At 38.3% G+C, this 288,358-nt stretch overlaps 2 protein-coding genes and 1 non-coding gene across 7 annotated transcripts; 2 read left to right on the forward strand and 1 right to left on the reverse strand.

Moving 5' to 3' along the window:
* Nucleotides 1-17,133: 17,133 nt before the first annotated feature.
* On the reverse strand, nt 17,134-169,385 carry MTMR8 (myotubularin related protein 8). Of its 5 annotated transcripts, XM_058536019.1 has the most exons (15): nt 169,245-169,385; nt 106,628-106,750; nt 103,703-103,865; nt 102,024-102,181; nt 99,384-99,512; nt 98,089-98,223; nt 94,990-95,122; nt 94,698-94,721; nt 93,540-93,649; nt 86,931-87,056; nt 86,014-86,063; nt 75,949-76,149; nt 73,343-73,471; nt 25,990-26,116; nt 17,134-23,359 (listed from the first exon to the last, which is right to left on the reverse strand). In XM_058536019.1, exons 1-15 carry the CDS (start codon nt 169,266-169,268, stop codon nt 22,889-22,891), a joined length of 2,103 nt encoding a protein of 700 aa, XP_058392002.1. In that variant the 5' UTR covers nt 169,269-169,385; the 3' UTR covers nt 17,134-22,888. The 5 variants fall into 5 exon arrangements, 2 of the variants coding, with proteins under 2 accessions (XP_058392002.1, XP_058392003.1); XM_058536020.1 differs by lacking the exon at nt 94,698-94,721; XR_009217529.1 differs by lacking the exons at nt 17,134-23,359; nt 25,990-26,116; nt 73,343-73,471; ... (9 more) ...; nt 103,703-103,865; nt 106,628-106,750 and adding exons at nt 151,650-152,600; nt 152,714-152,885; nt 158,056-158,117.
* Nucleotides 71,135-71,237, forward strand: LOC131401529 (U6 spliceosomal RNA). Its single transcript, XR_009217727.1, has one exon. It is a non-coding gene; the product is annotated as a U6 spliceosomal RNA (small nuclear RNA).
* Nucleotides 169,386-175,555: 6,170 nt separating the features above from the next.
* Nucleotides 175,556-176,017, forward strand: LOC131400279 (profilin-1-like). Its single transcript, XM_058535075.1, has one exon. It carries the CDS (start codon nt 175,556-175,558, stop codon nt 176,015-176,017), a length of 462 nt encoding a protein of 153 aa, XP_058391058.1.
* The last annotated feature ends 112,341 nt before the right edge of the window (nt 176,018-288,358 follow it).

Consider the following 288,358-nt stretch of genomic DNA (forward strand, 5'->3'; position numbering starts at 1 on the left):
TTAGCGCAGTCATTATATTCTTCAGCTCCAAATTTTCTGTTTGGTTCTTTTTTATGTCATCTATTTCTTTGTTGAACTTCTTATTTTGTCCTTGTATTGTTTTCCTCGTATAGTTAAATTGTTAATCTGTGTTCTCTTGTAGCTCTCTGAGCATCTTTAGAAAAATTATTTTGAATTCTTTGTCAGGTAATTCCTGTATCTCCATTTTTTTGTGGGCCAGTTACTGGTGGTTTACTGTGATCCTTTGGTGGATTCATGTTTCTCTGATTCTTTATGATCCCTGTAGCCTTGTGTAGGTATCTGTACATTTGAAGAACTAGTCATCTCTTGTAGACTTTATAGACTGACTTTGATAAGGAACACCCTTTACCTGTGGGTAAGGGCATGCAGGAGCCTTCTGTGACCCTGGGTCTACTGGTGCAGGGTGCCAAGTGCAGGGGCATGTGGCAGCTTCAACTGGGAGGCATGATATCTCATTGGCTCTGGCTGCTGGGGTCCATAGCATCAACAAATGCATGGTACTTCTCATGCACTGTGGGGGTCTGCAGTGGCTCTAAGGGTTGTTGAGGTCCTCAGCAGCACATCCAGTTTCACCAGCTAGGGACTTGGGCAGGCAGTGGTGGTGGCTGGAGCCAGTGGTGTGCACACACTCAGCAGCAAGGCCCAGTTGCAGATTCCTGTGTATTGGTAGAGGCTGGTTGTAGACACATACATAGTGGTGGCGGTCAGGGCCAGCAGCAAGAACCTGGGCCAACTGCAGATGCACTGGGAGCTGCAGTGGCCCTGGCTATTGACATGCACTCCTGTGGCTGCAGAGTCTCCAACAGGCATGTCCATAGCAGTGCAGGCTGGTGCAGGGAGTCAGGCTAGGGGCATGCAAGTGTATAGCTGGAGGGGCTAGCTGCAGGTGAGCCCAGTGGTACACGGCAGTGACAGAAGTTAGGGCCAAATCTAGGCTTACAAGCAGCTGCAGGGGCTGGCTGTCAACATGCACTCCTACGGCTGCAAGCTTTCCCCACTGGTATCTGTATGGAGGCTAGTAATGAGGGCCCTGTTGGGGGTATTCAGGTGTACAGCTGAGGGGCCTAGCTGTGAGTGAACCAAGTGCTGCAGGCCAGTGAATGGAGATAGGGCCAAATTCAGGCCACAAGCAGGTGTGGGAGCCTTGGCTGTTGACCTGCACTTCTGTGGCTGCAAGATCTCACCATGGGCATGCACACAGCGGTAGAGATGAGAGTGAGGCCAGCAGCATGCAAGTGTGAATAGCCCCAAATGTGTGAATGTCAGTAGGGGTCAGCCATGTGGCTCTAGGCTGGTGTCTTGTGCTTGCACAGCTGCCAGTTCAGGTCACCTGGACTGGCTGTCAGAGTGGATCCTGGTCTCTGGTGGGTGTGTGGGGAGCACGGCACGTGGAGGGACTCAGGAGGTTCACATCTGTGAATGTGAATACTTGTGGGGTTAAAACTGGTGAAATCTGCAGATAGTCCACAGTGACTGTGCTGGCTATTGGTTTCTTCAGTGGTGAAAGTTGTCTGGGTCCTCTGCAGAGCAGGTCACTGGGAACTGTGGTCACTCCCACTGCATGGCTGATATTGTTATCCCTTGCTCTTCTTCATTGTTCATTTTTTTTTTTTGGAAAGATCAAGTGGGTAATTTTATTAAACTAGCAAAAAGAAAAAGAAAAAATTGGTTTAGGTGACAAATTCAGGCTTTATATTAAATTTCATCTTTTAACATTGCCCCATCCATCCTCCTAAGAACCATATACAATTCACAAACCTATAAAAATTTAAAACTAACCTCTGCCCTTTACTTTCCATGCAAAGTACTAAAACAAGTTAAAGTAAAAAAACCAATAATGTAAATTACAAAAAAAACTGCTGCAAAGTAGGTCACCAAAAACATTAGCAAATCTCCTGATGTTCCCTTAGCAGACTGTCAGCTGCGACCAGCAAACTGAATGTGAGTTAAATAAAGAACAAAGAAATGCCTACTTCTCCACCTCTTAGAAAAGGTACCAAAGCTTAGATTGAAAGGATTTCACAACAAAAGTAATCTCTGACTTGGCTGGGAAGCAGTGAGGGACACAAGTCTTGTATTATCCCAATTTGCTCCAATTCATCTGTTCTTGATAAATGAATGCATAAGAGATCAGTTGGGCTACCAATTTGTGAAATATCACAGTTTTCATATTCCTACTTAACTGATAATCATTTGTCTGAGGCCAAGAACAGTGTTTTTTTTTTTTTTTAATATTTGAAGGGGAAACTAAGAAAATTTTCCCTCATTTAACGCATAAGGTAAGTTCATTCTCATATTTTACCTCAAGGAGTAATAAAATTAGCTGGACTCAATATTTTAAATGTAGGTCATTATAGTTTCTTAACATTTGATAACTTAAAATGCCAATTAAATAGTTAACAGGTGTCTAAATGCAGGTAGCTGGAATTGCTATAGGAAGGCAAGTTCCAAGGAAAACAATGTTATACTCTAAAGCAATCCGTTATTTATGGCAACTCCAACAAAGGTAAGAAATTGTCCATACAATATTTCGATCCTTTATCTATTGCTACTTTCTGTTAAGAAACATGGAAATGTACTGGGTAAATGGAAACAGTTACAAATATTAAGCTTCCTCATAGTTTTAAAATATTCTTACAAGCATGTAAATTATGTATTCCCTCTGACTGCAAAAAAATCCTTTCTCATAAAGACTAATCCTAAAAAGTGTCTGTACAAACAAAATAAATTTCTTAAAAAAAACACAAAAGGTTGAAAGCCAGTACAATCAAAATTAATTTAGGCTAGTCCCAAAACTTTTATTGTAGTTTTATCTCAAGTAGAGACATTTGTGATGTAAAGCAATGCTTTGGACCTGCAACCCAGGAACATTATTTCATTAAGCCAAGCTGTATACTGGCTTTAAAAAATCTAAAATATAACTCTACTAGAAAAATATAAATTCAAGTCTTTAAAAGTGTCTTCTACGTTTGCATATACGCAGGAGCCTAACAGTGAACGCTAAAGAAAAGAACTGAACGTACCCAGGCTTTCACCCACAGAAGACCGCAACCGCCATAAGGGTAAGATTTCTAACACATCTCAATCCCCCCTAATTCACCCAGCATGAACTCCACAGAAGTCAAATTTATACTGTAACTGGGCACCTTCCTTTCCATCACAATTTGAAATTTAAACCTACACATGCTGCCAAGATCTGAAACTCCTCGTTCTGAACCTCCTTTTCTCCAACTATACAACAAGGAAGTTAAACTTTCTTCTCTAAGGTCTTTGTCAAAAGTCTGCTCCAATTACACAGAAGAAAAAAGATTCAAGGTTATTATCAGAGCCCAACTTCCTGCTGGCGGGAATTTCCCATCATGGTAATATGAGTTTCAAATCCGACGAGGAACACTGTCCATGTTCATTTGCACTGATTCATCTTATTCCATACTTTTCCCAGAAGCTCTTAGGGCGGCACATCCATCAGCTTTTTGTACGAGTCCACGTAGAAAGGAAGCCCACATCGTTTCCTTTTCTTTGTCAGAATCCCACTTCCCACCCTCGTCTCCCTGGAAGCCCACGACGGGCTCAAGCACCAATGGCGCTGCATTGCTCCCAGCAGGCAGCCTGTCGAGGCTGATGCTGTCCCCAGGGACTGGTGCTCTGGGGGCAAAGGTGCCCTGGAGCCGCACAGGGCGCCGGAACAAAGAACAAAATAGGCTCGGGGACCAGGAGTCGGATGGCCGGGGTTCAAACGAATACTTGTCCCTTACCGCCTGTGTGCCTCTGACCATGTCACTCCCCTCGGGGCTTCGGGCTCCGCTGCAAAATGAGGAAAATTATCCTACCTACCTCATCGGGTGGTCGTGGACTAAGAGGCACACAAGTTGCGCAGCCCAGCGCCTGGCACACAGCGAAGGCTTAGAGAAAATATTAGTAATCATCACTCAGGATCCATGCACGCGCTGCTCCCCCTTTAGTCCCTGTAAAACCTAGGAGCGACACTTCTGCTTCCCGGGTCAAAAAAAACCTTATCGCACTCTCGTGTCGCCCCTGATCCTAAATAAAGGCCTCTGCTGGTCCAGACCAAGCTGGAGGCCTTCGCCAGGGGAGGAAAGACTTGGCAGGCGCGGGGCGGGGAGGGAGAGGCAGGTGGTAAAAGTAGGCGAGCCGACTGCGCGGCTCCCCACGCTGCCGAGATGGCCCTGGGGCCGGGCAGACGGCCGCGGCTCGCTCTCGCCCCGCATGGCCGTTGGGAGCGGCACGCGGCGGACGTGGATACCGCCACGCGCGGGCCGGCAGGCCGGAGTAGGAGGGCAGGCAGAGCCTCCGGGCGCCTCTGTGCCCTCCGCGCGCGCCTGCGGCCGTTGGTGGGTGAGGCCTGGGGGAGCCAGGTCGCCGAGGGCGACGCTCGGACTTCTCCTTCCTCTCACAACCCCCCGACCTTGTCCTAGTCCCCGGCCGCTCGACCCGCTCACACCCGGCGTACCTGTGCGGCTGAGCGCGAGAGGAAAAAGCTTTGCTCCACAGCACGGCGGAAGGCCAAAACCTCTCACGCAACTGCGGCCACACCTCATCCTTGTTCCTTGCTGTCTCTATATGTCTCAGGTTTGCTGGTTTCTGGGTAGGGTGAAGCTGAACTGGGTCCTTCGTGTGGTGCCCCAAAAGGCTGGGGAAGCTGGTTGCACACACTGCTCTGACTTTTCAGGTGAGGAGAACTCTTTCTAGCTGGGGAGTTCCCTCTTGGCTCTGAGCAGTGCCAGTCTGGGGGATGTGATGATGCAGGCAAAATAAAGCTGTTCTTCTTTCCCTTTTTATGTGGTTGTTCTTAGGGTTTTTTTGTTCCACTCTCCTGCTGAGGTTTCTTAAGTAGTCTCCAGAGCTCTCTCAGAGCTGCTTTTGTTCATGGATAGCTGTTTAATTGTTGATCTTTGTTGAGGGATGGAGGCTGGGGTCTCCTACTTCACCATCTTGGTGATGTTACTCTCCTGATTTCTATTCTTTTGAATGTCTTACAGCCCAGAATGTGGTTTGTCTTAGTGAATGCTCCATATGAGCTTGAGAATATGTATTTGCTGTTGTTGAATGAAGTATTCTATAGATGTCAATTAAATCCAATTGATTGATGGTGATATTCAGTTCAACTATGTCCTTAGTGATTTTCTGCCTGCTGGATTTGTCAAGTACTGATAGAGGGGAATTGAAGTCTCCAACTATAAGAGTGGGTGTATCTATTTCTCTTTGAAGTTCTCCTAGTCTTTGCTTTATGTATGTGTCACTTTGTTGTTAGGCACATACACATTAAGGATTTTTATGTCTTCTTTGAGAATTCATCATTTCATCATTATGTACTTCTCTTTATCCTTGATAATTTTCCTTGCTGTGAAGTCTGCTTTTTCTTATATTAATATAGCTTCTCCAGCTTTCTTTTGATTAGAATTAGCATGAGGTGACATTCATTGTGGTTTTGATTTGCATTTCCCTAATGATTAGTGATTTTAGCATCTTTTCATATGTTTATTGCCATTTATATATCTTGTTTAGAGAAATGTCTATTCAAGTCTTTTGCCTGTTTTTAATCAGGTTTTTTGTTGTTGAGTTGTAAAATTTCTTTATATATTTTAACTACTACTCCTTTATCAGCTATATGATTTGCAAATATTTTCTTCCATTCCGTGTGTTGCCTTTTCATTCTGTTGATAATTTTTTTGTGTGTGTGAGGAAGATCAGCCCTGAGCTAACATCCATGCCAATCCCCCTCTTTTTTTTTTTTTCTGCTGAGGAAGACTGGCCCTGGGCTAACATCTGTGCCCATCTTCCTCCACTTTATGTGGGACGCCACCACAGCATGGCCTGACAAGCAGTGCATCGGTGCGTGCCCGGGATCCAAACCTGGGCTGCCAGCAGTGGAGTGTGTGCACTCAACCGCTATGCCATGGGGCTGCCCACCCCCCCCGCCGTTGATAATGTTTTTTGATGGACAAAAATTTTTAGTTTTGGTCAAGTCTAATTTATCCATTTTTCTTTTGTTTCCTCTGCTTTTGGTGTCATATACAAGAAATAATTGTCAAATCCAATATCATGAAACTTTCCCCTTATATTTTCCAATTTGATTCTTTTGAATATGAATATCCAGTTTTCCCAGCACCACCTGTTGAAAAGACTGTCCTTTTTCTATTGAATGATCTTAGCACTACTGTTGAGAATAATTTCACCATATATATGAGAGTTTTTTCTGGACACTCTTTTCTATTCCATTGGTGTATATGTCTATCTGTATGCAAGTACCACATGGTTTTGATTATTATAGCTTTCTATAAGTTATGAAATTAGGAAATGTGAGACCTCCAGCTTTCTTTTTCTTTTTGAAGATGGTCTCTTTGGGGATCCCTGATTCTATATGAATTTTTGGATGGATTTTTCTCTCTGCAAAAATGCCTCTGGAATTTTGATAGGTATTGCGTTGAATCTGTAGATTACTTTGGGTAGTATTGACATTTAAAAAAATTAATTCTTCCAATCTATGAATATGAATGTCTTTCCATTTGTGTCTTATTTAATTTTTTTCAGCAATCTTTTGTAGTTTTCAGGGTACATGTCTTTGACGTCCTTGGTTAAATTTATTCCTAAGTATTTTATTATTATACATGCTCTGGAATTGCTTTCTTATTTTCCTTTTTGAATTGTTCATTGTTAGCATAGAGAAATGCAACTGATTTTGCATGTTGATTTTATTTCCTGCAACTTTGCTAAGTTCACTTATTAGTTCTAACACTATATTTTATATTTTATTTATTTTATATCCTTATGTCTTCAAACATAGATAACAGATAATTTTACCTCTTCCTTTCCAATTTGAATCCCTTTTATTTCTTTTTCTTGCCTAATTTCTCTGACTAGGACTTCCAGTACTATGTTGAGTAGAAATGGTGTAAGCAAGCATCGTTGCCTCGTTTCTGACTTTAGAGGAAAAGTTTTAACTATTGAGTATTATGTTAGCTGTAGATTTTTCATATATGGCCTTTGTTGCATTGAGATAGTTTCCTTATATTCCTAGTTTGTAGAGGTTTCTTTTTTTTTTGTCATGAAATGGTGTTGAATTTTTTAAAATGCTTTTTCTTCATTAAATGAAAGGATCATGTGATTTTTTTCCTTCATTCTCTTAATGTGGCTTATTACATTGATTTTAGTATGTCAAACCATACTTGCATTCCAGGAATATATCCCACTTGACCATGGTGTATAATCCTTTTAATGTACGTACTATTGAATTCTGTTTGCTAGTACTTTGTTGAGGACATTTGCTTCAATATTCGAAAGGGATATTGGTCTGTACTTTTTTTTTGTAGTGTTTTGTATGGCTTTGGTATCAGGGTAATGCTGGCCTCAGAGAATAAGGTAGTAAGTGTTCCATTCTCTTCAAGTTTTTGGAATAGTTTAAGAAGAATTGGATTAATTCCTCTTTAATTGTTCGTTAAAATCTACTATTGACGCTATCTGGTACTGGGTTTTCTTTGTTGGGAGGTTTTTGATTACTGTTTCAATATCCTTACTAGGTATAGGTCTATTCAAATTTTTTTTCTTCATGGTTCATTCTTGGTAGGTTGTATATTTCTAGGAATTTGTTCATTTCGTCTAGGTTATCCCAGTTTTTGGCATATATTATTCATAGTACTCTCTTATAATCCTTTTAACTCTACAAAATTAGTAGTAATGTCCACTCTTTTGTTTCTAATTTATGATATTTGTATTCTTTTTTTGCTTAGTAAATCTAACTAAAGGTATGTGAATTTTGTTGATCTTTTTGAAGAAACAACTCTTGCTTTTGTTGATTTCTCTTATTGTTTTTCTATTTTTTGTTTTATTTATCAAACCTCCAATCTTTATTATTTCCTTATTTCTATTAGCTTTGTGCTGTGATATCTTCCTGGTGAATTGACACTTTTGTCATTATATAATATTCTTCTTTGCCTCTTTTAACAGTTTTTGACTTTAGTCTATTTTGTCTGATATTAGTGTAGCCATCCTTCCTCTTTTGGTTACTATTTGCATGGAATATCTTTTCCCATCTTTTTTCAACCTATACATGTCCTTAGATCTATGGTTGAGTCTCTTGTTGGTAGCATACAGTTAGATTCTGGTTTTTCTTTTAATTCATTCTGCCAGCATATGTGTTTTTATTGGGGAGTGTAATTCATTTACATTTAAAGTAATTACTGTTGGTGAAAAACTTACTATTGCAATTTTTAATTTGCTTTTTGTGTTTTATAGTTTTATTGTCCCTCATTTTCTCCATTGCTGCCTTCCTTTGTGTTCAGTTGATTTTTTGTAGTGACATATTTTGATCCCCTTTTCATTGACTTTTGTATATCTTCTATAGACATTTTCTTTGTGTTTACCATGGGGATTACAGGAAACATCTTAAAGTTATAATCATCAATTTTAAATTGTTACCAACTTAACTTCAATTGCATACAGAAACTACTCTTTACAGCTCTGCCTCCCTTTATGTTAGTGATGTCACAAATTATATCTGTATACAGTGTGTACCCATTGACATAGATTTTTAATTATTTTTTAGGCATTTGTCTTTTAAATAATGTAGAAAATGAAAAGTTGAGTTACAAACCAAAATTATAATAATACTGGTTTTTAAATTTTTCAACATGTTTACCTTTTATGGAGAACTTTATTTTTTGTATGACTTTGAGTTCCTCTCTAGCATCCTTTCATTTCAACTTGAAGGACTCATTAATATTTAATATTTCTTGTAGGGCAGGTCTTGTGATAATAAATGGCTGCTTATAAATGTCATAATTTCCCTAAGAGTCTCACCCTGGCTTCTTAGGACCTAGGCGTTTATATTGTATTCCTCTACCAGTATTTTCTTGCCGCTATTGTCTGTGGCTCTGTTGTCCCCCTACAACTTTCATGAGCTGTGTTCACTGCTTCTCATGGATTTTCCTAGCCTGAGATCTGTGTTCCATGTTAAACAACACAGAGACCAATCCTTTAAGGAGCCCCTAGAGAGGTTAGAACTTTGCAAATTAGGTCCATTTTGCTCTATCTGGTTTGAAGGAGTAACTGGTGGTACCGGGCCACTGCTTCCTGCAAACCACCCCACGGCAGCAAGGGAGTGGGTCAAGGGTGAGTAAAAACGCCACAAAATTTCCTAGCTTTTTGAATGTGGCTTTTTCTTGATTGGGCATTTGCTTGGTTACTATAGATATTTGTCTGATTTCCAGAACACTTATGAAGAAAGTCATTTTACTTAGTGTCTAGTTGTTTTTTAAAATGTTTCTATGAAGAAATGAGGGCTTGGCTCTTCCTAGTCTGCCATCTTGCTTTAAGCTTTTATCTCCTTCACGTTTGAAGGATAATATCCCTGATACAGAATTTTAGATTGCTGGCTTTCTTCTTTCAACACTTTAAATATTTTACTCTACTGCTTTTGTGCTTGCATGGTTTTGAAGAGAAATTTGGTGTAATTCTTATCTTTGCTACATTATAAGTATGGTTTTTCCCCACCCCTACCCCTGGCTCCTTTCAAGACTTCTTTGTCTTTGATTTTCTGCATTTTAAATATGATATGCATAGGAATAGATTTTTATGGTATTTATTCTTCTTGAATTCTCTGAGCTTCTTGGATCTGTGGTTTGGTGTCTATCATTAATTTTGGGAAATTCTCAGTCATTATTGCTTCAAATATTGCTTCTGTTTCTTTCTTCTCCTTCTGGTATTTTCATTACATCCATGTCATACCTTTGTAATTGTCCCACAGTTCTTGGTTATTCTGTTATGTTCTACTTTTCATTTTTTTTATTTCTTGGTATTTCAGTTTTGGAGGGTTCTATTGATATTCAGGCTCATTGATCTTTTCCTTGGCTGTGTCCAGTCTATTGATGAGCCTATCAAAGGCATTTTTCAGTCGTTCTACTACATTATGTTTCATTTCTAGTATTTCTTTTTCATTCTTGCTTAGAATTTCCATCTCTCAGATTACATTACCTATCTGTTCTTGTATGTTGTCCATTTTTCATTAACACTCAGTATATTAATGATAGTTCTTTTAAATTTTGAGTCTGATAATTCCAACACCTCTGCCATATCTGAGGCTGGTTCTGATGCTTGCTTTGTCTTTTCAAACTGTTTTGTTTTTGTTTATTAGTATGCATTATATTTTTTTGTTGAAAGACAGACATGATGTGTTGGGCAAAAAGGAACTGAGGTAAATAGTCCTTTAATGTGAGGTTTTATATTTATCTGGCTAGAGGTTAGGCCGTGTTACTATTTCCTGTAGCTGTAGGTGTCAGTGGGTAAAATTTCCTCTGATGTCCTTGTTTTTGTCTTTTCCGTTGTCTTTGGGTTTTTCTGGAAACTTCTTAAATAAGGTCTGTGATGTGCAGTTCTTTCAATTGTAGTCCCGTTGTTATACAGGAGTCTGATTGATGTGATGATAAGAAATTGGGGGGGTAGCAGAGAGTGTTCTATTGTCCTATGATTAGGTCTCAGTGTTTTAGTGAGCTTGTGCCCGGGGGTTGTGACTTAGAAGTGCCTCTTATTTTCCTCCCCACCCCGCATTAGTTGAGACAGGAAGGCTAGAGGGGACTGGAGTTGGTTGTTTCCCCGCTCCCAGTTCAGTTAGGCTCCGGCAAAACAACAGTCAGTTAGGTTCTGGTGAAATAGTTTTTTTTGAGGGCAGGCTTTCTTAAGAACAGAATGCTCTGGGTGTATTTCAAAATGGCTACTTTCCCCCTCCCTCTGCTAGAATCATGAGGGGATTTTTCTCTATTCTCCATTGTGAGAAGCTGGTAGGACTCCTGGTGGTAAAACTTATAAAAATGTGGGGGTACCTCTAAGATTGAGTACCGTTAGAATTTTTTTTTTAATTCTTAAACTTGTCCACACTGAGTCTCCAGTAATTCTTCAATTAAATTCTAAGTTTTACTACCTGATACTGGTTCCCATGGAGGTTTCTGCTCTGATAAATTGTGATTCTTCTGTATCTGCCTATCTTTTCAATTTTGGGGGCAGTAGTTTTCCCTGTGAACTCAATTCTTTGATGAATCTTAAAAAAGTTGTTGATTTTCAGTTTGTTCAGCTCTTTTCTTGTTATTTGGATGGAAGTGATGAGTTCCAAGCTCCTTACATGCTGGACCAGAAACAGAAAGACCTTCAGTGTGTTTTAAAATTTCCTTTGAGGCTTCCTCTTTGTCCCATGGATTATTTAGAGTGTGTTATTTAATATCAAAGTGTTTAGAGATTGTTACCATTCCTATTATTGTTTAATTACACTGTGGTCAGAGCACACACTCTGTATGATTACAATTACTTTAAATTTGTCAAGGTTTGCGTTATGGCCCAGGATATGGTGTCTTTTGGTATATGTTCTGTCGGAGCTTGAAAAGAATATGTATTCTGCTGTTGTTGGGTGAAGTGCTGAATATATGTCAATTAGATCCTGTTGGTTAAATGCATTTTTCAGTTCTATATCCTTACTGATTTTCTGTCTAGTAGTTTTATCTGTTGCTGAGAGGTGGAGTTGAAGTCCCCAACTATAATTTTGGGTTTGTCTATCTCTCTTTTCACATCTATCAGTTTTTATTTTATGTATTTTGAGGTTCTGCTGTTTGGTTTGTACACATTTAGGATTATTATGTCTTTCTGATAGATTGATCCTATAATCATTATGTTATATCCCTCTTTATAATAATTTTATTTCCTATAAAGTATACTTTACTAGATGTTAATATAGCCAATGTTTTTCTGTCCTTTTACTTTAAATCTACTTATGTTGTTGAATTTGAAGTTTCTTATATACAGTAGATAGTATGGTTGTGTTTTTTAATCCACTCTGCCAATCTCTGTCTTTTGATTGGTGTATTTAGACCATTTACACTTAAGGTAATTGTTGATATGCTAGGGCTTAGGTTGGCCATTTTATTATTTTTGTTTGTTTCCTTTACTTCTTATTCTTGCCTTCCTGTGGGTTACTTGAACATTTTTAGGATTACATATTATTTATAGTGCTTCTGAGTGTATCTCTTTGTACAGTTTTGTAGTGGTTGCTCTGGGTATTAAAATATACCTGTGTGACTTATCACAGCCTATGAATATTTTACCACCTTTGTGAAGTGTGAAAACTTTACTTCCATTTAGGTTCCGTTACTCTCCCACTTTTAAAATGGCATTCTCATGAGTATCAGATGGTGTTATAATATTTGTTTCTATTGTCAAATATAATTTATAAAACTCATTGTATGTACCCATATTTCTGCTTCCTATTGTTCTTTCTTCCTTCCTGATGCTCTAATATTTCCTCTTTTATTGTTTCTTTTCTGTGGAAGAACTTCATGTAGCCAGTCTTTAAGAGTAGGTCAGCAAGCAACAAATTATTTTAGTTTTCCTTCATCTGAGGATGCCTTTTTCCTCTTCATTCCTGAAGGATAGATTCACTGACTACAGAATTACCAGTTTTATGGTAATTACCAGTTTTATGGTAATTCTGTAGTCAGAATTACTAGTTTTTTTCTTTCAGCAGTTGAAAAATGTCCCATTTTTATCTGGCTTCCACAGTTTCATATGAAAAATTCACTCTCATTTGCATTGGTATTCCCCTGTAAAGTCCTATACATAACGTGTCATTTCTCTCTGGCTGTTTTCAATATTTTTTGTCTTTAGTTTTCAGAAATTTAATTATGATGTATTCTGGCATGGATTTCTTTGGGTTTATTCTCTTTAGGATTTGCTCAGCTTCTTAAATCTGTATGTTTGCATCTTTCACCAAATTTAGGAAGTTTTTTCCATTATTTCTTCCAATACTCTTTCAGCCCTGCTCTCTTTCTTCTTTCCTTCTCTGATTCTAAAGATATGAATGTTGGCTTTTTAAAAAAAAATTGTTACACAGGTCCCTGATGCTCTGTTTTTTTTAGTCAATTTTCTCTTGTTTTTCATATCAAGTAAATTCTATTGATCTGTCCTTAAGCTAACAGATTCTATCCTCTCTTATCTCCATTCTATTAGAATCCCATCCAGTGAGATTTTTTGTGTGTGTGTGAGGAAGATTAGCCCTGAGCTAACATCTGTTGCCAATCCTCCTCTTTTTGCTGAGGAAGATTGGCCCTGGGCTAACATCCATGCCCATCTTTCTCTACTTTTTATGGGATGCTGCCACAGCATGGCTTGACAAGTGGTGCATCAGTCTGTGCCTGGGATCTGAACCTGTGAACCCTGGGCCGCCAAAGCGGAGTGCGCAATCTTAACCGCTATACCACTGGGCCAGCCCTCAGTGAGGTTTTTTTTTAAAAAAACTTCTGTTATTGTATTTTTCAGTTGTATAATTTCTTTTTGGTTCTTTTTTTTATAACTACTTTTTCTTTCCTCAGATTTTCTACTTTTTCATTTATTTTAAAATAATCGTTTTTTGAATAGACTTTTATTATGGCAGCTTTAAAATCCTTGTCAAATAATTCCAACATCTGATTCATCTCAGTGTTGATGTCAGTTGTCTTTTCTTATTCAAATTGTGATTTTCCTGGCTCTTGGTATTACGGGTGACTTGCTCTTCTATCTTGAACATTTTGTCTAGTATGTTAGGAGACTCTTGGGTCCTATTTAAATCTTCTGTTAGCAGTAACCTTAACTTTAGCATGCAGATCATGGCTGACTTTTGTCAGCTGTGGTTCCAATGGAAGTTTAGGTTTAGAGTCTTTATGGTGATATTTTGGTCTGCTTGAGTTATCTGGTGCCACTGGGGCTCCCACTGGTTTCTGCTTGTGCTGCCTCAGAGGGTAAAAGGGCTTTCCCCAGGCCTGTGGCCCAGTGTCTCTCAGTGGGGGTGGGAGTCTCAGGCCTTCAAGGACAGAGGCTTCCCTGGCTGGTCCCTTCTTTTGACAGAGTGCCCCCTGCCTGTGATCTTCCTGGGATGGGCACTTGTTGCAGCAGGGCCTCTCTTGTTGATGTCTCCTCGCTGCCCCAGTGTCTCTGAGTAGGAAAGGGCAGGGATGAAGAATGCTTATCTTAGCTGATTATTAGTATAAGGTAGGCTCTTGATCAATCCCCCTTGCTGATGCTGCCAGGCTCACCTCTTGTTAGAGGGACTTGTTTGACCTGGAGGAGAAATGAGCCTACCTGGGCTGCGTTCTGTTGTTAGTTGGGGTTAGGCAATACCCATGCTGGACTGCCTTTTTCTCTTGGGTTGTTAGTTGAGACTTGGGGTCTCAAACCTTTGGTTGCCTCTTGTATTATTTCCAGGGTTTATAGTTGGACTTAGTTGGAAGGAGGAGTGAGAAATGAGTCTACATCTTGTCTGCACCAGAACTACAATCAACGGGATTTTAAAGTACAAATTCTAAAGAGAGACAATTTTTTAGAGTCAGTCTTGGGTTCGAATAGCCTACATACTAGCTTGATAACATAGACACAGGACCTCAGTTATTTAAGCCACATGAAATAAATTTAAAGCTCCCAGCTCAAGGGCTGGCACAGATGAGCCACTCACTAGGTATTCAATATCTTTCCCTAGAAATCTAGTTCAAACTACCTGTTTTAAACATAAGGCAACAGAGGCCTAGAGAGATGAAGGAGCCTTTCAAATGTGCTGTGACTTACATATACCCAAGTGACATTTTTTTCTCCAAAGCCCAAAAGCATAGTCTGTGAATTCTTGATTATTTGGTTCCTTTCTTCTATATGGTAGTTCTGGTTCAGTTGGACAGGATTGGAAGAATTAAACTAATAATACCAATTAATATTTGAAAAGCACCTCCAGATTTACAAAGTGCTTTTCCAGTGACAATTTCCCTTGGTTGCCACTATCACAGTGTGAGACTAGCAAGGTAGAGATTATTCTTGTTCTGCAAATAAGGAAACACAGTAAGTCAGGGGTCTGAAACTCATGCAGAGGTGATTTCTCATTCAGGGCCTTCGCTTGACACTTTTTCTCCTGTGAAACCAGACCTTTACTGAGTGACAGGGGGCTATGGAAATAGTTGATTTCAGGACACCCAGCTTGCTATGTCCTTGGTTATAGCTAACACAGTGGGTTAACTTTGGGGCTATAGAGTAAATGGATTCCAAGTTCAGGCTTATGTTCCATTTGTTGTAAAGTAACCTGAGAACTTGGAGCTCAAATTACCCTTAGAGAGTTTGTTGGTAAAAAAGTTCTCCCAGACACATAAAATTATCCATCTGCATAGGTCACTTCAGGGAAGGGCATATCTTAAGTGAGAAAGGAGGTAGCTGAATTCCAATAAAGGGAAATAGGGCATAGTCCAGGAGGGCAAGATTGAAATTTATTGTAGAAAAAAAGCTGTAGCCTGGCCAAACAATAAGGTGCTGGTTGAATAAACTATAGCTCATATAGTGAGATACTATGTAGCAATTAAAAATGATGAGATCAATTTATATTTATTGAAATGGAAAGATGCTCAAACTAAGAAAGAAACTTATAAAGGAGTGTGTAGTATGATCCTATTTTTGTTCTCTATGCATGTGAGATTTATCTCTGCATAGAGAAATTATGATACTTTCCTTTTGGTTCTCTATATTTTAAAAATCATTCTATAATGAACAAATATTTCTTAATTAAAAAAGAAAGACATTTGGGGGCCGGCCCTGTGGCTTAGTGGTTAAGTGAGTGCGCTCCACTGCTGGCGACCCGGGTTCGGATCCCGGGCTCACACCGACGCGCTGCTTCTCTGGCCATGCTGAGGCTGCATCCCACATACAGCAACTAGAAGGATGTGCAGCTATGACACACAACTATCTACTGGGGCTTTGGGGGGAAAAAATAAATAAATAAAATCTTTAAAAAAAAAAAAAAAAAGAAAGACATAGCCTAATCTACTTGTTATGAACTGAATGTTTGTGTCCCCCCAAAATTCATATATTGAAATTCTACCCCCCAATATAATGGTAATAGGAGATGGGGCCTTTGGGAGGTGATCAGGATTAGATGAGGTCATGAAGGTAGAACCCTCATGATTGGGATTAGTGCCATTTTAAGAGTCACGAGAGAAGATGTGTCTCTCTCTGCTCTCTATAATCTGAGGTTACAGAAAAAGATAGCTTCCTAGAAAGCGAGCTCTCACCAGACACCAGATCTACTGGCAGCATGATCTTGGACTTCTCAGCTTCCAGACTGTGAGAAATAAATGTTGTTTATAAGCCACCCAGTCTCTGGTATTTTGTTATAGTAGTCTGAATGACTAAAACAGAAATTGTATTATAACTTCATTGTATTGTAACCTGATTGTTTAAAGACAATGTGTCAAGAGTAGGAAGGGGGCTGAATGGAGTTGAGGAAAAAGGAAGCCTAAGAGTAAGAACTGGTCAGTTTAATCAGTAGCAACAGGACTGAAAGGAGGAGGAGGCTGACTAATGTATTTTGATTGCTTTTTTTATGTGACAGGCACTTTACCAGGTAGTACTTTATATGTTAGCTCAGTTAATCTGCACAACCACCCTGTGTGGTAGGTACAGTTATTAACCCATTTTTCAGAAGAGGACTCTGAGGCTCAGAGAGGGGAAGCGACTTGCCCAAGGCCATAGAGCTAGTTAGCTTAAGTTAGCTAGTAAATGGTAAAGCTAGAACTAGAACCCAAGTCTCTCTATGTTCTACTTGTTGGGGGCCCTGGGCATGTGGGTTCCCAGAGAGGGAGGCTCTGCTGTGGGGCAAGGAGAGAGCACTGGTCTCTTTTGCAGCCTGGAGGAAATAACTCTTGAGTTCATGAGGCTCCATGTGTGAGGATTCTTGCTGGGCAGTGGGGAGAAAGGGCCCTGGAGGAGGGGATGAAGAGCCTGATTCCCAGACAGGGCTGTCTCCCAATGTGAATGAACAAACTGTCATTCAGTCAGACAGTACACTTTTGTTGAGTTAAGTAAGTTGAAGTCAGTCTTGTCCTCACAGCTGATCAATGGCAGCTAGACCCTGCACTCCATAGTGCTGTCCAGAACCAGGCATCCTCTCTGATACCTGTCTTGTTTTATTTTAATATCAACAAGGCATACTTTAACCAACTTTATAAGGTGGTTCATCCATTAAGGCTAAGCCAGGGCACCTTTTGTTTTGTGAAGGTATGCCACCTTCCCTTTTATTTGTAGCTATTACACAGCAACCTCACACACATAAAAGATCAAAGTTTTTTTTTTTTTAATTTTAGACCAAAAAACTGTATCAACCAAACATCTTCAAATTGGAACACAACTGTAGAAGGGGGCCAGTGAGCAATTTGGCATTGGACTAAACAAATGGCAGTGAACATCCTGACAGGGTCACACACCCATACCCCAATGGTATGACAGGTTCAAGATAACACACAACAGGAAGTTTAAGGTTAACCATACACACCGTTGTACCCTGGCAAGTTCAGACTTGAGCTGCTGTGACAGCGTCATTCTGTAAACCTGGGGCTAATGAAAAGTCAGGTCCTCAAAGAACCTATGCAGCTTGGATACTGATTTATACATCAGTTGCATGATGTCCATGCAGGTATGTGGCTAACATTAACACACTACAGATAATACTGGTCATATATTTGAATCCTACTTCTAAAGCTGCCTGATCAACACATCCCAGGGAAAAGGCCAATTGCTTCACCATCACTTTGGTTTTCATCTCTGGCTTAACATACCCTAAATTCCTCATGGCACTTAGCTGGACAATATCAAAGTTAGAGGTCTAGCACTAAAAGAGTTTTTTATTCTTAGATAAATTCTCTTCATTTGAATGCCCAAATGACCTGTGAGACCAGATGTTACTAAAGTTAGAGTAAACACATATACAAATAATCTTACTATAAGCTACATTCCAAAAGCACTGAACTTGTTAGCTGTTCCTAAGCCTGAGGCACTGTTAACTAGAATACAGAACGTGCTCCGTTTCAGAACTAGAATATGTGCTCTGCATGCCTATTGGCATTTACAAATTACGAAACAACCCTGTCTGCAAATGTGAGTGAGGTGGAGATGGTGGAGATATTTTATATGAACCAGTGTGTCCAACTGCATGTGAGGTGGGATCAGAGACATCAGTATTTCAACAGTGATCACCTAGTGACTTTGGTGTACATATTCTCACCTGACTGGTGAAGGGCCTAATGATGTTTCAGCTACAAAGAGGCAAAGAAGGGGTTCAGAACTCATCTGCCTTAGGGACATATTAAGGGAAGAGAATACCACCCACTATCCTTGACCTTTTAAAAGAAAAAAATCCAGGATCACATGCCCTATCAGAGAAAAGTGTTGACAAAGAAAATACACAACTCAGAGCATTCTTAATGAAAGAGTTTCTGCCAGTGTAACAGATAGCCTTAAAAGAAAATACATCAGCCACAGTACTGCCTGGAAAAGAGGACCTTTTTTGGACCTTATTGGAGCACATGAAATCTTAACTGGAATTTTGGTCATCCTGGATATGCATATGCTCCTTTGCTTAACTGGACAGGTGTATTTCTGTTTTACCTTCTCTTCCCTCCTGCCCTCCCCCTCTCAACTTCTCCACAAGTGAGATTCTATGAGGGCTGGTGTAGGGCTCTCTAAAGAGTCAGAGTACGAAGCCATGAAAATGGTTGAAAGGCAATAAAGCTTTGGAAGAGAAAGAAGCTTTTAGTTCACCCCCCAAGCTTTAGAAAACACTAGGAGGCAGAGCACCGGACTTAACATGGAAGCCTTTGGTTTCACACTGGCCAAATTCTGAACATGTTTTTGTTTAGCCCCAGCAAGACACACGGGTCTAAATTAGCTGCTTTCTAGTACACTTGCCTTTTGTGAAGACAATTCACAAATCACAGAGCATGTAACACGCTTTTACTTGCACTGACATCTAAAGGAGACATGGGCTGCCATGATTGGTGACAAAACCAAAACTTCCTATTTAAGGGGAAGGCACAGACTGTCGGTCTCACAGCCAAGGAATTGGAGAAGACATGTTCTGTATGGCTTGAAAATTACTTTTTTTTTCTTGCCTTGGGAAAGCTTCTGTGTTGCCATCAAATGCTTTGAAAACAGAACTGCCTTTAAAAAGATAACAAACTAATAGTCCTTTACAACCCCAAATATTTTCCCTTGTCCTTTGTCTGTTGGGTATCACCTAAGGGCCAAGCCATTTTTTCACATTATATGAGAAAAACAACCCCACAGGAAAAAATTTAAGGCTTAATCCATGTTTACTTTTTGTTTGTTTTTCAAACTATATCAAAAGTCAGTTCTACATTTGGCACTTAGAAGAAAGCAACCATATTTGGTTGGAATCCTATCTGCCTGTACCATACATAGAATTCCAGGAGCGAGAGGCCTGAGGGTGGGGAAAAGATTTGGTACAACAGATAACACTAAATCATACACATGGGGAATTAAGAGAGAAAGTGAGAACAATCTTCCTAGGTATAAACCAATCTGAAGTATAGTATACCCATTTTGAGAGAAGTATTTTTCTTAAAAGGTAATTTACATTTCCCTGTGCAACTATTTGAAAACAGTTTATAAACTGCCACTTTATAAAATGTTCTCATAGAAAGATTTCCCAGTGATATATCAAAGCTTAACAGCATCAAGAAAAGGTGTTATGTGTTTAATAAAAACCAGTATGTAACAAAGATCTGACATAGTTATTAAACTTCTCTTTCTGCTAAATTCGGGTCAAGCTTAAATATTTACCAATTTGGTTTGAAAAGCACCTCTTAAAAAGACTTGGGTTCCTTCTGGTTGGAAGGGATCAGGGCAAGATCTTACTTTCAGTGAAGTATGAGGTGTGTCTCAGACAAAATGTGTCCATGCACATTGATAGGCAATGACAACTGACTTGGTAGTAACTGAATACAATTTCTAGGGCGACTTTCCAAAGATAACTGTGCCCAATACATGCACCATAAGCTTTACATTCTTGCCCTGTTAGTTCCAAATAGAGTTTCAGGTTTTCTTTCATATATCAAACCCTATCCCTGAATTTCTTCTTTAAAAAGTCAGACCATTAGCTGTTACTTAGGTTGGTTATTTTGTTATTTTATTTATTACCATGAGGAATCTGTCATTCTATAAAGTAAGTAAATAATTAATGAATTTTAAAAAATGTTGTGTGAACCTGAGCACGGCCACAACACAGGCATAGAGTGTGCCTCATGCTTAGAAAAGATAAGTAGTGACCCCAGGCCCATGAAACTTGTGCAGAAAAAAGGCAGAGTTCAGGTAGTGGATGAGACAGTGGCAAGGGGTTAAATGCCTTCCTATTTAAGTGGGACAGTCACATGAGAATGGAATTTCTGCTCAGGGAACTGGAAGGGTAGGTCAGTGAGGGAGGGAGTCACATTTCTTTCACAGCATAGGTGCTATATGAGGGTATGAAATGAAAGCCATTAATAGATCATCTTTTCTAGTACACCTAGCAACTTTCCTTCAGGAGTCTACTCTCTATTGCTAGGCTTCTGACTATTGACAACTACTGGATTTTTAACAGTACATAAATATTTGGATTCCACTGAACTTTTTTCCTCTCTCAGAGTTTCAAATCCAGCTGTGAAATGGGGAGGTGTTTGGTGTTGAGAGTAAACAGGGGATCTTCACAAGGCTTTCCTTAGGTCCATGTATGTTATATACAAGCAATAATGGGACATGTTGGGGAATAAAAATAATAAAAGATAAAACAAATTGACCTCACAGATCTTTAGGCTGAAATTGATTCCATGGCCTTAGATCCTCAACAAAATAAGATAGTCTTTTTAAAAATTTTGTTTTTGCTTTTGGAAATACCAGTGTGGCTCTTTACCACTTCTCAGTTTAGAACTGTATTGAAAAGACCTTTCCACTGTTGATTAATTTTATCTTGGATCTAAGAAATAAGGTTTGGCACTATGTACTTCCCTTGTACAGGTCTGTAGAAATAAATCTGAGACCCCTGAACTAACTTTTTATAGTAGTTTTATTTGCAAAAACTACTATGTCTCACCATTTGCCTTTTTCCTTTCCCTGAAAAAACCTTAACACACTATATCTGGAATATCATGGTAATAGACTGTAAAATTCAGATTGAGATATGGGAGAAAGCCCTGGGTATAAAGCGAGACCCAGAATAGACTCAATTGTGGCATCCTCTTTGACAACTTCCTTCACAAAACCAGGGTTAGATGAAGCCTCCAGATCAAAACGATTTGCATAAATCCCATTTTTTTCCAGAAGTAAGAAGTCAAATGGCAACTGGCAACATCTATGATTTAGGTTGTATAAGCCAAGGACCAAATTGTGGAAAGAGAGGGATCAGAGAAGATACAATTAGGAAATCACCTTGATGCTTTAAAATTATAGAAATAAGGCAGCTATCAAGAAAAGATAAGTAGAAAAATGGCTCCTATTTACACATGAAAAAAAGACAACCCAAATGATTTAGAGTTCTTCCTCTAAAGAGGACGGTTGTTTTGGGTTCATAGTTTAGCTAGGGGGAAGAAATAAAGGAACTATCCTGGCTCTTCTCTCCACTTCTAACACTTAAATTAAAAGGCACTTCTTTTCTTACAAAGAAAAGTAACTAATAAGGTGATCTTTTAGAGACATTTGTGTTTACAACTGGATGTGGTAGTAACAGAGATGGCTCTTTCACTAACACATCTCATTTTTGAGCTTAAACCAGGCATAGAGTATTTGGAATAGACATCTTAGGTGAGGATTCTGTTGGCAATGGAAATGTTGACAATATATAGTACATGACCCAAACTGCCCAAAGCTCACCTCACCTCAGCATGTGGAAGCGGGTAAACCATGACTGAATATCCAATAGGAAAGTGTACAGTAAGTACACTTTCTTACAACCCTATGGGGAAAATCTAGTGTTTAAACAACAAGGAACACATATCTTCTCCTAGGAGTATTTGGACCTGCTATAAGAATGAACTTTTTCTGAAAGTGTACATTAGCATAAGGTGATAAACCCACCAGATTTTAAAAGTAGCGCCAATTGTGTCTAAAAATCCACAAACTTGATGTGATGTCTAGAGAAGCAAAACCACTGGTCTTCATAAAAAGACCTAAGAACAGGGTTGTTTTAGGAAAACTTAGATGGGCCATGTGTAAGCCAGGGTCTAAAGCACTGAGATTTTCAGTTGTCTTCTGAACTGAGGTTGAGATTGCTATTAATCAATGTTATTAAATCAGACCTCACTAATTTGGAATTGATCATTTTAGAATGTAGTGGATTCAAGTTTACCTATGGGCTATCTATGAAAAAAGGAGTTGGCTGCGTATTACAAGACCTAGCTGGGGTGTGGGTTGAGGAGAGCAAGGGTTGTAACTTAAGAAAACTATTTTGTTATATGTTCTAAACCACCAAGCATGCATACTAAGAGTTAAGGATCATTTTCATTTATTTCTCAGGCAAATGTTGGGGTCTCTACTGGCAATAATGTTAGCTTACATCCTATCACTAAACATACCTGAAAGTAAAATTTTCTTTTAAACCATTCTGCAATTCAGTTATCTGCTGCACACTGTGTCTCCATCCCCTCAACAGGGTCTTAATTCTCCACTGTGACAATATTTCCACTTTGTTCTCATGCTACAGCAATGAGGGTAGAAAAGTAGGGGAGGTTTATCATTAAAAAAAAAAATGGAATAATGGAACCAGCCTAATATCTCAGCTGAAAGGCAACATTTCTAAAGTGAAATCCCATTCTAGAACAATAACATATTCTTTGTTTTGCCTACATTCTTGGCTACTTGACATGCATATACTGGTTGCTTAACCAGTAAAGGCCCTAAATCCCCTTCCAGACTCTTAATGGGAAGAGAGGTACCCTGGCCTCACTCATTTAAACCAATTGGAAAAGCAGCATAACCTTCTTTGGAACAAGGATCATTGTGGGTGCTGCAGGCACACCTAGTAAGGAAGCAGATGAGTAGCTTACTGTTGCTTAGAGCAGCCCGCCTCCTTGGTGCAGGCCTTGGAGATGCCTGTGTCCCCAGAGATGCCCATGCACTCAGAGAAGCCCATGGCCCCAGAGATACTCATGTCTCCAGAGAAGCCCATAGCCTCAGAGATGCCTGAGTTGCCAGAGATGCCCATGGCCCCAGTGATGCCTGTGTCTCCAGAGGAGCCCACATCCCCAGAAATGTTTATGGCCCTAAGGCTACCCATGATTCCACAACAGTCACGGTGGAGGTCTGCACACTGGCTTTTTACTTGATCCATCTGAGCTCGGAGGCCTCCTTCCCTGGACAGGGTACCATTCTCCATCAAGGTATTCAGGTCTCCATCGATACCCATAAAGCTGAGAGGATTGGTCAAAGGACTTCCCAGATGCTGAGATAATAAATTCCCTAATTGAGAACAGGTACAAACTTCTTCTCGTGGCTCATCACGAGCTTTCAGTTTCTGTCACAGGAGCAAGAAATGGTTGAAAAGACTTAGAAACAGGAAAAAAAAAACTAGGCAAATACCACATTGACCTGCAGGGATTCTGCCTGCTGTCACTTACATGATAGACAATGACCTTTTGTCCCCTCCTTATCTCCAAATGTCTTTTCTTCATCATTTGACTTAGTGCTTTAAAAGCCCTACCATTAAAGATCCTCAAGCATCTTGTATCTATAAAATTCCTCTTTTCTGATAAACACAATTTTATTCCTGGGAGCAGGGAGGGCAAGGGAGAAGATCACTAACATTTACTGAATATCTCTAGGTGCCAGTGTCTTTACATATAGTATTTCCTTTTATACTTATAAGAATTCTATTAGTGTAGGTATTAGGTATATTTTACAGATGAGAAAACTGAGGCTCAGAGAATTTATGTAAGTCACCCAAATTCACACATTTAGGAAGTGGTAGACCTGGGATCTGACCCTGCCTCTTCTTAATGCCAAAGTCTACGACCTGTCTACTACCTCATGCTACCTCCAATGGATATTTTCGCTTTCAAGGATAACACAATGATTCACTGATACTTTACAACAGTGATTCTTAACTTTTTGGGGATCATAGACACCTTTGAAAATCTGAAGAAAATGATGGATCTTCTTCTCAGAAAATGTATGCATGCACATGTGTGTACATGAGACAGCACACACACTGTTTTTAGGTAAAATTTCAGGAGCTTCACAGATCGCCCGATGGGCATCTGTGGACAACTATGGGTTCATGGACTTGAGTTTAGAGCTCCTACCTTAGGGTATAGGCATATCATTTTTATTTTCCTAGAAATCACAAAATCACACATCCAAAAAAACAGTGATAACCCTTGAAAGAGGAACTGTATGGGTAGGTAGCTGGGCGAGTCTTGTAAACTTTTCATTTTGTACGTTTTTGTATTCTGCACATTCTAACTTAATACCTGTATTGCCTTTTTTTAAGTGTCAGCAGGGTTATCTGGGCAATAATATTATGGGCCACTTTTGTTTTTCTTCTCTGTATTAAAAAAAGAATGTTAATAATTGCCATGTATATATTTTAAAAGGAAGCCTTACTTGTTTACTTCAGAATCAGAGAGTGATCTGATTCTATGTAGAATGAATCTGATTCTTTCTCAAGAATTAGCTAAGAATAAGTGAGAGGGCTGGATCTAGAGTAGGGGACCTGCTCTGGGGAACTTGTAGAGAAGACTGCTAATACCTAAAGGGAGAGGCAGGAAACCCTGGGAAAAAGTTTCCCTACTTCTCAGTCTGCCTAGGGCTTGGTCCTCCTGAGGCTGCTTGTTTTCCCTTTTTCCTATGATTTTAAGTCATGCTTCAATTTTGCCTCTTTTTCTTCTTCTTCTTCTTTTTTTTTAATGGAACCAAGTAACTGACTGTTGCCTCCCAAGAGCACATTCAAAAGTTTGGGATCTGATGTAATCACAATACATTTATTTTCACAATAAAAGAATATTTGTTTACTTACCTTATCTGGCCTAAAGTAGGTTCACTCCCAGTTCCTAAACAGCACACCCTTTCCAAGAATTCTTTTCTAAGAGGTACCCCTCCCCTCTCCTTAAAACACACCCTTAGGGACCCCTAGATTCCAGAAGCAGCTCAGCATTTTCCATATTTTGAAAGGAAATCCTTGTTGACTTGTTTAACCTGTAGTTAAAAACAAGTGTCTGACCTTGGTTTTGCTAGTATCATAATGCAAAATCATCACACATAGCATGCCCACTCAATGAACAAAGTTTGCAATCTACATGGGAAGGAAATGATAATTTTTTATAAGGTTTTCTTAGTTGGAAATAAAACAATTTCATCGTTCTTATCAGTACACCGACAAGAGATTTACACATATTGTGGTATATGAGGTAAGTATCTGGGTTCAAAATTGATTTGGCTTGAACTAAAGAAGCCAGACTTACGGCCTATTGAACATACATTGTACATCTGCTTTAACCATTAAAGAATGCACTCTCTTAAGATAAGAATGCATACTTCCCCTCCTACACCCTGTTGGTAATACCTGTATTAGTCCCTTTCCGGACATCAGGGTCATGTGGACTTGCTAATTTGTAACTAAATACCTCTTTGAAACTTTGAAAATGTATCCTGGCTGTGTTTAATGTATGTTCTTTGTTCTAAAAAGATAAGACTGTACTGAAAACCATGCTTCTCTGGAACGCTTTCTAAGGCCTTCCTGGGTTATAATCCTCACTGTAGCTCAAGTAAAACTCACCTTATTTCTCTTATCTATAGAATGGTTATTGGTTATTTTGCATCTACAACACCCAAGATATTATACTTATTCTCTTGATGGATAACAAATGCCAGTATGATTTCTCTGTCATTCCCTCTTGTTCCTCCTAATTCCAGCCAGATCCAAAGAAGAAACCGATCCAGTTGTTTAACTAGCTGAGTGTGATATTTACGACTTTCTATGGGAAGTAAGAATGAGTTGTGCCTCAGAGCTTTGTATACACAGGACAGCTGGAAGCCAGAGAGTACAACAAGCCAGCCAGGCAGCTTCTCACAAGTAAGAACTCAACTCCAAGTGGGCTGGGCCTACCCAGAAGGGGCAAGAGGATCTCCTGAGACTTTTATCCTCACCTTTTCCAGTTTGTGCACATCTGCCTCCAGCATTGCTCTCTGCTTCTTAATTTCCAGGAGGCTCTCTATCATACTCTGTTTGGGCTGCAGCCCTTTGTCAAAGCGGTTATACATCCCACACCAGAACCTTAAATAAACAAAAAGAAAAAAATTGGGTTAGTTTAGCTGGAGGAATAGATTACTTATGTTTTCCTTGTGTCAAGAAAATATTAGCCTGGTAGGTGGGCAGATCTCAAAAGTAAGGTAATTTTGATGACATTAAAAAGACTGGGCATGCTCGTGATTGAAGAGTAAAGCTCTTATCAGAAAGACCTCTGCTGAAGGACACACTTTGGACTTGAGCAAATTTGAGCTTCTTTTCAAAAATTAAATGAATTTTTAAATTTTGAGATAATTATAGATTCACATGCAGTTTTAACAAATAACAGGGAGTGACATCAGCAAGATGGCAAACTAGGAAGCTCCGGCCCTTGTTCCCCATCGAAACTCTAAATAAACAATAGATGGACTGAAGTAGCTTTGTGAGAACTCTCGAAATCAGTTAAGAAGCTTCAGCAAGCAAGTGAATGCCTAACCAAGAAAAAGCTATACCCAAAATGGTAGAAATATTCATAGTGCTTTTGCTCATCATTGCCCCACCCCCTCCCCAGTACAGCTTGGTACAATTGAGAGGAAGGTGCCCAATTCACAGTTCCTCCTTTAGGATAGAAGGAAAAGAGTGGAAGTTGCTTGCAATGCTCTGGCTTGTCTACAGGCAGCCTGAGGGATTGGTTTCTGTCTCACCTGACTTGGAGCACTGATTTGAATGGTGGCATAGTTTGCATATCAGGTTGGAGGCTACTCAAAGCAGTGGCAGGTGCGAGCTGCAGGAGGTCTGCACACCCACAGGTGCCTGGGGGCAAGAGATTATGGGCAAATAAATAGAAGAGAACTTCCAAGGCTTCTAAGAAGCAGGGGTAAGACTCTAAGGGAAATTAATACATTTAAAAGCAACCGAGTATATGGGGAATGGGACTAAAAGCACATGCACAGGCCCAGGGAAGACACATCTCCAGCAAAGATCTGAATTGACCCTGAGCCTTTAAACTGGGCTAATTAGTGAAGGCCTTCAGCTGCAAGGAGCCATTCCTCAAAGACTGGGAGAGGTAGCTGGTTTTTAAATGCCCAGATTTCAACAAAAGATGATAAAGCATAAAAAGAAACAGGAAAGGATAGTCCATTCAAAGAAACAAAATAAATATCCAGAAACCGACCCTAAAAAAACACAGGCCTTTGGCTTACTTGACACAGAATTTAAAACAACTGATTTAAATATGCTCAATGAGCTCAAAGACAACACAGACAGAGAAACAAAACAAGGAAACTGACTTAGGAATAAAATGAGAATATCATCAAAAAGATAGAAATGACAAAAAAGAACCAAACAGGAATCCTGGAGTTAAAAAACAACAAAAAAAAATGAATTGAAAAATTTACTAGAAAGGTTTAACACAAATTTAATTAGGCAGAAGAAAGAATCAGCAACCTTGAAGACAAGTGTCTTGAAATTATTGAATCTGAGGAACAACAACAACAAAAAGAATAAAGAAAAGTGAGCAGAGCCCAAGGAGCTTACGGCGTACCATTAAGTGTTCTAATATAGGTATTATGGGAGTCCCAGAAGAAGAGATAAAGTGGTGGAGAGGTTATTTGAAGAAATAATAGCCCCACCTTCCCAAATTTGAGAACAGACATACAATATAAGAAGCTCAATTCTAAGTAAGATAAGTCCAAAGAGATCCACAATGAGACATGTTAAAATCCAATAACCAAAGACAGTTTGTCAAAGACAAAGAGAGAATCTTGACAATAGCAAGAGAAAAGTGACATTATGTACAAGAGAGCCACTAAAAGATTATCAGTGGATTTATCAGCAGTAACCTTGAAGGCCAGACTGCAGTGGGATGATATCTTTAAAGTGCTAAAAGAAAAATATTGTTAGTTGTGAATACTTTATCCAGCAAAATCCTTATGCTTCAAAAACGAGGGAGAAATTAGGACATTCCAAGATAAACAAAAGCTGAGGGAGTTAATTACCACTAGATCAGCCCTATGAGAAGTGCTAAATGGAGTCCTTCAAGGTGAAACAAAAGGACACTAGACAGTAACTTGAGGCTATCCAAAAATATAAAGTTCTCTGGTAAAAGTAAACACATAGGCAAATATAAAATCCTGTACAATTGTAATTTTGAGTCTTAACTCCAATTTCAATTATTTTATAGGATTTAAAAGACAAAAGTATAAAGAATAACTATAAATCTATGTTAATGGGTACACAATATATAATGATGAACTTTGTGAGATCAATAGCATAGTGTTGGGGGGCAGGGCTGTAAAGGAGTAGAGTTTTTGCATGTAACTGTAGTTAAGATCTTATAGTAGTTTGCAAACTACTACAAGAACATACTACAACCAAAGGTAGCCGATGAAGGGAATAATAAAGATTAGAGCAGAATTGAACAAAATAGAGAATGGAAAAACAATAGAAAAAAATCAATGACACCAAGAAGCTTCTTTGAAAAGATCAACAAAAATAAACAAATGTTAGCTATATTAACTAAAAAAATAGAGAAGACTCAAATAACTAAAAATGGAAATAAAAGATGGGACATTATGACCAATCTTTTAGAAATAAAAAGGATTATAAGAGGATACTATGAATAATTGTATGCTAACAACATAAATAACCTATATGAAATGGATAAATTCTGAGAAACATACAAGCTACCAAGACTGAATCATGAAGAAATAGAAAATCTGAACAAATATATACCTAGTAAGGATATTGAATCAATAATCAAAAACCTCCCAACAAAGAAAAGCCCAGGACCAGTAGGCTCACTGGTGAATTCTAACACACCTTTAAAGAAGAATTAACACTAATCCTTTTCAAGCTCTTCCAAAAAATTTAAGAGGAGGAAACATTTCCTATCTCATTCTATGAGGCCAGCATTACCCTAATATCAAAGCCAGACCAAGATAATACAAGAAAACTATAGAACAATATCTCTTATAAATATTGATGCAAAATTCTCAACAAGGTACTAGCAAACAGCATTCAACAGCATAATAAAAGGATTATACACCACAACCAAGTGGAATTTATTCCTAGAGTGCAAGAATGGTTCAACATATACAAAATCAATCAATGTAATACTCCACATTAACAGAATGATGGGGAAAAAACACATGATCATCAGAAAAGGCATTTGACAAATTTCAACAACCTTTCATGATAAAAAACCCTCAACATACTAGGAATAGAAGGACAGTACCACAACATAATAAAGGTCATACATGAATGGTAAAAGACTGAAAGCATTTCCTCTAAAATCAGGAACAAGACAAGGATGCCTACTCTCACCACTTTTGTTTAAAATAGTCTACATCAAAATTAAAAACTTTTGTACATCAAAGGACACAATCAATAGACTGAAAAGGCAACCTATGGAATAGGAGAAAATATTTGCAAACCATATATCAGGTAAGGAGTTAATATCTACAATATATAAAGAACTCCTACAACTCAAAAACAACAAAACATACAAGTTGATTAAAAAATCAGCAAAGGACTTGAATAGACATTTTTCCAAAGAAGAGATACAAATGGGCAATAAGTACATGAAAAGATGGTCAACATCACTGATCATTATGGAAATGCAAATCAAAACCACAATGAGATATCACCCCATACCCAGTAGGATAGCTACTATTTGGAAAATAAAACAGAAAATAACAAGTGTTGGCAAGAATGCGGAAAAACTGGAACTCTTGTCCATCATTAGTGGGAATGTAAAATGGTACAGCCACTATGAAAAACATTGTAGTGGTTCCTCAAAAAATTAAAAATAAGGGGCCAGCCCGATGGTGTAGCGGTTAAGTTCACGCATTCCGCTTCGGTGGACTGGGGTTCACTGGTTCAGATCCTGGGTGTGGACCTACTCACCACTCAAGCCATGCTGAGGTGGTGTCCCACATAAAGAACTAGAATGACCTACAACTAGCATATGCAACTATGTACTGGGGTTTTGGGGAGAAAAAAGAAAACGGGGAAAGGGAGGAAGATTGGCAACAGATGTTAGCTCAGAGCCAATCTTCCTCAAAAAGAAAAAAAGAGCTTCTTAAAAAAATTAAAAATAGATTTATCATATGATCCATCAATTCCACTTCTCAGTATATATAAAAAAACTGGAATCAGGGCCTCAAAAATATACTTTTACACCAATGTTCATAGCAGTATTATTCATAAGAGCCAAAAGGTGGAAGTTACCCAAGTGTCCATGGACAGATGAATGGATAAACAAAATGTAGTATACACAATCAATGAAATATTATTCAGCCTTAAAAAGGAAGGAAGTTCTGACACATGCTACCACATGGATGAACCTTGAGAACATTATACTAAGTGAAATAAGCCAGATATAAAAAGACAGATAATGTATGGTTCTACTTACATGAGGTATCTAGAGTAGTCAAATTCAAAGAGACAGAAAGTAGAATGGTGGTTGTCAGGGGATTGGGTGATGGGGAAACAGAGTTTTTAATGAGTATAGAGTTTCAAGGTTGTAAGATGAAAAATTTCTGGAGATTGGTTGCACAACAATGCAAAGATACCACTGTTGAACTGTACACTTAAAAGTAGTTAATATGGTAAATTTTATGTTATGTGTATTTTACCATAATTAAAAAAAAATAATAGAGAGCAATCCCATGAACCCTTTACCCAGTTTCCCCAATGGATAACTGTTGTACAATATCACAACCACGATAATAATATTGATACAGTAACAATTCCCTCACTATAAGGAGTACTGCTGTTGTCCTTTTGTAGCCACACCCACCTCCCTTCCCTCTCTCCCTCTATCCTGTCCTTAACCCCTCGTAATCATTAACCATTAATTTTCTCTTTTCAAGAAATTTATATAAATGGAAGCATACAGTACATAGTACGTAATATTTTGAGATTAGCTTTTAAAATTCAGCACAATTCTCTACAAGGTGTTGTATGTATCAACAGTTCATTCTTCTTTGTTGCTGAGTAATATTCCATGGTATAGATGTACCACAGTTTGTTTACCTGTGAACAATTTACCTGTTGAAGGACATTTGGGTTGTGTTCAGTTTTTGGCTATTATGAATAAAATTTCTATGAATGCTAGTGTACAGGTTTTTGTGTAAACAACAGTTTTCATTTTTATGGGATATATGCCCAGGAGTGCAATTGTTGGATGATATGATAGTTGCATGTTTAGGTTTTTAATAACTGAAAAACTTTTCCAGAGTGGCTGTACTATCTTACATTACTATTATATAAATGAGCCAAAGATGGCCTCTGCATATTGGCCCTATGTTGTTTACTTCTTCATAGCAGGCTGGGACCTGTTGGCTGAAAAGCCCACCAGTGCCAAACTCAAATTTTTACCCATCCAATTGTTTTAAACATAGCCCAAATAAGCAGGTTTTAGCCATTTAAAGCCTACTTGCTTTGCATACCCCGTGAAACTGCACCCAGTATCTGCTAGCCATAGATAAGATAAATCTTGGAGCAATAACTGAATAGATGCTCCAAACCACCAGACTTGTATTGAGTTCTGCTAGAGGGTGCTTCTCACTGGGACACTGCCTAAAGATTAGGTAGAAGCTTAAACTCCTGGGGGAGACAAGAGGGAGGGGAGGACCCTGTGGAAGAAGACTGGTGCCCATTAGAGGGAAAGGCAGCACAATACCATCATGATAGTGATGAGGATAATTTACCCTCTGCTTTCCTGGTAACCACTTGCAAAGCAAAAAAGATAGAAAAGGCAAAAGGGGAGGGCCAAGAAGGAGGGGCTGGTTCTCAGTTGGAGGAAGAGACATGTTCTCTCTCTTGCCCTGAGGCCCAGTTTCTCCTTAAAGACCTAACCCTGGAACCAAGGGAAAAAGGGGCTGCCTGGCTATCTAGAACGAATCTGGTGAAGAACAAGCTTCACCTAATTCAGGTTGAAATTAAACAATTGGTTGCCATAGTTTATAATGGAAAAATGGTGTCCCTACTAAAAGACCCCACACAATTAGTGTGAAAGGTGGGAATGACCCACAGAGAAGGCTTTGAACCCCATTCCATATATTCCTTGTTGATGGTAAATTTTTATTGCTTGGAAGGTGGACCATGCTATGTTAGGCCTCATAAAGACCTGGATAGACTGTCAATGGAAAATGTTAGCTGAGGCCAAAGATCTCCTCCATCAGCTGGGGATGTTGGAGTGGGCTTATCAGGTAACAGATGGATGCAGTATGGCATGCAGTATGAAGACTTGGCAAGTCCAGAGGCGAGTGAATTGAGTCCTGAGTCTATCCAGTTATTTCTCAGGAGGGCTCTTGATAAGTGTAAGTCCTCTTTATGGGCCATGATAGTTAATGTTAAAACAATTCAAGAAGTCATAACTGCCTTGTATTTAACAGAAATTCATGAAAGATAAACTGAGAGTCAAGTGTTGCTTATTCTACAAACAATACCCTATCTGGCCTAAATCAAAATTGCTATCGACAGTGATCCCTTTCTCCTCTAGGTCAAACAAACCGCCTATAACCAGGCCCCCACTTAAGCATGAACTGTGAGATGAACAAAAGCGGTTGTATTGGATCCTAACGGACAAGGGGGATCAAAATTGGATGATTTCTGGTAAATTGGTGGAGCAATTACAATATTTACTAGGATTAGATTATAATCCTTGGTAGGCGTCACCTTCAAAGACAGTCTCCCCTTTGAAGCATACCTCTGATCTCCTCCAGTGGCAGGCACCTGCCCCCACACTGGGATCTGGCAGTAACAGAAAGGGCTGTTGCAGAAGCTGGCCCCTTCTAGCAGACAATTATCCTTTTGCCATATTAACTATAGTTTGGGCTCCAAAAACTAAACACCACTCACTGGCTGGCTCTGGTGGGCACAGTTGCCCAAATCTCCCTAATCCTAGGAGTCACCCGTGCTTTAAAGGTACCCCCCACCCCCCACCCCATGCAGGAGGTGATCAGCCTGGGGAGGAGGATTAATTAAAGGAGTAATTACCCACTTAACTACTAAAATTGGCCCAGTTCTGCAAAAAGATGCTTCTGTCTTGGTTATACCCCCATCCCCACCAAGACCATCCCTTTTTCCATTATTGAAATGGATCTCTTCAGTCAGCAAGTACCTCATAGAACAAGCCTAAAGTTTTCACACTATTGGTGGGCACCACACCTTGGAAATCAATTAACCTTCCTTTACTGGTGCAGGTGGTAAAGATGACACAGTATTGGCTAAGGCAAAGCACTGGATTATGGCCTATCAAAGCTGACTTAGTTAAAGAAGGGATACTGATTCCTACTATGTCACTTTCAATTCCCTGGTATGGCTTGTGCTAGAAAGCCACTACTAATAAGTGGAGGCTAACTATAGATTATAAAGAGTTGAACAAGGCTGTTCCCTTTATTAGGGCACCTCTACCAGATATCTTCACCTTAACATTCAAAGCAATGCAGGTAAATGGTTTGGAGTTATAGACTTGACTAACATGTTCTATTCACTAAAACTTTTTCAAGAGAGTCAACCACAATTCACCTTCACCTTTGGGGTCAAAGTATATCTTTTCTTGGTTGCCCATGGGATATGTAAATAACCCTGTGATCATAAAGGTGCTTTGCAGACAGGACTTAGATGCCTGCTCCACATCCCACTAGAAGCTCGGCTTTGCCATTACGCTGATGACATCCTCCTCACTGGACCTGACCAAGACTCTGTTTCATAGGCCACTGCAACTGTGAGCAAACACCTCACTGAGAGGGGATGGGCAAATGACCTGCGTAAGGTACAAGACCTCTTCCAATCTGTTAAATTTTGAGGCTACATTTGAAACTCAGAAGGGTGAACTATTTCTAGTCTGGTAAAGGACAAGCTCCTAGTGCTTCAACTTCCCACGTTGGTAAAGAAGGTCCAACATTTAATAGGAATTTTGGATTCTGGCTCCAACACATTCCTCATCTCCAGTATTTGCTGGCTTCTATCTATCAAATCACCTGTAAGTCTTCTACTTTTCATTGAGGATCTGGGCAATAAGAAGTACTAGATAAACTAAAGAAGGTTATTACTTTGTCTCTCACACTAGTGCTCTGAGGGTAGGCTTTACAATTTGAAGTTTCTGACACCTCAAAATTTGCTTCCTGGAGCCTCTTGACAAAATGGACAGATAAGTGCCTATCCATGGGCTTTTAGTGTAACCAACTCCCAGACTCACTTCAAAAATATTCACTAGAGAGGCAACTCCTGGTGGTGTACTGGGCACTTATCAAAAGTGAAGCCCTTACTAGGATAGAGCCAAATACTCCAGACCAAGATTCCTATTATGCCCTGGGTAATAGAAAAAAGTCTCTGTAAAACTGGATCAGCAACAGAGGCCCTCCTAATTAACACAGAAATGGTATCTACAAGATCAAGCTAAACCTGACTCTACTGGAGTGTCACAACTCCATGAAGAAATAGCCCCATAGCTTGCCAAAATCCCAAGAAATGCCTCTGACTCTTGCTCAGTGAGGACTGAAGTGGAGATGGTCAGCACTCACAGAACAAGAAAAGCAATAGTAATGCTTTACCAATGGAGTGAGCACAGAGTATAAGGGGGTTAGACAATTCAATTCAGACAATTAACCCTATTCAAACACTCCAATTTTTATACAGGGATAGACCAAAGTACCCAATGGTCTGAGCTGCATGAAATACTCCTAGCAACAGAGCATGCCTTTGACAAACATTTTCCCAAGGTTCATATTTTCACTGATCCCTGGTTGGTGGCTAGTGGGCTAACTACTTGGTTAGAACTTCAGCAAAATCAAGGCTGGAAAATACAAGGCTGAGACATTTGGGGTAAAGAGATGTGGGAAAAAATCACCACATTGGCTTTCACTCTGTGCATCCTGGTGCACCATACCTTGGCTCATACCAAACAAGACACAGAGGAGGCACAATATAATGCCAAAGTTGAGTAACTAACCAAATCACCAAATAAGGTAAGCACCTTAAAGGAGGGAGAATCCCCACAACTTTGGGATGAGCTACCCTACCACTTCTGTTGGTAAGCACACCAGAGGTCAAGGCATTTGGGCATCATGGGGTTGCAAAAATAGATTGTTAATAGAGGAGTTAAACCAGCAGAGAGACATTTAAACAAAGCCATTAAGGACTGAACCCCATGCCAGAAATCTAGACACTAGGCCTACTACACAGGAGGAGAAATTTATAGAGAAGGACCACATCAAAACTGGCAAATAAATTTCATTGGACCTCTCCCTGCAGTAGATAGAGCCATTAAATATGCCTTAACAATGGTGTATACCTACACAAGCCTTCTATTGGCCTACCTATGCAAGGATAGCATGCTGATGCTATTAAGGGCTTAACAAAAGAGATTTACAGCCTTTGAGAGTGCCACAGTTACACAGTCAGATCAAAATTCCCACTTCACCACAAAGTAAGTGCAACAATAGGCATTACAAAACAATATTGCTTGAGTTTTTCACCTACCTTATTGTCCCATGACAGTAGATACCACAGAAAGATATAATGGGCTTTTAAAATAGGGCTATTGAGAGACCTTGAAGGACAATGATCCTTCAAGTGGTCAAAAATACTGCTCATAGTTCTGATTACATTAAATCCATGCACCCCCCCACGGCATAACTACACCATATTGAAATCCACAACAAATAAAGAGGCCACCAACAAAGACACTGCGGCCCTCACTGGTATATACACTCACACCAGACACAACCCAATTACCATTTTTCTTAGACATGGGAGCCCTGATATTGTCATCCATAGCAAACTAATATCCACTTGGTACTTTCACTTTTCCTTCTCCCTCAGAAAAATCCAGAGCCTAGCTACTTCCCCCTCAGTCCTGGCAAGGACCTTATGTGGACCACTGACTCTGGGACCATCCTCAGCTTGTGTCCACTCATGATTCAATGTAAGCTGAGAAAACCACCCACCACTATCTGGAGAGGTGTCCTCATATGCCGCCCATGTACTTGCTCTGCTAAAGGTATTGTGGAACAAACCTGGACTTACTCCCAACATTCAACTTACTCCCAACATCCAAGAGGTGGAATTAATCACCCCCGGACTGAGTAATACCATTTGGGTAATACCCAGTGGACAATCAGATTCCCTAGTGCTGGCTGCAGATGACGTTGAACTTTAATCCCCTGATCTGTCACTGTGCCCCTTTCTACTCTGGCCAGTGTCAACCATACATTCATTGGTGGATCATCCTAGCCCTGAACTGTTCATTCTACAGTTGACAAGGTATGTCGAGAAATAGCACACCACATGCACACCATGGGGAAACACACAACACAGGTCAGACTGGGGACAATGGAAACCATGCTGTTGGCTATTTGGGTCAGCCAATCTTACTAACACAACCACAGACATCAACACTGAAGCTAGACTAGCCATCCTCCTCCTGTCTCTACTACTACTAACAACACTCATTCTGGCTAAGCCAGACTTTAAGATACCACTTGTGACTTATAAATTCCTTCTAAGCCATATGTGCCAACATTTATTTCAAATCAGATGAAACTCACGATTATTAACTAAGGCCACCAAACAAATAGAGCAATGAGTCACTACTTTCTGAGTCTCATTTAAGGAATGCCCAGAAATAGTATGCACCCAGTATTACAACCAGGATGCTAGTGATTGGTGCAATCAAATAAAAAACTCTGTAATCCAGAGCCAATACCAACAAACCCTATGGGAGTAGAGATAAAATTATAGCTTTTACTAATGGCGTGAGGATGAAGGTAAAACCCTGCCAAAATGTACACCCTTACAGCTATTGGCCTCTTTTCCTATTAATTGTAATGATTTCTCTCCTCGCCCAGTATAAGTCTCATTTATTGAAGCAGAGAGAAATTGCACTAACCCTATGGCCAAGGGCACCTTACCATGGACTTCCTCCCTGACCACTAATTAATATATTATAAGGAAGGCAATGTATACCACATAATATTGCCTAGGCCAAGGTATAGCTAAAAAATCAGGGAGTATAATCAGCTTGGGAATTCTTCCCCAACCTTCTCACAATACCAAATGCAAATTTTACATAACACATATGCAATGCTAGCTGCCCATAGTAAATAATCATAGCTCTTGGGTGTTACTGCAAAGACAATTCTTATGAAAAACATATTTGATCCCATAGAGAATTCTAACCACTCTCTATATGGGAGTCTCCAACCAAATTGATAACTACTTGCTTAAAGTTATTACAAAATCTGCTGGGCCTACAAAGGTTACTGTTAATAAAGACTTGGGAAATACTTGAGGGAAACTGACACCCAAAGTTACTCTTCTGAGGGGTCCTAAAAAGCATACATACCCCACCGTATGGAAGATAGAAATGATAATGAGAAGCCTAGTAGCAAAGCTAACCTGGGAGGAAATTTATTGGTTTGGTCACACCACTACCTCCCAAGGGGCCAGCGTGAGGCTATTAGAGCTATACAAATGGTTGTCCTAGAAAAGTTTCCCCTAGAACAGAGGCTATGGGGCAGGTGGTCCTCTCTTGAAACACAGAAATGTGGTGATAAACAAGGACAGAAATAGGCTAAATGTACAATACAATTGATGTCTATTTTTGAAATAATGTGGCCTACCTGTGAGGATCCCATATGTGAATGCCCCATAGTTCAGGATCTAATTTGGCATGTGGCTAAATTAACAACTTTTTAGAAAACTCTGAGAGTACCTGCAAAACTTATCCCACAATCACGGAAACACACTGATATTATTCACTATTGGCAACTGGCAAGAAAACAAAACACCAATGTATACCAATCTGAAAAAGGAGGAACATACAATTGCCCACCAAATCAAACCTGTATATAGCCTTAGCCACATAAATACGTAAGATGGCAAATTTAACCACATGCTGGGCTTGCTTCTACCAAGTTGATTTTAGTACACATAGCATAATAAGTTTCTCTTAGCCTAGCTCCGCCATAAACCTCACTTATCAAGATGAGCCTATTCCCCTCGACAACCAACAACATCAACACAAAACAACAAAATCCAGAGGCTTATCTCATATAAATATGTGGGCAATGGTGAGCTGAGACCATAAGAAATTTAGTTGACCCAGGTGCTGAATGCAAGTTGGATAATACCCATGCTTATTTGACTATAACACTATATGCACCTAAGCCTAACTAGAGAATTGAGGCAGATGCACAGCCCATCCTACAGCCATGCTTGTAGCAGTGCCAAAGCAGAGAGCTCAGGCAGTAGTTCTGCCTACCTGCAGAGCTGAGTCTGTGGCCCTACCTAGCTGGGGAGCTCAGTGGGCAAATCTGCCTGGTTTGGGTCATTAGCCCCAGCAAGCTGAGCTTGCCATGGAGCTCGTTCTGCAGCCACACCTGGTCGGGATCCAAATTCAAAGCCTTCCCTGCTTCTGAATATAGCCCGCAGTCCCGCCTGATTAGAAAGCCTAACCAGAGAACCCAGGCAGCCATGGAGTCCATCCTAAAGCCATGCTTGGGCAGGGGACTAAGACAGCAGTCCCGCCAAACTGTGAAGTATAGCCTCTGGCCCTGCACAACCAAGGAGACTTAACAACAACCATGGACAGCCTCAGAACCCACCCTATGGTACTTCCAGGCCACTGAGCCCAGCCTACAGCTCTATTCTAAAGCAGAGCCCAGCGTACAGCCTTGCCCAATTGCTGAACATACCCTGCGGCATCACCCAGTCAGGGAGCCCAGCTAGTGACCCCCCCAATCCTGGAGCATAGCCTGCAGCCCCACCTAAACACAGAATCCAGCCAGCAGCACCATCAGGCTGGGGATCAAAGCCCAACCCTCCACAACAACCAGGACTGATTGTGGAGCCAAGCCCATAGCCCTGTCCAATTGAAGAATCCAACTAGTGGAATCACACTAAGAGGGAACACAGCCAGTCACAATGCTTGACTAGAGGTGATTTCAGAGCCCACCTAATGGCCCTACCTGACCAAGGAGCATAACCAGCAGTGGCCCCTGAATAGGGAGCCAAACCAGCAGTCACGCTTGAACATGGAGCCCAATCAGCAAGCTCACCCAACCATGGAGCTATGCCAGTGGCATCCCCCACCCTCCAGCCTCAGAACACAAGCAGTGGCCTTGCCCAAATACAGGCCCCAGTAGGAAGCCCTGCCTGCCAAAAGATACTATCAGCTTATCCATCCAGAACCCCAAGGCGTGCTGACTGGTGAAGAAATGCCCCTGCTGAAGTGAATCTGTGAAGTCTAGAAAAGGAGACTGTGTACTCAAATGTCCAGATACCAAGAAAAGGAATCAAGGATCATGAAGAATCAGGCAAACATGATACCACCAAAGGAAATTAATAAAACTCTGAGAACTGACCCTAAAGAAATGAAGATCTATGAGCTGTCTGATAAAAAATTCAGAATAATACTCTTTAAAAAAAATCAGTGAAAAACAAGAACACACAACTAAACAAAAATAGGAAGACAATCCATGAAAAAAAAAGAGAAATTCAACAAAGAAATAGAAATAGAAATCACAGAAAAACAGAAATCCTAGAGCTAAAGAATATAATTACTAAACTGAAGAATTCAACAAGAGCTTCAACATCAGACTTGAATAAGAATAAGAAAAAAATCAATGAACACAAAGATAAGTCAGATGAAATTATCCAGTCAGAAGAGCAAAAAGAAAAAAGGATGAGAAAGAGTGAAGAAAAACCATGCGACTTATGAGACACCACCAAAAGAAACAATAAATGCATTATGGGAATCCCAGAAGGAGAAGAGAAAGAGAAAGGGACAGAAAGTATATTTAAAGCAATAAAGGGTGAACTTCCAAAATACAGTGAGAGAAATGGATATCCAGATTCATGAGGTCCAAAGGCCCCCAAAAAGGTTGAACCCTTTTGATACCAAAAGCAAAGGCAACAAAAGCAAAAATAAACAAGTGGAACTACATCAAACTAAAAAGCTTCTGCACAGCAACAGAAACCATCAACAAAATAAAAAGTCAACCTACCACACAGGAGAAAATATTTGCAAATCATATATTTGATAAGGGGCTAATATCTTAAATATATAAAGAACTCATATAACTCAATAGCAAAAAAACAAACAATCTGATTAAAAAATAGGCAGAGGATTTGAATAGACATTTTTCCACAAAAGACATACAGATGGCCAACAAGTACATGCAAAGATGCTCAACATCATTAATCATCAGTGAAATGAAAATCAAAACCAGAATGAGATATTACTTCACACATGTTAGAATGGCTATTATCGAAAAGACAAGAAATAACAAGTGTTGGTGAGGATGTGGAGAAAAGCAAACCCTTATGCACTATTGGTGGGAATGTAAATTGGTACAGCCACTATAAAAAACAATATGGAGGTTCCTCAAAAAATTAAAAATAGAACTACCAAATGATCCAGCAATTCCACTTCTGGGTATTTATCCAAAGAAAACAAAACACTAATTTGAAAAGATATATGCACCCCCCACATTCATTGTAACATTATTTATAATAGCCAAGATATGGAAACAATGTAAGTGTCCATTGACAGATGAATGGATAAAGAAGTTGTGGTATGTACATACACATACACAATGGAATATTATTCAGCGGCAAAAGAATGAAATCTTGTCATTTTCTACAACATGGATCTTGAGGGCATTATGCTAAGTGAAATAAGTCAGACAGAAAAATACATATACTGTATGATCTCATCCATATGTGGAATCTAAAAAAAAAAACAAGCTCACAGATACAGAGAACAGATTGGTGTTTGCCAGAGGTGGGGTGGGGGGTGGGCAAAACGGGTGAAAGTAGTTAAAAGGTACAAACTTCCAGTTATAAAATAAGTCATGGGGATGTAATTCACAGCATGGCAACTATAGTCAATAATAGTGTATTGTATATTTGAAAGTTGCTAAGAGAGTAAATCTTAAAAGTTCTCATCACAAGAAAAAAGAATTCTGTAACTATGTATGGTGACGGATGTTAACTGGACTTAATGTGATGATCATTTCACATTATGTACAAATATTGATTCATTTCAATCATATTGTAGACCTGGAACAAAAATAATGTTGTATGTCAATTATACTTCAAAAAAAAAAAAAAAAAGGTTGAACCCAAAAAGGGCTATATGGAGACACATTATAATTAAATTGGCAAAAGTCAAAGACAAAGAGAGAATTCTGAAAGCAGCAAGAGAAAAGTGACTCATCACATACAAGGGAAGCACCATAAAAGACTATGAGAGGATTTCTGAAAAAAACAAAACACTGCAAATCAGTAGATTGTGGGATACATTCAAAATACTGCAAAAAAAGAAAAAAATAACTGTCGACCAAGAATACTATACCTGGAAAAGATGTACTTCAGAAATGAAAGAGAGATAAAGACTTTCTGAACAAACAGAATCTGAGGGAGTTCACCAGCAACAGATCTGCCTTACAAGAAATAATAAAGAGTGTTCTTCAAGAAGAAAAAAAAAGATGCTAATTAATATCACAGGAACATAGGAATGTGTAAAACTCACTGGTGATGGTAAATACATAGTGAAAGTCAGATTGTCTAATATTGTAATGGTAGTGTATTATTCACTTACAAATCAAGATTAAAAGTTTAAAAAGATACATACTAAAAATAACCACAACTGGGCCGGCCCCGTGGCTTAGCAGTTAAGTGCGCACGCTCCGCTACTGGCAGCCCGGGTTCGGATCACGGGTGCGCACCAACGCGCCGCTTCTCCGGCCATGCTGAGGCCGTGTCCCACATACAGCAACTAGAAGGATGTGCAACTACGACATACATCTACTGGGGCTTTGGGGGACAAAAAGGAGGAGGATTGGCAATAGATGTTAGCTCAGAGCCGGTCTTCCTCAGCAAAAAGAGGAGGATTAGCACGGATGTTAGCTCAGGGCTGATCTTCCTCACAAAAAAAAAATAAAATTAAAAAATAACCACAGCTACAACTATTTCTTATGGGATATATAACATAAAAAAATGGTAAATAATAACATCAATAACCTAAAATGTGACAGGGGAGAGGCAAAAGTATAAAGTTTCTGCATGCTATCAAACTTAAGTTGTTATCAGCCTAAAATAGGACATTATAAATATAAGATTATTTAAGTATGCCTCATGGTAACCATAAAGGAAAACCATATAGTAGACACACAAAAGATTATGATAACAGAGTCAAAACATACCGCTACAAAGTCATCAAATCAAAAAGGAAGATAGCAACAGAGAAGGCAAGGTTTTATGATAAAAACTCCGAATAAAATGCATATAGAAGGAAAGTATCTCCACATAATAAAGGCCATATATGACAAATCCACAGCTACTATCCTCAAGAGTGAAAAACTGAAAGCTATCCCTCTAAGAACAGGAACCAGACAAAGATGCCCACTTTCTCAACTCTTATTTAACATAATATTAGAAGTCCTAGCCAGAGCAATCAGACAAGGAAATGAAATGACAGAGATCTAAATTGGAAAGGAAGAAGTAAAACTGTCACTGTTTGCAGATGACATGATTTTACATATAAAAAACTCTAAAGAATCCAAAAAAACTTTTAGAAATAAATAAATACAGTAAAGTTGGAGGATACAAAATCAACTTACAAAAATCAGTTGCATTTCTCTATACTAACAACGAAGTAGCAGAAAGAGAAATTAAGAATACAATCCCATTTACAATTGCAAGAAAAAGAATAAAATATCTAAGAATAAATTTAACCAAAGGGGTGAAAGAGCTGTACACTGAAAACTATAAAACATCATTGAAAGAAATCAAAGAAGACACAAAGAAATGGAAATATATTCCATGCTCATGGATTGAAAGAATTAACATAGTTAAAATGTCCACACTTCCTAAAGCAATCTACAGATTCAATGCAATCCCCATCAAAGACCCAATGACACTTTTCATGGAAATAGAACAAAGAATCCTAAAATTTATATGGAACAACAAAAGACCCCAAATAGCCAAAGCAATCCTGAGAAAAAAGAACAAAGCTAGAGGGATCACACTTCATCATTTCTTTTTTTTTTAATAAGTTTATTATATTTTATTTCTTTTGGTGAGGAAGATTGGGCCTGAACTAACATCTATTGCCAATCTTTCACTTTTTGCTTGAGGAAGATTGTTGCTGCGCTAACGTCTGTGCCAATCTTCCTCTACTTTATATATGGGATGTCGCCACAGCATGGCTTGATGAGTGGTGCATAGGTCCGTGCCTGGAATCCGAACCCATGAACCCTGGGATGCCAAAGTGGAGCATGCAAACTTAACCACTATGCCACTGGGCTGGCCCCTTCCTCATTTTTAAGTATACTACAAAGTTGTAGTAATCAAAACAGCATGTTACTGGCAGAAAAACAGACACACAGATCAACAGAACAGAATTGAGAGCCCAGAAATAAATCCATACATTTATGGACAGTTAATTTTTGACAAGGGAACCAAGAACATACAATGGAAAGTCTCTTCAATAAATGGTGCTGGGAAAACTAGAAAGCCACATGCAAAAAAATGAAAGTATACCATTATCTTACACAATACACAAAAATTAACTCAAAATAGATTAAAGACTTGAATGTAAGACCTGAAACCATAAAACTTCTAGAAGAAAACAAAGGCAGTATGCTCTTCAACATCAGTCATATCTGCATCTTTTTGAATACCAAGTCTCTCCAGGCAAGGGAAACAAAAGAAAAAATAAACAAATTGGACTACATCAAACTAAAAAGATCCTGCATGGTGAAGGAAACCATCAACAAAACAAAAAGACAACTTAAAAATTGGGAGAAGATACTTTTAAACCATGTATCTGATAAGGAGTTAATATGCAAAATATATAAAGAACTCATACAACTCAACAACAAAGAAAAAAACCCAATTAAAAAATGGGCAAAGGATCTGAACAGACATTTTTCCAAAGAGGATATACAGATGGCCAAGAGGCACATGAAAAGATGTTCAACATCACTAATTACTGGGAAAATGCAAATCAAAACTACACTGAGATATCACCTCATACAGGTCAGAATGGCTATAATTAACAAGACAAGAAATAACAAGTGTTAGAAAGGATGCAGAGAAAAGGGAACTCTCATACACTGCTGGTAGGAATGTAAACTGGTGCAGCCACTATGGAAAACAGTATGGAGATTCCTCAAGAAATTAAGAATAGAACTACCATATGATCCAGCTATTCTACTTCTGTGTATTTATCCAAACAACACGAAAACACGAAGGCGTAAAGATATTTGCACCCCTATGTTCATCGCAGCATTATTCACAATAGCCAAGACTTGGAAATAACCTAAATGCCCATCAATGGATTAATGGATAAAGAAGATGTGATATATATACACAATGGAATACTACTCAGCTATAAAAAAAAGACGAAATCTTGCTATTGGTGACAACATGGATGGAACTTAAGGGTATTATGCTAAGCAAAATAAGTCAGAGGGAGAAAGTGAAATACAGTATGACTTCACTCATAAGTAGAAGATAAAAACAACAACAACAACAACAAAGAAACACATGACACACAGATTAGATTGGTGGTTACTGGATGGGAGGTGGGGAAGGAGGAGGGCAAAAGAGGTGATAGGGCACATGTGTATGGTGATGGATCGTAATTAGTCTTTGGGTGGTGAATATGATGTAGTCTACACAGAAATGGAAATATAATGATATACACCTGAAATTTACATAATGTTATAAACCTTAAAATAAGTATAGGAAAATTTAAAAATAGAAAAGCTAATATTTATTTAGTATACTGTAATTAGAAACCTTGAAAATTAAGAAAAAAAAGAGAGGAGGCAAGGAACAAGGGATCTACAAAACAGTCAGAAAACAATCAACAATATGGCAATGGTAAGTACTTACCTATCAATAATTACTTTAACCATAAATGGATTAATTCTCCAATCAAAAGACATAGAAATGCTGAATGGATTAAAAACACAAGATCCAACACTATGCTGCCTACAAGAGACTCATTTTACTTTTAAGAACACACATAAACTGAGAATGAAGTGTTGGAAAAAAAGATATTTCAAGCAAATTGTAACCAAAAGAAAGCAGAAATTGCTATATTTATATCAGACAAAATAGACTTTAAGTTAAAATGGTCAAAAAAACATTGAAGACATTATACAATGATAAAGGTGTCAATCCATCAAGAAGATATAACAATTGTAAACATTTATGTACTCAACATTGGAGTACCTAAATATATAAAGCAAATATGAACAACACTAGAAGGAGAAATAATCAGCAATACAATAATAGTTGGGGAGTTTAATGCCCCACTATCAACAATGGATAGATCATCTAAAATCCAATAGGGAAAGAGCAGATTTGAACAAGACTACAGCCCAAATGAACCTAACAGACATTTACAGAACATTCCATCCAACAGCAGCCAAATACACATTCTTCTTCAGTGCACGTGAAACATTTTCTGGGCTAGATCATACGTAAGGCCACAAAACAAGTTTTAAGAAAATCAAGAGTATAGAAAATATATTAAACATCTTTACCAACCACAATGGAATGAAACAAGAAACAAAAACAGGAGGAAAGTTGGAAAATTCACAAATGTGAAAATCAAACAACACACTCCAGAACCACCAACAGATCAAAGAAAAAATCAAAAGGTAAATTAAAAAAATATCTTGATATAAACTAAAATGGAAATACAAAATACCAAAACTCATGGTATGAAGCAAAAGCAATTCTAACAGGGAACTTTATAGCAATGAATGCACACATCAAGAAGAAAGAAATATCTCTATCAACAACCTAGGTTTACACCTCAAGGAACAAGAAAAAGAATAAACTGAGCCTAAACTTAGCAGAAAAAAGGAAATAATAAATATTAAATAAGAAATAAATGAATAGAGAATAGGAAAATAGAAAAGATTAACAAAACCAAGAGTTGGTTCTTTGAAAATATAAATAAAATTGACAAACTTTTAGCTAAACTAAACAAGAAAAAAAGAGAAAGTACCCAAATAAATAAATGAAAGAGGAGACACTACAACTGATACCACAGAAATATAAGAGATCATAAGCGACTACTATGAACAACTATATGGCAACAAATTAGACAACCTAGAAGAAATGGATAAATTCTAGATACATACAACCTACAATAACTGAATCAGGAAGGAACAGAAAATCTGAGCAGAGCAAAAATGAGTAAGGAAATTAAATCACTAATCAAAAATTTCTCAACAAAGAGAGCTCAGGACAAGACAGTTTCACTGTTGAATTCTTCCAAACATTTAAAGATGAATTAATGCTAATTCTTATCAACCTCTTCCAAAAACCTGACGAGTAGAGAACACTCCCAAACTCATTTTCTGAGGCCAGTATTACCCTGATGACAAAGCCAGATAAGGACACAACAAGAAAAGAAAATTACAGATCAATATTCCTTATGAATATTGATACAAAATTCTTCAACAAAATACTAGCAAAGTGAATTCAGTAGCACATTAATAGGATCATGTATCATAATGAAGTGGGATTCACTCTGGGGTGCAAGGATGATACAACATAAGCAAATCAATACATGTGATTTGTCACATTAATAGAATGAAAGACAAAAATCCTATGATCACCTCAATAGATGTAGAAAAAGCATTTGACAAAATTCAACATCCACTCATTATAAAAACTCTCAAAAAATTGAGTTTGGAAGGGATGTACCTCAACATAACAAAGGCCATATATGAGAAGCCACCATCATACTCAATGGTGAAAGGTTTAAAGCTTTTCCCCTAGAGCCAGCCCTGATGGCCCAGTGGTTAAAGTTTGGCATTCTCTGCTTCAGCAGCTTGGATTCGGTTCCCAGGCATGGACCCACACCACTCGTCTGTCAGTAGCCATGCTGTGGCAGCGGCCAAGTACTAGAAGGACTTACAACTAAAATATACAACTATGTACTGGGGCTTTGGGGATGGGAAAAAAAAGAGGAAGATTGACAACAGATGTTAGCTCAGGGAGAATCTTTCCCAGCAAAGAAAAAAAAAAAAAAAACACATGAGGTGACTAGCTATGTATAAGCATAGCTGGATCTCAAAAAAGAAAAAAAATGAAAGTTTTTCCTCTGAAATCAGGAAGAAGACAAGAGTTCTCACTCTCATCACTCCTATTCAACATAGAACTAGAAGTCCTAGCCAGAGCAATTAGGCAAGAAAAAGAAATAGATGCAGCCATATCAGAAAGGAAGAAGTAAAACTGTTTCTTTTTGCAGATGACAGGATCTTATATACAGAAAATCCTAAAGACTCCACAAAAAAACTGTCCAAACTAATAAACAAATTCAGAAAATTTGCAGGACACAAAATGAGTATACAAAAATCAGCAAATATGTGTTTCTATACAATAATGAATTATCTGAAAAAGTAATAAAGAAAAACATTCCATTTACAATAGCAACAAAAACAATAAAATACTTAGGAATAAATTTAACCAAGTAGGTGAGAGATCTGTACACTGAAAACTATAATATATCAATCAACAAAATTGAAGATACAAATAAATGGAAAGATATCCAGTGTTCAAGGATTAGAAGAATTAATATTGTTAAAATGTCTATACTAGCCAAAGTAATCTATAGATTCAATGCAATTCCTATTAATATTCCAATGACATTTTTTACAGAAATAGACAAAAGAATCCTAAAATTTGTATGAAATCACAAAAGACCCCAAATAGCCAAAGTAATCCTAAAAAAGAACAAATAGGGAGGCATTACACTTTTTGATTTCAAACTATAGTCATCAAACAGTATGGTACTGGCATAAAAACAGACACATAGACCAATGGAACAGAATGGGAGCCCAGAAATAAACCCATGCATATATGGTTAACTAATACTTGACAAGCCAAGAATACTCAATGAAGAAATGATAGTTTCTTCAATAAATGGTGATGGGAATACCAGATATTCACATGCAATGGAATGAAATTGGACTCCTATCTTACACCACTCACAAAAATTAAGTCAAAATAGATGAAAGACTTAAATGTAAGACTTGCAACCATAAAACTCATAGAAGAAAACAGGGAAAAATCTCCATGATATCAGTCTTGGCAATGATTTTTTTGATATGCCATCCAAGCATAATCGAGACCACATCAAAATAAAAAGCTTCTGCACAACAAAGGAAACCATCAACAAAATGAAAAGGCAACCTACAGAATGGAAGAAAATATTTGCAAATCACATATCTGATAAGGGGTTAATGTCCAAAACATAAAAGGAACTCATGTAAATCAATAGCAAAAACCAAATAATCCAATTAAAAAATGGGCAAAGGATCTGAATAGAAATTTTTCCAAAGAAGACATAAAAGTGGCTAACAGGTACATGAAAAGGTGCTCAATATCATTAATCATCAGGAAAACGCCAATCAAAACCACAATGAGCTATCACCTCACACGTCTTAGAATGGCTATCATTAAGAAGACAAGAGATAACAAGTACTGGCAAGGATGTGGGGAAAAGAGAACCCTTGTATACCGTTGGTGAGAATGTAAATTGGTACAGCCACAACAGAAAACAGTATGGAGGTTCCTCAAAAAATTAAAAATAGAACTATCATGTGATCTAGCAATTCCACATCTAGGTATATATCTGAAAGAAATTAAATCACTATTTCAAAGAGATATCTGCACCCTTATGTTCATTGCAGCATTACTTACAATAGCCAAGACATGAAAACAACCTAAGTGCCCATCAATGGAGGAAGATATAAAGAATTGTGATATATACATAAAATGGAATAATATTCAGCCATACAAAAGAAGGAAATCCGGCCATTTGGAACATTGATGAATGTTGAGAGTACAATGCTAAGTGAAACAAGTCAGACAATGAAAGACAAATACTGTATGATTTTGCTTATATGTGGAATCTTAAAAAAAATCAAACACACCTAAAACTAATACACTATTATATGTCAATTATACAGCAATTAAAAAAAAATGGGATGGTGCTGGCCTGGTGGCGTAGTGGTTAAGTTCACACGCTCTGCTTCGGCGGCCCAGGGTTCGCAGGTTCGGATCCTGGGCGTGCACCTACACACCACTCATCAAGCCATGCTGTGGCAGCATCCCATATAAAGTAGAGGAAGATTGGCACAGATGTTAGCTCAAGGCCATTCTTCCTCAAGCAAAAATAGGAAGATTGGCAACAGATGTTAGCTCAGGGCAAATCTTCCTCACCAAAAAAAAAAAAAAAAAAAAAAGAAATGGGAAAGTGACTTGAATAGGCATTTCTTCAAAGAAAATATACAAATGGCATACAATTACATGAAAAGAGGCTCAATATCAGTAATCATTAGGTAAATGAAAATCAAAACAACAACGAGATACCACTTCACTCCCATTTGGATGGCTGTTATAAAACAAACAAAACACAGAAAATAACAAGTGTCGATGAGGATGTTGAGAAATTGCACCCCTTGTACACTGCTGGTAGGAATGTAAAGTGGTGCAGCCACTATGGAAAATAGCATGGCAGTTCCTCAAAAAATTAAAAATAGAATTATCATATGATCCAGCAATTTCACTTCTGGGTATATGCCAAAAAGAACTGAAAGCAAGGAATCAAAAAGATGTTTTTACAACCATGTCCATAGCAGCATTATTCACAACAGCCAAAAAATTGAAAGCAACCCAAGTGTCCATCAAGAGATAAATGGATAAACAAAAGGTCATATATACATACAATGGAATACTATTCATCCTTAAAAAGTTGGAAATTCTGGGGCCAGCCCCATGGCATAGCGGTTAAGTTCCTACGCTCTGCTTTGGCGGCCCTGGGTTCACACGTTTGGATCCCGGGTGTGAAGCAACACACTGCTTGTCAAGCCATGCTTGATCTTCCTCAGCAAAAAGAGGAGGACTGGCAAAGGATGTTAGCTCAGGGCTAATCTTCCTCACAAAAAAAAAGGTACGAAATTCTGATCCATGCTACAATATGGATGAACCTTGAAGACATTACGCTGAATAAAATAAGCCAGTCACAATAGGACAAATACTGTATGATTCCACTTATGTAAGGTACGTAGAGTAGTCAAATTCATAGAGACAAAATGTAGAATGGTGGTTGCCAGAGACCCTCTAGGAAGGGGAGAATGAGAAGTTACTGTTTAATGGGTACAGAGTTTCAGTTCTGCAAGATGAAAAAAGTTCTGGGGATGGATGGTGGTGGATGGTTGCACAAGACTGTGAATGTACTTAATGCCTCTGAACTGTACACTTAAAAATGGTCAAAATTATAAATCTTATGTTATGTACTACCACATTTTTTTTTAAATTTCCCATTTAAAAAAGTGAAAATCCTAGAGGGTCTCAAAGAATAAATCTGAAGATTCAAATTTGAGAAAAATTTCTTCAAGGGGGCCCCCCGAAAATCATTCCTTTTCTTTCCCCTCCCCCTCCCATACTTTCCATTTCCATGGGATTGTTTGACATTCTCAGTGCAATTAAGTCTATCTTTTATCTGACTCAAGGCTGTGCTCAAAGACATAGCAGAGATTCTTTCAGTGAGATGAAAGCCTACATGGAAACCTGGCCTTTTAAATCCTGCAGTTGTGCTATGGGAAAAATTGCAATAGAATTAGTCTGAAGGGCTTTGAAAGAAATTTTACCTGCTATGACTAGAAATGAGTTTTACAAAATTATTTTAGGGAAAATAAACAAACAAAAGCCAAACTCATAGAAACAGAGAGCAGGAGTGGGGAGTGGGGAAAATGGATGAAGGCGGTCAAAGGGTACAAACTTCCAGTTATAAAATGAATAAGTTCTTAGGATGTAATATACAGCATAGTGACTATAGTTAAAAATATTGTGTTATAGATTTGAAAGTTGCTAAGAGAGTTGATTTTAAAAGTTCTCACCACACACAAAATATTCTAACTATGTGTAGTGATGGATGTGTTAACCAACATTATTACGGTAATCATTTTGAAATATATACATATATAAAATCACTACATTGTACTCCCTAAAATTACACAAGATTATATGCCAATTATATCTAAATAAAGATGGAAAAAAATAAGAAAAATAACCACATTATATTCTTCTACTACCACCTAGAATTGTGAATTGCACTAAGTCTCACAAACTTACCTTCAAAGAAACTCAAAGAATACAGGCAGTAGAAGGAGGCTGGTGGGCATGTAAGGGAAGAAAATGGTTTTCCCTACCACAAGCTTTGCCTTGTTCAACTCTGGACAATATTTCCTGAATTTGGGTTTGTCTCAAAATTCCAGTATATTTTACTCAGCTGAGAAACTCACAGTACTTGCTTCCACAAACCATACTAGCTTCAACTCTCCAATGCGGCAAATAAGGTTTCCCACTTCTCCTCCTGGTACTGACCACCCTGGCATCACTAATTTTGGGAGAAATAGAAGCAGGATAAGTAATTAAAAGAAACAGCCACTTGCAAGGAATTATCTACATGAATTTAACAAATGGACCAAAGGACTGGAACTCCTGGCTGAATCTTTTGTAGCCATGGTGATAGATAACTGCATAGCCCTTCATTACTTATTACCTGCTTAATGGAGAGGTTTGTATACTTGTTAATACATTTTGCTGCATAGGGGTAGATAAAACTCAGCTAAGTTTTACAGATAGCCAGGAACATGCATCAAAGGGCCATAATATCACTATGCTAACTAAACAGATTGCACAAATAAAAGTATTTTCCTTTTCTGATCTATTCTCCTGGCTTTCCTCCTGTAAATGGGCAAACTGGCTATGAACAGGCTTTGAAATTTTAGTGTGTTCCCTTAGAGGATTCTGGGTCTTTAAGATGCTTTATCCCTGGCTCCAAACTTAGGTATTGTGAAATAACATACAACTTAGATTATAAAACTATATATGGCCAATATTCAATACGGTTAGAATGACCAGAGAGAATATCAACAAGGAAATAGAGGACTTGGAAAATCCTATGAACCAACTGGACCTAATAGGCATATACAGAAAATTCCAATGAAAAAGAGCAGAATACACATTTTTCTCAAGTGCACATGGAATATTTCATAGACCATTTGTTAGGTTAAAAAACAAGTCTTAGTAAACATAAAAAGATTGAAATCATTCAAAGTACCTTTTTTGATGACAATAGAATGAAACAAGAAGTCAATAAGAAAGAAAAACTGGAAAATTAACAAATATGTGGAAATTAAACAACACACTTTTAAACAACCAATGGGTCAAAGAAAAAAATCACAAGTGAAATCAGAGAACACCTTGAGATAAATGAAAACAAAAACACAACATACCAAACATTAGGGATGCTGTGAAAGCAGTGTTACAAGGGAAATTTATAGTTGTAAATGCATACTTAAAAAAAAGAAGACTTCAAATCAAGAACCTAATTTTATACCTACAGAAGTAGAAAAATAACAGCAAACTCAACCCAAAGCTAGCAGAAGGAAGGAAATATTAAAGAATAGTGGAGATAAATAAAATATAGAATAGAGAAAATTAAACCTAAAACTTGGTTCTTTGAAGAGATTAACAAAATTGACAAACTTTTAGCTAGAGTGAATAAGAGAAAAAGAATGAAGACTGAAACTACTAAAATCAGAAATGAAAGTGGAGACAACACTATGGATTTTAGAGAAATAAAAAGCATTATAAGGGCCGGCCCCATGGCTTAGCAGTTAAGTGCGCGCGCTCCACTACTGGCGGCCCGGGTTCGGATCCTGGGTGTGCACTGATGCGCCGCTTCTCCAGCCAGGCTGAGGCTGCGTCCCACATACGGCAACTAGAAGGATGTGCAACTATGACATACAACTATCTACTGGGGCTTTGGGGAAAAAAAGGAGGAGGATTGGCAATAGATGTTAGCTCAGAGCCGGTCTTCCTCAGCAAAAAGAGGAGGATTAGCACGGATGTTAGCTCAGGGCTGATCTTCCTCACAAAAAGCAAAAAAGGATTATAAGAGAATACTATGAACAATTGTACACCAACAAATTCGATAACCTAGATGGAATGGACAGATTCCTAGAAACACAAATATACCAAAACTGACCCATGAAACAACAGAAAACCTGAATAGACTTATAACTACTAAGGAGATGGAATCAGTAACCAAAAGCCTCCTAGCAAAAAAAGCCTAGGACAGGATGGCTTTACTAGTGAATTCTATTAAACATTTTAAAAGAATTAAAATCACTCCTTTTTAAACTCTTCCAAAAGATAGATGAGGAGAGAACACTTCCAAACTCATTCAATGAAGCCAGCATTACCCTGATACCAAAGTTAGACAACAACACAACAAGAGAAGAAAACTACAGACCAATATCTCATATGAACACCGATGCAATGATCCTCAAGAAAATACAAGGAAACCAAATTCAGCAGCATCCATAATGAATATAACCCAAGTGGGATATATACGCAGAATGAAAGGATGGTCCAGCATACAAAAATCAATCAGTGCACTATACCACATTGAAAGAACTGAGGAAAAAAATATGATCATGTTGATTGAAGCATAAGAAAGGATTTGACAAAATTCAACACACTTTCATGTAAAAAAATCAATTAATACCATAGAAATAGAAGGAAAATTCCTCAACATGACAAAGGCCATATATGAAAAATCCACAGATACCAAAGTACTCAATGGTGAAAAACTAAAAGCTTTCCCCCTAAGATAAGGAAGAAGACAATGATGCCCACTCTCACCACTTCTATTCAACACAGTACTGGAAGTCCTAGCCAGGGCAATTAGGCAAGTAAAAGAAATAAAAGGCATCCAAATTGGAAAGGAAGGAGTAAAATTATCTCTGTTTACAGATGATATGATCTTATATGTAGCAAACTGAAGATCACATACACACACAAAACTTTCAAAGCTAATAAACAAATTTAGCAAAGTTGCAGGATACAAAATCAACATGCAAAAATTAGTTCCATTTGCATTTCTATGCATTAGCAATAAACAAAATGTGAACAGGATAATTAAGAAAACAATTGTCTAAAACAGCACCTAAAAGAATAAAATACTTAGGAACAAATTTAATCAAGGAAGTCAAAGACGTGAACATGGAAAACTAAAAATTATTGGTGAAAGAAAATCAAGAAGACACAAATAAATGGAAAGATCTTACATGTTCATGGATTAGAAGACTTAACATTGTTAAGACGTCAATAGTACTCAAAGTGATCTACAGATTCAATGCAATCCCCATCCCAGTAGCATTTTTAGCAGAAATAAAAAAGTCAGTCCTACAATTCATATGGAATCTGAAGGGATCCCAAATAGCTAAAACACTTTTGAAATACAAGAATAAAGTTGGACCATATGATCCAGCTATTCCACTGTTGGGTATTTATCCAAAGAACTTGAAAACACCAATTTGCAAAGGTACATGCACCCCTGTGTTCATTGTAGCATTATTCACAATAGCCAAGACTTGGAAGCAACCTAAGTGCCCATCAAGGGACGAATGGATAAAGAAGCTGTGGTATATATACACAATGGAATACTACTCAGCCGTAAGAAACGATGAAATCCAGCCATTTGTGACAACATGGATGGACATTGAGGGTATAATGCAAAGTGAAATAAGTCAGAGGGAGAAGGTCAAATACCGTATGATTTCCTTCATTAAGTAGTAGATAATAACAACAATAAACAAACACATAGGGACAGAGATTGGATTGGTGGTTACCAGAAGGGAAGAGGGGAGGGAGGAGGGTGAAAGGGATAATTCGGTACATGTGTGTGGTGATGGGTTGTAATTAGTATTTTGGTGGTGAACATGATGTAATCTATGCAGAAATAGAAGTACAATGATGTACACCTGAAACTTTCACAATGTTATAAACCAATGTTACTGCAATAAACAAAAAATTAAAAAAAAAAAAAAGAATAAAGTTGGAGGACTCACACTTTCTGATTTCAAAAGTTACTACAAATCTATAGTAATCAAAATAGTGTTGTTCTGGCAAAGGGACAGACATATGGACCAATGGAACAGAATAAAGAATCCAGAAATAAACGCTCGCATATATGGTCAATTGATTTTCGGCAAGGGTACCAAGACCATTCAATGTGGAAAGGATAGTCTTTTCAATAAATGGTGCTGGAAAAACTGAATATCCACACGCAAAAGAATGTAGTTGGACCCTTACTTTACACCATATACAAAAATTAACTCAAAATGGATTAAAGACCTAAATGTAAGAGCTAAACTACAAAATTCTTAGAAGAGAACATAGGGAAAATCTTCATGATATTGGATTTGGCAATGATTTCTTACATATGACACCAAAAGCACATGCAACAAAAGAAAAAAATAGGTAAAATGGACTTGATCACAATTAAAAACTTTTCTGCATAAAAGGGCACACTATCAAGAGAGTGAAAAGACAAACCAGAGAATGAGAGAAAATATTTGCAAATCATATATATGGTAAGGGATTAATAACCAGAATATATAAGGAACTGCTAAAACACAACAAAAAAAAAAACAAACAATTCAAAAATTGACATTTAAATAGACACTTCTCCAAAGAAGATATACAGATGGCCAATAAGAACAAGAAAAGACACTCAACATCACTGATCATTAGAGAAATGCAAATCAAAACCATAATGAGATACCACTTCATACCCATTAGTATCACTACTGTCAAAAAAATTGGATAGAAGAAGAACAGCAAGGCTGTGGGGAAACTGGAACACTTGTGCTTTGCTGGTGGGAATATAAAATGGTACTGTTGAAAACAGTTTGGTAGTCCCTCAAAATGTTAAACATAGAATTACCATGTGATCTAGCAATTCTACTTCCAGGTGTACATCCAGAAAAACTGAAAGGACTCAAAAAAAGATAATTGAACACCAATGTTCATAGGAGCATTACTCACAATAGCCAAAAGCTGGAAACAACCAAATGGCTATCAACAGATGAATGGTTATACAAAATATGGTAATATATGCAACGGACTATTACTTGCCCTTAAAAAGGAATGAAGTTCTCATCCATGGTACAACATGGATGGACTTTGAAAATATTATGCTAAGTGAAATAAGTGAGACACAAAAGGACAAATATTGAATAATTCCACTTATAAGGTACTTAGAATAGGCAAATTCATAGACACAAAGTAAAATGAAGGTAATCAGGGGCTACAGGTAATGAGAAATAGGGACTTATTGTGAAATGGGTATGGAGTTTCTGTTTGGGATGATGAAATTGTTCTGGAAATGGACAGTGGTGGTGGATGCACAATATTGTGAATGCTACTGAATTTAAAATGGTTAAAATGGTAAATTTTATGTTACGTATATTTTACCAAAAATAAACAACAAACACAAAAAAACATGGAGTCAGGAGACGGATTGTTGTATAAATGAACCAAAGATGGCCTCTATATGTTGGCCTTATGTTGTTTACTTTTTCATTGCAGGCTAGGACCCATTAGTTCAAAAGCCTGTCAGAAGCAAACTCAAAATTTCACACATCCAATTGTTTTAAATATAGCCTATGTAAGCACATTTTTAGCCATTAAAAACCTGCCTGCTTACATACCCTGCAGAACTGCACCAAATAACTGCTAGTCTTAGATAAGATAAAACCCCAGGGCAATAAAGACCCCAAGCTGGTGCAAGTATTCACAGTCCTCTGACCCAGAGACTCTCCACCATGCTGCTGAGTGACATCATTTATACCCTTATGCCTATTCTCCAATCCTCCTCTCCCTGAGGAGTTCCTTTGCCCTTCTCCCCTTCTGCATGGTATCCCCATCCTATATGGCAGCATGGTCTCATGCTGTGAGGGGTTTCCTGGGTACAAATCTGTCAAAGCACCAGCCAAAAAAGCTCTTTGTGTGCTAATGTCAACTTTATGGTATCTTTATCTCTGATCAGGCACGAAAGCAATGTATGAGAAATTCAGTTTTTTAGTATCCAGCATTTGGTATTGTCAGCATTTTTTTTTTATTGATGTTTTAATAGTTTCTAACATTGTGAAATTTTGGGTTGTACATTTTTGTTTGTCCATCACCATATATATGACTCCCTTCACCCCTTGTGCACACCCCCCACCCCCCACCCCCACTGCCCCTGGTAACCACAGTCCAGTTTTCTCTGTCCATGTGTTGGTTTATATTCCACATATGAGTGAGATCATACAGTGTTTGTCTTTCTCTTTCTGGCTTATTTCACTTAACATAATACGCTCCAGGCCCATCCATGTTGTTGCAAATGGGACGATTTTGTCTTTTTTTATGGCTGAGTAGTATTCCATTGTATATATATACCACATTTTCTTAATCCAATCGTCAGTCGAGGGACACTTAGGTTGCTTCCACTTCTTGGCTATGGTGAATAATGCTGCAATGAACATAGGGGTGCATAAGCCTCTTTGGATTGTTGATTTCAGGTGCATTGGATAGATTCCCAGTAGTGGGATGGCTGGATCATAGGGCATCTCTATTTTTAATTCTTTGAGGAATCTCCATACCGTTTTCCATAGAGGCTGCACCAATTTGCATTCCCACCAGCTGTGTATGAGGGTTCCTGTTTCTCCACATCCTCTCCAACATTTGTTGTTTTTTGTCTTGGTGATTATAGCCATTCTAACGGGCATGAGGTGGTATCTTAGTGTTATTTTGATTTGCATTTCCCTGATGATTAGTGATGTTGAGCATCTTTTCATGTGCCTATTGGCCATCTGTATATCTTCCTTGGAGAAGTGTCTCTTCATTTCCTCTGCCCATTTTTTGATCGGGTTGTTTGTTTTTTTGTTGTTCAGTTGTGTGAGTTCTTTATATATTATGGAGATCAACCCCTTGTCAGATGTATGTTTTACAAATATTCTCTCCCAGCTGGTTGGTTGTCTGTTCATCTTGATTCTGGTTTCATTTGTCTTATAAAAGCTCTTTAATCTGATAAAGTCCCACTTGTTTATTTTTTCTTTAGTTTCCCTAGTCTGGGTAGGCATGTCATCTGAAAAGATTCCTTTAAAACCAATGTCAAATAGTGTGTTGCCTATATTTTCTTCTATGAGTTTTATAGTTTCAGGTCTCATCTTCAGGTCTTTGATCCATTTTGAGTTAATTTTTGTGAATGGCGATAGCACATGGTCCACTTTCATTCTTTTGCATGTGGCTGTCCAGTTTTCCCAACACCATTTATTGAAGAGACTTTCCTTTCTCCATTGCATGTTCTTAGCACCTTTGTCGAAAATTAGCTGTCTGTATATGTGTGGTTTTATTTCTGGGCTTTCAATTCTGTTCCATTGATCTGTGTGTCTGTTTTTGTACTAGTACCATGCTGTTTTGATTAGTATTGCTTTGTAGTATGTTTTGAAGTCAGGGATTCTGATGCCTCCTGCTTTGTTCTTTTTCTTTAGGATTTCTTTAGCTATTCGGGGTCTTTTGTTGCCCCATATAAATTTTAGTATTCTTTTTTCTATTTCTGTGAAGAATGTCATTGGGATTCTGATTGGGATTGCATTGAATCTGTAGATTGCTTTAGGTAATATAGACATTTTAACTATGTTTATTCTTTCAATCCACGTGCATGGGATATCTTTCCATTTCTTTATGTCATCATGGATTTCTTTCAATAATGTCTTGTAGTTCTCATTGTATAGGTCCTTCACCTCCTTGGTAAGATTTATTCCTAGCTATTTTATTCTTTTTGATGCAATTGTAAATGGTATTATCTTTTTGAGCTCTCTTTCTGTTAGTTCATTATTAACATATAGAAATGCAACTGATTTTTGTAGATTGATTTTGTACCCTGCAACTTTGCTGTAGTTGTTGATTGTTTCTAATAGTTTTCCAACAGATTCTTTAGAGTTTTCTATATATACAATCATGTCATCTGCAAATAGTGAGAGTTTCACTTCTTCGTTACCTATTTGGATTCCTTTTATTCCTTTTTCTTTAGCCATTCTGATAGTTGATATCTCAGTGACATTTTCATTAGTATTTCCCTAATGCCTAATATGTTGAACATCTTTTCATGTGGTTGTCATCTGTATATCCTCTTTAGTGAAATGTTTATGTCTTTATCCCATTTTATAATTATGTTTTCTTTCTTTTTATTTTTGGTGAGGGAGAGTGGCCCTAAGCTAACTTTTGTTGCCCATCTTCCTCTTTTTGCTTGAGGAAGATTGGCCTTGAGCTAACATCTGTGCCAACCTTTCCTCCACTTTGTATGTGGGTCACTGCCACAGCATGGCTTGATGAGTGGTGTAGGTCTGCACCCTGGATCCAAACCTGCAAACTGGGGCTGCCAAAGTGGAGCATGCCGAACCCAACAACTATGCCACCGGGCTGGCACCTTGCTTTTTTTTTTTTTTTTGCAGGGAAAGATTTGCCCTGAGCTAACATCTGTTGCCTATCTTCCTCTTTTTTCCCCTCCAAAGCCCCAGTGCATGGTTGTATATCCTATTTGTAAGTTCTTCTAGTTCTTCTATGTGAGCCGCTGCCACAGCATGGAAACTGACAGATGGGTGGTGTGCTTCTGGGACTGGGAAATGAACCTGGGCCACCAACGTGGTGAGAGTGTCGAACTTTAACCACTAGGCCACCAGGGCTGGCTCTAGATTTGTTTTTACTATTGAGTTTTAATAGTTCTTTATATATTCTAGATACTAGTTATTTGTTGGATATGGTTTGCAATATTTTCCCCCAGTCTGTAGCTTGATTTTTCATCCTCTGCATAGAGGATTTCATAAAGCAAAAGTTTTTAATTTTGTCAATGTCTAATTTATCAATCTTCCCATTTATGGATTATACTTTTAGTATCAAGTGCCTTGCCTAAGTTCTGAAATATTTTTCCTATGTTTTCTTCTAGAAGATTTAAAGTTTTAATGTTTTACATTTAAATATATGATCCATTTTGTGTTAGACTTTATAAGAAGTATGAGGTTTAGGTGGAGGTTTTTCTTTCCCCCAATGGATATCTAATTACCCCAGCATCATTGTTGAAAAGGCTATCATTCATTGAATTGCTTTTGCAATCAGTCAGATATATTTGTATAGGCCTACTTCCGGGTTCTCTACCCAGTTCTATTGAACTATGTGTCTATCCCCTTCACCAATACCACACAGACTTGATTAATGTAGCTACATAATAAAGTCTGCAAATTGGGCACAGTAATTCCTACCAATTTATACTTCTATTTTTTTTAAGAATTTAAATTTTTATTATTATTTTTTTTGGTGAGGAAGATTGGCCCTGAGCTAACATCTGTGCCAATCTTCCTCTATTTCTGTATGTGGGACACCTCCACAGTGTGGCTTGATGAGTGGTGTGTAGGTCCGTGCCTGGGATCTGAATCCACGAACCTTGGGCCACCAAAGCAGAGGGCACGAACTTAACCACTATGACACTGGGCTGGTCCCCTAAAGACTTTATTTTTTTTTAGAGGAGTATTAGGTTCACAGCAAAATTGAGGGGAAGGAACAGAGATTTCCCATAGACCTCTTGCCCCCAAACATGTTTAGCCTGCCCCATTATGAACATCCCCCACTATAGTGGCACATTTGTTACAAATGGCATATGATATGGAGCATCTTTTCATATGCTTATTTGCCATCTGTATACCTTCTTGGTGAGGTGTGTCTGTTAGAATCTTTGGCCCATTTTTTAATCGAGTTGTTTGTTTTCTTATTGTTGAGTTTTAAGAGTTTTCAGTATAATTTGGATAACAGTCCTTCATCAGATGTGTCTCTTGCAAAAATTTTCTCCCAGTCTTTGGCTTCTCATTCTCTTAACAGTGTCTTTTGTAGAGCAGAAGTTTTTAATTTTAATGAAGTCCAGTTTATCAATTATTTCTTTCATGGATCATGCCTTTGGTGTTGTCATTGTCATAACCAAGGTCATCTAGGTTTTCTCCTGGGTTATCTTCTAGGAGATTTATAGTTTTTTATAGTTTTACCTGTAGGTCTGTGATTCATTTTTAGTTAATTTTTGTGAAGGGTATAAGGTCTGTGTCTAGATTCTTTTTTTTTTTTTTTCCTGCACGTGGATGTCCAGATGTTCCAGCACCATTTGTTTAAAAGACTATATTTGCTCTATTGTCTTTGTTAATTTGTCAAAGGTCAGTTAACTATATTCAACTGAGTGGCTCTATTTCTGCGCTCTCTATTCTGTTCCATTGATCTAATTGTCTATTCTTTTGCCAATAACACACCGTCTTGGTTACTGTAGCTTTATAGTAAGTCTTGAAGTTGAATAGTGTCAGTCCTCCAACATTGTTCTTCTCCTTCAATATTGTGTTGGTTATTATGGGTTTTTTGCCTCTCTATATAAATATTATAATCAGTTTGTCAATATCCACAAAATAAGGTTCTAAGATTTTGATGGGATTGCACTGAATCTACATATCAAGTTAGGAAGAATTGCCATCTTGACAATATCGAGTCTTCCTACTCATGAACAAGGAATATCTCATTTATTTAGTTCTTTTTGATTTCACTCATCAGAACTTTGTAGTTTTTCTCATACAGATCTTATATATATTTTGTTAAATTTATACTTACATGTTTCATTTTGGGGGGTGCTAATGTAAATGGTAATGTTTTCAATTTCAAATTCTACTTGTTCATTGCTGGTATATAGGAAAGTGATTGACTTTTGTATAATAACCTTGTATGCTTGGTATAATTGCTTATTAATTCCAAGAGTTGTTCTGTCCATTCTTTCAGATTTTCTACACATAATTGTGTCATCTGCAAAGACAATTTTATGTCTTCCTTCTCAATCTGTATACTTTTATTTCCTTTTCTTGTCTTATTAATTAGCTAGGACTTCCAGTATGATGTTAAAAAAGAGTGGTGAAAGGGAACATCTTTGCCTTGTTCCTGATCTTAGGTTTCAAGGTCCTCACCTTTAGGTATGATGTAATCTGTAGGTTTTTGTAGATATTCTTTATCAAGTTGAGGAAGTTCCCCTCTATTCATAGTTTACTGAGAGATTTAACCACGAGTGAGTGTTGGATATTGCCAAATGCTCTTTCTGCATCTATTGATATGATATGACTTTTTATTTGTAGTATGTTTCTGCGATGAATTACATCAACTGATTTTCAAATGTTGAACCAGGCTTGCATGTTTGAAATAATCACCCTTGGTCATGGTCTGTAATTATTTTTATAAATTTTTGGATTTGATTTGATAATATTTTGTTGAGAATTTTTGCATCTATGTTCATGAGAGATATTGTAGGTCTATAATTCTTTTTGAAAATCATTGTAACTATTCTAGTCCTTTTCTCTTCCATATAAATTTTAGAATATTGACTATATCTCCAAAAACTCATTCTGGGATTTTGATAAGAAATGCATTATACCTGTATATCAATTTGAGAAGAATGGATATCTTTACTATGTTAAGTCTTCCAATCAGTGAATATCCTGTGCCTTCCCATTTATTTAGATATTCTTTGATTTCTTTCATCAGCATTTTGTAGTTTTCAGCACACAAGACTAATATATGTTTTGTTAGATTTTCACTTAAGTATTTTTTTTTTTTTTGTGAGGAAGATCAGCCCTGAGCTAACATCCATGCTAATCCTCCTCTTTTGGCTGAGGAAGACCAGCTCTGACCTAACATCTATTGCCAATCCTCCTCCTTTTTCTTTCCCCAAAGCACCAGTAGACAGTTGTATGTCATATTTGCACATCCTTCTAGTTGCTGTATGTGGGACGCGGCCTCAGCATGGCCAGAGAAGCGGCGCATCGGTGTGCGCCTGGGATCCGAACCCAGGCCACTAGTAGCGGAGTGCATGCACTTAACCGCTAAGCCATGGGACTGGCCCTAAGTATTTTTTTTTTTTTTTAAGATTGATTGGATGGAATGTTTCCTGGTTACATTTTTTTTATTGTGCTAAAAAACACATAACATTAAAATTACCATCTCAACCATTTTTAAGTTTACAATTCAGTATTGTTAATTATCTTGACATTATTGTGCAACAGATCTCTAAAACCTTTTTATCTTGCAACACTGAAACTCTAAACTTACTAAACACTAATTCCCTCCTCACCTGCCCCCAGACCTTGGAAACCACCTTTCTACTTTCTGTTTTTACGATTTTGACTACTTTAGATACTTCATATGGTGGAATGATACAGTATTTGTCCTTTTGCAACTGGCTTAGTTGTAGGGCTAGACACATTTATCTATTTTATATCGGGTGAGTGGTGGTAGTCTGAGCTTTATAAGGAATTGGTCCATTTCATCTACATTTTCAAATTCATGTGGCTTAGAGTTGTTCATAGTATTCCCTCATTATCTTTTTGATGTTTGCATGGGTTGTAGTGATATCCCCTGCTTCATTTCAGACACAGATAATTTGTGTCTTTTCTCTTTTTTATTTGTCAGTCTTACTCTTTTATCTTTATTATTTCTTTCCTTCTTGTTTTGGGTTTATTTTTCTATTCTTTTTATAGTTTCTTGATGTGCTAGCTTAGAATATTGAGACTTTTTCTCTTTGCAAATGTAAGCATTTAGTGATATAAATTTCCCTCTCAGCACTATAACTTTCCCTCTCAGCATTGCTTTAGCTGAGTTCCACAAATTTTGACTGCATTTTGTTGTATTTTCATTTATTTCAATGCATATTTTATTTCCCTGGTGACTCTCTGATGCATGGATTATTCAGAATTGTGTTGTTTGGTTTATAATTAGTAGAAAAGCTATTTTATATTTTCCTGTCATCTTTCTATTATTGATTTCTAGTTTGATTCTATTGTGGTCAGAGAAAACATTTTGTATGATTTCCATTTTTAAAAAATTTGTTGAGCTTTTTTCCTATGTCCTAGGACGTGGTCTATCTTGGTATGTTCTGTGGGCATGTGAAAACAATGTATACTCTTCTGTTGTTGGGTAGAGTATTACATAATTGTGTGTGAGATGCTGCTGATTTATTGTGTTGAGTTCTATGTCCTTGCTGATTCTAATTGTTCTATCAGCTATTGAGAAAGGGGTGTTGATGTTTCCAACTCCATAGATTGGTTCATTTCTTTCAGTTCTATCAATTTTTGTGTTACATATTTTATGTTTCTTTTTCTTGGTGCATATAAACTTAAGGTTGCTATTTATTCTTGTTGGTTTAACCCTTTTACCATTATGTAATGTCCCTCTCTGCCTCTGGTAATGTTCTTTCTTCTGAAGTCTATTTTATCTAATACTAATATGGACACTCCTACTTTCATTTATGTTTTCTTGATATATCGCTTTCCATTCTTTTACTTCCAACCTACATATATCATTATATTTGAAGTGAATTACTTGCAGATAGTATATACTGGGATACTTTTTTTATGCACTATTACTCTATTTCAATTGGTGTATTTAGACCATTTACATTTAATATAATTATGATATGTCTAGAACTTTATACTGTCTTGTTACCTTTTTGTTTGTTCTTTCTGTTTTCTTGTCATGCCTTCCTGTGGGTTACTTCAACATTTTTGAATTTTATTTTGATTACCTTATAGTGTTTTTGAGTGTGTATATTTGGATAGATTTCTTAGTGGTTTCTCTAGGCAGTATATATTGTGTGTGTGTGTGTGTGTATCTGTATCTATTATCTGTATCTATTAATCTTATTACAGTCCACTGCTGTCAGCATTTTACCAGTTTGTGTGAAGTGTACAAACCCTAGTTCCCTTTTATATCCCTTTGCTCTCTTTCATTTATAATATAATTGGCTTAAATATTTCCTCTACATACACTTAGAAATAGTGTTATAATTTTTGCTTCCATGGTCAAATATAATTTAGACAACTCAAGATGAGAAGAAAACTCTATTCAGTTTACCCATATTTTTATTATTTCTGTTGCATTTTACTCCTTTCTGAATTTCCATGGTTCCTTCTTTATCACTTCCTTTCTTTTTAGAGAACTTCCTTTAGCCTTTAAGTTAGGTCTGATGGTGACACATTCTCTTAATTTTCCTTCATTTGAGAAAGTCTTATTTCTCCTTCATTCCTGAAGGATATTTTCACCATATATATAATTCTGAGTTAATAGTACTTTTTTTCAACACTTGAAAATGTTGTGCCACTGCCTCCTGGCTTCCATGATTTCTGATGAGAAATCAGCTGTCATTCAAATTATTTCCTTATAAGTAAGGTGTTATTTCTTTTCCTGCTGTTTTCAATTTTTCTTCCCTTTAGCTTTCATAAGTTTGACTATGATATGTCTTGGTGTGGATTTCTTTTGGGTATCCTGTTTGATGTTTACTCAGCCTCTTGAATCTATAGGTTTATGTCTTTTGCTTTATTTGGAATGTTTTCAGCCATTATTTCTTTGAGTACTTTTTCAGCCCCTCCCTCTTTTTCCCTTGTTTCTGATTTTTCAATGATACAAATATTAGATCTTTTGTTATTATCCCACAGGTCCCTGAAGGTCCGTTTTTTTTTTTTTTCAGTTTTTCAGATTGGGTAACTTCTATTTTTCTATCTCAAGTTCACTAATTCTTTCCTCTCTCCCTTCCATTCTGCTGTTGAGCTCATCCATTCAGTTTTTTTTTTTTTAATTTCTGTTATTGTATTTTTCAGTTGTATAATTTCCATTTGGTTCTGCTTTACGTCTTCAACTTCTTTTCTGAGACTTTTTTTTTTTCATTTGCAATTGTTTATTGAAGCATTTTAATGATGGCTGTTTAAAATCTTTGTCAGATAATTCTATCAGTGTTATCTTTGTGTTGGTGTCTATTGATTGCTTTTTTCATTCAAGTTGATCTTTTCCTTGTTCTTGGTATGATGAGTAATTTTCAGCTGAAACCTAGACATTTTGGAAATTTTATGAGACTCCTGAACTTATTTAAATCTTCTGTTTTAGCAAGCCTACTGTGACACTGTTCTGGCAGAGGAACTGTGGGTGCTTCCGCATTACTGCCAGGTGGGAGTAGAGGCTGAGGTTCGCCACTTGGCTTCCACTGACACTCAAGTTGGGGAGGACTCCCACAGTACTGTTGGGTGGGAGTAGGGATTCAGGCACCCCACTAGTGCTATGCTGGTAGCACCCTAGCTGGGGTGGGCAGAAGAACTTCATTACTTCTCCTCATGTGACGTCCAATGATACTACAGGGCGTGGTCTCATTAATGCTGAGTGGTGGTAAAAATCTTAATGCTCCATGAGGCCTCCTTTGATACTATCCAAGTGGGGAGAAGGAGAGGTACCTTCTCATCACTGAGTGGAGGTGGAAGTCCAGGGTCTCCACGTGATCTTTACTGACACTGCCAGAAGGAGAGTATCTGGTGGAGATAAAAATCCTGGCTCCCCATTTGACCTCTGACAACACCCTGGGGGAGACAATGTAGGGGAATTTGGGTGCTTTGTTACAGCTTGGTGAGGGCAGAAATCTAGGTTTCCTACTTGGCCTTTTCTGGCTGGGTGGGGACACAGTTTATTTCTTTAGTATATGACTAGAGGAGAGCAGTTATTGTCTAAAAGTTTTCTGTCTTGCTAGGCTGCCCCTTTCCTGGTCCTTTGGCTAGAGAGAGCAAGCTTCTCTTATGGCTGGTTTTTCTGTCTCCTTGGTGTTTCTGGTTGCCAGCTTCTTCAACTCCAAGTATGGGATATATGAAGCAAAAAGAAAACTCATGGAACTCACCACTGTGTTGTTCCTTCAGTCCTGTGGACCACAGCCAGTCTGCATTCTTCTCTACAACTTTAATAGTGGTTTAATGTTTGTTTTATAATATCCAGGGGTTTTAGTTTTACTTAGTGGGAGGAGTACAGGAAAATATGTTTACTATATCTTCCCCTTGATCTGGTTTTTACTTATTAAAGAAATACAGTAGAATTTCTGGCACTATAATTATCAAGAAGCACTTATAAACTAGCATCACTTCACTGATAAATTCTCATTTGGAATATCCAAAGATAAGAATAAGTATGGCAAGAAAAAATGCCTATCATTGGTGACATCACTGAAAATTCTGGAGTAGGAATCTCCAAAACTCTGTCCCTTCACTAAAGCAATGATTAAGCAGGCAAAAACTGTAATAATCAACTTTTTTGAAACTTCAGAATATAATAAAAAACTTACAGCAACCAGGGGAATGTTTAAGGAAAAGAGAAGCTGCTAAATTTTGGTAAGAAACTATTACAACATTTTGACTTACCTGTCTGCCATCCTCCACTCCTCAGCTGAGCAACAGCTTTGGGGATGGCAATTCACATTACCAATGTGGCTTTCCAGTGCCAGAGGGAGCAATAGAGACCTTGTTCCCAAAATAATTTGATTGTATATTTTGACCTCTCTGGTATCTCCCTGAGAGATGGGCACAGGGGCTTGTTTTGCCCACCTCAGAACTTTCTCAGCACTGGAGTGGCCTTCCAGACTTGTCAAAAGAATGTACAGGTAAATGTACTAGCAACAGTCACCTGAGGTAAGAGATAATAGATGGGGCAAGCAACAGACAGATTTAAAAGTCTGGGAAGGAAGAGGCTTGTGAAGAAAGAGGCTTGGGAAGGAGATACATGGGAAAATAAGGGCACTTAAAAGCTCCTGTATATACCGGAGAATGTAGGCCAAGTACAAGCCCAGGGCTGGACACATGACCAGAGAAGACCTGAGAAGACCCAAAGCTTTCACCTGTGGCTGCCTTTTAGGCTCTGCACAAGCAGGAAGTGAAGGCTAAGTGAGAGTTATAAATGACTGGCTAAGCATTGATGATGTATACCAACACAAAGCCAATCTGCAAAGAAAGGAGACTATTTTATTTTTTTGGCATTTAAGGAGATCTCTGTCAAATCACTAGCTGACCACTAAACTAACAGAAAGAGAATTCAGTCACAACACATGACAAAGAATACAGTCTTGACAAAAATAGTTTATAAAAGTCACTAACCAAACAACTACAACCCACAAGTAGTAACAACAAACCCTAAAGAGGGGGGAGAATCTGATTTCCAGAATTATCACATTATAATATTCAAACTGTCCAGTTTTCAACTAAAAATTATGAGTCAAGGAAAGAAACAAGAAAGTATAGCCCATTCATAGGAATAAGAAATTAATAGAAACTGTACATGAGAAAGTCTAGACATTGGTCTTACTAGGCAAAGACTTTAAATCAACAGTCTTAAATATGCTCAGATAATTAAAGGAAATCAGAAGAATTAAATCTCACCAAATAACAAGTATCAATAAAGAGAGAGAAATTATAAAAAGGAACCAAATAGAAATTTTGGAGATGAAAAGTACAATAAGTAGAATGAAAAATTCACTAGAGGGATTCAACAACAGATTTGGGCAGGCAGAAGAATGAATTAATTAACTTTAAGATAGGTCCATTGAGATTACTCACTCTAAGAGGCAAAAAGAAAAAACAATGATGAAAAGTGAAGAGACTCTAAGGGACCTGTGGTAGAACATCAAGCATACCAACACACACTTAATGGTAGTTCCAGGATAGAAGAGATAGAAAGGGGAAGAAAGAATATTTGAAGACATAATGGCCAAACACACTAAATTTGATGAAAGAATGAATCTATCCATTAATAAACTCCAACTAGGAGTTTATTATGAATTCAAAGAGATCCACACTGAGATATATTTTAATCAAACATCAAAAGACAGAGAATCTTGAAAGCAACAAGAAGCTACTCACCACATACAAGAGATCCTCACTAAGATTAACAGCTGATTTCTTCTTGGAAACCACAGAGGCAGTGGGATAGCATATTTAAAGTGCTAAAAGAAAAAAACTGTCAACCAAGAATTATGCATCTGGCAGAATTATCCTTTGAAAATGAAGGAGAAATTAAGATATTCCCAGATAAACAAGAGCTGAAGGAGTTAATCACTAAAGACTTGTCCTACAAGAAATAACTAAAAGGTGACCTTCAGGCTGAAATGAAAACACACTATATGGTAAGTCTACGCCATACAAAGAAATAAAGAATACCAGTAAAGATACCTAATTAAGTAAATATAAAAGCCAGCATTATTGTATTTTTGGTTTGTAATTCCTCTTTTCTGCCTTAAAAAAAATCTCAAAAACAATAATTATAGGTCTATGTTAATGGGCACACAATGTATAAGATGTAATTTGTGACAAAAATAACATAAAGAGGGGAATGGAGCTCTATAAGAGCAGAGATTTTGTATATTATTGATGCAAAGTTGGTATTAATTGAAACTAGAGTGTTATGAATTTAAGATATTAATTGTAACCCCCAGGATAACCACTAAGACAATAACTAAAAAATATACAGAAAAGGAAAAACAAAGAAGGGAATCAAAATGACACACTTAAAATCACACACAATTTAAGGAAGTACATGTTTAAATTGAAAAGGAACAATGCAAAATATATGGATATTAAAGATGACCTTGTTCTTGCATTTTTTAAATGGATGATGTGACTTTGGAACGGATGGATATGTTTATGGCATAGATTGCAGTGATGGTTTCACTGGTGAGTACTTATCTCCAAACTTATTAAGTTGTATACAATAAATATGTACAGCATTTTCTATGTCAATTATATCTTAATAAAGTGGTTTTAAAAATAAAAAAGTCAATTTAACACAAAAAAAGTAGTAATGGAGAATTGAGGAACAAAAAAGATATAAAGAAAATAAATAGCAAAGTGGCACAAGTCCTTCCTTATGAGTAATTATTTCAAGTGCAAATAGACTAAATTGTCTAATTAAAAGGCAGAAGTTGGCAAAACGGATAGAAAAACATGATCTAACTATATGCTATCTTCAAGAGACTCACTTTAGATTCAAAGCGAAGAAAATTGAATGGACAGAAAAAGATAGTCCATGCAAATAGTAACCAAAAGAGAGCTGGTATGGCTATACTAATAAGGACAAAATAGCCATTAAGTCAAAAATTGTTGTAAGAGACAAAGAAGGACATTATGTATTTTAAAAAGGGTCAATCCATTAAGAATATATAATAATTATAAACACATATGCACCTACCAATAAAACCAAAAATATATGAAACAAAAACTGATGGAATTGAAGGGAGAAATAGACAGTTTCACAGTAGCACCTGGAGACTTCAATATCCCTCTTTCTATAATGAAGAGAACAATGAGGCAGAAGATTAATAAGAAAATAGAGGACTTGAACAACATTACATAACAAGTAGAACTAACAGACATATATAGAACACTCCACCTAACAACAACAGAATACAACCTTCTCAAATGATACACATCATTTGCAAAATAGGTATCATTCTCCAGGACAGAACATATGTTAGGCCATAAAACTAGTCTTAATAAATTTAAAAAGATTGAAATCACACAAAGTATATTCTCTAACCACAATAGAATGGAATTAGAAGTCAATTACAATAATAGAATGCAAATTAGAGAATTCACAAATATGTGGAAATTAAACAACATACTCTTAAAAAACTAATGGATCAAAGAGGAATTAAAAAATACTTTGGGATGAATAAAAACAAAAACACCACATACAAAAACTTATGGGATACAGAGAAAGCAGTGCTGAGAGGGAAATTTATAGCTGTAAATGCACACATTAAAAAAGAAGAAAGAGGGGCCGGCCCGGTGGCGCAAGCGGTTGAGTGCGCGCGCTCCGCTGCGGCGGCCCGGGGTTCGCTGGTTCGGATCCCGGGCGCGCACCGACGCACTGCTTGGCAGGCCATGCTGTGGCGGCGTCCCATATAAAGTGGAGGAAGATGGGCACAGATGTTAGCCCAGGGCCGTCTTCCTCAGCAAAAAAAGAGGAGGATTGGCGGATGTTAGCACAGGGCTGATCTCCTCACAAAAAAAAAAAAAAAACAAAAAGAAGAAAGATATCTAATCAATAACCTAACTTTATACCTTATGGAACCAAAAAAAGAAGAGCAAATTAAACCCAAAGTTAGCAGAAGGGAGGAAATAATAAAGATTAGAATACAGTTAAATGAAATAAAGATTAGAAAAAAATAGAGATAATAAACAAAACTGAAGTTGATTCTTTGTAAAGATCAATATATTCAACAAACCTTAAAGCTAAACTAAGAAAAAAGAGAGAGTGCTCACTTCAGCAGCACATACACTAAAACTAGAATGATACAGAGATTAGCATGGCCCCTGTGAAAGGATAACACACAATTAGTGAATCATTCCATGTTTGCTATGAAAGCAGCACTTTAATGTTCTCACTATGACAACAGCAACAACAAAATGGTAATTATGTGAGGTAAAGGATGTGTTAACTAATCTTATGGCAAACATTTTGCAATATATACATGTATTAATTCATCACATTGTATACCTTAAATTTATACAATGTTAATGTCAATTATATTTCAAGAAAGCTGGGAAAAAAATGCCAAAAAAACTCTAAAAGCCATAGAAATGCATCATTTAACGTGCATTATTGACTTTATGTACAGTATGCTTTTGATATTACAGGAAATTTTGCCCTCAAAAAAAAAAAAGAGGGGCCAGCCCGGTGGCATAGCGGTTAAGTTTGTGGGCTCTGCTTCGGTGGCCCGAGGTTCACAGGTTCAAATCCCAGGCGCAGACTGATGTACCACTCATCAAGCCATGCTGTGGCAGCATCCCACGTACAAAAAAAATGGAGGAAGGTGGGCACAGATGTTAGCCCAGGACCAATCTTCCTCAGCAAAAAGGGGAAGATTGGCAAGAGATGTTAGCTCAGGGCGAAGCTTCCTTACCAAAAAAAAAAAAAAGAGGTCTCAAATTAATAAAATCATAAATGAAATTGGGGACATTACTGTAGTAAAGGAGATTGTGAGAGAATCTCATGAACAATTACATGCCAACAAATTAGATAGATGAAATAGACAAATTTCTAGAAACATACAAACTACCAAAACTGATTCAAGAAGAAATAAAAATTTGAACAGACCTATAACAAATAAAGACATTGATTCAGTAATCAAAAACTTCCCAACAAAGAAAAGTCCAGGACCAGATGGCTTCACTGGTGAATTCTATTAAAAACTTAAAGAAGAATTAACAACAATCCTTCTCAAACTCTTCCAAAAAATAAAAGAGAAGGAAAGACTTCCTAACTCATTCTATATGGTCACCATTACCCTGATACCAAAGCCAGACAAGGACATCACAATAAAACAAAACTACAAATCAATATTATTTATAAATACAGATGCAAAAGTCCTCAAGAATATACTAGTCAACAGAATGCAGCAGCATATTAAGAGGATTATACACCACGACCAAGTGGGATCTACCCTAGGAAAGCAAAGGTTGTTCGACATGTAAAAATCAGAATGCAGCACCATATTAAGAGGGTTATATACCATGACCAAGTGGGATCTACCCTAGGAAAGCATAGGTTGTTCAACATATAAAAAGCAATCAATGTAATACACCACATTAATAGAATTAAGGAAAAAATAACACATAATCATCTGCATTTCAACATGATACAGAAAAACATTTGACATTATCTTACACCCTTTCATCACAAAAACACTCAACAAACTAGGAACAGAAGGGAATGCCCTAAACATGATAAAGGTCATTTGCAAAAAAAAACAAAAAAAAAACTACAACTGACATTATACTCAATGGAGAAAGACTGAAAGCTTTCCCCCTAATATCAGGACGAGGACAAGGATGCCCGCTTTCGCTACTTCTATTCAACATTGGAAGTTCTTGACAGGGAAATTAGGCAAGAAAATAAAAGTTATCCAAATTGGAAAGGAAGAAATAAAACAATCTCTATTCAGAGATGACATGATCTTATATATACAAAATTCTAAGGAATACACAAAATAAACTATTAGAGTTAATAAACATATTCAGCTCTGTCTTGCACTCATTCAGCTGTGGTCAGTGAGCACAACAGCCTGTACTTTACACATTTTTGGAAAAGTATAGCAAACAATACCAGCACTTTCTATTTCTCTGTTTTTTCCTTCTTTTTGTTGGGGAAAGGATGGGAAAGAAGAGGAAGATACAGGGAAAGACTAAAAGGAATGAAACAATCTATATCCTGACTAGTTGTATTAGTACAAATCAACTATTATTTCTTGTTTGTTTCCCTAAGCAAGCAACAGCAAAGCCCTGAAAACCAAAATGAGTGTTGTCTTGTTTTCAGAGGCAGCAAGGAATGGGTGATCTGGGGAGAGAGTGTCCTACTCCATAGCCAGGCTTGTGGAGATGATGGCAGCTATATAAGGAGAGGCAAAGCAGCTGAGGCCCTGGGGCCTGCTGTAAGAAAAGAAGGGACAGCTTAGGAACTTACTGAATGTTGTAGGGCACAGTACTAGGATTGAGTGCGCCATACATAGTGGAGCCTTTATAGAGAGGGTTCCTGAAGTCTGTTTTCCTCTGAACCAAGAAAGGCCATACGGAATGGGTTTTCTCATAGACTCTGTCAGAAAAGAAAAACAAGTCAAAAATTAAAAGTAGCAAGCAAGTAATCTCAACAGTCCTGCTGAACTTGATAATCAGCTAAATTTTACTAATAAGTAACCTGACTCAAGAGAGAAGAATAGGATATGATAGAAGGAAAATGGAAATAATCGGCTAATGAGCATTGATAGAGTAACAAATTATCTGGGCTTCAATTTATCCATTTTTTAAATGAATAAGAGGTTAGAAAGAATTCCACATTGGACAGCAGAAGATGCTAAGTCCAGTCTCTGCTGTGCAGTAGCTGTATGATTTAGGAATGTCTCAACTCTTTCTGAGCCTGTCTCCTCATTCGTAAAATTTGTCCTCTAAGATCTCTTCCAAATCTAGGATTCTATGGACTGATGATCTTTCCAATTAAAAAAAAAATATGGAATTGTTTTTAAAAATATGGTAAGTTAACAGACAGCTTAGAGCATGAATTTCTGGCTCTTCTGTATTTTATTTTATTTCAAGCCAGCTTCTCCTCCTCTCAGAAAGTATAAGACAGTGAAAGACAATTGGCAATTTATATTAGCAAATATTTTTGAGTTATCCTAGGTGAGCAGCTAAAGACTGTAATATTTATATTGCAAGACTAATTCTTACACCTTAGTGGAGATCATGGGGTGCCTGCTCACCCAGTAAGGAAGCCCCTTAGTTAACACCTCAAAAAGCAAGGGATCCACTGGTCCCCAATGAGAGCTGCTGCATAAGCATGCATGAGAACGTCATTTGTACAAACTGTGACCAAGAAAGATTAAGGAGGAGAACAAAGAGGAGTGGCACAGGTGGTAGGACCAAAAACTGTAGTCTTGTAACTTTTACAATCCTCAGACCATTTCAGTGAGGCCAAAGGCTATATATGATCTTTATCATTTGTTGTTGGTTAAAAACAGAAAAAAAAATCTTGCAAATCTTGCAGAGGTAAGGTACCTAGTATTTATTGAGTATTTACTGTGTCAAGCACTGTTTCAGACTTTACCTAAAATATCACATTAAATTTTCATAATAAAACTCTTTATCCTCAAATTACTAATGAGAAAATGAGACAAAAATTAATTTGTTAATGGTCACATAGTTAGTAGGTCACAGAGCCAAAATGTAAACCCAGGTGTCTCTGATTCTAGAGCCTACACTTTTCCTTTCATGAATGAATGATACTTCTGCTTGTTTTAAGTAATCATTATTTTAATATGTTCAACTTTTGTACTTTTACAAAGGAGATTCAGATTTGTGCGGGGAATGGGTCTAGGACATATTAGCCTCATTTTAAGAGGGTGGAAAAAAGAATATGGAAAAGATCTTTGGTTTTAATGCCTAGAGAAGCAAGCCAGAGACAGAATGAATGTATCTAAAAGAATTTGGTGAGAGGGTAAGAAAGGTCTAGTTGCAAAAAGAAAGAGAAACGTGCATAGAAGCTATCAAGTAAGTACAAATGTTAAAGCAGCAAGATTCATCACTGTTCTCTGTGTTGACAAGAAAACGGAATAACAGAGAGGTGATGTCATGCAGGATATGTCATAGAGGGGCCTGAGAACTTCAGCTAACTGCTACTCAACCAACAGCTGTGAAACAAAGAGTGGGTTGTGAGATAGCTACTTTCCTGTCTATTTCTTTCTGTCTCTAAAACAAGGAGAATACTGCTCACAGCAACTCTATCTTGTCAACCTCAAAAAGTATTTATGTTTTGTATATTGTGGGATGTTAGAGTTTAAGTCGGGTGCAAATTCAACTGCCTACAGGAGCTGGGGAGATAACATTAGAAGTGGGCTGAGAATAAACTACAGGGAGTGGTAAGAACTGTGGCAAACAAGAGTGAGTTTGCTTTATCCAAATGGAGCAGCCGCAATTCAGCTCTAGCTGATTAATGCTTTGTGAAAATGCAGGTCCAGTGTTGCCAGGGCTCCTGATTTTTCAGAAGAACATCTTGGCACAACAGCTTTTCTATTTAGGAAAAAAAATCCTCAAAATAACTGGATTTTTATGTGAAATATCCTGATATTTAAATGTTGACTAATGTAAACTAATTTACAGTTTAAAAAAATACTCCACAGACTAAACAAAACATGCCTGTTGAGCCAGATTTGGCCCATGAGCTGCCATTTTGTGATCGCTGATACAAGTGATAAAGATAATACCAGTGATATAGATAATAACAACTCACACCTGCACAGAATTGATTCTTTACAAAGTTCTTGCATATCCATTGTTTTACTGGTTCCTCACGATTGCTCTGAAAAGTAGATATTATTATCCCTCTTTTACAGATGAGGAATCTGAGGTTCTGAGAAATCCCCAAGCAAACATAGAGTGCTTTATGCTTCAACAGTTCTGTTTATCATCGTCATCTCCTCCCCTTTCCTGAACTGCTGTCTCAAATTCAGAGTGGTGGTTACATTCCTTTTGCACTGACCCCCTCTCCCTATTCAGTGTTTTCTCACAAACTGAATTCACCTCAGATCTTCCCGATCCTTCTGGCAGTTTCCAAGAAAGTTCCCAAACTGGCAGGAGAAAATATGGTCATGGATCTCCAGCAGGAAGTTTTCATTAAACTCAAAGGCACAAGGAAATTGTTCCATTAATTGCCAGATACAGTCTAGGAATTGGGTGAAGATAGGGGATACCTCTTTAGAGTCTCCATCCAGGTGGCCACACCTGAGAGATGCAAATAAAGGTAAAGAAAGACACTGGTTAACATCAGGGATTACATTGTTTGGAATAGGCCATAACAAGGTCACCTTTTGCCTCTGTTGGCATTGGCAAGGAAACACCTCATGCCAAAATGCCACCCAGAATCTCAAAGCTCGTTAATCCCAACAGAACTCTTAGCCACTGGCATATTATAAGCCCTTTGGTCATCTATTCTATTCCTTATACCCTCTTTACAATAGAACTTTCTGCAATGATGGAAATGTTCCATATCTGTGCTGTCCAATACGGTAGTAACTAACTATTAAGCACTTGAGATGTGACCGAGGAACTGAATTTTTAATTATATTTAATTTCAATTGATTTAAATTTAAACAGCCACATTTAGCTCTATGTGAGCAAGGATCATATCTGTTATTTACTGTATACTACCTGGTATGAAATAGGTATTTAATAAATATTTATTAAATGAATAAACAAACCTCATCCCAGAACTGTTTACTCTTTCCTCCTCCATGATGCCCTCTTTACCAACTCTACCATCCACTGGAAACCCTATCCCACTGGAAGCAAACACAGCATCCTCAGCTTCTACATTGAATGGTCTACCTTTTCATTTAACCGAAATCTGCCACACCAAAGACACCACCTCTTCTTGGGGTCTAAAATCAAATGGAGAATGCTCATCATTCCACTCTCCACATACCATAATCCTAAAACAGGGCAGAGGTGGGATCAGCTTTGTCCTTGCTCTTACCACTGCTCTCTACTACTACTTCCCCTCTCTTAAAAACACTTCCATTACGAGTCATGCTCTTTAGCTTAAACTATCTTCCCCTTCCTCAATGTTGTCTTCTACCAATCTTTGAGTCACTTCCTCACATTTTCTGAAGAATCTGACTCCTGTCTGAAGTACTTATCTTTGGGGTCGACAAAGATGACCCACTGGCTTAGCAGGTTCCTTAAGTAACTCAAATTCAATTATCTTCACTGATCTTTACCTCTACTCCACATCAGCCTCCAGTATCCATGGCCATAGGCTGGTTCTTGAAGTTACCTAGAGGTTCTTATTCCACTTTGAAATCTTAATCTCAATATCCTACTCTGACTACCATATATTTCCAAAGCCTGCTTATCTTCTCTCCTCCAGCCTTCATCTCTGTACCTCTCAACCTGTCAGATTCCTACTAGCTTCCTTTTCTTCCTTATCCAGCCTATACTCTATGGTCTGCCCCATCAACTCTTCTCTCCTCATTTTCTTCAACTTTCTGGTCATTCTTGTCATTATTCTCCTTCAAAGTCCAACCACAGATGAGCCTAAAAAGTTATGTGCTCTACTCCCACATCATGGCTGATGAATGCTGTTTGAGAAAATTATAAAACCACGTAAATTATGTCTCCATACCCAGCTAGAACTTAACTGCATCCAAATAATCTTCATATATGTCCTTAACGCTGCTTTCCCATTAACCTTACAACTCTTGCACATTTTAAGCTATCTTCTCAAACCCCTAACCGATTTCACACTGGTGTCTAGAGTGTCACTGAAAAAGATCAATGCCATCAAGTAAAAATATCTAATGCCTCCCTCTGACACTCACACACTTAGTTCCTTCACTGTTTGTCCTTCCATCCAGTCTCCATGGAAGAGGTGTTCTTTGTTATAGCTCAAGCTAATCTTTTCAGTTGAACTGTAGCTTTCACCCCCTCTTGTCTCCTCAGGAGCCTTATTCTACTAAACATCCACTGTTTCTTTCATATCTTCAACCTTATCTTCTTTAATGTTCTAAAATGCCACCAATTTTAGGAAGCCTTCTTTGCCCCAGAATGGATAAAGTTCCTTTGTTTATGTTTATCCTTGTCTTAGCACTTATCATACTATACTGTCATTGCTGACTTTTCTGTAAAAGAAGACAGAGATGGTATCTGATTCAACACAGTCTCTTTAATACCTGACATATTGCCTGGCCCAATGTTTGTTGATGAAGGAAGAATGAATATATGGACCCAAATGGCTAGAGAGCGGCAATCAAATGAAACTAAATGGATACACACGAACGGGAAAGAATAAGACCTGAATTGTAACCTCCTTGAGGGTAAAACTCACATTTTATATGCCTTTGGTACAGGTCAGTGTCTGATATAATATGCAGCACATTGTTAGGTATTTGGTAATATTTTCTGATTGTTCTGATAACATAGGTAAAGCATCAGTGAGGCTGTTTGGCTTATAGTAGACATTAGATAAATGTAAGCCCTTGTACCCACCCGTACTAAAGAACAGAAATCTGTACCTGTCATTTTCTTATAAAAGTTTAAATGGTGTATTGTCTTAGATATTATTCTCTCTGTCAGAACGCCCTGCTCATCCCACTGTTCTGCCTAGCAAACTCCTCTTCATCCCCAAAAATTCATCATGTAAAAGATGCTGCCTATACCTGGAAACCTATCCTGACTTCTTTAAGCAGAGTTAAGTACTTTTTCCTCTGTGGCCCAGGATGCCTTGTTCCTCACTGAAATATTTAACAATTTGATATATTTGCACACTTTGAAGGCAGAGATGATATTCTACTCACCTTTCTAGCCCTAGTCCCCTAGCACAGTGTCTGGAATATGTTTCTTGATTAAAAGAGATTTATGCCATGTTCAACTTACTGTTCCTTTCTACACAAGAACATACTGGGTTTTGATAAACCTCACACTAATGAACTCTCCTTAACCTCCTCCTTTAAAATGAGGATATTTTTGAGAGAAATCAAGATGGTGGTGCAGGCAGACTCTGAACTCACCTCCTCCCAACAGACACAGCCAATTTACAACTACTAGTGGAAAAATTACCCCTGAGAGAGAACTGAAAACTGGATAAGAGGAACTCCTGCAACAAATGACAATCCTAACTGAGGTGAAAGAGGCAGAAACTCCCTTCTATAGAGAAAAAACGCAACCTTCACAAGTTGCAGCGCTTCACAGCCACCCGGGAGCAGCTCAGAGCTACACAGCCCTCCCTGGAGGAGTGGGGCCCTGAGCCAGGGAGTGTTCCCGCTGTAGGCATTTTGTGGACCCAGCACAACTGACATGAGTGGCATAATATCTGACTTTGCCTGCTACTAAAATATTGGGGAGTACCCCTAGAAAAGCTGGTTCACAAAGAAAATAAAGCCGGCTCTTAAAGGGCCCACACACAAATTCACCTGTTTCAGAAAGCAAGCTAAAATCTACAAAAGAAAGGTGCACAGAGCTTTGCTGAAAAGAGACTCACCTGATAGGCTCTGAGTGCATCTCGGTGAGAGGTGAGACATCTCCAGGGACTGGGACATTGCCAGGGGCCATTGTTGTGGCCTGGTGTGGGCATGCTGATATAGACGCTGGCAGATGCCATTGGAGTTCTCCCTGGGGCCTGCTAGCACAGGGTCTGCCCAACCCACTAGAGCAATGATTTAATCCAGCTCAGCCAGGGCAAGTAGCGCACCCTAGAGACTGACCCCACCCAAAAACAAGCCCTCAGGCAATTTGTGAGCTTGCACAGATTGGTGGCTGGATTCTCTGCAGCCTGGCAACTGGGCCCACTTCAGAGGAGCAGGGCGTGTGCAAGGAGTGGGTGGAGAGAGTGGGGTGGTGGTGGAGTGTGTGGGGCTCCTGCCTTGGAGAGACTGGGTCCACGTCAGGACATTGGGGCACGTACACAGGGCAGAAATGTGTTGACTGTGTGTGTGGACCTGTGGGCAGCAGAGCTTGTCAGCTACAGAAGACTTGTGCTTCTAAAGGACGCACATAGGTGGTTTGCCGCACCTTCCAAAGCCTGAAACAATTGGGTGCTCCCATGCCTGAGGTAAGCCACACCTAGTTGCAATACTCAGAGAGCTGACAAGAGACCTAAACGCTGGAGGCTTATAGCAATTGTAAGCCCGAGAGCCTAACAACCTGCCACACTGGAGGCCTACTCAATCAAAAGAAATACTGCAACACAAATATGCTATTAGACCTTGAAGCTAACTGTCCTGGGGCGCCCCACACCTGATAAAGAGACTGAAGGGCCCACAACAACTACAAGCAGCTGAGCATTACAACACCTGGCCAGGTGCATAGCTCAGCATCCCTGTGCACCTACAGGGAGAGCAAGCACGCCACAACAGAAGGACACATGTAGCCCACATAGGGGTCACTCCTGGAACATTCAGAACTGAGGGAAGCACACTGCAGGCCTCATAAGGCATCACTTATATAAGGTCACCTCTCCAAGAGCAGGAGGCGCAGCTGACCTACCTAATACATAGACACAAGCACAGGGAAAAGGGAAAATGAGGAGGCAAAGGAATACATTCCAAGTAAGGGAACAGGACAAAACCCCAGAAAAGGAACTAAGTGAAACAGAAATGAGCAACCTACCTGACAGAGAGTTCAAACAAAGAGTGTTAAGTATGCTTACTGATCTTGGGAGAAGAATGGAGGAACTAAGTGAGAAGTCAACAAAGAAATGGAAGATATAAAAAAGAACCGATCAGAAATGAAGAACAATATTGGAAATGAAAAATTCACTAGAGGGACTCGAAAGCAGAGTACAGGATACAGAAGAACGGATCAGCAAGCTTGACAAAAGACTAGAAGAAATCACCCAAGCTGAACAGGTAAAATAAAAAAGAATTAAAAAGGGCCGGTCCTGTGGCTTGGCGGTTAAGTGTGCACGCTCTGCTGCTGGCGACCCGGGTTCGGATACCGGGCGCTCACCGACGCACTGCTTCTCCGGCCATGCTGAGGCCGCGTGCCACATACAGCAATGAGAAGGATGTGCAACTAAGACATACAACTATCTACTGGAGCTTTGGGGGGAAAAAAAGAATTAAAAAGATTGAGGACAGTCTAAGGGACCTCGGGGACCACATCAAGTGCACTATCATCTGTGGTATAGGGGTCCCAGAAGAAAAGTGAGACAAAGGTGCAGAGAATCTATTTGAAGAAATAATAGATGAAAACTTCCCTAACCTAAGGAAGGAAAAAGACATCCATGTACAGGAATAACAGAGAGCACCAAACAAGATAAACCCAAGAGGCCAACTCCAAGACACATCATAATTAACATGTCCAGAATTAAAGATAAAGAGAGAATCCTGAAAGACGCAAGAGAAAGACAAGTTACATACAAAGGAAACCCCATAAGGCTATCAGCTGACTTCTCAGCAGAAACCTTACAGGCTATAAGACAGTGGCATGATATATTTAAAGTGCTAAAAGGAAAAAACTTACAGCCAAGAATACTCAACCCGGGAAGGTTATGATTCAAAATGGAAGGAGAGATAAAAAGTTTCCCAGACAAGCAAAAATTAAAGGAGTTTGTCACCAAGCAACCAGTACTACAAGAAATGCTAAAGGGACCTATTTAAGGGGAAAAGAGAAGACCACAAATAGGAAAAATTCTCCATTTCCATGATAAGAGGGTAATGGATACAAATGCACAAAACGAGGTTAGATATGATATCAAAAGCATAAAATGTGGGAGGAGGGGAGTAAAAGAGTAGAGCTTTCAGACAGAGGTCAAACTAAAGAGACCATCAACTTAATACAGATTCCTATATACGTAGGTTACTATATATTGACCCCATGGTAATCACAAACCAGAAACATATAATAAATACACAAAAAAATAAGAGAAAGGAACCCAAACATAATACCAAAGAAAGCCATCAAACCACAAGGGAAGAGAGCAAGAGAAGAAGAAAAGAATAGAAAAGGATTACTAAAACACCAAGAAAAAAAATGTTAAAAAATGGTAGTAAGTACATATTTATCAATGGCTACTTTAAACGTCAATGGACCAAATGCTCCAGATAAAAGGCATAGGGTGGCTGATTGGATTAAAAAAACAAGACCCATATATATGCTGCATACATGAGACACACTTCAGACCTAAAGTCACTCACAAACTGAAAGTGAAAGGATGGAAAGATACTGCACGCAAATGGCAATGAAAAGAAAGCTGGGGTAGCAATACTCATATCAGACAAAATAGACGTTAAAACAAAAATTATAAAAGGAGAAAAGAAGGGCATTATATAATGATTCAGTGAACAATCCAACAAGAGGTTATAACACTTGAAAATATCTATGCACGCAATGTAGTAGCAACTAAAATATAAAGCAATTATTAACAGACATAAAAAGAGAAATAGAGAGTAACACAAAAATAGTAGGGGACTTGAACACTCCAATTACACCAACGGATGGATCATCCAAACACAAGATCAATAAGGAAACATTGACCTTAAATGAAACACTAGAACAGATGGACCTAGTAGATATATACAGAACATTCCATCCAAAAACCAAAGAATACACATTCTTTTCAAATGCACATGAAACATTCTCTAGGATTGATCACATATTAGGCCACAAAACAAGTCTCCATAAATTTAAGGAGATTGAAATAATACCAAGCATCTTTTCTGACCACAACGTTATGAAATTAGAAATCAACTACAGGAAGAAAATCAGAAAAGCCTAAAATACAGAGATTTACAAAATGCTACTGAACGATGATTGGGTCAATGAAGAAATCAAAGGAGAAATCAAAAAATACCTGGAGAGAAAAGAAAAGGAAAATACGACATGCCAGAATTTATGGGATACAGCAAAAGCAGTTCTAAGAGGGACGTTTAGAGCAATACAGGCCTATCTCAACAAACAAGAAAAATCTCAAATAAACAACCTAACAATGCACCTAAAGGAACTGGAAAAAGAAGAACAAACAAAGCCCCAAATCAGTAGAAGAAGGGAAATAATAAAAATCAGAGCAGAAATAAATAAAATAGAGACTAAAAAAACAATAGAAAAAATTAATAAAAACAAGAACTGGTTCTTTCAAAGGATATACAAAATTGACAAAACTTTAGCCAGACTCACCAAGAAAAAAAGAGAAGGCTCAAATAAGTAAAATCAGAAATGAAAGAGGAGAAATTACAACGGAACCTCAGAAACAAAGAAGAGTATAAGAGAATACTATGAAAAGCTATATGCCAACAAATTTAACAATCTGAAAGAAATGGATAAATTCTTAGAATCATACAACCTTCCAAAACTGGATCAAGAAGAAATAGAGAATTTGAATAGACCAATCACCAGTAAGGAGATCAAAAGAATAATCAAAAACCTCCCCCATAATAAAAGTCCAGGACCAGATGGCTTCCCTGGTGAATTCTGCCAAACATTCAAAGAAGACTTAATACCTATTCTTCTCAAACTCTTCCAAAAAATTGAGGATGGAGAGAAGGTCCCTAACTCATTCTACCAAGCCAACATTATCCTGAAATCAAAACCCAGACAAGGACAACACAAAAAAGGAATATTACAGGCCAATATCACCGATGAACATCAATGCAAGAATCCTCAACAAAATACCAGCAAATCGCATACAACACATTAAAAAGATTATACACCATGATCAGGTAGGATTTATTCCAGGGATGCAAGGATGGTTCAACATCCACAAATCAATCAACGTGATACACCATATGAATAAAAGGAAGAATGAAAGTCACATGACCATCTCAATAGATGCAGAGAAAGCATTTAACAAGATACAGCATCCATTTATGATAAAAACTCTGAATAAAATGGGTATAGAAGAAAAGTACCTCAACATAATAAAGGCCATATATGACAAACCCACAGCTAATATCATCTTCAATGGTGAAAAACTGAAAGCTATCCCTCTAAGAACAGGAACCAGACAAGGATACCCACTCTGACCACTCCTATTTAACTTAGTACCAGAAGTCCTAGCCAGAGCAATGAGGCAAGAAAAAGAAATAAATGGGATCCAAATTGGAAGGAAGAAGTCAAACTATCACTATTTGCACATGACATGATTTTATATATAGAAAACCTTAAAGAATCCACCCAAAAGCTTTTAGAAGTAATAAATGAATACGGTAAAATTGCAGGATACAAAATCAACATACAAAAGTCAGTTGCATTTCTATACACTATCAACGAAGTAGCAGCAAGAGAAATTAAGAATACAATCCCATTTACAATTGCAACAAAAAGAATAAAATACCTAGTAATAAACTTAAACAAAGAAGTGACAGATCTGTACACTGAAAACTATAAAACATTACTGAAGGAATTTGAAGAAGACACAAAGAAATGGAAAGATATTCCATGCTCTTTGATAGGAAGAATTAACATAGTTAAGATGTCCATACTTCCTAAAGCAATCAATAGATTCAATACAATCCCTATCAAAGTTCCAACAACATTTTTCACAGAAATAGAACAAAGAATCCTAAAATTTATATGGAACAACAAAAGACCCGGAATAGCCACAGGAATTCTGAGAAAAAAAATACAAAGCTGGAGGTATCACACTCCCTGATTTCAAAATATACTACAAAGCTATAGTAACAAAAACAGCATGGTACTGGCACAAAAACAGACACACAGATCAATGGAATAGAATCAAAAGCCCAGAAATAAACCCACACATCTATGGACAGCTAATCTTTGACAAAGGAGCCAAGAACATACAATGGAGAAAAGAAAGTCTCTTTAACAAATTGTGTTGGGAAAACTGGACAGCCACATGCAAAAAAAATGAAAGTAGATCATTACCTTACACCATACACAGAAATTAACTCAAAATGGATTAAAGACTTGAATGTAAGACCTGAAACTATGAAACTTCTAGAAGAAAACATAGGCAGTATGCTCTTCAACATCGGTCTTAGTAACATATTTTCAAGCACCATGTCTGACCGGGCAAGAGATACAACACAAAAAATAAACAAATGGGACTACTTCAAACTAAAAAGCTTCTGCACAGCAAAGGAAACCATCAACAAAACCAAAAGACAACCTAGCAATTGGGAGAAGATATTTGCAAACCATACACATGATAAGGGGTTAATCTCCAAAATATATCAAGAACACATGCATCTCAACAACAAAACAACTAAGAACCCAATTAAAAAATGGGCAAAAGACCTGAACAGACATTTCTCCAATAAAGATATACAGATGGCCAACACACACATGAAAAGATGTTCAACATCATTAACTACCAGGGAAATGCAAAATCAAAACTACAGTGAGATATCACCTCACGCCCATCAGAATGGCTATAATTAACAAGATAGGAAACAACAAGTACTGGAGAGGATGTGGAGAGGGGAACTCTCGTACACTGCTGGTGGGAGTGCAAACTGGCACAGCCACTATGGAAAACACTATGGAGATTCCTCAAAAAACTAAGCATAGAACTACCACATGATCCAGCTATTCCACTGCTGGGTATTTATCCAAAGAACTTGAAAACACGAATGCGTAAAGATACATGCACCCCTGTTTTCATTGCAGCATTATTTACAATAGCCAAGACTTGGAAGCAACCTAAGTGCCCATCAAGCAACGAATGGATGAAGAAGATGTGGTATATATACACAATGGAATACTACTCAGCCATAAGAAATGATGAAATCCAGCCATTTGTGACAACATGCATGGGCATTGAGGGTATTATGCAAAGTTAAATAAGTCAGAGGGAGAAGGTCAAATACCGTATGATCTCACTCATTAAATAGTAGATAATAACACCAAACAAACACATAGAGACAGAGATTGGATTGGTGGTTACCAGAGGGGAAGGGGGGAGGGAAGAGAGCAAAAGGGATAATTAGGCACATGTGTGTGGTGATGGATTGTAATTAGTATTTGGGTGGTGAACATCAGAACATGATGTAATTCATGCAGAAATAGAAGTATAATGATGTACACCTGAAATTTATACAATGTTATAAACCAATGTTACCGCAACAAACAAAAAATTAAAAAAAAATTAAATTAAAAATAAATAAATAAATAAAATGAGGATATTTTTACCTTTGGGAGAACTTGTGGCCCATGGATATCCATTCCTTCTCTATCAGGATCTTCATATTTATACAAAAAGAAAAGTTTGCATTAGGAAAATAACAAAGTGAATTAACCATACATTTAAAAATATCAAAATATTTTTCTGAAATGGTCTTTGTACAAGTTTGGGTTGAACTGATCATAAATATAAAATTAACTTCCCAAATGATAACTAAGTACATATCTTGGATTTCATTTAAAGGCTGCCTTCAAATTCCAAATGCTCTCAGGAAAAATTATTCTGGATTTTATCCAGTGTCACATTTCTTTTGGCTTTTACATGATGTGTAACAAGCCATTGGAGCCATAACTAAATAAAATCCTGATAAACATGATATTGAATTCAACCTGAATTCATGAAAAAACAGGAACCCAAAGGCAGTATTTGTGTTTGTACCAAGATTTGTTCTACAATCACATTTTTAACCATTTAAAAAAATCATTTCCAAAAAAATGAGGATGCACTCCTATCGTGAGTTCTGTTTCTTAGAAAGATCAACTAGGAAGCCTTGGATTCAGCACCAGAAAACGATCACGAGTCAGACATATAAACAGCTAACAAGTTGAAGATGATGAGCCCATCAGACGACCTATTTAACAGTACTTCATTCAGCTTTGCAAACTTTTTGAGTCTTTCCTACCCCTTACAGCAGCCTGTTACATACAACTTACCTTCTGATAGGTAAGAAACTATGTTGAATGTGCAACAGAAAGTATACAGAATGCAAATGCCTGGTTTAATGGAAAGAAGCTAAACTGAAAAACAACTATTTTTCTAGATTTGGAGCTCTTTCTTGTAGAAAACAAGTTGGTTGAGAGTTCTTTTTAATTTATTCACAATCTGTCACTCACACAAAGTAAAATACAATTGCTTGTTCTCTTACCATGAGTCCTTTGAATGTCCTATAAAATGGATCTAGGAGGATGCTGGCCACAGAGCAGACTTGTGCTGTGCGGTCCCACCCATCAGAACAATGGACTAAGACATTGGCCTTTTCTACCTTCACTGCCTGTGAAGACAAGAGGCAAAAAGTAGCAAAAACAACTTTTGCATAGCATGCTGGGTTAATAAATAGGGTTGCCAAATATTATCCCTACAGCACAGATAACTTGGTCTTACTGGGTTACATTAATTTCTTCTCATAATATTGGCATCTTCTATGGGGAATGAAAAAGAAAATAAAGCAGTGTAACAGAAGAAGGATAGCTTACCTAATAGGAAAAGAAAATCAAAACCAAGACATGATGCAAGGTAAAAAGAAAAACAAAGGGAGTTCCAAAGTCACAAAACTTCTGAAGAAGACAAGGATCAATTCTCAGAGAGAGAAGTGGGCAGGAGGAAAAATTCATGCTCAAAAACACAGAATGGAGAGTTCTGCATTCCAGTCTCAGATCTGACAACAATTTCCTCTGGAGTCTGTAGCTATTTAATCTTATTAACATAAATCCTTTCAACTTAAGATGGAGAGGTTTACCTGTCTTAGGTCAGTTTCTGTACAATTATAATGATGTAAGGATCTGGGCAGTTACTTAACCTGGGCAGTTTGTGACAATGGTAAACATTGGGCATTCACTTATTTATTATAACACTTAATTATGTACCCCTCTGTGCCAGGTATGTGCTTAGTATTAGAGATACAGAGATGAGACTCAGTTTCTGCCTTCAAGGAGCTCACAACCTAGCCAGGGTGACTAAAGGTAAATAAATAAACAATACAGTAGAAAAACTGCTGCTACAGAGTAATGGTAGTAACTATATCCTTTTGTAGGAGACAGCGAAGCTTAAGCCTTGAAGAAGGATTAGGATTTCCTCAGGTGAGGAAGGAGAAGGAAATTTATTCACTCATTCATTTATCCACCCACCTAGCCAATAATTACTGAGTGACTATATAAGAAGTGCTATAGTGTGCACTGGGGATACAAAGGAGACAAACACTTAAATGAATGATTACAAACCAATGATAACTAAAACAATAAAAGTCCATACCATGTACAACAAAGGCACAACATAACCAAAGAGAAGGAGACAGCTAAAGTGTATCTTGTTGGATGAGTAGGCATTCGTCAGATGGACCAGGAGGAAAGGACATTCCAGGCAGGCGGCACAGCATTACAGCATGTACAAAGGCAAGGAGGCATGACGGAGGTGAGGAACTCTTAAGGAGCTTGGTAATGGTTGAGGCTAGGCTGGGAGAGAGGGAGTGAGGAGAGACAGGCCGGACCAGTAGGGCAAGGGGTGAGACCGACAAGTAGGCGTTTTATCTGGTGGCAACAGGGAACCTGAGGTGTTAAAAGCAGAGAAGTGCCATGATCAGGGATGTGTTTACTGTGGTGGCAGTAAAGAGAATGGATTAGGAGGACATGAGTTTAGATTTAGAAAGACCAGTCAGAGAACTACTAAAATTGTGAAAGGCAATGAGGGCCTGAACTAAGGTAGTAGCAGTGGGAAAATGAGAAAAGGGAGATTAAGAATGAAAATTTAATAGGGCATAGTGAGAGAATGGATATGGGATGAAGGAGAAGGAAGAGTCAAGGATGATTCTGAAATGTGTGGTATAGTAACTAGGTGGATAGCAGTATCATTAGTCTGAATAGTGAACATAGAAGAAACAAGTTTAGTTGGTGTTGGGAGTGGGTAAGAAGATTTCAGTTGGGGCCATGGTGAGTCTGAGGTAGTTGAGGGATGTCCAATGGGGAGTCCAGTGGACAACTGGATATGTGGGTCTCGAGTTCATGAGAGGGAGGAAACTGGGTCAGAATGTAGATTTGACTACTATATAAATAGAGATGATAGCGGAAACTGTGTGCACGGCTGGTGGTGTCCAGGCAGAGACCAAAGTGAGAAAAGGAAAGACCTTAAAAGTAGAGGAGGGCCGGCCCCGTGGCTTAGCGGTTAAGTGCGCACGCTCCGCTCCTGGCGGCCCGGGTTCGGATCCCGGGCGCGCACCGACACACCGCTTCTCTGGCCATGCTGAGGCTGCGTCCCACATACAGCAACTAGAAGGATATGCAACTATGACATACAACTATCTACTGCGGCTTTGGGGGAATAAATAAATAAATAAATAAATAATAAAATTATAACAACAAAAAAAAAAGTAGAGGAGAGGGGCCAGCCCCATGGCTTAGCGGTTAAGTGCACATGCTCCACTACTGGTGGCCCAGGTTCGGATCCTGGGCGTGCACCGATGTACCGCTTCTCCGGCCATGCTGAGGCAGCGTCCCACAGACAGCAACTAGAAGGATGTGCAACTATGACGTATAGCTATCTACTGGGGCTTTGGGGAGGGAAAGGGAAAAAAAGGAGGATTGACAATAGATGTTAGCTCAGGGCCGGTCTTCCTCAGGAAAAAAAGAGGAGGATTGGCATGAATGTTAGCTCAGGGCTGATCTTCCTCACAAAAAAAAAAAGTAGAGGGGAAAGTAGAGGAAGGGGTGCTATTACAGGAGTCAGCCTGTGAAAAAGCAGCCTGAAAGTTAGAAAGAGAACCAGGAGGGAGTAGTTGGATTAAAGCCGGGACTACCAAAATGGTTCAAAGAGAAAGGCATTAACAGTACCAAATGCAGCAAAAAAGTCAAAACAGAATGAAGATTAAAGAGTGATCCCTATATTTGACAAGTCAGGGGTCATTAGTAAGCAAAAACAGTAGTAATGGTATGGAAATCAGATCACAGTGAACAAAAGAGTAAAGGGAGGTGAGGAAGTGCTAATGGGAAAGGCCAACTACTTTCAAGAAAGCTCTAACCAAGAGGAAAGAGGACAACAGCTAAAAGAGGATAAAAAAAGTTCTTTTTCTCTAGGAATTAGAAAGTATTTGAGCATATTTCTAGGGATGAAGCCAGTCAAAATGAATAGGTTGAAAATGTAGGCGAAAGAGGTTCCTTGAAGAAAGAGGGGATGGAATTTAAAATACAGGTGGAAGGGATTAGTCTTACACAGAAGATGGGGCACCATTTCCTCCGAGATAGCAAGGAAAGACACAAATAATTGGTAAGGATTACTAGTGGGAAGATAAGAGATAACCTTAATTTCTCAACGAAGAAGGAGACATGTTTGAATATGTGCTTATAGAGAGGGGAGTAACAGTGGTGTAGCCAGCTTGAAAGCAAGGTACAAATTAGGAATACCTGCTTGGTGGAACAGGACTGGGACCCAACCAGGAACACATAAAATGACTGCTAAGTGGCCCAAAGACTACAGGATTACAGCTAAGATTATAGACCATAAACGTATGATAGTACTAATTAATAAGGCTATGGGATTTATTTCTTGGCAGCAATGTTTAGTAGTCAGGATATAAGAGCAGAGAAAGTAGAGAATGACTGGGATTAGCAGGGCAGGTAGAGTGGAAGGATAATGGGCAAGGTGGAATGGATGAGATGCTACACCACCAGGTCTTGGCTAGATAGGGAAGAAGGTGGGAAAAGTTGGAAAAAGAGGAGTTAAAAGTATAGAAGTCTCCATGGGATAGAAGAACCAAGTTAGTCAAAGTAAGAGTGTGAGAACTGGAGTATAAAAGCTCAAAGAACTATCAGTGCAGAGTGTTTGATAGGTTGTACATGGACATTCAAATCTTCTGGAATGAGAGAAAGAATCAGGATGGAGAGGAAGGTGGTAAGGCCATTCCCAAAGTCCTTAATGGGGAAGGGAGAGTAACTAGGAGAGGTACAGAGTGGTATACCTAAATGAAATAGACCTGAAAGGAGGAAAGAGTTTTGTAAGGAGCAAGGGGAATGCTGAACCTGCTGTGGGCCCTGTGGATCATGGGGTGTGGGAAAATGAGCAACCTTTGTAGTACAAGGCACAAAAGAAATGATATTCCTAGAAGAATAGGTAGGTTGCAGGTGAGACAAGAGTTAGAGAGACCTGGAAAAAAGTTTCTCAACCTTTTTAACTTCTCAGTTAACCAGACACCTCAGGTAGTGTCAGAGGTCTGACAGTAGCAACCACACTCTTTCCTTAGGGCTCCAAATAGAGTGAAAAGTCACTGGTGGATAGGAAAAGATGCTCGATTTCACTAATGATTAAAGAAATGCAAATTAAAACATGACATAAAGTGCATCACCTATCATATTGGCAAAGATTAAAAAGACTGACGGTAACTATTGCTGGCACTGTGAAGAAATAGGCATTATTGGTGGGAATGGAAACTGGTGTGACATTTGGAGGACAATTTGGCCACATCCAGTAAAGTCTGAAATATTTATGCTCTTTGACTCAGAAAATCCACTTCTAAGAATGTCCACACATATAAAGATATATGTCCAAGGGTATTTGATGCAACAATGTCTTGCATTTGTGAAAAACTGGGAATAACTAAACTGCCCATTAACAGGGGACCATGGTAAATTCACATAATGGAATATTATACAGTCACTGAAAAGAATGAGGTAGTACTGACTGAACTGACCTAGAAAATGTTCATTATATATTAAGTATAAAAAATCAGTTGCAGAACAATATGCACAGTATAATCCTATTTTTACAAAGTAGCAATAATGTAAGTAAGGAGATATGTTGAAAAACTCTAGAGCTGCACTGTCCAATATGGTAGTCACTAGCCACAAGTTGCTATTTAAATTTAAATTCATTAAAATTAAATAAAATTAAAAATTCAGTTGCTCAGTCTCACTAGCCACATTTCAAGTGTCCAACTGCCACATGTGGCTAGTAGCTATTGTATTAGTACAGATCTAGAACATTTCCATCATCATAGAAAGTTCAAGTAGACAGTGATGATCTAGAGGCAGACAAACTTTTAATGGTGATGTGTGTGTTGTGGGGCAAACTACGGTGGATGTTTACATTTTATGTTATATATTTCTGAAATGTTTACTTCTTTGATAGTAAATATGTATAACTTTTGTAATGAGATAAAAATAAAATAAAGATAATGCGAGAGAAAGAGAGAGAGGGAGAGGTACCATAGTGTTTTTGAGAACAACAAGAAGTTCACTATTGCCAGGATCTTACAGGCAACAGAGAGCCATTGGAGGATTTTGAGCTTAAAGTGACATTATAAGATATGCTCAAGAAAGATGAGTTTAGAAGCAATTTGGTGGCCAAACTGGGGAGCAACTACTAGAGACAAGTAAACCAGTTAGGAAGTTATTATATACTTTAGGCAAGGGATGACGAATATCTTAACTAGGGAAATTGCAGTAGAGGCTGAAAAGAAAGGATAGATTTGAGAAACACTTTTGAGGTAGAACTGATAGGACTAGGCAATTGTCAGATGGAGGGGAAGAGAAAGAATTCAAAGTTGACTGAGTTTTCAAGCTTGGGATACTGGATAGGTGGTGATGGAGATGGGGAGCAGAGGATAATTGTACAATCCCAAGTCTATCTTTTTCATTCACTCATTTTAATTCAACCAATATTTATGAAGTTGTACTGCCTATCAAATCTATCCCTCTTCTACATCCTCACTCTCTTTAGTTTAATGAAGTCAGTTTCAGAAAGGGAATACAGATGTATGGGTGTAGGACATGTAAAAAAGGAACAGTATGAAGGATCGTTAGAACAATGGGCTTGAAACAACCAAGTAGGTCACATAGTAAACATTAATGAACAAATTACAATGAAAAATGTAGGCAACAGGACTAGGAAAGTGAAAAGCACTAGGGCTGGATATTTAAGGCAGTTAATTACACACATTGTTCAAACCTTTTAAGCCAGAGGTTATATAACTTATTATCTTCAACCAAGAAGGTTGAAGCAGGAGTGAAAAGTCATTCTCTCCTTTTCTTTACTTTTAATGGGCGTGGGGTGAAAAGGGAGCGTTCTCATGTAGGAATATATATAAACAAAACATCAAAATGAGAAAATGTACACTCCAAATTTCTTTTCTTTTTTTTTTTTACATCACCTAGCAAATGATACAAAGGCCAGGGTTCCAGCGGTCAGAAAATAAGTGAGTCAGCATAAATGCAGCCTGCCTATACTGCATTCAGAGGCAGACCTATACAACGAAGTCAAAAAGGTCTGCTTTATACTCGGAGCTCTGAAAACCCAGAGACACACAAGCTCTGCATTTATTTTACACCCATTCTTACTTCCACTTGATATCTTAGAATCAACATAAAAACACATCAGAGAGTATTTGAGCTGGAAGGACCATTAGAGATCATCTACGAGTTTTTAACCTGAGGTCCACAGGTCTGTGGGCCCTGTGAAATTAAGGTCCATTTTCTATATGTATATCCATATGTACATTTTTCCAGAGGGAGAGGGTCAGTCATATTCTTAAAGAGTTCTGTGGGCCCCACAAAAGTTATACCATTAGATTCTAGTCCAATCACATTCTTTTACAGATGGAGAAACTGAGGCCCAGAGAAGGGAAGAGATTCATCAAGGCACACAGTAAATTAGTAGCAGAGTTGATTCTAGAAACTAGGTTTCTTTTCAACAATCTTTCCACCATGGTACGCTGCTACCTCAAGAGATCCCATAATTAAAGTCAGTGCAAGTTCTTAAAAGTCCTGGTTATTACCTTTGCAATGAAAATTCCAGCATCCATAATAGCTTTAATGTGTCTCAACCACCCTGAGCTCTCCAGGCCGCTAAGAAATTCACTCATTGTTGGAGTTTTCAATTCACAAACTAAGGTAGAAAAGGAAGCAAAGATTGAAATTCACAATCACCTCAGTTTATTCACCAAGAAAGGAGACAAAGTGGATCCCCATTTTGTAAATGAGGAAGCTGAGGCACAGAAAGGATAAATGATTAGTTGGAAACCACACAGTGAGTCAGAGACAGGACTAGGGCTAGAGCCTACCACATCTCCCAGCTTGGGTCTCTGCTTTCTTGAGTTGTAGAACCCTCCCCAAAGCCCACAGAAATCTCTGAAGAAGAAAGCCAGAAGACTGAGTCAGCAACCACAGGGAAACACTCACATTTCCTTTGATTAGAAAATACATTTCATTCCCATCCTAATTCCACTCATTCATCCTAACTCTGCAGGCCATTAACATCTATCTTTTCTCCCACACCCCTACCAATTCCCTTCAGCCCTGTGCTGTCTCAACAGGTTGAAAAAAAATTACCAGTTAATTTCATGCACTTTGTACTGGTTATCCAGCAGAGGGCAACCTTTTGCTTCAAAAATTTGTAAAAAGTCCCCTTCTCCTATACTCCTGTAGAACATTCCGGGACAAAAAGAAAAGAGGAAGAGACCCAAGGAAGAGGAACACTAATATCCTAAAAGGGATGCAGACTGAAGAGACAGGATCTGACAAGGGTTGTATAAGGGAGAGGTCCTGACAGATAGCATAAGTACAAAATTGAAGAAGAGAGGAAGAACAGGGAATTCACTAAAGAAGGCAGGTTTTCACTATTTCTTCCTGAGTTGACATACCACATCATGGAATCCTAGGTAGTGGCTTTGGGAGAAATGTTCTAGACTCAGAAGTCCCGTAAGGCCTCAATTTTACCTTTACCCCATTCTGACTCCAATTATTTTGCAGTGATGGCAGATGACCCAAATTGTCTGATACCAGCTTTATTCCTTGGAAGTCTAAATTCACCCCCTTTATCAGCACAGTGATGAAATCAGACTGACTCCTTAGAGCAGATTAAATGAGGTGATTTCTTACCTTGAGGATGATGAAATGAATCCCAAATTCATTTATACTTATGTTGATCTACTCACCCCTGAACACCAGCCTCTGTAATTCTATAGAGAGAAATGATTTCAACAGCAACTAAACCCAGATGGACTCCACCAAGTTTTGAAACTGAACATCTTAGTTCCTCTGTCAGACCAACACTGCTATAATTCAGTACTATGTAAGCTGGATTCATATTATAGACAAAAACCTTATCACCTACTGACCCTGATCACCTGGCTGCTTTTATATTCTACCCCAAATCGGGCATGCTTTTTGTGTATATAATAACGCAAAGCTATGGCCTCTGGCCTAGCCAAGGTGAAATTCCTGTACCTTCCAAGAGTTTCTGCAGGCTGCTCCGCATCACATGGATGTTCTCAATCCCCATGAACCTGAAGCGAATGTTGGCATAGTTGTCTTCGTTTTCATAACCCTTCCCAGCTGCTCGGTTGGCCATGGCATTCAACTGCAATAGTTGAGGACATAATAGAGCAGATAGGGAAGATGATAAAAGAACAGCGTTCATCAATATCAATGCCTCATTCTAAACAGTTTTAAATCTTACCCATTTAAAAAGAAGTTAAATCAGACAGGCCACATTCTGGAATGGAGAGCATTTCACTAGTGTTTAGATCAGATATCTTAAGTAACAGAGTAGTATAGGGAAAGAGAGGGAGATTTAGTGTTTTTGTGTTATTACTAAAACCCTGCTTAAGAGACTGAAGGATATGGCAGCTATGAGGATATCTGATCTGAAGAACTCAAATAATAATTTTGAGTTTCCTATCACAAACAAATGTTTTCTCAGCTGAAAGGGCTTTATACTGAGAAACGTGCAAGTTCAAAAATCTTCACAATTGAGAAGCTCCAGAAAGAAGTCTAAGAACTTCAGGGCCAATTAATTTTAAATAGCTATTCTAGAAAAATGTCTCAAATATGACTGCTTGAGATAAATGACTTTCACTCACTGATAAAATTGAAATGGAGATACCAAGAGCTGTTTTAACAGTATGGTCAGCTTGTGGTAATCAGTATATTTCTAGGTCATATGAAGAATGTTGCAAGGGATAGAGAGTAAATGAGACTTGCAGAGAGGAGATATTAATACAATAACTAGAAAGTAGCCAAGATACCTATGATGATAACCATCTTACTAATTAAATGTTTTTCTGTTGTCTGGGCCTGTTTTCTCATCTTCTAGTATTGTGCATTTCAGAAGCCAGGAGGAGCATGTTTGTGGACCGGGCGTAGTTTTTGTATTAATAGAAAAGAATGCCATTAAAACCTCAAAAGCACAAACTATTAACGTTTACATATGCAGAGGAAAAAAGCCTAAATGTCAACATATTCTGTTTACAATGTAAGATACTTGTTAAAGGGAGAAATGTGATGGTAATTTTGATCTCTTACCACACAGACAATGTCACTGAGCTTTCATTAAATTAATGACAAATGTCAAAGGAACATCTGTGAAGGTGCAAGCAACGGCCACATAGTAGCAAGGAAGTTTTCTGTGATTGATGGATGTTTCAGAAAACAAAACAATAATTACAGCAGTCCCTACACAGGTCTGGGCAGCACTGGAAAGGCCAGCTACTGCAGATAGCTACTTATGTTGTACCAGTATACACTCTTTGAGAATATGTCTGGCAGATCTGAGAAATAGCTACATATTAGCAGCCTAATGTTCAAGTAGGGAAGAGATATAATATTTATTGAGCCCCTAGTATGTGCCAGACACTGTGCTAGATCCCTTACATACATTATCTCATTTAATCCTCACTACAGCCCCCCCAAGATAGGTACTATTATTATTCCTATAAGAAAGCAGGCTCAGAGAGGTGAACCAATTTCAACCAGGATAATATGGATAAGAGCTGAAGGCAGGATCTGACCCTAGGTTTGTCTGACTCCTAAGACTGTAATTTTTTTTCACTACAATACAGTTTCTACTAAAAGTATAGATCTAACCATCCAGAAGAGAGGGGTTGCTAGATGTTTCTAGGCCTTCTGAAAGAGGAAAAAGGGACCTGTTAAAAGAGAGCTTTTTGGTCTTGGGTTTGGTCAAAAGGCATTAATCCTTATTTTTTTAAAAGCTGGTTTGTTTCTCTTTACCATTTTAAGATTATTTAATCTTGATGAAAGATACAGATTTGATTAAACTCTTTCCAATCCCAGAATTTCAGATGCCGTCATGGTTGAAGGAAGACGGTAAACTTCTAAGAAACTGAAGGATGGGGCCTAAGCAGAAAGGGAAATTATTTTCTCTCTTGACCCCAGTCAGTCCTAAGTAAGTCTGGAGAACAGCCATGAGAGATCCCCTAAACAGGAAAGACAGATGTCTAAGGCCACTATCTGGTTTTGTTTGCATCCAATTGCTCAGCTCTGAAGCCACAACTACCTGGTTTAGGCTTAGATCTAAATCACTGACTTGGCAATCACTAGTTAGCAATGAAACCTTCCAGTTAGCCACACTCCACACATCAAAGTATAAGCAAAATTATTTCTTTCTAGGGCTGTTTGTGAAAAGGAGAGCCTTTAAGAAAAGGTATTCTGTCCTTTACTTGCCCTCATGGGGCACAATTAATTCTCCTACAATACCTTATAGACCTAAACAAAATGTTGAAGGTCAAGGAATTAATGCAGAGAGTTTAGGCTGATACTTAACTTGATCTGAGGACCCTCCTTTGTGTGACATTCACCTTTGAAAGGGACAGCCTGGGAAAACACACTGTAACAAATCACATAGCATCTGGCTCTTGGAAAGATCAAAGGATTTCACTAGGCCTATGTTAAAATCCATGGCAAACTTACGTTCCTGGTCTTTTCTTATTTTCTGGGACCAAGATTTAAACCACACTTCACTGAATTGGAAAAAAACTTAATCAGCAAATAGTGCTAGGTGCTAAAAAATTACTGCCATATGAGCCAAAGAATTTTTGTTAATCATATAGCAGTCACATTCGTGAACCCTGCTCCTTCAGGAGACACCAAAGTATTATTAACCCACTGTGGTTTAATACATTATGTACAGAAAGATATGTTGGTATTAATAAGTTTCCAGTGTTAAGTTGAAGCACTTTGATAGTAAATTTAGACCACGAAAGAGGAATACTGAAAATTTTGATTGAGGAGCAGATTTAGTGAAAAAGATGAGGGAATGTCAAAGAGCCTCCAGGTCAGTCAATTCAGATGTCACAAATACAGGAGGTGGCAAAGCTAGGTTGTTCAAAGTACCTTCTCACAGTCTTGCTTCATAGTGACAAGCTACAATAAAAGGAACTCCAAATGGCTTGCTAAATGATTTTACACTATAAGCCCATATACACAAACCTAACTTTCCCAGTAATACTGTAAAGCTCAACATGTGGGGAAGGGGATTGCAAGATGAATGAAGTAGGAATATCAAAGAGGTCATTGATAGATAGATACCTTTGGTCTTGTGTCTACAACATACATAAACTGGCCCCCTGGGTTCGTTTGGCTAATAGCCTCTAGCAGGAGCTCATCATCTATGCAGCGAGTGTAAAATCCAGACAGAGGCTGGCTACAGCGGCAAATGGCAGCCTGTAAGGAAAAAATGTGTCAGTTGACTGATCATACACACAGGTGGTCAAAATTTCTCCTTGATCCCAGGTTCAATGAGCAGAGGAAGAGGATGCACCAATTCAGGATGGTGAAGCAAGGAGAGATGTAGCTCTGAAGCCCAGCCATTCCACTAACATTGGGCGCAGCCTCCTGCCTCCCCTGGGCATGTTGGTTGTGTTACCACAAACTGCTGGTCAGAATAGTCTTTTTATCTTCTATATGGCTAAGATTCCCAACCTAGTCTTGACAAATCCAGACTACAAGAAAATCATATCTTGAATGGTTTCTTAATAAAATTCTATTCTCAATATGTATTAGGCTAGTATTTTCTGAAACTGCCCCACTTTTTATAGTCCCAGTAATATCTCCCATATAAACCAGAGGTTTGCAGTGGCAGGAGAACTCAAGATACAACAAAGATCTAGTGTCTTAAGAGAACAGGGTTCACTCATTTCTGGAGTTAATGCCAAATTGGAGGGCTGGTCTGTTTCAAGCCACTTCAATATAAAAACAACATAGCTATTTAGCAGGTATGTCTGACAATGATTAGTTAATGGACTGCATTACACTCTGTTTTTTAAGGAGTCTGCTTACTTCGATAGTTTAACCCAAGGACACCCACTACTCTTTAGCACTTGAATAGTTGCCTACTTGAGAACTTGACTATTTGTCTAACTCCAGATCTCAGAATGACCACAAGAGGCAAGAACTATTATCCCTTCCTATGGAAGGGAACTCAAACAGAAGAGCTAAGTGCTTTTCACTTCTTCCTTAAATTATACGAAAAGTAGTGAGAAAGAATCAAGGACATCTATGTTCTAGTGGGAGGCTACAGTCCCCAAATATCTTCTCATACAACTTGCATTCAACAACTTCCCATCAAGCTGGAGCCTGCAGAGAAGGAAAGAAACAAATGAACACACTAAAAATGTCACTTAACATCTGCACAACACTTTCCAATTTACAGAGTACACATATTTTTCCCTCATGTGACCCACTTAAAAAACCCTCAGAAGTACTAAAGTTCAGAGAAGTAACTTGCTTGAGGTCACATAGCTAGCAAGTGGCAGTGGTGGGACTTAAACCCAGGTCTTCTAGAGCCACGTTTAGTTCTCATGAGAGAAGTTTGCTTAACTCACATTGTTCTCTTTGTAGAGATAGGAGAGCACAGGGACACGTTCTTTACTTCTGAACTTCGAACTTCCAACTACCGTTCCCAAGGTAACAGATTTAGGAACCACTATTTCGGGAGGGTAGGTACTGCATATCTAAAAGAAAATAAAATCAATTTTTTATTACATTTTTCACTTGCTAGCAACAGGTTGGAATAGCAATCACTCAAACATTAGCTGTTTGATATTTATCATTTAGAATCACTCATTCTTCAGAAACAGGAACAAAAATATCCTTGGTACGTAAAAGATTTTCTAAGTATACTATTATTTTCTAGAAAGGAAGGTAGTGAGACATACAAGAACAAAATGTACCTGTAGAATAACTAACATTATAGGTAGAAACACACATATAACCCTACCCTGAAATTCCTACATTTGCCTATCAGAACAATGTATATTGTAAACAAGTAAATTAAAACAAACAGACTCAAATGTAAGGCAGAGGTGGAAAAGGAGGAAACATGATTTACTCTTTCTTAAAATGCATACTAGGTTCCTAGTATGCACATCTTGAGGGCATTTAAAACACTAGTCTGGAGGTGGAGGTGTTGACATTTTAGTTGTGACTTACTCTATAAAAAGACATAAATTTTCTTAAATTTATCAGCTTTTAGTGGTTACCAAGATATATCTTTCCAAAGAGACAGTGACAGAATATTATAACAGCATAGACCTGACATTGCCAAAATAATTCTAATCACTATTGTAAGCAAAGAACACCCTTAAACATTTGACAATGAATCAAATAAAAAAATGAAGAGGCAAAAAATGTTAGAGGTGGATCAGATCAAGAATGTTCTGCATAACTCATTAAATTCAATATCCTCACAATGCTGAACATTTGAAAGAGAAAAAGTTCTCTACCTATCCCTTTACCTGGACTTAGCTGGTCATACAAAGAGAAATAAGTGGAGCTTCCCTTTCAACTCAGAGGGCTACATGCATCTAAGGTGCCAACATAGACATTTCAGTCCTCATTTGGGGGACTTAAACACATATTTGAACTGGAAAGAATTCACCTGATCTCTACTCATTCTTGTCAAGTATGATCCTAACAAGCCACCTCACAGATGGTCCTGCTAAGTGACAGCTCATCAATGCTCATATCAAGTGGATATTCAAAACTGTGTTACCAGAAAGCCATTACAACTACTGTCTTTTTATGATAGTAAAACCTGGAAATAAAGATCCAACAATTCAGAGATACCACTTAAACACCAATGACTCCCTATGCAGAAAAGTTATCATAGCAGGCCTGACTGCTTATCCTTAGACAGGCCTGCTTTCCAAGTTGGCCCTTGGATGGTACCTGGGAACTTGGATTTTGGAAGTGTTCCCACCATTCCCTAACTGATAAGAGTGACTCACTGTGCCTAAACTGTTTGTACAAATAATGCAGTTTATGCTGAACACTTGCTTTCCTTCTGGGCATCTGGAACTTTGATATACACTAGACAGAGTGCCTATGTGACCAGCCCCAACAAAAATCCTAGGCACTGATTCTCCAATGAGCTTCCCTAGTAGATAAAATTTTCTACATGTTGTCACAATTTGCTGCTACAGGAATTAAGCATGTCTTATGTCACTCCTCTGGGAGAGGACTCTGAAGCTTGTGCCCGGTTTTCTCCAGAATTCGCCCCTTTTCCCTTTGCTGATTTTGCTTTGTATCTTTTCGCTGCAATAAATCACAGGCACAAGTACAACTATATGCCAACTCCTGTGAGTTCTTCTAGTGAATCACTGAATCTGAGAGGTGGTCTTGGGGACCCCCAACACATTCCCAGAGCTCCTTCTTGAGATCCAGACTCAAACACTTGCTATCAAATACTCAATATCATTTTAATCACCTTGAACTCAAGTCTAAAACCACAGACACTGACATTCCCGCTTCTTGTGCTCTTTACATCTTGGCTAACATACCTATTACCTACTAGGTTACCTAAGCCAGAAACCAGGAAACCTGGGATGCATACTAAACTTCCCTTTTTCTCCTAGCCACATTAATCTGTCACCAGGTTCCGGCAATATCTCTTAAAACCATCTCCCCCTCTCCTTCCATAGCCATTGCCTTAGCTCAGGTTCTCATATCATTCTCCTGCATTCTTAGCCCCAGAAAACCAATTCTCCACACCAATACCAAAGTTATTTTCTAAAATAAAAATACATTCACATTCTTTTCCAGCTTATAATACTCTAGTGGCTCCTAACTGTCTTCAGGATAATGTTCAAATTCCTTAATTTGGCCATGAAGCCCTTCATGATCTGGCTTCACTTCCTGACCTCCTTCCTTCTCTCTCTGTATAAATTAGGATAGATTTCCTTCTTCAGGCTATTCCCCAAAGCATCAAGCTGTTTCTGGCTATCCAGACTGAAGTCCACATACTTCATCTATGCTCCCATAGCACCCTATGCTTTAGACTATGAGAACTCTGTCTCAGTGTCTTGAGTGCAGTAGATACTTAATAAATGCTTGTTGAATGGCTGAATGTTGAATGAAAAGGAGAGATTATGAAAGATTATTTTTCTTTTTCCAAAACCTTGTTTTCTGATATTCTTCTGTTTTAATTAAATGGACCAAAAGGAAAGCAACAATGACAAAATTACCTCATAGTTTTTGTTCCCATCTGTTATGGTCCAGTACCTATTGGGTATTCCCATACGCCCAAAGTCTGATATTGGGTCAATCAGTTTCCATCCATTTTCCCTCATCCCTCTTGAGGATTTGGGATTATAAGAAAAAGCATACAGATCTTCAGGTAATGCTGGAAAAGAGAGATAGGCATGGAAACAAAGTAATAATGAGTAAAACTTCAAGAACATCAAATAATGCAAAAGAAGAGGCAAGAGGGGCTGGCCCCGTGGTGTAGTGATTAAGTACAGTGCGATCTGCTTTGGCAGCCTGGGTTCACAGGTTTGGATCCCGAGTGTGGACCTACACCACTCATCAGCCATGCTGTGGCGGCAACCCACGTACAAAATAGAGGAAGATTGGCACAGGTGTTAGCTCAGGGTGAATTTTCCTCAAGCAAAAAGAGGAAGGTTGGCAACAGATGTTAGCTTAGGGTGAATCTTCCTCAACCGAAAAAAAAAAAAAAGAGGCTAGATTTCCTTCTCCCAAAGGGAATGTTTGTCAAACAGCCCCAGAAAAGGATAGTGATTTGTGTACAAGGTTGACTTTATGTAAGGAATAAGAACTGACATATTGCTTCAGAGTCTTCTTTTAAAAATGTTTTAATATTTTGTGATACCAATAAAAATCAGGAACATTCTTCCTGGCTCCCTGAGAACTGCTGGATAATGGACTGAACTGAAGCTTCAAGGTTTCACATGTGGGAATGTGGTCCTTACCAAAAGTTTTTAACTGAACTTCAATGTCCTAATCGCACTGTTGTAACATTTCGCAAAACATTAACAGTGTTCTTGTATTATACTTGTGAGGCCAATGCCTGCTTCTGGCTGATAAATGGCCATTTCTTCTCTTCTTCCTGTCAACCCCACTTCCTTTCTTCACAAGATGCAACATGCAATCAATAATTTATTTGACCAATTTATGTGGCAACAACTTTTCCAGAGATGGATGGAGTCTGCCAGAGCCTTCTAAAGTGTTGGACTGGCTGACAGGTAACCTCTGTCAATAAAATACCAGCAAATTCTGAGGAATTATTCTAGGGAAAGGGTGGAAGAAAATGGGAGGGGAAATGTAAGAGCATGGAAATTCTACAGACTAAAATCAGAGGAAGCTGATGGGTTAGTCACCTAGAGGTAGGGCTGGGGGATGAGAGGGTGAGGCTGAAGGAGGCAGGGATAACTGCATTATTAAGGAGTCTGATGAGCTGCCCTAGTCTTCTAGTTGGAACTGAAGGTAGAGGTTGGAACAGCGGGCCAAACATAAAGATTGCAGGACAACAGGAGACAAATTTTGCTCCACAGCAGTCTTCCTTCCTGGACTGATAAAAAATTTACAAGTTGATACATAAAAGGAGGGAAGGAGAGAGAAGGAAATAACATCTATTAAACATCTACTATAAACCAAGTACAGAGTAAAATGCACGAATGCATTTAAGCTTCAAAACAACCCCCATGGGGAGCTTATACTATCACTACTTTTACAGGTGAAGAAGCTGAGCTCAGTGGTTTATTTGCCTAAATACCATGGAGTTGGTAAGTGGCAGAGCCCAGATCCAAACTGTGCTGTTTAATTCCATAGCCCATGATCTTTCCTTTATGCCATTCTGAGGAAAAAAAATTAAAATGGTTTTAGATAAAAATACTATCATAACTACCTGGTTGAGAAAGCTTGAGCAGTGAAATATAAACCTCATGGCACACAACGTCAGAGTCTAAAACAAAGTGTGCCACCCGGAAGTTCTTGCAGTGGAGGATCAGGGGAGAGCCCAGGCTAGTGATTGGCAACTTCTCCACAGTGGCAATGTGATGCAGTGCAATCTACAAAACAGAAAAGAAGCAAAATAAATTCACAGACATGCACTAGTTCTATCACTATCAGTGTGCCTGACTCTCAGTAATGGTAACACCATGGCCGGAGATGTGATTACATCTACAGCGTACAACCATGTTTTGTAAGGCACAACTGGGTTTCTCTCAAACAGAAGTAAATAGTGGTAAAGCAATGAGAAGCAAACTGCAGTGTTATAAAACTTCTCTCTCCTTAGGGATATAAGATTAACAGGTTTGTGGGGCAATTGTGGTAAACTGGCTCAGGATAGATGGCTTCTAGCATGCAGTGGTGGAGTTTACAATCATAGTAGAATAATTGTCACAGAGGAAAACAGAACTTCCTTTTGTTCTACCAAATTACTAAGTAAAATTATTATTAATTGGTATTCTGTTTTATTGCTCACAAGGTGGTCTATGATCCCTGTAATAACCCATTGAAGTCTCATTTCAGGAATAAAGAAACCAAAGCTCTGAGAAGGGCATTCCTCATCAGAAGTCACATAGTCAAGAAGTGGCACAAACAGGATTTCAACCACAGCAGTCTAACTTCAAGTCCAGGGTTCATTCTCTAGCAATTCTAAAAACTCTAGTCCTGGAATTAGGATTTAGCTAGAAATATTAGGGGAAAAATTTCTCTCCCACATTTTAGACTCTAGTGACAGTAAAGCAAAGAATGAAGGATGATTAAATCTTTAATCTCATCACTCCTGCTCATGTTTATGCCAGCAAAAAAGAAATGCATGGAAAGGAACTGGTAAAAGAAACTGTATCCAAATAAAACAGTTCTCTCTTTATAGATTCAAAAAGCCATGGAATCATGGTTTTGCATTTTAATCTTTGATGTTCTCCTACTGTGTCTCTGATGTTTCCTGCAGCTAGAATCTGGATACACTCTTTTCATTCTTTGGACTCCCTGTCTTGTGCCTGGAATGGCCTTCTAACCATCATTGTCTTTTCTTTTCTTCCACTCCATATACTCCATGCTCCAGCCCCAATTTATTTGGAAAAGACATCTCTTCCAGGAAAACCTTTCAATCATATCCACCATCTAAGAACGGGGCAGGTGTGGGGACCATTCACAAATTCCTAGCAGGGATTTTCCATCTTAATTTCCGTCTTAACTATTTTGTCAAACTCAATTGCTGCCATGGCAGCTTTGGAGGGGCCACAAATTATAATGTAATAAGAATCAATATATCAAATTTCAAGAAAATCAAAGCCCTGTTGATCAACATGGGAGATCTGTGTTTGAGTAGTAAAACACTGATCATCAAGATCAGGCGCCAGGCAAAACACTGGTGAATTTGGATGAGGGTGAAAGTGAAGCAGGCTAAGGCTATGAAGAACTTCATTAATACTACTAATTGGGTAAATAAGCCTCCTTTGACATGTAAAATAATTAACATATGTTTTCCCTTCCAGATCTAGTCTGCTGGGTTTGAAATAATACCTAGGAGGAACAAATCTGGGGACATGTGTACTGTCTATAAATGCAAGTAGAAATGAGAAAGGCTCATGACACAGTACTAAAGAACTGGTTCCTAAACTGTTAGAAATGGAAGAGTCTTGACAAAATTATATAATCTAACAACCTCATTTTACAGATGAGGAAATTGAAGCTCAGAGAGCAAGAGTCACTCGCCCGAGGGCATATAGCCAGTTAGTGCATAGCTGAGTCTAGTGAGCACCAGCTCTCCTGATTCCTCTTTTGGCATTCCTTTCATCACACCAAAGGGAGCGAGATACAATCTCATATGGGGAAAGCTCATGGTATTTTAAAAAGGAAATATTAAAATACTTCTTTCATATGTATATTGTTTAATCTATTTTATACTTAAACTTATACTTGAATACTATTATAATAGTATTTATCATGTGCCGGGCACTGTTTTAAATACTTAACATTAACTTTTTAATTCTCATAATAAATATTATTATTATCCCTATTTTATAGATGAGGGAAGTGAGAGACAGAGAAGTTAAATAAGTTGCCCAAGGTTACAAAGGTAGTAAATGTTGAAGCTGGGATTTTGCCCTGAGCAGACTGGCTCTAGAGCCTGTGATCTTAATCACTATGCTATGTTGTATACCAAAAGCATGTTGTACTTGTTATAAATAAAGAAGTCTAAGCATAAATGGCTAATGATCAAGTTAAGATTAAATGGTGCTACTTTAGGATGGTGAAGGCATAAAGTAATGTTAGAGGTGCTAAACTAATTAGTAAATATTGTTTAAAGGTGTAACAAGAAACACACACACACACAAAACACACCCTGTCTTACAGATGGTCTAAAATATTGATACCCAAGGTGCAGTCCATGGGCTATTAGCATCACCTGAGAGCTTTTTAGAAATTTAAAATTTTAGGTATGAGACTCTGCATTTTTAACAAGCTCCCAGGTGATACAGACGCTGCTGGTTCTTTGGACCACATTTTATGGGTAGCAAGGCTTTAAATTACTTCAGGATGCTTAAAAACTAGGCTCAGAAAATGAGCAGAGACTACTCTACCTAAGAATATTGAGGAAAAGTTCCACGTAGTTTAAAATGACTAAGATGACTTTAGTCAATAACTTGAGGGATGAGGAGTAACATGATTTGATCTATGAAAAGACCCCTACGATAGGTTCTTTGAAGAAAAGGTTTTACAGCAATTTAACTGTTACTTGAAATTTCAAGAAACTATCATATTAGAAAGCATATATATACAACTCTTCAAGACCATTTGATATTTGTTCTCTTGAACATACCCATGTTTCTTTCCGGGCTGCACCAGAAGCCTCCGCATAGATCAGGTGGGTTGCAGTAAGATATAGAATCCCATTAGCTGGTTTCTTACCCACATAACGATCCAGTAATTTCACATTTTCTACCTGTTATATAGGGAAAAATTATTGATTAAGTTATCAACTCACCACCTGTGATTAAAGTGGGATAATTCAAAGCGAGATAAACACTGTTAATTTGCTACAAAATTTCTTTGAGGATTTCAAGTTCCTGCCAAGGTAGCAAACTAATAATCTGTGTTTCCTTTTCCTAAACCAGCCCTGGAGAAACTATAAAAGTGAGAGGGAAACATGAATTCTAGGAAGGATTAAAATTCTAGATGATATTACCATGATGGGGTAGGTGTGGGTGGAAGATAAATAGGACATAAGAGCCCGCTGAGGTACTTATCTTGTTGGAAGAAGCTGCAGTCATTGTATGTGTAAAAAGTCAATAGGGGTGCATGTATCTTTATGCATTGGTGTTTTCAAGTTCTTTGGATAAATACCCAGCAGTGGAATAGCTGGATCATATGGTAGTTCTATCCTTGATTTTTTGAGGAATCTCCATACTGTTTTCCATAGTGGTTCACTGCAGCTTTATTCACAATAGCCAAGACTTGGAAGCAACCTAAGTGCCCATCAAGGGATGAATGGATAAAGAAGATGTGGTATATATACACAATGGAATACTACTCAGCCATAAGAAACGATGAAATCCAGCCATTTGTGACAACATGGATGGACATTGAGGGCATTATGCAAAGTGAAATAAGTCAGAGGGAGAAGGTCAAACACCGTATAATTTCCTTCATTAAGTAGTAGATAATAACAACAATAAACAAACACATAGAGACAGAGATTGGATTGGTGGTTACCAGAGGGGAAGGGGGAGGGAGGAAGGCGAAAGGGATAATTTGGCACATGTGTGTGGTGATGGGTTGTAATTAGTATTTGCGTGGTGAACATGATGTAATCTATACAGAAATAGAAGTATAATGATGTACACCTGAAATTTATACAATGTTATAAACCAATGTTACTGCAATAAACAAAAAATTAAAAAATAAATAAATAAATAAAGTGGTTGTTGCTTTAAAAAAAATAAATTATTTACAAATTTGAAAAAAAAAGTAAAAAAAAAAGTCAATAGGAGTAAATAACATGGTTAGATCTTAAAGGGCAAGAAAATAGAATACATAACTTTCTATAAAGCAGGAGAAAACTTGATCTATCCATTGGAAAGCAGGAAAGGAAAAAAACAAAAAAGCAAAAAGACAGTGCCATAAATGGAAAGTATAAAATGAAATGCCAGAAATAAGTTCCAATATAAGAGTAATTACAATACATGCACATGAATTTTACTTACCAATTAAAGGACAGACTTACAGACTGGATTAAAACAAAATGCTCAACAATATTTAGTCTAGAAGAGATATATTTAAAATAGACATAAATAAGTTGAAAATAAAAGGATAGAAAAGATATAGTAGGCAAATATAAACCAAAACAAAGCCGGGGTAGCATTCACAATATCTGACAAAATAGAATTAAGTGACAAAGAACAATAAGACAAGAAGATATACCCATCATAGACGCATATGAATTTTACAACACAGTTGGAAAATATATCTTGCTTGATGTGCTTGCTTGTAGCAAAACTGCAGAGAGAAAAAGAACACATGGATATTTTAACACTCTAGTTATAAATTCATCGATCAAGCAGACAAAAAGAACAAAACACAAAAATGAGTAGATACTGAACACTTGCACAGCATAACTAAAAAGCTCAAGCTATTAGATATACAGAGTAGAACTCTATATCCAACAAATAGAGAACATATAATCATTCAAGACACCAAACAGAACACTTCCAAAAAGACACCATGATAATGGCTATAAAGAAAGCCTCGATAGGGCCGGCCCATGGCTTAGCGGTTAAGTGCGCACGCTCCACTACTGGCGGTCCGGGTTCAGATCCCGGGCGCGCACCGACGCACCACTTCTCCGGCCATGCTGAGGCCACATCCCACATACAGCAACTAGAAGGATGTGCAACTATGACATACAACTATCTACTGGGGCTTTGGGGGAAAAAAAAAAGGAGGAGGATTGGCAATAGATGATAGCTCAGAGCCGGTCTTCCTCAGCAAAAAGAAGAGGATTAGCATGGATGTTAGCTCAGGGCTGATCTTCCTCACAAAAAAATAAATAAAACTGTTTAAGAAAGCCTCGATAAATTCCAAAGGCTCAATATCACACAGTCTACATTCTCCAGCCATAATACAATGACATTAGAAATTAATAACAAAATAATAGCCAAAAATTAGCATACATTGGGAAGCCAAATAGCATATTATTAAATTAGCCTTGGGTTAAAAGGAAATCATAAATAAAATTAAGAAATATTTAAAAGTGAATGATAAAAACATAACAAATGAAAATCTGTGGGACACAGCTAAAGCAGAACTAAGGAAATGTATAGCTTTAAGTAATTTATCATGAAATGAGAAAGGTTAAAAATAAACTAAGAATTCAATGCAATGAGAAAAGGAGAAGAATAAATAAACAAGGAAGACAAAGACCAGAAATTAATAAGCAGAGAATCCTCCCTCACACATACACACACCAAAAAACCCCAATAGAAAAGATGAACAAAACTAGATTTGATTCTTTAAAAGGTAGTAGATCTTTGACAAGCCTGATCAGGAAAAAAAAGGGAAAAAAGAGGAAAATGAACAAAATGCAGAATGAAAAAGGAAAACAATGTAACCAAAAATTTTTTAAATGAAACTATTACAAACAATACAGTAATAAAGAATAAAAACTACATGAAGTGAAAAAATTCCAAGAAAAATATAAAATGGCTATGGTAGCGAAAGATTTTTCTCTAGCAAAAAACTAAAGCCTCAATGATTTTATAGGTGAATTCTACCAAACTTCCAAGAAACAGTAAATAACTACCTTATCAAATTGCTTCCAGTCATTAGAAAAAGAATGATGATTACTCAGTTTATTCTATTAGGCTAGTAAAAACTTGATTCTAAAACCAAATAGACAACTCTAAGAAAATAAAATTTAGACTCATTTCACTTATGAAATGTAGATGCAAAAAATTCCAAACAAGGGGCTGGCTCTGTCGTGTAGTGGTTAAGTTCACACGCTCTGCTTCAGCGGCCCAGGGTTTGCAGGTTCGATCCAGGGCGCGGACGGATGCACCGCTTGTCAAGCCATGCTGTGGCGGCGTCCCATATAAAGTAGAGGAAGATGGGCACGGATGTTAGCCCAGGGCCAATCTTCCTCAGCCAAAAGAGGAGGATTGGCAATAGATGTTAGCTCATGGCTAATCTTCCTCACACACACACACACAAAAATTCCAAATAAAATATTAGCTAATGTATCAACAGTATATTTTAAAAAATACATTTGGTGAAGTCCAATTTATCTCAAGAAAGCAAAAATAGGAGTGATGTCAGCATCATGGCAGAGTGAGTTGTTCCCTTTGTCTCTCCCCTCTAAGTTACAACTAAACAGACATCCATTAACCAACAGAGGATTCCTTACACAGCACAACAGGATGCCTGAGAGACTGCAGCTATACATATGAAGGTGGGTGGACTGGACCCCTGGGAAGCAGTGGAACTAGGGGAGCGGCCCCCTCCCCCTCCCAGTGGCAGCGATCCAGGTCGCAGATCCTTACACAGCATCCAGCCTGACTGTGAGTGGAGGAGGGGGCAGCCTAGAACATGTGCGACTGCTCATAGAGCAACAGTAGCCTGGGCCGTGGGAGTGCCCTTCAAGCCATGAGAGCCCTTCCCACATAAGTGCTCCTGGCTGAGTGGCAGTGGCTCAGGCTGCACAAAGGCGCTGAGCCCGAGTGGCAGCCCCACCTGCACGAACATGACCCACCTGCTGAGCATGGTGGCCTGGCCCCTGCAAAGGTGCCCTGCTGGGTGGTGGCCCTGCTTACAGGAGCACGACCAGACTGCCATGTGGATGTGGCCTGGCCTGCATGAATGTAGCCAAGTGGCACAATTATGAGCAGATGGGGAGGAAACAGAACAAACAGCCCCTGCTCCCCCCAACAGTGGCAGGTGGAATCTGTGACCAGAAGCTGCAGGAACCACAACAGAACCGGTGACCCAGGCCCCAGTGGTGGCAAACTCACACCAGCTCCACAAGCAGCGGGGGCAGTATACAAGTCTCTGGGTCCCCAAGTCCCTGCCAGTGACAGTGACACCCATGAACCCAGCACCTCTGGCAGTGGTGCAACCAGCAACCCAAGACAACCTGGGAACAATAGTTCAGGTGGTGCATGGGACAGCAGCATCTGAGGCCACAGACAGCCAGTAGAGGAACATGAGACATAGGTGACCAGAACCAAAGTAATCAAAGCTGTACTCAAATAAGAAAATGTGATTACTATCACAAATGCGTTGGCAGAGGATCAATTCATCAAACACCATGAAATACTATAGTAACACTTCAGAACAGCAGGAAAAATGACAACTCTCCAGAAACCAAACTTGAAATCACAGAAGGCTAGAATCTAACCAACAGAGAATTAAAATACCTGTCATAAAAAAATTCAACGAGTTACAAGAAAACTCAGAAAGACAGTTCAATGAGCTCAGGAGTAAAGTTAGTAAACAGAAGGAATACTTCACCAAAGAGATCAAAGCTCTAAAAAAAAACCAAACATGTTCTGGATATGAAGAACACAATTAATGACATAAAAAATAATGTAGAAAGCACGAAAAATGGAGAAGACCATATGGAGGAGAGAATTAGTGACCTCGAAGATAGAAACCTAGAAATGCTTCAGGTGGAAGAGGAGAGAGGATGAAGATTTAAAAAAATGAAGAAATTGTTTGAGAGATATCAGACTCAACTAGGAAAAGTAACATGAGAATTATAGATATCCCAGAGGGAGAAGAGACAGAGAAAGGAGCAATGAGCTTGTTCAAAGAAATAATAGCTGAGAACTTCCCAAACCTGGGGAGGTAACTGGACATACAAGAACATGAAGCAAATAGAAGTCCTAATTACATCAATACAAAAAGACTTCCTCCACGGCATATAATATTAAAACTTTCAAAAGACAATGACAAAGAAAAAATATTAAGTTCAGCAATAGGGAAGAAAATAACCTACAAAAGCACCCCCATCAGGCTTTTAGTGGATTTCTTGGCAGAAACCTTATAGGCAAGGAGAGAATGGAATGATATATTCAAAATACTGAAAGACAAAATTATCAGCCAAGAATACTCAATCCAGCAAAATTATCCTTCAGATATGACAGAGAAATGAAGGCTTTCACAGATACACAAAAGCTGAGGGAGTTTATCGCCACTAGACATGCCTTACAAGATATAATGAAGGGAGTCTTCCTACCTGAAATAAAAAGGCAAAGGTTTACAAATCTTTGAGTAAGGAGATAAATAGATAAAAATCACAAAATTGCAGCTTTATATCAGAATAGGTTAGGAAACATTTAACTATAACATAAAAGATAAAGGGAAAGAAAGCAACAAAAATAACCATAAACACTTCAATTTAGTCACAAACTCACAACAAAAGAATAATTTGTGACAACAAAACATAGAGGGGGTTAGAGGAACGGGATGGAACCTGCTTAGGCTAATGGAAATAAGAGGCTATCAGAAAATAGAAAATCAAACCACATGGTAACGACAAAATAAAAATTGAGAACAGAGTCACAAATCATTAATAAAGAGAAAATTGACAAAAACATCATAGAAAACCACCAAACTGAAACAGCAGTCAGAAATATAAGAGAAAAGAAACAAGAGAAATATAGAACAACTGGAAAACAGATCAAATGGCAGCATTAAGCCCTAATATATCAATAATCACTCTAAATGTAAATGGATTGAATTCACCAACCAAAAGACACAATGTGACTGGATGGATTTTAAAAAAAGACTCAACCATATGCTGCCTCCAGGAAATACATCTCAGCTCTAAAGACAAACATAGGCTCAGAGTGAAGGGATGGAAGATAGTACTCCAAGCAAACCACAAGCAAAGGAAAGTGGCGGTAGCTATACTTATATCAGACAAAGCAGACTTCAACATAAAAAAGATAATGGGAGACAAAAATGGACATATAGGGATAAAAGGGACATTCCATCAAGAAGATATAACACTTATTAATATATATGCACCTAACACAGGAGCACCAAAGTATATAAAGCAACTATTAAGAGACTTAAAGGTAGAAATTGATAGCAAGACAATAATATTAGAGGACCTCAACATCCTACTTACGTCAATGGATAGATCATCCACACAGAAAGTCAACAAGGAAAGAGTGGCTTTAAATGAAACACTAGACCAGATGGACTTAATAGATATATAGAGAACATTTCATATAAAAACAGCAGAATACACATTCTTCTCAATTGCAAATGGAACATTCTCAAAGACAGACAATATGTTGGAAAATAAGGCAAGCCTCAATATATTTAAGAAAATTGAAATTATATCAAGCATCTTTTCTGAACACAATGCTATGAACTAGAAATCAACCACAAGAAAAAAGCTGGGAAAGTCCCAAATAGGTGGAGACTAAGCAACATGGTACTGAATGACCATCTGATCAATGAAGAAATCAAAGGAAAAATCAAAAAATACCTGGAGACAAATGAAAATCTACTCCTATGGGATACAGCAAAATTGGTACTAAGAGGGAAATTTATAGTAATACTGACTTACCTCAAAAAAACAAGAAAATTCTCTAATAAGTAATCTTAAACTACACCTAAAAGAACTAGAAAAAGAAACAAAGCCCAAAGTCAGTAGAACTAGGGAAGTAATAACAATTAGAGCAGAAATAAATGAAATTGAGACCAGAAAAACAATAGAAAGCATCAATGAAACTAAGAGCTGGTTTTTTGAGAAGATAGATAAAATTGGCAAACCCTTAACCAGACTTACTAAGAAAAAAGGAGAGAAGACTCAAATAAACAAAATCAGAAATGAAAGAGGAGAAATTACAACAGACACCAGAGAAATACAAAGGATTATAAGAGAATACTATGAAAAGCTATATGCCAACAAATTAGATAACCTAGAAGAAATGGATAAATTCTTAGAATCATAGAACCTCCCAAAACAGAATCAAGAAGAAATAGAGACTATGAATAGACCAATTAGAAGTGAGGAGATTGAAACAGTAATCAAAAACCTCCCAAAAAAACTCCAGAACCAGATGGCTTCGCTGGTGAATTCTACCAAACATTCAAAAAAGACTGAATACCTATCTTTCTCAAAATATTCTGAAATATTGAAGAGGACAGGATGTTTCCTAACTCATTTGATGAAGGCAACATTACCCTGATACCAAACCAAACAAGGACAATGCAAAAAAAGAAAATTACAGGCCAATATCACTGATGAACATAGACGCAAAAATTCTTAACAAAATACTAGCAAATCACATGCAACACATTAAAAGAATCATACATACACCATGATCAAGTAGGATTTATTCCAGGGATGCAGGGATGGTTCAACATCTGCAAATCAATCAATGTGATACACCAAATTAACAAAATGAGGAAGAAAAATCACATGATTATCTCAATAAATGCAGAGAAAGCATTTGACAAGATCCAACATCCATTTATGATAAAAAACTCTCAACAAAATGGGTATAGAGGAAAGTAGCTCAACATCATAAAGGCCATATATGACAAACCCACAGCCAACATCACACTAAATGGTGAAAAACTGAAAGCCATTCATCTGAGAACATGAACAAGACAAGGGTGCCCACTCTCACCACTCTTATTCAACACAGTACTGGAAGTTTTGCCCAGAGTAATTAGGCAAGAAAAAGAAACAAAAGGGATCCAAATTGGAAAGGAACAAGCAAAACTCTCACTGTTTGTGAATACATGATTCTCTATATAGAAAACCCTAGAGACTCCACCATAGAACTACTAGAAATAATCAACAACTACAAGAAAGTTGCAGGGGACAATATCAACATACAAAACTCAGCTGTATTTCTTTTTTTCTTTTTTTTTGAGGAAGATTGGCCCTGAACTAACATCTGTTGCCAATCTTCATCTTTTTTCTCCCCAAAGCCCCCAGTACATAGTTGTATAACATAGTTGTAGGTCCTTCTAGTTCTATGTGGAGAGCCGCCTCAGCATGGCTTGATGAGTGGTGAGTAGGTCCGTGCCCAGGATCCGAACTGGCGAACCCCAAGTCACCGAAGCAGAACATGTGAACTTAACTTCTGTGCCACCGGACCGGCACAATCAGTTGCATTTCTATACACTAACAATGAACTAGCAGAAAGAGAAGTCAACAATACAATCTCATTTACAATCACAACAAAAAGAATAAAACACCAAGAATTAATTTAACCAAGGAGGTGAAAGACCTATACAATGAAAACTATAAGACATTACTGAAAGAAATCAAAGACATAAATAAATGGAAAGATATCCCATGCTCATGGATTGTAAGAATAAATATAGTTAAAAATGTCCATATTACCTAAAGCAATCTACAGATTCAATGCAATCCCAATCAGAATCCCAAGGACGTTCTTCACAGAAATAGAGCAAAGAATCCTAAAATTTATATGGAAAAACAGAACACCCCGAATAGCCAAAGCAACACTGAGAAATAAGAATAAAGCTGGAGGTATCACAATCACTGACTTCAAAATACACTACAAGGCTATAGTAATCTAAACAGCATAGTACTGGCAGAAAAACAGACACATAGATTAATGGAACACAACTGAAAGCCCAGAAATAAAACCACACATCTATGGACAGATAATCTTCAACAAAGGAACCAAGAACATACAATGGAGAGAGGAAAGTCTCTTCAATAAATGGTGCTGGGAAAACTGGAGAGCCAGGTGTAAAAGAATGAAAGTAGACCATTATCTTTCATCATACACAAAAATTAACTCAAAATGGATTGAATATTTGAATGTAGACCTGAAACCATAAAACTCCTAGAAGAAAATATAGGCAGTACATTCTTTGACATCAGCCTTAGCAGTATCTTTTCAAATACCATGTCTACTCAGGCAAGGAAAACAACAGAAAAAATAAACAGATGGGACTGCATCAGACTAAAAAGCTTCTGCAAGGCAAAGGAAACCATGAACAAAACAAAAAGACAACCAACCAAGTGGGAGAAAATATTTGCAAACCATATATCCAACAAGGGGTTAATTTCCAAATTATATAACGAATTCATACAACTCAACAATAAAAAAACAATCAAATAAAAAAATGGGCAGAGGATACGAACAGACATTTTTCCAAGGAAGATATACAGATGGCCAATAGGCACATGAAAAGATGTTCAACATCACTAATTATTAGGGAAATGCAAGTCAAAACTACAATGAGATTTCACCTTACGCCCATCAGAATGGCTATAATTAACAAGACAAGAAATAACAAATATTGGAGAGGATGTGAATAAAAGGGAACCCTCATACACTGCTGGTGGGAATGGAAACTGATGCAGCCACTATGGAAAACAGTATGGAGATTTCTCAAAAAGTTAAAAATAGAAATACTATATAATCCTGCTATCCCACTACTGGGTATTTATCCAAAGAACATTAAATCAACAATTCAAAGAGATTAACACATCCCTATGTTCATCACAGCATTGTTCACAATAACCAAGACATGGAAGCAATGCAAGTGCCCATCAATGGATGAATGGATAAAGAAGATGTGGTATGTATATACAATGGAATATTACTCAGCCATAAAAAAGACAAAATTGTGCCATTTGTGACAACATGGATGGACCTTGAGGGTATTACGCTAAGCTAAATAAGCTGGATGGAGAAAGACAAACACTGTATGACTTCACTCATATGTCCAAGATAAATACAAGGATGAGAACAGATTAATGGTTACCGGAGGGGAAGGGGGTAGGGGGAGGCCCAAAGGGGTAAAAGGGCACACATATATAGTGATGGATAAAAATTAGACTATTGCTGGTGAATGCAATATAGGCTATAAAGAAATTGATATATAATAATGTACACCTGAAATTTACACAATGTTATAAGCCAATATGAGCTCAATAAAATTGTTTTTAAAAAAAGAAAAGAAAACAAAGATAGTTCAATATCAGAACATTTCAATGTAATACATAACATGAACAGATTAAAAGAGAAAAATCAAATGCTTTATCTCAACTGATACAGAAAAAAATATTTAATTAACTTCTATTTATGGTGATAACTGTTAGTTAATTAGGAACAGAAGTAAACATCCTTAAGTTGCTAAAGATTATACACCAAAACCCTACAAAGATCGTCATGCTTAACGGAGAAACTAAATGCATTAATTTAGTACAACAAACAAATCAAATTGGACCTCAACTATCACTACTACTGTTTTAGATATCCTAGCCAACACAATAAGGAAAAAGAGGGAAAATTAAGAAATGCAAGGATTGGAAGTGACGTGTTATATCTGGCACGATTTACAGGGAAAATAATCATCTACCAAGAAAAAAACCAAAAGAATAAACAAACTATTATAACTAATATGAGAGAAATTCAGCAAGGTTGCCAGATAAAATATCAACCTACAAAAATCAATAGTATTTCTCCATACCAGCAATGACCATTAAGAAAATACCATTTAAAATGGCAACAAACCTATATAGAGTCTAGGAATTAGATTAACGAAGCATATACAAGACCTTTACAGAGAAAACTTTAAAACTCTAATAAAGGAAATAGAAGATAACTTAAACAAATGAAGAGACATCCATGATCTTAGATGGGGCAACTTAACATTATAAAGATGGGAATTATCCCCCAAATTAATCTATAAATTCAATGTACTTTCAATCAAATTTCAAAGTGGATTTTCCCCAAATTTATTCTAAATTTAAATAGAAAAATATAACCCCACAAATAGCTAATTTAATTTAACTGTAAAAAAAAAAAGAGTAAAGAAGGGAATATTTGCTCTACTAGATATTAACACATACTCAAATCCATGGGGGAAAAAACACAGGACTAGTGCAAGAACAGACAAATAGATCATCGGAAAAGGACCAAAGCTCAAATGCAGATTCATGTATAAATGGAAGCCTAATATAGCATAAACATGGCACTACAAATTGATGGACAAAAGATAAGCATATTTACCAAATATGTTGGGGAAACTGTATCAGTATATAGAGAAAAATAAAATCAGATCCTTACCTAACACCATATACAAAAGTGGACTCTAGTATCTATATGTAAAAGGTAAAACTATAAAGCTACTAGAAAAAAATGCAGACTACCTTGGATCTAGAGACAGGAAGACTTTAAAGGTTAATCAATAACAGAATGGAAGAAAGTATGTGCAATGTCTAAAACTAACAAGGGATTATTATCTAGACTATATAAGGGACTCCTTCAACTCAATAAGAAAAAGACAGAGGCCATAATAGAAAATAGGCAAAACATAAGAACAGGCAAGTTACAGAAAAAGAAATCCCAGATGCATACAACCATGAGAAAATGCTCAAAACATTGGTAATCACAGAAATGAAAATTAAAACGACATGATATTGCTTTAAGTCTGTAAGACTGGCAAAACCCAGAAGGCTAGAAAATACCATGTGTTGGTAGGGTTGTGGGGATATAAGAACCCTCGTCTACTACAACTGGGGAAGTATAGGCAAGGTGGGACCATTCAGGAGTGCAATCTGGTACTAAATAATCAAAGTAAAAAAACGTATACTCTATGACCCAGAAATTCTATTCCTGAAAGAAGCCCAAGGAAATTTTCATATAGGTCCATAAGAGGCCATATACAAGGATGGACATGTCTATCACTTGGAGAATAGATAGGTCAGATGTGGTAGAGTATTAAGCAGCTATTAAAAGTAATGGGTTATTAGTACACACGGCAAGAGGAATGGATCTAAAAAAGAAAAAAATATAAGGCTTAGTGAAAAAATAAGAAACAGAATGATATACTAAAGACATCACTAGTTACATAAATTAAAAATTTGTGCATACAAGACAACCATCACATTTTGAAGGAGATATTTAAATATAAATATCACATTAATCACATTAGAATGCTTGTCTATGATAAGGGAAAGAAATAAGAAAAAGAGGGCTAAATAAATAAGTAAACAAAACAAGAAATGGCCTTGCATTGACCAATGATGATAATGTACCATGAATTAAACAGCATGTGATGAACTCAATCCTGTCTATCTGAGGTTAAAAAACAGGAACAAAGAAGCCACCTTTCTTTTTAAGAAATATGGGAAATAATATTAGACATTTAAAAGATGTTCTATAATGTTGGCCTCTTTAACTCATTTACACTCATGGTTGCATCCATGGTTCTAACATATGTACCTCCACAACCTTAGGTGTCATGATTCTCATTTATAAAGGGAGAAAAAGGGAAAAGCCTGAGATCACACCAAAATATAAAATTGCCAGCCCAATGCTTTTTTAATTTCATATATTCTTATGAACACATTCAGGAGTCACCTGAAATTGGGTCAATGTGACAAATTACTATGCAGGCAAATTGCAATAGCTAAAGGGATTACACAGAAATGGTATCACCTCTTTCCCCAGAGACATTTAAGAACAGGATACTCATTTATCTACTGGAGACTTGACTGTTTTTTCTTATATTTCTAAATGTGTTTTTAATAAGGAAAATATCATAAATACTAAAGACATTCTCCTTATTATGTACCCCTGTAAAATTTAAATAGCCCCTTTACATTTATAAGAAAAGCATAACAGGGCCGGCCCCATGGCTTAGCGGTTAAGTGCACGCGCTCCGCTACTGGCGGCCCAGGTTCGGATCCCAGGCGCACACCGACACAATGCTTCTCTGGCCATGCTGAGGCCACATCCCACATACAGCAACTAGAAGGATGTGCAACTATGACATACAACTATCTACTGGGGCTTTGGGGAAAAAAAGGAGGAAGATTGGCAATAGATGTTAGCTCAGAGCTGGTCTTCCTCAGCAAAAAAAGAGGAGGATTAGCATGGATGTTAGCTCAGGGCTGATCTTCCTCAAAAAAAAAAAAAAAAGAAGAACCAAAACAAAAGAAAAGAAAAGCATAACAACCTCAACAGATAAAGTAGCAAAAGAATATGAACAAATAATTCACACAAGGGGAAATAAAAATGTGAAAAGTTCAATTTCACTAGCAATGACAGAAATACTAATTTAAAATGACATAGAGCCACTATTTTACACTCATTAACTTTTCAAAATATCCAATGCTGGCAAGATGGCGGTAAAACTAGTATGCCGATTGCAATGCTATATCTCTTTTGGAAAGCAATATAGAAATATTATCAAGAGCGTGTAAGTATAACCCAATACTCCTTTGATCCAGGATTCTCACTCTTAGGTCCCATGGACCTTTCACCCAGTCTCTGTCAATTTAACATCTTGCAATAATTATAGTACATCATCAAATCCAGGAAAATGACATTGGTACAGTCCACAGACCATATTCAGATTATACCAGTTATACATGTAACTAAACATGTATACTGTATACATGTTCTACAGTTATATACTGTGTGTATATAGCTGTATGAAATTTTATCTGATGTATAGCTTTGTATAATCACCACTACAATCAAGATACATAGATATATAACACAAGACTCCCTCATGCTATTCCATTATAGTCACAACCACCCTTCTCCATCTATCTATCCCTAACTTCTGGCAACCACTAATCTAATCTGTTCTCCATCTCTAAAATTTTATTTTTAAAGAATGTTATGTAAATAGAATCATTCATAATTTTAAATTTTAAGATTGGCCTTATTCACCCAGAATAATTCCATTAAGATCCATATAAGTTTTAGCACGCATCAATATTTTGTTTCTTTTTATTGATGACTATTATTCTAACTGTATGGATGTACCACAATTTGTTTAACCATTCACTCATTGAAGAACATGTGGGTAGTTATCAGTTTGGGGCTATTACAAATAAAGCTTTTACGAACATTTTTATACAAGTTTCTGCATGAAAATAAGTTTTCATTTCTCTGGGATAAATGGCCAAGAGTTCCACAGCTGTAATATCTTTATAACAAATTAAAGTACATATACATACACCTAAAGAAAAAGGATACTTCATTGACAGACATAATAATCCTCAGAGGCTTGGCCAATCAATCCACAGACCCTAATAACAGCTATCTAGGGGATATGTTCCAGGTCAACAGAGGGAACAAAGAAAGAAGAGATGCTAAGTACTGCGGTATATTCTACACATGTTATCTTATTTAATGCTCATAATAACTCTGTAAGATAGGTGCTATTGTTAGTTTCATTTCATATATGTGGAAACTGGTATTCAGAGTGGTTAACTGACTTGTCTAAGACCACACAGATGGTTAAGTGGTGAAGTAAAAGCAGGCAAGCAAGAACCCAAATTCTTAATCATTACACTATACTGCCACAGACCTATTAACTGAGTGTGGCTGGGGAGAGGACGGGAACTGTCTTAGTTGATTTGGGCTGCTATAACAAAATACCAAAGACTGGGTAGCTGGTAAACAACAGAAATTTATTTCTCATAGTTCTAGAGGCTGGGAAGTCCAAGATCAAAGTGCCAGTATGGTCAGGTGAGAGCCCTCTTCCAGGTCAGAGACTTCTTGTTTTATCTTCACATGGCAGAAGGGGTGAGGAATCTCTCTAGAGCCTCTTTTCTAAGGGCACTAATCCCATTCAAGAGGGCTCTGCCCTCATGACCTAATCAACTTCCAAAGACCCCACCTTCCAAAACCATCACCTTAAAGGGTCAGGACCCCAACACATGAACTTTCGGGGGGACACAAACACTGAGACCATAGCACTGAGTGTGGTTGGGGAGAAGAAGGGAACTGAAGACCTCCTACTCCTATGGCTTTCCCTCTAAAACAGAAAAGAAAGGGTAATGAAACTGTGATGAAGGCATGGAGGCTAAGAGAGGATGCCAAGATACCCAAACCAAAGTGTAGTCTACTCTTTTTTGGCAGGGACAGGGTAGAAGAGACAAGGAAACTGACACTGGGAACTTCCTGCCAATGTAACTAAGTTTGAAGACCATTGATCTAGTTGGAAGATGGTACAGCCATGGGCCCAGGGAAAGGAGCCATATGGCCTCAGGCAGTTTTCTTTCAGCCATATATCTTGATAATCACTGAATCCCAGAGTCAGACACCAGAGAAAATACAAATAACTGAAGCTAGATTTAATTTACTAATCCTTTATTGAATACCTCCTATGTACCAGATTGTGAGTTATCATGCTATGGGGAAGTAAAAGAAGAGTGTATGAGACATGGTCCCTGCACACCCAGGAGTTTACAATTTCTCAAGAACACACAAACATGGACCCAACTTAATGTAATGCAAGACATCCTGTGATAAATGCCAAAACCGAGGCATGAATAGTGTACGGGAGCAATCAGAGGTCCAGGTTTCAGAAAGACATATCAGGAGACATCTAGAACCAAGTACTCAAAGGTTCCTTTACTCAACATTTCTTGAGCACCTACTATTTTCAAAGACTGAAGTTAGGTGCTTCAGGGGAAACTGAAATAAATAGGGCACAACTCCTGCCTACATTTAACAAAAATTTTTTGAGCATCTACTATATGCTAGGCACCGTACCAAATGTTATGGAATTAAAAGCATGCTCTTTAGCCTCAAGGAGTGTTCAATCTTAATAGGAAAAGTAGACATGTAAAACAGGAAAGAAAGATCTATGGGAGATCTATGGGAGTGATCTATGTCTAGGAGATGGGAGGCAACAAAGGGAGGCTCTTCACGGAGTCAATACCTAAGCCTCACTCAGTATGCTAAACTTCTGAAAGATGAGAGGGGATTCAGCAAGTGAGAGGGTAGAGAAAGAAACAATATTCTAAGCACTGAGAGCACTATGAAACAAGGAGGCAGAACCTAAAGTGGGAGTGGAGGAAAAGTCAAAAAGTGAGGCTTGAGAGGTAGGCAGGGGTCAGATTATAAAAAATCCTGTATGCCAGGTGAAGGAGTTTGGGAACTCCTAAAGGTAATTGGAAGGTGCAGAAGGCTTTTGAGCTTAAGAGTAATGTGGTCATAATTGTGTTTTTGGAAGCTCATTCTGGCCGCAATGTAGAAATCAGATCAGAAGCAAGGCTCTTGTAGCTAGTACTCCAGATGAGAAAAGATGAGTCTTTGAACATAAGAGTGGCAATAGTTGTGTGCAGGAGAAGATGGATCAGAAGGATATTTAGAAGGAAAAACAGACATTGACAGGGCTTGATGACTGACTAAACATGGGGGATGAAAGAAAAGGAGGACTCTAAGATGACCCTCAGGCTACTGGCTTGGGTGACTGGACAGATGGTAGATGGTGGTGTCATCACTGTAACTGCAACTGTTAGAGAGAAAATGGGATGAAGAATAATATTAAGTTTACTTTGAGACATGTTGAGTTTGATATACCCGTGGGATATTCAGATGGAGATGGCCACTTACTGGATGTATGTTCACATCTGGAAATCAGAAGAGTTATTTGGCCCGGAGAAAGTCATTTAGAGTCATTAGTTCATAGTGATGTAAAATAATAGGAGAAGATGGGATTACCAAGGGAATATGTACAGACTGACATGAAAGCCAAACATGGAACTCCACAGAGGCCACACCACAACATTTATAAGGTAAACAAAGAAGAGGTTTCAGCAAAAGAAACAGGAAAATAACAGTCAGAAGTAGAAGGCAAAACCAAGAGAATGGTATCTTGGAAGCCAAAGGAATGGAGAGTTTCATGGAGGCTCAGGAAACTAAGAACTAAATATGTGTATATGATATGGCAGTGAGTGAGGTCACTGTCGATGTCAGCAAATGAATTCTCAGTGAAGGAATCAGAATGGAGACTTGACTGAAAAGTTCCTGAGAGATAAAGCTATATCCAGAGAGTAAGCATAAACTGCTCTATTGAGACGTTTTGTTGGGAAAGAAAGTATAGAGAAAGGGTAGTGGTTATAGAGGGAGACTATTGATAAAGGAGGTCTTTTAGAATGGAGACATGAGCATGATTCCAGGCCAGAGAGAAGAATACAGAAAAGAAGAGTGTAGACATGAGAGAGAATATTAACAATGTATCAAGATCCCAGAGGCCACTGGTGACCCTGACGAACAGTTTTGGTGGAGTAACTGGGGTGAAATCCTCATTGGAGAAGGTTAAAAAAAGAATGGAAACTTCATGAATTCCAGTTTCCAGAGAAGCATGTAAAGAACTCAGAAGTCATCACTCTTGTCCTCACATAAACACAAAAACTAAACAAACTGAAAATCAACAACTCCTCTTAAATTCATCAGAAAATTTAGATCACAGGACAAACCACTGTCCCCCAAATTGGAGAGACAAATATGTAGATACAGAAAATCACAACTTACTCAAACAGAAGCCCAGGAGCAGAAATCTCCATAGGAATCCTTACTGGGTTCCTTTTACCCAGTACATCATGACTGGCTTTCAACAAAAAAATTACAGGGAATACTAAAAGAAAATAAAAGGAAAAAAACACAGTTTGAAGAGATAGTAAGCATCAGAACGAGACTCAGATATGGCAGAAACATTGGAATTATCAGAAGAAGAATTTAAAACAACTATTATTAACATGCTAAGGGCTCTCAAAGATTAGTGCAAGAACAGACGGGTAACATAAGAAGAGAGATAGAAACGCTAATGAAGAGTCAAAACGAAATGCTACAAGTCCAAAACACTGTAAGAGAAATGAAGTATGCCTTTGATGGGCTCATTGATAGACTGAAAACAGCCAAGGAAAGAATCAGTAAGCTTGAAGAAATGTCAAAGAAACTTCCAAAACTGAAATGCAAAGAGATAAAAGAATGAAAAAAGAATAATCAGGAACTGTGGGACAATCACAAAACGTATAACATTTACGAGATGGGAATACCAGAAGGAGAAGAAAGAGAGAAATGAATGAAATATTTCAAGCAATAATGAATAACAATTTCCCCCAAATTAAGGATAGAATCTAACCAGACATCCAGGAAGCTCAAAAACCCCAAGCAGGATAAACACCAAAAAATCTTCAAAGAAGCCAGAGGGAGAAATAAAACACACCTTACATATAGAAGGAAGAGGACAGGGGACTTCTCTTCAGAAATCATGCAAGCAAGAAGAAAGTGGAGTGAAATATTTAAAGTGTTGAAAGAAAAAACCCACCAATCTAGAATCCTGTATCCAGGGAAATAATTCTTCAAACCTGAAGGAGAAATAAAGACTTTTTCAGACAAACAAAAATTGAGGGAATTTGTTACTAGTAGACTTTCCATGCAAGAAATATTAAAAGAAGTTCATCAGAGAGATTGATATGTCAAAAACTTGAATCTACATAAAGGAAGAATAATAGAGAAGGAATAAATTAAAGTAAAATGAAATACTTTATTTTTCTTATTCTTAATTGATCTAACAGTTAAAAGTTTGTTTAAAATAATAATAGGAACAATGTTTTGGTGATTATAACTGATGCATATGTGAAATGAGTGAAAACAGCTTTATAAGAGAAAGGAGGGAGAAACTGGTAATACTCTGTTATAAGGTACTTACACTACCCATAAAGCGGTATACTGTTATTTAAAAGAGGTCTTGGATTACTTGTAAATTTATATTGTAAACTCAAAGACGATCACTAAAAAATGAAAAAAAATAGTTATGCAGAGAGAAAAAAAAACAGAATCACATAAAATGCTCAATTAAAACAAAAGAAGGCAAAAAAGAATAAAAGACAAAAAAGGAAACAACGGTCAAGGGTAATAAATAGAAAACATTAATAAATATGATAGATATTAATTCATCTATATCAGTAATCACTTCAAATGTCATTGGTCTAAATACACAAATGAAAGAGAGAGACTGTCGGAGTAGAAAAAAAAGACTCAACTAGATGTTGTCTATGAGAAGCCTACTTTAACATCAAGACACATATACATTAAAACTAAAAGGATGGAGAAAGATATGCCACAGTAATTATCTTGAAGTATCACTTTAGAGTTGATTTCTGGCTCAAGGTTATTTCTTAATTTATGAATTCTGGATGGATGGTGTCAAGACGGCAGCACAGGCAGACTCTGAACTCACCTGCTCCCATGGACACAACAAATTTACAATGACTCTTGGAATAATTATCCCTGAGAGAGAACTGAAAACTGGACAAAAAGAACCCCCACAACAAGGGACAGTGCTGACCGACGTGGAAGAGACAGAAATTCCTTTCTGGAGGAAAAAAAAGCCACCTTCACGCCACGGGGCTTCACAGATGGCTTGGAGCAATCCTAAGGTATGAAGCCTTCTCTGGGGGAGTAGGGGATCTGAGCAGGGGAGCATTACCATAATAGGCAGCTTCTGGATTCAGCACAACTGAGACAAGTGTTATAATATCGGGCTTTGCTGGCGATTAACTACAACGGGGAATACCTCCAGAAAAGCTATCGGACATAAGGGGAAAAAAAGCTTACTGTTAAAGGGCTCAAGCATAAATTCACCCATTTTGGAAAGCAACCTAAAATCACCAGAAAGAAAGGTGTACAGTCCTTTGGTGAAAACAGACCCACCTGATAGACTCTGGGTGCATCCTGGTGAGAGCTGAGACCTCCCAAGTGACTGAGACATTGGGGGCAGCTACTATTGTGACCTAGTACAGGTGTAATGACAATGATGCTGGCAGATGCCACTAGAGTTCTTCCCCTGGCCAGTTAGCGCAGGGGTCTACCACTCCCACTAGAGCACTAATTTAATCCAGCTCAACCATGGCAGGAAGCCCACACTAGAGACTGGTCCCACCCAATAGCAAGCCCTTGGGCAACTTGTGGGCCTGCATAGGCAGGGTGCCTGGAACCTCTGCAGCCGGGCGAGTGGGACCAGCTCTGCAGGGCAGGGCATGCATGAGGAGCAGGCCTGCGAGTGGGTCAGCTTCAGTGGCTCAGGGCATGCATACAAGGCAGGACAGTGTTGATGGAGTGTGTGGCCCTGCAGGCAGTGGGGAATGCCAGCTGTTCTAGACTTTTACTTCTCAAACAGCCACATAGGGGATCAGCCACACCTTCCAAAGCCTGAAACAATTGCGTGCTCTGATGCCTAGAGCAAGCCCCCCTCACCTGCAATCTTGAGAGAGCTAACAACAGCCTTGCAGGCAGGAGGCCTACAAGAATTATAAGCCCCTGAGCCTAGTAACCAGCCACACTCGGGTCCTACTGATTTAACAGAAAAGCTGCAACAGGATTGAGCTATTAGACTTTGTAGCCAACAGTGCTGGGGCTCCCCATGCCTGATAAAGTGACCACAAGGTCCATAGCAGCCACATGCAGCTGAGCATTACAACCAGCCGGCCAGGGGTCAGGCTAGGCTTCATGGGCACCTGCAGGAAGCACAACCCTGTCACAACAGAAGGACATATGTAGCCCACACAGGGGACACTCCTGGAACATTTGGAATTGGTGACAAGAGGGAAGCACACCGCTGAGCCTCATAAGGCATCTCTTACATAAGGTCATCTTTCCAAGATCGGGAGATGTAGCTGACCTACCTAATATGTAGATATAAGCACAGAGAAACAGGCAAAATTAGCAGACAAAGAAATATGTTCAAAGTAAGGAAACAGGACATATCCTTAGAAAAAGAACTAAACAAAAAAGAGATAAACAATCTACCTGACAAAGACTACAAACTAACAGTCATAAGGATGCTAATTTACCTAGGGAGAAGAATGAACACAGTGAGAACTTCAACAAAGAACTGGAAAATATGAAAAAGAATCAATCAGAAATGAAGAATACAATACTGGAAATGAAATATTCACTAGAGGGACTCAAAAGCAGAGTAGATGACACAGAAGAATGGATCAGCAAGCTGGACAAAAGAATAGAGGAAATCACCCAAGCTGAACAGAAAAAAAAAATGAATTAAAAAGAATGAGGACAGTTTAAGGGACCTCTAGGACAACATCAAGCATACTAATATCTGTATGCTAAAAGTCCCAGAAGAGTGAGACAAAGGGGCAGAGAATCTATTTGAAAAATAATACCTGAAAACTTTCTTAACCTAAGGAAGGAAACAGACATCCAGGTACAGGAAGCATAGAGAACATCAAAAAAGATAAACCCAAAGAGGCCTACACCAAGACACATTATAATTAAAATGTCAAGAATTAAAGATCAAGAGAGAATCCAAAAAGCCGCAAGAGAAAGGCAACAAGTTACGTACAAAGGAAACCCCATAAGGCTATCAGCTGACTTCTCAGCAGAAACCTTACAGGCTAGAACAGAGTGGCACAATGTATTTAAAGTGCTAAACGGAAAAAGCCTACAGCCAAGAATGCTCTACTCGGCACAGTTATCATTCAGAATGGAAGGAGAGATAAAGAGTTTCCCAGACAAGCAAAAACTAAAGAAATTTATCACCAAGAAACCAGCCTTACAAGAAATGCTACAAGGAATTCCTTAAGTGGAAAAGAGAAGAACACAAATAGGAATAAGAATATTACCAAAAAAAGTAATAAAATCACTGGTAAAGGCAAATATACAGTAAAGGTAGCAGATCAACCACCAATGAAGCTAATATGAAGGTCAAAAGACAAAAGTACCAAAATTATCTCTTTCCATAAGAGGGAAAGAAATACATATGCACAAAAAAAGAGGTTACATATGAATTCAAAAACATAAAATGTGGGAAGAGAGGAATAAAAGACTAGAGTTTTTAACAAGAGGTCAAATTAAAGAGACTATCAACTTAACATAGATTGTTGTAAACATAAGTTATTATACATGAACCTCATGGTAATCACAAACCAGAAACCCATAATAAATACAGAAAAAATTAAGAGAAAGGGGCCAGCCCGGTGGCGCAAGTGGTTAAGTGCATGCACTCTGCTTTGGTGGTGGTCCGGGGTTCGTCGGTTCAGATCCCGGGCGTGCACCAACGCACCGCTTGGCAAGCCATGCCATGGTGGCATCCCATATAAAGTGGAGGAGGATGGGCATGGATGTTGGCCCAGGGCCACTCTTCCTCAGCAAAAAAAAAAAAAAAGAGAGAGAGAGGAGGATTGGCAGATGTTAACACAGGGCTGATCTCCTCAAAAAAAAAAAATTTAAGAGAAAGGAACCGAAACATAATACTAAAAAAAGCCATCAAAGCACGAGGGAAAAGAGCAAGAGAAGAAGAAAGGAAGAGAAAAGAACTACTAAAACACCCAGAAAAAAAGTAAAAAAAAAATGGCAATAGGTACATTCTTATCAAAAACAAATGATAACTTATAAACTCTCCAATCAAAATGCATAGGGGTGCTGAGTGGATAAAAAAATAGACACATATATATGCTGCATACAAGAGACACACTTCAGACCTAAAGACACTCACAAACTGAAAGGGAAATGATGGAAAAAGACACTCCATGCAAATGGTAATGAAAAGAAAGCTGGGGTAGCAATACTTATATCAGACAAAATAGATTAAAAAAAAAACGTAGCAAGAGTCAAAGTAGGGCACTACATAATGATAAAGGGAACAATCCAACAAGAGGATATAACACCTGTAAATATCTATGAAGCCAACCTAGGATCATCTAAATATATAAAGCAATTATTAACAGACATAAAAGGAGAAATAGACAGCAACACAATAATATTAGGGGACTTTAACACTCCACTTATACCAATGGATAGATCAAACAAACAGAAGATCAATGAGGAAACATTGGCCTTAAATGATACATTAGACCAGATGGACTTAAATGATATATACAGAACATTCCATGAAAAAACACAGAGAATACATATTATTTTCATATTCACATGAAAGATTCTCCAGGATAGATCACATATTAGACCAAAACACTAGTCGCAACAAATTTTAAAAAACTGAAATTATACCAGGCATCTTTTCTGACCACAACAGTATGAAAATAGAAATCAACTACAGGAAGAAAATTGGAAAAGGCACAAATATGTGGAGATTAAACAAAATGCTACTGGACAACGATTGGGTCAATGAAGAAATTAAAGGAGAAATGAAAAAATACCTGGAGACAAATGAAAATGAAAATACGACATTCCAAAATTTAAGGGATACAGCAAAAGCAGTTCTAAGAGGGAAGTTTATAGCAATACAGGCCTATCTCAACAAACAAGAAAAATCTCAAACGATCTAACAGTACACCTAAAGGAACTGGAAAAAGACGAACAGGGGCCAGCCAAGTGGCATAATGATTAAGTGTGTGCACTTACTTCGGCAACCCAGGGTTCATGGGTTCAGACCACTGGCACAAATCGAGAGCCAAGAAATAAACCCACACACCTATGGACAGCTAATTTACGACAAGGGAGCCAAGAGCACACAATGGAGAAAGGAAAGTCTCTTCAATAAATTATGATGAGAAAATTGGACAGCCACTTGCGAAAGAATGAAAGTAGACCATTATCCTACACATACACAGAAATTAACTCAAAATTCATTAAAGACTTGAATGTAAGACCTGAAACTATGAAAATTCTAGAAGAAAACAGGCAGTACACTCCTCGACATCAGTCTGAGCAACATATTTTCAAGTACTGTGTCTGACCAGGCAAGGGAAACAATAGAAAAAATAAACAAATGGGACTTCATCAAACTAAAAAGCTTCTGCACAGCAAAGGAAACCATCAACAAAATGAAAAGACAACCTAACAATTGAGGGAAAATATTTGCAAACCATACCTCTGATAACGGGTTAATATCCAAAATACATAAAGAACTCATACATCTCAACACACAAAAAATTTAACAACCCAATTAAAAAAATGGGCAAAAGATCTGAACAGACATTTCTCCAAAGAAGATATACAGATGGCCAAGAGGCACATGAAAAAGATGTTCAACATCACTAATTATCAAGGAAGTGCAAATCAAAACTATAATGAGATATCACCTCATGCCTGTCAGAAAGGCTGTAATTAACAAGACAGAAAATACCAAGTGTTGGAGAGGATGTGCAGAAAAGGGAACTCATATACTGCTGGTAGGAGTGCAAACTGGTACAGCCACTATGGAAAACAGTATGGAGATTCTTCAAAAAATTAAGAATAAAACTACCATATAATCCAGCTATTTCCCTGCTGGGTAGTCATCCAAAGAAGATGAAAACATGAACGTGTAAAGATATATGCACCCCATGTCCATTGCAGCATTATTCCCAATAGCCAAGACTTGGAAGCAACCTAGGTGCCCATCAAGGTATGAATGGATAAATATATGGTATATATACACAATGGAATACTACTCAGTCATAAAAAAGATTGAAAAATCTGGCCATTTGTGACTACATGGATGGACCTTGAAGGTATTATGCTAAGCGAAATAAGTCAGAGAGGAGAAAGTCAAATTCCATATGATCTCACTCATAAACAGAAGATTACAACAAACAAACAGAGACACAGATTGGATTGGTAGTTACCAGAGGGGAAGTGGGGAGGGAGGAGGGCAAAAGGGGTGATTAGGTACATATGTATGGTGATGGATGGTAATTATCTTTGGGTGGTGAACGTGATGTAATCTACACATAAGTAGAAATAGAATGATGTACACAAGAAATTTACATAATGTTATAAACCAATGTTACTGCAATAAAAAAAATGATACGCCATACTAACACTAATCAAAAGAAAGTTTGAGTAGCTATATTAATAGCAGACAAAGCAGACTTCAGAGCAAGGAAAATTATCAGAGATAAAGAAAGGCATTTTATAAAGATAGAGGGCTCAATTCTCCAAGAAGAAACAATGATCCTTAATGTGTATACACTTAACAACAGAGCATCAAAATACAGGAGGCAAAGACAAATAGAAATGTAAGGAGAAATAAATGAATCCCCTATTATAGTTGGAGACTTCAACACTCCTCTATTGACAGATCCAGTAGGAAGAAAATCAGAAGGACATAGTGGAACTGATCAATCCACTGGATCTAATTGAAATCTATGGAATACTTCATCCAACAACAGCTGAATACATTTTCTCAAGTTCACATGGAACATTCACCAAGACAGACCACATTCTGTGCCATAAAATACACCTTAACAAATCTAATAGAATATAAATCATGCAAAGTATACTCTCAAAACATAATGAAATTAAACTAGAAACCAACTACAGAAAGACAGCTGGAAAACCTCAAAATACATGCATATTAACACACTTCAAAATAATACATGGGTCAAAGAAAAAGTTTCAAGAGAAATTTTAAAAAATATTTCTAAATGGAAATAAAAATATAACTTATCAAAATGTGTGGAATGCAACAAAAGCAATGCTCAGAGGTAAATTTATAGTATTGAATGCATAAAAAATTCTAAAATCAATAATCTAAGCTTAGGAAACTAGTAAAAGAAGAGCAAATTAAATCCAAAGTAAACAGAAGAAAATAAATAATAAACATTAGAGCAGAAATCAATGAAATCACAAGCAGGAAATAAACAGAGAAAAATCAATGAAACCAAAAGCTGGTTCTATGAAAACATCAATAAAATTGTTAAATATCTAGCCAGGTTAACTAAGAAAAAGGAGAGAAAACACAAATTACTAATATCAGAAATGAAGGAGGAGCCATCACTATAAGACATTAAAGGGATAATAAATAAATATTAGAATAATCCTATGCCCACACATTTGACAACCTAGATGAAATGGACCAACATCTTGAAACATATAATTTACCAAAGCTCACATAAGAAAAAACAGATACAGAGGATTCTGGGAAAATGGCAGCATAGGAGGACTCTGAATTTACCTCCTTCCATGGACACAACAAATCTACAACTAGCTATGGAGGAATCACCTCTAAGAGAGATGTGGCAAGTGGATAACAGGAATTCCCACAACAAGGGACAACACTGACAGGGGTGGAAGAGGCAGAACTACACCTGAACTGAGGAAAAAAACACATCCTAGCCATGGTACTTCACGGCCGGGAGCAATCTTGAAGGTATAAAGCTTTTCCTGAAGACACGGGGGGATTTGAGCAGAGGATCTATGCTACAATAGGTATCCCAGCCTTTAGATTCAGCACAACTGAGAGGAAATCTCATAACACCTAGCTTTGCTGGCTTTGAAAACCGATGGGAAATGCCCCCAGAAAAACTATTGAACGTCAGAGAAATTACAACCTGCTCCTAAAGGGCCCAGGCAAAGATTCACCTATTTTGAAAAAAAAACACAAAAAACACCAGAAAGAAAAGTGCATAGTCCACTGGTAAAAGAGACTCACTTACCAAGCTCTGAGGACATCTCAGAGAGGCAAGGGGCAGCTGGGACTGCCTCCCCAGGGGCTGAGACAGTGGTGGCAACAATTATTGTGACCTAGTTCAGTCGTGCTAACATGGATAATGGCAGATGACACTGGATTCATTTCTCTAGTCTGTTAGCACCGGGGTTTGCCCTGCTCATGAGAGCACCAATTTAATCTACCACAGACAGGGTACGTAGCCTGCCCAAGGGACTGGCACCACCCAGCAGCAAGCCCGCAGCAAACTTGTGGACTCATGTAGGCAGAGTGGGTGGGACCTCTGCAGCAGGGTGAGTAGGTGCACCTCTCCAAGGTGTGCATGCAGGCAGGCCTGTGTTGGTGGGGTGTGGGGGCCTGTGGGCAGTGAGGCGTATTGGCTACAACAGACTTGTGCCCCTGGTCATCTCAAACAGCCACACAGAGGATCTTCCCAGCCTTCCAACACCTGAAAGGATTGTGTGCTGCCATGCCTGGGGCCAGCTCTACCCATCTGCATTCCTGAGGGAGCTTATGACAGCTGCATGATGAAGATAACCAAACCAGAGTCCTGTAGCAATTGTGAGCCACTGAGCCTAGCAACCAGCCACACTGGGGTCCTGAATCACCTAACAACAAAAGAGAAGTAGTTGTGTGTTATTAGACCTGGGAGACACCCACGCTGGGGATTGCCCTGTCCAATAAACTGAACATAGAAGCCACAGAGAGCTGAGCATTACAAGCAGCCAGTTTGGGGGCCAGCCTAGCCTGCCCATGTGCCTGTAGCAAGAGCGACCCTGCCACACAGGGGAAACTCCTGGAACATTTGGAATGGGTGATGAAAGGGAAGCACATTACTGGGCTACAAAAGGTATCTCTTACATAAGGTATTTCCAAGATCGAGAGACATAGCTGATCTACCTAATACATAGATATAAACACAGACAAGTAGGCAAAATGAGGAGACAAAGGAATATGTTCCAAATAAGGGAACAGGACAAATACTCAGAAAAAGAACTAAAAGAAACAGAGATAAACAATCTACCTTATAAATAGTATAAACTAATAGTCATAAGGGTGTTCACTTATCTTGGGAGAAGAATAGATGAACACGGAGAACTTCAACAAAGAATTGGAAAATATAAAAAAGAATTAATCAGAATTGAAGAATAAAGGAAATGAAAAATTCACTAGAGAGAATCAACAGCAGAGTAGATGACAGAAGAACTGATCAGCGATCTGGACAAAAGAGTAGAGAAAATCACCCAAGCTGAAAAGAAAAAAGGAAAAAGAATTAAGAACGAGGACAATCTAAGACACCTCTGGGATAACATCAAGCACACTAACATCTATATTATAGATGTACCAGACAGAGAAGAGAGGGACAACGGGGAAGAGGACCTATTTGAAGAAATAATAGCTGAAAACTTCCCTAACCTGAGGAAGGAAACTGACATCCAGGTACAGGAAACACAGAAAACAACAAACAAGATGAAACCAACGAGGCCCACATGAAGATACATTATAACCAAAATGTGAAGAATTAAAGATAAAGAGAGAATCCTAAAAGCTGCAAGAAAAGGTAACAAGTTTTTTACAAAGGAAACCCAATAAGGCTATCAGCTGACTTCTCAGCAGCAACCTTACAGGCCAGAATGGAGTGGCATGATACATTCAAAGTGCTGAAAAGAAAAGAATCCACAGCCAAGAACACTCTACCCAGCAAGATTATCATTCAGAAGGAAGGAGAGCTAGAATTTTCCACACAAGTAAAAACTACAGGAGTTTGTCACCACTAAACTGGTTAAAGGGACTTCTTTAAGTGAAAAAGAAAAGGCCACAAATAGAAATAAGAAAATTATGAAAGAAACAATATTATTGGTAAAGGCAAATATATAGTAAAGGTAGTGGATCAATCACCTATAAAGCTAGTATGAAGGTCAAAACACAAAACTACTAAAATATCTATCTCCAGGATAAGAGGTGAAGGGATACACACACAGAAAAAAGAAGTAAAATATGATATCCAAAACATAAGGGCCAGCCTCGCTGGCCTAGTGGCTAAGTTTGGCGTGGTCTGCTTTGGCAGCACAGATTCGGTTCTCGGGTATGGACCTACAACACTTGTCTGTCAGTGGCCATGCTGTGGCAGTGGCTCACATAAAAAAAAAAGGAAGATTGCTAACAGATGTTATCTCAGGGAAAATCCTCCTCAGAAAAAAATAATAAATAGCAATAATTTAAAAAAAAAGATAAAATGTGGAGGAAGTAAAAGTGTAGGGCTTTTAGTAAGAGGTCAAACTTAAGAGACCATCAACGTAATACAGATTGCTATTTACATAGGTTATTATATACGAACCTCATGGTAATCACAAACCAGAAACCTATACTAAATACACAAAAAATTAAGAGAAAGGAACCCAAATGTAATAATAAAAAAGCCATCAAATCACCTGGCAAGAAAGCAAGAGAAGAAAGGGACACAGAAGAACTACTAAAACACCCAGAAAAATATGGAAAAAAATCCACAAAAAAAGGTAAAATGCAATGAGTACATAACACCCAAAAAAAAAGTAACAAAATGGCAATCAGTACATACTTATCAATAGCTACTATAAATATCAATGGACTAAATGCTCCAATCAAAAGACATAGGTTGGATAAATGGATAAAAAAAAACAAGACCCAGATATATACTGCATACAAGATACACACCTCAGACCTAAAGATATTGACAAACTGAAAGTGAAGGAATGGAAAAACACACTCCATGCAAATGGAAATGAAAAGAAAGCTGAGATAGCAATACTTATATCAGACAAAATATACTTTATTTATTTTTTTATTTATTTAATTTTTTTGTGAGGAAGATCAGCCCCAAGCTAACATCCATGCCAATCCTCCTCTTTTTGCTGAGGAAGACTGGCCCTGGCTAACATCCGTGCCCATCTTACTCCACTGTTTTTTTTATGTGGGACACCACCACAGCATGGCCTGACAATCGGTGCCTCGGTGCGCACCTGGGATCCGAACCCAGACCACCAGCAGCGGAGCATGAGCACTTAACCGCTACACCACAGGGCTAGCCTCAGACAAAATATACTTTAAAACAAAAACCAGAGCAAGAGACAAAGAATGGCATTAGATAATGATAAAGAGAACAATTCAACAAGAGGACATAACAATTGTAAATATCTATGCATCCAACATAGGAGCACCTAAATATATAAAGCAATTATTAATAGACATAGGAGAAACTGACAATAACACAATAATAGTAGGTGATTTTAACACTCCACTTACTTGAATGAATAGATCATGCAAACAGAGGATCAATAAGGAAACATTGGCATTAAATGACACGTTAGACCAGATGGAATTAGTAGATATATACAGAACATTCCAACCAAAGACTACAGAATGTACGTTTTGTTCTAATGTATGTGGAACATTCTCCAAGATAGTAGATAGAACACATATTCGGCCACAAAGCAAGTCTCCATAAATTTAAGAAGACTGAAATAATGCCAAACATCTTTTCTGACCACAACAGTATGAAACTAGAAATCAACTAAGGGAAGAAAACTGAAAAAGCAACAGATATGTGAAGATTTAACAAAACGCTACTGAACAACTTTGGGTCACGGAAGCAATCAAAGGAGCACTCAAAAAATACCTGGAGACAAATGAAAATGAAAGTACAACACACCAAAATTTATGGGATACAGCAAAAGTGGTACTAAAAGGGAAATTTATAGCAAAACAAGCCTATCTCAACAAACAAGAATAATCTCAAATAAACAATCTAACAATATGTGTAAAGGAAGTAGAAAAAGAAGAAAAAACTAAGTCAAAAATCAGTAGAAGAAAAGAAATAAAAAAAGAATCAGAGTGGAAATAAATAAAAAAGACTAAAAAATCAATAGAAAAAAATAAATGAAACTAAGAGCTGCTTCTATTAAAAACATAAACAAAATTAACAAACCTTTAGCTAGACTCAACAAGAAAAAGGGAGAGGGCTCAAATATATAAAATCAGAAACAAAAGAAGAGAAATTACAATGGACAACACAGGAAAACAAAGGAATATAAGAGAACACTACAAATAGCTATATGCCAACAAATTGGATAATCTAGAAGAAATGGGTCAATTCATAGAATCATACAACCTTTCAAAACAGACTCAATAAGAAACACAGGATCTGAATAAACTGGTCACAAGTAAGGAAATCGAAACAGTAATTAAAAGCCCTCCACCCCCCAAAAAAAGGTCCAAAACCAGATAACTTCTCTGGTGAATACTACCAAATCTTCAAAAACTTAATATTTATCCTTCTCAAAAGCTTCCAAGAAACTGAAGAGGAGAGGAAACTTACTAACTCATTCTACAAGGTAACATTACCCTAATACCAAAACCAGACAAGGTCAACACAAAAAAAGAAAATTACAGGCCAATATCACTGATGAACATAGATGTAAAATCCTCAAAAAACTACTAGAAAATCAAATAAAACAATACATTAAAATCATTATACACCATGATCAAGTGGGATTTATTCCAGGGATGCAAGGATGGTTCGACATGTGCAAATCAATCAACGTGATACACGACATTAATAAAATGAAGAATAAAAATCACATTATCGGAGAGAAGTCAAGATGGCGGTGTAAGCAGTCTCTGAACTCACCTCCTCCTGTGGACACAGCCAATTTACAACTACTCGTGGAAAAATTACCCCGAGACAGAACTGAAAACTGGATAAGAGGAACTCCTGCAACATAGGACAATCCCAATTGAGGTGGAAGAGAAGGAAACTCCCTTCTGGAGAAAAAAAACGCTGCCTTCACAAGCCGAAGTGCCTCACGGCTGCCCAGTAGCAGCCCTAAGGTACGCAGCCCACCCTGGAGGAGCGGGGCCCTGAGCCGGGGAGCGGCCCCGCTGGGGGCATTGTGTGGACCCAGCACAATCGAGATGAGTGGCATAATATCTGACTTTGCCTGCTACTAAAACATTAGGAAGTAACCCCAGAAAAGCTGGTTCACAAAGAAATTAAAACCGGCTCTTAAAGGGCCCATGCGCAAACTCACCCGTTTCAGAAAGCAACCTGAAATCACCAGAAAGAAAGGTGCACAGTGCTTTGGCGAAAAGAGACTCACCTGATAGGCCCTGAGGGCATCTCTGTGAGAGGTGAGACCTCTCCAGGGACTGGGACATTGGTGGCAGCCATTGTTGTGGCCTGGTGTGGGCGTGCTGACAAAGACGCCATTGGAGTTCTCCCTGGGGCCTGCTAGCCCAGGTCTTCCGCGCACACTAGAGCACCATTTAATCCAGCTCAGCCAGGACAGGCAGCCCATCCTAGAGACTTACCCCACCCAACAACAAGCCCTCAGGCAACTTGTGGGCCTGCATAGATTGGTGACTAGATTCTCTGCAGCCTGGCAACTGAGTCCACTTCAGAGGGGCAGGGCATGCACAAGGAGTGGGTGGAGAGTGTGGGGAGGTGGTGGAGTGTGTGGGGCTCCTGCCGTGGAGAGACTGGGACCACTTCAGGAGGTCGGGGCACGCACACGGGGCAGGACTATGTTGACTGTGTGTGTGGAGCTGTGAGTGGCAGGGCTTGTCAGCTGCAGAAGACTTCTGCTTCTGAAAGACCCACACAGGGGGTTTGCCCCACCTTCCAAAGCCTGAAACAAGTGGGTGATCCCGTGCCTGAGGCCAGCCCCACACAGGTGCAATCATCAGAGAGCTGACAAGAGATCTAAAGGCTGGAGGCTTCCAGCAATTGTAAGCCCCTGAGCCTAACAACCTGCCACGCTGGGGGCTTACTCACTTAAAAGAAATACTGCAGCACAAATGTGGTATTAGAACTTGCTGACAACTGTGCTGGGGTTCCCCACACCTGATAAAGAGACTGAAGGGCCCACAACCACTACAAACAGCTGAGCATTACAACAGCTGGCCAGGAGCATACCTCAGCCTCCCTGGGCACCAACAGGGAAAATAAACAGGCCACAACAGAAGGACACACGAAGCCCACATAGGGTTCACCCCTGGAACGTTGAGAGCTGAGGGAAGCACATGGCAGACCTCCTAAGGCATCACTTATATAAGGTCACCTATCCAAGAGCAGAAGACGTAGCTGACCTACCTAATACGTAGACACAAGCACCAGGAAAGAGGCAAAATGAGGAGGCAAAGGAATACATTCCAAGTAAGGGAACAGGACAAAACCCCAGAAAAGGAACTAAGTGAAACAGAAATGAGCAACCTACCCGACAGAGTTCAAACAAAGAGTGTTAAGGATGCTCACTGCTCTGGGGAGAAGAATAGATGAACTCAGTGAGAATGTCAACAAAGAAATGGAAGATATAAAAAAGAACCAATCAGAAATGAAGAATATAATACTGGCAATGAAAAATTCACTAGAGGGACTCAAAAGCAGAGAAGAGGATACAGAAGAACGGATCTCCGAGCTGGATGAAAGACTAGAAGAAATTACCCAAGCTGAACAAGTAAAAGAGAAAAGAATTAAAAAGAGTGAGGACAGTCTAAGGGAACTCTGGGACAACATCAAGCACACTAACATCCATGTTATAGGTGTCCCGGAAGGATAAGAGCGAGACAAAGGGGCAGAGCATCTATTTCAAGAAATAATAGATGAAAACTTCCCTAACCTAAGGAAGGAAACAGACATCCAGGTACAGGAAGCACAGAGACTCCCAAACAAGATAAACCCAAAGAGGCTCACACCAAGACACATCATAATCACAATGTCCAGAATTAAAGATAAAGAGAGAATCCTAAAAGCCGCAAGAGAAAGACAAGTTACATACAAAGGAAACCGCATAAGGCCATCAGCTGACTTCTCAGCAGAAACCTTATAGGCTAGAAGAGAGTGGCACGATATAATTAAAGTGCTAAAAGGAAAAAACTTACAGCCAAGAATACTCTACCCAGCAAGGTTATCATTCAAAATGGAAGGAGAGATCAAAAATTTCCCAGACAAGCAAAAATTAAAGGAGTTTGTCACCAAGAAACCAGTGGTACAAGAAATGTTAAAGGGACTGATTTAAGGGGAAAAGAGAAGACCACAAATAGGAAAAATTATCTATTTCCATGATAAGAGGCTAATGGATACAAACGCACAAAAAAGAGGTTAGATATGATATCAAAAACATAAAAGGAGGGAGAAGGGGAGTTAAAGAGTAGATCTTTCAGACAGAGGGCAAACTGAAGAGACTATCAATTCTGTATAGAAAGAGAAAGGAACAGAGAAGGACTACTAAAACACTGAGAAAAAGAAGTTAAAAAAATGGCAGTAAGTACATACTTATCAATAGCTACTTTAAATGTCAATGGATTAATGCTGCAATTAAAAGGCATAGGGTGGCCGATGGGATAAAACAGCAATACCCATATATATGCTGCATACAAGAGACACACTTCAGACCTAAAGACACTCACAAACTGAAAGTGAAGGGATGGAAAAAGATACTCCAGGCAAATGGCAAGGAAAAGAAAGCTGGGATAGCAATACTCATATCAGACAAAATAGACTTTAAAACAAAAACTGTAAAAAGAGACAAAGAAGGGCATTACATAATGATCAAGGGAACAATCCAAGAAGAGGATATAACAATTGTAAATATCTACGCACCCAATGTAGGTGCACCTAAATATATAAGGCAATTATTAACAGACATAGAGAAATAGTAACACAATAATAGTAGGGGCCTTTAACACTCCACTTACACCAATGGACAGATCATCCAAACAGAAGATCAATAAGGAAACATTGGTCTCAAATGACACATTAGAACAGATGGACCTAGTAGATATATACAGAGCATTCCATCCAAAAACCGAAGAATACACGTTCTTTTCAAATGCAAATGGAACATTCTCCAGGATGGATCACATATTAGGCCACAAAACAAGTCTCCATAAATTTAATAATATTGAAATAATACCAAGCATCTTTTCTGACAATAACGGTATGAAACTGGAAATCAACTATAGGAAGAAAATCAGAAAAGACACAAATACATGGAGATTAAACAAAATGCTACTAAACAACGACTGGGTCAACGAAGAAAAAAGAAGAAATCAAAAAATACCTGGAGACAAATGAAAATGAAAATATGACATGCCAGAATTTATGGCAAAAGCAGTTATAAGAGGGAAGTTTATCGCAATACAGGCCTATCTCAACAAACAAGAAAAATCTCGAATAAACAATATAACAATGCACCTAAAGGAACTGGAAAAAGAAGAACAAAGAACGCCGAAAATCAGTAGAACAAGGGAAATAATAAAAATCAGAGCAGAAAAAAATGAAATAGAGACCAAAATAACAATAGAAAATGTAATGAAACCAAGAGTTGGTTCTTAAAAGATAAACAAAATCGACAAAACTTTAGCTAGACTCACCAAGAAAAAAAGAGAGAAGACACAAATAAGTAAAATCAGAAATGAAAGAGGAGAAATTGAAACAGACACCTCAGAAATACAAAAGATTATAAGAGACTACTATGAAAAGCTATATGCCAACAAATTTGACAATCTGGAAGAAATGGATAAATTCTTAGAATCATACAACCTTCCAAAACTGGATCAAGAAGAAGTAGAGAATTTGAATAGACCAATCACCAGTAAGGAGATCAAAACAGTAATGAAAAACCTCCCCAAAAATAAAAGTCCAGGACCAGACGGCTGCCCTGGTGAATTCTACCAAACATTCAAAGAAGACTCAATACCTATCCTTCTCAAACTCTTCCAAAAAATTGAGGATGAGGGGAAGCTCCCTAACTCATTCTATGAAGCCGACATTACCCTGATACCAAAACCAGACAAGGACAAGACAAAAAAAGAAAAGTACAGGCCAATATCACTGATGAACATCGATGCAAAAATCCTCAACAAAATACTAGCAAATCGCATCCACAATACGTTAAAAAGATTATACACCATGATCAAGTGCGATTTATTCCAGGTATGCAGGGATGGTTCAACATTGGCAAATCAATCAACGTGATACACCACATTAATAAAATGAAGAATAAAAATCACATGATCATCTCAACAGATGCAGAGAAAGCATTTGACAAGATACAGCATCCATTTATGATAAAAACTCTGAATAAAATGTGTATAGAAGGAAAGTACCTCAACATAATAAAGGTCATATATGACAAACCCACAGCTAATATCATCCTCAATGGTGAAAAAGTGAACCTATCCCTATAAGAACAGGAACCAGACAAGGATGCCCAGTGCCACCACTCCTATTTAACATAGTACTGGAAGTCCTAGCCAGAGCAATCAGGCAAGAGAAAGAAATAAAAGAGATCCAAATTTGAAAGGAAGAAGTGAAACTGTCACTATTTGCAGATGACATGATTTTATATATAGAAAACCCTAAAGAATCCACCAAAAAAACGAATAGAAATATTAAATGAATACAGTAAGGTTTCAGGGTACAAAATCAACATACAAAAAATAGTTGCATTTCTATACACTAACAATGAAATAGCAGAAAGAGAAATTGAGAATACAATCCCATTTACAACAAAAAGAATGAATTATCTAGGAATAAATTTAATCAAATAGGTGAAAAACCTGTATAGTGAAAATTATAAAACATTCTTGAAAGAAATAAAAGAAGACACAAAGAAATAGAAAGATATTCTGTGCTTATGGATAGGAAGAATAAAAAGTCAAAATGTCCATACTTACTAAAGCAATCTACATATTCAGTGCAATCCCTATCAAAGCACCAGTGACATTTTACATGGAAATAGAACAAAGAAAGTTAAAATGTATAGGGAATAACAAAAGATCCAGAATAACTAAGGCAATCCTGAGAAAAAAAGAACAAAGCTGGAGGTATCACACTCCCTGATTTCAAAATATACTACAAAACTATAGTAATCTAAACACCATGGTACTGCCACAAAAAGAGACACACAGATCAATGGAACAGAATTGAGAGCCCAGAAATAAACCCACACAACTATGGAGAGCTAATTTACGACAAGGGAGCCAAGAACATATAATGGAGAATGGAAAGTCTCTTCAATAATTGGTGCTGGGAAAACTGGACAACCACATGCAAAAGAATGAAATAGACCATTATCTTACACCATACACAAAAATTAACTCAAAATGGATTAAAGACTTGAATGTAAGACCTGAAACCATACACCTTCGAGAAAAAAACATAGGCAGAATGCTCTTTGACATTCATCTAAGCAGTTTCTTTTTGAATACCATGTCTCAGTAGGCAAGGAAAAAAAAGAAAAAAATAAACAAATGGGGATACATCAAACTAAAAAGCTTCTGCACAGCAAAGGAAACCATCAACAAAACGAAAAGACAACTTAACAACTGAGAGAAGATATTTGCAAATCACATATCTGATAAGGGGTTAATATCAAAAATATATAAAGAACTCATAAAACTCAACAAGAACAAAATGAACCACCCAATTAAAAAATGGGCAAAGGATCTGAACAGACATTTTTCCAATGAATATATACAGGTGGTCAACAGGCACATGAAAAGATGTTCAACATCATTAATTATTATTAGGGAAATGCATATCAAAACTACCATGAGATATCACCTCATGCAGTTCAGGATGGCTATAATTAACAAGATAAGAAATAACAAGTGTTGGAGAGCATGTGGAGAAAAGGGAATCCTCATAAACTGCTGGTGGGAATGTAAACTGCTGCAGCCACTATGGAAAATAGTATGGAGATTCCTTAAAAAATTAAGAATAGAACTACCACATGATCCAGCTATGGCACTACTGGTTATTTCTCCAAAGAACAAGAAAATACTAATTCAAGAAGACATTTGCTCCCCATGTACATTGCAGCATCATTCACAATAGCCAAGCCTTGAAAACAACCTAAGTGTCCACCAATGGATGAATGGATAAAGAAGATGTGGAATACCACTCAGCCATAAAATAGATGTAATCTTGGGGCCAGCCCGGCGGCACAAGCGGTTAAGTGTGCCTGCTCCGCTGTGGCGGCCTGGGGTTTGCCAGTTTGGATCCCGGGCGTGCACAATGCACCACTTGTCAGACCGTGCTGTGGCGGTGTCCCATATAAAGTGGAGGAAGATGGGCATGGATGGCCCAGGGCCAGTCTTCCTCAGCAAAAACAGGAGGATTGGCAGATGTTAGCTCAGGGCCGATCTTCCCCCCCTCAAAAAAAAAGATGTAATCTTGGGGCTGGCCCAGTGGCATAGTGGTTAAATTCGCACACTCCATTTTGGCAGCCCAGGGTTCACAGGTTCAGATCCTGGGCATGGACCCACACACTGCTCATCAAGCCATGATGTGGCAGCATCCAACATACAATAAAGGAAGATTGGCACAGACGGTAGCTCAGCGACAATCTTCCTCAAGCAAAAAGAGGAAGATTGGCGATAGATGTTAGCTGAGGGCCAATCTTCCTAAACAAACAAACAAAAAGTAATCTTGCCATTTGCAACAACATGGATGGACCTTGAAGGTATTATGCTAACCAAAATAAGTCAAAAGGAGAAAGTCAACTATTGTATCATTTCACTCATAAGTGGAGCATAAAAATAACAATAACAAAAAGACACACATAGAGAGATTAGATTGGTGTTTACCAGAGGGGAAGCAGGGAGGGAAGAAGGTGGAAGGGGTAATAGGGCACATGTGTATGGTGATGGATGGTAATTAGTCTTTGGGTGTTGAACATGCTGTAATCTACACAAAAATTGAAATATGAAATATACCTGAAATTTACATAATATTTTAAACCAATGTTACCTCAGTAATAAAAGGAGAATAGTTTTACATGGTAAAACATATTTAAAATGATATCATCAAAAAAAAAAGAAGAAGAAATAGGGGCCAGCCTGGTGGCGCAAGTGGTTGGGTGCATGCGCTCCACTGCGGCAGCCCGGAGTTCGCCATTTCAGATCCTGGGCATGCATCGACGCACTGCTTGGCAAGCCATGCTGTGGCGGCATCCCATATAAAGTGGAGGAAGATGGGCATGGATGTTAGCCCAGGACCAGTCTTCCTCAGCAAAAAGAGGAGGATTGGCAGATGTTAGCTCAGGGCCAATCTTCCTCACAAAAAAAAAAAAAGAAGAAGAAGAAGAAGTAGATTACAGGCATACCTCGGGAGATACTGCGGTTTGGTTCCAGACCACTGCAATACAGTGAATATCACAATAGAGTGAGTCACACAAGTATTCTGGTTTCCAAGTACATATAAAAGATTTGTTTACACTATAGTCTATTAAGTGTGCAATAGCATTATGTCTAAAACAACAATGTATGTATCTTAAGTTAAAAATACTTTATTGCTAAAAAATGCTGTCATCTAAGCCTTCAGCGAGTCATAATCCTAATGCCTGTGGTGGGTCTTGCGTCAATGTGGATGGCTGCTGACTGATTAGGGTGGTAACTGCTGAAGGTTGGGGTGACTGTGGCAATTTCTTAAAATAAGACAACAATGAAGTTTTCATATCAATTGACTCTTCCTTTCATGAACAATTTCTCAGTAGCATGTGATGGTATTTGATAGCATTTTACCCATAGTAGAATTTCTTTGAAAATTGTAGTCAATCCTCTCAAGTCCTGCCACTGCTTTATAAACTAAGTTTATGTAACATTCTAAATCCTTTGTTGTCATTTCAACAATCTTCAAATCATCTTCACCAGGAGTAGATTCCATTTCAAGAAACCACCTTCTTTGCTCATCCATAAGAAGCAACTCCTCATCCATTAAAGTTTTATCATGACATTGCAGCAATTCAGTCACACTACAGGATCCACTTCTAATTTTAGTTCTTTTGCTATTTCCATCACATCTGCAATTACTTCCTCCACTGAAATATTGAACTCCTCAAAGGCATCCATGAGGGTTGGAATCAACTTCTTCCAAACTCCTGTTAGTGTTGATATTTTGAACTCCTCCCATGAATCATGAATGTTCTTAATGACATCTACAATGGTGAATCCTTTCCAGGTTTTTGATTTACTTTGCCTAGATCCATCAGAGGAATCACTATCTATGGCAGCAATAGCCTTATAAGATGTATTTCTCAAATAATAAGACTTGGAAGTCTAAATTACTTCCTGATCCATGGTCTGCAGAATGGATGTTGTGTTAGCAGGCATGAAAAAAACATTAATCTCTTTGTACCTCTCCATCAGAGCTCTTGGGCAATCAGATGCATTGTCAAGGAGCAGTAATATTTTGAAAGGAATTTTTTTTCTGAGCGGTAGTTCCCAATAGTGGGCTTAAAATATTCAGTAAACAATGTAGTAAACAGATATACTGTCAGCCAGGCTTTGTTGTTCCATTTATAGAGCACAGGCAGAATAGATTTAGCATAATTCTTAAGGGTCCTAATATTTTTGAAATGGTGAGCATTGCCTTCAACTTAAAGTCATCAGCTGCATTAGTCGCTAACAAGAGAGTTAGTCTGTCCTTTGAAGCTTTGAAGCCAGGCATTGACTTCTCTCTAGCTATGAAAATCCTGGAAGCCATCTTCCAATTTAAGTCTGTTTCATCTACATTGAAAATCTGTTGTTTAGTGTAGCCACCTTCATTAATTATCTTAGCTAGATCTCTTAGATAACTTGCTGCAGCTTCTACATCAACACTTGCTGCTTCACCTTGCACTTTTATGTTATGGAGATGGCTTCTTTCCTTAAATCTCATGGACCAACCTCAGATAGCTTCAAACTTTTCTTCCGCAACTTCCTCACTTCTCTCAGCCTTCATAGAATTAAAAAGAGTTAGGGCCTTGTTATGGATTAGGTTTTGTCTTAAGGGAATGTTGTGGCTGGTTTAATCTTTTATCCAGACCACTAAAACTTTCTCCATATCAGCAATAAGGATGTTTCGCTTTCTTATCATTCATATGTTTACTGGAGTAGCACTTTTAATTTCCTTCAAGAACTTTTCCTTTGCATTCACAACCTGGTTAACTGTTTGGCACAAGAGGCCTAGCATCTGGCCTGTCTTGGCTTTCAACATGCCTTCCTAACTAAGCTCAATCATTTCTAGCTTTTGATTTAAAGTGAGAGATGCGTGACTCTCCCCTTCACTTGAACACTTACAGGCCATTCTAGGGTTTTTAATTGGCCTAATTTCAATATTGTTGTGTCTCAAGGAATAAGGAGGCCCAAAGAGTAACAGAGATGGGGGAATATCCAGTCAGTGGAACAGTCAAAACACAGACAACATTTATCAATTTTGCCATCTTATATGGGTGAGATTCATGAAAAAAATTACAATAGTAACATCAAAATCACTGATTGGGATATCATCATCAGGGTCGCATGAGAATATCCTTTTGTCTCTCCCTTTCAATCTACAGTGAGGAAAATATCCATAACCCAACAAAGGCTACATTACACAACACACCAGGACGTTGGAAAGGTCCATACATTGGTACATATAAAGGTGGGTGAGATGGAGGACACAGAGGAGGCTTAATGGGAGAACAGCAGAGGCTGAGACCAGGATCCTGGCTCCTTGGCTGCAGCAGATGAGCCAGTCACCCCCGGCCCCAGAAAATTTGGTGGGCAATAGCAGAGGTGCACGTGAAACTCCTGTCAGCCAGCCACAAAACCACCTGCAGGCACAGGAAGCAGAGCAGAAGGGGAGGTAGAGCCCTGTGATTCAGGGCCCCCACCCTGGCCATGGCTGGGAACCTGGTAGCAGCATCGAAGGTATGCAGAGGACTCCTACATCACAATCACAGTGGTGCTTTGTTATAACATGTGATAGCTGAGATAGTGCCCCTCGTACCTGGCTCTGTCCCACCATGGCAGCAGGGCTTCCAACCCAGATGATCCCAGATGAAATTGAGATGTCAGCCATCCTTGTGACCTCAGCAGTAAAGCTAACAACCACAGCAACACCAGCAAAGCAAGGCATCAGTGATTTCCAGAGAAGCAGATGGCCATAACGAGAGTACTGGTGACATCCCAAATAGATGCAGTGGAATGTGGAACATGCAGATCCACAAATATAGCCAGAGGCACCTCAGGTAGAGAGACCAAAACTAGTACTATAATACCACCTACTGAAAAACAGAAGAATGGCTTCTAATCTGCAAGCAGTTGAAAAGTTTGATTCAGAAAAAACAAAGCTATATCAAAGTAAAAAACATGTCATACAACAAATGCAACGGCAGAGGAATAACTCAGCAAGTACCACAAAAAGCCATGGTACCATAGCATCACAAGAAAACAATTCAGAAACCAAACATAAAGTCATGGAATATTGTGATCTAACTGATAAAGAATTCAAAATAGCTGTCATGAAGAAATTCACTGAGCTGCAAGAAAACTCAGAAAGGCAGTTCACTAAGCTCAGGAATAAAATCAATGAACAGAAGGAATACTTTACCAAAGAGATTGAAACTCTAAAAAAAATCCAAACAGAAACTCTGGAGATGAAGAACTTGATAAATAAGATGAAGAATGCATTAGAAAGCCTTAGAAATACAGCAGATCATACAGAAGAGTGAATTTGTGAGCTCAAAGATAGAAATTTAAAAATGAAGCAGGTAGAAGAAGAGAGAGTGGAAAAGATAAAAACCATGAGCCAAGAATACTCTATCCAGCAAAGTTATCTTTCAGATATAAAGGAGAAATAAAGGCTTTCCCAGACAAATAAAAGCTCAAGGAGTTCATTGCCACTAGACTTGCCTTAGAAGAAAGGTTGAAAGGAGCTCTCTTACCTGAAACAAAAAGGCAAAGCTATACAAAGCTTTGAGCAAGGTGATAAATAGATATAATCAGAGAATTGCAAATCTGTATCAGAATAGGATAGTATATACTTAATTATAACATAAAGGTGAAAAGGAAAGAAAGCATTAAAAATAACTATAACCATGTCAATTTGGTAACAAACTCAGAATGCTAAAAGGGACAATTTTTGACAACAAAAACATAGAAGGGGGAGAGGAAAAGGATGAAACCTTCACAGGCAAATGAAGATAAGAGACTATCAGCAGAAAAACACTATCTTATCTATGAGACCTTTTATACAAACCACATGGTAACCACAAAACAAAAATACAGAGTAACAAAATAAAAAAAAGAGGAAAATGAGAAATACATCACACAAAACCACCAAACTGAAATGGCAGACAGAAACACAGGGAAGAAAAACAGTGGAAATATAAAACAACCAGAAAACAATGATAAAAAGGGCAGTATTCAGTCCTCATATATCAATAATCAACCTAAATGTAAACGGATTGAATTCACCAATCAAAAGACAAAGAGTGGTAGGATGGATTGAACAAGACCCATATGCTGCCTCCTGGAGACCCATCTGAGCACTAAAGACAAACACAGGCTCAAAGTGAAGGGATGGAAGGTGATACTCCAAGCAAATAGCCAACAAAAGAAAGCAGGCATAGCTATACTTATATCAGACAAAATAGACTTCAAGCCAAAAAAGATAACAAGAGATAAACATGGACATTATATAATGATAAAAGGAACAAACCACCAAGAAGACGTAAGAGTGATTAATATTTATGAACCTAACACAGCAACACCAAAGTATATAAAGCAATTATTAACAGACCTAAAGGGAGAAATGGACAGCACCACAATAATAGTAGGGGACATTAATGCCACACTACATCAATGGATAGATCATCCAGACAGAAAATCAAGAAGGAAACACTGGCCTTAAATGAAACATTAGACCAGATGGACTTAATTGATATATATAGAACATTACATCCACAATCAGCAGAATATACATTCTTCTCAAGTGCCCTTGGAACATTTCCAAAAAGAGACCGTATGTTGGAAATGAAACAAGTATCAATAAGTTTAAGAAGACCAAACAATAGTCCAAACACAATAATAAGAAACTAGAAGTCAACTACGAGAAGAAAGCTGAAAAAGTCACAAATACGTGGAGACTAAACAACTTGCTACTGAACAATTACTGGATCAATGAAGAAATCAAAGGAGAAATAAAAAAATACCTAGAGACAAATGAAAATGAAAACACAACATACCAAAATCTATGGGGTACAGCAAAAATGGTACTAAGAGGGAAGTTTATAGTAATACAGGACTACTTTCAAAAAAACAAGAAAAATCTCAAATGAACAATCTAACATTACATTACACCTAAAGGAATTAGAAAAAGAAGAACAAACAATGCCCAAAATCAGTAGAATGGCCCATCAGAATGGCTATAATTAACAAGACAAGAAGTAACAAGTGTTGAAGAGGATGTGAAGAAAAAGGAAATCTCACACCCTGCTGGTGGGAGTGCAAACTGGTGCAGCCACTATGGAAAACAGTATGGAGATTCCTCAAAAAATTAAATATAGAACTACCATATGATCTGGCTATTCCACTTCTGGGTATTTATCCAAAGAACACAAAAACACTAATTTGAAAACATATATGCACCCCTATGTTCATTGCAGCATTATTCCCAATAGCCAAGACTTGGAACCAATCTAAGTGCCCATCAGTGGATGAACAGATAAAGAAGATGTCGTATATATATACAATGGAATACTACTTAGCTGCAAAAAAAGATGTAATCTTGCCATTTGCAACAAGATGGATGGACCTTGAGAGTATTATGCTAAGCGAAATAAGTCAGACAGAGAAAGATAAATACCATATGATTTCACTCATATGTGGAAGATAAACAAACACATAGATACAGAGAACAGATTGGTGGTTACCAGAGAGGAAGGAGAGTGGGGGAAGGGCAAAACGGGTAAAGGGGCACATGTGTATGGTGAAGGATGGCAACTAGACTTTTGGTGTGGTACACATTTTAGTCTATACAGAAGATGAATTACAATGCTATACACCTGAAATTTATATAATGTTATAAATCAATTTTACCTCAATAAAAAATAATAATAATTTGGATATATAAAAAAAAGATCACAGATCACCAGAACAAATATAATAATAATGAATAAGTTTGACATATTGTGAGAATTAACAAAATATGACACAGAGACATGAAGTGAGCAAATGCTGTTGGAAAAATGGTGCTGAGAGACATGTTCGTCACAGGATTGCCACAAACTTTCAATTTGTAAAAATTGCATTATCTGTAAAGCACAATAAAGCAAAGTGCAATAAAATGAGGTATGTCTGTAATCTGAGTAGGCCTATATCTATCAAAGAAATTGAATCAATAATTAATAACCTTCCAAAAAAGAAAACCTCAGGTTCAGATAGGTTCACTGGTGAATTCTATGGAACATTTAAAGAAGAAACTCTACCAATTCTCTATAATCTCTTCCAGAAAATAGAAGCAGAGGGAATGCTTCCTAACTCATTCTATGAGGCTAGGATTACCCTTGTAACAAAACCAGAAAGGACATTACAAGAAATAAAAAAATTCTGCTGTACAACATTGTGCACAAAATTAACAATACTATGTTGTGTACTTAAAAATCTGTTAAGAGGATAGATCTCATGTTAAGTATTCTTAACATATTAATAACAAAAAAAATGAAAATGTTACTAAACTGACCTCACTCCAGTGGGACTCCAACCCATATTCGGAGGACCTTCGAGGAGAGACCCATGGGTGGGCCTCGTACCCACAATCTATTCCCTGCCTGGAGGTTCTTTTCTGTTCAGAGTCGCAGATTTGAAATGAAACCGAAGCTGAGCAGTCAATGGTACAAGCTTTTATTCAATGGCCAAAGAATGGAGAAGTGGGAACTAAGTTCACAAATCAACTTCTCAGCTCACGGGGCACGTAAGCAACTGTTATTAGGGGTCTAGGTAATGAAGGGAAGGAATATCCATCGTATCCAGGGAACAGGGCAGGCTTTTTGGGGGAACAAGGGTGCCACCTCTTTTCTTTCCTTGTTTAGTCATATCTTGCTGTTTCCGTGGCAATTGTAAACTGTCCTGGCACTGGTGGGTGTGTTATGTAGCATGGTACTGTTTTACAATGAGCATATAATGAGCTGCGGGGTCTATGTCAGGTCAAGTCAGACTCCATGTTACCTTCACCTGGTTTTAACTGGTTTCGACTATATGTATCAGCCATCTCCTCTTTCCTCTCATTGTGGTTTCTTGTAAGCTAAAGAGAATCTTTTAGGCTTGTTCTCAGCAGGGTTGTGGTTAATGTCTTATGGGGCCAGGGGCCGGGGTAACAAAAAGTGTAGACCAATATCTCTCATGAACACAGATGCAAAATCCTCAACGAGAAATTAGCGTATTTTTTGATTAGTGTATTCCACATGTCATTCCTAGAACTCTCTTTAATAGAGGGCATCCCCTCAACATCCTGTGCTTCTTGTCTACTCTTGATCACCACTGATCACTTATATATTGGTAACAGTGACTAGAATGTGACCAGTGAACTTAGGAGATGGCCACTGACCTAAAATGGTCTCAGGGTAGCACCAATGCTCTGAACAAGTGGCCGTGGTCAGAGGGACTCAGGGCTGAGACAGCATATGTTGAAGGCTAGAGAGTGAGCAGTGGGACCACACCCCCACTCTTTCCATCCCCACCCACACAGGACAGCTCCTTGGTTGAGAGGCAGAAGGGTAGATATTGGAATGGGGAGATTGTCCCAGGTTAATTTCTTCAAATAAACTTTGTCCTGAAACCTAAAAAAAAAAAAAAAAAACAAGAAAATTAGTGTATTAGTTTGTTAGGTAGGGCTGCCATAACAAAGTACTACAAACTGAGTGGCTTAAATAACAGAAATTTATTGTCTTACAGTTCTGGAGGATAGAAGTTCAAAATCGAAGTGTCAACAGGTTTGGCTCCTCCTGGGGGCTATGAGAGAAGGATTTGTTCCAGGCTCTCTCCTTGGCTTGTAGATGGCCATCACTCTATGTGTCTTCACACTGTCTTTCCTCTACTGCATGCATGTGTCCAAATTTCCCCTGCTTATAAGGATAGCAGTTATATGGGATTAATGCCTACCCTAATGCCCACATTTTAAATTGATTACCACTGTGAGGACTCTGTCTCCTAATAAGGTCACACTCTGAGGTACTGGGGTTTAGGACCCCTATTTTGGGGTCCTAACTTAACTTTTAGCAGACACAATTCAACAGATAACAATTAGCAAATTAAATCCAACAATGTATAAAAAAATGATATTCCATGGCCAAATAATATTTATTCCAAGTATACAAGGCTGGTTCAACATTTGAAAATCAATATAATCTATCACAACAACAGACTAAAGAAATAAATCATAGGTTTATATCACTAGATGCAGAGAAAAAACATTTGACAAAATCCAGCATGAAAATCCAGCATGTAATCATGATAAAAACTTTCAGCAAACTAGGAATAGAGGGGAATTTCCTCAAATTGATAAAGAACATTGCTGAAAAAGCTACAGCTAGCATCACACTTAATGGTGAAAAACTAGATGTTTTCCTGCTAAGACTGGGAAGAACACAGGGATGCCTGCTCTCACCACTCCCATTCAACATTGTACTGGAAGTCCTAGCTAATGAAGTAAGACAAAAAAAAGAAAGAAAGAAAAGGTATACAGAATTAGAAGGAAGAAATAAAACTGTCTTTGTTCACAGAACACATGACTGTCTACATAGAAAATACCAAAGGATAAACAACAACAAAACAAAAACTCCAGGAACTAATAAGCCATTACACCAAGGTTTCAGGATACAAGGCTAATATGAAAAAATAAAATGCTTTCTTATATACCATCAGTGAACAACTGGAATTTGAAATTCAAAACACAATATAATATACAGTAGCAGCAAAACAATATTTAGGTATAAATTTAACAAAATACTTACAAGATATGAAGAAAACTACAAAATTCTGATGAAAAATTCTAAAATCTAAATAAATTGAATGATATTCCGTGTACATGGATAGGAAGACTCAATATTGTCAAGATGATAGTTCTTCCTAATTCGATCTATAGATTCAATGCAATCCCAATCAAAATCCCAGCAAGTTATTTTGTGGATATTGACAAACTGATTCTAAAGATTATATGGAAAGTCAAAAGACTCAGAACAATCAAAACAATATTGAAAGAGAAGGACAAAGTCAAAGGAATGACTCTACCCAACTTCAAGACACAGTAATCAAGCTACAGTAATCAAAACAGTGTGGTATTGGGAAAAGAACAGAATAGAGAGTCCAGAAATAGACCCAAATAGAGTTAACTGATCTTGGAGAAAGGAGTAAAGGCAATTCAATGGAGAAAGGATAATCTTTTCAACAAGTTGTGCTGAAACAACTGGACATCCACATGCAAAAGTATAAATAAAGACACAGAACTTAAACTTTTCACAAAAATTAACTCAAAATGGATTATAGACTTAAATGTAAAACACAAAACTATAAAAGTCCTAGAAGATAACATCAGAGAAAATCTAGGTAACCTTGGGTTTCATGATGACTTTTTAGACCTAACACTAAAAGCAGGATCTATGAAAGAAAAGAATTGATATGCTGGACTTCATTAAATGTCAAAATTTCTGCTCTGCAAAAGACACTGTTAAGAGAATATAAAGCCAAGCCACAGACTGAGAAACAATATTTTCAAAACACATCTGAAGAAAGACTGGTATCCATATATAAAAAGAACTGCTAAAACTCAACAGTAAGACAACAAACAACCCACTACACAAATGGGCATAGATCTGAATAGACATGTCACTAAAGAAGATATATAGATGGCAAATAAACATATGAAAAGATGCTCCAAATCATATGTCATCAGGGAAATGGAAATTAAAACAATGAGATACTACTATACACATATCAGAATGGCCAAAATCCTGAACACTGACAACATGAAATGCTGGTGAGCATGTGGAGCAATAGGAACTCTCATTCATTGCTGGTGGAGATGCAAAACGGTACAGTCACTTTGGAAGACATTTTGGTGGTTTCTTACAAAACTAAACATACTCTTACCATACAATCAAGCAATTGTGCTCCTTGGTATTTTCCCAAATCAGTTGAAAATTTATGCCCACACAAAAACCTGTACATAAATGTTTACTGCAGCTTTATTCATAACTGCCAGAACTTGGAAGCAACCAAAATGTCCTTCAATAGGTGAATGGATCAATAAACTGTGGTACATCAGAAAATAAAATATTATTCACTGATTAAATGAAATGAGCTATCAAGCCGTGAAAAGACATGGAGGAATCTTCAATGCATATTGCTAAGTGAAAGAAGCCAAGCTGAAAAGGCTACATACTGTATGATTCCAACTATATGGCATTCTGGAAAAGGCAAAACTATGGAGACAGTAAAAAGATGAGTGAACGCCAGGAGTTGGGGGTGGCGGGAAAGATAAATAGGTGAAGCACAGAGGCTTTTTAGGGCCATGAAAATACTCTGTATAATACTATAATGATAGAAACATGTCACTATACATTTGTCCAAACCCATATAATGTACACACCAAGAGTGAACCCTAATGTAACCTATGGACTTCAGTTAATAATGTATCAGTATTGGCTCATCAAGTGTAAGAAATGTGTCACACTTATGCGAGATGTTAATAACAGGAGAAACTGGAGGGGGTGCTGAGAGTGTATATGGGAACTCTACTTTCTGCTCAATTTTTCTGTAAATCTAAAACTGCTAAAAATATAAAGTCTATTAATTTTGAAAAGAGTAGACTGAATTCTCAGTCTTTATCTCACTTGATCTACAGACAGCATTTAGCATAGTTATCAATTCTTCCTCCTTGAAATACATAAACAGTTACGGCAGGGCTGAGTTTAAAACCCTTTGTTCCATGTTCTAAGCCTTGGAGGAGACAGACTGTCAATGGGAGTTGAAACTGAATGGATGTACTATAAGAGGCTTGGATCAAAAAAGATTCTACTCAAATTGAGTGATTACTTTTTCTGGTTGAAAGACTGAGAGTATATACTCATACTGGAAGGAAGATATATTTCTTACAAGGTTGGGGGCATGGCATATGACAGCATAACACTGTGCGATAGGAGTCCTGGGTGCAAATCCAACTCTGCCAATTTAAAACAATTTAATTGGGGTAATCTTAGGGAACTTCATCTCTCTATGCCAGTTTCCTCATCTGTAAAATGGGGGAAATTATGTCTGCTTTGTGAGTTTATTATAAACATCAAATGAAATATATCTGACAGCACTTTATAAACCTGTGGTGATTATTACAGGATAGTGTGACCCAGAAGAGCTCACACATTTAGATTTTCACTGAAGAATTATGTTATGGCTGTAGCAATTAAAACTCTGTAGCGTCTTAGCCTCACAAACACAAAACTCCTTTCCGGTAAACCAGTGGTCCTCAACTTGGGCTATATACCAGGGGACCTTTAAAACAAAACAAAACAAAACAAAACAAAGGAATATGCAGGCTCCACTCCCCCAAACTAATTTAATTAGTCTGGGGTAGGGCACTGGAATTTTTTAAAGCTCTACAGGTGATTCTAATGTGTAGCCATCACTGAGAACCACTGAATTATTCTAAACAACATATCTACATAAAACTTGTGGTTGAGAAAAACTTAGACATGGAAAATCCACAGGATCTGAAATTGTTAAAAAAAAAAACATTTTAGGGCAGTGGTTCTCATGCTTAGCTGAATATTGGAATCAACTGGGAAACTTTAAAAAATACTGATGTCTGGGTCCCACCTAGAGATCTTGATGTAACTGGTCTTAGGCCTTTCAAAAAGTTCCTCAGGTGAGTCTAGTATGCAGCCAAGGTTGAGAACCACAACTTTAGGGAATTACAACTTCATCATCTTATTTTCCAGGTCTAGGTTCCAAGGTTCACCTACAAATATAGAAACAAGTATAATAATGAAATAGAGAAGTTACTATGCACCAAGCATTGTGCTTTACATGCTATATTTCATTTTAATTTTTACTATAACCCAATGCAGTTATGCTTAAGAGAAAAAAAGATCTCTTTTGATCACCTGCCCCTAGGAATGTATCCTGCAAAGTCATTTTTAAAACTGTTCTCCAGTGCTGGAAGTCCTAGCCAGAGCAATTAGACAAGAAAAAAGAAATAAAAAGCATCCAAATGGGAAAAGAAGTAAAATTATCTCTGTTCACAGATGACATGATCTTATATATAGAAAACTCTAAAGATTCCACCAAAAAAACTGTTAAAATAAACAATTTCAGTAAAGTTGCAGGATACAAAATCAATATACAAAAATCAAGTGCATTTCGGGCCAGCCCCGGTGACCTAGTGGTTAAGTTTGGTGCACTCTGCTTCGGTGGCCCAGGGCTGGTTCCTGAGCATGGACCTACACCACTCGTCTATCAGTGGCCATGGCTGTGGTGGCAGCTCACACACAAAAAAAGGAAGATTGTCAACAGATGTTACCTCAGGACGAATCTTCTTCAGCAAAAAAAAAAAAGAGAGAGAGAGAGAAAACATCTTCATTAAAAAAAAAAAAGTGCATTTCTATACACTAACAATGACCAACATGAAAAGAAAATTAAGACAACACTCCCATTTACTATGGCATCTAGAAGGATAAAATACTTAGGAATAAACTTAATCAAGGAAGTGAAACACTTGTACACTGAAAACTAGAAAACAATGCTAAAACAAGTCAAAGAAGATACAAATAAATGGAAAGATAGTCCATGCTTGTACAATGGAAGACTTAATATTGTTAAAATGTCCACACTATACAAAGTGATCTACAGATTCAATGCAATTCCAATCAAAATCCCAATGGAATTTTTTATAGAAACAGAAAAAAGATCCTAAAATTTATCTAGAATTCACTTGGAATCTCAAAGGATCCCAAATAGCCAAATCAATCTTGAAAAAAAAGAATAAAGTTGGAGGTATCACACTTCCTGATCTCAAAACATACTACAAAGCAACAGTAATCAAAACAATGTGGTACTGGCATAAAAACAGATATATAGACCAATGCAACAGAATAGAGCCCAGAAATAAACTCTTGCACATATGGCCAAATGATTTTTGGTAAAGGTGCCAAGACTACACAATGGGAAAAGGACAGTCTCTTCAACAAATGGTGCTGGGAAAACTGGATATTCACATGCAAAAGAATGAATTTGCATCCTTACTTTATATAATATACAGTAGTCCTCTCCTTATCCACGGTTTCACCTTCCTCAGTTTCAGTTACCTGTCATCAACCACAGTCCAAAAATATTAATTGGAGGGGCCGGCCCGGTGGCGCAAGCGGTTGGGTGCGCGCGCTCCGCTGCGGCGGCCCGGGGTTCGCTGGTTCGGATCCCGGGCGCGCACCGAAGTACTGCTTGGTAAGCCATGCTGTGGCGGCGTCCCATATAAAGTGGAGGAAGATAGGCACCGATGTTAGCCCAGGGCCGTCTTCCTCAGCAAAAAAAGAGGAGGATTGGCGGATGTTAGCTCAGGGCTGATCTCCTCACAAAAAAAAAAAAAAAATATATTAATTGGAAAACTCTAGAAATAAACAATTCATAAGTTTTAAATTGCATGCTGTTCTGAGAAGCATGATAAAAATCTCACGCCATCCCACTCCGTCCCACCTGGGACGTGAATCATCCCTTTGTCCAGTGTTTTCACAGTGTACACCAGGTTAGTCAATTTGTAGCCATCTCAGTTATCAGATTGACTGTCACAGTATCACAGTGCTCGTATCCACGTAACCCTTATTTTACTTAATAATGGTCCCAAAGTACAAGAGTAGTGATGGTAGCAATTCAGATATGCCAAAGAGAAGTCATAAAGTGCTTCCTTTAAGTGAAAAGGTGAAAGTTCTCAACTTAATAATGAAAGAAAAAAATTGTATGCTGAGGTTGCTAAGATCTATAGTAACTTTTATTACAGTATATTGTTATGGTTGTTGTATTTTATTATTAATTATTGTTGTTAACCTCTCACTGTGCCTAATTTATAAATGAAACTTTACCATGGGTATATATGATAGGAAAAAACATAGTATATACAGGGTTCAATACTATCTGCAGTTTCAGGCATCTACTGGGGTACTTGGAACATATCCCTCACAAATAAGGGGGGACTATTGTGCAAAAATTAACTCAAATTAGATTAAAGACCTGAACATAAGGCCCCAAACTGTAAAACTTCTAGAATAAAATATAGAGGAATAGCTTCAGGACATTGGATTTGGCAGTTATTTCTTGGATATGACACCAAAAGCACAGACAACAGAAGGAAAAATAGACAAATGGGACTACGTCAAACTTAAAAACTCTGTGCATCAAACGAAACAATCAACAGGGTGAAAAGGCAACCTACAGAATGGAAGAGAATATTTGCAAATCATATATCTGAAAAAGGGGTTAATATCCAGAATATATAAAGAAATTCTACAACTCAACTACAAAAAAAAAAATCCTGATTAAAATATTGTCAAAGGACTTGAATAGAAAATTCTCCAAAGAAGATATACAAATGACCAACAAGCATATGAAAAGATGCTCAACATCACTAATCATAAGAAAAATTCAAATCAAAACCACAAGATATCACCTCACACCACTAGGATGGCCCCTATAAAAAGAACAGAAAATAAAAACTGCTGGCGAGGATATGGAGAAGTTGGAACCCTTGTACACTGTTGGTGGGAATGTCAAATGGTGCATCCATTATGAAAAGTTCCTCAAAAAATTAAAAATAGAATTACCATGTGACTCAGTAATCCCACATCTGGATTTATATCCAAAACAATTCAAAGCAGGATCTTAAAGGATATTTGCATACCTATGATCATTGCAGCATTATTCACAATCGCCAAGAGGTGGATGCAACCCAAATGCCCATGGACAGATGAATGGATAAAGAAAATATGGTATTTACACACAATGGAATACTATGCAGCCTTAAAAAATGACATCCTGCCACATACTACAACATGGATGACATTATGCTAAAGTCAGTCATAAAAGGACAAATACTGTATCATTCTACTTATATGAAGTATCTAAAGTAGTCAAAATTATAGAAACAGAAAGTAGAAACATGGTTGCCAAGGGCTGGGGAGGGGTCAGGGGAAATTAGAATTTAGTAAGTATAGATTTTCAGTGTTGCAAGATGAAAAAGTTCTAGAGATCTGTTGCACAATAATGTGAATATACTTAACACTACTGAACTGTATACTTAAAAATGGTTAAGACGATAAATGTAATGTTATGTTTTTTTACCAAAATTTAAAAACATTGTTTTCCAATTCCAAGAAAAACTAGTTTTATTTTCCTGTACAGGCTCAGAAGGCATTCATTTCTAGCACAGTCACCCATGCTAAAGGTACAGATATAAAAGGTGGCTGGAGAAAAAGGAAGAAGGGAAAGACAGCAAGAAGTGTCCAATTACAGAAGGGAGGAAGGGGTGAAGGACAAGGCCAGAGAAGGAGTAAAGAGTTAAGTGAAAAAGCCAGACTCAGAAGACCCAAGTGTAAGATAGAGGAAAATAAACTATTAGAACCCAGGAGACATTTTAATATCAAAAACCCAAGTGAAGAAGGAAGGTGCTATGGTCTGAATGTTTGTGTCCCCCCAAAATTCATGTGCTGAAATCCTAATGCCCAATGTGATGGTATTTGGAGGAGGGGCTTTGGGGAGGTGATTAGGTCATGAGGACTGAGCCCTCATAAATAGGATTAGTGGGATTAGTACCTTTATAAAAGAGGCTCCAGAGAAATTCCTTGCCCCCTTCCATCATGTGGGGACACAGAGAGAAGTCCACAGTCTGCACCCCACAAGAGGGACTTTACCAGAACCCAACCATGCTAGCACCCTAATCTTGGACTTCAAGCATCTAGAATCGTGAGAAATAAATTTAAGTTGTTTATAAGCCACCCAATCTGTGGTATTTTGTTATAGCAGCCCAAATGGACTAAGAAGAGAAAAAAAAAAAAAAGAACCCATGGTAATCTTCAAGCACAGAACAAGTAGAAGGGTAGGTATGGTGTGTGTGTGTTGCGGGGGTGCCTAGAAAATGCTTATCAAAAAGCTGCAAAGTAACTATTCCTTTCCTGATGGGGAAGGTGCAGGTAGGCATTTGCCAATCTAAATGCAGAAAGCTATGTAAACTTGATGAGAATAGTTTGGTAAAAGCATTTACTTGCTTCAGCCAATTGAAAGTTAAAGGGAAAGTAGGCTTGTTGCTAGAGGAACTGTATTGTGATGAGGTTAATAGAAGAAATCACTGCCAGTAGGAACAGGGGCTCACTCTCTCACACTCAGGGAAAAAATGTCACAGTTCAGGAAAAGAATAGTCAAGGGGTAAAGAGTATAAATTGAAATTATAAAGTAGCATTAGCTCTCTCTTGCCTCTCCTAGGACAGGCAGCCTTGAACGGTAGGAGATCCCAACAAGGAGAAAAATTGTCCACTCAGAAAGAGTTCATGATAAGGCCCAGAGCACTACCCTTGAAAAGGCTACAATGTCCCTGTACGAAGGGTGCTGTGTGCCTCTTGGATGATAGTCCCTGAGGAAGCCTCGGAGGAGGGGAAAACTGTTGATAAACAAAATTGTTGATATGGACTTCCTATGGGGCTCCACACTGCAGGGAACCTGTGTCTATTAGCACGTAGGACCTTCTAAAAGACCTGCAATTACTCAGACCCACCCTTTTCTCACCCTTCTAGTTCTGGTAAGAGGGTTCCTCTGCCTGACGTGCTTTTATTCCACAGAAACCCGGGTCCTATAGTGTGTGTGTGTGTGTGTGTGTGTGTGTGTGTGTGTGTAGGGTTGGGGGGAAGAGAGAGAAAAAGAGAGACAGATGGGGAGGAGGGACATAAGGGGAAGGGAGAAAGAAAGGAAAGGCGGGGAAAAGAGAGAGGGAAGCAGAGGGATGGGAGAAAAAGGAAGGAGAAAAGAGAAAGAAGAAAAGAAGAGAGGCAGAGTAAAGAGAAAGACAGAGATGAGGGAGAAAGAAAGAGGGAGAAAAGAGGCTGATCATCAGTAGTTACTACACAGACTCTAATTCCCAGGTCACACAATTGCTTTGTTAGTTTTGCATTCCTGGGCTGTAGACAGAGCACTCTGACATTTACAAGACCTTTGCTCTTGAAGAACCTGTGGACCATAAACCATGTTGTTTTTTTCATTTCCCTTCCAGGAAGAGAAGAAAGGAGGAAATCAGGTGCACTTCAGAGGTCTCTGAATCCATTTACTATCCTGATTTGCCACAATTATTGGTAATAACTTGGATACACTGCAAAAATAAATAAATAAAAGACAACAAATCTAGCTCCAGGATGACAAACAATGTGATGATATCCATCAGCCGTAAACATGACCCACATAAGCCCTGCCCCGTGTGGCATCACCTTGGACAGCAGAGAATATTCATCATGAAAACAACTGCCGCGCCCTGCACATAGTAAAAGAGCTTTCTCCTACTTTCACAACAACTGTCTCTGATTTAGGTCTCTTCTTTAAAGTAATAAGTGAGAAAATATGTCATGTGGCAGGAGGGAGGAAAGGAAAAGGTGCAGGGCAAAGAAGTCTTGTGTGCCAAGATGTACAAGGTCATTTGAAACAAATGTTGAAAATGCAACCCAGTGGGGCCGGCCTGGTGGTGCAGTGGTTAAGTTCGTGTGCTCTGCTCCAGCGGTCTACGCACCACTTATCAAGCCATGCTGTGGTGGCATCCCATAGAAAGTAGAGAAAGATGGGCACAGATGTTAGCCCAGGGCCAATCTTCGTCAGCAAAAAGAGGAGGATTGGCAACAGATGTGAGCTCAGGGCTAATCTTCCTCACCAAAAAAAAAAAAAAAATGCAACCCAGATTGGCCTTGAATTTATGCCTCCTCACACTCTATTTTTCAGCACCCCTTCAATTAAAGCAAATTTGAGACTCAGAAAGGAATGCTGCATTTCATAGCCCACCCATCTATCACTATTAAGTGTTAGAAGCACTTAAGAGTTAGAATGAACCTTCCAGATTGACACCAGCATTTCTCAAAGCATGTTCTATAAACCCTAGTTCCACAGGATGTTAATAGGTGTACAGACACACAGTTTTGTGACCAGGTCAGGGAAACACTGGGTTAAATAAATATAAGCAGGTTTCTTTATTGCAGGGTTTCTCAGAGACCTTAATAGGTGAAAAGTCACCATGAATCTCTGCAGTATTTGTGGTATCAACATATTTTACCTTAGAATCCTTTTTGTTTTTTAAACAACTTATCTTGTGGGTCTAGTGGGCAACAGGAACAAGATTTAGGAAATCCAATATGCTCATTTTATTGAAGCAGTACAGTGCAGGGCTTAAGAGTACAAACTTTTGAGTCACAGACTGTCTGCTTCATACTCTGGCTCTCAGCAAGTCGCTTAAGTTTTCTGGGTCTTGATTTCTTTATCTTTAAAGTGAGGATAATAATAGTATTATTGTGAGTGTTAAATGAGTATATAAATATGTAATATTTATGTAAAGCACTTAGAATAGTTCCTGGCACATAGTAATTGCTCAAGAAAGGTAGATATTATTATTTTACCCACAAGGAAAATGAACCCTAAGGTCACACTGCATGTCAGTATCAGCTGGGACTAGAACCCAGGTCTCCTGACTCCCTATCCAGCACGGATTTCTCAAATAATGAAAACGTCTTTGGAGCTTATCAAAAAACCTTTCTAAAGCATTTAAGTATCACACCACAAAACCCACAAAATGATATATAAAAAGATACAACCCTAAAACAAATCCCAGTGGTTTCTAGGAGTAATGGCTTAGTTGAGGTTTCCCGAGTACAAAGTGAGGTCAAAGGAGGAGGTTTTGGTGGTGAGGAAAACGATTCCAATGCCTATAAAATAGTGGCCAAAATGCCAGACCACTGCCACCAGGACTTCCTGGGTAGCCTCTCTCTTTGCACTATAGTACCAAGAGCCTTTCTGGATTCTCAGGAAAATCTTCCTCTTTGAAACAGGCTGATCTTTGAGACCTCCCAGGACGAATGTATACTAAATGTCTATCTACTAAAGCCTCTACAATTGTTTGGCTCTGATGGAAAGATAAAGGAATACACAGTAATGGAGCACTTCAAATGTGCCAGGCCCTTATCATACCTTATCTTAATCTTTACCATAGTCCCAAGAAGTAGATATTATCCCCATTTTACAAATGAGTAAACTGAGACTCAGAGCATTTGAGTGATTTGCCTAAGAACTCAGAGCTAATAACACATCTGGAATTCAAACTCAACTCTGTTCATGTTTTTTCCACTATATTAACACTACTTCCTAGACTGACAGAATCAAAGCGAAGCCAATTGGATTTGGACTTTTGAAAACTGGAAAGGGAGTACAATCCTCACCCCTAGAAATCACATTTCCTGATCATGAAAACACTTTACCTAGTTTTATCTTAATTTATTGTGACCCTGCCTCTTTCCTAAATGAATTTGAGGTGGTTTATAATAAAAGACAGATCTACAATTAGGTTATTAGAATGGAAAATCAAAGTCATGTAAAGGAGGAGGAAGCAATTATGCTAAGTACAAGGGCTAATGTAGTTAATATGATTGAACACTAAATTTGGTTCTTAGTTTCCTAGAAGTCAAGCCAAAAATTATCTGCTTTTAGGAAAGCTTCATATATATTATAATCTTGAGAGCAGGTAGGGTGGCTTGAAAAGCACTGTGTAAATAGTAAACTACTATAAAGTGTTATTACTTATTATTATTTCCCAGAATAGCATTCTATACCCACCCAGCATTTCCAATTATTTTGGCTGTTGTTTCAATGATAACTCCATACAATTTATCATAGTCTGAACCAGTCATGCATACTAAACAACAAAAAGACAATGCTAACTCTGCCACTTGTTAGATGTTTGACCTTGGACAAGAAACTTCAGTAATCTGGGCCTCAGCTTTCACATTTGTGAAATGAGAGGCTTGGACTATCACTAGATGATCTTTATTTATTTATTTATTTATTTATTTATTTATTCAATTATTAGTAGCTTTACTGAACTTACATACCATAAAATTCACTTGTTTTAAGCGTACAATTCACTGACTTTTTTAGTAAATTTACAGAGTTGTACAACCATGACCAAAATATAATTTTAAAACATTTCCATCACACCAAAAAGAAACTGCATTCCCATTCCTTATTTAGATAATCTTTTAAAAGGTCCTTTCCAACCTTCTATAGTCTACATTTCTAGATTTACAAAGCTTTAGCAGCTCTTTGCTACTTATAGAACCAAGTTCAAATTCCTCAGTGTAACATTCAGGGTCCTCCACAATCTACAAAACTTCTCTCTTCAACTTAATTCCTTGCTGCATTCCTCTCACTCCCTTGCCCTAATGAGCTTATGTTCTTACAGTTCCCTTGGTAGGGAGGTCCTCCCACCTCCCTAATCTCTGAAGTGTATAATCCCATCCATTATTCAAACTCAGCTTAAATGTCACTCCTTCCATAAAGCTTTCTTCATTTCATACGTCTTACACTCATCTAGAACTGGACTTTATTTGCCTTTAAACCCCAACAGTATTTCAATTGTCCCTCTCACAAAAGATCTCACTTTCATTCTTAGATCTTCTTCTTTTTTTTTTTTTTTGAGGAAGATTGGCCCTGAGCTAACATCTATTGCCAATCTTTCTCTTTTTCTCTTTTTTCTCCCCAAGGCCCCAGTACATAGTTGTATATTCTAGTTGTAGGTCCTTCTAGTTCTTCTATGTGGGATGCCACTTTAGCATGGCTTGATTAGTGGTGAGGAGGTCTGTGCCCAGGATCCGAACTGGCGAATCCCAGGCCACCAAAGCAGAACACGTGAATTTAACTGCTATGCCATGGGGCAAGCTCCTCATTCTTAGATCTTATGCTTGGCATCTCATCACCTTACTTGATTAAGAGATCCTAGAGGGCAGTTGCTATATCTAAGACAGCTATGTATCCTTAACTTCCAGTGTGGGATTCTGTAAATAGTAACAATTAATAATGATAATGATGATAGTAATTGGTAGCTAAATTAACCATCTACGATATGCCAGGCACTATTCTAAGCACTTTTACAAATATTAACTCATTTAATCCTTATAACAACCCCGTGAGATGGGAACTATTATTATCACCACCATTTTACAGATGAAGGAACTGAGGCACAGAGAAGTTACATACTTGCCAAGATCACCAAGCTGGGTAAGTAGCAGAGTTGAGATTTGAATTCAGACAGTTTGGCTCCAAAGCATACACTCTTAACCACTACAGTAAATTTCCAGGCCGGTGGAAACTCAGTAAATATGAACTGAAAAAATCCTAATTAATAAGGTTCCATTCCGGGAAGGAAAGTTAATTAAGAATTCTAGGCGCTAACTGACATAGAAGTTAAGGGGGTTGGGAAATGTACAAAGAACAAATTCTGATTCATAAGGGAGACTCACTGAACTTTTAGATAGGCCTGAAGTGCTACAAAAATTGTTGAAACCTAAGGTTGTAACTTAAAAAGACAGTTCCTCTCTCATGCATGGGTGATGGGAGTGCAAAATTGGTAGTATCTACCCTAGCTGAATGTATGGGTATCCAATGATCCAGAAATTCCACTCCTATGTGTATCCCAAAAAAGGTGGATATGCACGTGCATATCCACCAAAAGAATGTTCTATTTGTAACAGCCAGAGCTAGAAATTCCTCATCAACCGAAGAATGGCTAAATCTATGGAATGTTAACAAAATGAAATACTATATAGCATTGAGAATGATCTATAACAACAAGGAATAATATGGATGAGTCTTTCAAACATAATGTCAAGCAAAAGAAGCCAGACACAAAAGAATACATACTATATGAATCCATTTATATTAAGTACAAAAAAAGGGCAAAACTAATCTATTCTGTTAGAAATCAGGATACCGGTTATCCTTTGAAGGGGTATCGACTAGAAGGGGAATGAGGGGACTCCTGGTAATGTTCTGTTTCTTGATCTGGGTGCTGGTTACATGGGTGTGTGCAGTTTATGAACATTCATGGAGTATAAATTGATAATCTATGAATTTTTCCATATGTATGTTACACTTCAATACAGTTTTTAAAAAAGTCTTCCCAAGAAGAGAAAAAGACTCAAGCAAGAGCCAAAAATAAAAGTCACTTTTGCACTTGACATGCAGAACTAATGACTGACAAGCTCATGGTTATCTCTTTGTCCTGAGATGGACAAGACAGATGTCTTTCCCTGTTGTGGAAACAGTGAGTTAACGAGAGGGAGGCCATTTTAACCCCTAGCCATTAGTGTAACTCCAATCCTTCCCAGAAACTTATAATAATAAAAGAAAAAAAAATAGACTTTTGGCAGCATGCCACCTGTGGACACTTGCCAAGCACCAAAAGAAATGCCAATTTTATTTGAAGAACTAAGCCTTCATTTGGAATTTTTATTTGTATTCTAAGACTCACAATACCATCCATGCAGTACAAATGGAGTCTGGCCATGATGCCAGTTAAAGTTTTCTTGAGCACTAACCCCATCTCCATACCAGTCTGAAACTGAGCACTCTTGTCTTTATTAGACAAGTCATTTCACCTCTACGGATCTCAGTTTCCTCGTCTGTAACATGGGACTAATAATAGTACCCCCTTTGTAGGCTGTTGTAAGGACTGAAAACATTTCAGGTAAAGCATTTAGCACAGCACTGCCACATAGTTAAATACTTGATGTGCTAGCTGTTATTATTATTTTGATATGGGCAGGATAATGGTATCTCCTCCCTTACCATACAGCTAGCCCAGTTTATAGCTGTAATTCCCAACAGGGGGATTTTAATATTTTAAATATTTTAACACTCAAGCACAAGGGCAGTTCTGCCTCTCCCTTTCCCCCAGGTCAAAAGAGAAAAAAGGGAGAATTCAGATGAGCTAATTTTGAACTGGACAAGTAGGGTGGCTCAGGGTTAGGTGGGCTGGGAGAAGAGGGAGTCTGGATAGCAGAAGCTCCGTTGCTTTGATGGTGTCACCTTGCAAATGACATGACCTGGAAAGGAAGGGACCTAGAAAAAGGTTAAGGCTGGATGGTGCAAGAGATATGGTTATCTTCAACAGAGTAGGGGCCTGAAGTAGTCAGGAAAGAAGACATTTGAAGATTAGAGTTCCTGCTTTGCCCATCAGGCAACATCATAATCTTAAATTAACAAGTGGGCAGAACACTTTTCTAGTTACAAAAACGCTTTCACATAAATCCTTCTATTTAGTCCTCACAACCACCCTGTGAAGTGAGCAGAGCAAATTTCATTATCCCCATTTGGTAGAGGAGGAAAGAAAGGTTCAGATAGGCTAAATAATTTGTCCAAAGTCATCAGCTAGTTCTTGGGGGGACAGCGTTCTAATTCAAGTGTTCTGGCCTCAAAATCCATGCTCTTTCACTTACAACATACTGGGCCTTTATGTGGACTTCGGTTAGCCTGGGCCACATCTGTTATGGTCGACAGAAAAAAGTTAAGCAGAGACTAGTTGCGAACTGTTCCCTGATCCTCAGCCTCAGATGGTAGAAAGAAAAGTGACAGGCGGGAGGTGGGTTTGGAATAGAAAGCGGCTGCTGTTGCAGAGGAAAGAGCAGGGTCTGGGAAGAAGAGAAAAGAAATAGGACCGGCTCTAACTGGTGGTCGGCCGTAAACAAGCGTCAACTGGCCTGGCAATGCCACAGCTTGGGTTTTTCTTCCCGGCTGAGCAGGGCCAGGTCCACTCTGCTACAGCTCTTTCCTTTCCCACAGCCTAGCTTGGGCTGGAGAGATGCTGTTGCCCCTCCACAAACCTACACACGCATGCCAGGGAGCTGGGCCTGAACAGTGGGTGGTGGTGGTCTGGACAGCCATCCGGGCAGGTTAGAGGCAGAGGAGCCAAAAGGAGGGTAGGGAAATGCCGGATAAAGGAAGTTAACTTTCCAGGAGGCTATGCCGTGTGGGGCATTCGAGAAAGGCGGTTACAAGTGTGGCGAGTGTGAATAAGAGGTTGGAGTCAAGTGGGTGTGTGAAGTGACGGCTGGGGTGCCAGAAGGAGCTGGGGTCAAAGGGACAGAGTAGGGAGGGACTCGGCAGGCCCGCACCCAGAGCGGGGGCCGCGTCGCATGAGGGGACGGTTGACGCAGACCATCTCTCCTCGGCGCCGCCACTGCCTGCACGCTGATCCGGAGAAGAGTTCAGTTTGGTTAAAAGGGGTGTGAACTGAGAAAGAGAACGCGGGTCCTGGCGCGGGAAGGGGGCGTCAAAGAGCACCCTGAGAAGGCTTGAGAGGGTGTGCCTGGACTCCCGGCTGAGCATCGAGAGGGAGCTTGTGGCTCCCAGCCTCGCCTAACTCTTCTCCTTACCTTGGGCACCGTGATATGGTCCATGACCGCGGTTCACGCCACCGGAAGTCTTCAGTGCTACTGAGGCTGCCACTGCCGCCGCCACCACCACTGCTCTCGCTGCCTCGGAGTTTGCCCAACCTGGGCTCCTGCCGCCCTCCCTCCCTGTCCTGGCTCAAACTTCCGTCACCTGATCCTCCCAGAGGTTCCTATCGCGACATTTCGCCCGCGGCCGCTCCCGCCATCTTGCTTCCTGGCAGATGCCCTTTTCTTTGGACCTACTGACTGTTTTGGTTCAAGCTCCAGGTTTGGCCCAGGAGTTCTTAAGGCCTAGACTCTAGTACTGCCACCCTTTTCACACCCCTTGATTCTGTAAGGATTCTGAGCATGATATCATTCCTCTACTATCTAATGTTATCAGTGATGGCACCCTATAGAGATAGCACAGACTGTCCTGTGCTGACAGCTGGGTTTCTCAAGAGCTTCCTAGCTGTGAGACCTTGGGCAAATCACTGTAGAATATATAAATATATATATATATATATTTTTTTTTTTGTGAGGAAGATCAGCCCTGAGCTAACATCCAATGCCAATCCTCCTCTTTTTTGCTGAGGAAGATTGGCCCTGGGCTAACATCTGTGCCCATCTTCCTCTGCTTTATATCTGCCGCCGCCGCAGGATGGCTTGACAAGCAGTGCATTGGTGGGCCTGGGATCTGAACCTGTGAACCCTCTGGCCGCCAAAGCGGAGCCTGCACATGTAACCATTGCACCACCGGCCAGCCCCTGTAGAATATTTTTTTAAATGGTTTATAAATATATCCTCCTCTCACTTCCCTCCTTTGCAAGACTACTGCCATCAATCTGGTTAAGGCCTGGACTATTGCCATAGCCTCATAACTTTTGTCATCACAGATGTAGGAAAAGGACCAAGGGCCCACAGGACCACCTCTCAGATGAAGGGCAGATAGGTGCATTCACTCGGTGGTGTTCTCTGAATCAGACTTGTGATGGAAAAAAAGAACAGTCTGGGAGTTGGAAAAACTGAGTTTTACTCTCAGGTCTGCCACGAACTTGCTGTGTGATCTTGGGCAATCATGTGACCTCTCTGGGCCTTAAGTTGACCAAGATTACAATCAGGGTATTGGCCACTATCTCTGGAGTCATTTCTAGCTCTAGTATCATGATGTCATGGTTTGCAATCTAACCTCCCCTACAAAGTGATTTCTTTCCTCCTTGAGTGTCCATAACACTTGCTAGTTAAAATACTTATTCACCATATTCTGCCTTCTTCTCTGGACTAAAAGTCCTTCCCTCAATCCATGGCCTAATTATCCCTTGAGCTGTCATACCATGATTTGCAGTTCTTTTACTACCAAACCTCTCAAAGGAATAGTCTACACTTATCATCACCTCTACTTCTTCATAACACACCCATTCTTCCCTAACTACTCCCCTCAAGTGGCTCTTTTACATCATCCTGAACTCCAATTTCTGCATCCAGTAGCTGTTCTTAGTGCTCAATCTCCATTTGTTTTGCAGCATTTAACACTGTTGATTCATATTCCTTTTTGACACTCTTTCTTCCCTTGGCCTTTGTTATAAAGCAGACTCACTGCCTGCATCCCTAACTGTTGCTTCTCTGCCTCCCTCCCAGCTCCTATTTGTCCTTCTTTAGCCATTTCCCAAGCTTCTGTCCACATCCCTCTTCTCTCTATTTTCTTTCCCTTGGTAATTTGATCTCTTCCTCAAATTCAATTCTTACTCTCTGGTAGAGGACTCCTAAATTTACATCTCAAGTTCTGTGACCTTTCTCCTGAGCTCAAATTTGGAAATTCCAGCTGTGCCATGAGAGTTCCATTTGGGTGTTCCTGACAGCACATTCAAAGCATCATGGCCAAAAACAAACTCCTAATCTTTCACACCCTCCTCCTGCCTCCTGCACTCTCCCACTTCTACCACCTGCTCTTTCTCAAGTTTTCCCTCCCTATTAATGCCACCACCATACACCCAGTTGCTCAGACTCAAAACCTAATTTCCATGCAGTTTGGGATAGTGAAGAGGGGCACAGACTCTAGATTCAAATTTTAGCTCTGCTGTTTGCTAATGGTACATGATCCTGGGCAAGTTACACAACCACTCTGGATCTGTTTTCTCATCTGTAAACCCATTCTAATAAGGTGCTTGTGAGGATTCAAAGAGGTAATGTATATCAGGTGCCAGGAATATCACAAAGGAACAATGAATACTGGTGGTTACCTTCCTTTCCTCAACTCGCTTATTAAACATGTCTTTTCTTCTCCTCTCTCTCAAATGATTACCTTGCTTCCTAGTTCACTGATAAAATAGAAGCCATGAGAAAGGAACTTCCACATCCTCCCACAATGAAATCTGCTTGCTTCCCTGCATGTGAACCCGTGCAATCTGCCTTCAATGAATCAACTGTTTCTCAGCCTTCCTAAGGCAACCCATCCACTTGTTTACTCAATTTCATCCTCCTTTGCCTACTCAGTTGTCCCTTCTTTTCTTTATCATGAAATATTCCCACTTTACCAGATCATTTCCATCAGCATAAAAACATAATACTTGCGATCTTAAAAAATCCTTTCTTGACCCACATTCCTCTCCCCCACCTTCCATCTCTCCCATTTGTCTGTTGCACCTTATAGCAAAAATCCTCCAAAGATTTGTCTAAATTCATTCTCTGCCCTAGTTTCTTTTCCTCTCCTCCCATTCTCTCTTGAAACCACTCTAATTAGGTTTTGCCCCCACCACTCCAACAAACTGCCTTTGTCAATATTACCAGTAATCTCCATATTGCAAAATCCATTGGGCATCCTCAGACCTCTTCTTGTTCTCTCAGCAGCTATTTGATCACTGCCTTCCTCTTCATACATTTTTTTTTTTTCACTTGGCTTCAGGGACACTACTCTCTCTCCTACTTCTCTAACTTCTCTTTCCCAATCTCCTTTGCTGTTTCTTCCTCATCTTACCTATCTCAACATGTTGGAATGCTGCCAGGGCTCAGACCTTGGTCCTCTTTTCTATTTATACTTATGACCTGAGTTCTGTCATCCAGCTCCACACCTTCCAAAATTTTATCTCTAGTCCTGATCTGTCCTCGGAACTCTTAAACTTACATAATATCCAACAACCTACTGGACATGTCTACTTGGATGTCTTATTAGCATCTCAAATTTACCATATCTGAAACAGAACTTTTGATTTCTACTTGCATCCTCAAATCTGCTCTTCCCATAGTATTTCTCATCTCAGGAAACGGCAACTCCATTCTTCCAGTTTTTCAGGCCCAAAGCCTTGGAAGCATCCCCTCGCTCTCATATCCCACACATGACTCATCATCAAATCCTATCAGCTTTTCCTTCAAAATATTCTCCAAATCTAGCCACTTCTCACTCCTATACTTTGGCCCAAACATCTATTTCTCTTGCCTGGATTATTGTCAGAGTCCAGTCTCCATGTTTTGGCCCTGGTCCCCCTAGAATCTATTCTCTACATAGCATCTTTTAGACTCTAGAATCTATAATGATGTGGCTCCTCTGCTTAAAACTTTCCAGTGTCTCTCCATATCAGAGTAAACAACCTCTCTGGGTCAAGCCCTTACTCATGGCCTCTGAAGCCCTACATATGATCTAAGCCCGGTACCTTTCTGACTATATCTTCTATCACCATTTCTCTCAAGTCACATTGATCTCCTTGCTGTTTCTCAAAATGCCAGACATGCTCCTGCCTAAGGGCCTTTACGCTTGCTGTTCCCTCTGCCTAGAATGCTCTTACCCCAGATATCCACATGTTCACTCCCTCATCTCTGTCAAGTCTCTGATCAGATGTCACCATGTCAGAGAATCCTTACTTGAGCACTTTATATAAAATAAAACCACCACCACCTCTTCCCCAGCATTCTCTACCCTCCTAATCCTTCATCTTCATAATTATCAACACTATTTGATATATTATAAATGTCTTTGTCATTTATTATTTGTCTCCCCCTGTAAGATGTCAGCTTCATGAGGGTGGGGACTTTTTGTTCACTGCTGGATCTCCAAAGTCTAGAACAGACCTGGCACACATTAAGTACTCAATAAATATTTGTTGAATGAACGATGAATTTTCAAATCTATCCCAGATTTTCTCCACCATTCACTTTAGCCATTCCTCCTAACATTATCTCCTTAAGGCAAGGTGATGTCATTTCAGAGGAAATAAAGGCACAGATGGTGATTTGCCGAAGGTTGCAGAAGAGTCTGAAGTTAGATTGGACCCCCACAAGAGTAGAGAAAGCCTGGCAATAGAAGGAAAATTTGGAAGAAGAAAGTATTAGACTTATAAAATATTTTCAGTGAAAGAGGTACTATTATCATCTATTTATTATTTGTTTGTCACCTCCCATTATGATGTCAGCTCCATGAGGTTGCTCTCTGTTCACTACTGTACCCCACTGCCTAGAAAAGTACTTGGCATTACATCTAGTAGCATACTCAATAATAAAATATTAAAATCCTTCTTATGAAGAACAAGGCAAGATTGATTGCAAAGGAGCATGAGAAATCTTTCTGGAGAGATGGAGATGTTCTATACCTTGATTAGGTGGTGTTTACTTTGATATATATACATCAAAACTCATTGATCTGTGCACTTTAAATGTGTCCACGTAATGGTTTGTAAATTTTACCTTAATAAAGTTGTTTCAAAAAGTGGAAAAAAAATGTCTCTTCATATCCTTTGCCCATTTTTTGATCTGGTTCTCATTTTCTTGTTGTTGAGTTGTAGGAGTTATTTATAAATTTTGGAAATTAACCCCTTTTCAGATATATGATTTGCAAATATTTTCTCCCATTTGATAGATTGTCTTTTCATTTTGTTGATGCTTTCCTTTGCTGTGCAGAAGCTTTTTAGTCTGATATAGTCTCATTTATTTTTTTCTTTAAATTCCCTTGCCTGAGTAGACATGGTGTTCAAAAAGATACTGCTAAGACCAATGTCCAAGAGCGTACTGCCTGTGTTTTCTTCTAGGATTTTTATGGCTTCAGGTCTTACATTCAAGTCTTTAATCTATTTTGAGTTAATTTTTGTGTATGGTGACATCATAGCATTACTCACAATAGTCAAGACTTCAAGCAACCCAAGTGCCCATCAATAGATGAATGGGCAAAGAAGATGTGGTATATATATACAATGGAATACTACTCAGCCATAAAAAAGACAACGTTGTGCCATTTACAACAAAATGGATGGAGCTTGTAGGTATTATGCTAAGAGAAATAAGTCAGACAGAGAAAGACAAATACTATATGATTTCACTCATATGTGGAAGATAAACAAACACATAGATAAGGAGAACAGATTGGTGGTTACCAGAAGGGAAGGGGTTGGGGGGAAGGCGAAAAGGGTAAAGGGGAACATATGTGTGGTGATGGATAAAAACTAGACTATTGATGTCGAACGTGATGCAGTCTATACAGAAGCAGAAACATAATGATGTACACCCGAAATTTACACAATGTTATAAGCCAATATGACCTCAATAAAATAATTTTTTAAAAATTGGAAAAAAAAAGAAAAGTACTTGGCACATAGTGAATGCTTGATAAGTACTTGCTGAATGACTAGATGAGGATAAATGACTCACAGCTGGTGTAGGCCAGAAGCTAAACAAGAGGGAACGAGTCTGGAGGCAGGGAAGCCATTAGGAGGCTAGTGCGGTTGTCCCAAAAGAAGTTGTGAACCGATGAGCCTGTGGGCTTTTTCACTTTGTGCCTACTGCTCAGGTCTCACCAAGATTAGTCAACATCTGAGATACTGCAACTGAGTTGTTACAGTAAATCTCACCTGTTCTGCTTTATATCCAAATCTCCAACTCAATTATTGCTCACTTATGTTCTACTTTGAGGGCTTTTCCACTATTGGATGTTGGTGATCTTCCCATGGTATCCTAGGGAAGTAAGTATGTGTACTTTGCACCATTATCTCACTAGCTAGAGATACAGACTTAGAAAGCTAATGCCAAAGGTCACCCATGATGTGGTGGATGATGACTATTTAAAATGTCACAGAGCCTTTGTGACCTCACTCTTGTTCTAGAGGTAGCTTTATAAGTCATAGCAGAGGGTAGCTAGGACATAACTTCATATAAGTCACCAAGACCTCCTCCACCTTGCTGCTGGCTAGAGGCCATCAAAAACAGACTGTATTTTTAGCTTATTTCAGTCTCAGTTTATCAGTTATCTTCAGCCAACTACCCACAAACTTCTTTTGAAGACCAGCTTGCTAGAAAGCACTTTACTCATCTTTTAGAGACAGCTTACTTGAATCATGCAGTGCATAGGGGATATCAGTGAAGAGGTCTGGCAAGACTGCATCACTCTCTTTCTACAGACTGGGATGTGCTGTGACGCAGCGATTATCACCAATTCCCCACCCTGGTTGTTAGCTTCTTATCCTGAAGGCAACTTCTTCCAGTTGACCCAGGAAGAAATTCAGATCTTGCTGGCCAGAGAAGGGAGAGAGAAGTTGTTTCTTCAGGGAATTACCCTTGCAGGGACAAAATGCTTATTGATACGGGACAACCTGTACACTGAAGGCAACAGTACCATGGACCTCCGTACCAAAGGCCAGAGTCGGGGCAGCCAGGCAGTGACAGTAGTTCAGATTGAGTCTGTATACCTTGTGGTGATGGGACAAAAAGGAACAGAAGGAGGGCCTCTCAACCTCAAGGCTTTTGAGATGGCAGGTTACATCAGAGAGGCCATTCATCAACACATGGCCCATTTCTAACTAAATAAATAGGATTTGGTGTTTGACCTGGAATTTTAATTTGGTGTTATCTGTTTTACCTACTAAGTTAACATGGTCTTGAGGAAAAAAGAAAGGGAGATCCCAGATCAGGTTTGGAGATGGGTGTGTATATGTGTTTGAGTGTGTGTGTATATGTGTGTGTTCAGGGGGCTGGGGGCAGGTTGGGGAGTGAGTATTCAGGCATTTGGGTTTCTGGGCCCTTTTAAAACCTAGAGCACCATCCCTCCCTTCTCAGCACCTGCAGTTGAGAGAGGTGGACTGGGAGCTAGAAAATCTTGATTCTAATCCCAACTTTTTCCTGACTTACTATGAGATCTTTCTCTCTCTGGGCCTCAGTTTCCTTATCTGTACAATGAGGAGTGCACTATGTCTCTAAGGGCTCTTCAAGCTTGGAAAATCTATGATTTTGTAACATCACACACATCTTTCAAGGTCCAGCTCAAGGACTACCTCCTCAGAGAAGCTTTCTCTGCTTGCCTCAACTCTTAGGGCTGACCCTGATTTGAACTCCTAGGTCACTAAGATTCTGGGTCATTTGTTTGGTCTTTAATTATACTCTGCCCAACATTTCTTGGACATCTGTTCTGTGTTCTTGTTTAACTTTTCACACACACATTAGTTTTGTTTCCCACCTTGATTATAATCTCCTAAAGGGCAGATAGTGTGTCTTCTACTTATCTTATTTTCCTCCTGGGATAAGCCAGCATGGGACTCTGTCAGGGGAGTTCGTTACATGCATAAAATCACTTCTGAGGAAGTGGGGATTCTGGTGGGTGTGGATAATCCAGGGTGCTTGTGGCTAGATTTTCCTCTTTCAATTTGTAGCTCAGCTTTGGACAATTTACCTGTTCATTGTTGTTACTGTCAGGAAAAGCATGGGTGGGCAGGAGCTAAGAAAAGAGGTGAAAAATTCTAACCAATCAATCTGGCTTGTTGCTAGCAGGTCTGGGCAAGCTTGGGTGAGAGAAGGCAGTAATGAGAAAGATTAGGTTGAGTAATAAACCATAGTGCTTATTTGACCCTGGTGCTTATTTGACCCTGCTGTCCCCAGTCCCCAAGGGCAGTGATTATGAAGAACCTTCTTCTGTGTTAATTACAAGGAACCACCTTTACTTGCCCCCCACATACACGCACCCTCATGGGCTTGTAATGGTCAGCGTTTAAACATGGGGGTTGTCAAAATCTCTAGAGCAGTGCTATTTAATACAAATATAATGCTAGTCACATACGTAATTTAAAATTTTCTGGTAGCCACACTAAAAAAAAAACAATGAGGGCCGGCCCCGTGGCTTGGCAGTTGAGTGTGCCCGCTCCGCTACTGGCGGCCCGGGTTCGGATCCCGGACGCACACCGATGCACTGCTTCTCTGGCCATGCTGAGGCCGCGTCCCACATACAGCAACTAGAAGGATGTGCAACTATGACATACAACTATCTACTGGGGCTTTGGGGAAAAAAAAGGAGGAGGATTGGCAATAGATGTTATCTCAGAGCCGGTCTTCCTCAGCAAAAAGAGGAGGATTGGCATGGATGTTAGCTCAGGGCTGATCTTCCTCACAAAAAAGAAAAAAAAAGAAAAAATGAAACAAGTAAACCAAATTCTAGAAATATATTTTATTTAACCCATTACATCCAAAATATTATTATTTAAACATGTAATCAATAAAAATATTATTGATGAGATATTTTACATGTTTTTATGCCAAGGCTTCGAAATATGGTGTGTATTTTACACTTGCAACACATCTCAATTCAAACAAGCCTCATTGCAAGTACTCAATTTTCACATGTATCTAGTGGCTACCATATTGGGCAGTGTGAGTCTAGGCCAACTTCACCGAATGTTTGAACCCCCCTGCAACATCCCTTCCAATACATTCATCCATCCATCCAACACACTTCATGCCAGACATTGGCTAAGTAATTGATGAAAATGTCAAAAAAGAGGAAAAAGAGGCTTCTTAGATAAAATTCTAGTGGGGACAAGACAAGTGAAAAGATAAATTACAATACAATGAAGTAAATGCTATGAAAAAGTTTGTTTAGTCAAATATGTATTGAGCTCCCACTATGTGTCATGCACTGTTCTAGACACAGCAGTGAATAAAATACACAAAAATCTTATGCTCATGCAGCTTACATTCTAATGAGAGAAACAGATAATATGTGTCAGGAGATAATAAGTGTCATGAAGACAAAAAAAGCAGTATAAACGGAGATAGAACATGATGGGAGGGACTATTTTAAATAGAGAGGTCAGGAGTAGTCTCTCTGGAGAGAGGATATCTGTGCAGAGGCCTAATGAAGTGAGGCACTAAGCCATGTCAAAAACTGGGGAAGTGTTTCAGGCAGAAAGAAGAGCCATTCAAGGGCCCTGAGGCAGGAGTGTGCCTGGTCTGTTGAGGAACTATCAGGAGGCCAATGTGGTTGCGGCCTCTCGAGACAATGCTCCTTTCCCTCCCCACTTGCAGCATCTTCAAGCATGGTGGTGAGGCAGTGGGTGCTGCCTGCTGGGACAGAGCAGCAAAGCAGAGTAAATGCCCTCATTGCCCTCCTTCTGGGCCTTCTCTTTCTAATGAAGTTGCCTTAACTTTTTGTGGCAGCCACATCATACTGCTGACTCACTTGAGCTCCTAGTTAACTAAACCTGCTAAGGCTTTTTCACACTGGCTGCTTTTAAGAAAAGAGCTTGAAATAGTGGTGAGGCAATAAGCCAGGAAAAAAATTGTGGAAGTGGCTTCTCTAGAGCCTTTATCTTGGACAGAGCCTCAATGTGGCATGATATATATCCCTGAAGGGAAAGAGACCAAGTTGAGATGGTGGGGTGAGCAAGGTGAATCCTTAAGATAACTGAGCCTTCTACATTATTCTTTGCAGCCTGGATCTCCCAAGTATAGATGTGTTCAGGAAACAGGGCACTGAGGAAGAATGGCCTTGTCAGTTAGAGGGGCCCAGGCAAATCTTTCATTAGAGGACAAGTTAAAGAACCTAGATGCCCCATTGAACAAAAAGCTTAATTGGGCCTATGGCTGACTGAGGCCCAGGGTAGTAAGCTGGGAGGAGGAAGGGAGCCTGGGTGGTGGCCACCCAGCAGAGATCCTGCCCTTTCCCTCCACAGAGAAGCACTTCACTGCCAGACCAGGCTATGGCCCTAGCCTGTTGCTATGGTGAAGTCTTTCCCTGGAGATTGAATGTGTCTTGCATAAATAAGCTGGAACTGAATGTGGAGAGAAACTCATTCGGCGTGCCCTATTCCCAGAAGGCATCAGGGGAGGCCATCATGAAAGGGCTCAGGGTCATATCAGGGAAGCTTGAGCCTTGCCAGGAGGACCCATCTCCTCTCTCCATCCACTCTGTGCGCCCCTGGCATTTTGGGTGCTCACTTAACCTTTCTCTGCCACCTGGGTGACCACTTTTCCTCTCTGTGTCCAGCCACACTGGACAACTTCATTGTTTTCAGAACATGCTTCACAATTTCCCCCATAGTGTTTTCAGAATTCACAACCACCTGTCCTCCCTCTCCCATTCCCTAACAATTTCAAGCTCATCTCCTACTCATTTTTTCAGGCCCAGCCACCAGACCCATTCCTCTAAGGATATTCCTTACTCTCCAAGTTTGGAGGTGTTCCCTCATGCCTTGGAATTCCCATCTCATTCTTTACACCTCTCCCATGACACTTAACTCTTTCAACTTTCAGTCCTTACTATGCATGTACATAACTTCTCTCCCTTATTAGCCTGCAAGCCTAGAGATAACTATTTGCTTGTAACCCCCATTAGCAGGCTTTTGCACTAGGAAGTTCTCAATGGATACACAAATTGCTGGATGATTAAATGAATGACAGACATAACAAATGAATGGATAAAGGAATGATTTTCCAGCCAAGCACCTTCCTTGGTTTCCCACAGTTTAAATGAGTGGAGGATGGGTGATATTGTTGATGATTCCTCTTCATCCCTCCTCTGCCCCACTCCACAGCACCAGTCACTAATTCCCTTGCATCTAGGCAGAGAGGTGTCTCACTCTGGGAAATCTTTAGCTCTGGCTTTGAGGCTTTATATGATTATTATGTTCCTTGCATAGAGTGAGCTCAGTGCGAAGTGAATGGTAGACATAGTCAGTGGTATAGGAATTGAGTAGAAAAACTCCCTTTGAGTGCTGTCCTTGCTCATTCTGCATGGAATGTGCATACTCTTTGCTAATTAAGAGTTCTACATGAAATCTATTCATTTATTCATATGTTTATTTTCTTGTTGGATTGTTTATACAGGCATTTACAATGGAGTGAAAAGGCTTGAATTCTGAGAATCTAAATCCCAGCCCTGAGCTATCACTTATGAGGTATATAACCCTGAACAAATCACTTACCTCTGTGTGCCTCTGGTTTTTCACCTAGAAAATGGAGATGTTGATACCTGCAGGGTTGGTGTGGAGATCAAATGAAAAAATGGGCACAAAATGCTTTGGAAAGTATTAAATGTTTTGGATATCAGGTCAGCCGTGGGGATGGGTGTCAGAGCTAAGCTAGAGCCATCTGTCTTCAAGCAGGTACTTGTAAGTGGGGGTGCAGGCTGAGCTCCCATGCAGCTGACAACCGAGTCTGGAAACTTTGGGTTTAAAGTGCCAGTTACAGCAGAGGCATTTACTGATTTTGAGGTGGCCACGGGTGAGGGTGGCAGAGTAAGAATAAAGTGCTACCTCTTGTGGAAAGTTGGAGGCGGTTTTCAGGAACAGCAGCAAACAGCCTCATCCTTGTGGCCTAAAGGGGAACAGGGTGGCCATTTCCTAATGGTAGAGCATTGAGTGCCTTACAGTTTATAAAAGGCTTTTGTCATTCATTCATTCAGCAAATATTTATTGAGTGCCTACAATGTACTTACTGTGAATAGAGAAATGATAATACAACGTAGTAAGTGGTATTAGAGAGTGTATTCATTCATTCATTCATTTAAATATTTACTGAGTGCTAACTACGTTTCAAGCACTGTTCTAGGAACTGACAACACAACAGTGCACAAAAAAAAGCAGAGAAGCGGGGCAGGAAATGTTGGAGCAGAGTGGAGATTTACAATTTTAAATAAGGTAGTTAAGGAGTGTTGTCTTAGTCCTGTTCAGGCTGCTATAACAAAAATACCACAAATTAGGTAGCTTATAAACAACAGAGATTTATTTCTCACAGTTCTGGAGTCTGGGAAGTCCAAGATCAAGGCACCAGCGTGGTCCTGTTTTGGTGAGGACCCTTTCCCTGGTTCATGGCTAGCACGTTCTCACTGTGTCCTCACATGGTGGAAGGACTTAGGTAGCTTTGTGGAATCTCTTTTATAAGAGCACTAGTCCCATTCATGAGGGTTCCACTCTCATGACCTAATCACCTCCCAAAGGCCCCACCTACTAATACCATCACCTTTAGGGGTTAGGATTTCGACATATGTATTTTGGGGGGCACAAACATTCAGACCACAGCAAGTACCTTACCCATAGGCAACATTAAAGAAAAGACCTGAAGGAGGTAGGGGAGCAAGTCATGTGTATATCTGGGGGAAGAGTATCCCAGGCAAAGGCGAAGGCAAAGGCTATGAGGTAAAAGCAGAATTGGTACGTTTGAAGCTGGAGTGAAGGATGGAATGGATTGAGCAAGAAGGGGAGGGGAGTAGTAGGAAATGAGATCAGAAAAGTTAAGTGGGCTAAATCTTAGAAGGTCTTATAGGAATTTAGCTTTTATGCAAAATTAGTGGGAGCTTTTGGAGAATTCTCAGCAGACAGATGATGTGATCTGACTTGTGTTTTAATGAGATCACTCTGGTTGGTATGCTGAGAATAGACTGCAGGAAGGCAGAGGAGGAAGCACGGGGACCAGTCATAGGGCTACTGCAATTATTCAGGTAAGAGATGGTGGTGGCACAGAGTAACAGGGGAGATGCAGGTGAACAAGCAGTTGGATTCTAGATGTGTTTTGAAGGTAAAGCAAACAGAATTTGATGACATATTGGATATGAGATGTGAGAGAAAGAGAACATTCAAAGATAATGCCAATATTTTTGGCCTGAGCAACAGGAAGGAGTTGCTATTTGATGAAATGGACAAGACAGCAGGAGAAAGTTTATAGTGAGGAGGGCGTGGGGGTTGTAGATGAGGTGCTCAGTTTTGGTCATGTTAAGTTTGAGATACCTATTAGATATCCAAGTGGAAATGTTAAATGTTAAGTAGGCAGTTGGTGAAATGAGTCTGATACATGAGTCTGGCATCGAGGAGAAATGTCTGGATTGGAAATATCAATTAGGGAGTTTTCAGAATATATCTGATACTTAAAGCCACAAGAATGGATGAGATCACCAAGGGTGTGAGTGTAGATAGATAGAGAAGCCACATGGTTAGTCTGTGACAGGATTGGGATCAGTGGTGTGCTGGTAAATGTTTAGCAACCAGTTCTCTGAAAGAAAAAAAGCCCTAATTTGTAGCATTTGCCAATTTCCATGATGTAAATTCTCCCATTATGGCCAATTTCAACCTACCAATGTGATGTCAACTAGTCACAAAATTCCTGAAAATTTAATAATTGGCTCTCACTAGGTGATACAGGTCAGCTCAGCTGGAATAGAATCTGGATCCCAGTCACGGATCCCTTCTACTGAGCCCCAATCTTCTTGATACTTGGGCAATATTAGAGACATGCTGAAAAGGAGGGAAATACCTGAATCTTGAGTCCTTTTGAGATTGGCCCAAATACTACTTACCAGAGGGATGTGGAGTGTCCCTCTCACAAGAAAACCTTCCTGTCTACAAATGTCTCCAGTGTCTGATTTTCCACAGTGCCTCTTTTAATAAAGGCATCCTCTGCCAAAGACCTCTGGTAAAATGCCAAGCTCAGTCCTAGAAGGGATGGCATACTAACTCATTAGCCTTAATTAATATGACTTAGCTTATCACATTAGCTCTAGGTAGTTACTCTGCTGAGCACAGGGTTCTAAGGGAATGAGATCCGGGAACAGCAAATTTTGATTAGATGTGATTTGATTAGGGACAATGGGAAGGGGGTGGGAGATAGAAGTGATTACATCCACATCTATACAATATAATTGTTCCTCCTCTGCAGAAATGGCACTACCATTTCCCCAGATGATCAAGGCAGATACTTGGCAGTCATCCTTCATGCCTCCTTCTCTTGTAAACCCACTCTCACACGAAGTCAATTACGAAGTCCTATTAATTATACTTCCTATATACCTCTCAAGTCTGTCCACTTTCTCTTCATTGCCACTGGTACACACCAATCCAAGTTACTTTCATCTTTTACCTATAATTTAGCCTCCTAGCAAGTTTTCCTTCCTTCAGGCTACCCACCTGAAGGATTATGTTTTTTTAATTTACACAAAGCAGCTGGGATTATGCTTTTTAAATGCAAATCTGATGGCACTCTTTTGCTTAAAACAGTTTTGTGGCTTCCAGTTGCCCTTAGGATAAAAACAGAAAACCCCACCATAGCCTACAAAACCTTGCAAGGTCAGGTCCTACCTACCTCTTGAACTTCACTTTGTACTATACTCCTTCCCTCTATACCACAGCCATAACCAAATGTATCAAGAGCTTTGCACTTTTGTTTCCCTCTTCCTGGACCCCTCCTCCTTCTCCTTTTACTTCTGTTCCCCAGTGTCTCCTGATAATGCCTTCTCATCCTTTAGATCTCATCTGAAAAGTTGTTTTCTCTAGGAAGTCCTCCAAGAATATGCATACTAGGTTAGGTCCACCCAGTATATGCTCCTAAACACCATGCGCTTGTCCTTCAGAAGTTCAGAGAACTTTTTCATTGTCTGCCTTCCCTGTCAGGCTGTCAGCATCAGAAGAATTGGAATTAGTTTACCTTGTTGACGGCTTCACTCCTCCTATATCACATAATAGATGATCAATAAATATTTGTAGAATGAATCAATGAATTAATATATTTCAGGACCCTCAAATTCATTATATCCCAAACTAAATTTATTATCTCTACTTCCACCACCATACCTGCTCTCTCCTCTAGTATTTCACATATTAATTTATAACATCACTGGCTTATTTAGGTTCTCTCAAAAACAGAGCCTAAGACAAGTATTTATAAACAGTAATTTATTTAGGAGGTGATCCCAGGAAACAGAAGTGAGGGAGAAGAAAGAGACATTGAAGGAGGAAATATAATGTAAAGATGCATTACTGAGGTAACTACTATAGACAACAGATTCTTGATTCCACCAGGATCTCTGAGAAGCATGCAGAATGTCTTCCAGAATTATCTACTTGAATATCTTTCAGAGGCTAGAAAATATAGCTAATCCCATTTCCCTTTCTCCACTGATTGAGCGTTGCCCTTGAGGGCATTAATTTTCCCTGCACTTCTGGGTTACTTTTGAGAAAGCTCCATGACATCAGAAAAGGCATTGAGGCAAAATGCAGAGAGATGTTCCGTGTGCTCTTGAGGTAGAGCACTAGTGTCTAGAGGTAAGTCAGAACTGTCCACTACAGCTGCAGCTAAAAATCAGAAGTGGCCCAAGGGGATGTGATATAGGTGCCAAAAGTTTCTGTTCAACCACTGTATTAGCTTCTATTGCTGTGTAACAAATTACCACAAACTTGGCTGTTTAAAAAAAGCTCACTTATTAGATCAAAGTTCCATATGTCAGAAATCTGGGTGGGTTTAGCTGGGTTCACTGCTTAGGGTCTCACAAGGCTGAAATCAAGATGTTGGCTGGCCACGCTGAGCCCATATCTGGAGGCTCTGAGGAATAATCTACTTCCAAGCTCATTCAGATTGTTGGCAGAATTCAATTCCTTATGGTTGCAAGAGTGAGGTCCCTGTTTCATTGCTGGATGTCAGCCGAGGGTTGCTCTTAGCTCCTAGTAGCCACTTTCAGGTACTTCCACATGGCCTCCTCCATTTCAGAAATGGAGAATCACCCTCATTTCAAATTCCATTCACTTCAAATATTTATGAATTCTTCTTTTGCTTCCTGCTAGAAAAACATGTCTGCTTTTAAAGGACTTGTGTGATTAGGTTAGGCCCACCTAGATAATCTCCTTTTCTTAAAGTAAACTGATTAGTAGACAATTACATCTACAAAATTCTCTTTGCCATATAATGTAACATAATCATGGGAGTAACACCAGGGGGCAAGGGTCATAGGTACCATCTTAGAATTCTGCCCATTTTAACTACCATCTACTTAGTTGTCTCTTTCCTCTCCCTATCTCCCCACATCCAATCACTACATCATGTCTATTTTGTCTTGTCTCCAATTTCTCCTATCTGTATCCTCTTCTCTCCATCCCACTGCTTAGTGTCAGGCCTTCATCTTCTCCTACCTGCATAATTGAAACAATCTCTTGACTGGTTTCTCCACTTCCAATCCCACCTCTTTTTTCTTATAATCCACAATGCAGTCAGAATTGTCTTTCTGAAGTGTAGACCAAATTACATCACGCTGCTTTTAAACCTTCCATAGCTCCCCACTGTTTAAAGGATAAAGCTCAAATCCTTTATATTTTATTTATCAAAGTCTTTATACCTTACATTTCTCACCAAGGAATGTGGCAATTTATAACAATATCTCATATAGTATTATAGTAAATAAAGTTATAACACATAAAATAATGAAATATAAACAGAAAATGAGGACCAGGGAAAAGAAAAATATAAAATGAAGATTGTAGGCCTAGATGAGTATTAAATTTGGTTCTAAGCTCCCTGGTAGCCAAGACAAAAATAGAATATGATCAATTACATTAATCTCATTATCATAAAGGAGGAAGTAAATCTTTTATTAGCTCAGAATGATGAAAGATGTCTTGCCGCAACATTTGTATGGTAAAAGCAGCAATGGATTTCAAATGACTAATTGAAATGACTGGGTGGGGCAGAGCAAGTTTTTCACAATTTATCTTTCGGCTTCCCAGACCAACTCCTGCCATTCCCCCAGAAAGCATTTCTGCCTTAGTCCTCGGAACTACTCTCTGCCCTGCAATCATAGCCTATGGGTTCATTCATCCATGACTTTGCTTGGGTTAGTCCTCTGCCCATTTCTTTTAGGTCTAGGTCAAATGATATTTCCATGTGAAGTGTTCTTGTTACCTACTCCAGAGTTCTTCCCTTTACATGAGAGGTTGAAAACTCAAATGCTTTCTGGGGTCAGGCAAATATAATATCTGCCATGGAGAACTTATTACATTAACTCTTTAAATCCTCACAAACTCCTTATGAGTTGGCATTATCATCCTCCTCATATACAGATGGGAAATTGAATGACAGCTATTAAGTGGCAGATCTAGGCCATGCAAGTAGGATGTCTGAACCTAGATCCCCAGTATTTTTAACCACTGCACATACTGCCTCTCAGACAGCAGGTATAAGACAACAGAGAGTAGTTGGGACTTGAGAGTTCATACCTCATGTAAAAGTCATCATGTTAATATTTTTTAAAAACATCATGCTAGCCAAACAATGCCTGACTTTAGGCCTTAAGAATAGCTATCACTAGTTTGTAATCCTTGCTTTATCCTTTTACCATATCTGCCTGAAGCACCCCAAACCAGGGTGAATCCTGAGGCTAGGTCTGTCTTTTATGAATATCTCTTCTACCTACCCCTCTACTTCCCATCTAGGTTTCAGCCAGTCAGAGGGCCCAGAAACCATAAATTAGTCCCAGTTGCCACTTCCAAGGGGCCAGGAGGGGTGTAGAGCTTAAGCTCTGTCTTTCTCTCTCCCCAACAGAGTTCCTGGCACTGAGTCTGTGACGGGAGGATCTAATGTCTAATGGGATTCCACCCATCATGCAGATCTGCTGTTTAATTTCCTGTAACTGAACAAGCTCTAATACTAAATGCTGGTAACAAGAATAGCCACATTGCTGCTTGCAGTCTGGGTCTCTCCTCCTCCTCCTCACTACTTCCTACAGTGTAACACGCTATAACTTTGCAAGACTCAATGCCATCTCTCCTCTGCCTTTCTTCACCAAACATCCTCCACAAAACAGGGTTCTAGTTCACTTCTGGCCTGGCCCAATAAGAGAAACTTATCAAACACCTTTCTTCAAGTATTGAAACCTATTTGAGGAGAAAAAATTCTGCTTTTTACACTGACCAAAAATATGACCCAGAGTTCAAGTGATTCAACAAAGAGCAAGCCAAACAACCTCTCAATTTTAGAAATTTTCTCTGAGTCTCTGGTTCAGTTTAGAAAACAGAGTCTCTGTGTGTTTCCTGCCTGAAGCAGCTCTCAGATCCTGCTTCAGAGTTGAATTGTGAATATGTCCAGTTTAGTCAAGGCCCTTGACTCAAACTGGGACAGAGGCACTAAGTAACTGTGGAGTAGGGTGGATTCCTGAAGACCAAGGAGCAAAAGGAGGAGGTAAACCTAGAAGGTGAAAGCCCTGTGCATGAGGTAAGCCCTGGAGTCTAAACTAGCCATGGGCCCAGAATTCATTCAACAATCCCTGCTTCTATTCCATCAGTCTCCTATCCTCACCTTTCTTGATTTATTTTTAACTCAGTTCAGGTCAACAGGCCCTATGTAATTTGGCTCTTCGCTGCTTCTCTGACCTTGTCGCCTAACACTCTTTCCCTCTCTCTGCTTCGGCTACATTGGCCTCCTTGCACGCTCCAACTTCAGGACATTTGCATTTGCTGTTTCCACAACTTGAAGCACTCTTTCTCTAGATATCCTCATGTCTAATCCCCTTATTTATGTTAGATTTTTACTCAAATGTCACCTTTTCCAAGAGGCCTTCCTTGACTCTCCTAACATAGCCCCTATCCTTGTCACTCTATCTCTCTTACCATGCTTTAGTTTTTTAAATAGCACTTATTACTACCTAAAGTATGATATATTTATTTGTTTTCTGTATTCCATAATAGAATGTAAGTACCATGAGGACAAGGATGTTTGACTGTTATGGTTACTGTTACATTCCCAGTAACTAGCATAGTGCCTGGCATATAGTAGATACTCAATAAATATTTGTTGAAAGAGTGAATGAACAAACAAACATTTTCAAGGGCCTATTATGCTACAGATCTTGTGTTAGGCTATACTGAGAGGAGAGAGTGAGTTGGAGATAGAGTCTCTGTCCTAGGGTAGGAGAAGGAGGCTTACAGACTAGTCAGGGAGTCAAATCCACCCACAAGTAACTCTCCTGAGGTAGAATGTGGTAGCTACTATAATGAGGGCCTTTGGTCCTCAATGAGTGGACAAGGGTGAGACATCTTAATCCAGAATGGGGTAATTTCTAAAAACTTGCAGAGGAGCTGTGGTTATGTGGATGGGCAGAACTGTAAAAGGTTAGAGAAGCAAAGGGAAGGGAATTTCGGGTAGAGAGGACAGCTTGAGTGAAGGCACAGAGAAGAAAAAGTGGCAGTAGTGTTTGGACAGACAACGTAAGGTCCTCCAGGGTGGTTGGCTGTAAAGTAAGCTGCATTAAAGTGAATGGGAAAGGAAGACTAGGGTTAGGGTGGTAGGCGTCTGGCTCTTTAGGCTAACTATGAAAATTAAGAGGCATCTGACAGAAATGAATAGTGTACATTTATGAAAACAAGCAGCAAGCATACTGAACTCACTTTATTTCAAAAAGTAATGCCAACCTTCAGTGTGCAATTAATGCTTTACACCATCAGAAAAATCCCTGCAGGGCACTAATGCATAGTGAAAAACATAGGGAATATTTTTCAGGCACTTTGATTTTTCTGAACCTGCCTGCAAGCCTGATTTTAGATGTCCCAAAAGGTTTCTCACTCAATTCTCACAACTGGGACAAATTACTGCCACTAAAGGCATCTGTTCTCTATCAAATGGCCCATCATCCAGGTAATCTGAAAGAATTGCATGCTATGTATAAAAAATCATTTGCACATTGCTTTTGAAAAATCTTCCAAGCCCCCATTGCTGCTTCTCAGAACTCTTGCAATGTCAGCTATATAGTGCACTTTGCCCCATCATCATCATCACTATCATTGTTATCATTATCCTCATCACCACAACCATCATCATGTTATTGCTTTAGAGTGAGGAGAGGGGGCAGGAATATTTCAGTAGTTACTTGAAGAAGTCCTTCATTTTCACAGATCTGCCCTCTCTGCCTCTAGTACAGGCATCTTTGTTTTTGAGTGTTTATTGTTTTTACCTTTCCAGCGCCCCTTTTTTTCCTTTTGGTAGAAGTCTCCCCAATTTCCCTTTGGGGAACCTCCCTTCTCCACCCTCAGTCCACGTGGTTCAGGTAAGCTGACACACATCCTCCTCCTGATTCATTGTTCCCCTGACCACAGTGAGTGGTTCAGGGATGAGAAAGTGGCTGACACTGGGCCAACTCTGGAACTTTTGCTGGAACTATTGGTAACACTATGTTTTATTTTCATTGGAATTACTATATATAAGAATGAAGATAATAACTGCAAGAACTTGTTGAGTATTTACCATTATTATAAATCTTTTATGTGGATTAACTCATTTCATCATCATAGTAACTCTATGAGGTAGATAATATTATTATCCCCACTTTACAGGGGATACAGAGAGTCAAGTAACTGTCAAAGTCACACAGTAAGTGGCAGAACAGGAGCTCCTCTGGAAGTAGAACTCCAGAGCCGATGCTCCTGACCACTAGGCTATATTGTAAATGAATATATGATATAATCCTGAAGTTACTGGGGGTGGAGCTGGGAGTGACTGAGGATTAAATTGAACTTTGAAGAGAGAGAAGCCGGGTCCTAAAGATGTCATGAAGCTCCTGGATCCAGCTATCCTTGATCTTTTGAGGTATCTGAATCAATATATTTTCTTTTGCTTAGGCCAGTTTGAATTGAGTTTCTGTCACATGCAGCCAACGTAATCCTGACTAATCTTTCTTCCCTTTTGTGTTACTGAGGTCTCAGACTTCCATGAGTTGGAAGGAGGGGAGGAAGTGTCCTGGATAGCATCAGGCTCTGACTGACTCCCTCATCTCCTACATCTGGAACTACATGACCTCTACCTGCAGGCCCAAGACTCTGGTCTTTGGAACAACCACTGACCTAAGACAAGGGAATTGAAAGCATGGCTGAGGAGATTTCCCATCAAGTGCTATTGGCTGGAAGCCTTGCTTCAACCTTGATCACAGTACTACTCACTAGGCTTCTGCCTTGTTATCAAAACCCTGTCCCCACCTTAAATTCTGGTTTCAGTGGTTCAGTTGCTTCCTGTATTACTCTTTTTTTTTTCACTTCCTCAGCTATCTGCCTGATATCCCCACCCTCAGGGAAAAAGGTCCAGGCTTGTCCTTGCTATTTCCTTTCCCAGCTACTGGAGTCTATCTTGAAGCCCCAAGTTGATGGCTTAGGTTCTGTTACTTGTTGAGAGACTTCCCAAATGCCAAATGCCTGACTGATTTCCTTATATCTTGTATATCTGATTTCTATGTGGTACTTACTGCTAATATGCTTTAGTCTCATCTTTGTCATATAGGACATGCTCAATAATAGATGGCTTATTATAGTGGGCATTTATTGTTTACCTTCTTAACATTCATCCTGGAACATCTTCCTTCCCCCAAATCCCTGATTTATTTTCGTGGATCCATGTGATAATGTTTCAAGGAAACTGACTCTACCCTTAAGTTCAGGAGTTGAGCAATCAATACACTCTATCCTTTATCCACAAAGATTAGTTCAAGGGTGGTTATGTGACTTAAGCTGATCAAATCAAAATGAATCTCAGGCATATAATGGGAAAACTGGAACAAAGATGCCTTTTATTTCTTGAGATGTAAAAATTGAAGCATGTAGGTCTTGAAGGTGTTGGCAGCCATCTTGGAGAGCTAGCCTTAGTCTGAAGCCAACAACACAGAAAGTAGGGTGAAGAGAGGGAAAGAAATCAGGTTCCTCTTGACAATGTTGAGCTGCCAGATAAAGCCTCACCTGAAGCTAACCCTATCTCTGGACTTCTCAGTTATGTGAAATAATTTTACTTTTTAAGTCAATTTGAGCAGGATTTCCTTCCACATTTAACCAGAAGAATTTCAAGTAATGACTTATTGGTTTTGTGGTCCCAATTATTTCTGGTTAGCTGCTACCTGGGCCATATGCAGTAACATTGAGAGACAGGAAGCTAAGATATGCTTTAGGAAAGGCATAGATGAAAAAGGACAATGTGTGAAAAGAGCATGGGGGCAAGATCCGTGGGAAAGTGGATGGTTATTTTTTAAGGTCTAGTGTTTCACTGTCAAATACAATAGCCACTAGCCATATGTATCTATTCAAATTTAAATTAATTAAAATTAGATGAAATTAAAAACTCAGTTCCTCAGGCTAGTAAATTTCTAGTGCTCCATAGCCACATCAGTGGCTACTGCATTGGATAGTGCTAATTAAAAAACATTTCCATCATCAGAAAAGTTCTATTGGACAGTGCTGCTCTAAAGCAAGAAGCAAGAGTAATCATTCTCAACCATGGCTGCACATTGGAAAACCTAAAGACCTTAAAAAATAAATACCCATGCTCATGATCCAGCCTAAATCCAGTGAATCAAGGTTTCAAAGGGTAGGGCTCACATATCAGTTTTTTAAAAAGCTCCTCAAGTATTTCTAATGTACATCCAAGTCTGGGAAACATTGCTGAGTCTTTCTATTTAAAATGTGGTCAGAGAGGAGTGACATCTGCATCATGGCAGCATAAGATGTTCCTCATTTTTGTCCACTCTTTAATAACTAAAATTTGGTATCCATCCATGAACAAAAGTCCCTTTGTGAGAGTTGTGGGATCCAGCACCATATGTCAAGGGATGCAGAAGAAGTCTTGTCCATCTGTGCATCAGGTAATAGGCAGACAGACCTTGGTATGGGTTGAGGAATTGGCAGGAACCTGTTAACTGGCTTCAGTCTCTCTCAGCCATGGTCTGAGAGCACGTGGAGAATACAGACTTGGGCAGAGACCCATGTATGAGAGTGCCTTTGTAGAAGTCCAGGTTTCCAGAGAAGAAGTTTCAGCACTTTGTTGAAGCGAAAAAACAAAACAAAAAGAATGAATTTGGATGCATTGGAGTGGGTAGGAGGAACTTTGCCAGCATCAACCTTTCCCACAAGGCAATACAGCTTAGAGCTAGAGGAGGCTGACGTTCTCTCCCAGGAGGGAAAGGAAGAGTGATTAGTGAGTAACTTGCTTCCCCAGCTTTGTGGGACACTGCTAAAGAAACTCATTTCTCTCCTGTAGCACACAGAGTATTAAAGTGGGACCTCCATGACTGGGAGGAGAGAGGAGATTGGAAAAGAGGCAGGTAAGAATATCAGAGGCCATTAAAGAAACATGATTACTGTTGACTGTGTTATGGACTCCATCAGACATCCTGTCCATGAACTGCTGAGAAAATCTCACCTGAAGATTTCCTCAACTGGCCTATGGGCACCCCCAATGCCCTAATGACAAATTCACACCTCCACTCACTCTGCGCTTGGCTCATTGTGCACATTTCTGAGGGCAGCAGTGAGAATGAGCTTGTGTAGGCAGGAAGCACAGCAGAAAACAGGCCAGGTTTGGCTGGTGAACGAGAAACGCCAATCTTAAACTGTAGTGCCACCTTCAGGAAAACAAAAGAAAGGTTTCTAGCAGCAGGCCTGGTGCATTTTAAGATCAAGAGAACACATACAAGCTTAAGAATTCTACCACAAGAGGGAGCAAGAAGCATGGAGCAGTTTATTCATACAAGGCAAGAGAAAGCATTAGAATATACATCAGAAACAACAAAAAGTATCACACAGCTGAAGGCAGCTACTAAAGTTAGAAGGAGGTGACTTCTGCTTCAAACACAAAAATAGCAATACAAAACTCAAGGAAACACGACAGCACCAAAATATCATAATAATCCTTCAGTAATAAACCAAATGACATGGAGATATGTGATTTACCTGATAAAGAATTCAAAATAGCTGTTTTAAGGAAATTCAATGACCTACAAGAAAACACAGAAACACAATTCAACAAAATCAGGAAAACAATACACGAACAAAATAAGAAATTTAACAAAGAGATAGAAATCATAAAAAAAAAGACAGAAATTCTGGAGCTGAAGAATTCAATGAATGAAATAAAGACTACAAAGAGAGCATCAACAGCAGAATAGATCAGGCAGAAGAAAGAATCAGTGAGTTAGAGGACAGGAACTTTGAAATAACCCAGTTAGAGGAGATCAAAGAAAAAAGAATGAAAAGGAGTGAAGAAAATCTACATGATCTATGGGATTTCATCAAAACAAAAATATTAGAATAATCAGAATTGCAGAAGGTGAAGAGAGAGAGAAGGGAGCATAAAATTTATCTACAGAAATACTCATTAGGGAATAATAGTCTGTTCAATAAATGGTGTTTGGAAAACTGGATAACCACATGCAGAAGAATGAATGGACCCCTATCTTTTACCATTCACAAAAATTAACTTGAAATGTATTAAATTTTTAAATGTAAAACCTGAAACTATAAAACTCCTAGAAGAAAACATAGGGTAAAATCTCCTTGACAATGGTCTTGGCAACGATTTTTTGGCTATGACACCAAAAGCACAAGCAACGATAGCAAATGTTAATAAGTGGAACTACATCAAACTAAAAAGCTTCCATACAGCAAAAGAAAGCATCAACAAAATTAAAAGGCAACCCCAAAAATGGGAGAAAATATTTGCAAATCATATATCTGATAAGGAGTTAATATCCAAAATATACGAACTCATACAACTTAATAACAAAATACCCCAAACAATCCAATTAAAAAATGGGTAAAGGAACTGAATAGACACTTTTCCAAAGAAGACCTGAAAATGGACAACAGGTACATTAAAAGATGCTCATTATCAGTAATCATCAGGGAAACGCAAATCAAAGTCATAATCAGCTATCATCTCATGTCTGTTAGAATGGCTATTATCAAAAAGACAAGAGATAACAATTGTTGGCAATATTGTGGCGAAAAAGGAACTCTGTGCAGTAGTAATGAGAATGTAAATTGGTTCAGCCACTATGAAAAACAGTATAGAGTTTCCTCAAAAAATTAAAAATACAACTACCATATGATCCAGCAATCCCACTTCTGGATATATATTCAAAGAAAATGAAAACAGGATATCAAAGAGATATCTGCACTCCCATGTTTATTGCAACATTAGTCACAACAGCCAAAATATGGCAACAACCTAAGTGTCCATCAACAGACGAATACATAAAGTAAATGTAGTATATCCACACAATGGAATATTATTCAGCCATGAGAAAGAAGGAAATCCTTCCATTTGCGACAACATGGATGGACCTTGAGGCCATTATGCTAAGCAAGATAAATCAGACAGACAAAGACAAATATTGTATGATCTCACTTATATGTGGAATCTTAAAAAATCTAACTCATAGAAACAGAGAATAGAACAGTGGTTACCAGCGGCTGGGGGGTGGGGGAATTGGGGATATGTTGGTACAAACTTGCTGTTAGAAGATGAATAAGTTCTAGACAATCTAATGCACGGCATTATTATTACAGTTAACAATACTGTATCACACATTTGAAAGTTGCTGAGAGACTGAATCTTAAATGTAGTCACCATGAAAAAGAAATGATAATTATGTGACCTGATGGAGGTGTTAGCTAAAGCTACCATGGTGATTATATTGCAATATATAAGTGTATCAAATCAACACATGTGCACCTTAAACTTACACTATATTATGTCAACTATATATAAAAAAGTGTGTAGTTAGAGAAAATGAGCAGCATTGGCATCACCTGTGAGTGTGTTAAGAATATAGGATTTTAGATATCACCTCATATCTACTGAATCAGATGCTGAATTTTAACAAGATCTCTAGGTGATTCATATACACATTAAAGTTTGAGAAACACTGCTCTGTGGGAACTCAGGAAGGGCCAAGAGAGGAACAACATTAGAAGGTGTGTACCTTAAGGAATACCCAAGCCTAGCTAGAAAGTTTCACTTTTCTCTCTAAGTTTCCATTTCTCTAGCTGTAAAATAAAGGGATCAGACAACATGATATCTATGGTCCTCTAACTTGCTTGACTGTGTTGACAGAGACCTTAAAGATCATATGGCCCAATGTTTCCCAACCCAAACTAGACTTCAGACTGGTAAACTCTCTAACATGAATCCCAGGAGTGAGGAACATGAATTGAGGAGCAAAAGAATTGAGATGCAACTTCTGACACCCGGAACAGGGTGAGAGAGGGAGCGGGCTTGAAGAAGTCAAAATATGCCTCAGTCAGCTAAGGGCCAGTGGTTGAGAAATAGTGCTCTGGCTAACCCCTTCCCACTTGAAGTTTTAATTTGTCTATGGCATCACATCTAGATGATTGTCCAGCTCCTCCTTGAATATTTTGAGTGATCAGGTGCCCCCTCACTCTTTGACCAGGCCACCCATTCCAGCCATGGTCAGTTAATTGTTAGAAAGTTCTTCCTTGTGTTAAGCAGAACTCTAATTCTGTATGCCTTCCACACATGGGTCCTAGCTCTGGCCCCTTGAGTGACACAGACTGCACCCTCTGACTTGTGACAGCATTTCAAAGGTTCAAAGACCATGTCCCCCTAAGTCTTCTCTTCTCTGAGCCAAAGAGTCCTAATTCCTTCAACCTAATTCATTGGGTTATAGCCTCCTCTCCAACCTGCTCACTTCCTTCTTGATATGCCCGAGGTTGTCTGTCTCCTTCTTGAAGTGCAAGGCCTAAGACTGAACAAATACTCGAGGAGGTGTCTGATTAGCACAGAATCAGTTATTTAATGAAGACTTACAGCAGAAAGGCACACATATCAGCAGGCAATACTTTTTCATGAGTCAGAAGCCAAGGCATTGCCAATGCCTGTGCCCAATCCAAGACCCCCCCCCCCCAAGCTATGAAGCATTCACCTATGTTACTGATCTGATGACCTCTTCCCCAAGGGCCAGAACTGGAATTCATGCTTTCTTGCTCTAATGAAGACAAGAAACCATATAAAAGCCAATGATCTAAGTTCATTTAGGTGTATTTGTATTCTCTTGTAGAAACCACTATGGATTTACATTAAACCATTAATTTAATTAATTAAATTACTTGGCAGCTCTTTTTGGGGGTAGCTGTGTCTGCTGGCAGAATTTCAGGAAGCAGAAGTGCAGGAGGAAAAGTATCAGCCAACTCATCCTGGAAACAAACTGAACTCACTGCCAACACCACCAAGTTTGGTACTTTTGCTAGTTTCTTCGGACCTCATGATTCCTTGCTGCAGAGGGAATGCCATCTGAGAGTCAGAATTCTTAATGGAAGTTACAAGACTTGTCCTTCTAGCCTCTGGGTCCAACTGCTATTCACTTAGAGGTCAAAGACGCCTCAATATCTTTGAAAGCCTCAGCTGCATTTATTGAGCACCAACTATGTGCTAAATACTGTGCTAAGCACCTTATGTAAACAAGAACATCTAATACTTCCCATCCTTGGAAGCTATTATTATCTCCACTTTTCAGATGAAGAAACTAAGATCTGTAGAGGTTATGACTTGTTGAATGTTACCCAGCCAGTGTGGTGGAGCTAGAGCTCAAACTCAGGACTGTGTTGCAAGATGATGTTTGTCCTATGCCACAGCTGTCCCCTTCATAGTATTCCTCAAAGACCAGTCAATGAACATCTCCAACCTAAGTCATGACAATTTGCTTATTAAGCCGATGGTTGATGTTCTCATCAGCACTGTGTTTGGGCCAGTGAGCCAGTGGGCCTGAGATAGCAGAGGCTCTGAGCAGGAACAAATTTGATTGTTTATATTTTTATTTACTGATTTCTTATTAGATTGGAAGTTGCCTGTATCTTCAAGTGTGAAATGAACAGACCTGGAGTCAGGCAAGCTGCCAAAATGTGACAAAGTCTGGATTTAGACAAAAGAGTGACTAGAGAGGTAGTAGAATTGATGGAAGGCATGACTATAGGTAAGCCTGAGGGCATGGTTGACCAAAACAAATTCCAGGCAGGCAGATAAGTTGGAGAGTTGGGGCTGAGGATTCAGAAGGGAGGGCTGAGAGCAAGGCATTACATATACATTCACTCTTCATCCCAGCAATCACAATTCTGATAATTTATCCTACAGATTCATTTGCACAAGTATGAAATGTTGTTTATATGAGGTTATCCATGTAATAGATGTACAATTTGCTTATAATATCAAAGGGCTGAAAACAACACTCATCCAACAATAAGAACTTGGTTAAATATGTTATAGTATATATGTACAATGGAAGATTATGAAACTATAGAAAAGAATGAGGAGACTCTTTGCAATTACATAAAATACCACCAAGGAGAGAGAAGTCAAGAAGGCAGCGTAGGCAGAATCTGAACTCACCTGCTCCCACAGACACAGACAATTTACAACTACTCGTGGAAAAATTACCCTGAGAGAGAACTGAAAACTGGATAAGAGGAATTCCTGCAACAAATGACAATCCTAATAGAGGTGGAAGAGGCACAAATTCCCTTCTGGAGAGGAAAAATGCCACCTTCACAAGCTGCAGCACTTCACGGCCACCCGGGAGCAGCCAAAAGGTAAGCAGCATTCCCTGGAGGAGAGGGGGCCCTGAGACAGGGAGCACCCCTGCTACGGGCATTATTTGGACCCAGCGTAATAGAGATGAGTGGCATAATATCTGGCTTTGCTTGCTACTAAAACATTGGGAAGTACCCCTAGAAAAGCTGGTTCACAAAGAAATTAAAACTGGCACTTAAAGGGCCCATGCACAAACTCACCCATTTCAAAAAGAAACTTAAAATCACCAGAAAGAAAGGTGCAGAGTGCTTTGGTGAAAGGAGACTCACCTGATAGGATCTGAGTGCATCTCGGTGAGAGGTGAGATCTCTCCGGGGACTGGGACACTGGCAGCTGCCATTGTAGTGGCCTGGTGTGGGCGTGCTGACACAGACTCTGGCAGACGCCATTGGATTTCTCCCTGGGGCCTGCTAGCCCAGGGTCTGCCCCACCCACTAGAGCGCTGATTTATTTATTTATTTATTTATTTGTTTGTTTGTTTGTTTATTTGTTTATTTTTATTTCTTAATTTTTGTTTATTGCAGTAACATTGGTTTATAACATTGTATAAATTTCAGGTGTACATCGTTATACTTCTATTTCTGCATAGATTACATCATGTTCACCACTCAAATACCAATTACAACCCATCACCACACACATGTGCTGAATTATCCCTTTCGCCCTCCGCCCTCCCCCCGTCCCCTCCGGTAACCACTAATCCAATCTCTGTCTCTATGTGTTTGTTTATTACTGTTATTATCTACTACTTAATGAAGGAAATCATACGGTATTTGACCTTCTCCCTCTGACTTATTTCACTTTGCATACTACCCACAATGTCCATCCATGTTGTCACAAATGGCTGCATTTCATCGTTTCTTATGGCTGAGTAGTATTCCATTGTGTATATATACCACATCTTCTTTATCCATTCGTCCCTTCATGGGCACTTAGGTTGCTTCCAAGTCTTGGCTATTGTGAATAACGCTGCAATGAACACAGGGGTGCATGTATCTTTACACATTGGTGTTCTCAAGTTCTTTGGATAAATACCCAGCAGTGGAATAGCTGGATCATATGGTAGTTCTATCCTTGATTTTTTGAGGAATCTCCATACGGTTTTCCATAGTGGCTGCACCAGTTTGCACTCCCACCAGGAGTGTATGCGAGTTCCCTTCTCTCCACATCCTCTCCAACACATGTTGTTTCCTGTCTTGTTAATTATAGCCATTCTGACAGGCGTGAGGTGATATCTCATTGTAGTTTTGATTTGCATTTCCCTGATAGTTATATGATTTTGAACATCTTTTCATGTGCCTGTTGGCCATCTGTATATCTTCTTTGGAGAAATGTCTGCTCAGGTCTTTTGCTCATTTTTTAATTGGGTTGTTAGTTTTTTGTTGTTGAGATGCATGAGTTCTTTATATATTTTGGAGATTAACCCCTTATGATATGCATGGTTTGCAAACAACATCTCCCAATTGTTAGGTTGTCTTTTTGACTTGTTGATGGTTTCCTTTGCTGTGCAGAAGCTTTTTAGTTTGATGTAGTCCCAATTGTTTATTTTTTCTATTGTTTCTCTTGCCTGGTCAGACATGGTGCTTGAAAATATGTTGCTAAGACCGATGTCGAAGAGCATACTGCCTATGTTTTCTTCTAGAAGTTTCATAGTTTCAGGTCTTACCTTCAAGTCTTTAACCTATTTTGAGTTAATTTTTGTGTATGGTATGTGGTAAGGGTCTACTTTCATTTTTTTGTAGGTGGCTATCCAGTTTTCCCAACACCATTTGTTGAAGAGACTTTCTTTTCTCCATTGTATGTTCTTGGCTCCTTTGTCAAAGATCAGCTGTCCAGAGATGTGTGGCTATGTTTCTGGGCTTTCGATTCTATTCCATTGATCTGTGTGTCTGTTTTTGTGCTAGTACCATGCTGTTTTGGTTACTATAGCTTTGTAGCATATTTTGAAATCAGGGAGTGTGATACCTCCAGCTTTCTTCTTTTTTCTCAAGATTCCTTTAGGTATTCGGGGTCTTTTGTTATTCCATATAAATTTTAGGATTCTTTCTTCTATTTATGTGAAAAATGTGGTTGGAAATTTGATAGGGATTGCATTGAATCTATAGATTGTTTTAGGAAGTGTGGACATCTTAACTATGTTAATTCTTCCAATCCAAGAGCATGGAATATCTTTCCATTTCTTTGTGTCTTCTTCAATTTCTTTCCACAATGTTTTATAGTTTTCGGTGTACAGATCTTTCACCTCTTTGGTTAAGTTTATTCCTAGGTATTTTATTCTTTTTGTTGCAATTGTAAATGGGGTTGTATTTTTAATTTCTCTTTCTGCTACTTCATTGTTAGTGTATATAAATGCAACTGATTTTTGTATGTAGATTTTGTATCCTGCAACTTTACCGTATTCATTTATTAGTTCTAAAAGTTTTTTGGATGATTCATTAGGGTTTTCTATATATAAAATCATGTCATCTGCAAATAGTGACAGTTACTTCTTCCTTTCCAATTTGGATCCCTTTTATTTCTTTTTCTTGCCTGATGCTCTGGCTAGGACTTCCAGTACTATGTTAAATAGGAGTGGTGACAGTGGGCATCCTTGTCTGGTTCCTGTTCTTAGAGGGATAGGTTTCAATTTTTCACCATGATGATGATATGAGCTGTGGGTTAGTCATATATGGCCTTTATTGTGTTGAGGTACTTTCCTTCTATACCCATTTTATTCAGAGTTTTTATCATAAATGGATGCTGTATCTTGTCAAATGCTTTCTCTGCATCTATTGAGATGATCATGTGATTTTTATTCTTCATTTTATTAATGTGGTTTATTACGTTGATTGATTTGGGAATGTTGAACCATCCCTGCATTCCTGGAATAAATCCCACTTAATCATGGTGTATAATCTTTTTAACGTATTGTGGATGCGATTTGCTAGTAGTTTGTTGAGGATTTTTGCATCGATGTTCATCAGTGATCTTGGTCTGTAATTTTCTTTTTTTTGTGTTGTCCTTGTCTGGTTTTGGTATCAGGGTAATGTCAGCTTCGTAGAATGAATTAGGGAGCTCCTCCCCCCTCAATTTTTTGGAAGAGTTTTAGAAGGATAGGTATTAAGTCTTCTTTGAATGTTTGGTAGAATTCAGCAGGAAAGCCGTCTGGTCCTGGCCTTTTATTTTTCGGGAGGTTTTTGATTACTGTTTCGATCTCCTTACTGGTGATTGGTCTATTCAAATTCTCTACTTCTTCTTTATCCAGTTTTGGAAGGTTGTATGATTCTAAGAATTTATCCATTTCTTCCAGATTGTTGAATTGGTTGGCATATAGCTTTTCATAGTATTCTCTTATAATCTTTTTTATTTCTGAGGTGTCTGTTATAACTTCTCCTCTTTCATTTCTGATTTTACTTATTTGTGCCTTCCCTCTTTTTTTCTTGGTGAGTCTAGCTAAAGGTTTGTCAATTTTGTTTACCTTTTCAAAGAACCAGCTCTTGGTTTTATTAATTTTTTTCTATTTTTTTTTTAGTCTCTATTTCATTTATTTCTGCTCTGATTTTTATTATTTCCCTTCTTCTACTGATTTTGGGCATTGTTTGTTCTTCTTTTTCCAGTTCCTTTAGGTGCATTGTTAGATGGTTTATTTGAGATTTTTCTTGTTTGTTGAGATAGGCCTGTATTGCTATAAACTTCCCTCTCTGAACCGCTTTCACTGTATCTCATAAAATCTGGCATGTCGTATTTTCATTTTCATTTTTCTCCAGGTATTTTTTGATTTCTTCTTTGATTTCTTCGTTGACCCAGTCATTGTTCAGTAGCATTTTGTTTACTCTCCAAGTATGTGTGGCTTTTTTGATTTTCTTCCTATAGTTTATTTCCAGTTTCATACTGTTGTTGTCATAAAACATGCTTGGTATTTTTCAATCTTCTTAAATTTATGGAGACTTGTTTTGTGGCCTAATATGTGATCAATCCTGGAGAATGTTCCATGTGCATTTGAAAAGAACGTGTATTCTTCGGTTTTTGGATGGAATGCTCTGTATATATCTACTAGGTCATCTGTTGTAGTGTGTCATTTAAGGCCAATGTTCCCTTATTTATCTTCTATTTGGATGATCTATCCGTTGGTGTAAGTGGACTGTGAAAGTCTCCTACTATTATTGTGTTACTGTCTATTTCTCTTTTTATGTCTGTTAATAATTGCTATATATATTTAGGTGCACCTACATAGGGTGCGTAGATATTTACAAGTGTTATATCCTCTTGGTGGATTGTTCCCTTGATCATTATGTAATGCCCTTCTTTGTCTCTTTTTACAGTTTTTGTTTTAAATTGTATTTTGTCTGATATGAGTACTGCTATCCCAGCTTTCTTTTCATTGCCATTTGCCTGGAGTGTCTTTTTCCATCCCTTCTCTTTCAGTTTGTGAGTGTCTTTAGGTCTGAAGTGTGTCTCTTGTATGCAGCATCTATATGGGTCTTGTTGTTTTATCCAGTGAGCCACCCTATGCCTTTTAATTGGAGCATTTAGTCCATTGACATTTAAAGTAGCTATTGATAAGTATTTACTTACTGCCATTGTTTAACTTTTTTTTCTCAGTGTTTTAGTAGTCCTTCTCTGTTCCTTTCTCCTTCCATACAGAATTGATGGTCTCTTTAGTTTGACCTCTGTCTGAAAGCTCTACTCTTTAACTCCTCTCCTCCCTCATTTTATGTTTTGATACATATCTAAACTTTTTTTGGGCATTTGTATCCATTACCCTCTTATCATGGAAATAGATAATTTTTCCTATTTGTGGTCTTCTCTTTTCCCCTTAAATCAGTCCCTTTAACATTTCTTGTAGCACTGGTTTCTTGGTGACAAACTCCTTTAATTTTTGCTTGTCTGGGAAAATTTTGATCTGTCCTTCCATTTTGAATGATAACCTTGCTGGGTAGAGTATTCTTGGCTGTAAGTTTCTTCCTTTTAGCACTTTAAATATATCGTGCCACTCTCTTCTAGCCTGTAAGGTTTTTGCTGAGAAGTCAGCTGATAGGGCTTCCTTTGTATGTAACTTGACTTTCTCTTGTGGCTTTTAGGATTCTCTCTTTATCTTTAATTCTGGACATTGTGATTATGATGTGTCTTGGGGTATGCCTCTTTGGGTTTATCTTGTTTGGGAGTCTCTGTGCTTCCTGTACCTGGATGTCTGTATCCTTCCTTTGGTTAGGGAAGTTTTCATCTATTATTTCTTGAAATAGATTCTCTGTCCCTTTGTCTCGCTCTTCTCCTTCCTGGACACCTATAACACGGATGTTACTGTGCTTGATGTTGTCCCAGAGGTCCCTTAGACTGTCCTCACTCTTTTTAATTCTTTTCTCTTTTACCTGTTCAGCTTGGGTGATTTCTTTTAGTCTTTCATCCAGCTCGCAGATCCGTTCTTCCGTATCCTCTACCCTGCTTTTGAGTCCCTCTAGTGAATTTTTCATTTCCAGTATTATATTCTTCATTTCCGATGGGTTCTTTTTTATATCTCCCATTTTTTTGCTGGCGTTCTCACTGAGTTCATCCATTCTTCTCCCCAGATCAGTGAGCGTCCTTAACACTCTTTGTTTGAACTCTCTGTCGGGTAGGTTGCTCATTTCTGTTTCACTTAGTTCCTTTTCTGGAGTTTTGTCCTTTTGTATTACTTGGAATGTATTCCTTTGCCTCCTCATTTTGCCTCTTTCCCTGTGCTTGTGTCTATGTATTAGGTAGGTCAGCTACGTCTCTTGCTCTTGGATAGGTGACCTTATACAAGTGATGTCTTAGGAGTCCTGCAGTGTGCTTCCCTCAGTTCTCAATGTTCCAGGTGTGACCCCTATGTGGGCTACGTGTGTCCTTCTGTTGTGGCCTGTTTGCTCTCCCTGTATGTGCCCAGGTAGGCCAAGTTGTGCTCCTGGCCAGCTGTTGTAATGCTCAGCTGTTTGTAGTTGTTATGGGCCCTTCAGTCTTTTATCAGGTGTGGGGAGCCCGAGCCCAGTTGGCTGCAAGTTCTAATACCACACTTGTGCTGCAGTATTTCTTTTAAGTGTGTAGGCCCCCAGCATGGCAGGTTGTTAGGCTCAGCGGCTTACAATTGCTATAAGCCTCCAGCCTTTAGGTCACTTGTCACCTCTCTGAGGATTGCAGCTGTGTTGGGCTGGCCTCAAGCACAGGAGCACCCAGTTGTTTCAGGCTTTGGAAGGTGGGGCAAACCCCCTATGTGGGTCTTTGAGAAGCACAAGTTTTCTGCAGCCGACAAGCCCTGCTGCCCACAGGCATTCACACACTGTCAACACAGTCCTGCCCCGTGTGCATGCCCCGACCTCATGAAGTGGACCCCGCCTCTCCACGGCAGGATCCCCACACACTCCACCACCACCTCACACTCTCCACCCGCTCCTTGTCCACGCCCTGCCCCACTGAAGTGGGCTCAGTTGCCAGGCTGCAGAGAATCCAGTCACCAATCAATGCAGGCCCAGAAGTTGCCTGAGGGCTTGTTGTTGGGTGGGACCCGTCTCTACGGTGGGCTGCCTGCCCTGGCTGAGCGGGATTAAATCAGTGCTCTAGTTGGTGGGGCAGACCTGGGCTAGCAGGCCGCAGGGAGAACACCAATGGCATCTGTGTCAGCATGCCCACACTGGGCCACAACAGTGGCCGCTGCCAATGTCCCAGTCCCTAGAGAGGTCTCACCTCTCACTGAGATGCACTCAGGGCCTATCAGGTGAGTCTCTTTTCACCAAAGCACTATGCACCTTTCTTTCTGGTGATTTTCAGTTGCTTTCTGAAACAGGTGAGTTTGTGTGTGGGCCCTTTAAGAGCTGGTTTTAATTTCTTTGTGAACCAGCTTTTCTGGGGGTACTCCCCAATGTTTTAGTAGCAGGCAAAGTCATTTCTTCTGCCACTCATGTCTGTTTTGCTGGGTCCACAAAATGCCCACAGCAGGGGCACTCCCCGTCTCATGTCCCCACTCCTCCAGGGAGGGCTGCATACCTGTGGGCTGTTCCTGGGCAGCCGTGCAACTGACGGCTTGTGAAGGTGGCATTTTCTCTCTCTAGAAAGGAGTTTCTGCCTCTTCCACCTCAATTAGGGTTGTCCTTTGTTGCAAGAGTTCCTCTTATCCAGTTTTCAGTTCTCTCTCAGGTGTAATTTTTCCATGAGTAGTTGTAAATTGGCTGTGTCTGCGGGAGGAGGTGAGTTCAGAGTCTGCTTACGCCGCCATCTTGACTTCCGCCTTAGAGCACTGATTTAATCCAGAGCAGCCACGGCAGGCAGCCCACCGTAGGGACTGGCCCCAACCAACAGCAAGCCCTCAGGCAACTTGTGGGCCTGCATAGATTGGTGACTAGATTCTCTGAAGCCTGGCAACTGGGTCTAACTCTGGGTGGCAGAGTGTGTGCAAGGAGTGGGTGAAGAGAGTGGGACATTGGTGGAGTGTGTGGGGCTCCTGCTGTGGAGTGAGTGGTCCTCTTCAGGAGGTTGTGGCATGGAAACGGGGCAGGACTGTGTTCACTGTGCATGTGGACCTGTGGGCAGCGGGACTTGTCAGCTGCAGAAGACTTGTGCTTCTCAAAAACCCACATAGAGGGTTTGTCCCACCTTCCAAAGCCCGAAACAATTGGGTGCTCCTGTGCCTGAGGCCAGCCCCACCCAGCTGCAATCCTCAGAGAGCTGACAAGAGACTTAAAGGCTGGAGGCTTATAGCAATTGTAAGCCCCCAAACCTAAGAACCTGCCATGCTTGGGGCCTACTCACTTAATAGTAATACTACAACACGAATGGGCTATTAGTACTTGCAGCCAACTGTGCTAGTGCTCCCCACACCTGGTTAAGAGACTGAAGGGCACACAACAACTACAAGCAACTAAGCTTTATAACAGCAGGCCAGGAGCATAGCCTAGCCTCCCTGGGTACCTACAGGAAGAGCAACCCTGCCACAACAGAAGGACACATGTAGCCCCCATAGCAGTCACTCCTGGAATAATCAAAACTGAGGGAAGCACACTGCAAGGCCTCATAAGGCATCACTTATATAAGATCACCTCTCCGAGAACAGGAGGTTTAGCTGACCTACCTAATACATAGACAAAAGCACAGGGAAAGAAGCAAAATGAGGAGGCAAAGGAATACATTCCAAATAATACAAAAGGACAAAACTCCAGAAAAGGAACTAAGTGAAACAGAAATGAGCAACCTACCCAACAGAGAGTTCAAACAAAGAGTGTTAAGGATGCTCACTGATCTGGGGAGAAGAATGGATGAACTCAGTGAGAATGCCAGCAAAGAAATGGAAGATATAAAAAAGAACCAATCAGAAATGAAGAATACAATATTGGAATTGAAAAATTCACTAAAGGGACTCAAAAGTAGAGTAGAGGATACAGAAGAATGGATCAGCAAGCTGGATGAAAGACTAGAAGAAATCACCCAAGCTGAACAGGTAAAAGAGAAAAGAATTAAAAAGAGTGAGGACAGTCTAAGGGACCTCTGGGACAACATCAAGTGTACGCACATCCATGTTACAGGTGTCCCAGAAGGAGAGAGTGAGACAAAGGCGCATATAATCTATTTGAAGAAATAATAACTGAAAATTTTCCTAACCTAAGGAAGGAAAGAGACATCCAGATATAGGAAGCACAGAGAACACCAAAGAAGATAAGACCAAAGAGGCCAAAACCAAGACACATCATAATTAAAATATCCAGAATAAAGGATAAAGAGAGAATCCTAAAAGCCACAAGAGAAAGACAAGTTACATACAAAGGAAGCCCCATAAGGCCATCAACTGACTTCTCAGCAGAACCTTACAGGCTAGAAGACAGTGGCACGATGTATTTCAAGTGCTAAAAGGAAAACCCTCCAGCCAAGAATACTCTACCCAGCAAGATCATCCTTCAAAATGGAAGGAGAGATAAAAAGTTTCCCAGACAAGCAAAAATTAAAGGAGTTTGTCACCAAGAAACCAGTACTACAAGAAATGGTAAACGGACATATTAAAGGGGAAAAGAGAAGACCACAAATAGGAAAAATTATCTATTTCCATGATAAGAGGGTAATGGATACAAACTCACAAAAAATAGGTTAGGTATGATATCAAAAACTTAAAATGTGGGAGTAGGGGTGTTAAAGTGTAGAGCTTTCAGACAGAGATGAAACTAAAGAGACCATCAACTTAATATAGATTCCTATATACGTAGTTACTGTATGTGAACCCCATGGTAATCACAAACCAGAAACCTATAATAAATACACAAAAAACTAAGAGAAAGGAACCCAAACATAATCCTAAAGAAAGCCATCAAACCACAGGGGAAGAGAGCAAGAGAAGAAGAAAGGAATAGAGAAGAAGTACTAAAACACTGAGAAAAAAAGTAACAAAATGGCAACAAGTACATACTTATCAATAGCTACTTTAAATGTCAATGGACAAAATACTCCAATTAAAAGGCATAGGTTGGCTGATTGGATTAAAAAAAAAAAAGACCCATATACATGCTGCATACAAGAGACACACTTCAGACCTAAAGACTCTCACAAACTAAAAGTGAAGGGATGGAAAAAGATACTCCATGCAAATGGCAATGAAAAGAAAGCTGGGGTAGCAATACTCATATCAGACAAAATAGACTTTAAAACAAAAACTGTAAAAAGAGACAAAGAAGGGCATTACATAATGATCAAGGGAACAATCCAACAAGAGGATATAACACTTGTAAATATCTACGTACCCAATGTAGGGGCACCTAAATATATGAAGCAATTATTAACACAAGTGAAAAGAGAAATAGTAACACAATAATAGTAAGGGACTTTAACAGTCCACTTACACAAACGGATAGATGATCCAAACAGAAGATCAATAAGGAAACATTGGCCTTAAATGACATACTAGAATAGATGGACCTAGTAGATATATACAGAACATTCCATCCAAAAACCGAAGAATTCATGTTCTTTTCAAATGCACATGGAACATTCTCCAGGACTGATCACATATTAGGCCACAAAACAAGTCTACATAAATTTAAGAAGAATGAAATAATACCTTGTATCTTTTCTGACTACAACAGTATGAAACTAGAAATCAACTTTAGGAAGAAAATCAGAAAAGCCACAAATATCTGAAGATTAAATAAAATGCTACTGAAGAATGATTGGGTAAATGAAGAAATCAAAGGAGAAATCAAAAAATACCTGGAGACAAATGAAAAGGAAAATACGACATGCCAGAATTTATGGGATACAGCAAAAGCAGTTCTAAGAGGGAAGTTTAGAGCAATACAGGCCTATCTCAACAAACAAGAAAAATCTCAAATAAACAATCTAACAATGTTCCTAAAGGAACTGGAAAAAGAAGAACAAACAATGCCCAAAATCAGTAGGAGGGAAATAATAAAAATCAGAGCAGAAATAAATGAAATAAAGACAAAAAAAAAAGAATAATTTAATAAAACCAAGAGCTGGTTCTTTGAAAAGATAAACAAAATTGATAAACATTTAGCTAGACTCACCAAGAAAAAAGAGAGAAGTCTCAAATAAGTAAAATCAGAAATGAAAGAGGAGAAATTACAACAGACACCTCAGAAATGAAGATTATAAAAGAATACTATGAAAAGCTATATGCCAACAAATTTAACAATCTTAAAGAAATGGATAAATTCTTAGAATCATACAACCTTCCAAAACTGGATCAAGAAGAAGTAGATAATTTGAATAGACCAATCACCAGTAAGGAGATTGAAACAGTAATCAAAAGCCTCTCCAAAAATAAAAGTCCAAGACCAGATGGCTTCCCTGGTGAATTCTGCCAAACATTCAAAGAAGACTTAATACCTATCTTTCTCAAGCTCTTCCAAAAAATTGAGTGTGAGGGGGAGCTCCCTAACACATTCTACCAAGCCAACATTATCCTGATACCAAAACCAGACAAGGGCAACACAAAAAAAGAAAATTACAGGCCAATATCACTGATGAACATCGATGCAAAAATCCTCTACAAAATACTAGCAAATCGCATACCACAATACGTTAAAAAGATTATACACCATGATCAGGTGGGACTTATTGCAGGGATGCAGGGATGGTTCAACATCCACAAATCAATCAACGTGATACACCACCTTAATAAAATGAAGAATAAAAGTCGCATGATCATCTCAATAGATACAGAGAAAGCATTTGACAAGATACAGCATCCGTTTATGATAAAAACTCTGAATAAAATGAGTATAGAAGGAATGTCTCAACATAATAAAGGTCATATATGACAAACCCACAGCTAATATCATCCTCAATGGTGAAAAACTGAAAGCTATCCCTCTAAGAACAGGAACCAGACAAGGATGCCCACTCTCACCACTCCTATTTAACATAGTACTGGAAGTCCTAGCCAGAGCAATCAGGCAAGAAACAGAAATAAAAGGGATCCAAATTGGAAAGGAAGTAGTGAAACTGTCACCATTTGTAGATTACATGATTTTATATCTACAAAACCCTAAATAATCCACTCAAAAACTTTTAGAAGTAATAAACAAAAACGGTAAAGTTGCAGGATACAAAATCAACATACAAAAATCAGTTGCATTTCTATACACTAACAATGAAGTAGCAGAAAGAGAAATTAAGAATACAATCCCATTTACAATTGCAACAAAAAGAATAAAATACCTAGGAATAAACTTAACCAAAGAGGTGAAAGATCTGTACACCGAAAACTATAAAACATTGCTGAAAGAAATTGAAGAAGACACAAAGAAATGGAAAGATATTCCATGCTCTTGGATTGGAAGAATTAACATAGTAAAGATGTCCATACTTCCAAAAGCAATCTACAGATTCAATGCAATCCCTATCAAAATTCCAACAACATTTTTCACAGAAATAAAACAAAAAATCCTAAAATTTATATGGAACAACAAAAGACCCCAAATAGCTAAAGGAATCCTGAGGAAAAAGAACAAAGCTGGAGGTATCACACTCCCTGATTTCAAAGTATACTACAAAGCTATAGTAACTAAACAGCATGGTACTGGCACAAAAACAGACACACAGATCAATGAAATAGAATCAAAAGTCCAGAAATAAACCCCACATCTATGGACAGCTGATCTTCGAGAAAGGAGCCAAGAACATACCTTATCTTATGGCTGAGTAGTATTCCATTGTGTATATACACCACATCTTCTTTATCCATTCATCCCTTGATGGGGACCTAGATTGCTTCCAAGTCTTGGCTATTGGGAATAATGCTGCAGTGAACACAGGGGTTCATATATCTTTCCACATTTGTGTTTTCATGTTCTTTGGATAAATACCCAGCAGTGGAATAGCTGGATTGTATGGTAGTTCTATTATTACAATTTTGAGGAATCTCCGTACTGTTTTCCATTGGCTGCACCAGTTTGCAGTCCCACCAGCAGTGTATGAGAGTTTCCTTTTCTGCACATCCTCTCCAACACTTGTTATTTTCTGTCTTGTTAATTATAGCCATTCTGACAGGCGTCAGGTGCCATCTCATTGTAGTTTTGATTTGCATTTCCCTAATAATTAGTGATGTTGAACATCTTTTCATGTACTTATTGGCCATCTGTATATCTTCTTCGGAAAATTGTCTGCTCAGATCTTTTGCCCATTTTTTAATAGTTTTTTTGTTGTTGAGATGCATGTGTTTTTATATCTTTTGGATATTAACAGCATACAGATATATGATTTGCAAATATATTCTCCCAATTCTTAGGTTGTCCTCTAATTTTGTTGATGGTTTCCTTTGCTGTGCAGAAGCTTTTTTGTTTGATGTAGTCCCATTTTTTAATTTTTTCTGTTGTTTCCCTTGCCTCCTCAGACACAGTACTTGAAAATATGCTGCTAAGATCGATGTCAAAGAGCATAGAGCCTATGTTTTCTTCTAGAAGTTTCATGGTTTCAGGTCTTACATTCAAGTCTTTAATCCATTTTGAGTTAATTTTTGTATATGATGAAAGAAAACGGTCTACTTGCACTCTTTTGCATGTGGCTGTCCAGTTTTCCCAACACCATTTATTGAAGAGACTTTCCCTTCTCCCTTTTATGCTCTTGGCTCCTTTGTTGAAAATTAGGTTTCCAGCTATTCCACTGCTGCGTATTTATCCAAAGAACTTGAAAACACCAATGCATAAAGATACATGCACCCCTGTGTTCATTGCAGCGTTATTCACAATAGCCAAGACTTGGAAGCAACCTAAGTGCCCACCAAGGGACGAGTGGATAAAGGAGATGTGGTATATATACACAATGGAATACTACTCAGCCATAAGAAACGATGAAATCCAACCATTTGTGACAACATGGATGGACATTGAGGGTATTATGCAAAGTGAAATAAGTCAGAGGGAGGTCAAATACCGTATGATTTCCTTCATTAAGTAGTAGATAATAACAACAATAAACAAACACATAGGGACAGAGATTGGATTGGTGGTTGCCGGGGGGGAGGGAGGGAGGGAGGAGGGTGAAGGGGATGGTTCAGTACACGTATGTGGTGATGGGTTGTAGTTGGTGTTTTGGTGGTGAACATGATGTAATCTGTGCAGAAGTGGAGGTGTAGTGATGTACACCTGAAATTTTTACAATGTTGTAAACCAATGTTACTGCAATAAACAAAAAAATTAAAAATAAAAAAGAAATTAGAAAGATCTCAAATAACCAATCTAACTTTACACTTCAAGGAGTGAGAAAAAGAGGAACAAATTAAGCCCAAAGCTAGGTGAAGAAAGGAAATAATAAAAATCAGAGTGGAAATAAATGAAAGAGAGACCAGAAAAACAATAGAAAGAATCAACAAAACTAAAATCTGGTTCTTCGAAAAGATAAACAAAATTGACAAACCTTTAGCTAAGAAAAACTAAGAAAACAAGAGAGAAGACTCAAATAAATAAAAATAGAAATGAAGGAGGAGACATTACAACTGATAGTACAGAAATATAGAGAATTGTAAGAGACAACTATGAACAATTATATGCCAACAAATTATATAACATAGAAGAAATGGATATGTTTCTAGAAACACACAACCTATCAAGACTGAATCAGGAAGAAATAGAAAATCTTAACAGATCAACAAGTCAAGAGATTGAGTCAATAATAAAAAACTCTCAACACAAGAAACTCCAGGGTGAAAGGGCTTCACTGTTGAATTGTACCAAATATTTAAAGAAGAATTAATACCAGTCCTCCTCAAACTCTTGCAAAATGTCAATGAAGAGGGAATGCTTCCAAACTCATTCTACAAAACCAGAATTACCTTGATACCAAAATCAGATAAGGCTATCACAAGAAAAGAAGACTATCGACCAATATCTGTGATGAGCATAGATGCAAAAATTCTCAACAAAATATTAGCAAACCAAATTCAAGAACACGTTAAAAGTGACCAAGTGGGATTTATCCCTTGAATGCAAGGATGGGTCAGCACATCAAATCAATAAACGTAATTCATAACATCAATAAAATGAAAGATAAAAATCACATCATCATCTCAATGGTCACAGAAAAGGCATTTGACAAAATACAACACCCTTTCATGATAAAAACCCTTAACAGTTTGGGTATGGAAAGAACATACCTCAACATAATAAAGGCCATATATGATAAGCCCACTGTTAACATTATAATAAATGGAAAAACAATAAATGGGTTTCCTCTGATATCAGGTACAAGACAAGGTTGCCCACTCACATCACTCCTATTCAATATAGTACTGAAAGTCCTAGCTAGAGCAATTAGGCAAGACCAAGAAATAAAAGGCATCCAAATCAGGAAGGAATAAGTAAAATTGTCACAATTTGCTGATAATATGACCTTACATATGGAAAACTTCAGAACCAATAAAAACACTGTTGAAATTAATCAATTATTTCAGTAAAATGACAGGATAGAAAATCAACTTACAGAAATCAGTAGCATTCCTTTACACTAACGAGGAAGCATCAGAAAAAGAAATAAAGAAAGCTATCTCATTTACAATAACATCAAAAACTATAAAATACTTAGAAGTAAATTTAACAAAGGATGTGAAAGATCTGTACTATGAAAACTGAAAGACTTTGCTGAAAGAAATCAAGGAAGACACAAACAAATGGAAAGACATCCCATGTTAATGGATTGGAAGAACAAATATTGTTAAAATGGCCATACTATCCAAAGCCATCTACAGGCTCACATAATTGTCATCAAAATGTTAAAGACATTCTTCATAGAAATAAGGGAAATAAACTTAAAATTTGTGTGGAACTGCAAAAGACTCCGAATAGCCAAAGAAATCCTAAGAAAAAAGAACAAAGCTAGAGGTATCACACTTGCTGATTTCAAACTATACTACAAAGCCATAGTAATTAAAACAGTATGGTATTGGCACAAAAATAGACACATAGACTAATGGAACAGAATAGAGAGTCCAGAATTAAATCCTAGAATTTACAGTCAACTAATATTCGACAAGGGAGCCACGAACACCCAATGGGGGAAGGATAGTGTCTTCAAAATATGGTGCTGAGAAAACTGGAGAAACACATGCAGAACAATGAAATTGGAACCCTATCTCAGACCACTTACAAAAAAATTAACTCAAAATAGATCAAAGACTTAAACATAAGACGTGATATCAGAAAACCCTCCAGAAGAAAATATAGGGAAGAAACTCATCAATATTGGTCCTGGCAATGATTTTTTGGATATGATGCCAAAAGCACTAAAAGCAAAAGAAAAAAATCAACAAATGTGACTACATCAAACTCAAAAACTTCTGCACAGCAAAAGAAACAATCAACAAAATGAAATGGCAGCCTACAGAATGGGAGAAAATGTTTGCAAACTATATATAAGATAAGGGGTTAATATCCAAAATATATAAAGAACTAACACAACTTAACAACAAAAAAAACAAACAATCCAATAAAAAAATGGGCAGAAGAACTTGCTTTAATTTAAGACATTTTTCCAACAGGCACATGAATAGATGTTCAACATCACTAATCATCAGGGAGATGCAAATCAAAACCACAATGAGATATCACCTCACACCTGTTAGAATGGCTATCATCAAGAAGATAAGAGACAACAGGTGCTAGTGAGGATGTGGTGACAAGGGAACACTTATACACTGTTGATGGGAATGTAAATTAGTCTAACCACTATGGAAAACAATATGGAGTCCCCTCAAAAAATTAAAAGTAGATCTACCATATGTTCTAGTAATTCCACTTCTGGGTATATACCCAAAGGAAATGAAAACAAGATTTCAGCAAGATATGTGCACACCCATGTTTATCATAGTATTATTCACAATAACCAAGATATGGAAACAACCCAAATGCCCATCAATCGATGAATGGATAAAAAGAAGTGGTATAAATACACAATGGACTATTATTTAGCCTTGAGAAATGAAGATATCCTGTTATTTGTGACAACATGGATGGACCTTGAGCACATTATGCCATGCGAGACAAGTCAGACAGAGAACAAGTATTATGTGATATCCCTTATATGTGGAATCTGAAAAAAAAAGTTAAACCTGTAAAAAAATCAGTAAAATGGTGGTTACCAGAAGATGGGGGTTGGGGGTTTAGATTGATGGTGCTTAAGGGTACAAACTTGTAATGAATAGTAAATAAGCCATAGAGATCACAGTATAATGAACAGTATAATGAATATAGTCAATAATATTGTACTGTAATGATGTAATGTGATAAATATTGCTTCAATGGCAATCATATTACAATATATAAATGTATCAAAGTAACATGCTTTACACTTAAATTTACTAATTGTAACATGTCAAATTTATCAAGTTAAAATAATTAATCAATTAACTTGTTAAACAAGCATAAAAAATTATAAAATAAAAAATAATACAGCTTATAGGAAGAACTTTCAGAACGACAGTATAAGGAGCTCTGCAGACCTTCTCCCCTGCAAAACAACCATAATTGGTAAAAATTATACATAAATAACGATTTAAAGTCTCTGGAAATTGTCCTAAGGGAATACAGAAAATGGAAAACACTTATTCAAGAAAATATATAAATCTTGGTAAGAAAAGTGAGAGTCGGAATCACTTGAGCCATAATCTTCTCCCTACAGAAGCCTATAGAACACTCCACTTAACAATAGCATAATATACATTCTTCTCAAGTGCACGTGAAACATTTTCCAGGACAGACCGTATGCTACGCTATAAGATAAGCCTCAACAGATTTAAAAGGGTTGAAAGGATACAAAGTATGCCCTCTGAACACAATGGAATGGAATTTGAAATCAATAATAGGAGGAAATTTGTGAAATTCACAAATATGTGGATATTAAACAACACATTCAAATAACCAAGTAGTCAAAAAAGAAATCACAAGGGAAAATGGAAAACATTTTGAAATGAATTAAAATGAAAACATGTCAAAACTTATGGGATTCAGGGCTTTGAGAGAAATTTGTGAACAGTCATATTAAAAAATAAGAAAGATCTCAAATCAATAACCTAAACTTCCAACTTAAAAAACAGGTAAAAGAGAGTAGGGCAAAAATTAATGAAATAGAGATAGAAAAACAGTAGAGAAAATCAACAAAACCAAAAGTTTGTTCTTTGAAAAGATAAACAAAATTGACAAACCTTTACTTAGACAGACCAAAAAACAGAAAGAGAAAGAGGAAGACAGAAATAAACAGAGGGATGGAGAAAGAGGAAAAGGGGGAGAGAGAGAAAGACAGAGAGAGAAACTCAAACTAGTAAAATCAGAAATGAAAGAAGTAGCACTACTTCATTTCTTTTCAAGGCTAAATAATATTCCACTATATGAATATACCACATTTTGTTTATATGTTTATTAGTTGATGGACATTGGGTTGTTTACAACTTTTGGCTATTGTGAATATTCTATGAACATTTGTGTACAAATGTTTGTGTGGACATGTTTTCCTTTCTCTTAGGTATTTACCTAGGACTGAAATTGCTGGATCAAATGGTAACTCTTTGTTTCACCTTTTGGGGAATTGTCAAGACTGTTTTCCAGAGTGGATGTACCATTTTACATTTCCACCAGCAAAGGATAAGTATTCCAATTTCTCCACATCCTCTCCAACACTTGCTATTGTTTGACTTTTTTGTTAGAGCCGTCCTAATGGGTGTGAAGTGGAATCTCATTGCAATTTTGATTTTGCATTTCTTTAATGACTGATGATGCTGAGCATCTTTTTTTGCGCTTATTGACCATTTGGATGTTTTCTTTGGAGAAATGTCTACTCAAATCCTCTGCCCATTTTTAAACTGAGTTTTCTGTCTTTTTATTGTTGAGTTGTAAATGTTCTTTATATACTCTGGAAACAAGTCTCCTATCAGATACATGATTTGCAAAATTTATCTCCCATTCTGTGGATTGTTTTTTCTTTCTTGATAATGTCCTCTGATGCACAAAAGTTTATAATTTTGATGAAGATATATTTATCTATTTTTTTCTTTTGTTGTTTGGTGTTTATAGTGTCATATCTAAGAAATTATTTCCTAATCTAAGATCTCAAAGATTTACTTCTGTGTTTTCTTCTAAGAGTTTTACAATTTTGACCCTTACATTTATGTTTATGATTCATTTTGAGTTAATTTTTTCTATGGTGTGAGGTATGTGTTCAACTTAATTCTTTTACATAGGGGCACCAATTTTCTCAGCACCATTTGTTGAAAAAACGGTTCTTTCTATATTGAATTGTCATAACATCCTGTCAAAAAGCAATTGAATATAATTATATAGGTTTAACTCTGGACTCTATTCTATTGCATTGATCTATATTTATTTGCTTATGCCAGTACAACACTGTCTTGATTACTATAGCTTTATAGTAATTTTTGAACGTTCTTCTTTCTCAAGACTGTTTTGGCTATTGTGGGTCCCTTGAATTTCCAGATGAATTTTAGGATCAGCACATCAATTCCACAATAAAGGCTTTAGGTTTTATTCTTAGCCCTCTTCTCTTTTGACTTCATACGTCTGTATTAGGGTTTTCTAGAGAAACATAACAAGTAGAATAAACACACACGTAATAGAACCAATAGGATATTGGAAACAGAATCAATAGGATATATGGTGTCTATCTCTCTCTCTCTCTCTCTCTCTCTCTCTCTCTATCTATCTATCTATCTATCATCTATCTATCATCTTTCTCTATATATGTATATATGTACATTTTGTCAACACAAATAACCAATAACTATTCTATAGATAAGAGAAATGAGGTGAGTTTTACTTGAGCCAGAGTAAGGATTATAACCTTGGAAGGCCTTAGAAAGCATTCTAGAGAAGCATGGTTTTCAGTAAAATTTTATATCTTTTTAGAACAAAAAACATACATTAAACACACTAGGATACATTTTCAAAGTTTCAAAGAAGTATTTAGATGCAAATTAGCATGTCAACATGACCCTGATGTCAGGAAAGGGACTAATATGGGCATTACCAACAGGGTGTAGGTCGCGAAGTATACATTCTTATCTTAAGAGAGTGCATTATTTACTTTAATGGTTAAAGAAGATGTACAATGTATGTTTGACAGGCTATGAGTTAGGCTTCTTTAGTTCAAGCTAGATCAGTTTGAACCCTTAAAATTACCCCATGTACCTCAATATGTGAAAATCTCTTGACTATATATAGATTTATTATAAGGAATTGGCATATATATATGGCTATATATGTGTATACAGATATACATATGTCCTATATATAATATCTTATATATGGGATATTGGAAACAGAAACAATAGAATATGTTTTTACATATATGTGTATATATATATATATATATGGCCAATATACACATACACACACACACACAAACACACATAATCTATTGATTCTGTCTCCAATAACCTATATATAGGATGTTATGTATAGGATATATGTATATGAATATCTATTTAGAGAGAGCCAATTATGTATACCCATATATAAAAGCCAATTCCTTATAATAAAATCTCTTTATATATGTGTGTGTAAAAATGTATTTATAGGAGTGATGTCAGCATCATGGCAGAGTGAGCTGTTCCCATTATCTCTTCCTTCTAAATTAAAACCAAACAGACATCCATTGACAAACAGAGGATTCCCTACACAGCATAACCAGACGTCTAAGAGATCCATGCAACTATACATCTGAAGTTGGATGGACTGGACCCCAGGAATCAGTGGAACTAGGGAAAAAGCTCCCTCCCCCTCCCCCAGTGACAGTGATCCAGAGCATGGATCCTCACGCAGCAGCCCACGTGACTGTGAGTGGAAGCAAGGGCAGCCCAGCCCCACATGCATGAATGCTTGTGGAATGCATGTGCAAAGGCCTGCAGAGGGACAGCGGAGGTGTGGTGGTGGCCCCGCCCATGTGATGGTTGGAGCAGTGGCAGCACTGGGGGCCCAACCTGCACAACTGTGAACAGATGGGGCGAGAGCAGAAATAAAAGTGCCTGTCCCCCCTGCAGTGCTGGCAGGTAGAACCTGCAACCGGAAGGATCAGGAACAGGGATCAGCCCCATGGCATAATGGTTAAGTGTGTGTGCTCCATTGCTGGTGGCTTGGGTTTGGATCCCAGGCGGACACTGAGGCACCGCTTGCCAGGCCATTCTGTGGTGGCATCTGATATAAAGTGGGCAAACATAGGCACAGATGTTAGCCCAGGGCCAGTCTTCATCAGCAAAAAGAGGAGGATTGGCACAGATGCTAGCTCAGGGCTGATCTTCCTCACAAAAAGAAAAAGAAGCATCAGGAACCATGGAAGAATGGGTGATACAGCCCCCAGTGGGGGAACCCCTGACTGGGGAACCCCAGCGGTGTCTGCATACAAGTCCTGGGGTCCCTGGGTCCCCACCAGTGACAGTGTCATCTGTGAACCCAGCACCCCTGGCAGCAGTGTAACCAGCAAACCCAGACACCTTGGGAATAGCAGTGCAGGTGGTGCTTGGGACAACAGCATCCAAGCCCACAGAGAGTCAGTGGAAGAACATGAGGCCCAGGCAGGCCCAGAAGCAGCAGAAGTGCTCACAGTCTAGTGACCCCAGGGGCATCACCTGAGACTGCAGTGACATTTACTAAGCAAGACACCAGCAACCCCAGAAGCACAAGTGGCATAAGGAGGGCACTGATGATTCTTCTGGCAGAAGCAGTGGAGCGTGGATAGTGCAGGCTCTCAAATACAATGAGAAGCAGCTCAGAACCAAAGTGACCAAAGCTGTATCAAAATAATAAAAGGTGATTACTACCACAAATGTTCCATCAGAGAATTAATTCATCAAACAACATGAGGAACTATGGTAACATGGCAGAACAGATGGAAACTGACAACTCTTCCAGAAACCAAAGGTGAAGTCAGGGAAGATTACAATATAACTGATAGAGAATTCAAAATATGTGTCATAAAGAAACTCAACGAATGATAAGAAAACTCAGAAAGATACTTCAATGACCTCAGGAATAAAGTTAATGAACAGAAGGAATATTTCACCAAAGACATTGAAGTTCTAAAAAGAAACCTAAACAGATATTCTGGATATGAAGAACACAATTAATGAGATAAAAATAAATACTGTAGAAAGCATTAAAATAGAGTAGACTCTATTTTAATATTAATTAATATTTCTCTCCTATGGAGGAGAGAATTCGTGTACTTGAAGTTAGAAACTTGGAAATGATTCAGGTGGAGGAGGAGAGAGAACTAAGATTTTTAAAAAATGAAGAAATTCTTTGAGGAATATTTGACTTAATTAGGAAAAGTAACAGAAGGATTATACTTATCCCAGAGGAAGAAGAGATTGAGAAAAGAACAGAGAACTTATTCAAAGAAATAGTAGCTCAGAACTTCCCAAACCTGGGGAAGGAGTTGGACATGCAAGTACATGAAGATAATAGAACTCCCAATTACCACAATGCAAAAAGAACTTCTCCAAGGCATATAATATTAAAACTGTCAAAAGTCAATCATAAAGAAAAAATATTAAGGGCAGCAAGAGAGAAGAAAATTACCTGCAAAGGAACCCCCATCAGGCTTTTAAGTGGATTTCTCAGCAGAAAACTTACCACCTAGGAGAGAATGGAATGATATATTTAAAATACTGAAAGACAAAAACTATTAGCCAAGAATATTCAATCCAGGGAAATTATCCTTCAGATATGATGGAGAAAGAAAATGTTTCCCAGACAAGCAAAAGTAGTGAGAGTTCATCACCACTAGACATTCCCTACAAGAAGTGTTGACGGGAGCTCTCCTACCTAAAACAAAAAGGTAAAGATTTACAACCTCGGAGCAAGGAGATAAATAGACAGAATCAGAGAATTGCACCTCTGTATCACAATATGTTAGCAAACACTTAATTATAAAATAAAGGAAAGGGCCGGCCCAGTGGCTTAGTGGTTAAGTGCGCACGCTCCGCTACTGGCGGCCTGGGTTCTGATCCCGGGCGCACACCGATGCACTGCTTCTTCAGCCGTGCTGAGGCCACGTCTCACATACAGCAACTAGAAGGATGTGCAACTATGACATACAATTATCCACTGGGGCTTTGGGGAAGGAAAAAAAAAGGAGGAGGATTGGCAATAGATGTTAGCTCAGAGCCGGTCTTCCTCAGGAAAAAAGAGAAGGATTAGCACGGATGTTAGCTCAGGGCTGATCTCCCTCACAAAAATAAATAAATAAATAAAAACTAAAAAAAATAAATAAAGGATAAAGGGAAAGAAAGCATCCAAAATAACTATAAACACTTCAATTTGGACACAAACTCACAAAACAAAAAAGAATAATTTGTGCCAACAAAAACATAGAAAGGGAAGAGGAAAGGGATGGAAACTGCATAGGCTAATGGAGAACAGAGCCTATCAGAAAAAGGACTATCTCATCTATGAAAACTTTTATACGAACTTCATGGTAACCACTAAACAAAAAATCAGAGCAGAGTCACAAATCATAAATAAAGATAAAACTGAGGAAACTATCACATAAAATCATCAAACAGAAATGGCAGACAGAAATACAAAGAAAAAGAAACAATGGAAATATAGAAAAACAAGAAAACAAAAGATAAAATGGCAATATTAAGACCTCATATATCAATAATCATTTTAAATGTAAATGGGTTGATTTCACCAACCAAAAGAACAGAGGCTGGATGCATTGCAAAACAAGACCCAACAATATGCTGCCTCCAGGAAACACATCTCAGCTCTAAAGACAAACATAGGCTCAGAGTGAAGGGATGGAAGATGATATTCCAAGCAAATGGTAGGGAAAAAAAAAGGGGTGTAGCCATACTTATATCAGACAAAGCAGGCCTCACCATAAAAAAGATAATGAGAGACAAAATGGGCATTATATAATGATAAAAGGGACATTCCACCAAGAATTCATAACACTTATTAATATATACGCACCTAACACAGTAGCACCAAAGTATATAAGGCAACTATTAACAGACCTAAATGGAGAAATTGATAGCAACACAATAACAGTAGGGGATCTTGTCACCCTACATAGGTCAATGGATAGATCATCCAGACAGAAAGTCAATAAGGAAACAGTGGCCTTAAATAAAATGCTAGACCAGATGGACTTAATAGATATATACAGAGCATTCCATCCAAAAACATCAGAATACACATTCTTCTCAAATGCACATGGAACATTCTCAAAGATAGACCATGTGTTGGGAAACAAAGCAAGCCTCATTAAATTTGAGAAGATTGAAATCATATCAAGCATCTTTTGTGACCACAGTGCTATCAAACTAGAAATCAACTACAAGATAAAAGCTGGGAAAGTCCCAAATAGGTGGAGACTAAGGAATATGGTACTGAACACCTTTTGGATCAATGAATAAATCAAAGTATAAATCAAAAAATACCTGAAGACAAACAAAAATGAAAATACAACATACCAACTTCTATGGGATACAGCAAAAGTGGTACTAAGAGGGGAATTTATAGCAATACAGGCTACCTCAACAAGCAAGAAACATTTCATATAAACAAGCTTACAGTTGTACCTGAAAGAACTAGAAAAAGAGAGAAAACAAAGCCCAAAGTCAGTAGAAGGAGAGAAATAAGAAAAATCAGAGCAGAAATAAATGAACTAGAGACCAAGAAAACAATAGAAAAGATCAATGAAACTAAGGGCTGGTTTTTTGAGAAGAGAAACAAAATTCACAATGTCTTGGTGAAGCTCACTAAGAAAAAGAGAGAGGGCTCAAATAAATAAAATAAAAAATGAAAAAGGAGAAATTACAACATACACCACAAAAATACAAAGGATTATAAGAGAATAATATGAAAAGCTATACACCAACAAAATTGATAACCTAGAATAAATGGATAAATTCTTAAAATCATACAACCTCCCAAAACTGAATCAAGAAGAAATAGAGAACCTGAATAGACCAATCACAAATGAAGACATTGAAACAATAATCAATAACCTCCCAGAAAACAAAAGTCTAGGACCAGATGGCTTCTCTGGTGAATTCTATCAAACATTCAAAGAAGGTTTAATTCCCATCCTTGTCACACTATTCCAAAATATTGAAGAGGATGGGATGCTTCCTAACTCATTCTACAAAGCCAACATTATCCTGATACCAAAACCAGACAAGGACAACACAAAAAAGGAAAATTACCAGTCAATATCACTGATGAACATAGATGCAAAAATCCTCAACAAAATATTAGCAAATTGAATGCAACCACACATTAAAAGGATCGTACATCATGATCCAGTGAGATTTATTCCAGGGATGTAGGGATGGTTCAACATCTGCAAGTCAATCAATGTGATACACCACATTAACAAAATGAGGAATAAAAACCACATGATCATCTCAATAGATGCAGGGAAAGTATTTGACAAGATCTAACATCCATTTATGATAAAATCTCTGAATAAAATGTGTATAGAAGGAAAGTACCTCAACATAATAAAGGCCATATATGATAAACTGACAAGGAAAATCATACTCAAGGGTGAAAAAGTGAAAGCCATCCCTCTGAGAACAGGAACAAGACAAGGATGCCCACTCTCACCACTTTTATTCAGCAATGGAAGTTTTGGGCAGAGCAATCAGGCAAGAAAAAGAAATAAAAGGGATCCAAATTGGAAAGGAAGAAGTAAAACTCTTGCCATATGTGGATTACATGATTCTATGTATAGAAAACCCTAAAAAATCCACCAGGAAATTATTAGAAATAATCAACACATATAGCAAAGTTGCGGGTACAAAATCAACAGAAAAATCAGTTGTGTTTCTGTACACTAACAACAAAATAGCATAAAGAGAAATCAAGAATACAATTCCATTTACAACCATAACAAAAAGAATGAAATACTGAGGAATAAAATTAACCAAGGAGGTGAAAGACTTATACACTGAAAACTATAAAACATTATTGAAAGAAATCGAAGAATACACAAAGAAATGGAAAGATATTCTATGCTCATGGATTGGAAGAATAAACATGGTTAAGATGTCCACATTACCTAAAGTAATCTATAAATTCAATGTAATCCCAATAAGAATCCCAATTACATTCTCCAAAGAAATAGAGAAAATAGTCCTAAAATTTATGTAGAACAAAAAAAGACTCCAAATAGCCAAAATAATCCTGAGGAAAAGAACAAAGTTGGAGATATCACACTCCATGAATTCAAAATATACTACAAAGTTATAGTAATCAAAACAGCATGGTACTGGCACAAAAACAGACACACAGATCAATGGAACAGAATTGAAAGTCCAGAAATTTGCCTACACAGCTATGGACAGTTAATATTCAATAAAGGAGACAAGAACATACAATGGAGGAAGGAAAACCTCTTCAATAAATGATGCTGGGAAAACTGGACAGCCACATGCAAAAGAATGAAAGTAGACCATTATCTTGCTCCATACACAAAAATTAACTCAAAATGGATTAAAGACTTGAATGGAAGACCTGAAACCAGAAAACTCCTAGAGGAAAATATAGGCAGTATGCTCTTTGATATCAGTCTCAGCAGGATCTTTTTAAATAGTGTATATACTCAGGCAGAGGAAACAAAAGAAAAATAAAGAAATGGGACCACATCAGACTTAAATGATTCTGCAGGGCAAAGGAAACCATCAACAAAATGAAAAAACAACCCATCAACTTGGAGAAAATATTTGCAAATCACACATCCAACAAGGGGTTAATTTCCAAAATGTTTAAAAGCTCACAGAACACAACAACAAAGAATTAACAACCTGATCAAAAAATGGGCAGGGGATCTGAACAGACATTTTTCCAAAGAAGACATACAGATGGCCAAGAGACGCATGAAAAGATGTTCATCATCACCAATTATTAGGGAAATGCAAATCAAAACTACAATGAGATATTACCTCACACCAGTCTGAATGGCTATAATTAACAACACAGGAAACAACAAATGTTGGAGAGGATGTGGCGAAAAGGGAACCCTCATACACTGCTGGTGGGAATGCAAACTGGTGTAGCCACTATGGAAAACAGTATAGAGATTTCTCAATATTAAAAATAGAAATACCATATATTCCAGCTATTCCACTACTGGATATTTATCCAAAGATCTTGAAATCAACAATTCAAAGAGATTTATGCGTCCCTATGTTCATCATAGCATTATTCACAATAGCCAAGACCTGGAAGCAGCCCAAGTGCCCATCAATGGATGAATGCATAAAGAAGATGTGGTATATATATACAATGGAATACTACTCAGCCATTAAAAAGACAAAATTGCCCCGTTTTCAACATGTATGGACCTTGAGGGTATTATGCTATGTGAAATAAGCCAGACAAAGACAAACACCGTATCATTTCACATATATGTGGAAGACAAACAAACACATGGATAGGGAGAATAGATTAGTAGTTACCAGAGGGGAAGTGGGTGGGGGAGCGCGAAAAGGGTAAAGGGGCCCATAGGTACAGTGATGGATAAAAACTAGACTATTGGTGGTGAATATGATGCATTCTACACAGAAACTGAAATATAATAATATACACCTGAAATTTACATAATGTTATAATCTAATATGTCAATAAAATAAAAAAAAATGTATTTATATATGTATGTGCATATATAGTTATATATATGCATATATATGTGTGTATATATGTACATATATGTATGTGTATATATATATAGTCAGCCTTCTGTGTCCATGAGATCCATATTTGTGGATTCAACCAACCACATATGGAAAGAGCTATGATGGTTGCATCTGTATGGAACACGTACAGACATTTTTCCTTGCAATTTACCCCTAAACAATTCAGTATAACAACTATTTACATAGCTTTTACATTTTATTAGGTATTATAAGTAATCTAGAAATTTTCTAATGTATACAGAAGGATGTATATAGATTATATGCAAATACTATGCCATTTTATGTAACGGACTTGAGCATCCGAATTTTGGGATCTGTGGATAGTCCTACAACCAATCCCTTGTGTATACTGAGGGATGACTATCTGTATATATATACATATATATATACACACATGTGTATATATATATATACACACGTATATATATATGATTCATTATAGAGAATTGGCTCACAAAATTATGGAGGCTTGCAAGTCCAAAGTCTTCAGTGTGGGCCAGCAGACTCGAGACCCAGGAGAGCCAATGGTGTAGATGAGGTCTGAAGGCAGTCTGCTGAAGAATTTCCTCTTGCTTGAGGAGTCTGGTCTTTTTGTTCTATTCATGCCTTCAGTTGATTGGATGAGGACCATCCACATTATAGAAGACAATCTGCTTTACTCAGTGTTTCCCAATTTGAATGTTAATCCATCCAAATACACCTTCCAAGTTGACACATAAATTTAACCATCAACTTCCTCTCTATTAGTTAAAACTTCCATGGTAAACTACCTATCATTCACAAGTTTGTATCTTCAGCCAGATATCTCTCCTGAGTTTCAGCCATATATCCACCTACCTAGTTTAAATCTTCATGTGAATATCCATGAAGCCTCTCAAACTGAATTTGTTCAAAACTAAATTCTTCCTCTCCCCCTCCGCAACCATGCAAGTAAACAAACCTGTGATTCATCCTCACCATTTGCCCACTCAACCAAGTCAGAAACTTGGGAGTCACCCCAGGTGGCTCACTCCCTCTCATCCTCACCACCTATCATCCAACCCTCTCAGTTCATGTTTCCGCTTGCTTAAAACCCTTTGATGGCTACATAATACCTAAGGTACATCCAAACCCTCTGATGTAGCCGGCAAGTTATCTCACAATATGGGCCCAGCCTCCCTCTACAACCTCATCTTTACTGAGATTGCCTTGCACTCTATCACATTTTATGCTCCAGCAATACCAAGTTGAATACTATTTCCAGAACACATCATGTCATTTCATGCCTTTTCACACAGTATTAGTTCTGTCTAAACTTTGTGCTCCCGCCTTCTTACTACTCTGGCAAAGTTGACTGCTTCATTCAATATCCAGCTGTCATGGTTTCTCCACAATGGTGCTTCCCATGACCCTCAGAGGAATAGGCAATCATTCCTTCCTCCATGTTATCCCTGTACCTTGTACCTTACTTACTTTTTTCCCTTTTCATAATGTATTGTGGTGGTGTTCAGGGCAGGCCGCTCCAAGATGTACCACTCTGGTATGTGTCTTATTTTGAGCTGCAGATAATAAAGGCTCAGAAGACTCAGGAAGAACATTTGAGCTTCCCCTCTCAAATTTCCTAAATAATTTAACATAGAAGGCCTGTTCCAGGAAGGAGCCACTACCATATGATATCTGTAGTATAATGTAAAATATGTGTGATAAGAAAGGTACAAACAAGCCCATCTTATCAAAAATTCTGTCTCTTGGGCCACATTCTCTATAGGTGGCCCTGTAAAGAGTTTTCTAACAAACACTTGCATTTCCATCTCCATATGAATTGCCTTCTTCCTCTCTGAAATCCCAAACCACTACCCCAATACCCTCTTTATCTTGAGCTGAAAAATACTTAAGTGAGTAACTTAGTCAGAAGAACAAGTTGCTAAGTTTTTATTCTCTGAGTTTCTCCCAGGTATACATGTTATTAAACTTTGATTTTCTCCTGCTAACCTGCCTTTTTAATTATTTGGCCAGCCATAAGAACCCTAAGGGAAAGGGGGGGAGGGATTTTCCCTCTTCCCCAACAATTGTCATTAGATTTATTATACATCTCACTTATTAGGCATGAAAGATAAGGCTGTCTTCTTCAGCACTGATATCCAGTGCCTTTCTCAGATCCTGGCTCATACAGGCCTTAACAAACATTTGAGAGGGAGTTATTGTTGAATGAAAGTCCAAGCAGCTGATTGGAATGAAAATGGTTTCATCTGCTACTTACATGCTGATGGCTCCCAAATTTTTGTTGCTGGGCCTTTCCTGAACTCTAGGCCTATATCCAGCTATAACCTAAACGTTTCTACTTGGATGCAATGACTCCAGCTCAACCTGTACAAATTGATCTCTTCAAACCTGCTCCTCCCACTTATGTAGGTGAAAGGAATCCCCATTCATCCACCCGAGAATGCAAGCCCAGAGTCTAGAATTTACCCTGGGGTTCTCCCCATCCCTGTCCTTCAGTTTCTGTCACCTCTCCTCCAATGATCCACAAGGTCCTACTGATTCTAATTTCATAATTTCTGTTATGTTGTTTCTCTCATACCCTGTCTAGCCTAGTGGGGGCATTTAATGTGAGGGTTTACACTAGATTATGGGGTTCCAGGAACTTAACTGAGCCAGAAAAGTTGTGAAGCCCAAATAAGAGAGTAGGCGATAAAGGTCCATTAATACTCTAACAAACTTCTCATTTCATTCTTATTCTAATATAACTGTGAGCGTCTCCTCCTCCCTTCATCACTTCATAGAAAGCATCACTTTTGCCAGTGTCACATATCAGTCAGAGAGAATAACTGGAGATCCCTTCTGTGCTGGCTGGGCCCCACAAGGCAGGAATATCAACCTGGTGATCTGACACCAGGGTATGGTCTTGAGGGTTAAAGTTAAATTGGAGAGCATTGTCCACAAAACAAAACTATATTGGGTGCCACTTAGAAAGGCAGGATAGAGCAATGGTATAGAATAGACTGCCTGGGTTTGGCTTAGACTACCTAAGTGTGTGACCCTGGGAAAAGAACTTAATCTCTTTTCCTCATATATAAAATGAGAATAATTATAGTACCTACAGGTCATAGGGATGTTGTGTAGATGAAACAGATCATTACATAGAAGGCTTTTAGCACTATGCTTGGCACATAGTAAACACAATAAAAGTATCTGTTATGTATCATCATTGCTTTATATGTCAGGCCTTTGTTTGATGTTGGGCTGATACTCATCATGGATTGAGGCAAATGAAATGCAGAAGGTCAAAACACATTCAATGAGGAGGATACAAGGCCTGTGCTGGAGGTAGCAGTATTAAGTTTCAGGTCCGAGGAGCTATGAGGAAGCCAATGAGCAGAGAGAGAGAGAAAGAGGTTAAGAAGACCAGAGATAAAGGCAGAGGTGGTAAGCAAGGCACAGAGAGAAGACACGGATAAGTAGACGTGGCAGAGAACACTAACTGGCAGCAGATGGCAGCCTAGAAGTTGAGTCAGACCAGATGAATTGTTTTACTGGAGTAGCAGAAAGTAGTGTAATCAGAGGGGCAGGAGGGCCAGAGGGTGGAACTCAAAGAACCTTCCCAAGTGTCAAGGATAAAAGGAGATGAAGAGCTGTCAAAATCTGTGAAGATCAAGACATAAGCAGTAAGATGGAGGCATTTGTGGTGTTTGGGGTGGGAGAAGGCTTTCCAGGGTCTCAGAACTATGTAGGAATTGGGGTGCAGGCTGGAGGACAAACAGAATGGTTCTGATAAATAACAGCAACAGCTATCATGGTAATATTAACCAATAACTAAATCCACTCAGCACTTAGTATCGGTTCAGGAAAGTGAACGAGGTGGTTGAGCCAGGTTGGAGGAGAGAGTACCGAAAGATGACAAGATTGAGCCATGAGCTCTGGGACATTTATTGGACCCAGTAGCAAGTTCTTGACATGGGGTTTGGGTAAGGCATTAGCCAGGGCAGGAAGAGATCCAGAAAGAAGCACCCAACTGCGTTAATTGTCCAGGGACCCATGCCTTTGGCAGAGGTGATGTCATATACAAAGTCAATTGGAAAGGGCCCTGTTGGTTCCCATGGGTAGACTGGCATCCCTTCAGAGGGAAACCAGAGGCTGGGGTTGTGGTGGTTTCGTCAGAAAAGGACTGACCAGAAATGAGAACTGTGAAAGCATGGTTCTGCATGGACAAGTACAGAGAGCTATATACACATATAGGTAGTGTGCTGGAGAAGAAAAGGACACTTGACCTGCAATGTGACATGTCTGGAGAGGTATCTAGGTTTTGTCATTCCTACCTGGGTGACCTTGGGCAAGTTACTTAGCCTCTCTGGACCTCTGTTTAGTTCCTGTCATACAGAGGCCAAGAGTCATGCTTCCTTCATATGGCTTTTGTGAGAACGAAATGAGATGATGCCTGTGAAGCACCTTGTACAGCATCTGGCATAGTGGTTATTATCATGAATGATGATTATTATTATTATCAGTGTTATTACTACACCTTCAAACAGAGAGGCTCAGGGTTCCTCTCTCTAATGTCCCACACCAAAGGAAAATAAAGTCAGACTTGGGCAAGGACAAAAAGGAATCTTCAAATCTGCCAGGAGCAGGCAAAAATCTGCTCCTGGCAGGGCCAGGGATTTATTTCTTAAGCCATGGCTGGCTCACATTAAATTGGCCTCATTCCTTCATGTAGACTTCTAAAAGTATCTGTGATCCCATGGCTGCTGCTCTGCCTTCTTTCTGTCTCTTTATCTTGACCCTGTAGGGGACAGAGGAGTTAGCTGGCCTTGATCATGGATGTCAGTAGTCTAGGAGGGATGGGTGGAGTTCTTCAATGCCAACACACACACACACACACACACACACACACACACACACACAGACAAACAAAGAGGGAGCAGAACCTCAGCTCTGTAGGGGATGCGCCATCTCTACGGGCAGAAGTGGTGTAGAAATTAAACTGATTATAAATCAAATGGCCACAGAATTATTTTTAACTGCCTGCACCTTGTGTCTCATCTCTGGAAATTACATTTGTGCAGAAACAGGGGAAGGATCTTGAGCTTTTAGGATGGGTCAGGGGATAAAAAATCTTGCTCAGGCTTTGGAGAGAGAAAAAAAATCATATCCAGAAGGGATAGGGCCACCTTACACAAATGCAGACTTTGACCTGGCCCTCAAAACATGAACTGTGACAAAGAGAGGTTAAAGAGGGCAAACATTTAGACTTAGTTATAGAGGCTTAAAACTCAGTAAGAACTCAAAGATAATCTATGAGGAATCTCCAATTAAGAGGCTGAAGTTTGAACCCAAATATGACTTGGTTGGTCCCCCTTTTCCCTCCTGGCTTTGTTTTTCAAGATATGTGTATCTAGTGATGAATTTTTAGAAATAAAAATGTAACTTCAATTAAATTTTATATAATAATTGCAATTAAACAGAAAATTTAATGGACATAGAAGTACAGGTAGTGAACTGACAGAAAGATTTGAAGAAATAACAGGATGCAGCACAGAAAGCATAGAGGTAGAAAATATAAATGACAGACAAGGAAAGTAGAGTGAGAGTATCTAATATACATCTAATTGGACTTTCAGAAAAAGAGATTAGAGAAAAAATTTTCTGAATAGATAAAAGGAGCCTATCCTTGGATTCAGAAAGCCTAATGAATCCCAAAGCAAAAATACCACTCTGGAAATATTATAGTGAAACCGTAGAACCCCAAAGACAAAGAGAAAATACTAAAAAAAAGCCAAAAAAGATAAATTGCCTACTTAGGAATAACAACTAACCTGACAGTTTACTTCTCATAACAATGAAAATAAGGGAAAAAATGGATTTGTATTGCCAATGTGCTGAAAGAGAGTAATTGTCAATTAGGAATTCTATACTTAATGAAACTCTCTTTCAAGAATGAGGAAAAAATGAACACATTTTCAACCAAACCCAAACTAAGATATTTTCCATCAAGAGACCTTTGCCATATGAAATTCTAAAGGATATACTTCAGGCAGAAAGCAACCCCAGATGGAAGGTCTGAGATGCAAGAAGGAATGATCAGTAAAACAAACCAGGAAATATGTGGGACAGATATTTAAATATTGACTAAATGAAATATTCATAATAATGTCTAATTTATGGGGTTTTAAAAGAGAACTAAAATACTAGAGAGAAAAGCATTTATGTTGGGATATGGTAAATTGAGCCAAAGTTTTCTAAGGTTCTTGTATTTTTCTGAAGAAGTATAAAGATATTGATTAATTTTTTACTTTGTTAAGCATACATGTTAAATTTTCTTGAGTAATCACAAAAAGTATAAAAGTAAAGTACAATTCCAAAGTAAACTTCTAAAATAAAGGGAAAAAATAAGGGAGAAAAGGAATGAAAAAAAGTAGAAAAGTGGGTAAAGGAGAAATTTCAAAATAAGATGGTAGAAATAAATCCAAATATATCAGTAATAACAATAAATTAAATGTACGACATTATCCAGTTAAAAGATAGTCTTTTCAGACTGGATAAAATAGCAAACCCATCTATATTTTGTTACAAAGGACATACCTAAAACATAATGATACAGAGAAGCTAAAAGTGGTAAAAGGATTGGGGGAAATGTACTAGGCAAATACTACCCTAAACAAACCTAGTATAGCTATATTAACAGCAAATCAAATAGACCAAGGCAAAAAGCATTGTTAAAGATAAAGAAAGCTACTACATAATGATAAAAGACTCAATTTACCATGAAGATATAACAATTATAAACTTATATATACCTAATAACACCACCTTAAATGTCTATACGAGAAAGGAAAAAAAATCAAGATGCTATGTATATAAAAAGAAATAAGAAAAAGGCCAATGAAATAAATGCAAAGAAAATAGAAATAATGAATAATAAAGATAATAGCAGTCACATATGAAATAGAAAACAAATATACAATAGACAGCATCAACAGAATCAAAAGTTGATGCATTAAAAATATTAATAACTCTCCGGCAAGGTTGAGCAACAGAAAAAAAAAACACAATGTTAAGAATAAGAAAAGGTGCACATCTACAGAATATGCAGAGATTATAAAGATATTAAGAAAATACTACAAATAAAATGAACATTTTCCTAGAAAGATAGAGTTTGCCAAAAAGAAAAATTTCAAGAAAAATTAAAACCTTGAATATTTCTTTAAGGGGGAGGGAAGAGGGTGAAAGGGATAATTCGGCACATGTGTGTGGTGAGGTGTTGTAATTAGTATTTGAGTGGTGAACATGATGTAATCTATGCAGAAATAGAAGTATAATGATGTACACCTGAAATTTATACAATGTTATAAACCAATGTTACTGCAATAAACAAAAAATTAAAAATAAATAGATAAATACATACATACTCTCAAAAAAAAAAAGATCCAGTAGTAAATAAAAATTGCCCTTTTAAAAACATCAGGGGGCCAGCCTGGTGGCATAGCGGTTAAGTTCGCACACTCCACTTTGGTGGCCCAGGGTTCATGGGTTCGGATCCCAGGCGTGGACCTACACACTGCTTATCAAGCCATGCTGTGGTGGCATCCCATATAGAGTAGAGGAAGGCAGGCACGGATGTTAGCCCAGGGCCAATCTTCCTCAGCAAAAAAGAAGAGGATTGGCAACAGATGTTAGCTCAGGGCTAATCTTCCTCAAAACAAACAAACAAAAAAGCAACATCAGGCAGGAGTTCAGAGTCAAGAAGGTGACATAGGAAGATCCTGATATCATCTCCTCACATGAACACACTGAATCTACAGCTACATATGAAAAAATTTCATCTGAAAAAAACCCTAAAAACTGGTGAAGCAACCCCTTTACATCAGGCAAAGGAGAAGAAAACCACAAAGAAGTGAGTAGGAAAGGCTGAGACAGGATCTCTCCATAAACTCCACCCCCAGTGTGGTAACCCACAATTGGGAAGGAAATCAAAAACCAGAGCTTCTCCTTGAGGAACAAAAGACTCATACCCAACTTTGGGCACTCCAACTATTAACACTGGAAGCTGAGAGATGAGCCATTAAAACATCTGGCTTTGAAGACCAAGGAAGCTTGTGGATACAAGACCTGCAGGACTGTGGCTAACTGAGAAATGGGTTCTTAAAAAGCTAGCCTGCAGATTCACCCGCCCCAGCACCCAGAACAGAAGCAGCCATTTGATAAGTGCCCATAACTTATGTGAGAGACTAATTTGCTAACTTTAAAGCTTTGGTCTGAGGGGCAGAGGCCTGCTGGAATACTCTCTGGGGATGGAGGCTAGTGGGCACCACCTTTCTGCTATCCCTCTGCCTTGCTAAACTGGTGGGCACCATCTTTTTTGTATCTTTTCTTGTTCTGTTTTTCTTTTTTTTTTTTCTTATTCTTTATTTTCTCTTTTTTGGAGAGTGCCATCTTTGTACTCCTCCTCTTCCTTGCTTCAGCCAGTGGGCACCATATTTGTGCTCTCCCTATGCCATGCTCCGGAGTGCCAATATCTCCAAGAGGGGAGCTTCTGTACACATCAAGTGCCCTGGTTTTTACATCTAGTGACCTTGTTTTTGTGACTGCCACCTAGGGGGCACTCTTGACTGCCTGGGTCTGGAAGCCAAGGGGACTAGCATTCCTGAGTACCCTGGAACTGTAACAATCAGTGACACAGTTCTTGGCTGACTGCCACTCCCAGAGCACTGCACAGTTGACAGACTGAAACCCATCTTCAGTCTTTCTGAGAAGGACCCCCAGTTGCTTGTCCAGGATCTTTGGTCTGAGGGGCAAGCTTCTGGTTTGGCACACTTATAGGGGCCTATGGAGGTACTCTCAGGGAATGGAGGATGGTGGATGCCATCTTTGCACTCTCCATCTCCCTCATGCCAGCATTCTGGCTTCTTCCAGAAAGAAAATTATAACCTTGTCTGGCATCCTGACTTTTGCAGCTGCTGAAAGAATACACCTCTATATCACTTGGCTCTGGTCGCCAGTGGGGCTTATGATCATGGGTCCTACAGGATTGTAACCAATGAAAACCTGTTCTTAAACAGCTACAACCCCCAGGGTACAACAAAAGGCAACAGACTCTGGAGCTCAATCTTTCTGTGAAAGAACCCTATTAACTTATCATTATAGCTGCAGCCTGAGGAGGGCAGGCTTCTACAAAAAGCACACATCTAAGGGCTGACTGTAAGCCTTTTGTGAGACCTTGGAGGGCAGGCACTATCTTCATGCACTCCCTCTCCCATGCTCCAGAGTGCCAGAAGCTCTCAGAGGGGAGCTGTTATACATGTCTGGTGCCCTAGTTTTTGTGACTGCAGCAAAGGGGGTACCCCTTGATTACCTGGCTCTGGTGACCAAGGGGTCTTGCATTCCTGGGTCCCACAGGACTGCAATAATTGGAGAGACAGTTTGTGGCAGGTTACCACCTCCAGGGCATGGCACAGAGAGCAGACTGAAACACATTCCCAGCCTTTGTGCGAAAGAGGTCTATTTGATTGTTCTGGAGCTTCAGCCTTAGGGGAAGTCTTCAGGATTGACACACATCTAGAGGCTACAGAGATGCCCTCAGGGAATGTAGGCCAGGGAATGCCATCTTTGTGCTCTCTCCCTGCCTCACTACAGCTCACTGGTATCTCCCAGAAAGGAACTTATGCACTCGTCTGGAGCCCTGAGTTTTGCAACTGCCACCCAGGGGACACCTTAAGATCACCTGGCTCTGGTGGCCAGTGGGACTTATGCTTGTGGTCCCACAGCACTGTATATATTTATGTTCCTTAAAAGCTGCTGCTTGAGGGTTGGGCTTTCAATCACTCTGAATATAGGTGCTGACTGAGATCTTTCCTTTTGGAACACTGACTGGTCTTGGCACACCCTCAATTACTAGGAGATATTAAAAATAAAACAGGCTGCTTGGACAATCACAAAGGTTTGAGATGCGACCAAGAGCTTAGGGCAAGTTTGAACAATGAGGTTCATCTCCTACACAAAGCAAATCCTTCAGAACTGGGAGAGGTGGCTGTTTCATCTAATGCATAGAAACCAACACAGAGAGTCAAGCAAAATGAAGAAACAAATAAATGCATTCCAAATAAAAGAACAAGATAAAACCTCAGAGAAAAATTATAATGAAATGGAGATAAGTAATTTATGTGATAAAGACTTCAAAGTAATAGTCATAGAAATGCTCACTGAACTTGGGAGAATAATGGAGGAACACACTGAGAACTTCAACTAAGAGATAGAAAATACTAAACAGAGGTTACAGAGCTGAAGAATACAATAACTGAAATAAAAAATATACTAGAGGGGTTCAATAGGAGACTAGAAGAAGTAAAAGAAAGGATAGTGAACTTGAAGACATGGAAGATGAGCTCACTCATCAGAGCAGCAAAAAGAAAAAAAGAATTAAAAACAGTGGAGATAGCTTAACTTATGGGACAATAGTAAGTGGACTAATATTTGCATTATAGGAGTCCCAAAAATAGAAACAATAGAGAAATGGTCATAAAACTTATTTGAAGAAATGATGACTGAAAACTTCTCTAACTTGGGGAGGGAAACAGACAACCAGATCCAAGAAGCACAGAGAGTTACAAATAAGATAAACCGAAGGAGAACAGCACCAAGACACATTATAATTAAGATGTCAAAAGTTAAAGACAAGGAGAGAATCTTAAAAGCAGCAAGAGAATAAACTTGTTATATACAAAGAAATCCCCATAAGTCTATCAGCTAAAACTTTGCAGGCCAGAAAGGAGTGGCATGATATATTCAAAGTGCTGAAAGAAAAAAAACTTACAACCAAGACTACTCTACCTGGCAAAGTTATCATTCAGAATTGAAAGACAGAGTTTTCCAGACAAGTAAAATTTAACGAAGTTCATCACAACTAAATCAACCTTACAAGAAATATTAAAGGTACTTTTTTAAGCTAAAAAGAAAGGGTGATAATTAGTAACAAGAAAACATATGAAAGTATAAACCATACTTGTAAAGATAAACGTTTAGTAAAGATTAATAAAGAGTAGTCACTTACAAAGCCAGTATGAAGTTTAAAAGACAGAACTAGTAAAAATAACTGTAACTACAATAATTATTTAAGGGATACACAAGATAAAAAGATGTAAAATGTGACATCAAAAACATAAATGTGGTGGGTAGAGTAAAAAGTGAAGAGCTTTAGAATGTGTTCAAAATTAGTTGTTATCAACTTAAAATAAACTGTGATAAAGATAAGTATTTATGCACCCAATATAGGAGCACCTAAATATAGAAAATAAATATAAACACATTTAAAGATAGAAATAGACAGAAATACAATAATAGTAGGGGACTTTAACACTCGACTAACACCAACAGATAGATCATCCAGACAGAAGATTAATAAGGAAACATTGGCCTTAAATGACATGTTAGACCAGAAGGACTTAACAGATATATACAGAACATTCCATCCCAAAGCATCAGAATACATATTCTTCTCAAATACACATGGAACAGTCTCCAATACAAATCATATGTGAGGATATCAAACAAATCTTAATAAATTTAAGATGGTTGAAATCATATAAAGCATCATTTCCAACCACAATGGTAAGAAACTACAATTTAATTACAAGAAAACTGGAAAATTCACAAATAGGTGATCAAACAACATGCTACTGAAAAACCAATAGGTAAATAAAGAAATCAAAAAATACCTTGAGACAAATGAAAATGGAACTACAACATACCAAAATTACGGAATTTAGCAAAAGCAATTCTAAGAGGGAAATTCATAATGATAAATGCCTACCTCAAGAAACAAGAAAAATCTCAAATATACAACCTAATTATACACCTCAAAGAAATAGAAAAAGAAGAACAGACAAAGCCCAAAGCTAGTAGAAGGAAGAAAATAACAAAGGTCAGAGCAGAAGTAAATGATACAGAGGCTAAAAAGACAACATAAAAGATCAATGAAACCAAGAGTTGGTTATTTGAAAAGATAAATAAAACTGTTAAACCTTTAGCTAGTCTCACCAAGAAATGAAGAGGACTCAAATGAATAAAATCTGAAATGAAAGAGAAGACATTACAACTGATACTACAGAAATACAAAGGATCGTAAGTGACTACTATGGACCATTATACTCCAACAAATTGGGCAACCTAGAAGAAGTGGATAAATTCCTATAAACATACAACCTTCCAAGACTGAATCACGAAGAAACAGAAAATTGGAATAGACTGATTACTAGTAAAGAGATGAATCAGTAATCAAAAACCTCTCAAAAAACAAAAGTCCAGGAACAGACATCTTCATTGGTGAATTCTACCAAATATTTAAAGAAGAATTAATGCCATCCTTCTCAACTATTCCAAAAACTAGAAGCTGAAGGAACACTTCCAAACTCATTTTGTGAGAATAGCAATACCCTGATACCAAAACCACACAAGGACACCACAAGAAAAGAAAATTACAGGCCAATATTCCTGATGAAAATAGATGCAAAAATCCTCAACAAAATATTAACAGACAGTTCAACAATACATTAAAAATATCATATACCAAGTGGGATTTATTCCAAGAATGCAAGGATGATGCAACATCTACAAATCAATCAATGTGAAGTCACACGTTAAAAAAATGAAGGATAAAAATTGTATGATTATCTTAATAGATGCAGAAAAATATTTTGAATAAATTCAACATTCATTTATAATAAAAACTCTCAACAAAGAGGATATAGAGGGAACATACCTCAACATAATAAAGGCCATATATGACAAGCCCACAGCTAACATCATACTCACTGGTGAAAAGCTGAAAGTTTTTCCTCTAAGGTCAAGAAGAAGACAAGGATGTCCACTCTTGCCACTTTTATTCAAAATAATATTGGAAGTCATAGCCAGAGCAATTAAGCAAGAAAAAGAAATAAAAGGGATCCAAATTAGAAAGGAAGAAGTAAAACAGTCACTATTTGCAGATGTCATGATATTATATATAGAAAACCCTAAAGACTCCACCAAAAAGCAATTAGAATTAATCAATGAATTCAGTAAAGTTGCAGGATACAAAATCAATATACAAAAATCCATTGCATGTCTACACACTAAAGCAAACTATCAAAAATAAACATTCAGAGAACAATCCCATCTACAATTGCATCAGAAAGAATAAAATACCTTTTAATATATTTAATCAAGGAATTCAATGATTTGTTTACTGAAAACTACAAGACATTGATGAAAGAAATTGAAGAAGACACAAATAAATGGAAAGATATTCTGTGTTCATGGATTAGAAGAATTCATATTGTTAAAAAGTTCACACTACCCAAAGTAATATACAGATACAATGCAATCCCTATCAAAATTCCAAGGACATTTTTCACAGAAATAGAATAAACAATCCTAAAATGTGTATGGAACCACAGAAGATCCCAAATAGCCAAAGCAACCTTGAGAAAAAATAACAAGCTGGAGGCATCATGCTTCCTGATTTAAAACTATATTACAAAGCTATAGTAATCAAAACAATATGGTATTGGCATAAAAATAGAGACATAGATCAATGGAACAGAATAGAGAGACCAGAAATAAACTCACACATATATGGTCAATTACTTTATGACAAAGGAGCAAAGAATATGTAATGACGAAAGAACAGTCTCTTCATTAAATGGTGCTGGGAAAACTGGACAGTCATATGCAAAAGAGGGAAACTGGACCACTATCTTACAGCATACATAAAAATTAACTCAAAATGAATTAAAGACTTGAATGTAAGATCTGAAACCATAAAAATCCTAGAAGAAAACATAGGTATTAAGTGCCTTGACATGAGTCTTGGCAATGATTTTTTAGATTTGACACCAAATGGAAAAGCAATGAAAACAAAAATAAACAAGTGGGACTACATCAAACTAAAAGAGCTTCTGCACAGCAAAGAAAACCATCAACAAAATAAAAAGAAAATCTACTAAATGGGAGAAAATATTTGCAAATCATATATCTGATAAGGGGTTAATATCCAAAATATACAAGGAATTCATAAAATTCAATAACAAAAAACACAATCCAATTACAGAATGGACAGAGGATCTGAGTAGACATTTTTCCAAAGAAGACACAGATAGCCAACAAGCACATGCAAAGATGCTCAACATCATTAATCATCAGTGAAATGGATATCAAAACCATAATGAGATATCACTTCACACTTGTTAGAATGACTATCAAAAAGACAAGAAATAACAAGTATTGGTGAGGATGTGAAAAAAAGTAAATCCTTGTGCACTGTTGGTGGGAATGTAAATGGGTGCAGCCACTATGAGAAACAGTATGAAAGTCCCTCAAAAAATAAAAAACAGAACTACCATATGATCCAGCAAATTTGCTTCTGGGTATTTTCCCAAAGAAAATAAAAACACGAAGTTGAAAAGATATATGAACCCCTATGTTCATTGCAGTATTATACACAATAGCCAAGATATGGAAACAACTTAAATGTCCATCAATGGTTGAATGGATAAAGAAAATGTGGTGTGTATATATAGGAATATTATTCAGCTATAAAAAAGAATGAATTCTTGTCATTTGAGACAACATGGATGGACCTTGAGGGCATTATACTAAATGAAATATGTCAGACAGAGAAAGACAAAAATTGTATGGTTTCAAATATATGTGGCATCTAAACACAAAACAAAAAACCTAAATTCACAGATACAGAGAACAAATTGGTGGTTACCAGAGGGAGGGCATTGGGGGGGGAGTGAAATTGGTGAATGGGATGAAACAGTACAAACTTCTAGTTATGTTAAAAATAAGTCTCTGGGATGTAATGTACAGTATTGTGCTATAGTTACTAATACTGTATTGCATTTTCAAAAGTTGTTAAGAGAGTAAATCTTAAAAGTTCTCATCACAAGAAAAAAAAAGCAGTTTTGTAACTATGTATGGTGATGAGTGTTAACTAGACTAATTGGGGTGATCATTTCACAGTATATACAAATATTGAATCATTATGTTTTACGCCTGAAATTAATATAATAGTGTATGTAAATTATACCCCAATTTAAAAAAAGAAACTGGTCTTACTGAGACTTATAACAAAATATAGAGATAACTCTCATGTATGATGTAATAATGAATCATCAATATTTTAGACATTTCAAAACAAAAAACATGGGAGAGAGAGGGTAAAAATGTGGAGCTTTTGTATGCATTCAAAGTTAAATTGTTATCAGCTTAAAATAGAATGTTTTAAATTTAAGATGTTTTACATAAGTCTCATGGTAACCACAAAGCAAGCACATATAGTAGATACACAAAAGCTAAAAAGGAAAGAATCAAAACATACTACCACAGAAAATCATTAAATCACAAAGGAAAACTGCAAGTGAGATAAAAAGAAACCAAGGAATTACAAAACTAGCAGAAATTAATGAACAAAAGGGCAATCATATGTCCATACCTATCAATAATTAATTTAAATGTAATTGGACTAAATTCTCCAATAAAAATACATACAGTGACTGAATGGATTTAAAAATATGACCCAATTACATGCTGCCTGCAAGAGACTCACTTCAGCTTCGAGGACACACAGGCTCAAAGTGAAGGGATGAAAAAAGGTATTCCATGCAAATGGAACCCAAAAGATAAGAATATAGATATACTAATATCAGGCACAGTAGACTTTAAGCCAAAAACTGTGACAAGAGACAAAAACAGTCATTATATAATGATCAAGATGTCAATTCATCAAGTGGTTATAACAATTGTAAATACACACTCAATATCAGAGTAACTAAATACATAAAGCAAATACAATCATATGCTCCATAATGATGTTTCAGCCAACAATGGACCACATATATGATGGTGGTCTCATAAGAATGATACCATATGGCCTAGGTGAGTAGGAAGCTACACCATCTAGGTTTGTATATGTACACTCTATAATGTTCGCACAATTTAAAAAATCGCCTAACAAAGCATTTCTCACAATACATCCCTGTCATTAAGCAACACATGACAATATTAATAGATCTGAAGGGAAAAATAAATAATATAATAATAGTAGGAAACTTCAATTACCCACTTTCAACAATGGATAGATCATCCAGACAGAAAATCAATAAGGAAACATTGGATTTAAACTACACGTTAGACCAGATGTACTTAACAGATATTTACAAAACATCCCATACAACAGCAGCAGAATACAAATTCTGCTTATGTGCACAATAAACATTCTCCAGGATAGATCACATGTTAGGCCACAAAACAATTCTTAATAAATTTAGAAAGATTGAAGTCATATCAAGCATCTTCTCTTAACACAGTGGTATGAAACTAGAAATCATTTACAAGAAAAAAACTAGAAAATTCACAAATATATGGAAATTAAATAACATGCACTGTTGGTGGGAATGTGAATTGTTGCAGCCACTATGTAAAACAGTATGGAGTTCTTCAGAAAATTAAAAATAGAAATACCATGTGATTAAGCAAACCCACTTCTGGGTATATATCCAAAAGAAATTAAAACAGGCTCTTGAAGAGATATCTGCTGTCTCATGTTCATTGCAGCATTATTTACAATAGCCAAGACATGGAAACACCTAAGAGTCCATCAACAGATAAATGGATAAATAAGATGTGGCGTATATATATACCGTGGAATATTATTCAGTCACAATAAAGAAGGAAATCCTGTCCTTTGCCACAACATGGATGAACTTTGAGGAAATTATGCCATGTGATAATTAAGACAGACAGAGAAAGACAAATACAGTATGATATCACTTATATGTGGAATTAAAAAAAGCCAAACTCATAGGATCAAAGGGTAGAATGGTGGTTGCCAGAGGCTGAGGGGTGGGAGAATTGGGGTTATGTTGTTTATGAGTACAAACTGGAACTAGTAGATGAATAAGTCCTAGGGAGCTAATGCACAGCATAGCAGTTATAGTCAACAATACTGTATTATAAACTCCAAAGTTGCTAAGAGACTAGGTCTTAATTGTTCCCATTGCAAAACAGAAATGCCAATTATTTTGACCGAATAGAGGTGGTAATCATCTTGCAATATATAAATGTATCAAATCAATGTGTTATATACCTTAAACTTACACACTATGTAAATTATAGTGATACTGACATGTTATGTGTCAATTATAGTTCAATAAAAAATATATATGAAGCAAAATATAAGAGAACTCCAAGGAGAAATAGACAAGTCTACAACTACAGCCAGATTTCAATATCCTTTCCTCAATAATTGATAAACATTAAGAAAACCAGCAAGTTCTCGTCCAGTGGGAGTGCCGATAGTACCGCTGCTGCCCACAAGTGGGAATATGTCTTGGCCCAATTGTAAGAAGAGGTGGTGGCAGCCCTGAGCCTGCCTGCAAATGCTTCCCCAGCCAGTGGGACCACCCACTGTATGGGGTGGGATGAGAAATTCAGCTCCTGCTTCTCCACAGTGGTAGCAGGTGGAATCTGTGACCTGATACTACCAAAAGGGCACCAGCAAAGGATTAGTTCATCCAACACAACGAGAAACTACAGGAACAATTCAAAGACGAAGGAAAATGACAAGTTCCCAGAGTCCAACCATGAAGTCATAGAAATTTATAATCTACATGACAGAGAATTTAAAATAGCTGTCATAAAGAAACTCAATGAGTACAAGAAAACTCAGAAAAACTGTTCAATGATCTCAGGAATAAAACTAATGAGCAGAAGGAATGCTTCACCAAAGAGACTGAAACTATGAAAACAAAAACAAGCAGAAATTTTGGATATGAGGAACACAATTCATGAGATATATAATAATCTAGAATCCTTAAAAAATAGAACTGATGTTATGGAAGAAAGAATTAGTGATTTAGAGGATGGAAACGTGGAAAAGCTTCAGGTGGAGGATGACAAAGAACTAAAGTTTAAAAAAATGAAGGAATAATTTGAGAATTATCTGACTCAATTAGGAAAAGCAACATAAGGATTACAAGTATTCCAGAGGGAGAAGAGAAGGAGAAAAAAGCAGAGAGCTTGTTCAAAGAAATAATAGCTGATAACTTCCCAAACTTGGGAAAGGAATCAGACTTACAAATACACAAAACCAATAAAACTCTTAATTACATCAATGCTAAAAGATCTTCTCCAAGGCATATAATAGAAAAACTGACAAAAGTTGATGACAAAGAAAAAATATTAAGGGAAGCAAGGAAGAAGAAAATTACCTACAAAGGAACCCCTATCAGGCTTTCAGTGGATTTCTCAGCAGCAACCTTATAGTCTAGGAGAGAATGGAATGATATATTCAAATACTGAAAGACAAAAACTTTCAGCCAAGAATACTTTATCCAGTGAAACTGTCCTTCAGATACAATGGAGAAATAAAAGCTTTCCCAGAAAAATGAAAGTCGAGGGAGTTCATCATCACTAGACTTCCCCTATAAGAAATGATCAAGAATGCCCTCATACCTGACACAAAAAGGTAAAGGCCTACAAATCTTTGACCAAGGAGAAAAATAGACAACAAAAATCAGAAAACTACAGCTTTCTTTCAGAAAAAGGAGGCAAAAATTTCATTATAACTTGAAAGATAAAGGGAAGGAAGGCATCAAAAGTAAGTATAAACACTTCAACTTAGTCACAAACTCACAACAGAAAACAGAATAATTTGTAACAACAATAACTCAGAAGGGGAAGAGGAAAGGGATAGAACATGCTTAGGCTATTGGAGATAATAGGCTATCAGAAAATGGACTATCTCATCTACAAGAACTTTTATACAAACCTCAAGGTAACCAATAAACAAAAAATCAGAGCAGAGCCACAATTCATTAAAAAAGAGAAAACTGAGAAAATCTCCACAGAAAACCTCCAAAATGAAATAGCAGTCAGAAATACAAAGAAAGAGAAAAATTGGAAGGTAGAGCAATCAGAAAACAAGAGATAAAATGGTAGTATTAAGCCTTTATGTATCAGTAATCACTCTAAATGTAAATGGATTGAATTTTCCAATATAAAGACACAGAGTAGCTGTATGGATTAAAAAAACAAGACCCAACAATATGCTGCCTCTAGGAAACACTTCTCAGCTCTAAAGACAAACATAGGCTCAGAGTGAAAGGATGGAAGATGATACTCTAATCAAATGGCAAACAAAAGAAATCAGGTGCTGCCACTTAAATCAGACAAAGCAGATATAATATAAAATATTAAATATAATATAATATAAAATATAAAAATATATTTATATAAAAAAGACAATGAGAGACAAAGAGGGGCAGTATATAATGATAAAAGGGACTTTCCACCAAGAGGACATAACACTATGAATATAAATGCACCTAACAGAGGAGCACCAAAGTATATAACAAAACAATTGACAGACCTATAGGGAGAAATTAATGGCAACACAATAATAGTAGGGGACCTCAACACTCTACTTACATCAATGGATAGACCATCCATACAGAAAGTCAACAAGGAAATAGTGGATTTAAATGAAACACTTGATCAGATGGACTTAATAGATATATAAACAGTATTCCATCCAAAAACAGCAGAATACACAGTCTTCTCAAGTGCATATGGAACATTCTCAAAGATAGACCACATGTTGGGAAAAAAGGCAAGCCTAAACAAATTTAAGAACATTGAAATCATATCAAGCAACTTTCCCAAATGCAATGCTATGAAATTAGACATCAACTATAAGAAAAAAGCTGAGAAAATCCAAAATATATGGAGACCAAACAACATGTTACTGAGCAACCATTGGATCAATGAATAAATCAAAGGAGAAATTAAAAAATACCTGGAGCCAAAAAAAAAAAAATTAAAACACAACATACCAACTCTTATGGGATGGGGCAAAAGTGGTTATAAGATTAAAATTCATAGCAATACAGGCCCATCTCAACAAATGAGAAAAATCTCAAACAAGTAATCTTAAACTACACCTAACAGAAGTAGAAAAAGAAGAACAAAGCCCAAAGTCAGCAGAAGGAGGGAAATAATAAAAACTAGAGCAGAAATAAATGAAATTGAGATTAAACAAACAGTAGAAAGGATCAACAAAACTAAAAGCTGGTTCTTTGAGAGGATAAACAAAATTGACAAATCCTTAACCAGACTCACTAAGAAAAAAAGACAGAAGGCTCAATAAAGAAAATTAGAACTGGAAGATGATAAATTACAATGGATACTGCAGAAATACAAAGGATTATAAGAGAATCCTATGAAAAACTATATGCCTATGTCAGGGGAAGAGGGAGAATCCCTCTTCCCTTTTCCCTAAGGTTCTTATGGCTGGCCAAATAATTAACAAGACAGTTAGCGGGAGAAAATAATGCCAAGTTTAATAACATGTATACATGGGAGAAACTCAGAAATGAACAACTCGTCCCTCTGTCTAAGCTGCTTGCTTAAGTATTGCAGCTAAAGGCAAGGAACGTGTTGGGGGTGGGTAGTGGTCTGGGACTTCAGAGGGCAGGAAGACAATTCTTTTCAGGGTCATCTATAGATAATGTGGTCAGGGAGAGACAGAGTTTTTGATAAAAGAGGCTTGGTGCCTTTCCTATTGTAACCTCTATCCTACATTATCTTTACAGCCATCATGATAGAAGATCTGTTCCAGGAAGGAGCTACCATGTCAAATTCTTTAGGCACTTAGTGGGAAAGGTCAAATGTCCCTCAGAGAAAACAATCAAGGTAAAGAGATACATTTCAGGGTGGCCAAATCTTGATCTCCCACACCCACAAATTGGATAACCTAGAAGAAATGGATAAACTCTTAAAATCATACAACCTCCCAAAACTGAATCAAGAAGAAATACAGAATCTTAATAGACAAATCACAAGTAAAGAAATTGAAACAATAGTCAAAACTCTCCCAAAAAACAAAAGTCCAGGACCAGATGGCTGCTATGGAGAATTCTACCAAACATTCAAAGAAGATTTAATACCTATGCTTCTCAAACTATTCCAAAAAGTTAAAGAAGGTGGAATGCTTCCTAACTCATTCTATGAGGCCACCATTATCCTGATACTAAAACCAGGCAAGAATAACAAAAAGAAGGAAAATTACAGGACCATATCGCTGATGAACATAGATGCAGAAATCCTCAACAAAATACTGGCAAACTGAATACAGTGATACATTGAATGAATCATACACCATGATCAAGTGGGATTTATACCATGGATGCAGGGATGGTTCAATATCCACAAATCAATGTGATACACCACATTAACAAAATGAGGAATCAAAATCACATGATCATCTCAATAGATGCAGAGAAAACATTTGGCAAGATCTAACATCAATTTATGATAAAAGCTCTCAATAAACTGTGTATAGAAGGAAAATACCTCAACATAATAAAGGCCATATATGACAAAACCACAGCCAACATCATACTTAATGATGAAAAAATAAAAGCCATCCCCCTGAGAACAGGAACAAGACAAGGGTGCTCACTCTCACCACAAAGGATAAAGGAAGAAATTAAGCACTTGGTGTTTTCAGATGACATGATTTTCTGTATAGAAAACCCTAAAGAAGCCATCAGAAAACTATTAGAAATAATCAACAACAACAGCAAAGTTGCAGGGTACAAAATCAATGTACAAAAATCATTTGCATTTCTATACACTAATAATTAACTAGCAGAAAGAGAAGTGAAAAATACAATCCCATTTACAATTGCAACAAAAATAACAAAACAGCTAGGCATACATTTAAACAATAAATGAAAGACTTTTATACTGAAAAGTATAAGACACTATTAAAAGAAACTGAAGAAGATATACAGAAATGGAAAGATATTCCATGTTCATGGTTTGGAAGAATAAACATACTTAAAATATCCATATTTCCTAAAGCCATTTATGGATTCAGTGCAATCTCAATCAGAATCCCAATGACATTCTTCACAGAAATAGAACCTAGAATCCTAAAATTTATATGGAACAACGAAAGACCTCAAATAGCCAAAGCAATCCTGAGAAAAAATAACAAAGCTGGATTCATCACAATACCTGATTTCAAAATATACTACAGAGATATAATAATCAAAACAGCATGGTACTGGCACAAAAACAGACACTCAGATCAACGGAACAGAACTGAAAGCCCAGAAATAAAACTAGACATCTGTGGACAGTTGATCTTCAACAAAGGATCCAAGAACATAAAATGGAGAAAAGAAAGTCTCTTCAGGGGCCAACCCAGTGGTGCAGCAGTTAAGTGCTCTCCCTCCACTTCAGCGACCCAAGTGTCCACAGGTTCAGGTCCCAGGCACTCACCGACGCACCACTTGTCAATCTATGCTGTGGTGGTGTCCCATATAAAGTAGAGGAAGATGGGCACAGATGTTAGCCCAGGGCCAATCTTCCTCAGCAAAAAAAACAAAAAAACAAGAGGATTGGCATTGGATGTTAGCTCAGGGCTTATCTTCCTCACCGAAAAAAAAAAAAAAGTAGAAAGTCTCTTCAATAAATGCTGTTGGGAAAACTGGACAGCCACATGCAAAATAATGAAAGTAGACCATTACATTGCACCATACATAATAATTAACTCAAAATGGAATAAAGATTTTAATATGAGACCTGAAACCAGAAAACTCCTAGAAGAAAATACCGGCAGTACTCTCTTTGACATTGGTCACAGCAGCATCTTTTCGAATACCATTTCTACTCAGGCAAGGGAAACAAAGGGAAAAATTGACACATGGGACTACATCAGACTAAAAAACTTCTGCAAGGCAAAGGAAATCATGAACAAAACAAAATACCACCCACCAACTGGGAGAAAATATTTGCAAATCACATATCAGACAAGGTGTTAATATCCAAACTATATAAAGAACACATACAACTGAACAACATAAAAACAAATACCCTGATCAAAAACTGGGCAGATGTTATGAACAGACATTTTTCCAAAGAAGATATACAGATGGCCAACAGACACATGAAAAGATGTTCTACATCACTAATTATTAGGGAAATGCAAATCAAAACTTCAATGAGATATCACCTTACACTAGCCAGAATGGCTATAATTACCAAGACAAAAAATAACAAATGTTGGAGAGGACGTGGAGAAAAGGGAATGCTTGTACACTGCTGATGGGAATGAAAACTGGTGCAGCCACTATGGAAAATAGTATGGAGGTTTCTCAAAAAAATAAAAAGAGAAATACCACACAATCCCACTGTCCCACTAATGGATATTCATACAAAGAACTTGAAATCAACAATCCAAAGAGATCTATACACCTCTATGTTCATTGCAGTGTTACTCACAATAGCCAAGATCTGGAAGCAACCCAAGTGCCCACCAACTGATGGATAGATAAAGAAGATGTGGTATATATATACAATGGAATACTACTCAGCCATAAAAATAATTGTCCCATTTTCAACATGGATGGATCTTGAGGGTATTATGTTAAGCAAATAAGCCAGACAGAGACAAACACCACATGACCTCACTCATATGTGGAAGATAAACAAACACATGGATAAAGAGAACAGATTAGTGGTTACCAGAGGGGAAGGGGGTGGGAGGTGCTCAAAAGGGGTAGAGGGGCACGTATATATGGTGATTCATAAAAATTGGACTATTGATGGTAAGCATGATGCAGTCTATAGAGAAACTGATAAATAATAATGTACATCTGAAATTTCACAGTTATAAACCATTATGACCTCAATAAAATAAACAACAACAACAACAAAAACTCCTAGAACTAATAAATGATTGCAGCAAGGTTGCAGAATACAAGGTTAATATACAATAGTCAATCACTTTCCTACATACCAGCAATGGAAAAGTGGAATTTGAAATTAAGCACAATATCATTTACATTAGCATCCCCAAAACTGGAATACTTAGGTATAAGTCTAACAAAATATGTACAAGATATATATGAGGAAAACTGCAAAACTCTGATGAACAAAATCAAAGAACTAAGTAAATGGAGAAATAGTCCATGTTCATGGATAGGAAGACTCAAGAAGTCAGTTCTTCCCAGCTTGATGTATAGATTCAATGCAATGCCAGTCAAGACCCCAGGAAGTTATTTTGTTAATATTGACAAACTGATTCCAAAGTTTATATGGAGAGGCAAAAGACCCAGAATAACCAACTCAATATTGAAGGAGAAGAACAACATCAGAAGACTGACACTACCTGACTTCAAGACTTATTATAAAGCTACAGTAATCAATACTGTGTGATATTGGTGAAAGAAGAAACAATTAGATCAATGGAACAGAATAGATATCCCAGAAATAGTCCCCCAGAGAAAAGTCAACTTATCTTTGACAAAGAAAGGTAATACAATGGAGCAAATACAGTCTTTTAAACAAATGGCTCTGGAACAACTAGACATCTACAAGTAAAAAATGAATTTAGACACAGAACTTACACTCCTCACAAAAATTAACTCAAAAGGGATCATAGACCTAAATGTAAAACACAAAACTATAAAACTCTTAGAAGATAACCTAGGAGAAAATCTAGATGGCCTTAGGTATGGTGATGACTATTTAGATACAACACCAAAGGCACAATCCAGGAAGGAAATAATTGATAAGCTTGAATTCATGAAAATTAAATACTTCTATTCTCAGAAAAACACTATCAAGAGAATGAGAAGACAAGACACAGACTGGATAAAATATTTGAAAAAGACACATCTGATAAAGGGCTCATCTAAAATATGCAAAGAACATTTAAAATTTAACACTAAGAAAGCAAACAGCTTGATTTAAAAAGATGCTAAATATTATAACAGACACCTCACCAAAGAAGATATACAGGTAACAAGTAAGCATATGAAAAGATGCTTTGCATCATATGTCATCAAGGAAATGCAAATTTAGACAACAATGGAATACCACTACACACTTATTAGAATGGCCAAAACCTGGAACACTGACAACAACAAATGCTGGTGGGGATGTGGAGCAACAGGAACACTCATTCATTGATGGTGGGAATGTAAAATAGTACAGCCACTTTGGAGACAGTCTGGAGGTTTCTTACCAAAGTAAACATACCCTTGCCATAAGATCCAGCAATAATGTGCCTTGATATTTACCCAAACAGTTGAAAATTCATGTCTACACAAAAACCTGAATGTGGATGTTTATAGCAGCTTTATTTGTAATTGCCAAAACTTGCAAGCAAACAAAATGTCCTTCAGTAGGTGGATGGATAAATAAACTGTGGTACATCCAGACAATGCGGGGACATTAAATGTGTATTACTAAGTGAAAGGAGCCCATCTGAAAAGACTACGTACATGCTGTACGACTCCAACTATGTGAAGGCCTAGAAAAGGCAAAACTACGGAGAAAGTAAAAAGATGAGCAGTTACCAGAGGTTGGAGGGGGTGGGGGTGGAATAAATAACTATAGCACAAAGAATTTTTTATGTCAGTGAAAATAGTATATATGATTCTACAATGATGCACACATGTGTTTATACATTTGTCCAAATCCTTAGAATGTACAACACCAAGAGTGAATCCTAAGATAAACTATGGGCTTTGGGTGATTATGGTTGTCATTGTTTCTGCATCAATTGTAACAAATTTACCACTTTTGTGGGGGATATTGATAATGGGGGAAACTACGCATGCTGGGGGGTGGTATATGGGAACTCTGTGTACCTTCCTCTTAATTTTGCTATGAACCTGAAACTGCCCTAAAAAGATCTTTATTTTTAAAAAGTAAATAAGTTGAATAAGGTTCTAAGATAAGTCCCCGTCTGGGAAGAACAGACAGTGCAGTGGGAGAGACAGAATTCATGGCTGTTCACTGTAACAAGTATTATCATAGTGAGTGCTATGGAACCTACAAATGAGGAAAAAACTAACTCTAATTTGTGGCGACGTGGAAGGCTTCCTTTAAAAATTAAAAGCAGACCAAGAAGGAAGAGAATTACTGGCACAAGTAATGGCACCCTCTCATAGGCAGATGTATATTTTGGGGTACAACATAAATGAATGAGATGTGCTGTGCATTATGCATAATACTTTGGGCACCAACTGGAAGTTCACTCCTTCATCTTATACTGAACAAAGGCTAGCAGAATGCAAGTGAGGGTGATGTTACTGTAAGGATAACTGTGAGGATTTCCAGTTTATTTTTCAATGCTAATCATCTGCAAATGTCAAAACTTTATTATCAGTGTAAAATTGCTTGTGGAGAACCTCAGAACTAATCATGACACACCGGCAGTTTACATCTGCTGAACTAGCACAGTGGTCATCATACTTTTTGATACTACAATTATGCACTCCAATCAGTGAATAATTTTTGAGCAGGCATTCTCATATATATTTATTCATGTACAAATTATATACTACAGTATGAATATTACATATATTGTAATACCATACACAAAAGATGACAGTTTTTAGTGACATTATGAAAATGACAATATTGAAAATTTTAATTTGTATTTATTGATGGTAAAATGAAACTGTTTTTCTCACTGAAAAATCATTGGAGATAGCAATGTGATTGAATATACTTTTATTCTTTTAAATCTTGGTATATGAAATTTGATATAACAATTCCAAATTCTGATTAAAAATTCAGTTTACTTCAATATCTCCTTCCTTCTACTGATTTTGTGTTTTGTTCTTTTTCTAGCTCCTTTAGGTGCACAGTTAGATTGTGTATTTAAGATTTTTCTTATTTGTTGATGTAGGCATATACTGCTATAAACTTCTTAGAAGCACTATTCTATATCCCATAAATTCTGGCATGTCATATTTCCATTTTCATTTTTCTCCAGGTATTTTTTGATTTCTCCTTTGACTTCCTCATTGACCCAATCGTTGTTAATTAGTACTTGTTTTATCTCCACATATTTGTGGCTTCTCTGATTCTCTTCTTGTAGTTGATTTCTTGTTTCATACCGTTATGGTTAGAAAAGATATTTGGTTATTATTTCAATCTTCTTAAATTTATTGAGATTTGTTTTGTGGTCTAATATGTGATCTATCCAGGAGAATGTTCCATCTTCATTCAAAAAGAATCTCTATTGTGTGGTTTTTGTTTTTGTTTTTGTTTTGTTTGTTTATTGCAGCAACATTGGCTTATAACATTGCATAAGTTTCAGGTGTACATCACTATACTTCTATTTCTGCATAGATTACATCATGTTCACCACCCAAATACTAACTACAACCCATCACCACACACATGTGCCAAATTATCCCTTTCTCCCTCCTCCCTCCACCCTTCCCCTCTGGTAACCACCAATCCAATCTCTGTCTCTATGTGTTTGTTTATTGTTGTTATTATCTACTACTTAATGAAGGAAATCATACGGTATTTGACCTTCTCCCTCTGAATTATTTCACTTTGCATAATACCCTCAATGTCCATCCATGTTGTCACAAATGGCTGAATTTCATTGTTTCTTATGGCTGAGTCGTATTCCATTTTGTATATATACCACATCTTCTTTATCCATTCGTCCCTTGATGGGCACTTAGGTTGCTTCCAAGTCTTGGCTATTGAGAATAACGCTGCAATGAACACAGGGGTGCATGTATCTTTACGCATTGGTGTTTTCAAGTTCTTTGGATAAATACCTAGCTGTGGAATAGCTGGATCATATGGTAGTTCTATCCTTGATATTTTGAGGAATCGCCATACTGTTTTCCATAGTGGTTGCACCAGTTTGCACTCCCACCAGCAGTGTATGAGAGTTCCCTTCTCTCCACATCATCTTCAACACATGTTGTTTCCTGTCTTGTTAATTATAGCCATTCTGATGGGCGTAAGGTGATATCTCATTGTAGTTTTGATTTGCATTTCCCTGATAGTTAATGGTGTTGAACATCCTTTCATGTGTCTGTTGGCCATCTGTATATATTCTTTGGAGAAATGTCTGTTCAGGTCTTTTGCCCATTTTTTAATTGCTTTGTTAGTTTTTTTGTTGTTGAGATGAATGAGTTCTTCATATTTTTTGGAGATTAAGCCCTTATCAGATATATGGTTTGCAAATATCTTCTCCCAATTGTTAGGTTGTCTTTTCGTTTTATTCATGGTTTCCTTTGCTGTGCAGAAGCTTTTTAGTTTGATGTAGTCCCATTTGTTTATTTTTTCTATTGTTTCTCTTGCCCGGTCAGACATGGTGCTTGAAAATATGTTGTTAAGACTGATGTCGAAGAGCGTACTGCCTATGTTTTCTTCTAGAAGTTTCATAGTTTCAGGTCTTACATTCAAGTCTTTAATACATTTTGAGTTAATTTTTGTGTATGGTGTAAGGTAAAGGTCTACTTTCATTTTTTTGCATGTGGCTATCCAGTTTCCCCAACACCATTTGTTGAAGAGACTTTCTTTTCTCCGTTGTATGTTCTTGGCTCCTTTGTCAAAGATTAGCTGTCCAGAGATGTGTGGATTTATTTCTGGGCTTTTGATTCTCTTCCATTGATCAGTGTGTCTGTTTTTGTGCCAGTACCATGCTGTTTTGGTTAGTATAGCTTTGTAATATATTTTGAAATCAGGGAGTGTGATACCTCCAGCTTTCTTCTTTTTTTCTCAGGATTCCCTTAGCTATTCGGGGTCTTTTCTTGTTCCATATAAATTTTAGGATTCTTTGTTCTATGTCTGTGAAAAATATTGTTGGAACATTGATAGGGATTGTATTGAATCTATAGATGGCTTTAGGAAGTATGGACATCTTAACTATGTTAATTCCTCCAATCCAAGAGCACAGAATATCTTTCCATTTCTTTGTGTCTTCTTCAATTTCTTTCAGCATTGTTTTACAGTTTTCCATGTACAGCTATTTCACCTCTTTAGTTAAGTTTATTGCTAGGTATTTTATTCTTTTTGTTGCAGTTGTAAATGGGATGGTATTCTTAATTTCTCTTTCTGCTACTTCATTGTCAGTGTATAGAAATGCAACTGATTTTTGTATGTTGATTTTGTATCCTGCAACTTTACCATATTCGTTTATTACTTCTAAAAGTTTTCTGGTGGATTCTTTAGGGTTTGGTATATATAAAATCATGTCATCTGCAAATAGTGACAGTTTCACTTCTTCCTTTCGAATTTGGATCCTTTTTATTTCTTTCTCTTGCCTGATTGCTCTGGCTAGGACTTCCAGTACTATGTTAAATAGGAGTGGTGACAGTGGGCATCCTTGTCTGGTTCCTGTTTTTAGAGGGATGGCTTTCAGTTTTTCACCATTGAGGATGATATTAGCTGTGGGTTTCTGATATATGGTCTTTATTATGTTGAGGTAATTTCCTTCTATACACATTTTATTCAGGGTTTTTATCATAAATGGATGCTGTATCTTGTCAAATGCTTTCTCTGCATCTATTGAGATGATCATGTGATTTTTGTTCTTCATTTTATTAATGTGGTGTATTACGTTGATTGATTTGCGAATGTTAAACCATCCCTGCATACCTGGAATAAATCCCACTTGATCATGGTGTATAATCTTCTTAACTTATTGTTGTATGTGATTTGCTAGTATTTTGTTGAGGATTTTTGCATCGATGTTCATCAGTGATATTGGCCTGTAATTTTCTTTTTTTGTTTTGTCCTTGTCTGGTTTTGGTATCAGGGTAATGTCAGCTTCGTAGAATGAGTTAGGGAGCTTCCCCCCCTCCTCAATTTTTTGGAAGAGTTTGAGAAGGATAGGTATTAAGTCTTCTTTGAATGTTTGATAGAATTCACCAGGGAAGCCGTCTGATCCTGGACTTTTATTTTTGGGGAGGTTTTTGATTACGGTTTCGATCTCCTTACTGGTGATTGGTCTATTCAAATTCTCTACTTCTTCTTGATCCAGTTTTGGAAGGTTGTATGATTCTAAGAATTTATCCATTTTTTCCAGATTGTCGAATTTGTTGGCATATAGCTTTTCATAGTATTCTCTTATAATCTTTTGTATTTCTGAGGTGTGTGTTGTAACCTCTCCTCTTTCATTTCTGATTTTACTTATTTGTGCCTTCCCTCTTTTTTTCTTGGTGAGCCTAGCTAAAGGTTTGTCAATTTTGTTGATCTTTTCAAAAAACCAGTTCTTGGTTTTATTAATTTTTTCTATTTTTTTTTTTTTTGGTCTCTATTTCATTTATTTCTGCTCTGATTTTTATTATTTCCCTTCTTCTACTGATTTTGGGCTTTGTTTGTTCTCCTTTTTCCAGTTCCTTTAGGTGCATTGTTAGATTGTTTATTTGAGATTTTTCTTGTTTGTTGAGATAGGCCTGTATCGCTATAAACTTCCCTCTTAGAACGGCTTTTGCTGTATCCGATAAATTTTGGCATGTTGTATTTTCATTTTCATTTGTCTCCAGGTATTTTTTGATTTCTTCTTTGATTTCTTCGTTAACCCAGTCATTGTTCAGTAGCATTTTGTTTAATCTCCATGTATTTGTGGCTTTTCTGATTTTCTTCCTATAGTTGATTTCTAGTTTCATACCATTGTGGTCAGAAAAGATGCTTGGTATTATTTCAATCTTCTTAAATTTATGGAGACTTGTTTTGTGGCCTAATATGTGATCAATCCTGGAGAATGTTCCATTTGCATTTGAAAAGAATGTGTATTCTTCAGTTTTTGGATGGAATGCTCTGTATATATCTACTAGGTCCATCTGTTCTAGTGTGTCGTTTAAGGCCAATGTTTCCTTATTGATCTTCTGTTTGGATGATCTATGCGTTGGTGTAAGTGGAGTATTAATGTCCCCTACTATTATTGTGTTACTGTCTATTTCTGATTTTATGTCTGTTAATAATTGCTTTATATATTTGGGTGCACCTACTTTGGGTGCGTAGATATTTACAAGTGTTACATCCTCTTGTTGGATTGTTCCCTTGATCGTTATGTAATGCCCTTCTTTGTTTCTTTTTACAGTTTTTGTTTTAAAGTCTATTTTGTCTGATATAAGTACTGCTACCCCAGCTTTCTTTTCATTGCCATTTGCGTGGAGTATCTTTTTCCATCCCTTCACTTTCAGTTTGTGAGTGTCTTTAGGTCTGAAGTGTGTCTCTTGTATGCAGCATATATATGGGTCTTGTTTTTTTATCCAGTCAGCCACCCTATGCCTTTTAATTGGAGCATTTAGTCCATTGACGTTTAAAGTAGCTATTGATAAGTATGTACTTACTGCCATTTTTTAACTTTTTTTTTCTCAGTGTTTTAGTAGTCCTTCTCTGTTCCTTACTTCTTCTATACAGAATTGATGGTCTCTTTAGTTTGACCTCTGTCTGAAAGCTCTACTCTTTAACTCCCCTCCTCCCTCCTTTTATGTTTTTAATATCATATCTAACCTCTTTTTTGTGCATTTGTATCCATTACATTCTAATCATGGAAATAGATAATTTTTCCTATTTGTGGTCTTCTCTTTTCCCCTTAAATCAGTCCCTTTAACATTTCTTGTAGCACTGGTTTCTTGGTGACTAACTCTTTTAATTTTTGCTTATCTGGGAAAATTTTGATCTGTCCTTCCATTTTGAATGATAACCTTGCTGGGTAGAGTATTCTTGGCTGTAAGTTTTTTCCTTTTAGCGCTTTAAATATATCATTCCATTCTCTTCTAGCCTGTAAAGTTTCTGCTGAGAAGTCAGCTGATAGCCTTATGGGGTTTCCTTTGTATGTAACTTGACAGTCTCTTGCGGCTTTTAGGATTCTCTCTTTATCTTTAATTCTGGACATTTTGATTATGATGTGTCTTGGGGTGGGCCTCTTTGGGTTTATCTTGTTTGGGGCTCTCTGTGATTCCTGTACCTGGATGTGTGTTTCCTTCCTTAGGTTAGGGAAGTTTTCATCTATTATTTCTTGAAATAGATTCTCTGCCCCCTTGTCTCGCTCTTCTCCTTCCGGGACACCTATAACACGGATGTTAGTGAGCTTGATGTTGTCCCAGAGGTCCCTTAGATTGTCCTCACTCTTTTTAATTCTTTTCTCTTTTACCTGTTCACCTTGGGTAATTTCTTCTAGTCTTTCTTCCAGCTCACAGATCCGTTCTTCTGTGTCCTCTACTCTGCTTTGGAGTCCTTCTAATGAATTTTTCATTTCCAGTATTGTATTCTTCATTTCTGATTGGTTCTTTTTTATATCTTCCATTTCTTTGTTGACATTCTCACTGAGTTCATCTATTCTTCTCCCCAGATCAGTGAGCATCCTTAACACTCTTATTTTGAACTCTCTGTCGGGTAGGTTGCTCATTTCTGTTTCACTTAGTTCCTTTTCTGGGGTTTTGTCCTGTTCCCTTACTTGGAATGTATTCTTTTGCCTCCTCATTTTGCCTCTTTCCCTGTGCTTGTGTCTACGTATTAGGTAGGTCAGCTACGTCTCCTGCTCTTGGATAGGTGACCTTATGTAAGTGATGCCTTAGGAAGCTTCCAGTGTACTTCCCTCAGTTCTCAATGTTCCAGGGGTGGCCCCTATGTGGGCTACGTGTGTCCTTCTATTGTGGCCTGTTAGCTCTCCCTATAGGCACCCAGGGAGGCTGAGCTATGCTCCTGGCCAGCTGTTGTAATGCTCAGCTGCTTGTAGTTGTTGTGGGCCCTCAGTCTCTTTATCAGGTGTGGGGCGCCCCAGCACAGTTGGCTGTAAGTTCTAATACCACATTTGTGTTGCAGTATTTCTTTTAACTGAGTAGGCCCCCAGCGTGGCAGGTTGTTAGGCTCAGGGCCTTACAATTGCTGCAAGCCTCTAGCCTATTATGTCTCTTGTCAGCTCTCTGAGGATTGCAGCTGGGTGGGGCTGGCCTCAGGCACAGGAACACCCAATTGTTTCAGGCTTTGGAAGGTGGGGCAAACCCCCTATGTGGGTCTTTGAGAAGCACAAGTCTTCTGCAGCTGACAAGCCCTGTTGCCCACAGGTCCACACACACAGTCAACACAGTCCTGCCCCATGTGAGCTCCCCGAGCTCCAGAAGCAGACCCAGTCTCTCCACCCCGGGAGCCCCACACACTCCGCCACTGCCCCACACTCTCCACCCGCTCCTTGTGCACACCCTGCCCCACTCAAGTCAGCTCAGTTGCCAGGCTGCAGAGTATCCAGTCACCAATCTATGCAGGCCCACACGTTGCCTGAGGGCTTGTTGTTGGGTGGGACCAGTCTCCAGGGTGGCCTGGCTGAGCTGGATTAAATAGGTGCTCTAGCGGGTGGAGCAGACCCTGGGCTAGCTGGCCTCAGGGAGAACTCCAATGGCGTCTGTGTCAACACGCTCACACCAGGCCACAACAATGGCTGCCGCCAATGTCCCAGTCCCTGGAGAGGTCTCACCCCTCACCGAGATGCACTCAGGGCCTATTAGGTGAGTCTCTTGTCACCAAAGCACTGTGCACCTTTCTTTCTGGTGATTTTAGGATGCTTTCTGGAACGGGTGAGTTTGTGTGCGGGCCCTTTAAGAGCCAGTTTTAGTTTCTTTGTGAACCGGGTTTTCTGGGGGTATCCCCAATGTTTTAGTATCAGGCAAAGGCAGATATTATGCCACTGGTGTCGATTGTGCCGGGTCCACAAAATGCCCACAGCGGGGGCGCTCCCCAGCTCAGGACCCCACGCCTCCAGGGAGGCTGCATACCTGTGAGCTGCTCCTGGCGGCTGTGAAGCTGGCGGCTTGTGAAGGCGGCGTTTTTCCTCTCCGGAAGGGAGTCTCTGCCTCTTCTACCTCAGTTAGGATTGTCCGTTGTTGCAGGAGTTCCTCTTATCCAGTTTTCAGTTCTGTCTCAGGGGTAATTTTTCCACGAGTAGTTGTAAATTGGCTGTGTCCACGGGAGGAGGTGAGTTCAGAGTCTGCCTACGCCGCCATCTTGACTCCTCACCTCCCTGTCCTCACTGTTTTTAATTCTTTTCTCTTTTACCTGTTCAGCTTGGGTAATTTCTTCTGGTCTTTCATCCAGCTCACAGATCCGTTCTTCTGTATCCTCTACTCTGCTTTTGAGTCCCTCTAGTGAATTTTTCATTTCCAGTATTGTATTCTTCATTTCTGATTGATTCTTTATTATATCTTCCATTTCTTTGTTGACATTCTCACTGAGTTCATCTATTCTTCTCCCCAGATCAGTGAGCATCCTTAACACTCTTTGTTTGAACTCTGTCGGGTAGGTTGCTCATTTCTGTTTCACTTAGTTCATTTTCTGGTGTTTTGTCCTGTTCCCTTACTTGGAATCTATTCCTTTGCCTCCTCATTTTGCCTCTTTCCCTGTGTTTGTGTCTACGTATTAGGTAGGTCAGCTAGGTCTCCTACTCTTGGATATGTGACCTTATGTAAGTGATGGCTTCGGAGGCCTGCAGTGTGCTTCCCTCAGTTCTCAATGTTCCAGGGGTGATCCCTATGTGGGCTATGTGCGTCCTTCTGCTGTAGCCTGTTTGCTCTCCTTGTAGGTGCCCAGGGAGGCCGAGTTATGCTCCTGGCCAGCTGTTGTAATGCTCAGCTGCTTGTAGTTGTTGTGGGCCCTTCAGTCTCTTTATCAGGTGTGGAGAGTCCCAGCTCTATTGACTGTAAGTTCTAATACCACATTTGTGTTGCAGTATTTCTTTTAAGTGAGTATGCCCCCAGCGTGGCTGGTTGTTAGGCTCAGGGGCTTACAATTGCTATAAGCCTCCAGCCTTTAGGTCTCTTGTCAGCTCTCTGTGGATTGCAGCTGGGTGGGGCTGGCCTCAGGCACGGGGGCACCCAATTGTTTCAGGCTTTGGAAGGCGGGGCAAACCCCCTATGTGGGTCTTTGAGAAGCACAAGTCTTCTGCAGCTGACAAGCCCTGCCACCCACAGGTCCACACACACAGTCAACACAGTCCTGCCCAGTGTGCGCACCCCGACATCCCAAAGCAGACCCAGCCTCTCCACGGCGGGAGCCCCACACACTCCACCACCGCCCCACACTCTCCCCCCGCTCCTTGTGCACGCCCTTCCCACTAAAGTGGGCTCAGTTGCCAGGCTGCAGAGAATCCAGTCACCAATCTATGCAGGCCCACAGGTTGCCTGAGGGCTTGTTGCTAGGTGGGGCCAGTCTCTAGGGTGGGCTGCCTGCCCTGGCTTAGCTGGATTAAATCGGTGCTCTAGCGGGTGGAGGAGACCCTAAGCTAGCAGGCCTCAGGGAGTACTCCAATGGCATCTGTGTCAGCACACCCACACCAGGCCACAACAATAGCCGATGCCACTGTCCCAGTCCCTGGAGAGGTCTCACCTCTCACCGAGATGCACTCAGGCCTCATCAGGTGAGTCTCTTTTCACCAAAGCACTGTGCACCTTTCTTTCTGGTGATTTTAGGTTGCTTTCTGAAACAGGTGAGTTTGCGTGTGGGCACCCTAAGAGCTGGTTTTAATTTCTTTGTGAACCAGGTTTTCTGGGGGTATTCCTCAATGTTTTAGTAGCAGGCAAAGTCAGATATTATGCCACTCGTCTCGATTGTGCTGGGTCCACAACAATCCCACAGCGGAGGCTCTCCCCGGCTCAGGGCCCGGCTCCTCCAGGGAGGGCTGCGTACCTGTGGGCTGCTCCCGGGCGGCCATGAAGCTGGCGGCTTGTGAAGGCCATGTTTTTCCTCTCCAGAAGGGAGTTTCTGCCTCTTCTACCTCTGTTAGGATTGTCCGTTGTTGCAGGTGTTCCTCTTATCCAGTTTTCACTTCTGTCTCGGGGTAATTTTTCCACGAGTAGTGTAAATTGGCTGTGTCATTGGGAGGAGGTGAGTTCAGATTCTGCCTACGCCACCATCTTGACTTCCTCTTCTATTCTGTTGTTTTTGGATGAAATGTTCTGTCTATATCTACTAAGTCCATCTGGTCTAATGTGTCACTTAAGGCCAATGTTTCCTTGCTGATTTTCTGTTTGGATGATTTATCCCTTGTTGTAAGGGTAGTGTTGAAGTTCCCAACTATCATTGTGTTACTGTATATTTCACCTCTTATGTCTGTTAAGAGTTGCTTTATATGTTTAGGTGCTCCTACGTTGGGTGCACAGATGTTTACAAGTGTTATATCCTATTGCTGGATAGTTCCCTTTATCATTATGTACTGCCCTTCTTTGTCTCTCTTTTCCATTTTTGTTTTAAAGTCTATTTTATCTGATAAAATAGCTTTCTTTCCATTGTCATTTGCATGGAGTATCTTTTTCCTTCTCTTCACTTTCAGTTTGTGAGTGTGTTTAGATCTGAAGTGTGTCTCTTGTACACAGTATCTATATGGGTCATTTTTTTAATCCAATCTACCACCCTGTGCCTTTTGATTGGAGCATTTAGTCCATTGACATTTAAAGTAGCTATTGATAAGTATGTATTCATTGCCATTTTGTTACTTTTTTGGGGGTGTTTTAGTAGTTCTTCTCTGTTCCTTTCTTCTTCTCTTGCTCTCTTCCCTTGTGGTTTGATGGCTTTCTTTAGTATTATGTTTGGGCTCCTTTATCTTAATTTTTTGTGTATTTATTATATGTTTCTGGTTTGTGATTACCATGAGGTTCATATATAATATCCTATGTATAGAGTAATCTATGTTAAGTTGATGGTCTAAGTTTGACCTCTTGCTAAAAGCTCTACTCTTTTCCTCCCCTCTTCCCATATTTTGTGTTTTTGATACATATGTAACCTCTTTTTTGTGCGTGTGTATCCATTACCTCTTATCATGGAAATAGATGATTTTAGTTCTTTTGTATTTTGACCTTCATATTAGTTTCATAGGTGGTTGATCTGCTACCTTTACTGTATACTTGCCCTTACCAGTGATTTTATCATTGTTTTTTTGATAATTTTCTTATTCCTATTTGTGGTCTTGTCTTTTTCCCTCAAATAGGTCCTTTTAGCATTTCTTGTAAGGCTGGTTTCTTTGTGATAAACTCCTTTACTTTTTGCATGTCTGGAAAACTCTTATCTCACCTTCCATTCTGAAGGAAACCTTGATGAGTAGATGATTCTTGGCTGTAGGTTTTTTTTTCCTTTCAGCACTTTAGATACATCATGCCACTCCTTTCTAACCTGTAAGGTTTCTGCTAAGATGTCAGCTGATTGCCTGATGGGGTTTCCTTTGTATGTAACTTGTCTTTCTCTTCGGGCTTTTTGTATTCTCTCTTTATCTTTAATTCTGGACATTTTATTACAATGTGTCTTGGTGTGGGCCTCTTTGAGTTTATCTTATTTCGTGCTCTCTGTGCTTCCTGTACCTGGATGTCTGTTTCTTTCCTTAGGTTAGGAAAGGTTTCAGCTATTGTTTCTTCAAGTAGATTCTATACCAATTTGTCTCTCTCTTCTACATCTGGGACACCTATAATACGGATGTTAGTGTGCTTGATGTTGTCCCAGAGGTCCCTTAGACTGTCCTAATTCTTTTTAATTCTCTTCTTTTATCTCTTCAGCTTGGGTTATTTCCTCTAGTTTTTCATCCCGCTCACTGATCCGTACTTCTGTTTCATCTACTCTGGTATTGAGTCCCTCAGGTGAATTTTTTATTTCCATTATTGTATTCTTCATTTCTGGTTGGTTCTTCTTTATATACATTTTTTTAATTTTTATTGCAATAACATTGGTTTATAACATTGTATAGATTTCAGGTGTACATCATTATACTTCTATTTCTGCATGGATTACATCATGTTCTCATGTTCACCACCCAAATACTAATGACAACCCATCACCACACACATATGCCAAATTATCCCTTTCGCCCTCTTCCCTCGCCCCTTCCCTTCTGGTAACCACCAATACAATCTCTGTCTCTATGTGTTTTTTTATTGTTGTTATTGTCTACTACTTGATGAGGGAAATCATACTGTATTTGACCTTCTCCCTCTGACTTATTTCACTTTGCGTAATACCCTCAATGTCCATCCATGTTGTCACAAATGGCTGGATTTCAATTTTTCTTATGGCTGAGTAGTATTCCATTGTGTATATATACCACATCTTCTTTATCCATTTGTCCCTTGATGGGCACTTAGGTTGCTTCCAAGTCTTGGCTATTGTGAATAATGCAGCAATGAACACATGAGTGCATGTTTCTTTACGCATTGGTGTTTTCAAGTTCTTTGGATAAATACCCAGCAGTGGAATAGCTGGATCATAAGGTAGTTCTACCCTTGATTTTTTGAGGAATCTCAAAGAACTCATACATTTCAACAACAAAAAAACTAACAACGCAATTAAAAAATGGGCAAAAGACCTGAACAGACATTTCTCCAAAGAAGATATACAGATGGCCAACAGACACATGAAATATGTTCAAAATCATTAACTATCAGGGAAATGCAAATCAAAACTACAATGAGATATCACCTCACGCCCATCAGAATGACTATAATTAACAAGACAGGAAACAACATGTGTTGGAGAGGATGTGGAGAGAAGGGAACTCTCATACACTGCTGGTGGGAGTGCAAACTGGTGCAGCCACTATGGAAAACAGTATGGAGATTCCTCTTTTTTATATTTTCCAATTCTTTGTTGAAGTTCTCACTGAATTCATCCATTCTTTTCCCAAGTTCAGGGAGCATCCTGAAGACTATTAGCTTGTACTCTTTATCAGGCAGATTGTTTCTCTCTGTTTCATTTAGTTGTTTTTCTGAGGATTTATCCTATTCACTTATTTGGAACATACTCCTTTGTCTTCTCATTTTTCTGCTTTCTCTGTGCTTATGTCTATGTATTAGGCAGATCAGCTACATCTCTTGAATTGGAGATGTGGCATTATGTAAGAGATACCTTATGAGGCCCAGCAGTGTGTTTCCCTCTCACCACCAGTTCCAATAGTTCCAGGAATATCCTGTGTGTGGGCTACATGTGTTCTTTTCTTGTGGCAGGGTTACTCTTGCTGCAGGTGCACAGGGAGGCTCGGCTCTCCCCTTGACTGGGTGGTTGTAATGTTCAGCTGCATCTGGCTGCTTTGTTCCCTTCAGTCACTTTATTGGACATGGAGAACCCCAGCACAGTTGTCTGCAAAGTCTAATGGCACATTCCTGCTGCAGTTTTTCTGTTAAGAGAGTAGGTCCCCAGTGTAGCTTGTTTCTAGGTTCAGGGGCTTGCAATTGCTGTAGGCCTCTGGCCTGCAAAGTTGTTGTCAGCTCTTTCAGGAGTGCCTCTGTGTAGAACTGGCACCAGGCATGGCAGAACCCAGTTGTTTCAGGCATTGGAAGGTGGAGCTGATGCCCTATGTGGCTGTTTGAGAAACACAAGTCTGCTGCGGCTGACAAAACCCACCACTCTCAGGCCCACACCCCCATCAACCATCAACACAGTCCTGCCCCATGTGCATGCCCTGACTCACTGAAGTGTACCCACTCACCCTGCTGCAGAGGTCCCACACACTCTGTCAACACCAGCCTACCCCTCATGCATGCCCTGCCCTGTACAGGCAGACCTCCTCATCCTGCTGCAGAGGTCCAACACCCCCTGCCTATGCAGGCCCGTGAGCTGCCTGAGGGCTTTCTGTTAGGTGGGGCCTGCCCTGGCTGAGCTGGATTAAATTGGTGTTCTTGTGGGTGGGGCAGACCCCTGAACTAAGATGCCAGGGGAAGAACTCCAGTGGCTTCTGCCAGCACCTGTGTCAACATACCTGTATTAGGTCACAATAATGACTGCCACGAATGTGTGAATCCCTGCAGAGATGGTCCCCGCCTGGGGAGGTCTCACCTCTTACCAAGATGCAACCAAAGCCTATCAAGTGAGTCTTTTTTCATCAACAGACTGTGCACCTTTCTTTCAGGTGAATTTAAGTTGCTTTCCAAGACGTGTGAATTTGTGCATGTGTTCTTTAAAAGTAGGCTCTTCTTTCCCCTTATGTCTGATAGCTTTTCTGGGGTTATTCCCCATTGTTGTTAATAGCCAGCAAAGCCAGATATCATGACACTCATCTCGGTTGTGCTGAGTCCAAAAGCTACTTATTATGGCAAAGCTCTCCCACTCACACCCCCCACTCCTCCAGGAAAAGCTTCCTAACTTAAGATTGCTCCCTGATGAAGTGCTGTGGCTAAAATGTGACTTTTTCCTATCCAGAAAGGAATTTATGCCTCTTCTACCTCAGTCAGCACTGTCCCTTCTTGTGGGGGTTCTTTTTATCCAGTTTTCAGTTCTCTCTCAGGGGTAACCATTCTAAGAGTAGCTGTAAATTTGTTGTGTCCATGGGAGAAGGTGAGCTCAGAGTCTTTGTATGCTGCCATTTTCCCAGCAATCCTCAAAATTAAACATTTAAACACTTGGTACATTTAAGTGCACAAGCATGTTAACTGTATTTGACATCACCACAAAATATGGTCATCAATAAGAAACAGTGTGCTTTTAACTTAGCAATACTTTTTCACAACACTGATTTTGTGTGTAATACTCATTTTGGTGCCATAGTATCCCTAAGCCAGGGAGGAAAAGTGGATAGTAAAATTAATTCTAAATACTGAAAAATGAAAGTGATTCACTGAGAGACAATTCAGACATTTCAATAAAGGGCTGCGCTGTTGCTTATAGCCTCCTTCTTTTACCCTTCACTTCTTTTCAAAATCTTTTTACATATAGTGTTTACAGTGGTCTCCTCTCTGTTTCCAAATCTCTACTTCTAACCAAAATCTAGCCTTCCCTACCTCATTGGTCTCTATATGTTGCTCAGAACCCAGCATCCGCCTACATCCTTTTAGTTAGAGTTCCTGCACCTCTGAGACCTAGAGGCCCCAAGAAACTATACCCAAGGGGCTGTAAAATAGAGACAGATGCCCATTGTTTGATTTTCTGATGTTAAGCATCATATCCAACTTCTTTAGGACCATGCACTTGCTATCAGTGAAATAAGTGCTCAATAAATGTATGTTGTTTATGATGGTGATAATGATAAAGAAATAAACCGGACAAGTAGCAACCTATACTGTGGAGCTAAGCGATTAAGAACATTTAAAAACCAAATAGGCATTGAAAACTACAGTCTCATGTGTTCTTACATTGATCTACATAAAATCAAATACTCTTAATGGAGACTTAAAGATCTATTCCAAACTCCCAGTCAGGGCAGAAACCTCCTGTACAGGACCCCTGATTGGTTACCATACAGTCTTTGTTTAAATACCTCCAGTACAGGGAACTCACTATTCCTAGTGAAAGGAAGTCAGTTACATTAACGAGCAATTCTCATTGTTAGGCAATTCTTCTTTGTAATCCATTAAAGACAGATTCTACTCATTGTTTCTAGGTCTGTTCTCTAGAGCAACACAGAAAAGGTGAATTCCCCTTCCTTACATTAGTCTTCCAAATATTTGAAGGCAATGATCATCTCCCTTCGAGTATTCTCTTCTCTGGAGTAAGTGTGTCTAGTTTCTTTAATTTGCCTCTGCTAGACTGTTCACCCTTTAGGGTGTCTCTTGATAAATGTACTCCAGTTTGAATATCTCTCTGAATGCAAAGGGGCCAGAACTGAATTTGACACTCTACTTCTACTGACTACAATATCTGTATAGTGGTCCTAGTTTAGTGGCCAATTTAAGAGTTAGCATCTGTGACATTGAAATATTCCGTAGTTTGAATTCATTTTCTCATTACAAATGTAACATTGCCAGTCAGATCCCTAGCAACGGTCAACAATATAAGTAGTGATGATGACCAGAGCTAACACCACCTCTACCCCAGCCTTGGATTCTGTGACTCTGCTTCTTAAGCATTTATTCTCTACCTATCCCTTCAATGTTGCTCTTTCCCACTATACCATCCTTCTCTTTTCCATTTCTGTGTATATTTAATGGCAAGGCTATAGGTAGCTTAAGCCACTTAATACACTAACTACTCCAAAATCTGTATTCTCCAGGCCAGTCCTCTTCTCCTGGGTTCAGACCCACATTTCCAATTGCCAACTGGACACCTCCACCTGTGTGTGTCCTAGGCACTTCATACTCACCATGTTTGCAGAGGAACTCATTGCCCCTCTGTACTGTGCCCTCCTTCTCTTCCTCCTGTGTCCCCTGTCACAGAGAACAGTACCACTTTTCACTCAAAAACCGGAGTTGTCCTTGATTACTCCATCTCTCTTCTTTTCACCACCCCCACATTCAGTTAGCTATGAAATCACATCAACTCTACTCCCTAGTTATCTCTTCAATCTGTCACTTCATCCTCACTGCCAACAATCTAACTCAGGCCCTTATTTTATTTCACCTGAACAAGTGAAATAGTCTCCCAGCTGGTCCCTCTGCCTTCCTAGTTCTTTTTCCCTCCCAAGTCCTCCTCCACACTGTCACCAGACAGCAAGAAAATCTGATCATGTCACTTTCCTGCTTAAAATACTTCAATGACCCTCCTTTTCCTAAAGGACAAAATCTAAACTCTTTCACCACATATAGCACTCTGCACAATCTAGCTTCTGCCAACTTTCAACATTATTTCCCACAACACACTAACTTGTATCCAAAGATTCCTTATAGTTCCTTAAATACTTCATGCTTTTCCATTCATGGTGCCTTTGCATATGCCGTTTCCTTTGTTTGGAATGCATTTCCTCTTTTCTGCCCTTATCCAATAAATTCATGCTTTATCTTGGGTCTTTCTTGTGTTCATCTCTCGGCACAATTAGTTGCATTATTCTCAGTAGACCTTACCACTCTTGTAAATATCTCTGTTCAGATCCTTCTGACTCTATAGTTGCTCATTTTCATATGTGGCTGTTCCATAAAAGCAGAAGTTGTGTCTTGCTTATCTTAATCTCTGCACAATGTAACACAAAGCTTGGCCCAGAGTAAAGTGCCCATAAATGTTTGAACGAATAAACGAATGAGTGAATTAATAAATGAAGGCATGTATGTATACTGTTGGTGCACCAGGAAGTCTCTTTTTTATTTATATACTTCTAAATTAAAACTATATATATTTAAGATGTATAAAATGATGATTTGATATACATATTTGCAGTGAAATAATTACTACAGTCAAGCTAATTAACATATCATCTCCTCACATAGTTATCATTTTTTTGTGTAAATACCTGAAATCTATTTTCTAGCACATTTCCAGTGTTCAATTCAGTTTTATTAAGTGTAGTCATCATGCCTGTACATTAGATTTCTAGATTTATTCATCCTAAATAACTCAAACTTTGCACCATTTGACCAGCATTTCCTTTTTCCTTGCCCCACCTCCCCAGCCCCTGGTAACCACCATTTTAGTCTCTGCTTCTATGAGTTTGACTTTTTTTTATTTTTAAGATTCCACTTATAAGTGAGATTATACACTGTCTATCTCTGTCTGGCTTATTTAACTTAGCATAATGACCTCCAGGTTCATCCATGTTGTTGCAAGTGGCAGGATTTCCTTTTTTCTCATGGCTGAAAATATTCCATTATCTATATATATATAAAACATCTTCTTTACCTATTCATCTATTGTCAGACACTTGGGTTGTTTCCTGCCTTGGCTACTGTGAATAATGCTGCAACAAACATGGGAGTGCAGATAGGCCTTCGAGATCCTGATTTCATTTCTTTTGGATATATACCCAGAAGTAGGATTGCTGGATGATATGGAAGTTCTATTTTTATTCTTTGAAGAATCTCTCTATTGTTTTCCGTAATGGCTGTACCAATTTGCAAACTCACCAATGGTGTACACCCTTTTCTCCACATCCTCACTAGCATTTGTTATCCCTTGTCTTTTAGAAAGTAGACATGCTAACAGGTATGAGGTGATCTCTCACCGTGGTTTTGATTTGCATTTCCCTGATGATCACAATGATGTTGAGCACAAAACATCACTTTTTGACCTTTGTATGTCTTTTTTTTGAAATGTCTATGCAGGTTCTTTGCTAATTTTTAAAATCAGGCTGTTTGTTTTCTTCTTTTGAATTGTTTGTTTTTTACATATTTTGAATATTAGCCCCTTATTGGACGTATGGTTTGCAAATATTTTGTCCCATTTTGTAGATTGTCTCTTCATTCTGTTGATGGTTTCCCCTGCTTTGTAGAAGATTTTTAGTTTGATGCAATCCCATTGGTCTATTTTTGCTTTTGTTGACTGTGCGTTTGGGGTCATATGCAAAATATCATTGCCTGAACCAATGTCAAGAAGTTTTGTCCCAATGTTTTCTTCTAAAAGTTTTATGATTTCAGATCTTACATTTAAGTCTTTAACCCATTTTGAATTGAATTTTGTATATGGAGTGAGATAATGGTTCAATTTTATTCTTCTGCATGTGGAAAACTGGTTTTCACAGCATCATTTATTGAAGAGACTATCCTTTCACCTTTGTGTATTCTTGTCAACTTTGTCGAAGATCAATCGACTATGAATGTGTGAATTTATTTCTCGGATCTCTATTCTGTTCCATTGATCTAAATGTCTGTTTTTATGCCAGTACCTTGTTGTTTTAATTATTATAGCTTTGTACCATATTTTGAAATCAGATAGTGTGATGTCCCTAACTTTGTTCTTTTTGATCATAAATACTTTGACTATTCTTGACCTTTTGAGATTCCATATGAATTTTAGGATTGTTTTCTCTATTTTTGTGAAAAATGCTATTAGAATTTTGACAGGAATTGCACTGAATCTGTAGATTGCTTTGAGTAGTATGGACATTCTAACAATATTAATTCTTCCAATCCATGAACATGGCTTATCTTTCCATTTGTTTGTATCTTCTTCAATTTCTTTTGTCACTGTTTTATAGTTTTCAGTGAACTAATCTTTCACCTCCTTGGTTAAATTTATTCCTAAGTACTTTGTTTGATAACATTGTAAATGGTATTTTCTTCAAATCTTTTTTGGATAGTTCATTGTTAGTGTATAGAAATGCAACTGATTTTTGTATGTTGATTTTTTATTCTGCAACTTTACTGAATTTGTTTATTAGTTCTAACAGTTTTTTGGTGCACTTGCTAGGGTTTCCTATATATAAGATCATGTAATCAGAAAACAGAAACAATTTTACTTTTTCCTTCCCAATTTCAATGCCCTTTTTTTCTTTTTCTTGCCTAATTGCTCTGGCTAAGACTTACAATGCTACATTTAATAGAAGTGGCAAGAGTGGACCTCCTTGTTTTGTTTCTGATCTTAGAGGAAAAGCTTTCAACTTACCACCCTTGATTATGATGTTAGCTGTGGGCTTGTCAAATATGGCCTTTATTATGTGGACGTACATTCCCTCTGTACCTAATTCATTAAAAGTTTTAACTCATGAAACAATGTTAAATTTTTTCAAATGTTTCTTCTGCATCTATTGACATAATCATATGATATTCACCCTTCATTCTGTTAATGTGGTGTATCACGTTTATTGATTTGTTTATGTCAAACCGTCTTGAAGCCCAGGGATAAATTCCACTTGAACATGGTGTATAATCCTTTTAATGTGCCACTGAATTCAGTTTGCTAATATATTGTTAAGGTTTTTTGCATCTATGTTCATCAGGAATATTGGCCTATAATTATCTTTTCTTGTATTGCCCTTGTCTGGCTTTGGAATTAGAGTAATGCTGGCCTCTTAAACTAAGTTTGGACGTGTTCTCTCCTCTTTAATTTTTTGGAAGACTTTGAGAAGGATTGGTGTTAGTTCTTTAAATCTTTGGTAGAATTTACCAGTGAAGCTATTAGGTCCTGGGCTTTTCTTTGCTGGGAGGTTTTTGATTACTGCTTCAATCTCCTTACTCATTATTGGTCTGCTCAGATTTTCTTCCTTGATGATTCAGTCTTGGTAGGTTGTATGTTTCTAGGTCGTATCAATTTCTTCTAGGTTGTCCAATTTATTGTTTTTAATTGTTCTTAGTAGTCTCATGTGATCCTTTGTATTTCTGTGTTATCAGTTGTAATATCTCCTCTTTTATATACCACTGTGTTTATTTGCGTCTTCTCCCTTTTTCTTAGTCTACCTAAAGGTTTGTCAATTTTGTTTGTCTTTTCAAAAAATCAACTTTTAGTTTCATTGATCTTTTCTATTGTTTTTCTGGTCTCTACATTATTTATTTCTGCTCTGATCTTTATTATTTTCTTCTTTCTGTTAACTTTAGTTCATTTGTTCTTGTTTTTCTAGTTCCTTGGGATGTAAAGTTAGGTTTTTTATTTGACACTTTTCTTTTTTATAATACATGCATTCAGTGCTATAAACTTCCCTCTTAAAACTACTTTTGGTGCATCCCATAAGTTTTATATGTTGTCTTCCATTTTCATTTGTCTCCAGATATTTCTTAATTTCCCTTTTGATTTCTTCTTTGACTCAATGTTTGTTCAGAAGTGTCTTAATTTCCAGATATTTATGAATTTCCCAATTTCCTTCTGTTATTGCTTTCTGGCTTCATACCATTGTGGTCTGAAAAGATACTTGGCATGACTTCAATCTTTTTAAATTTATTAAGACTGTTTTTGTGGCCTAACATATAATCTATCTTCGATAATATTTCGTGTGCACTTGAAAAAAGGTATGTATTCTGCTGCTATTTAATGTAATAGTCTGTACATATGTCTTAAGTCCATTTCATCTGTAGTGTTATTCAAGTCCTTTGTTTACTTATTGATTTTCTGTCTGGATGATCTATACACTGCTGAAAGTAGGATATTGAAATCCCCTACTATTATTGTATTGTTGTCTATTTCTCCCTTCAGTTCTTGTAATATTTGCTTTGTATATTTAAGTTCTTTGATGTTCAGTGCATGTATATTAGCAATTCTTATATCGTCTTGATGAATTGACCTCTTTATTGTTATATAGTGACTTTCTTTGTCTCTTTTGACAGTTTTTTCTTACAGTCTATTTTGTCTGATATAAGTATAGTCACCCACGCTCTTTTGGCTTCCATTTGCATAGAATATCTTTTTCCATCCCTTCACTTCAAGCCTATATGTGTTCTTAAAGCTAAAGCGAGTCTGTTGTGGCAGCATATTGTTTAATCCTGTTTTATTATCCATTCAGCCACTCTGTCTTTTGACTAAAGAATTCAATCCATTTACCTTTAAAGTAATTATTGATAGGTAAAGATTTACTATTGTCATTTTTAATTGTCTTCTGACTGTTTCATAATTCCCTTCCTCTTTTCTTCTTCTCTTGATTTCTTTGTTCGTGATTTGATAATTTATTTGTAGTAGTATGCTTTGGTTCCTTTTTCTTTATATTTTTTTCTGTCTTCTACAGGTTTTCTTATTTGTCGTTACCATGAGTCTTACATAAAATATATTATAGATATAATAGTCTGTTTTAAGCTGGTAACAACTTAACTTGACTCACACAAAAGTTCTACATTTTAATTTCTCCTCCTTCCACATTTTACATTATTGACGTCACATTTTTCATCTATTATATGTAGTGTATCCTTTAACACATTATTGTAACTATAGTTATTTTTAATACTTTTATCTTTACCTTTTATGCCAGAGTTAAAAGTTATTTGCATACTACCATTACAGTGTTAGATTATTCTAAATTTGACTATATTCTTACCTTTACAGCAAGTTTTATACTTTCATATGTTTTCATGTTGTTAGCTTCCTTTTGTTTCAACTTGAAGAACTCCCTTTAGCATTTTTTGTAAGACAAGTCTAGTGGTGATGAACTCCCACAGCTTTTGTTTATCATCTGAAGAAGTCTTTATTTCTCCTTCACTTCTGAAGGACAACATTGTTAGGTAAAGTATTCTTGGTTGGTAGGTTTTTCTTTCAGCACTTTGAATATATTATCCCAATCTCTCCTGGTCTGCAACATTTCTGCTGAGAAATCCACTGATACCCTTGTGGGGGTTCCTTTGTTCATGAAGATTATTTTCTCTTGCTGCTTTAAAATTTTTCTCTATCTTTGATTTTAGATGTTTTTATTATAGTGTATCTTAGGGAACATCATTTTTGGTTGAAATTTTGGGGTCCTATGAACTTCAAGAACTTGGATGCCCAAATATTTCCCCAGATTTGGGAAGTTCTCAGCCATTATTTCTTTAAATAATATTTATGCTCATTTGTCCCTCTCTTCTCCTTATGAGACTCTGATAATGCAGTCATTATTTCCCTTAATGATATTCCATAATTCATGTAGGCTTTCTTCACTCTTTTTCATTCTCTTTCCTTTTTTCTCCTCTGACTGGATAATTTCAAATGACCTTTATTCTAGTTCACTAATTATTTTTTCTGCTTTGTAGAGGCTCATGTTGAAGCTCTTTATTGAATTCTTCAGATCAGTCATTGTATTCTTCAACTCTAGGATTTCTGGGTTTTTTTGAATTGCTTCTATTTCTTTGTTGAACTTCTCATTTTGTTTATGCATTGTTTCCCTAATTTTGTTTAATTTTCTATCTATGTATTCTTGTAGTTCACTGAATGTCTTTAAGAGAATTATTCTGAATTCTTTGTCAGATAGTTCATAGATCTCCACTTCTTTAGGGTCAATCATTGAAGTTTTATTAGTTTCCTTTGATGGTATCATGTTTCCTTGATTATTCATGATCCTTGTGGCCTTACATTGATGCCTGTTCATTTGTAGAAGTAGGCAACTCTTCCAGTATTTACAGACTGGTTTTGGCAGGGAAAGCCCTTCTCAAGTCAGTCTGCCCAGTGATTCTGGGTGGGCCATCTGTTGGTGTCCATTAATGGGTTTGTTGCTGGAGTCCTCAGGCAGGCAGATCTGGTGCCAAGGTCAACAGGTGCACAGGCCTGATGCTTGGGTCCATGAGGGCTGGCCTGGTGTCTGGGTCTACAGGGGCCTGACTGGTGCTGGGGAAGACCAGGATCCTGGGTCCATGGGAGTTGGCCTAGAGGCTATGGCATTGGGGCTAGTCAGGCACTGAGATGAGCTTGGAGCCTGGGGCTGTGGAGTTGGCCTGTAGCCTGAGGCTTAGATGTTGGGACTGTGGGGGCTGACTCAGTGCTGGGGCAGGCCAGGAATCTGGGTCTTCAGGAGCTGATCTGGAGTCTAAGTTTGACAGGGCCAGCCTGGTACTGGGGTGGGCCAGTAGCTGGAGCCGCAGGAGTTAGCCAGAAGCTAGGATAGGCTGGGAGCCTGGGTGTGCAGTAGCCAGCCTAGAGCTCTGGATACTTGCAAGCTAGGGTCCAGAGAAGACTGCCTGGAGCCTGAGGCTGTGAGGGCTTGCCTGGTGCTAGTGTGGGGCTGGTGTTGGGGTCCACTGTGAATGGGGAGAGCTCATTTTGCTCTCCCTTCCCCATGGGGAGGATGTTTTTCCCTGTGCTGGTCTGCTCAGGGTTGGGGGAGGGGTAATGAAGTTAGTGTGAAACTGTCTTTCCTACCCTCTTCAATGCATCTTTTCTGATTTCTATTGTCTATTCAGGTGCTGTAATCTGTCACCTGGAATCCTTAGCCTTGTGAAAGTAATTTTGTGCATGGGTAGTTGTTCTAACTGATGTTTCTGTGAGGTGACAAGTGCTAGAAACTCTTATACGATGCCACTCAGCCTATACAACATATATTTAACTAAAACCTCACCTTAGGGAACTACCTGTCCAGAAAAAACAATAGTGACTTTTTAGGACTTCAGAGAGATTTATGACCAGGAATAAATTAGTCAATATAGATCTTGCAGGGTCTGGTACACAGATGTGCAACACAAGCTTCACCAATGACTGCATGGCATGGAGAAGCCTGGGCATAGGAATGACTCCACCTGGCTGTCTTTTGATTCAGAAGGCCTGACAGCATGTGGTGATGTATGGTAGTATGTGATGAAGGGGTTTAGATTTTATTCTAGACAGTCAACTGAAAATGGTTCCTATTTAATGCCACATCTCATAAAAATACCTATTTTAGTAGGTCTCCAGGTATACTCACATATCAATTCAGAGCAGAAATGTCAAATAAATAGGGAGACGGAAAGAGAAAGTGAGAAAAAAACATATTCACAGGACTCTTCATGTTTATTTGAGCTGTTTGCTGAGGTGATCATTAAACACAATAATTTACTACCAACTTGAAATTGAGTCGTCTCTCTTGCTATCTGAATGTCTGGGCTGGAATTGGTTGCTTTCTGTCGGTGCTATTGCTGTGATGAGGGAGCGATGCTAAAAGACACAAGACAAACTTTTTTTGCCTCTCCTTTTTACTTTTTTTTTTTTTTTTACTGGGGGAAGATTTGCCCTGAGCTAGCATCTGCTGCCAATATTCCTCTTTTAGCTTGAGGAAGATTAACACTGAGCTAACATCTATGCCAATATTCCTCTATTTAGTGTGTGAGTTGCTGCCACAGCATGGCTGCTGATGAGTGGTGTAGGTCTGCATCTAGAAACTGAACCTGGGCAGCTGAAGCAGAGTGCATCAAACTTAACCACTAGGCCACAGGGCTGGCCCTTGCCTCTGCCTTTTGACCTATTCAGAAAAGAAAATTGTTAAGTTGAGAGCCATGGAAATCTGGCCCAAAGAGGGGTAAAGGAGAAATAAAAATAATAAAAAAAAACCCCTCATATTGCTAGAATGGAAGATACCACGAATATTTGCAGCTGCTCTGCATAATTCCCGGAAGACAGAAAGTGAAAGATTTCTCAGTAGCCTTTCACAACAGTGGCATCAGCATGACCATCAATTGTTTTGTTTAGTTTCACAAATGTTTATGGAGTCCCTAATGTGTGTTTAGTTATACACTAAAGTTAGTTAGTTATACACTAAGCATTGTGAGTGATATATAAATGAATGTTGTGGTCCTTTCCCTCAAAGAAGCTTACAGTCTTTGAAGGATCACAAACAGTAAAAGAACTTGTATGGGGGCCAGCAAAGGAGGGGAAAGGCTGAGTATGGGCTTAGAAGGACATTAGCCAACTTCAAGGTTCTAAAATGGAACATTTCAGTTAATGTTAAAGCAAGATCCCTTTAAACCCCACTCTAGAAGAAAGTGAGTTAATGTTTTAAATTTGATGTTAGACTGTTTCTGGGTCTAGGAACAAAGGAAAAAGGGAACATGTATTGAATCCCTACTTTTTGCCAGTTACTGTGTGTTAAGCATATCACATTCATTATCTTTTAAAATATAAAGTTTGTAAAGTATGTAATATTACATTTGAGGAAACTGAGATTCAGAGAGATTATGAGACTTGCCCATAACATTAAACTTGAAAGCAAAGGCCATGTCTTTTATTTTAATAACAGTAGTTAATGCTTGTATAACACTTGTTATGTGCAGGCACTGTTCTAAGTGCTTTAAACATACTAAATAATTTAAGACTCACAACAATTTTATAAAGTAGGTAAATTATTACACTATTTTTTTCAAATGAACAAACTGAATCAGAGAGATCATTTTTGTATATCCAGGACTTTGCCCAGAACCTGTGTCTGGTACATTGTAGGCATCCTGGAAATGGTGGATGGATAGTAAAGCTTATGCTGATTCCATAGATAAAGCATTTCAAGTCTTGTTCTGTTGATGCAATGAGCCCTTCTGAGCAAGGAAGAAGCAAAGATTGAAGAGCAGCCTCAGGATTTTAATGAGATCAACTTCTTCCATAGAAGAAAAGGAGAAACTCAGTCTCTCTCTCTCTCTCCCCCTTCTCTCTCTCCCTCCCCCCTCATAGACACACAGACAAACAGACAAGCATGCACATGCATGAGCTCATACACACATCTTTTAAGAGTCCAGGCTATCTTGGATAGTGAGATGAATTAATGCTTCATGTTTTATGTATGAGAGTCCACTGGAGTCCAAAATTTTATTTAATTTGATATCTCTTGCACCTTAAAGCTGGAACTAGTGCATCTAATCTCCAGGCAGAAGTACCATATTAAGCTGTTTGCATTTTTATTAGATCACTCGCTTTTCTTGTCATTAAGTTTTCCAGGTCTGCTTTCTGCACTCCAAGCCCTCTTACCTCACCTTGAACTCTATTGCCGTAACAGCACAGCTAGCTTATCATCTCCCTCCTATAGCCCTCAGAGACTTAGACACTTCTAAGTTCTTCTTAAAAAATGAACAAGAGACAAAATAAACTTCCCTGGCTAGAAAAAGATTAAAATATTGCGCCAGTTTAGACTAGATCCTAGCCCTCCTTTGTATATTATCTAGACTTACAAACTTATATTCATTCATTTATTCATTCACTCTATTTTCATTTAGAGACTAATAATAATAGCAACCGTTTATTAAATGTCTACAGTGTATCAGTGAACGTATTAATGAATTTGACCACTTATCTAGGTAATAACTCTGTAGAGTATATGTTGTTATCCCAATTTTATGGGTAAGGAAATTAAGGTTCAGAAAGGTATAGAGCAACTTGCTCATAAGAGCAAAGCTGGTAGAGCCTTAAGTATAGCTCTGTTGGGCTATGGAACCCTCTCTTTTTCCACTCTGCCACACTGTTAAGTGAAGTTTGCTAGACAGACAAGAAACAGCATTCTAGACAGAGAAGTATGAAATAGCATGGCATATTCAGAAAAATACAAATATTCAATATTGCTGGATCTTAAAAGGCTGGACGGTAGTTAGGAGCCAGATTATGAAAAGTCTCATATGCCATGCTAAAAGTCTGTGTGCCTGTGGAGTACAAGGAGGAATTGACAGGTTTTGAGTAAGAGAGAGACAGGATCAGACTGGTATTTTAAAAAGATGGTTATGGTGAGAAAAGTACTAAAGCCAGAGAGATATCTTGAGGGGACTCTTACAGTAGTGTAAATGACAGGTGATAAGGTGACCCAAATAAGGCAGAGGCAGTGAGAATGGCAAAGAGGGGATGTTTTTGAAAGCTATTCAGGAGATAGAATCCAGATCACTATCTAGATGTGAGATACAGAGTATGTCAAGTTGTCTAGGATAAATACCAGGCCTGAGAGCTGGAATACATTAGTGGTGCCATCAACCAATATGATTTACCCAAATCACAAGACTTAACATTTGAACACCTTTGCATGTTGAAATTTTTGCCTGCCAAAACTTTAATATCCATTAAGACTCAGATCAAATGCCACCTCCTTTTCATCTCAATCTCTCTTCTTCTGGATCCCTATTACAAGGCACATACCCCTTCCTATAATATTCTATATTCATTTATGTGTATGTCTTTTCCCCTGAAAATTCCTGAAAGGCAAGGTTATTTCCCCACAGATCATAGCACAGAGAATTGTACTCAGCCAATGCTTAGTTAATAGCCGAGTGTGAGGTAGAACCTAAGGTTTTGGTCCTCTGTCCACTCACACTCATAACATAGCAGCCTCAGCCTATCTCTAGGTTATGAGAGAAAGCTGAGCTGAGTCCATGAGAATTCCTCCAGAGCAGAAATTTCACAATATTGATTACCATGATCAACACTTTACACATAGCACTCTCACATTTGTAATCTCTTTTGAAATTAAAGCACAGGGAAAGTTATATGATTTGCTGTAGGCAATGACAATGAGTAGCACACTGAACGGTAATCAAGATTCCTGAGATTTATTCATTAATAAATTTTTAATTTGGGGCTTTTTTTAGTAACCAAAAAACAGAAATGCAAAATACTATCTCTTTCATACATCTTAGAAATTCCAACAGCTATTATACATCTTGATGTGTATCGAAGATAACCGGCTATTTCTATCTCGTTTTTTATATATCTTATTATATTTTTTATGCTACTTTTGGAGTTTTATAGAATATGGGTTACTTTCTAAACATTTTATTATGGAAATTTTCAAATGTATATCAAAGTAAAGAGTGTTCTATTGAATAATGAACTTTCAAGTAACCACCACCTAGCTTCAACAATTACCAGCTTGTAGCCAATAATGCTTCATATAAATTATGTAGTAAATGTCTGAATCTTGAGAATACTGCTTCTCATTTTCAATCTACCCAAATCCAACCCCTCTTTCAGGGCTCAACCAAATGCTACCTTCCTCATGAAGCCCTCCCTGATCTTCCCTGCTAAAAATAATCTTCTTAACTCAGTATATAAGGAGAAATGTAGAGGAAGGGAACTAACATTACTGATTATGCCAGACAGCTTTCCAAACTTTATCTCATTTAATCCTCAGAATCTCTCTATGAGGCAGGGAGTATCATCCCTTCACATAGATGAAGCTTATTAGAGAGATTAAGAGGCTTTGGTGAGATTCAGACCTGGCTCTGTCTGATGCCTGAGTCTATCCTCTTTCCACTACACTACAGAGTATCCCATAGGGTTTTTAAATCTTCTTTAGACCAGCCACAGTATTTTCTGTGGCCTGACACAGTACTTTGTTTGTGGTAAGTACTCAGAACTCAATAAGTTTAATTTGTCACTTTAATTTTTAATGACACCCAAAATCTTAGAAACAATTGTCTTTCTCTTTGAGTGTAAATCTGTTTTTTTCCTGTGATTATCATGATAAGTTACTATACCTTAGAAAGAAAATCAGACATTGATTGCGGCTAGATTTTCTTATTCTATTGTTTAGCTTTGCAGAATTCTGCAGGTTTAATGGTCAGTGTAATAAGTTTCTTCTTTACAATTGAATATAAATTTTTTTAAAAATAACTCTGGCAGACTCATGCATGTGGATGCTGGGACCTCATCGCTATGGGCCAATCAGGGAGATAGAAGAGGCCCAGACCAGGCAAGAGGACTAATGCAGAGGGTGGTAAATTTAGGTATAATTGGGGCATCTGTCCATATTATGAGAGAGTCTAACTCAGCACTTGTAGAAGTGGGAGGGTCTAGATAGGAGGCAATACTCACTGTACAGTGGTTTTAAGAAAATTGTCCATTCATACCAGCTACCAACCAGTGGCCAGGGTTACATAATGTATGCTCCACTCCCATCATTGTGTTTCAAGAAATAAGCAAGTGTTCTAGGAAGGTTCCTAGCAAGAAACAGATTTATTGCAATGGTGTGCCAGAGCTGGCTCATACCAGCTTGCAAGAGCCAATTATCATTTTTCTTAAGGAATTTTGTAACCTGGTAGTTAAACACAGCCATTATTAAAAATTAAATTATATAAACTCAAAATTAAATAAATTATATTAAAAACAGAGGTTATAAATACTCAAAATTCATCACATCCTAAGTATCTTACTGGATTTACTATTATCTCTGCTATCGAGGTTATCTGCCTCTATTATAAATGTATGGTATATACTGTACGTCTCTTCCCAACTCCACATTCAGTGATATCATGTTTGTACCTTAAAATCAGTCATGTTGGGAGTATTTATACCACAGAAATCATCAGTTACTATAAATTTATTTACTGTTTTGTTGACTGTCCAGACCAGGGTGGCATCTTTTTTTTTTCTGTAAAGAGCCAGATAGTTAATATTTTAGTCTTTGTGGACTGTTCGGTCTCTGTCACAACTACTCAACTCTGCTTTTACAGTGCCAAAGCAGTCATAGACAATATATAAAAGAATGGGTGTGGTTGTTCCAAAAAATCTTTATTTACAAAAATAGACAGCAGGCTGGATTTGGTCCATGGACCATAGTTTGATGACTCCTGGTCTAGACTCAAGATAGTGATGGAGAAAATGTAAATACTGCACATTAAACTTAAAAGTCTGTTGTGTCTGTAGCCATTATGTTGTGAATAGAACACAAAAAAAATTGAGGAAGTATTCTTTCAATATTCAAAGAGTATTATCCAATTCAACAAAGAAACAATTCACGTCATTGATGAACAAGCTAAGTTCCAATATATCTTAATTGTTTCACTTTCATCTTACTTGTTAACACAAGCAAAAATATCACCAACATTTATGCTTATTTGCCAATTGCAACCATAGGTTAGCTACAAGTATCGGGCAAAATTCAACAAAAGCATTCTGTAAGAATCAATTTGCTATATAGAATTTACAACAAAGTATATTGTATATTTTATTATTTATAAATTGTGTACTACACATCCTTTGTATCAGTAAAATTTTTAATAAACACACACACATATATTTATACTTTTTTTCAGAGAACTGGCTGTTAAACATTTACCATTACACCACTGGTTGTTAGGAAGACAAATTGAGGCACAAACCTAGTTTCACAGACTAGACTAGGTAAGGGACTGCTGTGACTCGGAACCAGCCTATTCACTTGTGAAAGTAGTATAGGAGTCAGAGGTCAGGAGTCGTTGGCACACCTGATACCCAGTCTAGTAACAGCAAGACTTACTTCTTAATTCTAAATTCTTTATTTCAAACCTCACCTCCAACAGATGGTGGAATTGATACTCCAGTATATTTCCCACCCCTGTCAAGACTGGCGTATGATCTAAGACAAGCCTGAACCTGAAGGTGAGGATCGTCAATAGATCCAGCTGTCAGGAGCTAGATAAAGATACAGAAAATAAGGCTCAGGCTTGACTAAGCAAGTCAGTTACTTGCTTAACACATTTAGTAGTATCTGACTTCATTTTCAACTTACTACATTCTAGCAATTGGAGCCTATTTGATTATAACTACCAAATAAGCTAAAATAAGCCATTTAGTTCACAGCATCTCTCTCATTTGTTGAGAAGGTCAGCATTCTAGGATAGTCCTGCTTCTGTTTTGCACCACCAGGCTAGCCATTTAGAGTCTACCCATTTAATATGCAAATATTTATTAACACAATTTCTTTCTGCATTCAATAAAAGACATGACTTATTCTGAGATTGGCCAAATAGGTAAATCAGGAAAGTTTTGTTTGTTTGTTTTTAAAGTCAAAACTTCTCTTGGAGTTCACGCTACATAATCTGTAGTTTTGCAGTTGTGGAAGACTCAATACATTTATTGTGACTCTTCAGAGCTTAGAGACATCAGTATAGACATATTAAGAGAAGATTACAATGCTGCATATGTAGTTATGAATCAAGACCATGGGTTTCACCTTAGAGAAGAGATGAGTGATTGGTATGAATTGTACAGGCACTGTGGGGGAAGTAGTTGAGTTCTTACCTTGATGGCAGCAAGAGGTCCTTTGTCAGTTTGTGTAGAGTTTCCTACTGTAAATAAAATTTTCCCTGAGTAGTCAGCAACGGGTACCTCAGTGTCATCTGGAATTCTGTAACTAAACAGAAGAAAGTGTTTTATGTTCATTGTAATATATTAGGACAGACCAAGGAGTCAGCTACTGCTTGACGTCCTGGAATGTTAAGGGAGCACAGTGTCAAGGAACAATGTTTTCTATTAGACTATGAACTGGCCCAGAAGTGATTACCTTTTATGGCAGGAAAAAAAAAAGACTAAAAATAAAACATGGCAGAAATGAAATAGCCCCAGAAAAGCATAAAACTTTTTGATTTATTTTAGAAAATGCCTCATATTAGTTAAGAAAGTTGGGGAAGGAAATACCATATATTGAGTGCCTACTATCTGCCAACCACTCTTCATGTTTTATTTTATTTCAGTACTCACAAACTACACAGGAAAGTACGTATTATCCCCATTTTACAAATTAGAAAAATGAGACACATGAAAACAAAGTAAATAAATGACAGAACGGGGATCTGAATGTAAGTTTAGTCTTTCTCTTTCCATTGTACCAATTAGCCTCTCATGGAATGTGCACACCATATCCTAGGTAAGATGGATATCAGTGGTAATGAAGGCAATCCTGTAAGTTCCAATTTCACATTTTTTTGCTTAATATCCATCTAATGAATGCAAGCACTCTAAGACATTTGAAGTCTGTACCCAAGTTCGTCTACTACTGATTACATGAGCATGACATCATGAATATATGATAATATGCTTGGATCCTAGGAAGGAGTCTCCATCAAATACTAAAAAATTTCAGGGACACAGAAATTCCCAACTACATACATTTGACTTGATATGGCTCAAGTGAGAGATGACTTCAGTATCTGCATTAGTATTGTTGGCTACCAGAGTTTAATTCTTTGAATATTCACCTGTTATGTCTCATGCACTGGGCTACATACCAGGCAATGAAGGCTGGGAGGTACAAAGATGAATAAGACACTATTTGGCCTCAAATATCCAACAGCCTAGGAGAGGAGATAAACACATAAATAACTAAATTATAGTACAGTGAGATTAGTGCTTATAAAAGCATTAACAATGTGCTATGGATCATAGAAGAAGAGCTACTAACAATGCCTGGGGTCACCAGGACTGGCTTCCCAGAGGAGCCGACATTTAGAGAAATAACGAGTAGAGATTTGTCAGGTCAAAAAAGTGGTAGGATAGGCAGAAAGAATGGCATGTGAAAAGGCATAGAGGTACGAAACATCTTGGTGTTCTTGGGAACTCCAAGTCACATAATATGGTTGTAGCAGGATGGATCCACAACCAAAATCTGGTTCAGCCACTGAGACTGATGATGATGTGCACACACACCAAGAAAGTATGTAAAGGTTTACTGCTTTCATAATGTGGCTTTCTGAAGACAGCAGGGAAGCTCTCAATCAGGTTTAACAAAATGGCTTGAGAAAACAGGAAAAGGAGACTGGCATGGGGTTTATATAGTGGTTAGGGCGTGAGAGCTGACTGATGGTTCTCATGCATGATTCGAACTCCCCACCAGTGCCAAAGGAAGGAGCATCAGGCTTTATTATCAGTTTTACCAGGTGTGGGACGGAGGAGAAGAGGGAGGAGTGAGGCTTAAAAGCTGTCAGCAGTCAAACATCAAAAATGGATTCAGACCATTTATTACAGGATTGGAGGGGGGAGAGATTGGAGACAAGAAGCCCACAGAGACTATGTGATTAATTTATCATCCAAACCACAATATTTTTGAGAATGAAAGGGGCTAAAATTAGTAATTATACCAAGACAAAAGCAGACATTGAAACTCTTTCAAGCAAACTGGAGCTGCTCTGGGCAAACCAAGACATATAGTCATCCTTTAATGGGAGTTTAGCAGTAGTTCAGGTATCTACAAAAAAAGATAATACGGGCCTGAACTAAAACTATTGCAATAAGCGTGGAGTATCTAGATTTGAGAATTGAGGCGGTAACTAGAACAGCACTTTGAGAATGAATATATGTGTGCATGGGGGGAAAAAGTAGGGGAAACATACAGCAGGATGTCTGGATTTCCTAACTTGGGAGACTCAGTGAGGGATAGTGTCATTACGTGAAAATTGGTTTAACCTACATGTTTTATTCACAGTTCACACAGTCTTCCTGAACAACCGAGCTTTGGTCTGGGCAGAAGACCTGTGGCCCCAGTATGCATAATTAAGGCATCGGAGTGCTTCTTTAGATTTTTCTACATTAGAGCAAAAGGTCTGATTATAGTATTCAAGTGAATTGACACAATGGCTGGATTTAGATGGAATTGTATTGGATTTTTCATATTAAATTATGTTACACATTAATTTTTATCTCACTTCAAATATGCTATTTGGAGTATTACATATTACATATGTAAAATGTAAGATCCAAGAAAACGGTGAGTTGATATCTGTCTTGAATCAAATCTGGCACATAACAGGTGCTCAATAAATATTTGTCAAATGAATGCATGAGCCCGTACATTCTCAAAGAATACTTTAGGAAATCTGTTACCAGCCTCTTGTAGTTGGAGTATTCTAATGGTATCAGTGTTTTGGAACCTGTTGCCAATAAAGTGAATCACTTTTTTTCTCCCAAGGAAGTGGTGGTATCTCCCCGTCAATGTGACCAGTGAAATCTTGTCTCTGTGAAGGGACCATACTCCAGCAGCCTCAAATGTGTGATCATTGTGATCATTACCTGTGATGTTCCCCACAACCTTGACTTGGAGTCTTGTGAGGTGATGTTGTGACAGATATATTTACAGATTATTAATAAACCACACATGGTGTTACCTTCCTCCTTAATATGCAAATCTGCTAGTGTGTTTTCTTATTCATTCTGAAATATTCTGAGAAATCCTGCCTTGAACTTGAACTATCCTTACAATCCCTGGCTTTTGCCGTTGTGTGAATAATCAAGATAAAAAATCACTTAACACCACATGATGTGTTACTGCTACTGTGACAGTTTCTGGATTTCATTCTAATAGATTACAACAGTGCACACTCTGAAGATAGTGTTACCATAATAGAATCTGCAGTTTAAATTCTGGAATTTGCAAGCAGAATGTTGACATGTAAGCTTGCACAGCCTCTGCTGGGCTTGGCAGATCTGAAATCCTCTGCAAATTTTCTAGGCCATCCATATCCTGCATTTTGTTATTCTGCTGACCCTCTTTGCAAAAGTCCATGAGTTATGTGGTGCATTTATATTGGAAGCTGTACCTTTGGCTTCTGAGATGTGAGGTATTGAAGAAGTCTTTTCTTGGACCATTTGAAATGTCAAAGTTAGTTCAGCTGAGCAGCACCATTGTAGAACTTTATTTTGAATTCCATATGTAAGATGATGCCACAACTTCATCTAAGAATCTTTAACAAGTGAGACAGTTGTGTGGAAAACTTGCTAATGTCCTCAACAAAGATCATTAATGGCTAATGGCATTGTCAAGAAGGCTGGCTAAAGAGTTAAGGTCATCATGTGCCCCATACTAGGGGAGTCACAGTTTTGTTAACAGTTTTTTTATTTTGAAACAGAATATATATTTTCTATATTTTAAATTTCTCTAATAATGATGATGATGATGGTGATGATAGCAACGATAAAAGGAGTGTAAGCTCCTCAGTATATAAATCCTAGAGATAAAAGTAACTAAGAGCTATCATCAAATATGACATCCCACCCTGCCCTCCATAAAAAGCTATCATTTTTTTATGTACACTGGCTCTTACACTTGACATGATAACTTCTCTGGACTCACAATGCTGTGTGTTAATTTGTGCCTCTTAAATATGAGTATTGATATCTTCCCCTTTTTTGGTTATTTATTTTTTTAATGTGGTAAAGTATACATAATATAAAATTTTCCATATTAATCATTTTAAGTGTATAGTTCAGTAGTTTTCAGTACACTCACATTGTTATGCAACCAATCTCCAAAACTCTTTTCTTCTTGCAAACCTGAAACTCTATACCCATTAAACAATAACTCTCTATTTTCCCCTCTCCCCAGTCACTAGCAACCACCATTATATTTTCTGTTTTTATGAATTTGACTAATCTAGGTATTTCATATAAGTGGAATAATACAGCATTTGTCATTTTGTGTCTGGTGTATTTCACTTTAAAATAACGTCTTCAAGGTTAATCCATGTTGTAGCATGTGTCAGAATTTTCTTCTTTTTGAAAGCCAAATAATACTCCATTGAGTGTATGTACCACATTTTGCTTATCCATTCATCTGTCCATCAATGGATATGGGTTTTGGCTATTGTGAATAATGCTGCCATGAACATGGATATACAAATATCTCTTTGAGTCCCTGCTTTCCATTCTTTTGGGTATATATCCAGAAGTGGAATTGCTGGATCATATAGTAATTCTATTTTTAATTTTTTGAGGAAACATCATACTGTTTTCCATAGCAGCTATACCATTTTACATTCCTACCAACAATGCACAAGGGTTATGATTTCTTCACATTCTTACTGACATTTGTTATTTTCTATTTTCTTGATAATAGCCATCCTAATGGGTGTGAGGTGGTATTTCATTGTGGTTTTGATTTGCATTTCCGTAATTATTAGTGATATTGAGCATCTTTTCATGTGTTTCTTGGTCATTTGTATATCAACTTTGGAGAAATGTCTATGCAAGTCTTTGGCCGATTTTTTAATTGGGTTGTTGTTTTTTGTTGTTGCTGTTGAGTAGTAGGAGTTCTGGATATTAACTCCTTATAAGATATACGATTTGAAAATATTTTCTCTTATTTTATGGGTTGCTTTTTCATTGTGTTAATAGTGTCCCTTGATACACATACATTTTTAATTTTGATGTAGTCCAAGAAAAGCAACCATTTTAAAACATAGAATCTGTCCAGGCTGGACTCAGTTATTGAAAAAGAGGAAAATGAGATTATCTAGATTCTTATTCAATGGTATTATGTCTTCCTATCCAGAAAAATGCCACCATTTAGGGAATCTGTAAACCAGCAGATGAGGAACAAACTTGAGTAACAGTGTTTTATTATGGCTAAAAACTCCTGAACAAGCTCTGCTTTTATTTCTGTATCTTATACCACAGACATTACACACCCAAGAAAATAATAAACAGTAGGAATGAAACACAGCAGTCCTCAGTAACAACCTAGGAGGAAATTAGATAGTGACCTACTGGACCAATGTGTACCCAATTATTTTCATCTGGAGCAGAAGGTCCAGGCTAGGTGTCCAAGCTCTTCTTCTGGGCACATATGTAGGCTTCAGGAGGTCTGTGAAGGCCCAAAAATTGTCTGCCAGTATTTAAGTATATGTGCATATGTTGATTTTTCTGAAGAAAAATCATATTTCTCAATTTTAATCAGATTTTCAGAGATGTCTATCTACAATCCAAAATAGCTTCAAGAACCACTGGTGTATGGTTGCCACCTCTCTGGTTTTATGATAGATTTAAGTGAAAATGTAACCATCATCACTTCTGGCAGACATTAGTATAAACAGACACTATTCCATTGGAACTCACAACTCCATCCACCACTACACCTTCAAATGCCAAAAGAGCTTATAGGGGCTTAGTACCAAATTGGATGTTACAGTAGAGTGCCTAATTTTTAGTATTTAAACAGCATCTACACTATTCATTGGCTGATTCTTGCTCATAACATTGTACCATTTTAAACTATTTAATGAGATTGATGAAGCTAATAATAAGCCAAATATTGAAGACTACAGATTAACACTGAAATAAAACCTTTCTATCTTAAAAGTGTTGAAAACACACTATTTTTTTTTTATTGTGGTAACATTGGTTTATATCATTGTATAAATTTCAGGTGTACATCATTATACTTCCAGTTCTGCATAAATTACATCATGTTCACCACCCAAATACTAGTTACAATCCATCACCACACACACGTGCCTAATTATCCCTTTCACCCTCCTCGCTCCCTACTTCCCCTCTGGTAACCGCCAATCCAATCTCCATCTCTATGTGTTTGTTTGTTGTTGTTTTTATCTTCTACTTATGAGTGGGATCATATGGTATTTGACTTTCTCCCTCTGACTCATTTTGCTTAGCATAATACCCTCAATGTCCATCCATGTTGTCACAAATGGCCAGATTTCATCATTTCTTATGGCCAAATAGTATTCCACTGTGTATATATACACCATATCTTCTTCATCCATTCGTCCCTTGATGGGCATTTAGGTTGCTTCCAAGTCTTGGCTATTGTGCATAATGCTGCAATGAACACAGGGGTGCATGTATCTTTATGCATTGGTGTTTTCATGTTCTTTGGATAAATACCCAGCACTGGAATAGCTGGATAGTATGCGAGTTCTATCCTTAATTTTTTTTGAGAGATCTCCATACTGTTTTCCATAGTGGTTGCACCTGTTTACACTCCCACTAACAGTGTATGAGAGTTCCCTTCTCTCCATATCCTCTCCAGCGCTTGTTGTTTCCTGTCTTGTTAATTATAGCCATTATGACGGGCATGAGGTGATAGCTCATTGTTGTTTTGATTTGCATTTCCCTGATATTAATGATGTTGAACATCTTTTCATGTGCCTGTTGGCTATCTGTATATCTTCTTTGGAGAAATGTCTGTTCAGGTCTTTTACCCATTTTTTAATTGGGTTGTTATTTTTGTTGTTGTTGAGATGTATGAGTTCTTTATATATTTTAGAGATTAATCCCTTATCAGATATATGGTTTGCAAATATCTTCCCCCAATTGTTAGATTGTCTTTTCGTTTGTTGATAGTTTCCTTTGCTGTGTAAAGGTTTTTGGTTTGATATAGTCTCATTTGTTTATTTTTTCTGTTGTTTCTCTTGCC

Source organism: Diceros bicornis, chromosome X, assembly GCF_020826845.1.
Source record: "Diceros bicornis minor isolate mBicDic1 chromosome X, mDicBic1.mat.cur, whole genome shotgun sequence".
In the NCBI taxonomy this organism is placed as follows: Eukaryota; Metazoa; Chordata; class Mammalia; order Perissodactyla; family Rhinocerotidae; genus Diceros; species Diceros bicornis.

Bases quoted from the DNA above. Each gene is read 5' to 3' on its own strand.
- MTMR8 (XM_058536019.1), bottom strand. From the start codon at position 169,268: ATGGACCATATCACGGTGCCCAAG. The intron at 103,866-106,627 runs GTATGTTCAAGA...TCTGTTTTGTAG, and splicing joins CAGCCCGGAAAGAAACATGG to ATTGCACTGCATCACATTGC. The intron at 102,182-103,702 runs GTAGTTATGATA...TCTCTTTTCCAG, and splicing joins GCTCAAGCTTTCTCAACCAG to CATTACCTGAAGATCTGTAT.
- LOC131400279 (XM_058535075.1), top strand. From the start codon at position 175,556: ATGCAGTGCATAGGGGATATCAGTGAAGAGGTCTGGCAAGACTGCATC.